The sequence below is a fragment of the Nipponia nippon genome, unplaced genomic scaffold (assembly GCF_047370975.1).
Source record: "Nipponia nippon isolate SJK-2023a ecotype South Korea unplaced genomic scaffold, ASM4737097v1 scaffold_11, whole genome shotgun sequence".
NCBI classification, from domain to species: Eukaryota; Metazoa; Chordata; class Aves; order Pelecaniformes; family Threskiornithidae; genus Nipponia; species Nipponia nippon.
This window is the reverse complement of record NW_028262302.1, coordinates 12,467,107-12,755,464: the sequence shown is the minus strand read 5'-3', so window position 1 is coordinate 12,755,464 and position 288,358 is coordinate 12,467,107. Positions and strand designations below refer to the sequence as shown.

The 288,358-nt window shown below is 43.5% G+C and overlaps 2 protein-coding genes across 15 annotated transcripts; one reads left to right on the top strand and one right to left on the bottom strand.

The window, feature by feature from the left end:
* Positions 1-70,458: 70,458 nt before the first annotated feature.
* On the bottom strand, positions 70,459-98,864 carry LOC148056826 (uncharacterized). Its single transcript, XM_087747076.1, has 3 exons — positions 98,740-98,864; positions 74,183-75,352; positions 70,459-70,639 (listed from the first exon to the last, which is right to left on the bottom strand). Exons 1-3 carry the CDS (start codon positions 98,862-98,864, stop codon positions 70,633-70,635), a joined length of 1,302 nt encoding a protein of 433 aa, XP_087603202.1. The 3' UTR covers positions 70,459-70,632.
* Positions 75,088-282,246, top strand: FOXN3 (forkhead box N3). Of its 14 annotated transcripts, none has more exons than XM_087747478.1 (9): positions 75,088-75,208; positions 152,367-152,923; positions 177,952-178,088; positions 208,718-208,782; positions 218,704-218,742; positions 256,747-256,812; positions 268,164-268,272; positions 277,473-277,496; positions 280,088-282,246. In XM_087747478.1, exons 2-9 carry the CDS (start codon positions 152,381-152,383, stop codon positions 280,635-280,637), a joined length of 1,533 nt encoding a protein of 510 aa, XP_087603604.1. In that variant the 5' UTR covers positions 75,088-75,208; positions 152,367-152,380; the 3' UTR covers positions 280,638-282,246. The 14 variants fall into 14 exon arrangements, with proteins under 14 accessions (XP_087603604.1, XP_087603608.1, XP_087603605.1 ...); XM_087747482.1 differs by lacking the exon at positions 75,088-75,208 and adding an exon at positions 148,157-148,429; XM_087747479.1 differs by lacking the exon at positions 75,088-75,208 and adding an exon at positions 148,157-148,487.
* Positions 282,247-288,358: the final 6,112 nt, after the last annotated feature.

Here is a 288,358-nt window from a genome sequence, read left to right as displayed (position 1 = left end):
CTGAAAAACAGAAAAGTACATGCCTAAAACAAAGAGTAAACTGCAAACATGAGACTTGAATAGTGGGGTGGCACCTGATTTAATTCTACATTTTTTTAATACATTTATTAACTAAAAGGGGGTGAATAACGACGTTGCTGGTTAATAAAGAATGTCAGATTATTTATGTTGGTTGAGACTGTGTGAGTTTACCAAGATATCTAATGGAACCTTCAATGCAAAGTAAATTGGTAGTCCAATAGGAGACAAACACCATTGCCTAAAGAATTAAGCTTATATAGAGCCAAAGGAATGGTTTGCAACAGTCATGTGCATTCTCAGTTCTAAATTAACTCAGCCACTACGCAAGAAAATGACGTGCATACTGTCATAGCCGTGTAAATGCATACCTATGCTTGTATTCAGCAATATCAAAATCATATGGAGATAGTGTTGGGAAGTAAAAGGAACAAGAAAAAAAGCCATACTGGAATATTTGTAATATACTGGTGTAAACTACTGTTATTCCTTTCCTTTGGTTGCTCCCTGTGATTCAGTGGAAGCTGATAGTCTCATCTCTCATCTTCTGCTAAGGATTGTTTACAGGGGATGATTCATCCCACCTATCTTAGATGCCTGTGGTAGGATGGGATGCCTTCATCTCAAGAAGCGCCTCTCCCTCTCTCCAGTGGCTAGATGAAACCAAGATAACTAGTTTCAACTAGACAGAACTTTCTGATGACAAGTTAGACCACATAAATTCTACCTCATGACTCAAAAGGGCTTTGTTTTTAATGGAAAAATTTCAGAAATGGGCAAAAAGTATTATAGATAAGGACAAGCTTGCATGTGAGAAGAAATTGGAAAGATTGGGATCAGTTAGCTTGGATAAGAGATGAATAAGAACATGCGTGATTGAAAGAAACAAAAACCAGGATGGTAAAAAAGACGAGGAACTCCGAACTAGTACTTATCTTCTATTGTAATAAAAGTACAAACACCATGTGAAAAAAATGCAATGAGGCTTGCATGAGCACAGAACACGTTATATAAATCCTACTATTCAATCGTATTCAGAAAAGGCTAAAGTCTTTTACTCCTATGAGGAGTAAAAATACATCAAGTTATATTAAGTAGATTTTTATTTAGGTGAGAAAATATGAACACTTAGAGTATAAGGCAGCCACATATCAATGAGCACTGCGAAGAACATTCCTCTCTGAATGCCTGTTTCAATACTTAGGACTGTTGGCAAGTACTAGTACTTTTTCCTGAAGTATCTCCTATTGATAACTGTCAAAGGCTGGGTACAAGATAAAACCAATGATTTGATCTAGTGTGGCACTTTTTGTGTTTATATTCTTTATTTCTAATGGGAAAACATAAGGTTAAAGGGAAAGCTAGTTCATTTCAGATGCTATGCAAATGGATTAGGTTTTGCAATAAATCCTCTTATGGTGTTAGAGGGGGCAGTTGTATCAGAACATTTATCCGTAAAACGTGAAGTAACTTCCTATAGATTGCTGTAAGAATGTATAAATTTTGAAAAAATGTGGAATGCCAGTGAAAAACTGTACTCTCTGAGTCTAATCAGATGCTTGTTTTGAAAACATCATTTGTGATTTTTACTCTTTCCCACTACCTTTCTTATCTATTGCAGTCATATCTCAATAGCAGAGAGGAAACTATAGAACTGATTCCTGAAAGAAAAAGGAATTTTACCAGTGGGTGGACAAATTTAAGTGGAAATTCTCTGATTTTCTCACTTCTTTAGGACTTTTTTAAGATTAATTCATCTGTGGACATCCCCTATGACAGCAAGGAACATAGCTTTTAATGAAACTCAGTAGAGAGTATTGTATTAGTGATGTAGCATACACCTGGTTCACAGACCTCTGCTTTCAACAGTGAAAGCATGCACTTCCCAGGAGTGGGGATTTGCAGAAACAGAATACTCTAGCTCCATAGACTGGTAAATAGCCTTCTTTTCCTTTAAGAATTTTGAATATAAATGTGTTGCTTCTCTTTCCGAGGCATAGCATATGCTGGTATTGTGCATCTTGAAATAACTTTAGTATGATATTGGCAAAACCAGGTTATTCTTCTTTAGTATGTCTTTAAAGTCTTTTTTTAACATAAATACAGTTTAATGAAAATATGGTTTGACCAGTGTAGAATAATGGATTCTATAAAACATATTTATTTAGTAAGTTTAGTAAATAACTAGGGTTTCTTCTGAATTTATGATTTCTGTAAGTCTGAAAAGAGATTTATTTCCCTCTACTGTTTTCTTCTTAAACCTGCTTTTAGCATGTATTTGTATTTTTATGCTTTGATGAATATCTTTACTCCTTGTTGAATACAGTACTGCTATATAGGAGCATGCCTAATGAAGCATGCAGGTTTAATGACAGGTTAGTTCGATGTTTAAAGTATATGGTAACATACCTTTTACTGAAATAGTCTAGATAGCTGGCCTGGTTTTCTTTAAGTAAATACTAAAAGTTGCCTTTTATAAAGAAGGAGTATAACTTCAGCAACTGCACGTTTAAAGATTATGTTTGTATGATTCCATCTGTTTTTATCAAGGCAGCTTTTGAGGCAGTTTATGTTCTCCAGCTCTATGCTACCCTTATGTGATGCTTTATACTGAAACAGATGGTGAATCCAGTTGCTAAACAGGGAGAAAAATGAGAAGAATTAATCAGAAGTCATAAATATCTGAAAACCTCAAAGTGAAAAACATTTGACACACAGCTAATGCTATTTTTACCTCTTAGACAATGTTTTTTTCCCAATAATATTTAGTAAATAGAAAAAATGAAGCACAAAAGTGATTTCAGATTCATTGTAACTAACACTTTTTTCAGGTTCATTTGTTTTTAAAATAGTTTCCTAAAATAATTTCCTAAGCTCTCTCTATCTATCTAGAAAAATTAATTTGCTGTGTTCTCAAATTGAGATGAAGGTGCACAGGAAAAATGTGGAAGAAAACAGAGCACAAAAATATCAGATCTTTGAATGAAAGTATTCAAGTGCAGATAAGCATCAGTGAAATGTGTAAATTCCTGATACCATTTTCAGAATTTAGTATTACCTCCCGATTGATGTTCCTTGAGATTTATGCCTCAAAAAAATTAATATAATCTGACCCATTGGTACTGGAAGAAAACTTACGATTTACAGAGTAGCATACAAATGCTTGCATTTTTGCGTCACTTCACATTTCACAATCATATATGCAAACTCATTAACCCATCACTGGAATAAAGGCACCCCTGAAGAGGAATGTGGCAGAAATGTACGGTAATGCAAGAATCAAGTTGGAATCAATACGTAAGACCTATCATATGCAATTACAGAGGGTTGTTTAGGTAGGCAGAATGTAATAATCAAAGGTATAAGGTTGACTGCGTGCTTCAGGAATTCGTATTTATCTGTCTTGTGAGGGATTTCTCTTTCACGTAATGCTAGTCACAGAAACCATAGTGCCTGTGTTTCTTAAAGTACACAGAAGACAAAGAAGTCTGTTCTTGTTAATTAGTAATATCAATAGGTGACCACAAGGAGACTTTCTGATGCAAATAAAATGAATTGAAAGATATTCATTTTTCACTTAGTGTAGAAATGTTTTAGAAAACATTCCTATTAAAAGCTGAATACATACAAATTACAAAATCTTGTATGAATGCCAATGTTTTAAAAAGAAGTCTTGTTGACATTTTACTTTTTCCAGTAGTGCATGTAACAAAATGGCCACATTCTTCCTTTTTCTATAAAATAATACGGAAAAGTTGTGTATCTATCTGAAGTTTACCTCAAAACAAAATAATATTACAGTTCATGCATAGTTTAAGAAATCAGGTAAATCTGAAGGTAGAAGATGCAGCGTGATAGGTCTACCAAGTGACGTATTAATAGAAATCTATTATAACTGTATCTCTGTGCTTCAGTAAGTCAAGAGGTATGTAGTAATTCCAGCTGCTGTTAACACATGGCAACATTAAGAACCAGAGCTCTATGATGTATACTAATATGCCAAAACTTGTCAGTGTCTTTTGCGTATTATATGCTTCATCAGTTGTATTTGGCTTGTTAAGGTCACATATAAACAGAAGGATTTATGTTTTACTAGAACTTTAGTGAATAATATTAATTTCTTTTGAAAAAAAGAGACCGTTAGGTTTCTGACAAGTTTGGTTTTTCTACTGGGAGCATGATAAATGTGTGTTATTTTCCCGTAGTGATCTATTTTGTTTTTCTTCCTAAATAGCTTATGTTGGACATTAAATTTGCTCAGATACCTTCTGCTTTTCCAGACATATGTCCATTTAACAGTCTGCTGACCGTCTAGACTTTTTTTTTTGTTGCACCAGGTTTGTTTGCAAGTAGATATGAAAGAGGTGATGTTGGTTTGCATTGAAATTTTAAAGACATTGAACTGACTACATATAATAAGTGAATAAGAAAACTCAATATTGTTTTCCAAAGAAGTTCTATAACATTATATGAGCTAGAATTTCCATAAAATTTTTGAAATTTTAATTTTACATGCTGCCCAAGCATTCAGCAAATAAATTTTCCAAGGGACCAAAGTTGACCTTACACTTACTGAAATATCTTGCCAGCATGGGACAAAGTAAGCTTTGAAGTACCTTTTTTGTGTCTTTAATGGCTGAAGTGATGTTTTCAAATCTTACAATATTGAAAACTTTGGCTACCTCAGTATACGATAGCACGATGGCTATTACAAGGTAGAAATTTCTTACTGCACGGTTTTGTTTCACATATTGACAGGCTACATTGATTCTGTTCCTGTTCACTGAATTTCTCTAATTATTAAAAATAAGCACTCCATAAACTGTTCCCTTTATGTAGCACAATAACTGATATTAGTTCCCTTTTTCCATTGTTTTTGTTTTATTTTGTTCTTTAAGGAAATTGTGTCATTGTTTGAAAAAGATAACATATGTTGAATGCTGTTCTCCCTAGACCACATACAATATTATTAAAAGAAATTAGTCATAAGTATTTGGTAACCTGTACACAAAACATATCTTACAAATCAGGTTTAATCAAATGTTGCTGTGCTAGTTGCTTTAGTGGTATTTTTACTAGTTTTCTTCTTCAAACTAGTCTTTTAGACTGCATGCATGATTTACATCACAACGCAATGTTAGTTTTGTGTTTATGCAGCCACCAAGGAGCATCTGGGTAAAACATTTTAAAACATTTCACAGTAATAGACAAGCTTCTCGAAAGCATTTCAGATGTTGCAGTAACTGAAAATGTAAAAGCGGTCTCAGCAAAAATTACCTGATAGGAAGGTTATACAGTCATTTTCATGCTCTTTTAAATACCTCGTAGCAAGGGAGCTGTCTGTAGTGAGTTATTTCTGAGGTGCTGTTCTGCCGCTCACCTGGAGGAAGGTAGCGTCAGTGCTCCACGGGAACACCACCAGCAGTCCCCGCAGACCTCAGGACACCCCAGACATGCCTCTCTCTTGCGCTCCACCACAGACTGTTAGCAGCAAAGATCTCCAGCAAGTTGACAGATAGGTTCTACTTAGTCAAACGTCCTCAGGGGGTCCTTGAGACTCCCTCTTGAACAACCATACTTCCTTTGCCCTCAGTCCACGTCGAAGCTGCTTGGGTGTTCATGTGTCATCTGTCTGCACCTTCAGTTTGGGAATCACGACTAGGATTTCATTTGAATATATCAGTGAATGTACAGTCAGAACCATGCAGTCCCTCATCACATCCAGTCCCATGTGCATATATCCTCAGCATCCAGGATTGGCAAATACGTATTAATCTCCGCTACATTAGTTCTGAAGTTACAAATCCTCACCACGTCTGATGATATGAACTCGTCACTGTCAGAGACTGCATCGGTGCGCTCATCTATGACACCATCTGTTCAAGTGGTCAGTTTTCCTGTATTGTTTCTTTTGCAGGGATTCCTGTTACTGTGAAAATTCTCTGTTACTGGAAACATAATTTTCCTCATCATTATGCTTCTTTTCTAGCTGGATCATAACATACTAGAATGCTGTTGAGCACAAAGTGAAAAGCTCTTCAGAATAGCTGTTCTTAAGGGATTAAATGATTATCATCTCTGTCCCATTTCTTTCATCTTACAATCAACTTCAAGATGGTACTGATAGCTCAGTTGAAGTGACTATATATTTGAAATAGAAATTATTTTATCTCCTTTTTGGTATCACAGTGTTTAAGACAGATGGATTTATTTCCATTAATGTTAATATATTTATGGTTCCTTGTAACTGTCCCCTTACTTGAAGACTTGAGTGACATTTAGAGTATAAATCTGTCTAACAGGAACTGATATGCTTGAGGCAATATTTCAAACTCTCTTATTTACATTGCTACTAATAAATACAATTAAGAAATTCAGAAATATTTCTGTACCTGAATTAGGTGTAGAGAATGGGAACTTGATGCCTCAGAGAAAGCTTAATTGGAGGCAGGACCTTTCACTTGAATAATCATCAGTTTTCAAAAGCTCTTATTACATGATGATTATATAATTGTTAGTATTCCTGAGGTGAATTGATTACAGAACAGTGTTTTGTTGATAAAAGCAATATTTTAGTTAATATTATATGGCATCCATTTTGATAATTTGTACAGAGACACTAAGATTAGTATGTCCCTGAAGAAATTTTCATTTATATTTGTCCTTTGCTGAATAGTGTTTCTGGATTTTCAGTCCTTTTTTTAATTTAATCTTTGCACACGAGATGTGGCATGAGAAATTCAGTTTTTTATATCACCTCAAATATATTACTGTCAAATAAAATTTAAATGGAATTATTAAAAGTGCCTAACACACACATTACTTTCTGGGTCTGTTAGGCATTTACAATCCTGTCTCACTGAAAATAAATTACACTTTAGTCTTCAAACTTTTTAAGTGTTTTGGAAGTTTTTACATTGCCTCTTGATATTTTGTTTTTATTCTAAATGTTTCTGAAACACATTGCTCTGGTGTTTGTTTTTTTTTAAACAATTCGATTAATTGTCACTGACATGGATTATCCTAGTTTGTGTAAGACATGCAGTGCTACTATGTTTGGAAGAGACAGCGAATGCTCTTCTACTCACATATTTATATGTACTCTATTACCTTTGTAGCTGAGTCATTTCCAGAACAAATAAGGGGTAACACTTAAGTGTGATTCTATTTTACTTCATTGTCTCCTATTGCAGCAAACAAAGAATTGTTAGATTTTTGTGAAATTGTTTCAGACTGCTGTATTATTATTACAAAAGAACTAGTTACTGAGATTAAGATCTAAAAAGTACATCTGGTACTCAATAGCAAGTGATAATGCTTTAGATGTTATGAGCATTTGTTCAACTGCTTTAGACTATTCTCTGTCAAAGCTCTATCTACAGCACAAAATAAGCTTTGTCCTTAACAGGGCAGAGCTGCAGGTTCTCAGTTGATCCTTTAGGTATTCTGTTCCTAGACTATTGGACACCTTAAAGATAATGACAAAGACACAAAACTTGGCGCGGTATTTTACAGGAGCTAGTGTAGAAGATGAAAGCAGGTTTGATGTGCTTATAGTACCCCGCATTGCAGCGGAAATGTGCTGCTGTGTTCCGTGCTATTTTGAGTTTCCTAAGGGCTAATGGCTTCGTGACCAGGATATTGCATTGCTGTAGTCCAGCTGAAAGGTGACAAAAGCATGTATTACAGAGGCCAAATCATCAACGGTAAAGACAGGATGAATTCTTGTACCTGTTTTAGAGTTATTGTCAGAGAGAGAAGCCCAGGATCAGTTCTAAATTATAGACTGACTTGCCTAAATGGGGTTGTGTAACATCAGCCAGTAGGTACTTCACTGTGCCACAAGCTCCTTAAAGTGTTTCTTCCTGCCATCAAGTGTAACTTATCTTTTTCTCAGTTTCTGCTTCCACCTTCTGCTTTTTATCCATGAGCTCAAGTACTGAGGCAGTTTGGTGACATTGTGTTACTGTATTCAATACAATATGATAAAAGGGTGGCATTTTGTAATGCCTACATAGTGTTTTCACTGGAGTTCATGACACCTTTCCAGTTCTTTCAGTCTCTGTGTCTGTATTTTAAATAAGGTTGAAGGAAAAGAGAACTGTGAGGTACATTTTTCTACCGCTCCTCTCTGGTTATGGCTCTCTTGAAACAAACTGTTTCAAAACAGTCAGACTCTTTTACATACAGTTCATAGTTCATTAGCTATGTCAAATGCTGAGAGAGGTTGAAAAGAAGAAGCAGGGATGACTACGGTGTTCATCGTGTGGATTGTCTGACTGAGACCGTAATGTGCTTTCTATCCCATGTCCTGCTATAAATTCTGATCATGGCAGGTAATTGGTAGTATCCAGTTGAAAGTGTAGGCAACAAGAATATAATAATCAAGATATACCAAGAATACATTTTGAGTGTGACATTGGATTCAGATACGTGCAGATAGTTCTACCACGTCAAGTTGCTGTCTTGTGAAGCTCAAAGCATGAACTTAGCTGCAGCATGGCAGCTGCACAGAGATGAGCAGATGTGCATTTGAAAGCATGAGAAAGAAGCAGGCTGTTCATGGAAAATAAACATTTAAGAATGTGAGAAAATTGCATCATTCATCAAGGAGGACATTTGCCACTTGTTTCAAAGTTTGCATCATGGGTTTGCAGCCTTGGGTGAATAGGAGAGCTTAACTCACCACCTCTCAGCCTATTCATGTGCCCATGAACTTCAATACTCAACTTTTTATCTTTTTAGAAAGAAAGATATCATCCAATATCACAGAGTATCTACTTTGTGCATGCTGGAACATTGTTTCAAGAATGACTTAGAGGAATGAGTATTGGAACACCATTATTCTTTTCCAACCTATGCATTTTATTTGAAACTTTTCAGATCTGATCCCACCTAGCTTGCAAGATCTGAGATTGCAACTTTAAATAATAAGAAAAAACATGAAATACATGTATGTGTGTGTTTTTCCTGCAATCTGCAAGTTAGCTAGAGAATGGTATTCTTCTTTTTTGGTGTTAGAACAGAAGAAGTCAAGATGTGGAAGAGGCAGAACTGGACACCATCTAGTTACATGGAATTTAGTTGCTTGATGATTTAACTATTTGCAGTTCTCCAAGGAACATGAGGAGAGTGCAGGTGACCATCTGCTCAAACTGCAGCTTTAAGTGGGTACATGCTCTCCTCTGTTTCTACTAAACCTAGGTGAGCAAGGGTAAATAACTGTCACACGGGGAATCCCTGGCTAAGCAAGGTGATGCCTGATGAGCCATCTCAAAGATTCAGCAGCTCTGGAAAGCAGGGTGACCATTTGCCACCTGGAGTTTAAGGAAGTTTTAACCAAAGTTCCAATTTAGACAACACTTGGATGGACTAGTACTCATCTACTTTGATTAGTTATTTTCATGTCTTCTTTTTTAGGTATAAGCTAATTTTTTCCAGGCTTTGTCTTCTGTGTTTTATAGTTCCTTGTTAAATGAGACCTCAAGCCTGATAGAGGCTTTTAGGCAACAGCAGAAGATGAATATTAATAATAAAAATAGTTAAATAAGTTAGCCATGAAGTAAGGTATTTCATGTTTTCAAATAAATCTATTCAGAGGAGATAAAAGGATGAAAATATTAAATATATTAGATACAACTAAAAGCTTGCTTTTTAATCTCCCTTTTTTCCTCAGCTGATGAGTTAGTACTATGGAGACAACAGTCAATCTCTGAGTCAGCCTCAGTGCTTTTACCGAGTAATTAAAGGCAGAATTAGTAGCTCTAAAGTTAGGCGTCTAGTCCTCAGCAAGGATGATGGTTTTAAAGCAGTTAAAAAATGGAGGAACTGAATTCCTTTCAGCAATTTCTCTTTCCAAATGATTTTTTGGCAGGTTAGGTTTCTGCATCATCTAAGTATTCTCTTAAAAAAATAGAAACCAGGGTTGAATGCAGTATTCTGGTATTGGTATTATCCATGGCATTTTGCATCTGCAGCATAAGTAACACTTCTCCCTTATTTGTGTAACTAAAAATGAGTTTATGTCTTGACTGCTCCTTAAAAGCTCACGCTGGGTTGCTTTTCCACTAAGATTCTAGAGCTCTTTATGATCATCTTTCTATGATAAACCTCCCATTGGGATTATATCCCATTGGGGATATAATCTGCATTTCTTTTTCCTAGGATTCTAGTTTTGACTCTGAAAAAGGTGATTTTGTTTGAACAGGCAAGCTTAATGCACAATTCAGACTCTTGTATCCCGCTACCGTGTCTTCTATGTTACATACTGTTGTATCATTCTCTGAATCATCCATACATTATATATAATTTATAATATTATATAACATTGTACTATTATATAATGATTATATTCTATATTACACATTAAATATTGCCTATTAAGTATTATATCATATTTATTATGTGGTATATAGAATTATATTATTAGATGATATTATAATACATATCATATATTATAAATTCTACTTAATTCCAAGTCAGGGGTGAAAATATTTATTAATTATGTTGTTCCTACAACGGCTTATTAAACAAATCCATCAGAAACACACACATTTGGTAGTGATTCCAAATGGCACTTCTTTCCTGAGCTCTGCAAGGCATTTCTTAATTCACTTATAAAACCTGCAGATCCTTGTAGGTTTCAGTAGATCTTTTCTAAGGGGCAGGAGCTTAAGAACAAGAAAAAGTGGTAAAAAGGATTGACGTAAGCAAGGGTCATTTATATTCAAAGGGTAAATTATTTTTACTAAGTGAAAGAGAATGAGAAGACATGAGAAGACAAGCTACAGCGGGCAACTGCACACAAAAGAATTCAAGATGAGCTAGGAAACATACTCGGAGAAGTAGAAACTCAGAGGTTCTTCTGTGGAGCTCTCCTGGTCAGCAGAAAAAGAAGGCAGAAGTGATCGAGAGAAGAGGGTCTGGGGTAGTGTGCTCACTGAGAAGCATTCAGAGAAATAAACGGAAGAGTTACTCTACCCGAGTACCACTACTACCCTGATGGGATTGACCATGGCATGAATGATAAAGATTTCAGAAAACAGAACCAGTTAAGAAAGAAGGGACAAAATTTGGCAGGACTAGGGCATCCAAGACTATTTCCATTGTTCAGAGAGAAGAAAATCAAGGAAAGCATTCATCAATGGATAAGGAATATTGCAGGTAGAAAAGTGGGCATCAAGAAGAAAGTATATTACAGTTATTGAGAGCAGTAGTCAGGCAGTGCACTCAGAAAAAAAGGACAGTATTTATCCCAGAGAAGAAACAACTGAAGGTAGTGTGTTGTTGGTGCGGTTCTCCCCGCAGTTAGGAAATAATTTGTTCTCTACTTTTAAAAATAATTTTTAAAAACTGAACAGCATTGAAAGTAAAGTGAAGTGTATTTCTACCTTAATAGTAATATAATTCTGTGACAATATTTAAATGCTTCCTTAAGCTCTCCTACCTAACCGAAACTTCCTACTTCTAGTATTCCAATAGCATGTCCTGTTTCAGGAAGCAAAACCAGGGGTATCTTCATAATTCTTCCGTGTTACTAAAGATCAGAATGGCTTTTCTCAACACTTAGGTTTTTAAAAAAGTGAAATTAATATACACATTAGTAACAAAAGAGCTGTGGAGCTCTGCAGGAATCCCGTCAACAAGGAAGTAAGCAGGATGAGTAGAAAGGACCAGCTGGTTAATCAGAAGAGAAGGCAGCTTGTTGAAGAAGCTGTCATCCTTGAATCTTCAATTGGTGGGTCATTTTGTCCTCGGCAGGGACTCCTTGCATGAAGTGTAATTTTTACTCTCACTGCTCAATCAGTATGAGGGCTTTGGTTCTAAATGCAGTGAAAGCCTGGGCTCTGATTTAAATTATTCCCTGACGGTTTATTTAAAAATATCAAATATATGTAATAGCAATAAAATTTGGATGTAAAAGATATAATCAATTTTAACCTGTGGATGTGAAAACTTTATTCTTAAACTGTTGAGATTATATACGTGATCAATTTCTGCAGTTTCTAGGAGTTGTTTTCAGATTATTTGGTGGTGGTAGTTTTTTTTCTGAATAATTGTCAAGTAGCGACTTTCTTATTCAGAGCAATTCAAACTGTGAAATACAAGATTTCAGCTGTTGTAGACCCACAGGTCTGTATGGTCATTGTATAGTTTAATGCATATTCAAGTGATATTTCTGCTTACTCTCTGGAATTATATTGTAATCATATGGAATACTTCTATGAATCTGTTTGTTTCACAGGCTGGTACTCTGTAAAGTCTAAGAAAATGTTCTGTTCTTTTCATTGCTGTTTCCATAAGAAGTTTGCATAGGAGAAAAAAAATAGGGGGCTTTTTGCAGTTAATCTGACTTATTTTTCTAGTTTATGATAGTTGCATATTGGAGCCAATATTAATTTATGAAACTGTGACCAAATAGTAGGAAAGCATGTTTAACAGACCTATATTTGTAAATTGTCTTATTTTTAGACTTTTTTTTTAAATTACTATTTGTATTGTAATTCCCTAAGAAAGAAGTCAGGATTGAAGTTCTCAGTCAGATAGCGAAGACAAAAGAAAATTCTGAGCCCCATGTTCTTAACGTTTAATCTGAGGATAAAGGCACTAAAGCAGTCATCTCCGACTCAGGGCAGGCAGGCAACACGTTACCCTACGGATCTTTTGACATTGTTCAAGTCACAAGGAATAGGATAAAACGAGGGCCAACAGGATGAAAGCCAAGTATCATTTACCCATATTGCTTTGAAGCTCAGTGCATCAAGGAGGGTCGGGAGAACATTGTAACAAGTGGCTCTATAGAGCAAGTGAACGTGGAAGAAAAGGATGTCAGTAATAGGGTTAAATAGAATTTGCATACAGTAGACAAACATAATTTGGAAAATTTTATCACTGGGGCATATACGATGGATGATAAAGTTTTAATGGGAAAGATAGTTCCTTTGGAAATTGAATCCAGATTTTCTGACTGAGGCAGAGAAAGGATAGTGTCAGAAATAGTAGAGGAGCAGTAAAGGAAGATCCCTGGATCACAAGGTAAGTTGCATTTCTTCAGTACTTCTGCTTCCTTGAAAATACAAGTTAGATCAAAATTTAACATAATTTGATATTAGTGAAAAAGGCAGTGGGGTTCTTAGGTGCCTTCTCCTTATGAAATCACCATGGGTTTCCTGTGTAGGCTGGCTCCCTGTGACATTCATATTAGATTTCCATAAATAATACAATGAGAAAAGTTATTCTAACAGAAAATGGGCTTTGGATTGTCACAGCCAGGTTGGAAGAGTGAATGTAAGGCAGACATTGTTAGACCTGAATGGTGCTGGGAACGTAAGCATAAAAGAACTATGCCCAGAAATACTTGCAAAAAGGACTCCAGGCCTAAATCATTCATCGCCAGCAATCCTGCTGGCCTCTGGTGTCTAAGGAAGATACAGCATTTGAAATGTAGAAAATATTTAATGAGACAATAAATGTATTGTGAGAGTTGCAAGGCAGTACTGCTGAATGGCTCACAGTACTTAAAAGCAGTTCAGATATCATCTAGCATGGTAGTTCAGGAAACTGCACTCCTTAGCACTTCTCTGAAATAATTTAAAGAAAATGCACAACTTCTATTTACTCACAGTATACCCTTCAATAATGAGATAGCAGGGAACTTGATATATATAGATTTTCGAGACTTATGGTAGAAATGTGTATGAATGCTTAATCTCATTTGTATGGCTACCATAAATAGGGAAAAAACACTGCTATTCTTGGTATGTCCTAAAACCAGGGAAACATAAATTGCAGAGGAATTGTGATATGAAGACCCAGACTTGTGTGTCTGGCATGCCTTTGTCTCTAATTCAGGAGGACTGGTATATAATGTTGCTAACTCTTTCAGTGTGGAAGAAAAAATATGGCCAATTAAGAAAATCACTCTAGTGCATGGACTATTACACATATAATTTATTTATACACATGGTATATCTCATTATATCTTCATCAGCTCTGAGAAAATGATTGTTACATAGCAATACATAAAAGGCCATGTATTATGCCTCCACAGGTAGGCATTTGATAAATTGCAACTGTGTATGGAAAGTAGGGGCCTCTGTAATTTGTTATTTCTCATAATACCTCAGTTAACTGGAAACTAAAAGCGTTTGGAAACAAGTATCCAAAATTCCTCAAATTTCTAATTTTATGTTTATTTGTAAACAGAAAGTAGTCTTTTTATGACTACAGTCAGTTATGGTAACTGTTAATGCTGTTTTACCCAAACTTAATGTATCATGAATGTTTTTAAGTCATACATTAGCCAATACATTATTTGGGAAGTCAAATAACCGTTTCTATCACTTTCAAAGAAATACTCTTTTTTTTTTTTTTTTTTGAACAGGAACCAAAGTGAACCCCTATTCCTGTAGAAAGCTGTGAGAACGAACCTTGAAGTTTTCATTCTCAGTGGTATATCCCACCTGTTATATTTCTCTTCCTGTATTTCACTTATGTGATGTATCTGGTGTTTTCTCCTCACTGATCTCTATGAAAACTCCTGCCTGCATAAAATAGATTAAATGAAAACTTCCTTCCCAAGGGCTAACTTCAGTTCTTTCAAAGTCAAAGTGAGGACCATCCATCTTCAGTAGTATAATTAATGATCTCTAAGGATGTTTACATAGTGGAGAAATCTAAGCTAGTTTTAAGCCACCTTCTTCACTTGCATATATCTGATGTATGGCCATGGCATCAGAGATCTGAGCAGAGTTTAATTTATCCTGGCTCTTATTCGACTTTTGGGGCTTGTCCTGCTGAGGTAACCAATTGAAAGCCAACCCAATGGCAGTCTCTGCTGGCTCTGCAGTGTATTCACTACTCTTTTTTTTTTTTAAGTAATGGAAATGATTGCTTAATTCTCTGATTTACCACTTAGGACAGATACTGAATTATCTAGAGAAATACAGGGTAAAATTAAAATCTTTGATCCATATTTTTGCATGTTTTGGACAGATACGATGGATTAATGAAAAAAAATTATGTATCAATCAGATAGATACAGTGTATTTCAAATTATGTGCCTACTTTAAGAGGCAGTGCTTATGTGAGAGTCTTTCCATACAAAAAGAAGAAGAAATATTATGGCCAAATTCTGTATTTGTGTTTTTGTCTCAGGAACTACAAGATCTGACCATGTGTCAATTGTTGTGGGGTTAGCTGGGAAAAAGGGTAAGTGACTGATTAATATATACAGCTATTTATAAAATAAAAGGCTAGGCTGTATTTGCATGTGGATACTTCTCTGATAATTACTCGTTTCAGTGAATTAATAAACATGAAACTTCAAGAGGCAAACTATATTAAACATTAGTCTTTTAGGTTATTCATTTACTCCACTCAGATTTGCAGTTAAAATATTCCTGTCAGAAGGAAAGTACCATTTATCTAATCCATTTTCCTATGAAAACACACTTTGGTGATTTTGGGAGTCTTCAATTACCTAATTGTATAAGAGAATAATTTATATCTCACAGTCAGTAACTTGTGATGCTGATTATTACTCAATTTTCAGTGAAAGATCAGACAATCTACCCGAGGCACTACATACCTTGAAATATCTATATATATTTTACTGAGAGTGTTAAATGAATAGTGACCTGTGAAATAAAGATCAATATGCTGTGACATAGTATTTTCATAATCACAAGGATGAATATATCATTTGCTTCAGCTAGATGAAAATGAAAATTTAACACTCCAAGGCCATTCTCGCTTTCAGATTACTTTTGGCAAGGTCCCAAAAATCCATAACATTTAAATAAATGTAGTGTTTCTTCAGATTACAACAGCTAACTACTTACCAGTTTATTTGTCATTTATTTATCACCCAACATATCTTGCTAATCTCTGCTGAAAGGATGTTCAGAAAGTGATTCTTAATTCAAAGAGTCATTTAGTGGCTTTCAGGGTGTTGAACAAACACCACGTAAAGTTGAAGGCCATTTTTCAAGAGCAGCTTCCAAACAGGTATGCATAATGAATATAAACATTAAAGATGTGATTTATGCCCATAACTCAGCTATTTTGGGTGAAATCCTTGCCTCCTGAAAAGTTATGGCAAAACTCCCATTAACTGCAGTGTAGCCAGATTGTCAGCACTAACTTCTAAAACACTCATGAAGTGATCTTCCATAATTAAATTCTGAGAATACGTTGTAATATTAAAAAAATAGATTTTGCTATTTGATTATTATACATTCTCTCAGGTATTTATATCTATTTTCTTTGAATGAACTAATTTACTTGCAAATAGCACAGGTTATAATAATGATTACTGTCATTAAAATAGACCTTTTGTTAAAAAATGTTTCAGTGGTCGATCTTTAAAAACAGATCCCTTTTATGCACCCTTTGATACATATACTCACTGAGAAGGGTACTTAAATTATAAGGAGTATCAAATGATTTGCAGATTCAAAACAAATAAGAGGCGGTACTTAATCACAGAGCAGGTGTTCAAGCGATGGGCTTCACGTCAGTTCAAAAAGGTGTTAGACAAATCCATGCAATAAGTATACATCACGAATAATTACAGGCAGATATACATGTGTGGTTTAGGAAACTCCTGAATGTTCAGAGAATACACCAAGGGAGGGTAAACCAAGGAAGTATCACTGCCCATATCCCTGGGTAAGTTATGTCAATAGCTTATCAACCTCATTTTAAAAAAAACTACCTTATTTAAGTTATACATTTTTCTATCTTTGGCTTCAACTTGGGCCTATCATCATGTCTTTCCTTGTAAGCTTAAAAAGATATTTACTATCCAAAATATTTTCCCTAGAGAGATACTTGTGGTCTTGACTTGGATGAGTACTCCAATCTTTTTTTGAAGAGAGTATTTTAATGTTTTGTTATAAGGCATGTTTTCCAGAACTCGTATAATTACTGTAGTTATTTTCTCAATTCTTTTAAGTTCCTCAGTATCCTTTTTGAAGTGCGGGCACCAGAAAGTAGACACAGTATTTCCTTTATAATTTTCCTAATGCTGTGTTCTGAAATAAAATCATTCTTGTATTTGTTTTAGATATTATCCTGCTTATACTTTCAAGGATCATATTCACCCTCTTATGTAAAACATTGCAGTAGGAGATAATCTTCATTTGATTACTTTCTATGACTCCTCAGTCCTCTTCAGTCACTGCTTTCCAGGACAGCATCTCCATTTTGTAATTATGACCTGCATTCATCCTTCACTGGTGAATAAGTTTGCATTTCTTTATATTATAACATGTGGTATTTAAAAGGATCCCTTTCACCAAGAAACTGAGTGACTGGTCCATCTCCAGCTATCATGTTGTCCCTAAAGACTTGATTAAGGGTGATCAGCATCTCAAACTTGTCCTTACCTGGAAAGCAATAGAATATCATCAATTTTTAGTCTTAATCTACAGCCAACAATGAGCTGAAGCAATTAATTTCATTTAAATATTTCCATAATGACAGGGTGTCACTTCATATGTTTATGGCCATGTGAGGTTCATCATTGTACCATGAGGCTTGGACTTTGTCTGACCAAGTCTACTTCACAGGAGGTTAGTAGTTCATTGGTAGCAAATTTAAGCACTGGTACAGATTGTTTATTGCCAAGAGTTGAGAGGAATCTTACCAAATGACATTAAAAGTTCCAAAGAGGTGAGAAGTTGGTAGTCTGAGGGATTCTTGAAAAAGATTAAGATTAATAATTGTTATTGAAGGGGAGAATAATAACATTTTCATCTCAATAGTACTTCTTCAGGGAAAGGGGAAGCATGTATTCCAAATCGAGACTCTCTTCTGTGAAGACAAGCTTAAAGATGTAGTATTTTTTTCAGAAGAAATCTTTCTTTAGTCCCATGATTTGATAGTCATTGATGTCTTGAAAGCTGGATAATCTAGAGAAGCTGCTTGCAACTGAGGTAAGGATAGGCAGATATAAGCAGTTTTCTGTTTTTGCTTATCAGTCTTTGTAACCTTTGTAACTGTGTTTCTGTATTTGAAGGTGTTGTAAATAAATTTTCTTTTACCTTTACTAGGCTTTTCTCAAGAGTGTGTTTAGAATAAGTGTCAAACAGGACATCCTATCCCTTTGTGTAAGGCTTTCTTTAAACTGAATTACTGTACTACTTCTTCAGGGTATAGAATCTCTTTGAAATTTCCAGGGCATTGAAAGGATAATAAAATGTGTCTAAACAGCATGGATTATTTTGGAATTTTCAATTTTGTCTATGTAGAAGATGCATCCCATTTTGCATGCTGCAAGATGGTAGGAATACTACCACTGAACACTAATGGTGATGGCAAAGTTTGCAGCACTATAATTCTGGCAATCTTTGTGTCATCCGTAAATTTTATCAGTAATAATAATAAATTTTATTCCAGATTATGAGTAAAATTATGGACTGCACATTGGTATAAAACAATCAAATATTTTCCTAGATGACGACCAAATGTTGAGATCCAATAATTAATCTGTTTTTTAATTATTTAATTAACTTTTGTGTAAGTGTCGTATTTCTAGTAAGAAAGCTAGCCAGAACTAAGACAAATACTTTACAGAATACTATTTCATCAGCCTAATTGATAATTGCATCAAGTAATTTTGCAAAGTATGTTTGATAAAACTTAGCCCTGTGTGTTAATGGCATTAATTGAATTGCCACCTTCTATCAGCTTATATCATGGAAATAAATATTAATAACTTTTACTTTTCAGAGACTTTTTTTGACTATTGGAATATCCGCTTTAGCATATACTAACAGGCAAATTAGCTTTTTTTTCTTACAGCCACAAAGAGTAGGTCTTCTGTTAACATAATCTTTGTTTCAAAATAAGCTGCTTGCAGCATGTGGTAGGTCATGGGGCAATTTGGGAAATTTTAAATGTAAGTTTGCGGTATCTTAAGACCTAGAGGTCTTCGGTTGCATGTTGTGTTATGGAACTTTGAGGATCTCTGCCACAGGTGACTGAATTTGGGGAATTAGGGATGAGGTGTTAGAACTAAATTTGTGCTAAAAGTGCTAAATTTGCACAAGTCATTGTAATCAACTTTTACGTCCTGTTGAATACACATAATGATACTTGTTCCTTTTAAAAAGCTTTGAGATCCTCACATGAGATGTACTACACAAAAAGCATCTTTTAGTTCATTAATTCTTTGTATAGAATTCAAGTGGTAGGACTCTTGAGCTCTTCAAAAACAATATTGGTGTTGAATATCTACAGCTAAGTGTAATGTCTGTTTTACATAATTCCTTTTGGGTTTTAAATACCAAATCTCTTTTCTCTTACAGAGAAGTCAATCAGGATTCTGATGGCTACATCAGCTTCAAAGAGTTTGAATCTGCAATGAACAATGGACAAGATGAAGTATCACCAGTGTACTTTGCCTAAAGAATATTCTCTGGTGAAAAGACAAAGTGAAAACTTCAGATCTCAAGATATTTAAAAATCAATGAAACTTCATTTGTTTCAGCCAGCATTTTAAGAACTTTGACTGTAAGTGTAGCTCTGAAGAACAGCCTTTGAAGCTTTACTGTTGACAAGTTGGGTGTATTAATTTACATGTGTATGTGTGTGTAGAATACTTAAAATATTTGAAATCTCAGTTGATTCCCAGTCACCCTAGTTAGGAACTGCAATGCTGTACTTTTTCTTTTTGATTTAATATATGAAAAAGGACCAACTCTAATTTCCAGTACTTGTGAAATTTATTTGTTCACTTTTTCAACAGCCCTTTGATGACAGACCAAAATATCTCACACGTATAGAAACTGATTAAATTTATGGCAGATAATGCCTGTTTTTTTAAAATCAGTAGTATCTTTGTCTTTCCTTTATTGCTTCGCTGTCATATATTGTTCTTTTTTATATATTGCACATTATTATTAATTTAACATTTATTGGTTAATTAGCTACATGATTTAATTCTGAACAATTATCAATAACTGTGTATGTAAGGCAGTAAGGTAAGCATAAACACTTAGCTTTTTTTTTTGAAACAATTTTTTAAATGGAGATAAGAATAAATCTTTAAAGTGTATATCATGGACCTCAGTCTCACAGGCTGAAAATTCTGTGTATTCAAACCTTCAGCTGACTTTTAGGGAAGAGAGAGAGATATATATATATACTTTAGCAAGATCAGAGAATTTCCCAAGCGTTGAGGGGAAGTATAAGCTAGAATCTGTCATTGTCTACAAAGCTATCTTCCCTTCTCTCTCTCTCTCTTATCCAGTAACTGGGAGATGTTCTTGCCTGCTGTAACTTTATATACATCCATCCAAGCTGTGCTATAGTGAGATAAATCTTCCTGATTCAATATATTTTATCTGTGATCACTTACTTCCTAGTGCCTTTGCCTGTTCATATTAATAGTAACAGATAATAGAGATTTCATTATGGGCACTGTCTCTGATCATATGGTCCACTCCATTGCTTCATTTCTGTTTACCTGCCAGTTTTTAAGTTGCTTGGACTAGAGATTTCTTTTGAAACTGTCCAGAAGCAATCTCCTCCTCAAGTGAGTGTACAGACTGTAGCATGTACTTAATACTGCTGTAAATCAATAACAAATAACAAATAATAATGATCAGTCAGAGAAAGAGAGTAACAATTCTACTCTTAAGTCAAGAGAGTCTCCAATTTCTTTCAAATTTTAGTGAGGCATTCCAGAGTACAATTTACAGGTGAAGTATTTATAAAATGATGTCTATGTTTTCTGTTCCCATTACGTGTATGTATCTCACTAGGTACAGGCAAAGTGAAATCTTTCTTTTTTTTTAATTCCAAGGCAGATCATATATATACAATGGGAGAAAGTTGGAGACACTGAATATATCAGCAGATATATCTGATTCTATATATGAGAACCAGATAACCATTAGATGAAATGAGCTGTAACTCAAATAGCACCCTTTATGTGCTAATCAGTGGGAGCAAACTGGTGTTACCTTTGAAAGGTGATGGCGAGACATGCTAATAGATTGGAGGTTTTGCATTAGAAATGCCATTTCCCAATAGATGAACGTTTTCATAAGAGAATCATCACCATGGATGTTAATTAGCAATATCATCACAGCCTCTTCTGAGATGCAGGAGATTGAATTATTATCCCACAGGGATAGTCACTACAGGTCTAGACACATTCACAAAAAAATGTATGATGGTTTGCTGTGATATTACTTACATTGCATTTTTTTGGTTGGTAGACTTCGGTTTTTATGGTGCCCAGACCCTGTGCCCTTCCTAAACACTGAATCCATGCTGTATTATTTTATTATGATATATTATTTTATTATTATTTATTATTTTACTTATTTAAAAAATAATTATTTAGTTCATAAGGAGTAGTTAAAAAGTCTATGGCCTCTTGTTTATATTTCTAGTCCAGCTGTGGTTTGTTGTCAAAATATCTGACAAAATATCTGCTATATTGTACAAATGTAGCCTTCTGTTAAATATTAGACAGAAAGGTCTTTGTATGCTTTTCATTTTAAGAAATATATATGTCTTCTATATATGGCAAGGAACTCTAGAGAGGAAAATGCTATCTATCTATCTCCTTTATTTCCATATGCTCTTAATCCTCATTTTCTCAAGGACTTGAAAAGTTGCTATGAACTTGAATTACTGAGAACATAAACTCCAGGAGACATCAATAAAATTATTTTACCAGGTTGGAAATTTTTTTAGAAAAGAACAGAACTGTATTAAAGGATCATAAGTGTTCCTGTTTCTCCTCCCGTGGGGACTGACAGAAAGAAACTGCAGATGACCACAGCTGAGTGGAACTGAGTAGGCCCTGGTGACACTCTATCTACTGAATAGTTGAATAAAAATTAATTACTAGCTAGTGCTTATCTGGATTTTGGCTAGCAAACTGCAGAAACACTTCAGCTATCAAACTGATAAAACTAGGAATGACATTTATTAGGTGGGCTAGGTGATGGCCTATTCTCAGTAATGGTTTGGGAAACAATAAAAGCAATAGCTACGCAGCTATTGGATGAAAGAAGCCACATGCTTTTCATTTTGTGTGTTTTCTATTGCTGATGTAACAGCTCAACATGACAGGTCAACATGAAAGGATCGGCAGTTAAGAGCTATGATCAGCCTTAGTTTACAAGCTGCAACTCTGACAACTCATGTCAAATCCAGAGTGACATAAAATGGGACGATACGCTCATTAGCAGGTTACGTTCTTATCTGCGACATTTCCAAGGGTGTAAGGACATCAATGATATGAGCCCAGGTAAGAAGTTTTCTTTTGTTTGATGGCTACCATCTTTGGCAGAACCCTGGGAACTGAACTGTGGCTGAACCTCCAGCACTGAAAAAATGAGTTGCAGTAGCTGGAGAGCCATAACTCTTTAGCAAATAATTATTCATGTACCCTATGGAACAGCACAGAGGAGGATCTTCAGGATTTACTTTACTTACCAGAATGTTATACTATCTTTTCCAAGTTTATGAGCACATTTACTTTCCTATTATGTAGACTTTTTGTTGTTTTCTGACACCTCGGTTACTTAACAAGCAAGATTTCCTTGTTTAAAATATCCATAAAAAGAATATTTACTTTTTTCAAATTTTCAAGTGAGTCATCATCTGTTTAAATTATTTGCAAATGGATCCTTTATACACTTAGCCTATTGCTGCCATTTTATCGCAAATGGATAGATTATAAAACCATAAATGCTATCAAAGTGTATTTGTTTTGTTCCCCTGGGGCTTCTGTAATTCACTATAGCTGTTGAAATCTAGTAATCTGTAATTTCCTTTTAAAGGATTTGGATGATCTAGACTTTTTACCAAGGCCTGGAGTGACAGGACAAGGGGTAATGGTTTTAAACTGAAAGAGGGTAGATTTAGACATCAGGAAGAAATTTTTTACAATGAGGGTGGTGAGGCACTGGCACAGGTTTCCCAGAGAGCTTGTGGATGCCCCCTCCCTGGAAGTGTTCAAGGTCAGGTTGGACAGGACTTTGAGCAACCTGATCTAGTGAAAGATGTCCCTGCCCGTGGCAGGGGCGTTGGACTAGAGGATCTTTAAAGGTCCCTTCCAACCCAAACCATTCTATGATTCTATTATTTTATTGATTGAATGAGCAGTTGTTAAACTATAGTCTTTGGGCAATGTGACATTCCTGGTAGCTTGCACAGTGTAGTATACTAAAATCTGGGAGACCTTTGACTGAAAAAGAATCCAGACGATTAAGCCCAATATCAAGATTTTCCTCATTGAAATATTTTGTTTACTTTTTTTCTGGTGTATCAAATAATGAGTATTTCATCCATTTATTCAGTAATCAGAAGAATAAAAAAAGAAATATGTGCAGTACATCATAGAATATGCAATATGTCCCTGTAAGGTTCCCAAAATAACACTTAGTGTAAAGATAGTACATTAGGTTTGTGGCAGTGTTACTGTGTCTTCTATCTTTAATCAGCTGGGTGGGTGGTGGCTGACAAGTCAAACCCAGTAACTAGCTGACACACAAAATGTCACAGTTCAATGAAAAGCTTTGGCATGACTCTCATTTACTATAACATATCAGCTTTACACTTTTCTGGCAATGAAATGCAGTCTTAAAATTAGGATGAATTACAGCTGCATCCCTGCTTTGATTCCTTAACACTGTTCTTTGGCAAGGCTGCCCAAATGTAAAAAAGAATCAGACCTGTTTGTATAACTTTTTGTGTAGAGATTGCCAATAACGATTTGAGAAAATACATTGCACCATTGTCCATAAGAGACAGGAATAACAAGTGGGTTTTTTAATCATAGTTATTTAAGGATCCATATCTGAGCCTCTTTGCAAAAAATAAAAAAAACAGTGATGAATTTTAAAAGAACGCAGAGGTTGCACATACATTAACATTTTGGCTCAAAACAGTGGGGTTCTGAAATGAATCCCCTGATGTTCCCCACTTTCTGTTTATTGGCTCAGTTTGCAGAGTCATTATGGTGCATGCAAATCAAGATTCATTTTGGAGGAAAATAAACTAGAAGACCACTCTGGGCACACACGAAACATGCTTCAATACCTAATGGAGACATGAGTCTGAATGATGACTGGCTTGCACCACCATGAAGTTCTCCAAGTCCTCCAGCATATACCAAGCAGTCCAGCTGAACATCAGCAAAACAGTCACAGCAGCAAGGCATCCCATTCTCCGTGTCCGGTTTTTCATGTGAAAGAAAAGCCAGTGTGACTGCCATCACAGTGTCCTCTTGGATTTGTTTCCATGACTCCAGGCCTTCATTAGTCCCTTCAATGGGACCTTTGGATGTTGATCAAACTTAGAGTGGGGGCAGAGTTTGGCAACCAGCATCATGGTGTCAGCCAAAAATGAGCAGGAACAGAAATAAAGCTGCTTTTCAATTTGAGACCATAAGGAGACAGGGCAGTGACATGCTAATCTTCTGCATGAGACAGACAAAAGGATGGCATGGAGTTTCCTAGGGTGGAGGATCCTGTGGTCCTCCACAGAAAGCCACAGTTCTGTGGCATAGCTTCTATTCAGACAACTTTGAACAAAATGTGTGGTGAGAACATTTCATCTAGTGACTCAGCACCAATGGCATCTTAATACTAAACTACTGCTTTTGCACTGAAGTATTTGCTAACGTAGAGTTAGCCAGGGAGTCTGGTGTTTAAAATTGCTTTGATACCTATGCTATGGTGAAAATCTTAGCCTTAGTCAGATGAAGTCTCTCACTGACACCACGGAGGAGTATTTCTATGTACACGCCAGTCAAGTTTGCATTTAGATGTATAATTCTGTTAGATTCGTTCTAATTTAAATAAATCTAATATGTAAGGTGAAAATCTTGTTTCTTTTACCATTGACTTTACTAAATATGAGAAAATGTTGAAGAATGTTGAAGAACGTAGATAAAGATGGCTTACAAACTAGCTATGAAAAATAAGACACCTACAATAGTACATCTTAGGATGAGTTGTTGTGTTAAAAGACTTGAGATAGGTCTACTGAGAAAACCCTAGTAGTTGCAGAACATTTACGCTAGAAAGGAAAGAACTTCGAAACACTTAATCTTTCTTGGAGAAGAAAGCTGTAATAGATGTTAAATAATTGTGAAATATTCAGTGACATATTGAGATGTAACAGATGCTATGGAATCATGTCATAGTCAAACATTGTACTAATTTTGTAAGTGTCATATATTTGTTAGCATTCCTATTCCTGGCTAAGGGCAATCTTGAGAGTTAGTAATGTGAAATTCTAGTGATAAAAGTACAAATAACAACTCATTTGAAGTTCTACTTACCCACTCTGTTGGGGAAGCAGCACACAAACACATTTAACTGTCTCAAAAGGCCTTGGAAGATGAAATACATGAAATTCTGACTTTTGACAGCATTGTTTTTGAAGAGGGAAGCCCTATTCCGGAACCAATATGCTGTTCCCAAAGAGAGCAGCCCTGAAGAAGGATCCCAAGTATCCTAGATTTTCCAAGTCCCCATTTGGTAGATAGGTCACCACCTCATAAGCTAGCAAATATATTAGAAACATGTTTTAAGCTTTCTTTTTTCTGAGAGGTTCTTGACCTGAATTAATACATTTAATTAAATGTTTTGGCGTTTTTTGTTTGTTTTTTCATAGTTAGCTTTGTGAAATGAGCACATTTTACTGGAGGTTTTAATACTGCCCTGAAGTCAGACCTACAGGGACAATTGCAGAATAGTGCAGATGATGGAGCCCAAAAGCCCTGTCTGGACAGAGACAGAATTTCACCACATAAAAGATGAAAAGCAGAGTCCTGAAACTTCAGCTAAATGCCAGAAAATTGTAACTGTTGCACAGGACAGACCTAAGATCCACCTCTTCCAATGTCCAGTCTCTGACAGTTGGCAGTAGTGACGATGAACCATATAGCAGCAGGGGTGTAGAAGAGCGATGCTTCCCTAGCGCACTCTGTGTGTCCAGCAGCCAGAGGTTTACAACTCCCTTCTATTATGTCCCGTACTCTAGAAGTGATTCTGTCTTGAATCACACTTGCTCTTTTCTCTGTGTTTTTTTCAGTCTTACCACAGTCTTTTTGAGATGATCGGAACTGTGCTCGCTACTGATGTTGTGGAAATAACTGTGGCTTTATATAGCAGCATAATAATATTTCCCATTTTATGTTCTCTAGCTTTCATAATAATAATTTGAAGATTCAGTAGTGAAATGGATGTACAGTTAATTCAAAAATTATGTTAGGAAGCAGTTAGATTTCTCTTTATTTTTGACATGATCTTCATTCATACATTATATAACTTTACTATCATAAATAAAAATACATATATGTATCATAAATAAGAAATAAAAATTAGAAGTCAGACTATTTGCAATATTTAAGCACCTAAATAAATAGGAAGATGGCTCTTGTAATCTGGAAAATGGTTGAGGCAGCTAAGTGCTAGGTTCTACTGGAATCTAATCGTTCGTGCACTAACTACGTAAATAGCTTTGAAAATCCTGCAGGAATCAGCCTGCATTTTTAGGTTTTTAAAATTAGACCCTTTATATGAATAAATAGGAAAAAGAAGAATTTAAAAAATCAGACACATGCAATAGACAGCCTCACTCTCACAGTTCACTGGGAACGTGAGGTAGATCCTCAGACTGGTACTTGACCTCAGACTGGTACTTGACCACTGGTGTATTTATACACTGCAGGGCAATATCATGCAAAACGCTGCCTAGAAGCAAGGTTTGGGTCCTGTGCTCTGCTGTGCTGACAGAGCTGTGCTGCTCCGAATGGTGGAGCAGTCCTCCTCGGCATCTGCCGAGCACCCTCTGCAATGCTCTCCCGTGCTTGATCTGCCTGATTAGGCAAGTAGCGTTCAAATCTTTATGCAGTGCCACAACCTGGGTGTATTATGATCAGACAAAGACTACTTCATAGAGAGATTTTCTCTGTTCACAGTGATCCATGAGAACAGCTGCAGATTTCTAAACTTAGCAAATCACCTAAATTTACTGGAGCTTAAGAAAAGTGAGTCATCCAGTTTTATTAAAAAGTCATTTAATACTGAAACTTATTAGGCGCTTTTGACAAAGACTGGGCAGAAACTACGTTTACATTGTTGCCATGATTATAATATTTTGCTACTAATTGCGAAAGCTGTCACAACATACAAATTGGTATGATGTATTAAAATTTAGATCAGGAAAAGACCAATTCTTAGACATATAGAACTGAGGACTGTAAGTCAAGCGTGAGAAATCATGTTGGCTCTCTAGTTGAGAGCCAGTCACGGCAAAAAGAACGGTAGGGTCATAAAGAAAATATTTGTAGCGCTCTGATTTGTACCAGTTCTCCATTGCAGTGATTCATCATTGCAGTTCTCTGTTCTCTATGGCAGTTCTCTATAGTATGGAACAAAAAAATTTAGAAATGGTGTACATAAGCCAAGGGATGTAAAGAAGTTCAAGCATCTTTGTCCTACTGAAATCATAAGAACTTTAGAAATACCCTACGGAGTCAGGTGCGTGGTCCATCTAGTTCAATAGCCTGTCTCCAACTGTGCCCATGGGAAACACTATTTAGAAAGAGCATACAAACCTGGATGCTACCTGCGGTTCAGGCCCCTCATACTGCCCCAGCATCCATAGTCACCAGATTAAGAAAGTTGGAGGGCACACTGCTAGTCTTATAGACTTACGAGGGGAAAAAACATTTACTTTTACAAGAACTGCTAAACACAGGCTAAGCTAAACTTGAAATGGCTTGGACCCTTCCGATCATCATTGAAAAAACAAAACCTAGACTCTGTCAGAAGAAAATGTAAACAGTCAAAGGCTTTCAAAGTATATTTATGATCTTTTATATAGATATGTCATTCACTGTTCTTTTACAGCGTGCTCCTTTTTCTAGGAAGCATACAAATGAGATTAGATTTTAACTGCTAATTAATAGTGTTCCACAGCCTTCTGACAACAGAGGAAATTCTTCAGTGGCAGCTTTGCTTTCCCTTACACCTACTTTCTTTTAAATGACTTTCATCGTGCTTTCAGCAAAGCTATAGCTCTTAACAGGGACCTTGCTATCAAAGATGGAAAGATCCAAAGATGGACTTGCTCACAGAAGAAGAGGTGGAAAATCCTTCAGTTATATTTTACTTCAAAACCTCTATCTATTGGGGCTGAAAAGAAGAAAATTATTTTTTCTCGATGACATATCCCCGTATTTCACAAAGATGTGCCTGATATGGTTTGTGTATTGCATCAAGCGTTTAAATGTGGTAAAAAATGAGCTGTCCACTTAATTATTTGCAAGTCTTCATTAATCTACAAACTAACACAATCATTAAAGAATAACACATTAATAAAGAAAGATCACAAAATGAGTCGTCTAGAAAATAATTCAGAAAAGATTCCTTATAAACTCACAAATAAGGCTATTTTTGGACACTTGAATCCATTTAGTATATGCTACGTTGCTTTTATGCAGTAATTTCTAAATCCAAATGTTGTTTAGCACTGATTCAAATGCCTCATGGAGGCTGTCAGATCAGAACAACATTAATACGCCAGACTTGTAATTTCATAGGAAAATCATATTAAGTTTATTTAACAAGATCTGATTTTTAAAAATGTGTTGATTGACATAAGTATAGCACCGTGATTTCTCATTGACTGGATATTGTATTACCTCATGCATTATCTGCAATTCTTATTTATATTTAGGCCTTTTTATGTCATTCTCACACTGCGAAGGGATGTTAGAATGAGTGTAAATGTAGTTTATACTCTTTTGAACATCCATTTTTATTCCTAAAATGGTGTAAAATGAGCAAATGAAGATCATAGGCATGGTTATTTTTATGTAACTTTGTATGTGTTTAAAGTTGTGGGCTTCTCTGAGAGCTTGTACAGAGTATCTCAGATTCCAGAAAATATTACATTTTCCCAAGTGAATGGAATAATTGAAGTACCTATCTTCCATCTCTCACTTTAGAGGTTTTCTTCACTCTTTCTGGTACACAATGGTTATGGACGTGACATCCTGTTATTACATGAAAAAGTGGAGATTTCCAGGAGATAAAATCTCAATTAATGCAAGGGCTCTTTGACCGCATATCCCTGTGAAGCCTACCTAAAAATTCTTCTGAAGGAGAATGTGAAGCCAAGACAAATGTTAAACAGATTGTATTTCGGTGTTCTCCAGAGGTAGTCTGAATCTTCACACTCTAACACGAACGACTTCAAATTACTTTCTACTTGCTTTTCTATTTACTTTTCAACAGCATGAATTCAGTTTACACTGGCTTAAACAAAATTTAGACTTCTGTTGATAAAGTTGTTATATACAAAGAGAAGATTTAGATATGTTACTGTCTTTAAACAGTCCTGCTGATTGTATAGCAGAAATGCTCGTGGAGACTTGCTAAGGACACTGTTTTGAAGAACAGAACTGAAAAGGGTCCAGAAACGAACTAGACGAAGCTGTCAGTGTCACGTCAGGCTGACCAGAGCATCTCAGCAGAATTGAGAATACCTTGGAAAATGACATGAGAAATGCACTTAAAGTACTGAGGGAGATGATAGGTACACAAACAAATGACAGCGTGGTTTTCATACAAAAGCAATTATATTAACGTAAAACTTTTTTGTCTGATATGTTTTTATTCCATAGGCATGATTGTAATAGCAATATTAATTGTGCCTGCTGATTTGTAATCGATTTCACCCAATGCAGATCCAACACTGGCAGGACTACATAGGCACCAGTGAAGGTAAAAGTGGGATTTTTAAAAGTGTCTGTGAAAATTAGTGGCTTGCCTCACTGAAGTTACGTACAAGACATTGCTGAATGCCTTAGGGCTTGACACGGGACATAAAAATACGCGTGAGCTAATTTATGTCACTGAAAAGTAGCTGAAGGTAAGCTGCTTTCAATATCTGAGCTAGTTCACCTATTGCTAACTGTGGATGTCTCTATAGTGTGCTCCACAGCAGAGAAATACCCCTGGACATTTTTCAATATCCCATCCATAATCAGTGGAATCAGAGATGTCAGTGAAGATTTTTTTTTTGTCAGCAGAATCATGAATTCTGATGATAGTGCATGAAAACAGTAATTTAGTTACATGTCGACTTGTGTTGGAAGTTTTGTTGGAAGATTTGCAACTATGTGAAGCATCTTTTTCCTTACAACTTATGTGTGATTCAAAAACCATTGGTGCCCAATAAACGAGAAACACCACAGTATCATTTTATAGTCACTTTTCAGAGCATAGCAGTTAATCTAACTCTACAGTTACACTGTTACTGTATATTACAAAATACATGTGATGTTAATTTACCTGCAATATAGGGCTAGGGTTATTTTAAACCTTGTATTTTTATGACTTTTAAAGCCTCTATGCTGGAAATTGCATGTAATCCAGTATAAAATCTTCTTTCCTTTAAATATTCTTGATTGCTACTTCAGGAATATTTACTGCAGCAGCACAGGATCCCAGTAGGCAAAGTACTCCCCAAACATGTCTAAAAGGGTCTCTGCCTCTAAGAACAGGGTACATACTCAGTTCATCTGTCTTCCTGCTGAGATAACGTCCTTACTCCACTGTTTTCTGACCGATTTTACTTATCTCCAGCTATGTGAATACTGCATTTTTTGCATGTTTTGCAAAACGCATTAATGCCCCTTCCTGAATCAATCATCAGAAAACCTAAATATTTCACCTCTGTGAAATAGCCTCTGGTATTATCATAAAAATCACATGGACAACAGTAGGTTGGCAAGCTATGTTTGATGTTTCTCCTCCCTGCGCCAGATAATATATGTGCATAATTGCTCAAGTGCCGTCTGGTTGCAACTTAAGATGTGTTGCTCGTTGATAATGAAAGCACTGATTCGGTCCCACACATGAAAACAGAAGTGTATTTAATGTGAGGCTTTATGATTTTGTAGGACCCTGATACCAAAAAAGAGCAATGCCTTGTCAAAACCTCTTAAGAAATGTGCATTTAATAGTAGTTTTTCTAAATTGAATTAAAATACAGCTGAAAGATACCTGATTGTTTTGGGCTTGAAAAATTTAGTTTTTACTGTGAGCATGGAGTGGCAGTGTGAAGCCTTCAGCTCTGCTAGGGCTTCCCTGGCACAGAGGAAATGGCAGGCCAGAGCAGGGTTCCAAGGTGGCTGGGGCTCAGGCCAGCTTCTGCTGCAGTAAATGGCAAAACTCCCTTCGACACAAGTGTGTATGGCATCGCCCTTGTCCCCCCAAAACAGGGGGTGGTGTCAGAGCAATTGGGAAAAATCGCAGGAAGAAGTGAAAACTGAGTGAGGATGTGGTAACATTATTCAAATGCACAAAAGACTTGCAGATATGAAAAAAAAAATCCTTTTCTTCATGTCCATTGATAGTACAAAAAGTAATGTGATTAAACTGCAGCAAGTGAGATTTACTTTAAAGCAGGAAAAAATCTTTAATGATCAGGGAGTGACTGGCAGGGATCTATTGCCTGGAGCAGTTGTCAAATGTCAAATGCCCATTAACAGGTGGGCTCTAAGAACAGGCTGAACATATACCTGCCAAGAAAAGCTTAGGTATAGTCCATTCTGCCATGGGGCAGGGAGATAAAAGAATGACCTCTGAGATTCTTCCAGCCCCTGCTGTGGTCCTCTGTAGTCTGTGTGAAGACTTCTCATCTCCCATGCCTTTATACCAACATTTGTGCGTAACTTGTCATTCAATGTCCTTAGCGGTTCTTCCTTATGACCTGTATTTGAGACAAGTAAATGGTGAAGCATTATATATTTGCTTTTTTAAAATCAGTTTTAAAATTTGCTTGTCTACCTGATAATGTCCACTTTAAACACAGATTATTGTCATTTCAAATGTGTGCAAAAGTGATAAGGGAGGTGACTAGAAGCTTATTATTAATTTGCTGCTTTTATCTTTGCGAAATTAACATTCTGGCAAGGAATTTAATTGGGCTTTTTTGTTAATTCTCACAGTGATGCTTTCGTTTTTCCTTTTGGGACTGGAGAGAAAAACCAGCATCTGGTGTTTGAGGATGCTGGGGATTTACACCATATTATGTGTAATATCTCTACTGTAAATAAACAAAATGAATAATTAAGTGAATAATGAGGTGTCCTGAATGAAGACTTCTCTGACTGCATCTATGGAGTGTTTGTACTCCTGTTGTTTGTTCTCTGTTGGGCATCTTGGGCATCTCATTGCTCATATGGATATTAACAATATATTTTTCAAGCAGAAGCCAGAAATAACATTAATAAAGGTTGGCAGATACGGCAGAAGGGCTTTTGCTCTTTAGTACTGTATCTGTCTGTATGAGAAGGTAAAACATAAGAATATTAGAATTTGTATCATGGCCCTGAGGGCACTGATGGGTCTGACTGCCCCTGTCAGCCTCCCCAGGGCCTCCCCCACCCTGCCCAGGGCCCAGGACCCCCTGTCAGCCCCCCGGGGCCGACAGCCCCTGCCCCAGTGATGCCACCGCAGGGCCGGTCTCGGCTCCCCTCAGCCCTGCCCTGCCCAGCCCTGGGCCCGCTGAGCCGGGCCTACCTGCAGGCCCACGTCCTGACCCAGCCTTGGCCCGGCCTTGACCCCAGGGAGGTGCCCGGTGCCCTGCTCCTGGCTGGGGGTGGGACGGGCCCTGGCTGCCGGGCCCTGCCCTGCCACCCCAGGGAGCCCCCACGGCCCACAGGCAGCCACCAGCCCATGCTGCCTCAACAGCTCGTCAGGTAGTTTCTTTTAAGTTCAGAAGAAATGTAGAAGAGCTACATCGGAGGTGTTGCACGGGCTGTCCTGATACGAAGCGGAAGTCCGTAAATTCTTGGGGTATTTTTGTTCTCTTCCCTCAGGGACAGCCCCAAGGGTTTGTTCACCTCCTGGTTGGAGGCAGCTTCCCACACCAGGTTGCTGTGGGCAGCGCTGGGCCGTCACGCCGTCCCGGTGTGCTGCCCGAAACAACACCAGGACTCCTCTGGGGCAGAAAGATGCAAGTCCCCATCTTCACGTTTTTAGGACTCCTGAGGTAATGCTGACATTCCCTCATCAGCTCCGCCCAAAACACCAAGACTTGGCAGCACATTGGATGTAGATGTCATCTTCCATCTGTAACGATTTCGCAAGGGATGGTGGTAGGAAATGTTCAAGTCGCTGGTACATCGGTGGCACGAAGGGCAACTCTTCTCACAGTCCATGCAGCAGCTAAGGACAGAGCGAGGGGCAGGAGCTGCTGGGCTCAGGCACAGACCTGCCTCAGCCACCTCCCAACAATTGCTTACCTGTTCCTTGCATTTTTTAAAACGTAAATTGGAGGTAATCTGATTTGCTGATTTCACTTGCTTTTACAGAAAAAGAAAGGTGACAACATGAGTGACTGCTCGGTACCTCTGTAAACGTGTGGCATCAGACAAAGTGAACACATGATTTTTTTTGTTCTTTGAACACTTTATTAACATGCTTGTGATTAGAGCTGCACAGGCTGAGACACAGATTTCTTCCACCGTGGTGAGACAAGAGGAGACACCTCCCTCGTCCAGATTTCAAGTGAACTTTCTGAAGACTACAATGGGGCAAGAGCCACAGGAGTCCACAGGAGAACATCCCCATCTCCTCATTGTCCTTCTTTAGGTGAATTCCTGGGAACACCTGACACCGGGACAGCATGAAGCTGTGCCTGCAATTAATATTATCTCGGTTTCAGCTTTCCACCTTGAATGTAGCTGCATATAAGTAGAATGCAAAGTGATTTTTATGTATATGTGATATGATAATTAAACTTAGCACTTTCTCAGCATTTGCTGTTCAGAACCGTAAAGGAAAGCTAAATGAATTGCCAAGGAGACATAGTGAAAATTAATGATGGGGATGGGACTCAGAAGGGATGTTGACATCTGGGCTCAGTGCTCTGCTGAACACCCTGTCATTGGTTAAAATCTGTTAATATCACCTTAGGTGAGTGTCCTCAGCTTTTCCCTGACAACTCCACTGGCTGCTAGCTGTGCTTTTGTGCCTTCATTTCCAGCCTGGTGCCAGACATGCTCTTCTCCTCCTCCTCAGGGAGAAGGCTGAGCTGAATTGGCAGATGACTGCTGCAACTGTCCCACCTCCTTTGCTCTGTCCCCGGGAGCCAGTGCCCACTGCCAGTGGTCAAGGTACCTGGTCACAGGTATGTGGTCCCTCGACTTCCTATCAGCTGCTTAGGGAGGATAAACTTTAACACTTGTGGCAGAAAACATCCAAAGCTGTAACAAGTATGCCACTGTCAGTGATGGAAAATCGCATAAACCTCACTCTGAACCACAACTGTATGAAAACAAGTCAAAAAGCACAGGTGCTCTGCCACAACATCACTAAGATTCGATGAAATGATGGTTCTTGAGAGAAAAAAAAAAAAAAAAAAAAAAAAAAAAAAGATTCTTATGTCTGCCTTAAAACACAATCTTATGTAACAACTCATATTCCCAGTAACATGACATGAAACCCTTAGACATCGCAACTACACGAAATATGGTTTGACCAATGTCAAACCACCAGCAAGGACAAACTATTTTTAGAGCTGTCATATATTATTGCACCTGAGCTTTATTTGTCTTCTGATTAAAAGAGGTTTTCCTTCAGAGAAGTTCACTTGAATTTTATACTCATTTACTAAGTCTTATGTTCCAATTCAATTTATTTTAAAGCAGATTCTTTGGGGAAAATTATAAAGCTAATTTGAATTGATTCTTTGGAGATTCAGGCTTAAATGAAGTGCCATAAAATTGGCAGTCAAAGTGAAAAAATAGATTTGAAGTTTGTACTTGTATTACTCAATGGACACAGGCACCTTGCTCTTTGCTGCTGCTGAGGGTTTTGATGTAGTATATTTTAGACAATTTAAACACACCTAAGCATGCAACTTCCCTGAAGTTTTGGTTACTAAGGAACAGCAGAGTTTTTCTTGTTCAAATGTATTTTATCAGATTATAAATTTATGGCTGGCAGGTTCACAGAGTTAGTCATTCTCTCCAGTTTTTCAAAACTAATTCTATAAACTCTTAGTGGTATTAATTTTGGATAAGTAAAATCAAGTCCTATATTTGTAGCACATCTGGAAGACGGTACTTTAGCATCTGGTTGTGGACTTGTCAGAGTAATGTTCCTCACGGAGAACCTTCCCTTTCTCCATTTCCAAGTCCACCGGCTAACATTTGGGTAAAAATACTGAACTATTTTCGGTGTCCAGCAGTTCAGAGTCCCAATTTAAAACTTTCGGTAAAAGATCTGAGGTTTGGGTAGCAAATGTAGGGCTTTTTTCTGAAACCAATGTAATTTTATAGGTTTTAGAATCCCATATTACGGGGCATCGAAAATCATTAACACTTTCAGACAATTTAGGCCACCATGGTAATTCCTTATCAAATGAGTAAACATTTGGTCTTACAGGTTTTCTGTCAACAGGTTAATTCTGAGGGCTTTTCCCCATAAAGCCTGTAGACATACAGAGAAAAAGGAGACCTTTTGCTTAACAGAATTTATGTTTTTCTGTTACTGTTTGATGCACGTACAGCTTGGGAAATTCACAGAAATAATGGCTGAGGAGCTGGTTGTTCAATTTCCTGGCACATAAATTACTGGGTAGATGTTCATTACTCCATCCCAGCACTGTGCTTCCAACCTAATCAGAAGCAGAAGTAAGGATATGAAAAGACACGCTGGAGAAAACTCCAGTCTACTCCATTATTTGTTCTGCACACACGGCCCTATATTAGAAATGACTGTTATTTTGCATGAGTAAATACATTAAGAAATACTTAAATTAAAAAAAAATATTACGTTCTGGTAGCCTTTATGTGAAAACAATTTTACCGATAGAAGCCTTCATTCCCAGGATTATTTTCTGTTGTGCTCAGCTTTCCAAAAAGTATTAGTCAGGAGCAGACATGCTTATTTGCTTTGACTCCCATTGTAAGTGTTGGACACCTGAAGTTAGACACCAAAGTTGATATTTAAATGTGGAAATTAAAATCCCCCAACCTTTCGCACATGCTAAGTTGCTACAACCCTCAGTGATCTCAGTGGGAGCTATGGCTGCTCAACATTTTGAAAATCTCGCTGTTTAAAGCGAGGTGCTTGGTGAAGGAGATAGATGTCTGACTGCCTTGATAAGGCTCGAATGCTCCCTGGAACCGGGTGGAAGTGAGGGGGATGCGGTGCTGCTCTTGTTTGCTGTGCTGCTGAGCCGATGGAAACCCACGGACTGCTCTCCCTTGTGCCCCCAGCTTTCTAAAAGCAGAGCTTGGAACCTGCTATTCAGAAACTTTCTTCTACCCCCTTTTTGCTTAAGACATTGAGCAGAATTTGCCAAGATGCTGCCAGCTACAAGCGTATCTAGCTGTTGGGCTCTGGGAAGTAGCACGTGGTGCGTTATCTCATTCACAGGGCAGAATTTTGATAGACTGAGCTGATCTCTGGATCCCTGGAAATCCTTTACCATCTGTCATGATTACAAAAAGAATAACGCTTGCTGTGTAATACATCAAAGACAGAGAGCTGTCCTTGGTCTGTATCAATGGCTGAGAATCTGAAGTTTCCCTCTATTAAAATTGAGTTGTTTGTGAATGCTGCATGCATTAAGAATGTAACAATGTGAAGGATAAAGAAAAAAATAAGAAAAGTAAAATTTATCCAGTTGTCTATGCTTTGCATTTCTGCTCTTCCTCCACCACAAGCCCGAGTCGCTTCTCCATGGAGAGCAGCACTTTGGGAACTAGCGCTTACCTGTGATGCAACCCTGGGCCAGGCACATCCCTCCCTTTCTTCAAAGTGAGCATGTGAAAAGACACCAGCACCATCCAGTCCTTAAAGCTTTGTCTTATTCATATGCTATAATATTAAACTAAACCAGGATAACCTTTTTCAATAGATAAACTCAGCTTTCTGGCCCAAAATAGAGCACAAGGTTTGGAAAGCAGCCTCCCTCCTGCCCCTGTCTCCCTGCAGGGTACATCCTTCCCTCAAGCTTGGCTTTTTCAGCCCACCATTTTCAGTGGCCTTTTAGGCTGAGCAAGCCCATGAAGCTCTCCCGGCTTCCTGGGGTAACCTGCTGCCCCCCGGGTCCCCACAGCTCTGGGTCTGCTCCCTGCTGCCAGCCCCACAATGGCCCCCAGGGCCCTCCCCTGGCCCCGTCTGGTGCCCCCCTTTAGAAATAAGCTGCATGAGAACAGGAACTCGTTGCAAACAATTTAAATAATTTAAGCTTTTTTCTAATTAGACTTTTATAATTTCAGTGAGTTGTCCCTTTTGCATAATTGTGTCTGAGTCTCCTTTCTGATCTGAGTGCTGTCCCTCAAACAGGGAGTCTTGTGTCTCACTTGTCTCAGGATGAAAACTCATAGTTTTCTCAGGTTTAGATCAGAGTTCAGGTATAACTGTGTCTATCTATCTTCTAATCATTGTTTTAAAGAGACACTATTGTACTTGGGTATTTATTTGATCTTGTCGCCAGAAATAGTAACATGTAAAAACAGGTCTGTTTATTAGCTGAGGGAACTAAGCCTTAGACAATATGAGCTCAAAACCCAAAAGAGTTCACATACTTATTTAGCCTCATCCAGTCCTATGCTTTGCTACAAATTAAAATAGGTAAGTTTTCTCTGTGAGTTAAGCAACAGCAGATGCAATTCACATTCTTTCAGCCAGCACAATCATTTCTTTAGAAAACCTTCTGGAAACGTTCTTTTAAAAGGTTCTAACTTTTTTGTTCTCATCTCTTTTAGGGGCAATGTGAAAGAAGGAAGGAAGGAAATTCAAGTGCAGAAGGAGAAAGAGAAATTCAGGAGAAACGCATAAATGGAAATGGAAAAAAAATCTAACAAACCTTTTCATAGGTAGCTGAGCAAGTACACATGGTTTATTTCAAAATTACCTATAGAAGTAGTAGCATAAATGAAAATATTTGCCATCATTACAAGCTGCCCATAGGCGGTCTTGCTGTAATTATTTTACTCCATGTATAATGCCAAGGTATCGCACCATGGTGATAAGTGCTTTAGAGATGCCAATAGATAGATAGGCTTTTGATACTAAATCACACAGTATTCACGGTGAGAAATAGTACAATGGAAAGGGTATTGCCTTTATCTGAGAACCGGGAGCACATCTCCATAGCAGAGCTGAGGGCAAAGCAGAGCGTGCGTTGCACAGCGCTGTGTGTCCTTGCTGCCCATGCTGTCCGCAAGCAAAGCGGAGAGCCTGGCTGGGGTGCTGCTGGCACCCAACGTGCTACCCAGCGGCTGCAGTGCCCCACGCCTTTGCGAGTGTATTGACAACTCATATTCTGTGCAGATGGTGCACTTTTCCTCTCTGATGCTTTCCAGGTATAATTACAATGGGACATCAATACCCAGTTCCAGCCACAGCTACCTTCGCTCTTTTTTAATTATCTGGTGACCTTGGTGACTCCATTTGTTTTATTATTTTGTCTAGCTATCTATCAGAAAAGTACAATCTGAAAAATACATCTGAAGAACCAGAAAATGTAGAAAATAGATATCTTTACCGAAGCCACATTTCTGAAATGACTACAGATAATTATCTATCACAGCATTTACAAAACAAGACTTAAAAGCAAGGAAATTAATACTTAAAGACTGTGCAAGCCTCACAGTAAATTTTGTAGGTCAATATACATATCAAACATAAAAGCATTGTCATGTCAAGTAATGAATTCCCTTTTCCTCATCACACAGCAAGACCTCTGACTTGAGCTGCCCCCCAAAATAGTCTGGCTTGTTCTTTGCTTGTTGTCCACATTAAATCCAGCACATCTTCCCCCTCCACAAAGTTTTGACTTTTAGAATTAATTTGACATTTTATTACTAATGATAGTAAGCAGAAGACATTATCAACAGACTTTAACTTAACAGTTACTTACATTGTCCTACCTGACAATGAAGACATATATTTTTAAATACCTGTGTATAAGTGCATTCCAAAATGCAGAACATTTTGGTTCCAGAAGTCTGTTCCCTTTCTTAAGGCTAGTACAAGTAGCTGAACAAACTGATGTCCAAAGAAGGCCAAGTCACTTCAATGGTTTTACAGTAAAGATAAGTTACAGCTTCTTCTAATCTGATACATTCTCTGAAAGGCTGAGGAGATGAAAGACATGATTCACTAGACTAAGGTAAGTGCTCCAAGGAACGTGAAACTCAAAAAAATTATATGTTTCTGTGGCAAACACTAAGTGCTTTGTATTTGCTTTGTTAGTAATAATAGCATAACTATTAGATTGATTTTATTAGATGTAATTATTAGATATAAAACTAGAACATAAAGAAATATCAGCATGCTTAATATGCTTCATTCACAGAACTAGGTGTAAGCTGTGCTTAGGCATGTTTGAAAACTTGTCTTACCTCCTGTAATTAAAATATATGGAGGATCCAGGGTGCCATCACTAACATAGGTGCCATCCCCCTTAAATTGCCTGGTCACTGCACCATGTAATTGAGGGCAGAAATGGACCAAGATCTGTCTGCTCGTATATGTCAGCAAGAAATTATCTATAATGATTCTTTGCCCATTCATCATTTGGTAGAAGATTTTGCATTACTTTCTTCAGGTCTCATGCGTGCCCACTCCACAGTCATGTTTGCGCTGTGTTTCTTTGGCATGTGTTGAAAACAGTCATTAGCACACGCTGAAGACTATCAAATGGGATGTTTGCAGCTGTCATTTTGCAGGATTATCTTTTGCTGTTCCCTCCTGTTTGGCTAATTATGTCTGTTGTCACCGGGCAGTTGGAGGATCGCGTAACAGGGACCAAATGCAAGACCCTCCTCATCAGACAGTACTTAGGGGTAGGAAACCCAAGGGAAATTAATGCGGAGGACATGAAAAGAGCAAATAAGCACAGAGAAGGAGTAACAGAGTTTTGTTCATAGCTGAGTGATGTTTGATAACTCCAGCATAACTTGGCTTTTGATGAAGCTAATGCTTCATTCAATGCAATTTCATTTTAAAATTATCTACAAATTCAAAATGATCTTCTGACTACATCATCTGGTCTGACTCAGACATGGCAAATATGGCTACAAGCAACTCCATGTGGCTATGGCACTGCAGCCGGGGAAGCCTGAGGTGTTTCCTCACATTCCCACTGAAGCGGCCAGGAGGTTTCCTTGAATGAGGGAAGTGAAGTGCCTGTGATCAGACTATGCTCCTCACAGCATGAGGATGTGCCGGGAGAAATCCCCTTTATCTGAAGGCTTGTCAAAAATACAGCTCACAGCACATGCAGTGTTTCACAGCTGAGAGCCAGAGGGATGCTGGATACCCTTCACCCAGTCCCCTTTGTTCACCTTTGTTTTGTCTCAGATGTTTAAGGCAGAGAGAAGGGAGTAAGTAAATAACCATACGTAGGCTGGGAGAAGTGTAGGATGTTACACGCAAAGAGTAAAAATGCTCACAGGCACTTGATGCCTTGCTGCACTGAGAACTTCTCACAAGTTGCTGCTCCTAAAGTGCAGCCATATGTGTTAGGAAAGCTAGTGTGAAGTTTTAATGCGCAAGTAGATAGTTAGACAGGCACATTAATATTTCATGGAGAATTGTTAGACTCAGATAAATATGCAAGAGGCTTTTATTCACATCCAAATTTGCCTTTACTCAGGCATTGAATTGTGTAGATGAGGGGGTTCAATATTTGATGCTGAGTGTAGGTATCCGTATGAATTGACATTTCTAGTTAGATAGTGGGCGTTTCTCTAAAATAAGTCCTCAATCTAATATAGCTTAAATGAAGTCAGTGGCACACAGGCTGTGCCACAGGTAAGGGAGCGATAAGACAAGTATGGCTCTGCATAACACATGCATTTTTTACATTGTACTCTTCAGCTCTTCAGATTTTGTCTGCAAGAGGAGTTTGGTGCAATCAGTCACAACTCTTACTGGAAAACAGAAATTCGTTGACACTAATAATCCTCCTTAAGACAGAGCTTTGTACCACACCTCCCTCATCTCCCCCTCCTCACCTGCCAAAATGAGAGCGAGCATCAGTGCGGGTTCCTGCGGGGAGCTCTTTTGGCTGGAGCCTGGCAGGTACAGATGGCTGACAAGCTGCAGCCCCTGGTCCTCCTTGGCTAAACAACCGCATGGGGTTCTCTATCGGATCCTCAGCAGCCAACGAGAGCACTGGTTTGCTCCGAACCACAGCTCCCCTGGTTTTCTTGGGCTGACAAGAACAGGCACATTGCAGTCCCTCTCAAACAAGTCCTCTGCTGCCCATTTCAGGCTTGTGGCAAGCCTAATGGCCGCCTTCTCCTTTCCTTCCTCCCACACACAGAACCATGAAAAATCCTCTCCCCCTTGCACCCACCACTCAACTTCCAGGTGCTGGCCCTTTACACAAAACATGGGTTGTTAGGCTAATGTCCTGGGACTCCAGCTGATGATAGTGCCTGCTCCTAAGAAGCCTGTGGTCAAAACTGATGGGGCAGGCCCAGGGCATGGCCAAGGTGGGTGCCCCAGTCACCGCAGATGCCGCCAGCCCACCAGCATCTCCCCCTTATCGCACATGGTTAGGCGAGGGCGGCTGGAAAGGAGAAGCTATGGGAGAAGGGGCAGCAAAGGCAAAGGCAGGGCTGCTGTAGAATTAGGGGGGATGAGGGGAACATGGGCACTGTGGCAAGGCTTTGAATATGGACAGCTGGTGACAGGGAGGGGACCAGCTGAAGAGAGGGGCAGCAAGAACAGAGGAAAGAAAGTCTGTTAAGAGCGGGGCCCGTCTGAGCACAGGGAAGGCCTCTGCCGCAGTGGCTGCAGCCGCTCCTGGTGCCCTCTGCTGCTGTCCCAACTGCCACACAAGCCCGCTGGGGTCCCAGAGCCCAGCCTGGGGCCAGGCTCCAGTTGGGCCTCTTCTGTGCCCTTCCTCCTGGTGCTTTGGCCCGTTCTGCAGACAGTCCCTGAACCTCACAGGGCCAAGCTCTTTCCCTCTAATTCACTCCTGAAATCCCACTTGTTACATGAACCGAGCCTGGTTTCCCAATAGTCCCCATGAAATGAGCAATGCTGCATCCATCTCTCTCTTCCTTGCAACCCCTGGTCCCCTCTAGATTGAGAACTTGTCTTCTGCTTATCTGGCTCCCTTCTGGGTACTGTGACACTGGGGTGTTAGATGAGTTTCTGGGAAGACTGGCTTCCCACTCCCAATGCCCTGGAGAAAGCTGGTCTGAAGGTAGACCTTTCAGAATGCAGTGTAGCTCCTCTAAAATTCATGACAACCCTGTGTACTCAAAGCAATCACATCTAGACAGCAGCTAACACTGCAGCTGCTTAGGCTTTTTCATTGCATTTCTTTATTTCCCTATAGTTTTTTTTCTCCCCCTCTCTGTTTTGTACTTCTCTCCCCACCATATCCAGCCCTGCAGTCTCCTTGCCCATGCTAGAAAAAGGAGGAACCCGTGATAATAGTACCAGAGTGTCTTGTGACTATGACACAGTGGTAGATGGCTCTGACAGCACAATTATGTTGAAGACAGTGGAATTGAGCCTTTTTTATCCCACAGCTGAGAATCTGACTCCTATTTTCAAAAGATTAATTCTTTTCAGGTTTACAGAAGTCAGCCAATGTCTACTTCTTGCTGTTGCTTTTTCTTGTCAAAGCACTTTACATTGCTGTGCTTACAACAATCTTTTTATTGGGAACAGAGAAAGAGTTGTATAAGAATAATGGTCTTGTGTATGATGCTCAATCAATCTAATTTTCAAGCCTCTTCAAAGTTTGCCAAGCTCTATGGCTTAAAAATCCACACTTCAGCTTCTCACAGCAAGTGTGAGATGCTGCCTAAATTTCTGGGCAGCTGGAGCATTTGCTGTCCTCAGGCAACGTCAATTTGTCCATTACCACAATGAGCCCAAATTGCTCTCCGTGGTTTGATTCAATTCCAGGGGTAAATTATAAGATTTAGGCAACTGAGAAAATATAAGTGGGAATTTCAAAAGTTCCTCCAGCACATAGAAGCTCAGCTCCCCTTAAAACTCACTAGCACTTGTGCTCCAGGTCAGTCAGTAACAACATCTGATCACATAACACTTTATTATACTTCTGCTAAGGTATGTTAGGAGAGCCCAGCAGGCATATTTCTTATTCCTGAATTGACTGCAAGCTACTGAATAGATTTGATTCCCTCTACCCTCCTGAAAAGCCATGCGGGTAATTTCACCTGCAGACATGCAGATGAATATTTACTTGGTGCAGGCAAGCTACTTACATCCGCTACATTATTTCTCTTGGTTATTTTTCTGACATTGTCAGGAAGGCCTTTACATTTCTTGGCCAAAGCACCTCAAACGATAATTCCATGGATAAATTGAATATGGACAATGAATTCATCTGAGTGATTTGTGACCGTGACCCCAGTCAGACTAACGAGAGTGCACATTCCTGCCATGTGGCCATTGCTCATGCAGGTATGTGTTCTTCAGAGGTACTACAATGTGGTTTTAGCATTGAAAAAACCTCCAACATTTTGGCATGAAGCATGTTAAAAGAAGCAATTCCTCAAAGTTTATGTAATGAAAAAAAAAAAAAAGGTACTAAACCAAAAAGAAGAGTATGTATTAAAAAAAGACAAAAAATGCATTGCTGCTGTGGAGCAGAGGGCTGGAGTACTGAATTTCAACCTAATGAATTCTAAAATAGAGTCTTCTCTGTATTTCTGTGCTATGAGAAATAATCATATCGGACAACATATTTTAGAGCTTCTGTTCTTTTTTTCTTGTGACATTGCAACTTACAAAACTGAGATCAGGTCTTAATTCCCTTTTACTTAGGCAGTGTGTTTACTTTTACATTTTTGCATGCAGCAACACTGCACTTCTGTTTGTGTCTGTTTCCTGTCAATGCTACTTCTAGGCTTTGATGTTTCAATACAATAATATTTCTGTGTTCAATTAGAAAATATTGTCAGGACATACTTATTTGTACTTAAACACATTTCAGTGGGAAGAATTAAAAAAGAAGGCCCTTAAAAACATGCCTGTTGATCTCTGATTATGTGAAACATCTTTTACCTCAATTGTATGCCAGATTTGTCCCTTTAACATTGCTTTTACAAGAATGGGAAAGAATACTATTTAAAATACATTAAAGAATAGGGAAACAGCTGCTATATTCTCTTATTATTCCAATGACATCACAAGCATAAAACGAAAGGTGAGGACTGAGTGAATATCTTGAAACGCACAGAAACACAGAATCTCTTTTTATTTAAAATGATCCCATGTGTTGAGTTGCAGTGGGAGTCCCAGATACTCACTACCTATGAAAATCAGACCAGACCAGTTTAACCTACATACCCAGCAGTGGATTTGGTACCTGTACACCTTTGAAAGCTCACCAGTAAAGTTCAGCCAGCGCCCCAGAAAGTGCCATGGGGGAACAGCACTCATTAAGGCTTTAGCGTCCTGTGCTTTTGCTTTCTCTTGTTCTTGTGCCTGCCTTTGCCTTGGGGGCAGGCTGAGATTTGGTGCATTGAGCACATTTCATCCCTTGGCCAGCAGCATGGTGGGTCACATGCCAGCATCTGTTGGTCCCTGCTCGGGGGGGGGGGGGGCAGGCTGGAAGCAAATCTGGAGGTAACCATGTAGGGACTGAGCGGCAGGACATGCCACATAGCCTAGGAGCCCCACAAAAGCTCTCCACCACCCCAGCACCCTGGTGAAGGTCCTTCTCCTTGCCCCAAGAAGGCTTGCTGTGAGCTCCTCTTTCTAATCCCACTTGTGGATGTGCACTGCAGGGAAAGGTGCAGGGAAGAGATACCCCAAGGCACAGCCTGACAGTGATGGCAGTGATGCTGAGCATGTGAAGCGTGACCTGCACGCCCTGCAGAAGCTGCGCCCATGCTTTTAGGGCTGAACAGGCTGAAACAGCTGTGGTGCTCTGCCTTGTGGTACCCATGCACTGGCCCTCAATGAGTGATGCTAAAACAAACATACTCCTCTCTCCCCATTAATCACCTGTACAGTAGCTTCCTTCTTTATTTAGATCCCTGGGCAAACCGTGATTTTTTCTGCTCTGATACGGTCCACAATATTATGTATAGGTAAACACAAGCCTGAACTCCCCGCTGTGACAGGATCACTCACCTTTGCGTACGTCTGCATGCTGCTCTGTGAAACAGGCCCAGCAACACCTCCCCTCCCTGGACGCCGTGCTAGCGTTTCTGAAGTGCTTCACGCACAGGTGATGTTATAAGGAGCATTTCAGAGTCAGTTTGGAACTCTTTTATAAGAGTTTCAGAGTGACCATGGAACACGTCTGTTAAGGAATATAGATCAAGTTTTGCATTTCAAATACCAGTCTATGCAATCATGCATTGAACTGTTTCTGTTCAACTCTTGATGGTGTTTCTGTAGCTTTAGAAATAGTCTGAGTCCAGACGCCAGCATCTCATGTACCCTGCACTCCCGAGGCTGGTCCGCTGAACTATGGCTGCACCTGCTCTGAGGACCATGTGAGCCCCACGCGCAGGTGCAAGCTGCAGATCCAACACCTCCTCCTCCCTCACGTATTTCTTTCCATGCAAAGAAAACTGGGCATGTAGGAGGCCAGAGAGGGTTGTGGAGAACTGCCCCAGTAACCCAGGGACCAGAAGGCAGAGCTCACTGCCAAGTACTCATGCTCACAGCACAAAGGCTGCCTTGGCACTGAAGTGTCCTTAAAAGACAATATTTGGAAAGAGAGTTTTTTGCTTAGTTTCTGTATAAGTAGTGAGCTTATCACACCATTACTGCACTTCGTGCAATGACATTTGCACTAAGGGAACCTGGCAATAACCGCCCATCTCTAGGGGAGGAGCTCTGGTCATTCCTCTCCTTGGACACCCTCTAACTCTCTTTTTCCTTCCTTGAACCCTCATCCCCATTTAATTGCTTTGTCCAAATTAGAAGAGTTACTTGTATGCAATATTCTTTTATGCTACTTCTTCAAGTAAAGGGCCTAGCCCTGGGTTCACGGGTAAGTTCATGTGTGGCAGGCTTGACAGACTGGGGCTATGGCCTCAGCACATGGCCCAAACACCTTGTGCAGGTTGTTATAACTTGACTTTTTCATGTGACCAAGATACTCAGGTTTGGAAAATAACAACTGAGCATGCAAAGTAGGTCATTCCATACACTTTGTGTATGCAGTGATGTGCACAGGCTAACTGCAGTAAAGATCTTCATACACCATTACCAAACCCAGCAGGAATTTATGGATCAAATGCTTTGTCTTGAAAAGGCTAAGCAGATGAATGGTCCCTCTAGCTACCTTTACACTTTCTTATCAGCTTGGAGTTTCCCCTTTCCCCACAGCCCACTTGCATTTATCATTTCTGCATGTTTGTTTGCTCATTGCAGTATGTTTGCAAGCAGCTACACCTGTGCTGGTGTGGAGAAGAGTGATACAGGTGCCAGCAGCACCCAGCTGACTTGACTCAGCTCATCCACACCTTCCAAATGTGTGTTTAGAGGCAACTAGAAACACCTGCCCCATTTGTGAGGTGTTGAATGTGTAAGGGTTCCTACCACTTTATATATACTGCTGCTTTAGTAGGGTGCTCAGGACTGAGTTCTGGTTAAGGTAGCTGTGAGCACTTCTGGTGTGAGAAGCTGGGCAGTCTGGTCCTCTGATCCTGCTCATGATGCTACCTGCAGCAAGAATAGTTGCTGGCTTGGGGCAAAGAGGCTGGAAGGTACTAACGCACAATGTCTTGGTTGTATTAGAGTATGTGAAGTGGCCTGGATGTTCCCCAGGCCCTTTGAACTGGGGCAAAGCAGTATATTATTTATTTTACTTTTTGTATGCACATGGCATGAGGCTCCTCTAGGCAGACTGTAACAGGTCACTGGTATGTGTGCACTGCTGCTACTGTAGTTTGCAAAGCCATATTAAGTGAAAGCACTATGTGTTTGGCAATTGTAAACACTGGCTGGAATGGTGTGTCCCAGACTTTCAAATGCATCTTTTGCAATTGCGTGGGTTGCTTCTCTCCATGCTAGATTTTGTTGAGGGTAGCTGTGTTGTCTAGGGCAATGGTAGAGTCCTGACATCCAGGAGTGGCCTGTAGTCTGAACTTTTCAGAAAAATTGCTCTGAGCTGACCTCTCCGTTGGGCACCTCTATGCAACAGAGTACCTGCTCCTATGGAAAGGGCCACCTGTGTACTGAGAGGCCAAACCGGACAGGATGCCTGTCAGAGGCTATGCTGGAGGTTCAGGGCATGACACATGCTGGCTACATGTCCTCAAAGGTCCCTCCTTGCAGAGACAAGAGGTATGGGAGATGGGGGCCAGCCTGCCAAAATACTGCATGCACCAGCTGCCAGAGTGCGTGGCTGTGATGGGCTTGGGCCCCGTCGTCCAGTAAACTTCAGTCTGAATTTTGATGATTTTTATAGCCAGGAGAGATGTAACCTGCAGTGTTTCTGGGCAGAGCTATTTGCAGATTAACCTTGGTAATCTTGGATTCTAATAATGCAGTAACTTTAAGGCTAATGTAGCAAATTTAAGCAGTGAAGATCTTTCAGGTGACACTTGCATAATGATTCCACTTTAAAAATAAAGTATGGATTAGAAAGAACACATTAGTTCAAACATATTGCAGCTATTCGGGACTCGACATCATAATTCTCTTGAATTAATGACGGATGTCTGTAATATTCTGGCAAACCTTTCCTTCCCTGTTCCTTGTTTCTCAGCTCTATTGTACCTTGTCATGTTTTTAGTCTATGCTAAGAGGCTAATCAAAATCCAGATAAAACAGACTGAAAGATCTCTGCTGATTTCAGAGGTCTCTGGTGCAGACTGTAATACTATTAATCTCTCAGAATAGGGACCCAGTTTTGCAGGCATTTATACTGACGGAATAACTGCTTGCTCCAGGAAGTTACTCTGCATTTCCATCATTTAAACTCTTCCCCTTTTATTCACCTGTGCATCACCAGGCAACATGACTGTGCTTTACAAATAAGAGCGAGTAACAGACAGTGATTGTATCCTCATGCCCTCTTACAAGGACTTTATTTTCTATTAAGTTCTAAGCAGTTCTGGATGGGTAAAAGCTTTATGCTTCAGATTTACTTTTTATTTGTGCCACTTAAATTTTTCATCTATATAAAGTCATTGTCCAGTCCTTCCCAGTCCTCTCCTGCCCCTAGCTGCTCCTCAGCATTTTAGTCAATAGGAGCTTCGTCCGTGCAAGCACATCAGGAATTAGCCCAAGAGCAAGCGTGTTATGAGAAAGGAAATAAGAGGAAATAAAAGTAAAGGAAGGAACCAAGTATACACTGAGCAAATCGGGGACAACAGACAAGTACAGGAGTGAGGAGGCAAGATCTGTCAAACTTGCATTCAACTTGGCCTAAAGAGAATGGGGCCAAGACATGTAGCGTGTCTGCAATTAGCATACTGTGCTATGGGACAGTGATTTCCAGTCTGCTATTTCCCATTTTGTTTCATTTTTAATTCAATTTCTGTACTAAAAATAGGGAGCATTTTGGAGCTGAAAAGATGTGAATGGCATAGGGATAAAAACCAGAAACTGCAAGAGGAATGCTGCTGTAGCTGAAACAGCCCTGCTGGGACTTCTAGCTTTGCATCTCAGTCAGTTATGGTTACAACATGCAGATTTGCCTTATCTGGGTCATTTTGGCTGAGAGAGCACATGGCAGTCCCTTTGTGAAATAAACAATAAGCCAGAGTGAGCAGTCGTCTGTCGAACTCTGTTTCTGTAGCTACTGCTATTCCCTTTTTTTGTGAAGAGGTTTGTATAGCTGATTATTAATAGCAGGAAGCTTTTTAATTTTTTGGAAGTTTTATAAAAAATGCTGGAGCCTCCAGTTTTCAATTAGTATTACCGTAACATGGCTTGTTTGTCCAGAACTAGAAGGTCAAGAGACTTTTATCTGGATAAAATTATGAAACCTTATGCTTGTGCATTAGCCGCCTCTCCAGAGAAGACTGGAGAATTTTTTGCCTGAAGTCCCAATTCAGCAACCACTCTGAAGACATCCCTTAAAAAAGCAGAGATATCTCTTTTCTAGGCTAAGCAAGAAAATCAGCTGAAAAATCAGAAAGCAGGCTCATCTAATTCTTAAACATTTGTGCTTCACAAGCCTTAGAAGTCCTCCAGCATGAGTATATGTGTGTTGTACGAAACACTCTGTCCAGCAGCCATTTGAGGTGATGCTGCCACCTCTGGCTTTGGACGTGCAATATGTTGAGATTAGCATCTTCGGCTTTCCGTAAAACAGCAGATTTGGGCTGATAAAGACACAAACCAGGAAACTTCCAGAACTTCAGTCTTTGTTTTAGGTCCAAGTTACACAATGTTTTGTGAATTATAATATTTGTAACATCATCTCATATCCTTGCCTAAAGGTCTGTGGACTTCTGTTTGAATGATGAAATGCATTTGCCTATGTCACATATTAAATATTATACCCAGGGAGGTTGAGAAAGAACTAATTATCCTGAATTTTGCAAAGCTCCATCCTTCCTTCCAGAGGATGGGAGCTGTAGGGCTTTTCTAAAGTTCTCCAAACGTCCAGCTGGAAGGATTGTTCTACCCTAATGAACCAGCTTCTCTCTTAGAAAATACTGGCTCATCCAACTAGAGCAGAGGGTATTTTAGAAAAAATGTTCATTATGTTTCATTTTCTGCCATTTTTATACCTAATAATCAATTCTGGTTCAGAGTAACCAAAGAAAATTAAAGGGATTTAAGTGCTTAAGTCAAGGTTGGACTGTAGTTTTCTGATTTACAATGACATTGATAGAAATTGGGTACCAAGAGATACCACCAAATATACCACGTGATGCCTGCTTCCAGATCCTGCTTAGCTTTGTGAAATCTGGCCTCCTGAATGTGAAGACTCAGTGGAGTACTTGAAAGCCCTCCATTGCACTGCCAGTCAAGGAACTGGCTTTCTTCTCCCAGAAAGCTTAGAAAAGTTTTCTTTTATTTTCTCCTTTCATCAAACGTTGTTTCCAGTTTCTAATATGCTTTGGAGTTGACAGGTGGGTTTGAGTTACAAGCAACTGTAAGCATCCAGGGTTGAATGAGGATTAATTTACTTTTTTAGAGAAGGATTTCAGCTCAGAGCTGATATTCCAGAAACAGTAAACTGTCCAGCCCCAGTGCGATGGATCACTGGCGTCTGAGCTGCACTGTATATGTTACAAACATTTTGTGATTATACGTGTCTACCCAGGGGTACTACAGATAGGTACCCTTATTGTTCTCTGAAATTTGTATATATCTTTATAGGTGAATTGGTTTCCAAACCTGACAGTCTCTCTTGTTTTCTGTCACTGTTGGAGAAGAGATACTAGGGACAATAGAAAGCAAATTACTGATGGGTTGTGTATGGCTGGAACCTGAGCAGTTAGGCACAAACTGAGCTTCAAAGCTGTTTCAGTTGCATCCTGGTTTCCCAGAAGCTGCTCCACAGAGCTGTATGTTTGGACCAATACAGCATGTTGTCGCTGTGGAAAAGGAAGGCAGGGCTAGGTGTGCTGCATCTGCTCTTCTTGGCATCCCGGCAGCATGATTTCCCCTGCAGTAAAGTGTGTTGGAAAGCTTAAACCTTTCAGGAGCACGGCTCATGATACAGCCTTGGGACAGTGGGGACATGGCCCATGTGAGTGAGGGGAGCCTGGGATGAAAAGAAGACTCTTGCATCTTTCACTGAAATAATTTCTCAATCAAGTTTTAAGTTTAGCACAAGTGGGGAAAAAATAGCTTGCTGTGTAGGATCACCTGAAGTAACAGTGCCTTGCAGAGCAAGAAGTAACTCCTTGATATCCTGATGACACATCAGGACAGCAATCCTTTAACACTTAGAGTGTTTTTTATCTTCAAAGCTTCATGAACATTAGCTAATTAATCCTCACAAAGCCTGAGGGAGTTACGTATGTATTGTTACAGGCCACGGGCCAACAAAGGCCTTCACAGTTGTCACCATGCCTCATGCTGTGGCTACTGCTGGCATCAGCCAGGGCAGAAATTAAGATCTTCTTACTAAAAAGCACTCTCCTTTCCTCCCCCAGCAAGTGACAGTTCAATGAGACTCTCCACAGTGATGTAGAAACTGGGATTCAAAATGAAGCTGGGCTACTTCTATCCATCACAGTGTAATATAGCCAGTCACAGCTAATGCCTTTTACCCAGCGGGCTGTGAGCTACAGCCCGGGGAACTGGGGCGTAGAGCCTCCAGGGGCATTGCACAGCCAAAATCCTGCTGGAGCCAGGCTACAGCCCTGAAGTTTCATCTTCACTCCTCAGGGAAATGCAGAAGTAGATCCATAGTAGAGACACACAGAGAAACTGAGCAGTGTTGTGGTAGCTCTACAGAAACTGCAGCTTTGTCCTGCCTCTCTTGCTGCTGCTTCTAGAGCCATGATACCAGGGGTGAAGCAACAGCCTTGGAGCATCTTGCTGCTGTGATAGAAAGAAAATGTGCTCCTCCTTAGCATAGATAAGGGCCATCTGTGCATGGCTGAAGTGAGATAATGTTTAGGAGCCTCCCAGGATACTAAAGACTGCACATTCTTTGATGTCTTGTGCTGTTCAAGCTCATGGCAGTGCTCCCTTTGAACTCGCTGTGTTTTGTAGTTCTCCCCACTTGCATAAATTGAAGTATAATGCAATGGTTCATATAAATAATGTGGCTCAGGGAGGGCACATGTCACAGTATACATGCTGGTATGAGCCAGTTGATGCTTGGACATCACAGGTCTCTGCACAGTGTACCAGGAGGATTGACATCCACTAGTCAATAAACCCCATGCTGCCCACCTTTAAAGGGTGAGTTACATTTGGAGAACTGTTTTCTCTGTAGTTACCAGGACTGAGACAGAGCACCAGGACTGCGGGGACCTGCATGGAAACTGCTGTGGTAGACGTGGCTAATGGAACAGAGCCAGATGTGGCTGCAAGGCATCGGTTTTCTGCTTGACTGAAAGTCAGACTATGCACCCTGAAGGGTGGTTTTTTTAGCCTGTTGTTAAAGACCTTCTTTAATGATGATTCCACTGCTGGCTCAGTGAATCTCTTCTAGTGCATCTCTATCCTGTTTATGGTTTTCCTAATATCTAACCTAAATCTCTTAAATTGTCACTGTTGCAATTACATTCTCATCCGTTACTTCTCCGCAATTACTTCCTGTCCAATCCATCATGGGCATGGAAATCACTCTCTTTCCTTTCTCTGTGCAACAGCCTGGTTCAACTTAAAGGATGCTGTTGTGTCCCAGCTCAGACTTCCCTTTAGTTTAAACAACCCCAATTCATTCAGCGTGTACTTGCAGATCGTCATTTCTAGACAGCTGATCTTTTTGGATCCTCCCACCTGGTATGTCGCTTGTTGTTCCAGGTCCTCCTTGGGACATACTGGAGATGTGACCTCACCGCTGCTGAACCAACAAGCAAGAATTACCTCATATGTTTTTAAGGTTACCCAGTGAGAGATCTCTGCCTTTTGGGTGTGTCAGTGTTTACTGGGGGCCCAGGATGGGCATGGACCCATGTGTCAAGGAGGGACAGCACTTCCCAGTGGTCCAGAAAACATTTCAATGCTATTTTTACTGTCCTATTTTCAGTTCTTCGCTTTTTCATTATATCAAGTGTAGTAGTAAAGGAAACTTACCTCTGCTAAGAAATCTCTTCTCTTGGATCTTCCTAATTTAGGATTGCTAAACTGCAGCAGGACTAGTGATGATATTACAGCTGTACTAGAAAATTCATTCCAAAATTAACATACCTGAGACTCCACCAAGTGAAACAAACTGATTGTAATGGGTGAGTCATGACAAACTGTAGAAAAAAGGGAGTTCAGGATATTTAGCAGAAAGACCAAAGGTCACATGAGAAAGTATGAGAATAATTATCTTATAACATCTTAACTTTTGCTCCTTCAGAAAGTAAATAATGTAATTCTAATTGAAACTGAAATACAAGTATCCTTTTGGAGAAAGACAAAACAAACCAAATAGTGAGACACAAGTATGCAGAAGTATGTCATTTATTACCAATATCCTGAACCTAGCCAAGGGGTATTACACTGGTGAGTGGCTGCAACTTGACCAATATTGACTTCTAAGTGAAATCAAAGGCACGTTTTGACTGGGAAATGTAAAAAGGGGAAAATAAACATCCCTAAGAGATAGGGGATGGTGTTTCATCAAAAGCGAAGTGATGTTTGGTGACCAGAGAATTTGGTACTTTGGAAAAAGTAAGAGGGATCTGAACAATAGGGGAGTGACCCCCAAGTTTTGGGTACTTCTTCCACTTTGCCAGTGCTGGCCAAAGAGGCTGATGAACACTCCTTCCTACATTTGTCACTGTGTTGCAGGAAATTAATGTAACAGAACTCAGTGTAAGACCCTATGCAAAGGGAAGGTGGTTTTATTTTAACCAAATCTATTTCCAGTTCCTGGCGTTCATTCTCTCAGATTCTCTCTGCTCGTGTACGCACACACATGTATTTCTCAGGGGCAGGAGTTGGACTCGATGATCCTTGTGGGTCCCTTCCAACTCAGGATGTTCTACGATTCTCATGTGTGTTCACACCCATCCAGGAGATTTCTCCTGTCTGTGCCTGGGGACACAGGGACAAGGGATGCCGAGCCTCGAGCCCTCACCATGTCTCTTGGCTTCCTCTTTTCTGGCAATGGCAAACTCCCTTTTGGATAGTCCTTTTATACTCTCTAGGAGTTAAGAAATTACTATGGTGTAATACATTGGCCTCAAGTCTTGCTCAGTCCTTGCTCCAAGGATGTAAAGCAACGTTGCTCCCCTCTGTCTTTGTTTCCCTGTTTTAAGATTATAATCCTCTTTCCTGATGAGACAAAAGGAGGACGATGGCAAGAGAGTTGTGGTATATCCTTGCTCCCATCTTGCTGTTACCGAAGTGCAAGTCTTCTGCTGGTGAACCATCTCTGATGGGTCCTTATTGCAGAGTAGCCAACTGGTCTTCATGGGAACACACTCTCCAGCATTTATAGCCCAATTTCTGCCAGTCGCATCCTTGGCAATCAACATGGAATATTCTTTTAAACTTCGCTCTGGTTTATTATGATGCTTTGACACACAGGCATTTCTATTCATATGTCAGCTAGATTAATCTTAATATACACATCACAAACGTCCACATAGTTGATAGTCTGCAACCAGGACCTTGCAATGTGAGAGATGTTTCTCCAGGCTCCCAGAAGCTCCTAACCCAGCAGAGGCTGCCAGATGGAGAGGGCAGCCTGATATGGCCCAAACACACCTCTCTTCCCAGTGAGAAGGGGGATCGTTGCTGCCACAGCACTCGCTGTTGGTCTCATAACTGCATAAGATTCGATAAGAAAGGCATATGTTTATTTAGGTAAAGCAAGGGCCAAAAATGTAGGCTGGCAACAGTGAAAGCTGTTACTAAAGAGAAGAGCTATAAGACAAGAATGCAATCCTGTGTTATCAGTTAAGAACTTCCTAAGTTGTTTTACCACTTCCTAGCCCAGGAGATTTGCCTCCTTGCCATCCCACCCAGCCCCAGGGCAGGTGCATCCTGGGGCTTTCTTAGGGCCACAGCTTTTCCCTCCTTGCTGCGGAGGACACCTCACCCCAGGCGGGCAGGTGAAGAGCCATCCCTCTCTTCTCTTTCTGCGAGTCAGGCTATTTTGTGTGTTTCCTCCTGACTGCCAGGCTTCTCATGTTAAGGATACAGCGGTAAAAGTTTATAAATTGCAGCCCTTGAAAAAAAAGACATTTTACAATCACTTTATTAGAGTCGTGTTATCCATCCTACGCTGAGCTTTTCTTAAAGATCAGAAATGATGTGGCTGTTAGATTAAGCATCCATCTCTTTATACCTATACAGTCAGTTTTAGGCTGACGCTCTTAGCCAGGTCCATCAGGAGGAAAAGGATAATACACTATTAAAGTTGCAATTACTATATTAGGTCCAAAATACAAATCCATACACCAGCTTTTATAACCAAGCTAAAGAGGGGGTAGGAATCTGGCAAATTATTTTCGTGGAGTTTTATATAGCTACTCATAACAGTGAAATTAAATGAATGCATGTGTATGTGTGTACAGCTAGATTTATAGACTCTCCTTAAAATGAAAGTATTTCAGGTCCTGCTGAAGTAGCGCAGAAACAGAAGCCAGGACTGTTTCACCTGCATAGCTGGCTTCAGCTCTTGTGTATTCGGATAACCTTGGCAATACTAGAGGGGCTCACCTATGCTTTGCACAAGCATTTCTTGGGGCAGTTGTGAAAATTTGGGGATTTGAGCCTTGGAGCGCCCTGAAGCAGGAAGGAAGCTAACCCTGCAAAAAGCAGTTCCTTTGGCAAGTGCTACCTCCTCCCTGCGCCAGGACCCCTCAGTGAACCAGAGCCTTCAGGGCACCAGGGCTAGCTACAACACAAAGCCCTGCTTAATATCTGTGGGGTTTTCATGTATTTTTTCTCCTCTGTTAGATATTTTTGGCCAGACCTCTAGCCGGGGCGAGCTAATGTATCTTTGCTGGTTTGGAGTACCTGAGGATGTAACCCTCAGTCAACAGAAATGAAGTGCCTTGTTCAGCTGCCAGTATGTTATTCAAGCTGCTGGACAGTGTATACCTGGAAGTACGCACAATAAGCAAAATAAATTATAAATATGCCAACCTTCATTATCTGGGGTGGTAGAGAGAGAAAGAAGAGATTTCGGCCAGTGTCCAGTCTGGCCAGGGTCCACAGCGGGGCAGGCACTGCAGAGGCATTTCTGTCTCTGCAGGAATTCAGCATGGGCTCTGCGAGGCTCACGATCTCTGGCTCGGGCATGGCTGCCTCTGTGCCACACACCACCTCCCAGCGTCACTGCATCTGCACCAACACCCTCTCGGAGGGGGCTGCTACCCTGCGATGGCCCTGTGCACCCACCCTGCGGGATGTGAAGTCTACTTGGGCTCAGCGAGCCCGGCAGCAGCGAGCCCCGTTCTGAAGGACTTTTCCTTGCTCCTAGTTGCACAGCCCCGCTGAGTCTGGATGGCTTCACCTCCAGCATTGCTCTGTGCACGACTGATTTACTTTAATATAATGAGTTCTTCTCGCTTCTTCATATTTCACTTCCTTACTGTGTTCATTCATCCCAGCCTTGCCTTTCTCTGAGCAGAGCAGCCCCTGCTGCTCCAGACTCTCCGTGCAGGGCGGGCAGACCTTTGGGCCTGGCAGAAGTCCTTCCCCATCTGTTCAGGTCTGAATTCCTCTTTGTGTGTCACCCGCTACCCAAACCGTACGGAGATCCACAGGGGACCCTCCTCAGTGGCTGCAATGGCACGGACGCCTCTCTGAGCATGAGAAATAACATTTCTGAGTTCATTTACCACAGTCTAGGAGTGCATATGATCATCTTTTAGAAGTACTCACCCTGCAGCTGAGTACCCTGCGATTTTATCTTCTTTAATTAATTTTCAACTTCCCATCTTACCACAACAGTTTTGCTACCAGCCTTTGCTTTTCCGGATAAATTCAGCCCATCTCTGTTTTTCAAAGTCATCTAGGTCTTTCTGCATGATTTTCCAACCCTTTGCTGTGCTGGTAATACTTCCTAAATTTGTGACATCAGAACACTTTATTAATAGAAATATATATTTACATATTATATATGAATATAACTTCCTTTTTTTCACCTCTGATGAAGTTATTGTACAAGAGCAGTCCACGGGCATCACTTTCAGCGCTTCCCTGTGCAGAAACCTCTCTCAGCATGGTCCCTCTTTCTTCAGTAAAGCCTGTGGTCCTGTTGCACTGGCCAGATCACTGCCCGCTGCATGGCTGTGCTGTGCATTGCACGTGCTGATTTAAATGGTAATTTCCCACATAACACTATTGCAAATGCTTTGCCAAAGTCCAAAGAGTTATAATTTTTTTCTTTTCTTTCCTTTCTCCAGAAGAATATGTTATTCAGTAAGCTCAGGTTACATTTTATCTCATTTACTTTCACGTCCTCAACTTTTATTTTATTCATAAATTGTCCTAACAAATTGCACAAAACTGATCTCAGGCAAAAGGACATATAATTGTCCAGATTACTTTTCATTTTCTTTCTGTAGGTGTCACCAGTGCTGTTATCCAGGGAGCCAGTGCCCCTTGACAGTGTCATTTGGTGTCCTGGTTATTGTGCTGCATCGCTCAGAGTTGGGGAGGGACATCACCTCCTCTCGTTCCCTCCTTCCCCGCCTGAACACACTACCTTGCACATCCAGGTAAGGAATTTCTTTCCTATTGTCCATCCAGCTTTATGCCATTAAATTCAGTATTGCTGTCATTACAGAAAACCAAAGTTAAGTACTCATTTATATTTGGAACCATACTTGGATTACCTTTAATCTTCACATCATTCCCATTTCAGAGCAGTTCCATTTTTCCCTTGTTCTCCTTTTATTTATATAGCTGAGGAGCCATTTGTTATTTTAATTTCCTTTGCAATGCTTCACTTTCAATAGTTTCCACTGTATTTCTACACTCTCTGACCTCCAAGTCAGTTTTCATTGCCGATTTGTCTCTTTTTCCATTTCTTGTAAGTGCTTTGATTACTTAGACTTCGAGTGATTAACTTTATTTTAAAAGTGACATGGGGTCTTGTGGCAAGAGGCACATCCCTCACATTGGGAGGTATGGCCTGGTGAGGGTCTGAAGTTGTCCCCATCTTTCTGTTGTGGTGGCATTGGGAACGGGGTAGTAGTTCTCGCTGCCTGGAGGAGTGACAGGGAAAATCCAGAGCTCCGTAGTGTCTCAGAGATTTTTGCCAGAATATATACAGGACAATCTCAATATTTCAGGATGGCTCTGGCAATCTGGGATGTCTGATCTCCCTATGACTAACAGCCATTTTGAAGTGATTATTCATCCTGTTAGATCTGAAGCATTTGACTAGAAGTTGGTGTTTTTTCCCCCCCAACTTACCTGAAGGTTTCTTTGATCTAAATGTCAAGCCCTTCCTAAATTGAAGTCCTTTAGTTATTTGCTCAGCTTATTTTCACTAGTTGTTTCCTGGTAGTTAGTTCAATAAATAGTAACAGGTCTATTTTTGTTTATTCTTTGATTTAATTTTAACTGAGCCAGCCCATGTCCGCTCACTGCAAAATTCTTGTCTATGATTAGCTCTTGTGTGATGCATTCCCTGCTCACCAAAACCGGGTCTTAACTGCCGCTCTGCATATTGATTCAGTGGCTCTTTGATGAAGAAATCTGAGTCTCCCGATCCACGAGTATTTAGGCCGTAATATTGCTGGCAGTGCTTGTTCTGCAATTGAGGCACAGGACGTGGTATTTCCATGAGACCATTACGGAGAAGAATAACCTTTCCTGATGCTGTTCCTGGGGGCCATTAGAGATGCAGCAGAACCAACTTTTACTGTCCTTCCTCAGACTTATTTTAGCCTGAAAAGGTTGCCTCCTATCTGTGCTGCCTTTTCTTTCCTTTATGAACTACCGCATCATGGCACTACAGAGTTAATCTGCCATGATAATCTCTATTTCCATCTTTCCTAAATAGCTCGTACCTTCCAAGGATTTGTGAAACACAAGCAAATCGAGTCATTTTTAGGACAGCATTTTCCTTAGGCCTTTCAAGTCCTTTAATCTGCACTAGTAAAGACTAAGTAGCCCTTTCTCTAACTTTACTTAACCTTATCTTCTGCCTCAGGGCAACAGGGAATAGAGGCACATACTTTCATCTGTGTGCTGAATCATGCAGTTTCAGTTACGCCCTTTCTTGTTCTTCTTGCACTGAAGTTTACTGTGAGATCCCAACAAAAGTAACAATGCTAACCATTTTTTTCTTTCTCTCTCTTTTTTTTTTTTTTTTAAAAAAAAAAAGGCAGTAAAGTCTTCCCTTGGAAACCTGTTTGCCTTGTAAAAGGAACAGGTATTTCAGGGTCTTTATTGGGAATACCTGAGCTGTACAAATACTATGCTAATGTTCACCGCCCATCTGGAGGAAAGGAGTGCTCTTAGCACGTTTACCACATATCATCCCTGCCTGAGGCATGCCAGAGACACCAGCCTTCTTGGCTTTTCCTCATCCTTTATTGTGTACTCCACTATCCATCTATTACGAGTCACTCATAAACCTAACCTAATCATGACAAATATGTGAAGAACTAATTTGCAGTTCATAAGATGAACTGAAGTGGATTGAATGAAGGCACTGATACCACTAACTTGTTTTGATTTGTATGTGTTTATACACATTTTGAAGTCAACAGGGAAGTATATACAACTTGCTGAGCTCAAATATTTCCTGGTTATTATCTTCCCTTTTCTGATAATCAAATTCATTTGCAAGTAACCACAACCAAGCAACCCAATAACAAAAGATTTATACCATGTTGGCAGTTGAAATGGTCATTTGATTTCCAATGGGTGTATGTTGCCAGGTAGATCCTCAACAGTGTTTCTATCTTCAGATCTACCTATTTATGCAATCTTTATGATTTATCATGTCACAGGGAAGAATCCATTACAGTTTGTGCAAGTAAGCTAGATGCTACATTAGATAACCAAGTTTTCTAGGGCTATTAGCCATATATATTCCAGATAAATTGTTTTCCTTGTGTTATGAAGTCAAAGTAAACCTGCTAAAACAATAACACTATATATCAATATCCTAAATTTCCTATTAAGTTCCATTTGCCTGCAGATCCTCCAGCTGGGGGGAGACCAGGTCGAACAGCGCTCAGAAGTAACATTTCTAACATACTACAGCAAAACAGTGCAGGGCCATACTGTGAAAGCAAAGCTCGTGTGTCATGAAGAAAGTAATGTTTTATTGAATCAACTTGATGTCAATCGTGCTTTTCGGTTGCAGAAGCCTGTTGTTTATTGCAGCAGCACATTTTGTGTAAGTTCCTTCCTGATTTACGATGATTCACATTGATAGACTTCTAGTCTATGACACTGCCATTGCAAATGATAATTTATAACAGCTTCAGCTCTGCTCTTTCAGTGCTGGTTTTCAAGGACTAGAGCCAAGATCTATTCACCAGAAGTAAATCTGGGAGGAAGTTCACTTACTATGAATATTAATTAATGTTTATATACTATGGTTTATTTTGTTAAGCGGTGATTTAATTCAGAACATTCAAAATGGTGCTGTATGGGTGAAAAGAATCAGCAGCCATGTGCTCAATTCATTTCAGAGATAAACCTGGTTCTATTCATTTTCTTTTATGGTGAAACCTGAAAACAAGCTTTAGTAAATGTGGCAGAATGGAGAGTGCATAAGCCAGTGACAAGTGGTGCTTCTCTGTTCTCTGTAATTATGCAATAAAGAGAAGATGTTCATCTTCACCTCGAAGTCCTTCTCCTGCATTGCTCTTCCTATGCAATGGAGTGAACCTCTTCACTTTGCTACTTTCTTTTTATTCAGACTAATCATCTCCTTGCGGAGATACTAGTGGAAGTGATTGAGACTAAGGGGTATAGCATGATCTTGACACTGACGAGTATTCACGGAAGCTGAGTGCATGACTCCCCAGCAGAATGAGAGAAGAATACACAGCAGAACCGTATCTTTCTTTGTCTGTAAGAAAAACAGGAATGGCCAAGTCATTACAGATTGCTAGCATGCTTGTACTTTTTATGTTATAGCATAAAAGGCATTGTCTTGTTTTGTATTTTGTTACTACAAAGCCTGAACTCTTGTTGGTGATCCCTGAAAAACTTTTGTTTTACAAGGTTATGCTCTCAAAAGCACTCACATCAATTCATGATATGAGTAACCACCTCACTGATGGAGTGGTAGCCCTAACACATCTCTTCTGGCACCAGCTCTCCCCTCCCTGAACGTATAACCCCAAAGGCCAGTACTCCTCACTGAAGTGGGCTGAGTGCGAGTGGGTGATGCTGCTGCTCCCCTGCACCAGCTGCCTGTGCCGCCTTTGCAGCCAGGTTGTGCTCCCCAAACAACATAGCTGGTGCTTTCCTAGCATTCCCTGTGGAGTGGTGTGGCAATGCTGCTGTACAGCTTCCCTCTCTGCTCCTGTCTCTCAGGTACCACCAGGTGTGACTGGCTTGCCCTTTCCCCAGGCTGCTCCGCAGAGCCACCTCCTTACTGGATCAGCACAAAAATTCTGTGCTCACACACCACAAACAGGCTTTCAGCCTGGCCACTGTCCTTCACAAGCCAACCCCAAATACAGCCATCTGCCCAGTACCAGCCAGGGGTTCCCAAGGCATGCCAGTTAGCAGAGCCTGTTGGGTCCAGGTCTTCTTCATAAGAGGGTGAAGCAGCTGCAGTCCCTGATAGCTGGTGACCGCTGTGCTGGGATGCCTCTCTTCCCAGCAGCCCGCATGCAGATCACAGCCCCTCCTCAGCCACCCCTTACAACCGGCTTTTCAAAGGGCCTCTCACTCGCTGCTGCTCTGTGAAGCTGGTGTTGCTGGCTGCCCTCAGCCAGCAGGCACACCAGCCTAGCGAGACCTCTCCTTGCAATTTCCATGCATGGTATATGTTAGATAAGCCTTAAATAGATTGCACCTACTTCAGCAAGTAGCTCGAAAGCGTAGCATACCACAGCAATGAAGAAAACCCCTTATTCCATTAAATTAGATGTTAGGCATAATGGGAGCTGCATTCCTCCTTCATCTACATGCAGATTTCCTCACCGAAGTCAATTGGAGCTGCGCCTTTAGGATTAACAAAATAATTTGACCCAGTTAGGTGTCACAGAACAGACTTCAGTGGATTGTACAGACTGAAGAGAGAGCAGAATGCTGCCCATTGTATTTACTATCATGTTTGTTTTGGGAGCTAAATTATTCCTCCTAATTCTGCTAGCAGTGTAATATGCTGTCTCAGTAATGGAAAGCATATGAAAGCAAGCAGATGGTGAAAGCAGAAAAAAACCCCAGCATGTCCTGATAATGTAGTAAGCAAGTTCATTTTTTTGGCATTAGGCTTTCATAACCAAGGCATGGTGATAACAAGTACAGACACATTTTTAGAGCACAGTTCATCAAAAAATATAGCCAGTTTCATTGCAGGGCAATGGAAGATTACTTTTTGAGACGGCTATATAGATAAAAGCTAGATGTGAATGTTGTTGAATTAGACCCGTCATTTATTATTGCTAGAAGATGAGTGACAGAACAGATACTGGTCAGAGTGATTCCATCAGGGCTCCTGTGATCTCTCATATCATTACAGATGTAGAGTCTTGCACCGATTGATTTGCAAATATGCAGCCATCCTGCATTCCAGAAATACCACAGACACTTTGATATAGGTTGCTATCACAGTGGGCAGTATTGGAAATTCAAAATATTTTATTTTGCTTTAAAAGTATGCAGCCTCCAGTTTGAAATTTTGAAGTTCAAGGTTGTTGCTTCTTGGATATTTGTGTGTGTGTGTATCTGCAGTACGCGAAGCTCCCAGCCTAGCTCCGGTGGCCCCTTGCTTCTCCTACCCACATGCCCCATCCTTCCCGAGCGGAAGGCGGAATGGCCTCAGTGGGAAAACGCCCGTTTGTTTAGCAAGTCTGAGAAAACTGAGACAACCTTGACTCGCTGGCTGGGCAAAAGGCCCTGAAATGTGGTTTCTGGGGAGGATGCTATCCAGCCTGATGACCTCCAAACTACATTTTTAAGTCTCTCAGGACAAAACACGGGCAGAAACGAGGCCAAATTCACCACTTATCATTTTAAGATTCTTCAAAGAAGGGATAAATTAATCTTTATTATAATTTTCATTTGAAGCAATGGAGCCACATCTTCATATAGCTGCAACACAGACCTTCCTTCAGCTTCCAGGAGTTTTGGTTTCAGATGGAGCAAGGGAGGAGGAGCCACGAACGGTACTGCTGCAGTCATGAGAGCAAATGCCAGCGTACAATTGAGGGAATTAGCCCAGATCTGAGCATGATGATCTCTTCTGCGAGGAAAACGGGCGAGGAGAGACAGCCCCATTTCTCATTAAAGCGTATAATTGGTTACAATGCTCTTTTTTTCCCCATGCAGTAACGCAGCATGCTAAGTAATGCAAGCGTTTGATTTTTTTTTAAATATTTCATATGCATCTGGTTCATTCCTGACTTGAAGAAACAAAGGCAAAAGAGTATTTTTGATTGTTTGATCCCTCTGAGGACACCGTGCTTGGTGCTTCCTGAGGGAAGTTGTCTCCCTTTATCTTTTTCAGTAATGCCTTCTTGATTTAACCTCCCAGGAGATAATGCTTTTTCTTCTGGGCTGCTTTTAGTATCTCTGGGAGGTGGCGGGTGGCATCGTTCAGATTTCTTTCATGTCCCTGCGTCCCCTTTGTTTCATTACCCAGGCAGGACTTGGAGCAGGGAGGAAATGGGATCAATGGCACATCCCCAGGTCCCAGCTGTTTTCCCGCACCTCTGCCTGTGCCACCATCTTTTCCTGATGCCACCTCCCCTCTCCAGGTCCTGGGGACATGGTACAGCAGCCAGGTGACCCGGGACCACCTTTGCTGCTGGCGCCACATGGCTTTGACAGCCTCAGCCAGGGCGAAGCCTGAACATTTCTCCCTGCAGAGCCTTGGGCAGGGACCGACCTGGGGACAGGCCCCAAAACGCCCATCTCAGACCCACAAGCCAGGCTGGGAGCGGGGTGGTGATGGGCTCAGCTGAGCCGCTGGCTTGAACGGCTGGCGGGTCACCAGCGGCAGGTCGCATCAGCGTATCGCTTTCCTCTGCTGCGTTGCCTTTCTGTAATCCGTGAATCTCTTTTAGGGCAAGAGCCTGAGGTCCCTCCTGCAGTGAAATAAGACCTTGATCCCAAATTGTTTAGACTGAGGTCAGCAAGCCTGTTTTCAAAGCAAAGCCCTGCCCTCCATGACTAAATCTCCCTCTTAATTTTTGCTTGACAGTCCAGCAGCAAATGGCTTTAAATGCAGTGTCTGTATGTAACTGCTCCTGTTTCCCACAATGAGCCGTAACATATGCCTTGTGTCTTTACACACCTTGGAACAATGCTATGCAAGCTTTAGGAGATTTTTCTAACAACTAGTGAATTTGCTGCTTTTCACAGCTCATCCAAGCACTCCTGGCTGATAAGCCTGGCCGCTGAGGGACGTTATCTGTATTTCTAGGATCAGAGGAAAAGCGGGGAAAAAAGGTGGGAGGCGTATCTGAATATTTTAAACAGTTAATTGTGATGGAAACAAGTCGCACAGAGGACACTTCTCAGACGGGGAGGCCTGAGGAGGTGTGTTTGTGGAGCCGTAACACTGTCCAGAGAAGAAAGTTCAGTGAGAAGTGCAGAGACCCAAACTCTTTCCTCCTTCCCATCTCTGTGCATCCTTGAGTGACTTGTTCAGTTTCTCCCTCTGGCAAGCACAATGCCAGCATATCCATAGCGATGCTCAGACATTTTAATTCACAGTAAGTGAACTAAATCCACAGCAGCACCATGTGTACCTCGCACGTGTGTGTAACAATGCAGGAGCAGTACTTGTGCCAGTGATGTCCCGTCTTTGTTAGGGGAGTGAAATGCAGCACGCACATGGCGAAGAGCCGTTACTCACCACGGCACAAGCAGCACCTCCAGAGCTGGGCAGCCGGGGTGCTCTGCCTGAGTCTGACTGCCCACGTGCTCCTCAACCACCCCTGCTAGAAATGACCTAGCCCTGCGGCTCAGAAAACGTCTTTCTGAAGAATAAGCTTTTTGCTGTGTTTCTGATTTTTACCTGAAGGAAGCCAGCCTGCACTAGCTAACAGGCATTTTTCAGAAGGATCTTTAGGCCAAGTCCCTCATATTTTGATAACAGAGCTGCACTCTGATTCAATGCATTGCATTTTCCCGAAATAGATATTTCCAGGAAAATGTAACTGGATGTTTTTGCCCAGTGGTGCTTCTTCCATCTTTGGTTACAGTCATGAATAAAAGATCTTGCTGTAGTCCATCCTCCCGGTGAGGATAAGCCCCTGAGCCATGGTGTTCCTGCAGGAGGAGCAAGAAGGGGAAGCAACACCTGGTGGTGGAGGCCTGCGTGGCTGGAAAGCGTGCTTGCTGGGCAAAATATCATGTGCATCTTTGTTGAAAGATCATCTAAGTCCAATTCCGGCTTTGGCTGGCACACAGCAGTCCCCCCGATTTACACCAAACCCCTGACCATGGCCGATGCTAGCACCAACTCCGCAGCCCTGCTCCGCTCCCAGCTGGACCATGTTACCCTGTGCAGAGATTTTTGTCTGCACCAAAGTCAGGAAATTCCCAGTTATAATTCCCACAACAACCATAAACCCAGGTATTCTGAAGGAATACTGTAAATTAAAACCCTGAAGTTAGCTCCGCAACTGTTTCTCAGCGGGCGCGCGAGGGGCTCCACGGTACAGCAGGTTGGGAGGTGCTGCCTGCAACCTCCATGCCTGCCCCTGCAAAACCCCAGCACAGCTGAAGGAGGGGTTTGAGGGTAAAGCCTTTTGGTGGCAGATGCCAGGCATTGGATGTTCTGGGGTAGCTGTGGAGTTTCTGGTGACCTGAGGCTATAATCCTGGTACTGGAGAAGGTGGTGACGCGCGCTGTATGTCAGAGCCGGTGAGCAGCGGGTGTTTGCTGAACCCTGCAGTGACGCAGGCTAACTGGCATCCTCACACAGCGCTGTATCTTCTGCTCTATTTACCGCACTTAAGTGGCCTTCATCGCTTTGGTAGCTGAGGGCTTCACATTTGTTAACATGTTTATCTGCACAGCGGCTCTGTGAAGTAGGAAAGAACTGTTATCCCCATTTCACAGGGAGGGACTGAACCAGCAAGAGGCCAAACATCCACCCCAAGGTCTCAGAGAGTCTGCAGCAGAGTCCGGGCCTCCCAAATCTGCAGGCCATAACCTCATTTTCCAGTAGTGACAGAATAGGATACAGAACCAAAATTTCATGGGTAAATAAGTGCCAGCACCTGCTGGCTGGAATCCACAGGCTGTGACCTCCCATCTCCACCAGCATTTTTATTTCCCTCTGTTATTTCTGTTATTTCAAATATTTTATCACAGCATTATCTTGTCTAGTCTAAACAATGGCCCCACTTGCCCTTGAGAGTTGTACTCTGTGAGGGAAAACATAGATGAATTTTATGATTCCAAGCGTTTGGGCCCAGACACAGAGGGGTGGACGCACAGAGTCAGGACCCCTCCATCCCTCTGCCAGCCCCAGCCTGCGCTCGCTGCGTGCAGCCGCACAGTGCGAGAGCCGCCAGCAGCCACACGGTCCCTTCCCACCCGTGCTGGGGCTGTGCTCCTTCCCCCAGCACAGGGACACAGCTGTCTCTAGTGTGGAGGAGCTGTGTGGCCTCAGTGGCATCGCTCCAGATAGATGTTAATCAAAGACAAGAGAAAAAACTGGCCCCCATGTTCCAAGCTGACCCACTGTAGAGCAAGATCCAAGCTGTGATGCTCCTGCCTCTGGATATGCTGTCTCTTAAAGCAGGCAGTGGTTCAGATCTCCAGCTGCCTTTCGGTCCTGTCCCTTTATAAAAACGCAGGTGTTACTGAAAGAACTATCCATGTCTGCTTTGGCATGTGAAGAATGCATCACTTGCCTCATTGCCTTAAAAGCAATAAATCTCTCTTTATCTTGATGGTCACTTAGTAATGAAAACCAGTGGCCACATCAGTTACCCAAAAGAGGCTAAATGACAACTTGCTCCACACTCTGTACAAATCAGCCAGATAGCTGCAAAGCCCTTATCGGTTCCACGTGGCTGGATACACCCAGTGTGGCCGAAACGGGCCAGCATCCAGCGCTTTGTCATCCTGGCACCTCCTGCCCCTCCTGCTGCCGGCCGAACAAGGACGCACGGGGATTTCTGAGTTTCCACTGTGATTAGACACAGCATCCTGTAACAGCCTATGAACAAACAGCAACTGTATGTAATCATTCCTTAAAATTTGGTAAATGTCCCACCCAGCTACCTCAAAGAATTTCACAAGCCTGGTCCTTCTCTTGACTCAGGTTTTCATTGCAGTGGGTAAGACTCTTTCATAGGGATTTGCTTGTGTTTTCCATTTTCCACCTGCAAATTGGGAAGAAGGCTATTCAGTCACCTTTGCAAAGGGCTTTGGGAACTCTGCCAGGAGAGTGCTATTTAGGTATCAGATATCTGTAGCAGCATGTCACATCGAATTCAGCTAGGGAACAGCTGGCTCTGTTGCAGCACTCGTTGAGGACTCAACTCCCAGACGTATTAAGACTTCATGTGTGACTTTTAGTCTTTTTGCGCCTTCATGCCTCACCTGTAAAATGGAGACAGTAATGTTTCTCTGATTCCACGAATGTTGAGAAGTAGCACATTAATGGTACTGAGGCCATCACCACACAAATACCTGCAATGGATAATTCTGCAATAGCTGCAGACACAGCATTCATTTGCATTTGTATGCAATGAGCTGTTGGAGGAACCAGACTGTTAATGCCCCAGTTCTAGGGGGAAATGCCTGGAGACCCAGACATCCCGGTGTCGCTGGACTTCATGGGGTGCGGTGTCCAAACCTGGGCTTGAATGTAGGTTGCACAGCTAATCCCTACTTAATTTATAATACCCCAAACCTCAACACGAACTCCAACCACTGACTTACTGGAAATCTGAAGCTGGATTCGGCTGCCCATTTTGTAGCTTGAGTCTATGTCTCGAAATTACCCTGTTGTCTGCTTCAGTCTACTCTGAAGCTGGAAATTTATTTCTGCAGGAGGCAGGGAAACATATGATGTTGCCAAACTACTTCCAGTCTTTTCCAGATTACAAGTCAGGGGATGGTGGGTAAGTCTTGTGATTTCCATCCTACAATCTAAACCAGATGGGCTACCCTTGCAGCATAAACATTTAAGCAAGAAAAGCAAAAACTGGGCAGAAAAAGTTCCGTTTTCTGATTAACCGCATTATTATGACTTACGTTATTTAATGAGATGCACGTAAAGCTAGTTTACAAGATAACTTGATCACTGTCTTTGTTTCATCCCAATAAAATGCAGAGGTTTTGTTTTCTCAGGGACAAGGCGGTGACCATACAATAATGTAGCGGTTGTGATTATTAGAAACAGAAAGCTTTCCCAAAGCCTGCAGAAGGAAAGACTCTCTCAGTAAAGCTCATGTCAGATTAATCCAAATATACAAACAATTAAACGTGATCCAGCAAAGCCATGTTACTAATATCAGCCCAGGTGAGATTAACAGAACGGAGCACGAACTTTGGCAAGTGAGAAAGCGGGAGATTTTGAGGAAATCTGTGGCCAGGGTTCCATCCCTCTCGAGGCAGAACAGCCAAAAGGCTCTTGTCCTCTCGCCGTACAACACTCCAGCCCGTCTGCTTGCGTCAGGTGTGGGGGCTAATACCTGTCAGGTTTCCTTGTTCACTTTCACTTCCTTTGTTTTCATACAGGTATCAGGGGTTTTTTGAATGCCTAAGAAGTATCGAACGTGTAGCTGGCATATTGGACAAATAGGATGGTAGTAAAAATCTCTCTTATGTCCATTTACTCTTTACACACACGAACGACAAGACAGTATCAGAAGCAGAGGAAAAAAAAGAGACCCAGTGAATCAGATGCCATTCATCTCAGAACTTGAAAGCCAGTGAAATAACCAAAATGCTGGAAAAAAAATCTGCCATAATTAAAATGGCTAACTGGTGAGTGCCCTGATGAAGGCCAGCGTATAATCTGTCGGGAGCCTTGCTAAAAACATTGCTGGAAGGAGCCAGATCTACATGACTGGGAAATGCAAAGCCAGATGAAGTTACACGGGAATTTCAAAACGCAGGCTTGCAGGACGAATGATTAGCCTCAGTGGCGCACAGCAAGTTAGCACAACACCACAGCAGACCCGAAGCGGCTCCTCCATGGCCCTGGGCACCGGTAGAGCTAAAATTGCCATCACCTGCCCAAGCTGAGACTTGGGAAGCTGCAGGCACAGCCATCATGCCAGGTGCAGCCCCAAGTTTTGACAAATCCCAAAGTAACAGAGATTAAGAGACTAATGGTCTGATTTTCACTCTTTTGGCTTTATGCACGTGCTGCTCTACCCAGGTCTGAGGCGTCGTGGCAGCCCAAAGCCTCAGTGCTGGATTTGGGGATGGGGCGGCCGGATTTGCTGAGTTGGCAAAGAGCTCCGGGAGATCTGTCGGGGCAGCTGCGGAAGCCACCTGCAGCAGCGTCATAGCACTTTCTGACTGCTCCTCAGCCACAAAGAACTGGGATGCTCTACATTTTTAATCCATTTCTATGCTAAATAAAGTAGATTTGCTCTAACCGCCTGAAAAAGCGACCTGGACCTTTTGCTGTGCTGTCACACAGGGCGTGATGGTGGCTCAGCAGTGTCACTTCAGAGGGGGAGCAGAGCTAGACGGGGGAGCAAAGTCCTTAAACCCCCCAGGTGAGACGCAGGAAAGCACGTCTGCCTGTGCTCGGCAGCTTGGCCGGAGGGCAGCGTGGAGCTGCAGCCTGAGAAGGACAGGAAGAAGTGGGAGAACGAGGGAGAGGGGAAAAGGCCTGGGGAGCAGATGCTGATGCGAACGAGGAGGCAGAGCGAGCATCCCTTTGCCCCAGGCTAGACCTAGAATAGGCGGAAAAGCTGAGTGAATCTTACTGGCGTGGTTGCAACCAAAGTAACACCTGTAACTACTGTGTAAATTCCAGGATGTCTAATCAAAGAATTGAAAAGAAAAGGAAAACTAGTTTTACAAAACATTGCAGACTGCCACGCTTCCCAGTGATCCCCTCAGACAGACAGGTAGGGGAGTTTGTCAGTACCAGAACAGGCTCATAAATGTCTTCTGGTGGTTTTACGTTATTCTAAAAGCTGCCTCTGAATAGTCATCAGACTTTTTTCCACTGGCAATAAAGCATATGCCGTCTTGGATCCTAGTTGCATGAGGTTAACACATAACCTCCTCCTTATTTTTTGCTTTCAGTCTTTCAGCATTTCTGCCACTGAAGATCCTCTTCTATGGCTTCAAGTTGAAAAATCTTTGTGGCAGATTTGGCATTGCCTGTAATAATTTATGAATGTGATGTGTTGACATGTTTACTGTGTACATACATTGAGCTACTTCAATAGCTGGATTGTCAAGACGTGTACCCAGGAGAGAGCGGATGGATCCAGGCGTACATTTTTGAGGAAACACTTGGGAAACAAAGCAAGCGCCCTTCGCTGTGATGTTTTGGCTGGGCCCCTCCCAGGCTCGCTGGAGAGATGTCCCTGGGAGGAATGTGGGCGCCTGGAAAGCAAGACATGAAAGACCCCAGAGAATTTACAGAGCACCATTTAAACAGAGGTTTTTGAGAGCAAGACTCCAAAAGGGGTCGAAAGTGCTCAGATCTGTAGATGTTTAATTTAGTAGATGTTGGCAAGACTACAAGATAAAGTGGATTTGAAATATTTTGTAACCAGCATGCTTTATTTCAATGGTTAAATGGCTCTTCTGTTTTAAAAACATCGTTTGGGTCATGCAGGAAGGCTGAAGGTCTCTGTTCTCACGTACATGTGTGAGCTTGGAGAATGCACCGGGTACGTAGGCTGGAGCTTGCTGTGAGCGTGTGAGAATCAGATTATCCCATCCACGGAAAGGTAAAAGCTCAAGGCCTGGCATAAGCAGAGGGTAAGTCAGAAAGACCACTGACAGCAGTAACCATAACAACACCATCATCTTTCTTATAAGTCCTCGCACGTAATTCTACTAATGACTTTTATTAAACATTTAAGCCTTAGCATTCAAGTGATTCATAATTGTTACGAAAAACCGTCCCATTAACACAAAGTACAAGCTGAAACAAAGTTAATGAGCCCTAATACTTGCAGGATAATTCAAAGTTTAAGGGTGATATTAACAAAAATAAAATAAGGAAGAGTGGAAAAAATCCAGTTTCATTGTCCACCAGAGAACCTGAGTTTTATCCTTTTGGTTCATAAAATCAAATCTATTGCTCAAGTGACTCTTACACTGTTATTAAAGTAGTGCAAGAACACATATATGTGTGTAATTAAGTACCCCTTTGTGACCATAAAAGGTCTGTCTGGCTGCCCTTGGGGAATGTGAGTGGGACTTGATTCATAAGCATGAAAGAGGGAATGTCATTACCGTAATCCCCCTGTATTTCACTACTTTGTCTGGGGCTCAGCCTCACGTTGTGAAGTGGTCGGGTGTACGGCATTGGCAACGGGAGCATTTCGGTGCAGGGGCTGGGCCGTATGCCCTGTACAGCTGAGAGGCAACGGTAAATTGACCTGGCACTGCATAGGTGAGTATTTGTCCTGTGAAAATCTTAAGTATAACTCAAGTCAGGCATGCAAAAAAATGAGGCACTAGGTATATCTGAAAAGTTAGATGAATATTTTTTTATGTGCCTTCTGGTTTTGCACTGTCAGATATGAATGGCAAACGGGTAAGTGGAAAAAAGTCCCTGACATCTTCCTGCCCTTGAAAACATGTGATCTGGCTTAAGGCACTGGCATTTTTATCTTTGTGTTAAAATGAAGAGACTAAACATATTCAAGAAACAAAAAGGGTAAACAGCACAGCTATAAACTGCCATTTTGGAAGTGACGACTGAGCAGTTGTACGGTGACTGCTTTCCGACCACAGTTATGTGCATTTTCACGTGGCTCCCCTTACCCATGATACCTGGCCTGGGAGCTCCCCAGCCATCCCAGTCCCGATGAACAATTTTGGGAGTGAAAGAAGGGAATGGGTAACAACATCATAACACAAGGGAGCTGTGGAGCAGGGCACGCACGGGAGCACTGTGCACGGCTCCTGCAACACCTCCGGCTCTGCTCCTTGGTAAATAATCGCATGGTGCTGCAGCAAGGCCTTGAAGGGACACGAGGGGTTTTATCGCAGGACCTACAGCTACTTTGTAGATGCAGTCAAGCTCCTTTTGAGCTGCCTTCCCCAGGAGACTGGAGCCATTCCCAAGAGGGATCCCTGTGGCAAAGTGCCTCTCATCTGTCTGTCCCCGGAGCGAGCACCGCGTTGTGCCGGCAGCAGAGACAGGCAGCAGGGACATTTTTCCTTGAGGCAGGAGATGGCCGCCTATGCCCCAGGGCTGCTCTGGGGGCTGTAAGCTCTGGGGGCTGTAAGCTCTGGGGCCAGGAGGCCAGAAATAACCCAGGAGCTGCCAGCTGGAGAGCCCGGATTTACAGACTCTCCAAGAAAACAAGGCTTAGTAAAAAACTTGAAGGAGAATTAGACAAAATGGACTGATGTGGACATGGGAAAACCTTCTACAGCATAAATCATAAATTCTGCCATGTTTGGAGAGAAGTAAGAATTTAATCTCCATTAATTTCATCTGGCAGATAGAGATAACAAAGCAGCCCTCTACATGGGAGAGTTAGCTGTGCTAAGATTGATACGGAGAGACAAGATGCACTTGGAGATAGGAAAAATGCATCTCTCGGAAAGTTTCCACTATTAATATTTTTCCCTTGCAAATGTGGGTCTTCTAAAACACTCTTTTCTTGAGGAAGGATCTAAATGAAGAGGAGGTGGGAAGTAGAGCTACAAAGCATGTAAGAAAGCCTCAGATACATGAGTGGGAGGAAGGAGGAAGAAATGAAAGAATAATGAAGCTTGCATCACTGGGAGCAAACAACAGAAGAAGGGAAATGCACGTACTTGGGGCTAAATTTTGCAGGAACTTAGGCTGAGGTTTAAAACTGCTGTGGTTAGCATAGATACAGGCACAGAGTAATTCAGACAATCTGATCAAAGGAGAAAGAAACGCTACTACTGATTTCATTAGGAAAATTACCCGGCTTAGAGTTAATGGGTAAGCGCAAGAAAAAAAGCCTGCTTTATAACGTCGGTACGGAGTAGCCCTGCAAAGGGTAACTGGCACCTGCAGTGCCTACGATGATTATGCGATTTGGGGTTTCCTTGCATGGGGCCAGGATTTTGCCCTTCAGGGAGACTCCTCTTGGCATCTGCGGGATTTCCATATGTGGTGATGTTGCAGAGAGATATTAATATTTTTTAAAAGAATTAACAGATGGCTTGTTATTAACATGGTGCCCGGGGTCCCCAGCTCTAGCTGCATCGATAGCTGAGCCCAAATGCTCAGCTACTCTCGGGGTGTTTTCATTAAAACTAAATCAAGTGTTTCTGCTTCGAGAGCATCTCCAGCGGCCCCACGCCAATGGCTACCCCTCTGAACTAGGAACCAAGCCTGGAAAAGGATCCCGGGGTTGGGTTTATTCCACGCCTTCCGACTTTTTGTCAGTGCTTTGCTGAAAGGGCACCGTTAGGCGCCCAGCGAGCAGGGCTGACCTCTCCTGCTGCAGTCTTAGGCGTATCGCAGAGCAGTCAGTAGAAAACTTTTAACCAAACAGAACGAGGGACCTGCGTGTCTTATACAGGAATCCTGTGGAATGGGAACGCCTCCGTCTCCATGTCACCAAAACCACCTGTAAAAGGAAAACTAACTTTGCTCAGAAAACCCCAGGGTTTTATATTCACTTTGAAATAAGCCGAGCCCATCCGTCCGCTGAAGAGGTGAGCGTCAGGGAACCACCAGGAGGTTACGGCCATCTGCACAGACGAGCGGTGCCCAGGGATATAGCTAGGACCAAGCTGGGGGCAGGGAGAAGTTTCATGCCAGCAATTTTTACGAATGAAAGGACCGAGCTGCTCCTTCAACCCATGCTGGCTTTTCAAAATCCATCCTGAGACAGCAAGAAAAAAGGGCAGAGGAACTACGTTTCCATTCCCTTCTACCAGTAAAGCTGTATTTGATATAGGTACAGAAAAACATTCCGTTTTTTTTTCAAATCTTATCAGCAAAATTCAGAGTTGCTACTTTTTGTGTATTGTTGACCTCCAAAGGTTGCGATATGCTGGTGCAGAATCTGGGTTTCTTTGTGTCACTCCCACACCGCAGCGCGTTGGGTCTGGGGTCGGGAGCCCTGTACAGCTGGGCAGTGGAGTTTGGGTAGGCAGGAAAATGGGGTGGCAGGACACAGCCCTCGTTCTGCCCCCTGTCCAGCCTCGGCGTCAAGGAAAGGATGTATCCCTTGGGGGGAAAAAATCTCATCCCGTCCCGAGCCATCATTCCCACGTTATGGCAAAATAAATCTAAAGGGATAAAGCTAGGCTTTTCCTATAATCACTACAGCAGTCGCACGTACCTTGAATTGTCACTCTGTAGGGTTGGTTGGAGAAAGGTAAATTTACAGTGAATAATTAAATGCCCTTTCCAGGGCTGACAGTTCCCGGGCTGCGGCAGTGCTGATGGCGCCAGCTGCCCCCAGGCCCCGCCAGCCTTCGCCCCGGCCGGCGGGCCCCAGCCCCGAGCTCCCCCTCCCCGGGTCCCGTGGGAGCCGGGCAGGGCAGGCACCGGCGGGGCTGCCAGGGGAGCGAGGAGGAGGAGGAGGCCGAGGAGGAGGCAGGCTGCGCCCTGGGCCCTGCAAGCTCCCCTGGCTCGGGGCGCTCCCTCCGTCGTTGGCGCGTGAGGAATACAGCATGACGAGGTGCCGGGCCTCGGCGGGGCTCCCGGCCGGTAAGGCGGTAACGAAAGTAATAGTTTTCGTCCCGCACGTCTGTTTTCAACACGTACGAGCCCGGCCCCAGGGAGACGAAGGTCGCTCCCAGTCGCAAGGCGACGGCCACGGCAGGCGGCCAGGGCGGGCGGGGGGGCACCGGGGGCCGAGCCGGGGCGGCGCGACCAGGACAGGGCCGCCTGCCCACGCCCGAAGCGGGCAGGGCCGGGCAGGGCGGCCGCCCCAGCGGGACAGCGGGCCCGAGCGGGCTTTGCCCCGCGGGGAAAGGAAAGGAACGCGTGGGCCCGGGCGCCCGCCCCGGCCCCCGGGCGGCTGCGTGCCCACGCACCCGCAGGAGAACACCCCCCGGCAAGCGGCACCCCCCGGCCCGCCCCCGCTGCCGCGCTCCCCTTCTCCCGAAGTTTCCTTCGGGGAGGCCCGGGCCGGGCTCCCGCCGCCGGCTGCGGGGGGCGGCCGGCGGGGCGGGGCGGGCGAGCGGGCGGCGCTAGGGCCCGGCGGGGCGCGGCGCAGCCGCCGGGGGCGGGGCGGGGGGGCGGCAGGCGGCGGCGCGGGCTGCGGCTGCCTCCCGCCGCGGGGCGCGGAGCGGGGCGGCCGCGGGGAGCACCCACCCCCGCGGCGGCGGCGGCGGCGGGAGCCGGGGGCCGCGGCGAGGAGGTAACGGCGGGGGCGTTCCGCGGCGCCGCCGGGCGCGGGTGGCGTGTGTGGGCGCGGGCGGGCGGGCGGGCGGGTGCCGGCCAGCCCCCGCGGCAGCCGCCGCCCCCCCCCCCGTCCCCCCCGGGGCAGGGAGCCCCGGCCAAACTTTCGGGGCCGCTGGGCCGTCGGCTGCCGCGGGCGGGCAGCGGCGCCGCCCCGGGGGCCGCGGCGGGGAGCCGGTCGGGGCTGCCCCGCGCTGCCCGCCCCCGTCCCGCCGCCGAGCCCCGCCGGGCGCGGAGCCCCGCCGCGCTGGGGGGGCGGAGGGGCGGCGCGGAGGCGGCGGCCGGCGGCCGGGAAGGGCGGCCCGGGGCGGGCAGGGCACGCGGGCGGGGCGGCCCCCAGCCGCCTCCCGGGCGGGCTGCGCCCCGGCAGCGCCGGCCCCGGCTCCGCGGAGGCGCCCGGCCGCGGCGGGCGGGCGGGCGGGAGGGAGGGACGCGGCGGCGGCGGCAGCCCCGACCGGGGCCGGCGGGCGCTGGCGGGGCAGCGGCGGGCAGCCGCCCCGCCGCCTCCCTTTTGTTCCTGCGTGCCGCCGGCTGCCCGGTCCGGCCCGGGGGAGCCGCTCCGCACTTCGCGGGCTCCGGCTGCGTCGCACACGGGGCTGAAGGGCAGCCGCTGGTGGGGCCGCTCTGCCGGGGCGCCAGAGGGGCGTTTTCTTCTGCACGTCAGCTCCCCTTCGCTCGCTGCGCTTCAGCGCTGGCTCTTAACTTGCCTGGAGTTGTGGTGAATTAATTCCTTCGCAATATACGCGTGTGTCCCCGCACCCCGGAGAAGGATTTCCTTATGAACCTGCCAGCTGCGCCGCCGTCAGTTATTATTTATATTATCAAAAATAGGTCTGTGAAAATCTGTTTGCGTGGCTATGGCACGACTGCTCTTCCAACCCAGTTTACCCAAACTTTAATTGCAGCAGGCGATGTTTTACTGTGGAGCCGTTGACGTCAGAGCAGACCGTTACTCCGGTGGGATAACGGCGTCTCTTCGGCGATCGCTTTTCACGCCGGGAGGGCTCGTGCTGTTTCATGGGATGAATCAGAAACAAAATTGAGCAAACAATGAAAATGAGTTTGTGTGGTATTAAAAAACCCCAGCGCGGTAACGTCTGCTACGGGCACGGTAAATCAGGCAGCAAACCCCCGGTTTTCCCCAGCGTAGCCCACGTATCAGCTGATAAACAACATAAACTGTGATCGCTTTGCAGCCGAAAATATAAGGCCTTGCGGCCCCGGCTGCCGAAGCGTTACGTGTCATTAAAGTAGCTCTCTTGGAGGAGAGGGACTGTCCCAGGAGCTGTAAAATCTATAAACACTTTTCTGATTGGTTTAAAAATTTAGACACAGGAAGCGGATGGTATCTAATAACAGACAAGTGGAGACACTGTTGTCATGGAAACTGAGAAGACTACCCCCCCATTTATTTAAGAAAAAGAGAAAAAAAAAAAAAAAGAGAAAAAGAAAAAAGTCTGCATATCATCAGAAATGCCTGCAGACCGCCTTGGCTGCTGTTGCCTTTCCCACAGCATCTGTTGAAACCCGAGAACGTGCCTGTCAAATCAAGGTCATTTTACAATAAAACCCCGTGCCGCCGTCTCCCCTCGTTCCTCTCTGGACCTCGTCCCGCACTTTCCACCCAGGGAGGACTTGGGAGGGGGAGGCCGCCTGCCCCGCGCCCACCGGGCGCCCTCCCTGCGGCGGGCGTCCTGCCCCAGCCAGGCCTGCGGCCGGCAGGGCAGGGGAGGCAAGGCTCCGAGCAGCAGGAGCGAGGGGCTTTAAAAAAATAGCAGCAAGGGATGACCTTTTTTTTTTTTTTTTTTTTTAGTCAAATGACCAGGCCGTGTTTCTTTCCGTGGGAATCTATGCACCTGGGAGAGAAAGCTGGGATTGATTAGATCTCCCTCTGTTCCCCCTCATTTCAAAGTTATATTAAAATGTAATGATTTGGACTTGAATGTTAAGGGCATTTCACAAGTCTGCCTCTCCTGCAAAAAAAAAAAAAAAAAAAAGAAGGCACATGGCTACAGGAAACCCTGTGCAATTGCTTTTAATAAAAAAAAAAAAAATCACCGTTCGGTTATAGCATGCTATTTGAGGACAAAAGCAGAGATATGAGAATAAAATGTACTTCATTACTGATGAATGCAGCATGAGAAAATCAGACTATTATTGTGGTAAATTGAAGTTTTACTTTGCTGGACTATTGAAAGTTTATTGTGTGTGAAAGGAGAGAGCTATTTTCCTTTCAGAGCAGGAGAGAAGTATTTCACAGCAAACTCACAAGAAAGGTTGTAGCGTTTTTGCTTATTTTCTTGGGCAGCAGCTGTTGGTTTCAGATGTTTGTGATGGAGAGATGTCTTTGAATATTCGCTGCGTTTTCTCCGAAACATTTCATGTTGTTGCTCCCTTTAATCTTCATTTTGCAGTGACCAAGCCGAGAAGAAGCACTTGAGTGCTTCACCCACTGTATAAATCATTACTTTGAAACCTTAAAATGACCGGTTCCACCTCTGTTGCCTCTTCCTTGCATATTTCACTTTTTGCATTGTTATTTCTTAAGAAAACCAGAGGCTGGTAAGCAAGTCTTGTGGATCAGGAGGTAAATCCTGCAGGGCGCTGAGGCAAAGGTGCTCAGCGCCCTCTCCACCCACACCCTCGGATCCTGCCATCCGAAAAAGCCAAGGCCTGGCTTTAAAATCTGGCTGTGGGCAGAGCAGCCTGAAGGGATGATGGTGAAGGCAGAGGGAGCAGCGCCTGCCTCCGCTCGAGGGATCCCTGTTGGCTGCCGGGCTGGGATGGCACCGGGCCGCGGGAGCCGGGACCCCCTCCCTGCTGTCCGGGCCAGGCTTAGGGAGTCGAGCAGTTGTGTGTTTAATCCAGCTCACGTCTGATTAGCCAGATGCTGCTTTTAATTGCCGTGGAGTTCAAACGGAGAAAGTGTGGCTTGGTAGCGAGAGCGCGCTGGCTTCTAGAAGGGAATTTCCTGTTGTTGGGAGCACCCTTATCTGCAGGAAGGTTTGCCGCAGGAAGCGTGTCAGTTACTTGTTTTTACACGGGCAAGGAAATGAACTGGATTAGGTACTTTCTAGATGTACCCTTCGTCGTCCTCCGTGTCTGTGCTGCTCTATTTATCTCTGACGGTTTTAGTTTGTAAAAGTTTTATGATGTCAGTCATTCCAGAGGGAGATGCAAGAAGTTAAATGCTTGTGTTGTCCTGACATTTTTCGCTGTTATAAAAAAACACCCCATCAGCCCCTCTGGGCCACATTTTCAAAAGTATCCAATTTGCAATTTATACCTTTTGAGCCTCATTAATTATACTCAGATAGGCTTTTTTCTCTCCCCCCCCTCCCCCCCAGCTTAGAATGAATGATCAAAAAATGCACAATTATTTTACTAATAGGAGCAGTCCTTATGCTTCTGAACTGCCTTTCATCATGGATCGTAAATCACTTTACAGAAACCCATTTTTTAATACCCACAGAAGTTGTATGAGCATAGGAAGCCGAAATGTAGCATTTCACATGGGCTGCCCAAAGTCGCAAGGCAAATTAGGAGCAGAGCTGGGAGTCAAATTAATTGCCCCTTAATTAGCAATTGCTAATGGATTAAAACTTTGAAAATGTGTCCGCCTTTCCCAAGTGCGCTCGTGCTAATGCGCCAATGCAGTGCGTGTGTATTTGGGATGCGGGGTCGGGGGTGAGAATATAAGGAGTGGTTCCAGAACATGCCAGTCGTTCACTGGTCCCCGTCCAGCCCGGCGTGGCTGGGATGCCAGGTGGGAGGCTTGTAAGATTAGACACAGCTTTGGGTGAAGGTCCAGACTAAAGGCGAGAGCTGGGGTTTAGGTCATTGTGTTCTAGTAAGCAGGGAGGTTCAGGGAAATAAATATTATTTCTCCCTTGTTGGCTCACAACGGAGTATTTATAGCATTAAGCTGAACTTTCTCAGAGGGTTTTGAGGAGGAAACGTGGAAAAGTTACATAAACTTGTAAGAAGCTGCCTGGCATGCTGAGCAGCTTCAAGTAGTGATTTTTGGCATAGGAGACGTCTTGGTGCTGGGAGCCGTTCCTGCCGGGAGAGGCTGCCAGGGCTGTCCAGAAGCCTAAGCGGGGCTGGAGAGGGACTGTCCTGGCCGATGCTGGAATTCACCAGTTCGTGACTTCAGATGTGACACAGTGCAGCATGACTTTGGCCACAATTTTGAAATATTTCTAATGAAACTGCATTTGGCTTGTTATCTACTCTCATGGCCAAGCCAAAGTAAAACTGTAACAAGAATAATGAGGGGAAAAAAAAAAAAAGGACTCCAACAAAAGAGCATTTCATTTAAATGTAAGAATTACAGCCATTTTTTTTCAGAAGCGATCAGCTGATTCTGGGAAACCAGCCGAAGCTCTGGAAGGCAAGGCAGTTTTTGGGAAGCGACTCTCTTCTAGGCTTTGGAAATCTTACTCCATTTGAGGTGCCCAAGGTTCAGTTGCCAAGGTTCAGGGCAGCTCAAACCCTCCTTCACTTCACTGTGATGCTTTAGGTGCTGTTGGCAGTCTTGGGACCTGTACTTACTTGATCTGGACTGAAGCTGGCTGCCTAGCTTAAGGTTTGCCCCTTGGCTGCCTGCATAGCCCACGAAGGGCAGGCTCCCTGCGCCCCAGTTGTGCCCCGGGGGGCAAAGCAGTGGGATAGCCCCGCTCTGGAGGTGGCTGCTGAGAGGGGTCTGGGGAATGGCTAAAACTCGCCACAGCCGGACACAGGACTTTTGGGTGGTTCAAGTTGTGTAGGACCATCCTGGTGTTAGCCTGGGTGCTGGTAGCCGTTTACTTGCCTGGGGTCAATTTTTCCCCGCCTCTCTCGGGGAGAAACAGAAGTAACATGTTTTACTCATTCAAAACTCTCCCCGAAACTCATCTATTCCATAATGTCTGCAGAAATTGGATAGGCTAAGTCCGCTGGAGGTGAAATGTCTGCCTGTTATGCTGGGCAGTATTTTGTCGCTCTTTCCTTTTATTTCTTTGTCTGTGGTCTTAGAGTCTCTTTGCTGGAGATGGTCTTTCTCTGTGTCGGCACTGACTGCGGGACAGACAGACGGCAGGGCTGTGACCTGTGGTCAGGGTTGGTAGGTGCCACTGAATGGAAAGATCTGTCTAGCTGTTTGATACTGTAGTTTTTTCCAACATTAGCAGGAATTTACATCAACGCTAGCCAATATAATAAAGTTTCCAACACTGGATGTTTTTGCCTTTTACTGAAAATAGGTTAAACCCAAATAAAAGCAGGTATTATTTAAGGACCAGGATGGTTTTGGCCCACCCTAGCTTCTCCCTTTGCCCACCTCCCATGTGCCGGGTTGGTGGGACGCTGTGAACTCTGCTCAGGCCGAGCGTGAGGTTCCCCGGTGGGAGCCTAATCGCAAGGTGCTTACCTGCCACCTATTCACCGATACAGCCCACTGACGATGTCTGGGCATACTTAACTGTTGTTGCAAGGAAAATACACCAGACTTCCTAACAGACGGGGCTTTACGTAAAAGGCAATCCAAGCTAGATTCTGGAAAGCATTTCAGAGTGGCAGCTTTATTGGAAATTGCTTCTTAATACTGTATGGCAAAGCTGTTGCTCTTTTTAGTGTAGTTCTTTGCAAGGCCTGTGCCTGCCCCGCTGACCCGAGCAGTGGCCTCGCATCTCCGGTGACCCTGCCTGCTGTCTCGGGCTCGCCAGGCTCCTGTCTCCAACCCCTGGCAGCTCTGCAGCTCCCCGGTACAGAGCTGCTTTTCGGTTTTTCTCTTGGGCTTTGTAGAGAGGCCAACCTTTTCCCTGGATAAAGTCGGCTCCCGGCACAGCAAGCAGATGCGAGCTCCCCGGCCTGACCCATCCTTGCAGAGCCGTGCTCGGTGTTACTCCCCTCAGTAACATCTTCTCGTTGCCAATTTAATTGCTGGCTGGGCTTGCTGTGGAAAGGAGCAAAGGCATTAGAGGGGTTATGAGAGGTTATTAGAGATGGGAGGAAGCTGAAGGTCTGACCCATCCAGATTTAACTGGATTAAATCTCATTTTACCCCCAACTCCAACTTGTTTCGATCTGGGTTTTACAGTAGATCATTTGTAGAAGCTACCCAATTAATATGTTAATTCAAACACCAGATTTTGTAAAGCTTTTTTGTTGGAGGTGGAGAAGGGATCCAAATGTTTTGATCCTATTTTTATCATTATCTTCACTGAGTTTTTCTCACTCTGTGCTTTGCAGAGAGGAGTGAAATTTTAATAATTCACTAATATACTTTCACTTCATTAACATTTTATCATTCTGGCATTGTGCATATGGTGAACTCCTTAGTACTCTCATTAAGGGCCTGATCTTGCCCCCATACTCTCACATCCCTCCAGGTGTGGAAAAACCTAAACACAGGTGCTATTATGCTTTTTGGAAAGAGCTTTTCTCTTTTTCCACTAGATAGTAAACTGAACAAAACACGCTAGGTTTTTTTGGTGGTGGGTTTTTTGTTTGTTTGTTTTGTTTTTTTTGTTTTTTTTTTTTTTTTTTACAAAATGGAAACATTTATACAAAGATAGCAGGGATGGTTAGGTTGGAGCCACTAAGCGCCAAGCCTTCAGCCATTACAAAACTTAATAGTGTGGTCTAGAGAGCGTGAAGACACGGGGTGTTGTTGTCGTATATCATTTGCATCATTTTACACTGTGGCATGTTTGGTTTAAGCAGAGATTTATACTGGTATTAAAATGGTTATGAAACTTTCGGGTGCCTTACCTGGGGTGCTTGGTATTAGGATGGCACAAAAAACATGTAATACTTCATGCAATCTTGGTGATTAAGTACATAAATTTGCAGGTGTGTGCTCATGTTGTGTTAAGCAGGTGCTTTTCAATTGTGTCCTAATCTGAAATTGAGTGTTTAACTTCCATGGTGACTCTCCTTCCTTTTTTTTTTTTTTTCATTTTTTTTCTTTTTAGCATAAAATAAACCTCTGAATTAGTGCCCGATTTGTTACTGCTAATTGAATATTGTTAGCACACCAGATTACTTCAGGCATATTCAGAAGGCATAAGGAGCCAAGCCCGGCTGAGGAGTGGACAGTGGGTAGGTACAGGAGGCTTGAGAGTGGAAGGGAGGCTTCTGGGTCATGAGCAGCAGAGAACTAAGGGCCCAGTAAGAATTTCAGGAGGTTACGTGTATTGAAAAGAGTGTGGCTGTTGGGAGACCGGAGGACAAGAGATCATAGTAATAAACACAGGAGATGTTGAGGGACCTGGCTGAAGGTTTTTACTTGTCTAATAGAATATATTTGCTTTTAGAGGCATCAGGACAGAAACTCATCTCTTGTAAATTGGTATAATGCCATTAGAGTTAGTGGAATTACACTGACTTAAACCAGCTGATGGTCTGTCTGGTGGTATTACAAGAAGAATGGAGATGTGAAGGATGGGGAAACTGGAAGAGGTTATAGGCCTGAGCAACAGGGAGAGTGGAAGTTTGTTCAGAAGTGATAGAGATGCTGGGCAAGTGAAGAAAGATCAAAAGGTCCATTGCAGCTATATTGGGTTTGATTTGACGACGAGATGCCCAGCCAAGAGGTGTCAGCAAGGCAGGATGAGAGATGGGCTTGGCTGGAGAGGAGAGTTGGCGATGGAAAGTACGTTTCTTATTGGCGTGGTAGCGGTTGGTGCGTGAGTGAATAAGATCACGCACAGGGTGAGGAGGAAGGGAAGAAAAAACGACCAAGGCCACAGCAGGAGCTGGGGGAGAGGATGTGGAGGTACAGAGCAATCGCTGGACGAGGAGGGCCAGAAGACAGCATCTCACGAAGCCAAGGCGGGACAAAAGTCCTTCAGTCTGGAAGGAACAGAAAAAACTTATCAAATATTATTTAGGGTTGAGAAGAGAAAGGGAATGACATTGACTTTCTTTAGAGACATGAGCCATGAATGATCTCTACTACAATTAGTAAACTTTGAAAAGCTGAGCTATAAATAAACTGCATCTTAACTGGTATGTCTAATTCCCCCCCCCCCCCCCCCCCCATCTTCTGTTGTTGCAAAGTAGTCTCATGTAATGGTGCAGCAGACCTTAATGTCCTGGGGACGGTTGTGGCAGCATCGCTAAGTGACGCTGTGCTGCGTGGTGCTGCCGTGGCCGCTCTGTGCAGAGCTCTGCGCCTCACTGTTTGGGGGGCGAAGTGGCCGTGTCAGCCCTGGTTTACCCCGGGGACCTCCAGCTGGGTGCTGTGCCCACTGTGGTCGGGGTCCCAGGGGAGGCGTTGCAGTCGGGTTATTGCTCAGGAAATTCAAACAGGTGCCGGGAAGCCACAGGGTTTTGATTAAATACACCGGCATTGCAGCGGTGGTTGCCGTACCCCAGTTATTAGGCCTTGTGTCGGGGCATGGGGGAGCGGCGGATGGGTTCCCCCCTGGTCTGCGACGTCTGGCGGGAGCAGGGCTGGGGTGTGATGAAGATCTGAGGAAAACATGGCAGCTTCAGTTTGTGTTATGACCGAGCAGGAGATCTCATTCTGGATGTATTTCTCTGTGGAGTAACTTCGTGCAAGGGGAAAGAAAACACAGACTGGAAAAAAATGAGGTAAAATGTAGGAAAAATGAGGTAAAATGTAGAAATTAGGCATGTGTGTTAGGATGGTCACCCTTGTTTGCAAGCAGGTCTCATTACTGGAGCAACTGCAACCCATTTACACCCTGGGGCCCACTGCAATGACTGGAAACGGCCTGACTAGAAATGAGACCAGCTTAATTGTACCAGGAAAAGAAAACTTAAAAACAGCATCAAAAGTGAAAAGTAAAGTGTATTTTAAAAATGCTTTTGGTTTTTGTAAGCCAGGGTGGCATTTCTGATGGGTGGGGACATTCTCATTCCCTGTTCGTGACTCTGGTGGTCTCCCTGTCCAGCACCTGAGAGGCAGCCAGCCTGGGTTGGAAAGTCGGTGTCTTTAGAAACAGAAAACATTTGGGCTTTCCAAGTGGAATGATTTCTTTCTTTCCTAGTTGTATCAAAAGCATGTGTTGCTGCCATTGCAGCAGTTTGAGGGGAAAAAAAGCTGAGCATCTTGAAGTTAAAATAGTTGAGAGATGACTCCTGGGGAAAGCGAGGAAAGATGTGGAGGGCGCAGAGGCACAGTAATGGGGTGCGAAGCCTTTCACCACAGGTCACTCAGGTGGGTTATCTCCAGAAAGCAGTAGTTCACCCTCTGGCAATGGCTGTCGGCAGCTGCACAGCTGAGGGGCTCATGCCCACTCCTGGTCCCGTGCAGCCGCCAGGACGTCAAGGACCAGCGTGGGCTCAGGCGGTGGCCTTGCTCTGGTGCCTCACAGGCTGGTAATGAGGCCGCGCACCCTCAGAAATCACCGACAGCAATTAAAGACCATGGCTGTAGGATCAGGCTTCCCAACGGTTCGCACCTGTGCCGTCAGGTTGGAGGGTTGTACAAAAGTGTTGAAGAGATGCTGCAGATGAGGAAAGGGCCAAGCACAATTATATAGCCCTTGAACCCCTTATTGAGGGGATAACTTCACAGTTCTAGTAGCAAAGGCTTTTTTACCAGAAAGGCAGTGTTATCTTTCGTTAAGGGGCTGCACGAAACTGCCTTTGCTGTGTTGATGATAAGAATAGTATTGGTCTTGCCCAGTTGCCGTTTCTCCCTGAGAGGGTTACGTCCCAAGCTGGTGGGCTCTGGTCGCACCCCGAGTGGGCTGCACTTGGTTTATTCAAACCATGCTTCCTCCCTTCTTGCTTTTTTGTGCAAAGTGCTTTCTGCTCAAATGAGGATGCTTCTTCACGGTGTGGCGTGGGCAGTTCAGGAATTACTTTGAAATCTGGAGCAGGATTTTTTTTTTCTCTTAGTAATTTTCATTCTGAATTTGTGTTCAGTCTTGCTTACTACTATTAGCTACTGCTAATTGTGTGTGGGTAAGAGCTGGGACCATAGAGCAGTAGGAATCCCAAGCACCCTGCTCTGTCATAGACACAGTGTGGAAAAAAGATTTTCTTTCTGATGCCAAAAACCTACAGCCTAAATAAGGTATTTGGAGCAAAAATTACTCCACTATAGAAGTCTCTATGCCAATAGAATTATTTGTCCTGCTTTCATGTTTCACATGCTTTATTTAAGTTCTTGTCACGTGCTAATAACGTATGAACATTGAGGAAATTTGGAGGGTATGCGCAGTGTTATTGGCATTTCTTGAGTAGCTGCTACTGGCCTGCTTATGTTCAGCAGATTTCTTACTGTCAAAAACACTTTCAGCACATGAATGAATGGGCAGGAGGCTGCCTAAATATTGATTAATATAGACAGAAACTGCCCTCCCATCTCTCACTCATTTGAAACAACGATGACAAAGTCAGGCAGCAGGATTCAGCTTATGGGCTGTTGGGAAGAGCTTATTTTATTTCAAAATTAGGGATTTGTTTTGATGGAGACTCTCAAGTACTAGTGCTGAGAATGAAACTTTTGGTCCCAGGTGCAAGGGACAAGAGGTTCAGCCCAGGTGCAACATCTGTAGGCGAGAAAGCACTTTGACTTCTACAAGTGTTGAAGCGAGCAGCATGGCACTTCGGAAAGTCTAACCAGTTCTTCCTGCTGGTGCCAACATGGGCATGAACGCTGGCAAAAATTGAAGCTTGTCCGTTTTCATGCCAAAATCTATCAACTCTGATTGTCTTAGCTGATTCCAGTGAAGATTTTGCCTGAGCAAATAGCTCGGTATTCGATCACGTAGACAGTTGATGTTTAAAGCAGTAACTTCCCCCGAGTTAGTGTACTCATCGTGTCTCTGTCTTGGCCACTGTGCTTTACAGAACTGCAAAAAGCTAGCTGTCTTCAAATTTAATTGGCAAAACCTGTTAAGGAGGCGACAGACAGACAGACATGGACAGCAAGATGACTGAAGTCTTTTTTAATAGCCAATAAAGCTAACTGTCTTCCCCTAAAATGCCTAAGTAGCAGCCTAAAGAACTGCTTCGTCTGTGAGCTGCTGTCGTGGTTTAACCCCAGCCAGCAACTGAGCACCACGCAGCCGCTCGCTCACCCTCCCCCCTGCCCCGGTGGGATGGGGGAGAGAATCGGAAGGGTAAAAGTAAGAAAACTCGTGCGTTGAGGTAAGAACAGTTTAATGATTGAAATAAAATAAAATGTAGTGGTAATAATAATAATCTGTAATGGAAAACAACAAAAAGAGAGAGAGAGAAACAAAACGCAGGAAAAACAAGTGATGCAACCGCTAACCATGTGCCAACCAATGCCCAGCCCGTCCCCGAGCAGCGATCGCTGACCCCGGCCAGCTCCCCCCGGTTTATATCCTGAGCGTGACCTCATACGGCACGGCACAGCCCTTTGGCCAGTCGGGGTCCGCTGTCCTGGCTGTGCGCCCTCCCAGCCCTTGTGCACCTCCTCCCTGGCAGAGCATGGGAAGCGAAAAGGCCTTGACTTAGTGTAAGCATTACTTAGCAACAACTAAAACATCAGTGTGTTATCACATTATTCTCATGCTAAATCAAAAACACAGCACTATACCAGCTACTAGGAGGAAAATTAACTCTATCGCAGCTGAAACCAGGACAGCTGCAGAAGGAAACATGGTTAGATTACAGAAATGAGTTTATTACAATGCATTAATTACCACTGCCACTAGTTATCCTTCATTATTAAAGCAACTTCCTGCAAGATAAAATAATGAAACATACATTTTGATGTATCTTTGTCAGTCAGAAGCCCAAGAAGAGATTCCTGTTCCATTTCTATCTTGTGGTGTAAAGTAACGCAACTCCACTGAAGTCGGAGGTGGATAGGCTGGGGAGAAGGCAGCTTCCTTTTTGACTGGAGAGCTTTGATGCAACATTGTTTTATTTCTGCATGTTAAAGTTAATAACACAGCAAGTGTATTTTAAGTGAAGTCTTTCCAGGATCTCTATATGTTAAATAACTGCGAACAAACTTTATAGTCACTCTGTAGGCCCTCATGATATATCATTTTGAGCTGCCTTCTATCTATTACGTTTTATCTGCCTGCAAAATCCATTTCTAATTCTGGCCATATCTCCTTTGCGATCACTTGCCAGAAATCTATTCCCAGGATTCTCCTTATTTTAGTGAAATATCTCTGCTTCAGCACCTTTCCCAAGGTGGCTGATCTAATCACGGCACTATCAGTTATCACTTCTCATTTCCTTTGCTAGCTCTGTCAAATGCAATGCACAGTCTAACAAAGTGACATCCAAATACTCTCGGTGACCAAGGCTATTTCCCTGTCTTTTACTCCGCAAAACTGGAATTTTATGCAGCTTCTTAAACACGTGCCCTTCGCTTCAGGAATGTGACTTGTAAAGCACGCTGTGAGAAGACTTAATACTGAGCAGATGAAATAGCTGCCTCTTTATTTATCACAGGTAGGTTCCATTTATAGTGACCATCTGGATATTAAACCCCACATCCATGACCTCTTTTTTCAGGTAGAGGAGAGCAATGCTTCATTCCTGCCAACTGGCAAGAGAGCCCTACCTTGCCGTCAGAGAAATGAAATTTGTCACCTCCCTGTTCCTAACCTCCATTCTTGTCTGTTTATATATACATGTTTCTCTTTTAAATATGAGTGTGACTGAATGCGAAGGTCAGCGTATACCAAACAGGGTGCTTATGTTTCTCAACTAAGGAGTCACCCGCGTAGTGAGATCTTCTGTTAAGGTTAAATGTGGTTTCTATGGACACAGGTCCAGAAATAGTATCTTTTTTTTAGCCTCTATTTTTTGTTTTCCTTGGGTGACAAACCTCTTAGTGTTATCTTAGATTGCTATCACAGGCTAATACTTGTTTTAATAAGTGTGTGGCTGACTACTCCATCCGCTCTGGAAGATAAAGTTGTCCACGTGCGTCCTCACGGCCCTTCCTGCTTTGCGTCATTTAACACATGCTGTCACGAGCCCTGCTTTGCTGCAGTCTCATTTCTCCATTGGTTTTTGCGAGGGCTGAAGCCTAAATCTTGCTTTTTCAGTGAAAGCAAGGAGCAGGCTCTCACCAGACTGGCTAGGAGTGTAGGGAGAGCCCTCTCCACGCACCCATCCCAGCTCCAGAGCACCATGACGTGCAGCACTTGCGTGGTGCTGGGAGTTTACCATGAGCAGCACAGCTCTGGATTTCTTCTGAAATCAAACACCCTTTTTTTTTTTTTTTTTTTTTCTTCCCCCCCTCCCCCCCCCCCCCCCCCCCGTGTGAATCAAATAAACCTGTCTTGCAGTCTGCAGCAGATCAACGCACATATTTTCCCTGTAGCCTGTTACAGGTTGCAGAATTCAGTTTGTTTCAGACAGTGAGGGGAAAAATTAAGAAAACAGGTTTCAAGCTGACAAAAAGAACGAGTCTGATTTGTTGTTTATGGCCCAAGGTACAATGCAAACCAGGTGCTCTGTGGTTCGATTCTTTGGCACATATTTCGATGAGCTGTGTCACAGCCTGGCAGCTTCCAGGGCAAGGTGTTTGCGGTCCCTCCCGGCTGTCCCTCGGACGCTGTCCCTCCAGTCAGCTGCGGAGGTGCAAACTGGGGAGCATCTGCCCTAACAGGGGATGGCAGAGCGAGCTTCTGTGTGTCCTTAAATGGTAATTTCAAATACAGCTAAATAACAAGAATGGCATCTAATGGCTTAAAAAGCTGCTCATTGCTGCATTTTTTTCTAGCTATTTCTTCACTGTAGGAAGGTAGAGAAATCTGTGTTAAAATAATAATTAAATGCTGACAGTACTAAATTTCTACCCAGTGTGAGTTGGCAGCAGTTGCAAACCAAAACATTAGGTCATTAAAGGAAAAAAAAAAAAAATTAAATACCTCTGTATGTTTTTCTGATTAGCTATTCTTAAAAAGAGCATGTGGCTGTAATAGAAGGGTGTACTTGACAGCAGCAATTGCTTTTTTGGGGAAAGGTAAAATACTCAAGTTTTAATGTGTATATATGTGTGTTTGAAAGGATTTCTTGCTGATCTTAGCCATGGGGATTTATATCTTACTAATCATCCATTTTTAAAAGCCACCACGAAATCTCCCTGCCAGGAAATATATGAAATCCCCTCAATATTATATTTCTGGAAAGAACAGTTAACAGTGACTAATGTGCTCGGCGCTTTGTTTTGGTCTCTTTTTCCTCTTCTCTGGCTAGACAGAGCTGATTTCGCTCTTGAAAATTGAACAGCCGGGTGGACCTTGCTGTAGCATTGATGGTATTGAAGCACTATGAAGCCCAGGGGCTGGCTGCAGCACGCATCCTGCAGACGCGCAGATAAAAGGGTTTCTTCCCCAAAGAGCTGCAATGGGGAGGTACGTGAAGTTGGATGAGAATTCGGAAGGGGGAGAGGGCGTGGTTTTGGGAACAGAAACCCCTGTTTACCCTATGCCCCCTCATGGCCAGAGGTCCACTGCTCTCAGAGGCAGGCTGAAGCTGGCTCTCTTGACTATATTTTATTAAAGCACTATTGGCTGAGGAGACTGCAAAGTAAAAATTGTCAAAAGGTGCGTTTATAGGCTGCCACATTTTACGACCTGTTTCTTCCATATATTTGCTCCAGTGGGCTCCATAGCAATGTTTTAGGGCTGATACCTAGAGCACACGTATGTCTGGAGCTCCTTCCAAATTCTTTTTAAGGGATGTTGCTGAAGCTAGTGAGGAGAGGAGGATCCGGTGCTGGTGGGGACTTGGGCCACTGCAGGAGAGTTGTGGCTGCTGCTGGCCCCGTGGGAAGCCCTGGAGCTTGAGAGGGGGCAGTGGGCGGCCAAACATCCCCTCCCCAAGTGCCGGGAGCGTCTCTGAAAGCTGTATGACCTCTGTGGCCAAAACACACTGTCCAAGCATGTCCTGAGTGTGGAAGGACGTCCTGGCTGCTGTGGCTCCTGCTCCCATCGTATCAGAGCAAGTCGTGGTCTGTAGAGTGTGTATTACAATGCCAGCCCTGCAAGGCACCGCAGGGTCATCCTTCCCTCTCCCCTCCTTCTGGCCCTTCCTTCCACAATTACATTTGAGAAACCGAGGAACAGAGGGGTTGAGAGAGAGGTTTTGTAAATTGTTTCAAACTATTCTGTTGTTTGAAGAGGTAGCATCGGGTAATACAACCTTTTGTTGTATTAATATACTCCTGTCTGCACCCCGAAGTTGCACGCGAACAGCAGTCTCACAAACATAATTTCTGCTACCCAAAAGACGTAGGGAAAAGGTTCATCTGAAGGGGTTCGAAAGAGGCTCAGCATCATGTGCTTACAAATTTACTCAGCACTTTTAGTGGACTCTTTTAAGGGCAACTGGGATATTAATTTTTCCCTGGGAGCTGTGTAAGTTACATACATTTTTATTCTTTACTATGCATTCCAGAAAGCAATTTCTCAGGAAGAGTGGTTCCAGTTTATTCTCCAGATTATCTGTTGTTTCTTTTTCCCCCCAAGATAAAGGGGCTGAAAAATCAGCTAACCCTCATTCAGGCAGAGCTGGGGACTATGTATGGGCATATGTGTAGGGATCCAGATTTTAGGAGTACTGCTTTAGGTTGCAGTGTTTCAGCTGTATAGCCTGAGCGCATCAGTTATTTGGAGGTGAGCGCAGGTTCTCCAGTGAGCCTGGCCACTGCTCAGGAGTCATGTCCCAAGCCCCCTGGAAACACCCTGGATTTGGAAAGCAAAGCAAAAGACGTATTTCTGCAAATGTTAGACTGGTGAATTTTTTGCAATTAAATGCAGTGCCCAAGAGCAAGAGAAAATTTTGGCCTGTATTTCTCTCCTGATGTGCCAAGCAAAGAACAGATGGGGTCAGGGGCTGCCTGCGGTTGTCTGAGTCTCGGGCTGCCTCCATCCCGGCCCTGGCTGGAGGCAGAGTGACCCGCTCTCACTTATGTCTGCTGCCTTTGCTGCCCTGCAGCTCCTGCCTCAGTCACAGCCCTGCAGGGTGGGACATGCGATGAGCCCTAGCTGGGGCGTCCCTCCGCAGTGTGCTCTGGGGAAGCTGAAGTCCCTCTGCATGGGGACCCTTCCTCGTGAGAATCAGCCACCGCTAAACCTTAGCGACAGAAAGTGGCTCTGACAGCCTGGCCGTCGTATCTCCAAGTTCATTGGGTCCTTGTAGTACTACCACTGGGTTGAGACAAACTATTTCTCTGCAGACATTAATGTACTTGACCCTATAGAGTGCAAGGTAGCCAAGCAGGTACAGGCCATTAATCTCCAATTGCTCTTGTCAGGTATTATATTCATTAATCCAGGGCCAAACAGCAGTTTAGTTGTCAGTGTAGACCATGATAAGATTTTTTTTTTTTAGCTCCTGGTTAGTGCCAACTTAGTATGTAGTTAGTAGTGTTTGCAGCCGTGTAGACAGATGCCCTTGAATTTCCCCAGTCACTGCACCAAAGCTAGGGCTCAGCACCAACCCCTTTTCCTGTGCTTGGATGGCTGGTTCAGTGAAAGCTGGCTGCTGCTCAGGTACCTGTGATGGGGGCTGCCTGCTTTTAGGTCTCCTATGTAGTGCACCACGTCGCCCGAGAGGCCTGAGAGGCAGCTCCCAGAGACCTCTTGACTAGCTGGGCTGTTTTTTCAGCCTGTGACCTCTTTGGGCACAACTGGGATGGAGTTGGGTTGCGTTATTTCAGTACGCATTCGCATGCTGATTTTATTGCCTCATTTTGCAGAGGAGGAACTCTCCAGGCATCCCGTGGCAGAAATTCTCCTTATTCTTGGACACTGCCCAAGGGCTACTCATCAGAACAATAATTGCTAAAAAATAGCAGTGCTGAGCACCAAGACTTACGGAGTGCTTTGATATGCCAGGCTGTGATGACTGTGTGTAGGGGGACATCCTTTTGTAGCTTGAATTGCTATAAAAGGCTTGAATAGCCTTTCTGAGGCAAACTGCTGGTAGCCGTAGTCAGGAGTTTGTCTGAGCGAGTTTCGCAAGCTCGGTGCCACCGTACACATACTGATCTGCGGCTACTTCTGAGGTGAAAACTGTTTATGTTTTAATACATTAAGTTCTGCTCACACCATTCTGTACGGAAGTCTTGTTTTGAAAGTATAAGAAAAACAAGAAGGAAGAATGTTGAGATGTTTTAACACAGCAAAAAGCATTTTCTTCCTACACAGTGCCATTTCAGAGAGGGAACAGCTTCTCCTCCAGTTCTGTTTTGGTCTAGGTCTCTCTCTTCTGAGATTTAAACATATGCTTATATCAGTTCCTCAGCTGGTGTGTATCTGTTGACATATTATATCTACTGACATAATGTGCTTTCCACGTTTACACCTGATGTTTTTGCTGTCTGTCTTTAAACATAGCAGATTCCTCAGGTTTTAAACATGGTCCTCTAACAAAGCTGTAACATTGGGGGGCTTTGGGTTTTTTTTGTTTTTGTGAGAACAACATTGACATAATTACCAACAGGAAAAGAAAAAGATTAGGAAATTGCTTTTTATCCTGACGTCCATAGGATTTCTTATGTCCCCTGAAGCAGTTGCCCTTATTAGCAGATGGGGACCATGAAGCTCCAGGTGGCTGGATATCACCTAGCAGTCTGTGGCACACCTGGAGCAAAATCCAGATGTGCTGGGTGGCTGTGAAGTGTTGTCAGTGCAAGGCTCGCCCTTCCCTCGGGAAGCTGCCCGCAGCTGGAGGCAGGTCCATGCTGGCGAGGCACGCAGTGTGCTCTGGCTTTGCAGCTGGTGCCACTTCAGATCCAGGGCAAAGTGGAGATTTCCACAAGTGCGTAGGTAAAGCTGGAGCACAAATCCATTGAAAATCTGTGTGTGTCCAGGTAAGTGGCTGAGATCACTTGCAAACCATCACTCTCCTCATCAGAAGTGGAAAGGAGCATGTTTGGGAGCTGTTGGGGCTGCTGTGCCTGGCCATAGGAGGCTTTGCTTTCAGATTTTATTTGTGTGATTTTGTCCTAGCTGAAATAGCATTTGAGGAGAGAGAGCAGCAACTTTAACCTCTGTTCAGGCCATCTGCACAAAAGATGTGAATTATCAGAGGCTGGGATAAAATCCTGGTCCTAATGAAGGATCTCTATGACTTTGGAGGATCGTGAGATGATCTGTGGTAGGCTGACCTCATCACCTTTGTTAGATATTCTGAAAGAGACTCTGGCAGGCCACAGCAACGTAGTTCTCTAACTTTTGTTCTCTTGATTGCTCCTGTTGTCCTGGTTTTGTTTTTTGTTTTCCCCCAAATCTAAGCATTATTATGTTTTCATCCTATGTCCCATGCATGCCTTCTTCTGCTAATGAAGGAAAGGAAATGGTCACGCTCAGATTTCAGTCTTTAAAAAACAAGAGCATCTTGATTTTTTTTATATTTTTGGACAGCCTACAAGGGATAAAGTCGAACATGTCTGAGGATAAATGGATACTATCTTACTGAGAGTTTACTAAGTGCAAAGTGATTTGGAAATACGTTTGTTTTTTCCCTATGAAAATTAAAGGCGCCAAATAAGCTGAAGTGATTTTTGATGCAGTGCTTGGGATTTTTTTTTTTTTTCAGTTCTTCAGTTCTGTGTTACAGAAGAGCCAGTTTTTGAAAGTATGTTGAATAGAAATAAGGAGTGCCTAAATTGTGTAGTTTGGGTGTAAGACTTCCAAGCTAGTTCAGCTGTTACTAGGACCACTCTTCAATAAGTCCTTTAGGCTGATGTGGGTGACTTCCTGCCATAAATACCATGCAGTTTCTATTTTATGTGGTTTGATTTCATTACAAAATTTCCACTCATTCCTCTGCCCTATTATGATTTCTTTGTGTATTTTTTAAAGGAACATCCATCGCAGTTGCTTTGCAGGCTGATACAATACCAACTTGGTGCTCAAGACCTGCCCTCGTGCTGCAGTTGTTCCCACTCTTAGGTGTTGTGGTTTAACCCCAGTCTCCAACTGAGCACCACACAGCTGCTCCCTCACCCTCCCCGCCCAGTGGGATGGGGGAGAGAATTGGGAGGGGGGAAGTAAAACCTGCGGGTTGAGATAAGGACAGTTTAACAGGACAGCAGAGGAAGAGAAAATAATCATAATGATAATGATAAAAGAATATACAAAACAAATGATGCACAAGGCAATTGCTCACCATTCGCTGACTGATGCCCAGCCCATCCCCGAGCAGTGATTGCTGCCCCCCAGCCAACTGCCCCCAGTTTATATACTGAGCATGACGTCATACGGTATGGCATAGCCCTTTGGCCAGTCTGGGTCAGCTGTCCTGGCTGTACCCACTCCCAGCTCCTTGTGCACCTGGCAGAGCATGGGAAGCTGAAAAGTCCTTGACTGGTATAAACACTACTTAGCAACAACTAAAACATCAGTGTGTTATCAACTTTGTTCTCATCCTAAATCCAAAACACAGCACTATACCAGCTACTAGGAGGAAAATTAACTCTATCCCAGCCGAAACCAGGACATTAGGGTAAGGTAATCATGGAGGATTCCCATCCCAAGGATGCGTCCTCTGCTCCTGCAACTTGGGGACTGCAGTCAAACGGTGATTTCACCTGGCTGGGTCCGTGGGCATGCGTTGACTTAGGTTACAGTGCCAGGGACTGTGTAATCAGCCGTTTTGGTGATGAGAATAAGAGTTCTAGGTGTTCTGTCAAATCCGGCAGTGAGTTGCCTGCTGCTCGCTTTTTGTTTGGTGATTCGTTGTTAAGCCATAGCTGCAAGTTTCACTCTCCACAGAGCTGCTGTTTTTTTTTTTTTTTTTTTGTCTCTCCTAGGCAGGCAAAGCAGAAATTGTTGGAGCCTGCTTCTGTCTGTGGCTCATATCTATCATCACGCTGTAGACAGACATCCTCTTCTCTTCCAAAATAGGGAAAATTTCCAGTTAATTGTCTGGAAATTGGGGAGAGAGCGGGATTTTTTCCTATGGTGGTCTTGTTACTCTCTCGTGTACAGCCACTCATCCTTTTGCATTAACTGTTCATACTTGAAGATTTCTAAGAAGGGGATTGATACTGTGAACCTTTAAAGAACAAGATTAGACGAAGTGGAACTGGCTTTGATTGCCACTTTGGTCTATCACGCTGTGCTCTTTTCACTGCAGCACAGATGAAAGAGTGTGTTTATTCCTAAAATAAATAATAATCTGATGCTCACCTGAGTTTATCTGTTCACTTGGAGGAAAAAAGTTCCCTTAGAAATGAGAAGGCTATTCAAAAATCTGTGTTGGCCATTTTAATTGCAGTGTGCGATGAATCCTTTGAAGTTTTATTACCTATTATATACCTGATTCAAAAGTTGCCTTTTGCAATAGCTTAAGGTTTTTTATTTGCCTGTGAATATTAACATTTCTGTTTCAAGCTTTGAAAGAGCAAACTTTCTGAGCATGGTTATGAACATTAGGTTAATGCGTAATCCCCACTCAGAGGTTCTCCTAGATATCCATGTGCTTGTTTAGAGGCTGTTCAAAGGTGCTTAGCTTTAATTGCTGTTATGTGAGCACACAGAAATAAGGACCCAAGAGTCTTATCAATTATTCTGTTCACAAATTCATTCTTAGATCATCTCAGAGCTGTTCTAAGTTGAATTTACATTGAAGTTACTGGGAGGTGTAAAGGTTTTCATCTAAATGGGGAGAAGGTTCTGTTGTCTCCTTATTTAAATGCTCAGTGGTTATACCTTTTCTGGTCTTGATGTAATTGCTGAGGATTTGGTTTGTTTTCTGTGACATTGGTTTTTGCAGGTATCTTACTTGTCTTGCATGTGCAAACTTCTAGCTGCCCACATAGAAATAATAATACAGGTCTGTTTAGAAACAGCATGAATGACGGAGTGTCTGTGGCTTTCAGTGAGCTGTAAGATCTTAAATACTTGAGTTGGAATGGAAAAAGGACCTTGCCTTTTAACAGCTTTTGAAAATATTACTCGGAGGGCTAGAACTGGGGCAAGATAACTGAAAGCTGGCCGGACCTGCATCTTCTGCCGCCCGAGAGAAGCCTTTCTGCAGTCGTAGTTTCCACTTCAGCGTCTTATCTAAAGATCTGTGAAGCTCACAAGGGAATTCAGAGTGAGTCATTGTCGGGTAAGAAACTGGAAATGTGTTTCTAGAATGCAGCAAAGGGCTGGTGTGTGAGGAAGAGCTCTCCCATGCAGCCTGGACAATACCAGAAGGTCAGAATAAGACTGAGAGGAAAAAAAAAAAAATCTATTTTGTGCATTACACTGCAAAACAGAGTAGAAAATATATTTTTAAATGGTTGTATTGTAGAATCAAGAATTGACTTCTAGAGATCATACAGAAATACCCTGTACTTAATGATATCTGTTACCCAAATTATGAACAGCTTTCTGGCACTGAAGATACCAACGCCAGTATCAATAGCAGTAAAACACAACGGGCTAAAATCTATCGCATTAGAAGAATCCAGATCATCTCTGACCTTGCTTTTCCCACCCACGTGCATCAGCTGCGCACAGGGTACTCCAGAAGTCGGGCTCCGCTCATTTGTGGTCTCTTAGCTAACGAGAGTCAATAGTCCTCTTATATTGAAATGACTAGTATGTGCTGGCGAGGAGTACAGAAACACTGTTTTGAGCCCTGCCACAACCAGATGTTAAGAGCAGGGGAAACGCTCCAGTTAATTAGAATTAGTTTGTTGAGCCCAGTGCACTGCTGTCAGCCGGGCAGTGGGAGGTGGCGCCCAGCATCCTGCAGCCCTGTCCCCGCTGGTGGCCCCAGCCCTGGTGGTGGGCGCTCATGGTTCCCCAGCTCAGCCCCAGCAGTAATGTCCCTGCTGCTGCCTGGGGCCGCTTGCTCTGCACCTGATGCCGGTCTTGGAGGAATAAATAATGCACATGCAGTGTAGTTATTCTCATCAGCTTCCTTCGCCTGCCTTGCAGGTCTGAGTTTCTTGTCCTTGAAGTTATCAGGTTCTGCCCAGCTCCTTATTTGTGCCTGACCAAAGCCTCGTGCGTTACTGTATCCTTGGCACGGCGCTCGCCCCGCTGGCACGGTCTGCCGCCTTAATCTCTGATACCCATTCAGCTCTTAGGTTGTTTTCCATTTTGCCTTTTCATCTTTTTTTAAAGAACTTTTTTAAACTCAGAGGTAACTAAACCATTTTATGTTTTATTTTTTTTACATTAAATATTTTTGGTTTAGTTAAAATTCTCCTCCTTTCTGACAAAACACCCTGTGTGTGTTTGGTGGAAGAAGGTTGATCAGTTTTTCAGTAAAAAATTTCAGTTAGAATAAAGCTTTTAGTTTGCAGAAAAACGGAGGTTCTGTTTTTTGGGTTGTAAGCCCGGTACACATTTCCAGGGTGTCATGAAAAACAGTCACCACCAGATTTTCAGAGTTCCTCAGGAAAAACAAGTGCAGTTTGTCATGAATCCCTGTTAATTTATTCCCCATTCCATAAATGTTATCCCCTACTGGTCCAAACGCTGTCATTATGCTGCTGTCATTAACCATCTGTTTAGCATGTAAAACTCCTCGGGGCAGGGATCGTATCTTTGCTTTGTACTGTGTAAAGCTAAGCCTGTAGCTGACACTTGAGAAACAATTAATGATAATGCAGCTCAGTAGGGTACTCGGATACCAAGCTAATAAGAGTGGTATAAATGCCTGGCTGGATGGGATTAGAGGGAAATTCTGTGTCCCAGTGGTGTGTCTCCAGCAGGTGAAGGGAAATAGTCTTAAAACATCATCTGACAAGGAGCAGTGAAAAAATAGATGGCATTTCTGAAGGATGCGAAATAGTCAAGGATGCAAGAGAATCACAATTTGGGCATGTATCTGTGTTTTGCTTTATGATGATGATGATGATGATGATGATATTTTACTGACTAAATATTTTTCTCTACCATCGAATAAGGGATCACTTCAGAGCATTAATCTCATTAGTGCCTGCGTTTTCCTTTGCACAGTCTTCTGCACACATTATAAGTTGATGCTTTATCGTATTTTCCTTTGTATCTTAATGATCCCCGTGTGTTGGCGGGGAGAGAGAGAGAGAAGCACAGTAGATTTTCATCTTATGTTAATCCATCAAAATCAAGTTAGTTGCGAGTGATGGAGGAGGTGCGCGTGTGCGCACAGACGTCAGTGCCCAGCCGAAAGCTTGCCAGTTGCCCAGCAACCTTCCCAGAGGAAGATGGATGTCCTGCCACCCGCTCCGCTTTTAGCTGAGCCATAATATATTCCCAGTACCGCATCCTCTGCGCACGCAGGGGATGGGCGCGCGGGCTCAGCCGGCGGGGGATGTCGAGTCTCTCAATAGTTGGTTCTTGTGCCAGGGCCGGATAAAATGCATTTCACGCCATCCTTGTTAAAACTGTTAATTCAGTTGACTACATCACCTCGGTTTGGGAGCAGGCGCTGCGAGCTCATTCACATCGCTGGCGTTGCTCTTCCCCTCCCTCGGGCTCTTAAAGCCACATTGCCAGCATCATTTCTCCCTCCTTTTTAGAAAGGCCCTTATCTGAAATAACAGAGAAAACAGTGGGCTGTGGGAGCTCAGCGAATGCCCTGCGTGTCACTGACCTCTCGCTCTCTGGTGGTTTCTTTGGTTCGTGCATTGGGCTCAGCTGGGGCAGGGCCAGGTCTGACCTCCACTTTGGCTGTGCGTCCCCGTTCTGCGGTTGTCCGGCATTAGGACTCCCGGCCATGCACGTAGTGGGACAGGCACTGTCGGGATGCAGCCTGAGAAGCCCCTGGAGAAATTAAAGGGCTGTTTCTGTTGGAGAGTGTTGTGTAATGCCAGCGTTTTGAAACCAAATAGGACCTGACAGTGTCTCTCTAATTGTATGGAATATTTAATTATTATAGGATGCATTTATTCACTATTTGGTTTTCTTTAGAAGGCGTGCCAATCTTGCGCTCTAGGGTGAATTTAAAATTCTTGCACATTTACAAAGGTTGGATCTAAATCGTGCTGAAAAGCTGACACAAAATCCTACCTGTGTAATCGCAGATATCTTTCATGGTCTGACTCTGGCACCTTTATTTATGTTGACAAGCTCTTTACTTAGGGTTTGATTCAGGAAAGCAGTTACGAATGTACTTGACTTTAAATCTTTTAATAGTCCCATTGAAGCTAATGAACCTCTTGACAGGTTTAAACTTGAACGTGTGCTTTGCTGGATCTGAACCTGTGTGAGCGGTGCCACTGAGCCGGGAGGACGTGGGAGCCTGGGGAAGACAGTAAGGGCTGTGCTGGCTCGGGTGCTGTTGGATTAGGTTCTTTGACTGCTGCAAATGGGGGTATAGAAACATGAAAGGCGTATCAGGGAAAGCACCAGCTATCCTAAGGGGAAAAAATTGCAGCCACATGATACAGCCCCTTAAACTGAGATAAATCTGCCCAACCCAAGAAACATTGCTCCAGTGTCACCTGTGTTCCTCCCTCCATCGACCCACCAGGAGCAGCTGTTTGTGGGCACGCAGCTGCTCCAAGGCTCCTCCTCGCACCCCTGTCCTGGGGTGACTCCGTCCCTGTGCCCGTGACGTTAGGGGAGCAGGGACTGCCTCTGAGAGATGATATTTGTGTTAGCAGGCGGGAAAACACGCAGCGGCAGTGAGCTGCGTGTGGAACAGTTCAGCATGGCTCTTGGCGTACTCTGTGCTTATATATGTGGCAATTACGTGCCATTTCGAATGCGCTTTCTGGTGGCCAGCTATTTATCAACTGACTATTGAACTTGTTATTTCCTAAAGCATGTGGTGTGTGGCTCCTGATTGAAAAGCTGCTGTTCTGTCTCCTTGTTCTTCTGCCTTACATGGATTCTTTCTGATTCGTTTTGTTCAAGTCCTTCAACTCTAGATTGATAACTTCCATCACCTGGATAGTGGAGCTTTGTTCAATGACAATGCTGTTGTTTTCATCTGTGCTGTTTCTAAAATGGCTGTACACAGGGTGGCAGAGAGAAGTACCTGGAAGCAGAGCATCAGATGCCTGAAATTCAAAAGGAAGAATGTTTTCAGAATGCTGGTGTGCTTATTTGTTGGGAAACGAATAAGGACTATGAAAAACTAATGTCACGTTTACCAGATGAGAGGCTGGATACCAGCAAAAGGCTCCATATTAAGGTTTTAATTGAATGAATCACAGGTTGTTAGTGAGAGACATCTCTTACAATAGAAAGCGTGATCGGGGAACAAGTGGTCTTGCTCCTGTCCCAGTCTGAGCACAGCTCTTGCTGTATTCACTCTTAATTATGAGAGATTAGTGTCAGGTCCTCCCTTTAGCTGAGTCCAGTGGGGATAGGTCCTGCTCCTTTTGACAGAGATAGTGGTTTGCTGCTCATGGGGTCCCATTTCAGGGAAAGGTCGAAGAAAGACTTTCCTTCCCATGGTTAGATCACCTTCCCCCCCCTCCCCGAGGAGTCAGATGGGAATGTGCCGTAAGCCGCATCCAGACAAGAGCGTCAGTCGGGGTCTGCACAGGGGGCCTGCTCACCCTTACCAGTGCTGGTCCTAATGAGTACGTCATTAATTTGCATTGTAAGGGCTCCTGGTGAGCCTGGTTCTGACCTATGATCCTGCCGTTACTCAGTGCTATATAAACACAAACCAAAAAGGACCATTTCCCGCCTTAAAGGATTTACATTATAAGAAACTACCCTATAGTATGCACAGGTTAACTGTTAGAGTAGAGCCTGTATTACAGATGGAGGCAATGTTTCAGCCCTGTGGTTCGTGCTGTGCGGTGGGACTCAGCTGGCTGGTGTGGTGTGGGTGCCCTACGTGCCGCAGGCAGATGGCAGCCCTCCATAGCCAGTAGAGAGAAACGGGTGCTCGGGTGCAAATCAGCTCAGCCCAAGCAGTGCTTCTGACCTAGGCTGCGTGATAGCCTCCATGAATGCCACTTGGTCACTCTTCTGGAGCCCAGATGACCAGCGCAGCTGTAGGCAGAGGTCAGCATTTTGCAGCATCCCAGATTATGTGATACAGGTCACAGATGCCAAAACAGGCCCACAGCGTGGTTTCACTTGACTGGGATGGGTCTAGAGCTTGATTCTGCTTGATGCTGGATGCTCCTGCTTTCCCTTAGGATGAGGAGGAATTGAGGTCACCCAGTGCCATCCAGGATGGTGTCCTAGAGAAGCATGGAGGAAGGGTAGAGAAGCCAGGTAGCCGATCACAAAGAGCTACTAAAGCAGCAACAAGGATATCTTTTCTTATTTGAGACCATTTAATCTTTTTGAATGAGTAATATAATATTTATAATATTATAGTAGCTGTAATAACTTGCTTAAAAATTAAAAATAGTTAATGGGTGAAGTGAAATAAGCGTGTTTAATGCTTCTCACTGAACTGCTGCTGTACCTCCTGCTAGAAAAATTTTATTTAAATGCATAATTTTCTCCCATTTTAACAACATTGACTGGAGCAAACACACTGGCTCTGTATTCCCTTCTGGATGCACATCAGGCTGAGGGTATTTATAAAGCTCCCTGTTTGGTATGTGCCCTAGCTGTCTGGAGCACCACCTCCTACCATCAGGCCAATTATCCCTAGGCAGCAGAGGGCGTTTCAGTGAAATGCACTGATCTGTCTGGTCCCATTTTGGGATGCAGTACTAGGTCTTTTGTGGTAGGTGAATTTTGTGTATTATTTTATATATTATTAGATAAGATTTCCTTAATTCCTGGGAGGTTGGCCCCAGACTCAGCCCAGCTCCCAGGAAAGTGCTGTTTCCTGCACTGCTTTCCCCATGCAGTAGAAAGTTCTACTGTGCTTGAAGACCCAAACTGCTGACTGCAGCGCTCAGTTGGGCACTGCTGGAGATGTTGTGGACAGCTTGGACCTGTGCTGTGGGGGACTTGGTGAACAGAAAGAGACACTGGTCTGGATTTGATGTAGTTGGGTGCTACAAAGCTTATAGGGCAGCCATGTCTTATATTGCTGAGGAGGTGTGCCGAGGCATTTTGTAGAAGTAGCAGCAGTTTCCATAGGACTGAAGGCTTCATGCCTGGGTAGATTGCGTGGCTATTGCTAATGGAGAGGCGGTAAAGCACGAATAGCTGCAGCAAGGTCGTCATCTACTAGAATGAGGTGGAGATTCCTACCCAAAGTTGATAGTATTTTGCCATCCATAAACTTTGCTGTGGAGTGGTTTAGTCTTGGTGTGAAATGTAAGCCTGACTACAGGTTGGGTTGACTGATGGAGACGAGGTAGCGAGCAAGGGCGGGCATACCTTAAAATGAAGGGACCTGCTCATTGTGCGTGGACTCCTCAGTGCTGTCCTTTTCCCTCCAAACTCATCTTTGCCTTTTCAGATCTTTGGCCGGTTGGTCTTTGTCAGTGGACTGATCCCGCTGCATGTGGTGAAGGCTAAGTAGAGCTATGGGTCGTATTCACGGCATCAGCAGTTCAGTCTGTACAATACGGTGAAGTGAGGTAGCATTTAAATATTTTCTGATGACTGGGGCCAGATGACTTGTAGTCAGAAATCCTAAAAGAAGTTGATGCACAAGATCTTTGGTCTGCTTCTGTTCACTTCTTACACCTCTTGGAAATTCACAATGAGTGAACGTACGCAAGAGGAAGATCCTGGGTAACTGCAGGCAGCTTAGCCTGACATCAATCCTGGGCAAAAGAATAGAGGAACTGATAGAGGATTTAGAGAATTAAAGGTAGGGAATATAATTAATGCCATTCAACATTCTTTTTTGGAGAATATGTCTTGTCAAACAAACCTGATTTATCTGATGAGATTGCAAGTTTGGGGGATAAGATAACTGTGTAGATATAATATACTTAAACTTCTGTAAGGCGTTTGATTTTATTCCGCATGACATTATGATTAAAATATTAGTACTATACACTTTTGCTGAAGCACACATTAAACGTATTAAGAACCGGGTAACTGACAGAGCTCAAAAAGTAGTTGTCAATAGGGAATCATCACTGAATGGGAACATTTTTAATGTAACTCTGCAGGGATCAGTCAGAGCCCCCATGCTATTCATCATTTTTGGCAGTGATCTGGAAGTAAATATAAAATTATTTCTGATAAAATTTGTGGGTGGCACAAGATTGATGAAGTGATAAGGAGGGCAGTAGGATACAGTGCTCTCAGTCACTTGGTTAATTGTCCATATTGAAACAAAATTCCTTTAAATCTAATTAAATAAGAAAGTTTTCATGCATCTGGAGAGGAGTGTAGCACAGAGCTGTTGCCCAGCCTGGAAAGCAGAAGGTTTAAGAGAACCCTTTCAGTCTGCTGGCCTCTCTGGAGAAACAGGGCTTCTGTAGGGAAGAGGCTGTTTGCCTGCAGGATCCCTCGGCCTCCATGGGACAGCAGCGATGGTCCATGGCTCCTCAGCGCTGCTGTTTGAGGAGCCTCCCTGCAGAGGCTGCTGATATGAAAAAACTCTTCATCCGCAGTGCTGTGGAAGGCCTAAGAAAAATGTGGATTTGGGACTGGTTAAATTTCTGTGTTCAGTTGTATATCTGTGGGATCTTGAGTATGTTTTCTCATTAACCTTTGTCCGTTGGAGGTATTTGAAGATGCCCTTACACCTGTATCACAGAAACACAGGACCCAGACTTAGCAGTAGAGTTTAGCCTGAATATGGGGCAGGGTCGTTCCTGGTGTGACTGGCTTGTAATTCTCTGTTAGCACCTTCAGACTTAACCTAGGCTACAGCTGCAAAAGGCATACAGCAGTGAGATGAAAACACAGGTATCGCATACCCCTATCATGGCTATATTACGTCAGTGGCTTAGCATGTAACAGAGGCTCTTCTTAAGTGCAAAAGCTCCTTGCATCCACGGTTACTTGCACACCACAGGTGCACTGTATGGCATGCCAAGGCTTTTCCTCCTGGTGAGACCAAGAGAGCAGCTGTGTACCCAGGTGCCATGTAGTGCACCCCGTTGGCAATAGGGGTGTAAGGCACTGCATCATGAAGAGGGCCATACCAGTGACAAGGGTCTTCAGTGGTGGCCAAGGATAAATGCACAGGAATATGATTCTGGAAGCATCGTCAGGTTTGTTACGTTAGAGATTTGAAAAGACAGAGGAAGTAACAGCTCCTCTGCTACTGCTTTTGGCTTTGACTGAGACAGATCTGCTAGTGCATGTAGTGCTGGGACCTTCCTTACTTTCAAAACCTGAACATAGCATCACAGAATTACAGAGTCATAATTCAGACTGGAAGGGACTTCTGGCAGTCATCTGGGCCAACAGCCTGCTCAGGGCCAACAAGAGCCAGTTGCTCCCAGATGGAGATTTCCCAGCTTCTCTGAGCGGTCTGCTCAAACACTTGACTACCCTCATGGTAGTTTTTTTGTTCATGACCCAACTGGAACTTTCTATGTTCAGCTTGTGTCTGTTGTCTCTTGCCCTGTTCCTGTAGACCTCTAAGGGAAATCCAGCTCAGCCTCTTACACCCTCCCATTGGGTAGCTGTAGACAGTGATAAGCTCTCCCCAGAGCCTTGTCTTATGTAGGCTGAAGAAGCCCCGCTCCCTCAGGCTCTCTATGTATGTCCTGTCCTCCAGCCCCCTGACCTTCTTAGTGGCCCGCTACAGGACTTGCTCCAGTATGCCAATGTCTCTGCACCCAGTGTCTAAGGTTGTCTCACAGGTGCTGAGCAGAGGCGAATGTTCATTTCTGTCAACCTGCTGTTATGCTTTAGAGGGGAGAAACAAAAGAAAAAAATTGTCTTTATTGGTGTAAAGCTTAGCTTTTCTCAGCAGGATTCCAGCACGTGGCTGTTTTAAAACCCATAGAGAGAAAGTGAGGTTCAGTCAGATCAGAACAAGGTGAACCTTGGGGCAAACAAACCAGCAGTGAAGTGGCCCTGGAGAGGTCCACCTCAGAGCCACCTATGGCTTAGCCAGGCCTCTGGGATCCTCAGCTGCATAACTACCTTGCACCAGAGGTACAGTGAAGATAGAAATGCCCGTGATGAGACCGATGGGAACTTCAGGTCCAAATAACAAAGTGCATCAGGCCATGGTCCTTCCTTCCCTGTCCTGCACCGCTGCCTAATGTCTGATGCATGCAAACAGTTTCTCCATCACCCTTTGAAGGACCGGGGGCCATTCATAAACAGACCAACTTTTAGTGTAGCTTTCCAGCCACAAGTTTCCCTAAGCTAAAAGAAAACAGTGTATCTTACTAAATAAATGATTAGACTTCAATGATTTTCTGCCTTCTAGAATAGAATTATTTGGAAGCATGAAAGAAAATTGCTGCAGCAGTATAAAACCACTGCCCTTTGCACTTGCATCTTTCCCACAGAGTAATCCTTCATTCATTGTTTACTTAATGAGAAAAGAACGAGGTTAATTTATAAAACCAAATAAAAAACAGACAGAAGACTTTATTTGTGGAACAAAAAACTGAATTAAATGAATAGTCTATCCATTAATGCTGCTAATTGTGCCATGCTCCACTGAGGAAAATACACAGGTCTGCTAGTATTTTGCTCTTTCTGGTGGAGTCCACAGGCCCTCTCCAGTGAGGGTCTAAGCGAGCACTCTGTGGCAAGAGTTTCCTAAAAACTTTTCTTGCTTGGTGAATTAATTTCAGCTCCCAGTCTGTGACAGGCTCAGCCTCTCAGGGGTTTCTTAAATTTAATAGATAGGTGTAGGAATAATTGGCAGAGCTGATCTTGCTGGTGAATGCTGCTGTCTGAATCATTTGCAAATTCTCATGAACATCCACAGAGAGCTGCTGCAAGGAAGAGAAGGAGGGACTCCTTAATTCATTTTCCCTGCTCCAGAGAAGTCTGTAGTACCTGCGTTATCATGTAGCAGTTTCTAGGCTATTTCTGTTGACTAAAGGATGTTGCAGAGATTGGAATGAAACCCAGGTGGGGGGAAAGTTTTGCATTTCACCCAAGTCTCCCATGGTAGCCATTCATCTTTGCTAGTCAGTGCAAGTCTGAAATCTCCACCGTCCTGATGGGATAGAGAAAGTTAACAGGGAGGGGAGCATGATAGCTGTGCCATGATCTAAGTGGGAGCAGATTATATCTGCATGGATGATGGCTACTTGATGCCAAGGCCAGCTGGAGGCTAGAGCTGCTGTATCTCCCTCTCTTTCTTGAGTGAGCCTGCAGAGAACTGAGGGGGCAGGAGAGACCTCGGCAAGCGTGGGTCTGTAATGGCTTGGAAAGGATGGTCAGTTCATGAAGACATCTAGGAGTAGAATCATAGAATGGTTTGGGTTGGAAGGAACCTTAAAGATCATCTAGTTCCACCCCCTCTGCCCCCAACCTTCCACTAGACCAGGTTGCTCAAAGCCCCATCCAACCTGGCCTTGAACACTTCCAGGGATGGGACATCCACAACTTCTCTGGGCAACCTTTGCCAGTGCCTCACCACCCTCATAGTGAAGAAGAGTAGTTCATGAAGGAATAATGTTTGATTCCCTTTGGGAAACTGGGGATTACCGTGAAGTGTAGATGAGGAAGAACATGTCTGGAAAAATAAAATTAAAGTAGTTTTGCTAGAATTCCCTATGATGGTTTAGAATACTTTGTTTTGGAAAAGGCACTTTCCTCTGGACTGTGACTGAAACTAAAGGAAATACATAAAGCAGGTTAATCTATTTACTGAACTTTACCAGCTGCCCTGTGAATGTGGAGGCTTCATGGTCTGTCTTTACCTGATGGGGCATGAGGGCTTGTAAGTCCCAGCTGCTGCCCTGCTGAAGGGAGCTTGGGAGAGTTTGTTCTTCACTAACTTCTCATTGCCTTTGTCAGCCAGTCCTAAACCTTGATTTTTCAGATCGTGATAGAAAGAGTTGAATGCTAATTCTGAAAACGATTAGTAAAAATTTAAACCAAACTGGTACCACAGACCATGTGCAGATATTAATGTGAAAGAAGAACCTGGAGCAGAAATGATTTTCCCATCCTTATGTCAGGCAGATTCATCACTCCTGAATTTAATCTGCAATTTGTTTTATTTCCGATGTGATAAAATTCTACTTCTTAACTTTAAACAAGACTTGTTTATATATATTTTATGTATATATACAATATATATGTATAAAGTATATGTATTTATGAATATAAATGAATATATATGTATTATGAATATATATGTGGAAAAAGTATGTAGTTGTTGCTCTGACATAGCTTACTGGCACACAGAATTATATGCAGTCTTTGGAAAGTGGATTTTTTGAAACGCAGCCGTCTCTTTGTTAAGTATTCAAAGAACATTGTAATTATTGCTGTGAATATCTTTTAAATGCTTAGTGGAAAAAGTTGCGAACATTTTCGTTAGAACGTGTATTTGTTTGTAACCTGTTCAATACATCACCTGTTTGTATGCCAGCTGGCTTCCTTTCAAAACTGTACTATTGAGAGGATATATATATTTTTTATTATTGTGATATATTTTTATGCTTTTGTCACACTTTAATGGAGATCCGACCCTGCCATACTGTCTTCTGGAAATATTTGAGAAACATAAGACTATGCTTCTTCTGGATATATTGGCAAAATTATTCTTGGCTTCAGTTTGGGCATGCAAGTGATTTTTTTTTTTTTCCTCCCAATTCAAAGTAACATAGTCATACTTGCCAATGGTTACATCAACACGGCAGTGTTCATTTTGTCTAGAAGGTATGTAAGCTGTAATGTCTTCATGTCTGAAACTGTGGCTCTGGAGGGGGTTTGGGTCCTGGGGATGGACTGCTGGGCAGGTGGAGTCCGTGGCTGACGGCGGCTCACAGCGAGCATCGGGTCGAAGAGGTGCCTCCAAGCACCGTGTGCTTGCTGGCTTCTCTTTGTCTTCCCACGGAGTGACCTGCGGTTGTGGTTCTTCATCTGACAATGCTGCAAGCTGCTTGCGCCTCGCTTGAGGTTTTGAACATTTCAGGACACGTGTCATTTTCCATGTTCATGTTTAAACACAGGGCTGCAAGTCAGGAGGGACGTGTGATTCTACGATATAACTTCTGTATGTGAACATCATTTCGAAGGAAGTAAAGGGTTGCATTGGTAAAGCTGAACCCCTCTCCCAGTCAGCAGCAGCCTCAGCTCCTGCGGTCTGCCCCCCTGCCTGCCCAGCCCCTTCCTGCTGGGGCATGGGCCACCACAGGGGGTGGCTGGGCGAGACCTTCCTCTACTCAAGCCCAAATCAAAGTGAGGGTCTGTAAGAAATCTCCACTGGTTCCCCAGCCTCTGGGCTTGGGCAGTGTCCTGGTTTCAGCTGGGTTAGAGTTAATTTTCCTCCTAGTAGCTGGTATAGTGCTGTGTTTTGGATTTAGTATGAGAACAATGTTGATAACACACTGATGTTTTAGTTGTTGCTAAGTAGTGTTTATACCAGTCAAGGACTTTCCAGCTTCCCATGCTCTGCCAGGTGCACAAGAAGCTGGGAGGGAGCACAGCCAGGACAGCTGACCCAGACTGGCCAAGGGGCTATGCCATACCGTATGACATCATGCCCAGTATATAAACTGGTGGGAGTTGGCTGGGGGGCAGCAATCACTGCTCGGGGATGGGCTGGGCATCAGTCAGCGAATGGTGAGCAATTGCCTTGTGCATCACTTGTTTTGTATATTCTTTTATCATTATCATTATGATTATTTTCTCTTCCTCTGCTGTCCTGTTAAACTGTCCTTATCTCAACCCGCAGGTTTTACTTCCCCCCTCCCAATTCTCTCCCCCATTCCCCCGGGGCGGGAGGCAGGGTGAGGGAGCAGCTGTGTGGTGCTCAGTTGGAGACTGGGCTTAAACCACAACAAGCAGTCAGCCACTTTGTCCACCCAGTTTTGTTTTTTAGTTTTTCTGGTTCATGTCTGAGAGCAAGGGCGATGCATTTGTTTGTGGAAGCTGAGATTCTCCTCTGTATCGTCCTTCCTGCAGAAGTCCTCCAGGGCTGGGGCCTCTCCAGCACCAGAGGTTGTTTGGCTGGTAGCTTTTCCCCTTTTTCTGGTTTTCCCTGCTCACTTGCAAAGTGAAGCTGAAGCTGGCCCCTCTTGGAAAATACCTTTTCCATGTTAAAAAGACATAGCTGTGCTTTCATGCTTGTTCCCTTCATAGTCATTCAGAGCAAGCTCTGAACAGGGACGAGGAAACCACCTCTGTGGTGGGCTCAGGTGGGTCCCTTCCCCTCCTGAGCTCTCCTTGGGCTGTGTTGTGGTCTCAAGGGGGAGGCCTGATGTTTTACGGATGCATTTAAAAACACCTTTTTTTTTGTAGGCTATTCTGCTTAAATCTGGGAGAAAACCGTAGTAGATTGAAGTAGCTAAAATTGCCTGTCTGTAGTTAGCGTGGTGGGGGCTGTGGGCAGGATATCCTCGGCCCCCGCTGGCCGGGCTGCGTCATCCTGCCACAGCGAGCAGCCGGAGTGAGGAGAGAAACCCGAGATACACAACATGTAAATACTCCATAAATACTAGGAATTTGGCAAGGAGGCAGCAGCGGCTTCCTCTCTCCCTGAAGATACTGCCATATGCCCAGAGATGAATCCGGTTATTTCAGCAGCGTTGGCAAAACTTGATTTCGACTCCCTGCCGCTCCCGGGCTGGCATGAGCGCCGGCCCTGTCTTCTCAGGGCTGGGGGGCTGCAGGGTAAGGGGAGAGCCAGGAAAAGCACCGCCGTGGGAGTACCAGGACCTCTGGTGACAGCAGCCGGGGTGTGGGGCAGGCAAGGTGGTGCATAAAGCAGCAGGCTCAGGTGAAGGGCAGTGCATCCTCATGCACGCTGCCCTCCCGACCCGGTTTTGGGGTGCAGGGTCGGGGCCGATGGCTGGGGGCAGCGAGCGCTGGTGGCAGGATGCGCGCCTGGACACCTCCTGCTTTCGCCCTCCGCCTCCCCCTTTGCGTTTTGAGATCTGATGGGATCATGGCACAAGGTGGGCTAGCTGCAGGCGAATCACTGTTATGACAGATATATTACTGCAATGAAATTATAAATTTATGGCAGTCAGAGTTCTAGGCATGTGCCCATAACTTGTCCTCACTTCTGTGTATTGTCCCAGTCAGGTGGCATATAAACTAAACCGAGCCGTAGAAGAAAGAGATGATATCGCGTTCGCTGCGCCCTCCTGCTCAGTGCCTTGGGCCCTGGCACTCTGCCCTCGAGCGTGGCACTACGAGGGGCTGCGGGAGTGCCGACACACAACGGGGGCTTTTGTGTGGGTTTGGATAGTGGGGAGCAAGCTATTGCTACAACACCTCCTCTGAAAGACGTTATTTATCGGCCCGTGGCAAACCTCAGGCTCACGCTCTTCAATGGCAGCACTTTTCTAGCCCCACATTACTGCTGCAAATGGAAGGTGCAAGCTGTGGTTTTTGTTTTGGGGCTTTTATGTGTGTGTTTGGTTTTTTTTTAATTTTTTTTTAATTTCTCCTCCATGAGGGGAGGAGGTATTTCAACGGGTGGAAATGTCAGGGGTAAAAATTCACGTCTAGCTCCTGGCTCCACTCTTCTGTACATAGCCCTTCTCTCTCCACACCATCTGTCTGTTGAAATTAATGCTTTAATAACCTCTGCAGGGTAGCACTGCTATTTATTTATTCCAATGTTTAAGTTTCTTTTTGACTTTTGGGATTAAGCTGGAGTGCCCAGGTATCCTTGTGGACTGTGAAAATCCCTGAGCTGGAGTGTCATAGGCTCTTGAAAAGGAGGAAAATGTGGGAGATGGTGGTTTCTCTTGTGTTTTCCTTGGCTTGCTTTCCTAGCTGCAGCTCCCAGGGCAGGGGAGGGGACCGAGGCCCTAGTCCCTGTGGTGTGACCCAAAGCAGAGGCGATGTACAGCATGTGGTGCCCCGGGGTCCTGATGGATCCCATCTTGCTGCTCCTCTGCTCCTGGCAGCCCTTCCTTGCCTGCTGCTCTCTGGAGTTCAAGCACAGTCTCCTTGGAGTAACCCTGGAGCTGCGAGTCTTCTGATTTACATGTTTGGTTTTTTTCCTTCAGAGGTAACCAGAGCCTGAGACCACCCCACAGCAGTACTTCTTTAACAGAGGAAAAATTAGAAGTATCATAACCCAGATAGCAACAGGCCCTGCGTTTCTCATCTTGCTCTGCCACCGTGAGCATCTCCTGAGTTGGGCTTGGGGTTGTCTGGATCCCAGCTGCACCTGCAGCACGTCCTGGGAAACCTCTTCCTTTCTACTGCCTGTAGTTTTTTTGGTGTATTCTGTTTTCTGTCTGTGTGTGTGGGTGTGTGTTTGGGTTTTTTTTGCTCCAGTCTAGTGTGTGACACAGCATTGCTGCATGTTTTTTCTGCTGCTGGTCTCTGCATCTTGGAAACCTCCTGGTGCTTCCAGGTGATACCACCAAAGGGTCTCACCCTAAATCCATGGCTGTGATCTTCCTACGAGCCACCACCCTCCTTTGCCTGCCAAGCTCTTCCCTTGGCCATGCCAGCCCGTGGTGGATACCATGTTTATCTGGAGACCAGTGTGTTCATTAGCCAGTGATTGTCACACTAATCGCTTTGTGATAACTACACAGTATCAAGCAGGGCTCATGCAGACAGATTCCCTTGCTTATCCCACCAGTTTGTCTGCCCTGGCACCCTTCGGGTGTCCACTCGGCTGCCAGGGAGCTCACCTCCTACCATCAATTTGCATACCTGGAGATGGTGCTTGCTTTCCTGCGTGTCCGGGTAGAGTATGTTCTTTTTATTTTGCATTCTGGAGCCTTTAATTACTCTCAACAAGTCCCTTTCACACTTTGAAAATCCTGTAGCAATTTCAATTTGAATTGCTTTCTCTGAGGCTTCTGTTTAGATGAGTGCACCTGCTCTGGGGTCCCACTGGTAATTGGGCTGTAATAGTTATGATCCTTTAAATGCACTTAAGGTACCACGAGCTTTAAGAATTGATAACGATGCAATCTGGCATCTCAGCACCGGTTTTGTCTTGTCTCTGAGCTGAGCATTTTGGTTTTAATTGTATTGTTTTGCCATTAGCGAAGAGTACAAATATTTGCAGGTTGTAGAACTTGGACGTATTTGATTAAACGCTGCCCTGCGCTCACGTACGCGTCCCGCAGGTCTGGGTCCTGGGCTGCTCCTCAGTTCCTGCTCTGCCAAACCCCTGCTGAGTTCAGTGGGAGTTTTGCAAGAACAAGGCCCTAAAAAAGAAGTGTGGCTCATTTGAGCAGTCGTGCTCATTTGTGCACCAGCCCAGGCTCACATTAAAAGGATATTAAACAAAAAATACTGAAGAACCTACTTGTCTCGTCCTTGCCCAGAGCAAACCTTTATGCTGGGACTGGTCCAGCAGGTTAAAGATGGAGTTTCCTCTGGTTCCTGTGTTACCTAGGATTTTGTATTGTGGATACCATGAATAGATAAAAGCGTTTAAAGTTCTCCGCTGCCTTAATTCCCTTCTAAGGAAAGGGGAGAAAAAAAAGAAAAGAGAAAGACATCTCTCTCAGGCATGTCTCAATACAGTAGCAAGAGGTGTGCAGCCTGTAGCCTGCTGCTGCTCTCAGAATATAAAATTTCCAAAATTACAAGTTGCAAGTGTGATAATGAACGGAAAGTAAATACGGTGCAGTTTGCTATGAATAATTCTTTGGGGGTTTAATTGGACTCAGATGAGCTGGCATTGTGGTGGTGCAAGAATAGAGTTGTTTCAGAATTAGACAGGCGTCGTTGCTCAACAGACCAGAGCTGCAGCATCTGCATGGCGCTGAGGAAACCTTGCCCTCAAAGAGGCTTCCCAGGATGGATCGAGGAAGGTCTCCGGGCAGGGAAGGAGCCAGCAGCTCCCGCAAGCCCCTGAGATCTGGGAATTCACCTGCTGGTACCTGAGGCCGTCTCCGCTCTTTGAATTGTTCTGAGATAAACACTATGAGTTAAGGTTGTTGCCATGAGATCGAAGGCTTTCATTCACCCTAAAAGCCCTCTAAGCTCTTCTGGCAGGGTAAAGGGGGCATGAAATGATAGCAATGGGAACCCCTATAATGGGACTTAGAGCAAATGAAAATAAGCATTTTCTGCTCTTCCTTCCAGCAGGAATTTAAGATCCCAAAGCAGAACCACCAATGGCTCAGACAACATGTTGCATCCAGGCAAGGACAATACTCCCCTTAGGAAAGCGAATGCAGTTTGGCTTCATGAGAGATGGAGAACTGGGATGATGCCCTAACTTGGTGTTTGACTAGCATAGCTTGACTATACTGGGGATGTACAGAGAAATTGAACATAGGAACTGTCCTGTAATGGGGAGAGACAGAAATTGTGTATCACCCTCTTTAAAGCCACGATCGTGATTATGGGATGAGGTTCTTAACCTGCTGCGAGGAGATTTATATAAGTGAGTCTCATTAATACCAGTGGGAATTACTCAGAGCTACACAAGTGCATAACAATAAGAAATGTGCCTTGGCAGTTCACTATTAATATTTGAAGATAGCACAGGCAAAGTCTCCTTCTTTGAGTCAAGTGGGCAAAAACTAGTGACGTTTTTTGGGAAAAAAATTTGTTATTTTAGTCTTCTGAGAGGTTATAGGAAGGTGAACCGTTCATACTTACAGGTCCTCAAAAATAAGGAATTTCTTAAGTATGTGGCATGCTAACCGCTCCCATGATTATAACTGCAGATGCTTCGCTACCGTCTGCTGGTTACTGATGGGCAGCAGCCCAGCTCTGTTTTTAGGCACTGCCGACCATCTCTGCTGATCGGCTCAGGCCAGGGCTTCGGTCCCGTCTGTTGCTCACCACGGGACAGGAAAGGTTGGTCCCATTCTGCTTGCAGTTACATCCTGTCATAAAATGGGACGGGGAGACTGCAGGCAGCAGGAGGAAGGCATAAGCAAAATCAGAATTTGTGATTTTAGTCTAGTGAAATATCTCAAAGAGCTTGCTTCTTTTGAAGTGGCCATTGAAGTGGGTAGAAAGGACTGTGTATTTATGTGAGGTACAGAGAGAGGCAGACATTGACCTCTGCTTGGTGTTTCTGAGTTAGTCATTATTCCTCTGTTCAGTTTGTATCAGTAACAAGCTTTCAAGTTGGTTTCTTCAAATTTTGGCTTTCTGTTTTTTTGGCTAAAGTTGGCATGAAGTTTGAATCTTAAAATCTTGAGTTCTGGCAGCAAGCGTTATTTTAGGTATGGGTCCTGTCCTGCATTGTACCAAGCACAGCTACGCAGCCTTTGCCTCCAGTTCACGTTCCTCCTGTGGACAGCGGGGCTCGGGCTGCGTCTGTTAGCAGTGTGCTGCTGCGGTGCTTGCCCAATTCCCGTAAGACTGTGGCTAATTGCTGCCATGCTGTTTCAACTAATTTTCTTTATTATTCTTAGCATTATTTACATAATTTTTTATGGAAGCCCATTTCACTTAACTGAGAGAAAGTAAAATTTACTATTCCTGACAGATGTTGACAGCTTTGGAACAACACAAGACATGGTGATCGTATCCCAGCAATGCCACTGGCTTGGAAGAAGGTTCACCAAAGCAGATGAGTCTTGCTTCCCGCCCTTTAGATAATAAATGCCAAAGCTAACCTTTATAACAGCATATTGCAGGTGACAGGCCACCCCGAAGCCCAGGGTTCCCCACTGAGAAGGTCCTTGCTCATGGCTGCGCAAGTTGAATTTCATCAGTTTTCACGTTCCCAGCAAATAAACTGGTGAGGTGGAAGTTGGTGCTATGGATGGCTTGGTGCAAACCATCCTCAGGATTATTTTGAAAAGTCAAGGGCCTTGGAGATCATCAGCTGCTCGATTGGTTAGACTGAGGATGGCGGTGTGTGCCCTCAGGGTATACTGCAAGTCATCAGTGGAGCATGGAGCTAGAGGACGGCCACAGTGAAAGTGCATTGCAGTCTTTCAGCTGAGCAGTGGCCAAATCCTGGCCCAGTGTGTATACATCTTACCAGCCCTGGATGGGGCAGGTACTCTGATAGGAGGGTTTGGCATTACAATGGTATATGCTGTTTTAATAGTTCAACAGAGATAACAGAGTACCTAAAGAAACCCTGTTTGACGCTTAGATAAGGATCGCATCCTGCTATGAATGCAGGCAGATACCAAACAGAGCTTATAATTCACTGTACAAGGATTTGATCCTTTCTTTTGCATTCCAATTTATAGTATTGTAACTGCATAGAAATTACCATAAGGAAATAAAGAACATATAGTCACATAATATTTGCACAGAATAAAGTCAGCAGATAATAAGGCATTGAGAACCATGGACCTAGGAAGGTCCAGTTACTTGCTTAATACAAATATAGTATTGGACATTGAAAAGCAGAAAATCTTGAATGTTCACTGCTTTGCTGTTGTTAAAAAACAATCAGACAACCGTGAAACCAGGTGAGGGTACACGTCTCCCCTGCCCTGCTACACGGCAACAGTTACAGGGTATTTTACAAAAAATTCCCAAAACACCCTACCACTGTTATCATCTCTGCTGCTGGACCACTGTTAGGACCAGCTGGGCCCAGCTGGGAGCACCAGGCTCCTAAGGCCAGACCAGCTTTTAGACTACTGTGCTAGTTAAACCCGACTGAAGCCAAGCCCAGCTGCGGGACGGGTATGGCTGCAGGAGCCTGGCTGAAGCGGGGTTCCCTCCCGAGTGCGGGCGTGGGCTGGCGGTGGCAGCTGGGGACAGCTGTGAGCACCAGGGAGGGAACCCAGGCGAGGGCAGCCGGCTTGTTCGAAAGGAAGAAAGATATTTTTATTCTAGCAGCTAAACCCCTTTTGTATTTTGGTTTCTCTTAGCAGCTATTTATCCAAAACATTTGGGAGAAAAGCTGTCTCTCTATTAAATATTTAACACCCTTGCCTTCAGCTGTGGGCTGAGAAAGCTCCCAATCCACATGTGAGTCACCAAGAACTCCTCCGACAAAACCAGAGGAAGTCCAGATTGGAGATCGCTACAGGAAAAAAACTGTTTGCTGATTTGGAAAAAGCCCAGAATGGTTCACATCTCTCACATATCATAAAACGAGCACAGCAGTCACTCTGTCGTGTACGTGGACAAGGACTTTTAGAGTGCCAGATTTTAAGTGGAGATCGCAGTATGCTAGGTAGCATCACACCCTATATAATGCAGATGAGTAGTGCAACCAATAACTGGTCTCTTATTAAACGCTGTTCAGATTCGTATACTGACATGTCGGAGATGACAAGACATAGATCACTGTTTCCCTTAGTAGTTTGTTCCATTGGTAAATTATTGCTATTTTTAATCTTAGTCTGCTTGGTTTTCACCTCCAGCCATCAGCTGACGTGCATCTGTCTGCAAAGCAAGGAGATCCATGTTTTGAGGGTGCCCCGCTCTCTCAAGACGACAGCCTGGGATTCGTCTTCAGAGAGTGGGAATGCAGGCTCCTGCAAAAACAGCGCATGCTAACAAACCATGTGATAAGAATGATGTGTGATAAAACAGGTAACAAAAAAGGTTACAGCTGAAGTTTAAGCTATTCTAGCACTACCGGTGGTGAGTAGTACTTGTGCAGTGTGCTTACATGTGCCATGCGTGCATGGTGCTTGCAACTGACTCTGCTATGTATTTCTATTGAAGTGATAGGAACTGAATGAGTAAAATTAAGATGAAACTTTTTGGCTTGGTTCTCCCTTTAGCCAAATTATTTTTTCAGCATCCAAATGAATTATCTGCTGCAGAGGTAGGTGGCAATCTCTGTCCCTTAGCCAATTACAGAGACATCTCCAGCAGTGACTTTACAGCTCTTTCCACCGTGGACCACTTAAAAATTTTTCCTGGTGATGTGGGTTCCTTGTATAGCAAATGTACACCTGCTGACAAGAGGTTTACTTCTCCTCATTACTATTTGCAGATACTTTGAATGTGGTTCACAGTATTTTTGCTGGTAGAAAACCATTAGTCTGTGACACAGGTAGTTTCTGTAAACTCTGAGATCACTTCTATAGGGAAGACATAGATGTAAAACACTTTTTTAGGCTATATGCTCTGAGTACTTTTAAACAACTTATTGTAGCTGATGGGCCTGATCCTGATTTCAAAGTAGTGTTTATATATCAGCTTGTGGTAAGGTTGTTCCTGATTTAAGACTATGCAATTAAGATCCTTTTTTTTCCAGATATTGAGCTTAGAAATACAAGCCTTATAGCCTCCTCTGCCTGCCCTGGCATGGTGCTTATTGGAAGGTGAGGAGTAACACCAGTAATGTCTGTTAATGACACATCACCAGTTGAGCAGCACTAACTGGTCAACGTATTCTGGAGCAAGTCACCTGGCCCCTTTGACCTCCGCTGCCTTCTGCAGGCGGGACCTGGACAACTACCTGTTGTACCTGCCTGGCTTTTGGGTAACCAGGGTTAATGGATATGACTCTTTTTTCTGTAGTTGGCCTGTGCTGTCCCCTCCTTTCTGGAAGGTGAGAATGAGGTTGCTGAAAGTCAGTTTGAACATTAAAGACTGAAAGTAGTCAGATACCACTTTGACGGGCATTCTGCAAATACCCGGAGACAAGATGGTCAGGAGACAGTTTGTACCAGCATTATGGAAAACGTTAAGACCCTTTTTAAAACTTGTTGCTTGGATGTGCTGCAACATGCACCTGGATGAACATGTGTGTAAGGACTCCTCACCGGGAGGAATGGTGTGCACCTGTGCTGGCTGCTGCAGCTAGCAACCTCATTCCCTACCCATTGCTCAAATTGCCTCAGACTGCAATCGCAAGCCTCTGATGAAAGGCAGGTTCATGTATCAGATTGTTGAGCATTAGGGATAGAGGATTAGATTTGCAGTGTAATCTTCCAGTAACATTCCTCTTGATCCAGAGACCGTGCTTTATAAAAGAGCTCTTTTCTCTCTGACATTGTGGTGGCCTGCTAAGGGACGACTATCTTCCACCTTCATTTGGAGATAGTAAGGCTGCTGCTGACCTGATGTTCATGAAGGTCAGAGCTGCACCAGGCAAAATTAGTTCTGCGGAGGACATTTAAGTAGATTGGATTTTCTCAGTTGTAGCTGATTTACTTTCATCTGGGTTCCTCTTGCAAAGCCATTTAAAGTCCATTTCCTTCTGCCCCCCACTGCCTGTCTATGGGAAAAGACTGAAAAGGGGAGATTTCTGCCTGGGCTCCGATTCTGCTTCGAGCCCTATTCTCACATCTTCCAGAAAAGTGTCTGGACAGAGGCTGGGCTGGGCTTCATAGTTGCTCTGGAGCCTCAGGCTGTATTTCATCCCATCGTGAATGTTGTAGGGCCAGTAGGGATGGCCTTCACCTGCGCCAGCTGACTGTAGCTTTGCACTGTCTGCTTTGGATCAGGGACCCCGCGAGGACCTTTCTGCAGAATCCTGGTAACGTCGCTGCAGATGTGGCTGACCCCCTTCCAGTCCAGCTTTTTCTCTTGTGGCTGAATGTCCCTGCAGATTTTGGAGCCTGATGGAGCCAGTTAATTTGGGTCAAAAGGCAGGCAAAACCCGTGACTTCTAATCAGGAAAAAAACCTGCTGAAGTCATTTGAGTACCAGATTTGGCCAGTTAAGTCTGGCCACTAGGAAACGTGTCGGATACCTGTCTGTACTGGCAAATCAAGGCATATGGTTGTGCGTGAGAAGCCCATTCATTGTGAGCATGGTGAGACACAAGAAGGAGAGTGATTTACACCCGAACACATTTTACCTCAATGACTTTGCCAGCAGGGTGTAATTATGGTGGAGCTTTGTCTGTTGCCCTGGGTTGCAAAGCAACCACTGATGGAAAAAGCCTCTCGTTTTCCAGGCATCCTCCTGGTTTCGCTCCCTTTCATTGTACGTTGTGGTGAAACCTGAAGTCTGCAGCAATTGCTGCCTGGTGAGTTTGGGAAGAGACACTGGAGGTTGTCGCAGAAAACTGACAGAGGGAGGGCTATGTGATACTGATGATGGACTGTGTGATCCCAGTTCATCTCCTCAGCGCAAATGGGGAAAGTTCATTGGGAGATTTGCTCGAGGGCCTGGGCAGGAGCATGTGGCGTGTGAAGGGGATATTTCCTTCTTCGCAAAGTCACCTTCGGTGTGTATTAAAAACCCATGCCGCCTGGGACAATATAGAAAAAGGGGGTATGGCTATAGTTGAAGTAAAAGAGCTGCTGCATGGTATGTTCCCTCCTCCCCAAAACTGTAGCTGGTGCACAATTAAAAGCAGATGAGCCTTAATTGCTCCCTTAGCTCCGTGTCTCTCCTCTCTGGATAGCTGAGCTGCACTGGAGCAGCGCCGGCAGCACCGCTGGGTCCTGTACAGCAGGGTCTGGCATGCCCGGGAGATCTGGGACAGCCGCAGAGAGCAGGTCTGTCCCCCCGTCCCCGGCTCCTTGCGTGTCGCGGTCCCCTCGTGCCGGGCAGGTCCCCTTGAGTTGGTTGCGCTGGTCAGCTGCATTAACAGAGCCTGGCTGACACCGGGATCATGGCATGCTGCAGACCGTCCCGTAACTGATGCTGCGATGTCCTAGTGTAGAAACTATTGCAAAGGCGAAGCACCAGATCAGCTGATTATAAATGCAGCCAAATTAAGATTTTTGGATTCCATTTTCTCTTCTAAAAGCTTTAGTAACTATCATTTTCCCATATTGCACTGGAAACATGCAATGACCCTGGTTTGTCTTCAGCATTTATTACTTTTCATTGGCATCTCCCTTTATATTATGACAGTATGTCCTGTACCAGCTTACAGGTATAAATATTGCTTCGGGGTCTGGGCTTTTTAGTCAACATGCGTTTGGGAAAGGTGCTAGTGGCTGTCAAGGGGTCAGCATGCAGCATGTGAAGGTGCAGACGTTGGAAACATCAGCGTCCTTTGTGTCTGTGTTTCAGAACAGGTCTGAGGCGTGAGGATTTTAAGTTTTCCATTCAGACAGTATTATATTAAGGGTATGAACTATTTGACAGCCCTTTTATATTTACTCTTTTAATGTCAAAATGTGTCACATCTGGTATTAATTGGTGGAAAATTATGGCTCTAATTTACCAATTTGATTGTCTGGGAAAATTGAAAAGAGTGTAACATAATAAATGAATGCCTATTAATCTTTTAAATTTGTCTGTTTACCACCAACTACTATCTGCTAAAATGGCTTGTTACATGGTGCTGTAAACAGCTTTTCCAAACTACTGGTATTCATGGAGAGGAATTACTACCTGGGAGGGCTGCGTGTGTTCCGGACTCGCCAAGAGGAGGATGGGGCCCGGAGAAGTCCTAGGGCCAGCGGTGACCAAGACCCACCCGAGGCAGGGTCTCCTCCAGGCTGTCCTCTCCTCTGGGGGAGGAGGAGGCTTGCTCTTTGGAAATAACCTTGGGGCAGTGATGGCATGGTGTCCCCGTTCCCATGTGCATGCCGGTCTCGTCCCTCACTGTCCTAGGTGCGGGGAGGGAGGAGCAGCCTGCCGGGGACATGGCCCTTGATCTCCTCCTTCCCTCCACCCAGGGCTGTCTTCTCCACGTGGGTTTCTAGTCCAGGGCACAGGCTACCCCTTCGTTGATGCCCAACACAAATAGGCATATTTGTCCACTGTAATTGTTTTAATCATTATTAATGAACATTAATTATTTCTAACCAGAGCTCTCCAAAAGCCCCAATTTTCTCAGACTTGCCAACAGAGGAGCATAGGCAAAAAAAGTCAGATTGTTCTTCCTGGGGTTGCAAATGGAAAAGTTTGTCTCGCAGGCAACATGTGGATCAAACCCAAACTGGCGATACACCTCGGCAAGGCACTGTCACTCTGTCCTGAAAACCCCAGCTCTAATGAGAAGGGCCGCCGCTGCCTTTCCAGCTGACACACGGGCGAAGCGAAGGAAGCCGGTGGCACTACGCTCTTATTTGGGTAGAGTCTGTGGATGGTGACAAGGCTGGTAGCTTTTCTATCAAAAGACACCCATGTGTTTGTGAAAATACATTTTTGGAGGATCAAATACCAGGTGCTTATTTTAGTAGCAGAAAGCCCTGAAACATGCCAACTCTGGAATAAGCTGATTCTGAAAACTGACATATTCTGTATGATTATTCCAGTATATGCCATCTGTCAGTAGCATATCCAAATATTTATGTATTTTGGTTATTGTAACTGTTATGAGGATACTGAAGCTCATAAATAATTTCATTTTCAGCAATCATTGTATTACTTTTCCATGGTTTAATAATGACGTTTTGCCTGTGCCTGTTCAGGCTCTGACATAGGGAACAGAGTCACAGCGTGGCTATGCAAGTGACACCCTTCATACAAAAATCCTGTGGCCAGGGGACGCCTGAGCCCCCGTCCCCTCCAGGTCTGCGCCAGCTCCCACTCACTGAATCTCCTTGGGCTTCAGCCCATGCTGTGCTTTCATTCAACTCCATCCTGCCTTGTCAAGTGACTACGCTTAGATTGGCAAATGATATAATATGACTAATTATGTTTAATGCAGATAATGTCTTATAATCAAAATAAAGAGTGGATTGCAAACAGATCCTTAAAGGGCATGAGGCACAGAATTGACACCGTATTTATTACCAATAACATCGCTGAAGTGCTAACAGCTGCTCAGCTCCAGCAAGTGCGGCCCTTTTGCAGAGTTTTCCAGAAGAAGGGAAATGGATCGGAAGCGCATTATTGCTGATAATAGTAATTAGTTCAGTAGGGCTCGAAATGTTTTGTAAAATATTATCAGCCCAGTTTTGCAACTCTGCAAACCCCGGCACAGAGAAACAGCCTCCTGTGCTCGGAGGAGTTGCTGCCGGCCATGGGGATGGCCCTGGCCCCGGGTGCAGGGCTGCTGCCTCTCTCCTTGGACCACATTGCTCTCTCCATCTGACTCCAGAAGTAGAAGGGATGCCCCTTCCATATTTCTGCCTTTGTTTTCAAAAGCGTTAGCAAAGAGACTTCAGTAGATGGAGAAATGCACTGATGTGAAAACAGATTTGGGTGTTACATTTTTGAAAAGCCATTGTTAAGCTAAAAAAGGAAACTGCAAGCTGTAAAGGTTGATGAAGCTCCTCTGTAAGGGACTCTTATTTTGCTGTGTACATTTGTTTTCTCTTGCTTACTAAAGGGATAAAGTGCAATCTAGGTTTCAGAGAGAGATGGCTGATTAATCTGTCTGCCAGGTACATATGGAAATAAATTAGCAAATGGTGCATCTGGGATTAAACTACTGCAGAGATGATAAATTAATGCCATCTTCTATGGCTGTATTACTGAAGCTTCACTGGGCTCCCAGTACTCAGTTACTTGCTATTCACATGGTATCACCATGGCTGTGGAATGGAAAGCCTCTACATTTGAAGCAATTTTCTACGATATGCTAGTTTGAGAACAGATCTGGCCAGGCCTGTAAGGATATGCAGTATACTTAGATTAAGTATAAGCGAAGAGATTTGATTCGGTCCTTCTGCTCTGCATGAAATTCTGCTGGTTTCTGAGGGCAGGAATGCTTGGGAAGGGGAAAGGCAAGGACCTGCAAGAGGTTTTTCTACTATCTCCAGTCACCCCTGACCCTTTATCCCAAATAGCAGAGAGTTATCTATGCTAGCACAAAGTTGTGTGGGCCTGGAAGTGAGCATCCTTTGGCCTGAACCTCTCCCACACCCTCAGCTTGACCCAGATGTAGCTCCAGATTGCACGACTCCAGCTTATCTCTGAGATCAAGACTGAGATGAAACACCACGGGGTGCAGGTGGTATTTGCATTGAATCCTGATGCAGGCTTCTCAGCTGTGTTTCTGCTTCTGCTGCATTTTTCATGTCTTTTTAAACTGATGTATAGCTAATGGGCTGGCAGCTGAGACATACCGGCGATGCCTACAACAGGACATGCAAGCGGAGTAAGTGTAACCGCAGACACGGGGTGTGCTGCCTTCCTGGAGGAAGAAAGGGTCACGCAGAAGTCCTCGTCAAGGCTTCTGCATTATCATACTTAGCAAGGTTATGGCTGTGTCCGCAGTGCTTGTTGGGAGCTCTCTGTGGATCATCTGGACTATAATTTTCTTTCCCATCCATGTACCTGGGTTTCATTTCAAAAGAAACCAGGATAGCTGTGGAGATGGTACAAAAACCGGTAGCTGTACTAGCTAGGCCAGGAGAGCTTCCTTACCTACACAAAGGTCATCTGTGATAGCAGTGCAGAGTAACAAAAGTTCTTTTTCTGGTTTCCTTATTTCCTGAGGTCTTTACTTGGGCTCTTCACACTTGCTGTGGGGTTGCTCTTCCCTAGAAGGGAGTTGAGGGAATAAAGCAACTCTGCGAACGGTCACAAAGAAGTTGAGGGGGCAAGTGGGAGCAGTGTTGGACACAGAGAGAAATCAAAGATCAAGTTTCGCTTAACAGGCCTTGTGTTTAAAAGCTTGTATTTTAGTTTGAGAGCATATTGAAAGAGTGGCTCGGCTTTTCCTAGGGCAGGTCTGCAGCACATAACAGCCATGGTGCAGAGGGGCTGGACCCTGCGGCACACCGTCGAGCTGCGGGAGCGGGACCAGCATTGCTGGAAAAGCTGCAGCCGGGCACGTAGAGCTGGTGTCTCCACGTCGACCTCCCTGGCCCTGCATGGGCCTGCCAGGTCTCTCGAAGTCGGTCCCTGCGCAGGGAGCTGTGCTGGGGACTGATCCTGCAGGCTGACCCTGGGGCGCTGAGGGTAGATGTGCAGGACGGGACGCTTGCGGAGCTGGGAGCTGCCAGCACTGGTTGTCCTTCAGCTCCCGCCGGTGGCACTGGTGGGTGGACAGGAGCCCGTCACAGGGCACAGACAGCCGTGGGATGGGTCCAGTGTGTCTTCAGGCTTGGCAAGGTGGAAGAACTGGGCTTGAGGAACGGTTACTGGGTGACTGTGCCCTCTGGTTTTCTTCTCCAAGTCACTCATCGTGGTCCATGAGTCAAGCACAATTAGGATGTATGTGTTCATAATTGAAAAATAGTAACGAGAACAATGTGTTTTGTTACGAGATGCATGGGTGGATGCCGGGCTGTAAATCTGAGCTAGCGAGGACTAGCTGTGTTCAATTAATCCAAACACAGAAATATTTACTAGAAATAGATTTATCTTCCAATGACTTTATTTGCAAATTTTGGTTAACAACAACAGTTTGCTCGTAATATAATCATGTCAAGCAGCAAGTGGGACTTACTGTCGTTCTTGGCCTTTCCCACGAAGTGTTTGGAGCAGAATGCAGAGTGAGTCAAAGGAAGCACCGGCTGATGGATGAACAGATTGTGGCACAGTCATCTATTCTACTGTGCACTTCCAGGGAAACCCCTGCAAATTAGACGTGTGGTTTTTAAATGTACAGAGAAAACTAAAGAAATTACGTTACGAATGAAAAATTAGATGGAAATGTCTATTCCTGTCTCATAAACAGTTCAGGAATAGCTTCCTCTAAAATATTCTGCTTTAAGCATGCATTTAATTTGTGGTCTGGGAGCAAAATAAAGTTGCTAAGATAAAACAGTCTAATAATGATTTATGTAAATTTATTTGAACAAACCAATGATGTAGTTGCCTATAGCAAATTATTTGGAATATGAAATGGTATTTACGAGCTGCTTCTCTCTATATGAATACGATAGATGATAGGAGATGCTACATAAAGAAAACATAATTGTACATACAAAATGGAGTCTGATGCCATGTTTAGTAAGCAGGAAAGCCAGTTGAACAGATTGCTGACTGTCTGATAAAATAATCTCCAGCTTGATTCTTCATAGGCTATTTATAGCATGCATTTAATTTAAAATCTAGATATGTGCCACAGATGACCGTAACAATCATACCAGGGCCATGTATGATACTACTAATTGTTTGCCTCACATATGCAAAATCTCAAGTTGCTTTGCAAGCAGAAAATCAGGCTCTGTATCCTCAAAATATGGATGAAAAGAGGAAAACAATTGTAGTCCCCAGCTGCTACAGGCATATGGGGCCAAATTTATCCCGTCTGTTGAAGGTTATGGAGTTCCGCCAGGGATGACTTTGATCCCGTATGTCTAGCAAAGTGGAACCAATATGTCAATATAAGACATCCTGCTACTTCTGATGTTCTCCCAATAAAACGACATCATTCAAAGTGGCTTGAATTTCCCAAGTGCCCGAGTCACAAATGTGATCAAGGAGGGTATTTCAAAAATGTTCTGATTCTTGTTACGTTTATGTTAAAGCAGTGAATGACAAATTGGCTTTTTCATCAATGAGGGCTTAAGCCTAGGAGTTGCTGGTGTAAGCGAGCGTGCATCAGCCCTAGGCACAGAAGACCAAGGGTCATTTGAAGCATTTTAACAAAACACTGCAGGACACAGAGCTGTTTCTGCATTCAGGTAATGCAAAGCATGTTTCACTTGAAAAGCTTTTTTTTTTTTCAAATCAGGAAAGAGAATGGCATGTAGAAATAATAGGGTTATTTACTGTATTTGCTTTGGCATACTAAGGCATCTCTAGATACTTGGTGATGGGCCACATTTTTGTGGGGCCACCACAAAGTTTGCATTCAGCTCCAGCCATTTACAAGTTTGAGAGACATTTGAATCCCTTGCTTTGAACAGGGCTGATTTCCTAGTCCCCAGCAGCTACTCTCTTGGGGACATACGGCATTTGTGAAGTAAATTCAGGTCAGCACGATGTGAAGATAGGCACATTAGGCTATTGCATGAGAGCTGGAAAGTCTGTGTGTGCAAAATTGTGGGGATCCTAGAGGGATGCAAGTAAAATACTGCTCTGTCATCTGATTAGGGTTCAGGCGACATTTCTGCAGAGTTCAGTTCCTCCCGGTTTATTCTGGACTAGCAGTAAGTGCCCAGTGTAGGGAAGCTACGGCTGCTGCTCAGGACTTCACTGGTGGGGACAGAACGGTCTGTCCAGCACCAGACTGGCATGTTAAAGGCAATAATGAACAGAAGGTAACACTCTCTGGTCTCATGCTTACAGGCTGTTCTTTTGGGCCCTTCATGCATGTATGAGTGAGGTTAGGAAAACCATATAAATGCCGGTGTGAGGAACCTGCAAGTGAGAATCTCTGACCCAGGTGGTGGTTATTTCTAGCGATGCTACATTGGACTGTATGAAAGGCAGCTCTTGGTACACACTGTTGCTTAGTGTAGCTGACAAAATTTTACATAAAATGGTCCTGGGAGATGCTTGTAGAGTTTAAAATTTGACTAATTTATAATCAAATTACTTTGCGCCCCTTCAATATATAGTGCCTTATAAAGAGGATTTTGCATGGCTGTGGACAGAGGCACTCCACAGTCTCTGTTTATAAAGCGCGTAGGCACTGTTAGCTCAGGGTGAAGAGGTATAAAGGTACAGCAGACTTGCCAGACAAGCAACAACTGGAAGATCATCTATTTTGCTCTATTTATTCCTTTGTGACCACTTTCTTCTGCCTGGGGCTCTCTCATCTGCACACTCTGCATTACTTATGGACTGCCAGGTCAAATCTCCAAAGACATCTGAGAAAGCATGACAGATTCACTTTGAAATGTTGATCAATGGTGGTTCGCCCTCCAAAACAGACAGTAGCCCCTGGAAATTGGGGTGAAGCCGTATGTGCCTTTCGCTTTGCTGTTTGGGAAGCCATTCCTTTGCCACAGCAGGTCAAAACCAGGAGATCACCAAGTCATTTACTGAGACGGCACATCTTCCTTCAGAAATGTGCAGTTAATTTTAATAGCTCACCTATGTAATGTGCTGGGGTGTAGCTAACACCGGCTGTTAGGTGTAGTGAACTAAACTGGGACATATGTGTCACTTGAGGGTGCTACAACTGCAAGGAGAGTTTCAGAAGCAGCTCTTGATCTGTCAGTGGCACCCATAGCTCAGGTGTCTTCAGCAGAGATAAAAGCTTTGTTTGCTTAACAGGATTGAATTTTCCTCAAAGAAATAATTGAAACAATAGGAGAATCACCCAAACCTGTGCTGAGCATTAGCAGATGAGCTGTTTTGAAATCGATCCACGTGGAAAGGAAATAATGTGCAGACTGGACAAGGTAATGATGGTATTGGATGATAAAGTAGAAGCAGGGGTGGAGAAAGCTTGTGAGGGATATAGTGTCACCTAAAAGCTTTGCAGAAGTGCTTTTATTACCCTGAATCAGCTTGGCTTTGCACTGACACTTAGCTGTTTGCAAAAGAATTATACCTGCTTCTGAGATAAATACATCTGATAGTGAACTCTTAACCCCTCTTCTGCAGGCCCCTTCTGGGTAGTAGCCGTGGAGAACGAGATGCCTTCAATTTTTCTGAATACAGAGTTAGACAAAATGGGGTGCAAAACTATGGTACATAATTTTCTAGTGAGCAGAACGCTTCAGGAAAATTACAGTCATTATTGAATGTAATGAAACCTGACAAATTAGAGTTTCATAGGCCCTCCTTGAGATTAGCGTGATCCATTAAACATGCTCTCTGACTGCTAAATGGCATTGTCCCATTTCACCATAAGAACTTGAGAAATCCTGAGGTGACTCTGGCTAACAGCTGATTGAAAGCAGCCAATCAAGAGCTCTTTAAAGTAAGAGGAGAAATTATCCTGATTAACATTATTTCCAAGAAGGCACTCACCGAGTAGGCTGTAAATTGTGTTAGAAGCGTTTGGGTATTGCAGGGAAGACCAAATTTGATACTGAAGTGGCCACAAAGTAGTGTACGAAGTGGAGTGATCAAGGGAAGAACATTTTGTTGATTGTGTTGGGAAAATTGAATTACTCTCAGTTGCATAGCTATTCAGAATATGTATGTTAAAGTGAATGATACTCAGTTTAAAAGAAGAGCAAGCGAATATGAAGAGCACAAAACATCCCTTTCCCAAATCCTTCTTGCCTCATGATTTACATCTTAAAAATGTTTTCATGGGGGATAAATAGCGTAGCACGCTAGTCATGAATACCTCATCCGTTATGCTAAGACATCCCAGTGATGCAAACTAAATCAATACCATAGTATTCCTTAAAATGATTGCTTTTTCCTTGACTGATTGTGCATTAAAAGCAACCTTTAAATGGTGGCCATTAGCACCTGAGACCTGGTCACTGGTGCTGACTGAGCTGACATGAGATGAATTGTGAAGGCTCTGTGTGATGGTTAGAGTTGGTACAATCCTTCTGAATTGCACAGCGGAGTCAATGAGAGCATGTGTAAGTCGCCAGTATGGGATAGAGGGTTTTTGTCCTGTGGAAGAGGTAGGACATGGATATACTCTAGTGCCTGGTCCTTCAGGGCACTAAGACCACCTTAGACAGTTTTTATAGGCGTAGGCATAAGTGAAGGAAAGAGTGCTGTGGCTGTAGGTGAGCATAGTAGCATTCCAGCAACAGATGAGCTTTTCCATCAGTAAACTGTCTAAAAATCCAAATCCCACATCTAAAAGCTGTAAATAGCATATATGTGCAGCAGTGATGCAACTGCACTTGAGTTTTGCTTGCTCTCTCCCTTGGCCTCACCCATCGCCTGTCCCACGTCCCAGTTTGGGAGGTGCTGCACACTGCTAGGCACAGTCTGCAACGTCTTTCTCAGGCTTCCAGTGCAATGATGCATGACACTGAAATGCAATAAAAATTAAAATCTGGAATAATGGCAAGCATTAATAAATATTCCTGTAGTTCTGAGGCACGTATTTAAATGAAATTCTGAATGTCAAATTAAAAGTGCCACATGACTACAATTTAATGCTAGGAGCTGTCTAGTCTGGTAATGTCATCTCATTTCATGACATCCTCAATGACTAAAGCTGATCCAGAAGACTGATTTGTGGTATTTTTCCAAGATCACTTATTAAAAATGGCTCAGTCAGTGGCGCTTTGGGTGGTATTTCAGCCAGAGCAATGGGCACTGGTACAGTGGTAGAGTACCATCGTGGCATATAAGGAAGAGTTGAAGCAAGAAGCATTGAAAGGTTGGAAAGGAAAACAAGCCTTTGAAATACAAATAAGATGCCCATAATCTTACCTCTGCCTAGAAGAAAGAGTCTGTCAGCATGACTGACGTGGTGCAGAGCAGAACATGATGAACGTGAACACAGTCTCAGAGAACCTAAGTTTATTTCCCCCAATCTAACTGCTTATAAGCATTTACGGTGCCCATCCCTGTAACGTCTGAGCTATATTTGACATTGTTGTTCAGGGCTGGCAGCTCATGTCTGCTCTCAAGAGCAGATCTTTAAGGAAGATCTCTGTTGGCTATGATGTAGCTTATACACAAAAATATTTACGGTAGCTGCTTACATCTATCCTCTTTTGAAAGATAAAGCACTTGAGTGCACACTAAATGCCTGCTACCTTCTCATCTCCCTGACATTCATTATAAACTGAGAAGCCAAGTTTTTTAGAAAGGCTATTTAGATGTTTTGTGCTGTAACTTTCTCTAATAGATATATTCCTATTGATTGCAATGAAACACACAGAGTAGAACAGAACAGATCAATTGAAAAGTAAAGTTAAGACAGCAAGTACACTTCTTTTCCACTTGCCTTAATGGAAACAGTTACGGCTGGATCTATCCCAGGTGTAATGCTGCTGAAGTCAATGGAGTTGTACCAGCGATGAATTTGGCTCCTAGTGTTTTGTTTTGACCTTTTCAGAAGGTTGCTCTGCAGGAGCGAAACTATTAAACACAGCCAGCGATACCTTAAGTCGAAGTATAGAAAAGGCAAAGCTAGAGTGCATAGCACCTTTTTCATTAAGGAAGAGGCCTGACTTTTATAGAGTGAGGGTGAAAGAATTGATTCCAGATAAGTGCTAAACTTAGTTCCACGTTTCCCTGGTGAATAACAATCCCAAGTTGGCCTGAGACTTGGACATTGGCGCACAGCTGTCTGGAAGGGGCTGCATGGTCTGATGTACGTCTGATGTACAAGGGGCTGATGTACGTCTGTGCATCAGGACGGTTTTGAGTTGAATGTCAGTTCCTGCAGATACGCTATTCATCTGCTCACCAAAAATCCATGTAAACCAACTGAATGTACTAATGGTTCAAGTGTCCTGAAGTTGCCTGGCAGTGCCCTGTGTGATGTTCTTTATTGGCAGGTGGTTTTGGATTTCAGCAGACAGCACAGGTTCTTCACGCACTGCAATTGTCTCAGGAAGGCAGGGAGTAGCACCATGACTTTGGAGTATTTTCAGCCTCAAACCATTATGTTTTACACCACTGGATGCGCTCATCCAGGCTGAGAGGCAGCAGCGTGTTTTATGGTGACTGACCGGCAGTAGTGCAGCTGGGAGGTGGCCCTCAGCACTGGCACCGTCCCCCTCCTGCTGCAATGGCCCTTTGTTCTCCATTGAAATTTCCAGTGATCTCCAAAAGCAGAAGCAATGAGCCACACACGATGGGGACAGAGGCTTTGCTAACAAGGAGGGAGACAGCCAGAAAAGCTCTGTTTCCTTCGCAGATAGCTGGATTTGGAAGGATGGCAGCAGTCCAGAGAGGCGTATCGGAGGTGTGCCCCAGGAGCCCCCTTGCCCGCAGCGGAGCTGAGGGCAGCAGGAGCTGCAGGAGGGGGTGGCCAGGGATGTGCCGCGCCGCCTTGGCCCGGAGGCGATGCTGGACGGGCGCCCCTGGGGTGGCTGGCTGTGCGCTCCGACCCCTCTTCTCGTGGCTTCTTCCCTTTCTCCATGTCCAGGCCTCCCCAGCCCTTTCCTTTTATGGGCCCCTTCCCTCCTCCTGTCCTCCCCAACAAAGCTCCTCCCCAGCTGTGTGTAAGAAATTGTTGGCACCAACCTGACATTTGCAAACTGTCAGTCTGCTCGTGCGGGGTGTTGCTGTCCTCAGCCCTAACGCGGGCGGTGGGCTTTTTGGGGGGCAATGTCTGATCCCACACTGCCTGGCTCAAACGAACCAGAGCCTCCCCTTCCCCTTAGCTACTTGTATAGTAAATACACTGATTTGCAACAACTCCTGATTTTCCTGGTGGAAGAGGGAGGAGGAGTAGATCTAAAGATTCCTCGAGTCCCTCACACCTACTTACCATCCTCTACCTGCAGGTGAGGCGAGAGGACTTCAACACTGACAACTCAGAATAAGATGTAAGACTCTTCATGTTAATGGAAAGCTTTATTTATAATATTGCTCATTGTTTTTCTTGCGAAATTTAGGGTTTTCTTTCAAAGTCAAATACAAGCTCAAATTCTTCATTCGCCCTAATCCTTGCACCTCGTAATTCCTTTACTAAGTGAGGCTTGAGTCCCTGTCCCAGCAGCGGTTTCAGAGCAGGAGGCCATGGAGCAGTCTCCTGCAGCAAGGACTTTCTTACTTTTGTAGTCTGCTGCACTGTGTTTACTAGTTTCTTCTGAAGTGTTATAAATAATTAAAGCTAAATTGTGCTTGTTAAATAAATGAGGAATGCACATGTTCGGATGCATTATCTATGCTTTAATTGCACTCATTTGTTGAGGGCCTCCTCCCGTAAGGAGACAGGAGCCTTCTGCCGGAACGGAGGGCTGCAGGAGCTGCAGGATTTGGGCTGAAGTACTGGGCCAAATCTCGTTTGCCCAGGAATTGTTAAAACACGTTTTTAGCATAGTGGTGAACGTTATCCATTGCAGTGAGATGATGTTCCTGGAGGCAGGTGCCGTCCTTTCACTATGGGCCTTAAAAATGTGGAGAAGCTATTTCATGGGGTGAAACCCTTACAGAGGGAGTTTCTTACATCCCGGCTGCCATTCGGCATGTACAGGACAATCGGGTGAAGCCCAGCATCTCTCGCATTTACAGCCGCGTCTGTTCGTGCTGAGCGCTTCGCAGTGCACGCTGCCTGCGCGTGCCCCCGTTAGCCTCCCTGGGGCTGGGCTGCGGGGCTCCCCGATGCGTTCCCCATGCTGCTTCCTGCAGGTGGGTCTTTGGTGGTTTTAATTTCTCCGACAATCTTTTCACGTGCTTTTCGTCCTTCTGTCCTTCAGGTCATACACGCCACTGCACGTGCTGCCTGTGACCGGGTCTGGTCCCAGTAAGTTGCCTCTGTGTGGCTGTAGGCACACGGGACGCCTCAGGGTTCACTGGTCAGCCAGCACGCTGCAGCATCCCTTTCCGAAAATGATCCAACTTCATCTTAAAACTGGTTTTAAAACTAATTGCTGCATGAAGTCTCACAGCCATCCTGATTAGTGATTTAAAACTTCTGGACTCGGTAACTCGATCTTCATTAGGAAGATCTGTTTTTATAATAATTGCCTCTAAAGAGGACCTGGGGGATTATTAAGAGATGGCATTCATTATCAGTAAAAATACCATGAAGAAATTTCCTACACAAATGTTGATGTCCTGGATGATGTTAATTTTTTTCCACAAGGAAACAGAATTTTATTTAAAAAGCATAATTATCTTAACAATTATCTTGAAAGCTAAATTGGATTTTAAGGCTTAGTCTGTGATTTAAGGCTTAGTCAGTGATTTCTAGGTGGTTGACACCTGCAGAGCTGAGCAGCTGGGAAAGGCTAAGGCTGGTTGTTTGGGGGAAAAAAAACCAAACGAAAACCAACAGAAAGAATGGTGAGGAGGAAGAGCAGTAGTAGTGTCGTTGGTAAGGAAAGGCTTTGGTAGAATCTGATGTTTAGGAAGCAGGCTAAGTTGGAGAGAAGTGAAATCAGGCAGCAGAAACCAACTTTGGAGCTTGAGGGCTGAATGCTGGGAGAATATGGCAGATGGGGAGCAAAGGATTTTTGGTTTTGGGGGTTTTTTGTTTTGTTTTTTCTTTTTTTAATTAGGAGGGTTACAAGAGAGGTTAGTGGCTAGAAGATCTGCTACAAGACCATGTGATGGCTCAGTAACTAGCAAGAGGACTCGCTGGTAGCAGGGGTCAGGCTGGTAAGTGGAGGTGCGGGAAGGCTGCCCTGGCTTAGGAAGAGATGGGCAGAGCAAGGTGATGAGCAAAAGGAACCAGTGGTTGCTGAGTTTCTGGAGGTTTTCTGACTTTACAGAAACCAGATTTGGTGCAAATCAAAAGCAAGAACAATACACTCGTACAAGGCAGCTGTAAGATCAGAGTCAGATGTCTGTCTCTACCGTCACCGAAGGAACACAGGTGTCCCTAGATACTTCTCACAGCATCTAAAATGGTTTTTACTGAAAGACTTTTGTCTTTATAGAGGACATGGTTATAAAGCAAGAGGGAATGAATAGATTTGCTTTTTTTCTGTACCTCAACTTTGCCTTCTTGATGTTTATTTTGGTTATTGTGGCTTCTGAGGCTTTTTTAGTGTTTATTTCTTAAACAGAGTGCCTGTGAGTAGTCCAGAATCTCATGTCCAAGGCTGCAGAAAATAATATTTTAGTGAAAAGGAGTGGGAAACTGAATTTTCTCTGAGGAGAGAAGTTTTTGAATGATTGTTTGTATCTGCATCTAGAAGAAAGGAAATGAATATTTCTTATGGCAGCTGAGAGATGGTCATGAGGAAAAGGAAGCCATTATTAATTAATCATCAATTATTATTTTAATATTTATGTAGCACTGTGTGACTGGTGCCCCACAGGGAAAGAGGATCATCTCTCTGCTTGAGGAGCCTACATTCTAAATTTAACCATGGTGAGGGCTGCTCGTGGCAGATGATGTGTTTTCATCATTCCCTGCTCTGCCTCAGCTTTTCAGTTGAATCCCATTTTAATTCCCCATCCCCAACAGAGGGGAGCCTGCGCTAAGCAGGAATGGCGAGATCAGAGTCTAAAAGAGCACAATCAATGCAGTAAACAGAGAGGCAGGATTAGAGGTCTGATCTCAGAGTTATATCTTGCAATCCTTACCCAGAATTGCAATAATGTAAATAAAACCTTTCCAAGAATAAAAAGTGCAGGATTTGGTGCCAATTTGGAAAGACCTGCCCTTCCTGGGCCCTCAGACTGGCGTCCAAGTAAAGGGTTTTGGGTTTTTTTTAAATCTTTAAATTGACACACTTAACGGTGAGACCTGGCCTGCATGGGACTGGTGGCAGCAATACTGGGATGTTTCTCTGACGGGTGTTTGCCCTGACCTTACCTCTTGCTGAAGTCCCGTTCCTATTTCTGTGCTTTGAAGCAATTGTTTCTAGATCTGCTGTGCTTGTACCTGATACTACGCTCAGCTGGCAGCAGTCTGCAGGGTAATGAACTCTGATAGATGTATTCTGATAAAACGCATATATTTAGTTCCTAGTAATTAGCTGATGCATCACAAGGGTTGTATTGTAAGGAGGTAGTTCCACGAAGTGTCAAACTGAACTCTTTGATTCGAAGAATACGTATACGTGGCAGCCCACTTGAAGTGGAGTGCATTTGAAAGGGCAACTGAAAATGTGTAATACCGAGAGAAACCGACGTTTATGTAAAGAACCTATCATTGTCAAAGCGTGGTGTAGTGGCTAGAACAGAAAATGGGAGTCAAACAGTCTAGGGTCTATTTTTGGCTCCAGCATATCTGTTCTGAAGTCAAATTAATTGGAGCTAAATACAGAAATCTCTCCTTATATAGGATTTTTGATCCACTTTCAGAACTCTGTAACAGGGATGTGCTATTTTGTTTTTCTAGAGGATGCTCTAAAAGCATGGAAGGAAGTTGCTATATTTTGTATTAATGTAGGCAAGATTTTTCCATAAGCATCTGAGTTAGCATCAGACATATGACTTCTGTGCTGGGAGGGATGAATCTGTGGAAATCTATAGCTATTGCCAGATGCCAGTCTTGATCAGAAATCTGTTGGCTTCAGTGAAATTTTGCGTATTTTCCCCTGTCAGATGACCTATTTAAACAGAAGAAATACCGTATAACAGTCTTACAGAAGTTTCTGGGCAGAGAATCCCTCTTCTGCAGTGTAGAAGCCCAGGACAAAGAGACAAGTTTTCATTTATTAGTACGTTTTTCTTTATTTAAATAAAAATTAATATTTTGAATGTGACTTTTGCTTGTTAAAAAAGATTCTTTAAAAAAAACAAACCAAACCAGTCGTTGTCCTCAGAGGCGTACTGTGCAGTGCTCTGTAAAGGTACCCTAGTGCTGTCTGAAGGTATCCCCCTGAGCTCCAGAAGAGCTCTCTCTCAAAGTTCAGCCACCTGGACCATGAGTTTATCTTTGTGCTAGCCTGGGGACATTGCTTACAGGACATGCCGTAGTTTGGCTGTCCCTACACCGTACGGTGCAGGGGGTAGCAGATACCTGCTTAGAGATCACCACGCAAGAGGACATTGTGATTCCTCTCTGTTCCAGCTAGCTTCCAAATCTAGATGATTGCTCATACATGCTCCCAAGAGTGGAGGCTTGCTAATAGTTACAGAGAAGAGACAGTCTCAGCATCCAGGAAATGGACTCTGCAGAGACACGATTTGGCAGTGGTTTCATCCTCTGGACTGGCTCGGGCCTCCATCGTGCCGAGCCTGCGCAGAGCTGGGCACGTCCCTTTTGGGGATCAGCACCTCCTAGGATTAGGACCTAAGCCAACACTTGCAATGCGCAGTCCTGAAATAATTCACAGGAGAAACTGTATAACAGGGTGTGTAACCAACTCATCCATCTGAGTTAGAAATTAAAAGCAGAGTTATCAGAGGAGAGGGAGACACCAATTCGGTTGTCCGTGTTGCTGTCTCCTGCCGGCCACAGAGCAGGACGGGCGCAGGACTGACAGCAGCCACAGACCATTTGGCTATACTGGTTTGTGTAATGGCTGAGGGCCAAATATACTCAGGATCATGCTCATTTCTGTGCAGGATGCTGGCCCTAGGCAAGACAAGCATCTCGTAAGATGACTGTCCCGCTGTAACTGCCCTCCCCTCCCACAGGCGCGCTGTGTCGGTGGGGAGAGGCAGGCAAACCTGTAGGCAGGGCTTTAAGGTGACACTTTTGAAAGTACCTGAAGACTTTAGCAACACTAACTTCACTGAAAGTCAATTAAAAGTCAGTGAGACTTGGGCTCTTAAATCTTCCCAGTGCTTTTCTTACAAGTTACCATCACTACTTGAAAATCTAATCTATTGGCTATGCCTCCATTGCACCATCCATCTGAGGATCTCTAATCAAAGCTGTAAATATCTATAAATCTGTAATACCTTATGAATTCTCTATATTGACTTGAGTTTTGGGATGTTTACTGTATGAGTATATTGATTTAGGTTAATAGGAAAAATAACCCAGTCAGTAATAAAAGCTGACGATAAATCACTTTTCCAGGAGCGCGGTTTGGGCAGGTGACAGGCAGTGCGAGGACGGAAGGATCCTGCAGGCAAAGGCCAATGGGTCGGAGTGAGCGGCTTGTGTGGCCAGTCCTTCCCTCACCATGGCAAGGGAAAGTCCGAGGGACACTTGCTTAGGGGAGAGCAGGGTCTCCTCGGGAGCTTGTGAATGACTCAGCCATACCCACGTTGCCATCGGGTGGCACAAGACACGTGTGCCCGCTCTTCTTTGTCTGGCTGTTAAGTAACAGCTTGGCTTTATGGGGACTGTTATCGCTGTCACAAGCCTCTGACAGAAGTCCAGTGGTTTGTTAGATAAACAGGGTTCATGCTCAGGGTGCTGCTTCTCCGGGCTGCCTCCCGCGGTGGGAGCGGCTGCAGGATTGCGCCCTGGGGAAGAGGGAAGTGTGATGCCTCACACCCGAGGAGGGTGCGATCAGAAGAGCAGAGGTATCACTGACTGCAGCACGCTTCACCTGCATCCCATGCTCATGGAGGAAAACACCCGTGGGTTATCCCATCCAGCAGCTGGTACGGATCTGTAGCATTTTGCCTGAAGCCATTCTGTAGACTGCAGGGAAAAATATTAGTGATCCGCAGGAAAAGCCAGGCTGCCTGATGTGGACGTAACGTTAGGCTTAGCCACAAGACTGGGAGCTGTAGGATTCGTAACCAGAGTATGTTTTTTCTGGTCAAGCTCCTTGGGATATTAACTCACATTGTCTGACTCAGTCTCTTGTCCTTGTGGTGTATAAAGCAAAAGAGCTTTTTTGCCCTGTTAATTTCCTGAAGCACAGCGTATTGCTTTCTTGTTTTAAATAAAGCTCCTGCTCTATTTTTGAGTAACATAATGAGTGAAAAATGACTTTAGCCATCCTGGTGGCAGGACAGCAATTTGTTACGCTGCCGGCTGGAGGACCTGGATCAGAAACAAATTTGGGTTCCCAGGCTCCGTGCCAGAAGAGCTGAGACATATTTTTGAGGTGATGTACTTGGACTCTAGGGGGAGATTGTTGACTGAACTGAGCTGCTTTCAAAAACATCCTGCCAGCTGAGCCGCAAAACACTGCTGGTCTTTGCCTCAAAATGGACAGGCCTCCTGCCCCGCACTGTGCGCGGCGGTTAGGAAGTGCTCCCGGGAGCTGGAAGCGCAGGTGGAGAATTCAGGATACTCTTAGAGGAAATTAAGTTCCTGCATGTATGTTCAGCCTTATTTATCAGTTGTTATTATTACTGCATCGATCCAAGCACAAGGAGGTCATGTATAATGATGAGTGCAGGTTGTTGGAGGGGGGGTTGCCCTTTTCACATGGGGCCAGAGCTGAAACTTGAGTACAAGATGATGCAAGGCCATTGCTTCCCATATCACCACCCCAGACTTGACCTAGCCCCACGCCACTCTTTAAAAGCTTTCTGTCCCTTCCCCATAGCCCTTCCCACCATCTCCATGGTCCTTCCTTATCTCCCAGACCCTTTCCACCTTGGCCATGCTCCCACTATCTTAGGCAGGTGCCCGGTTTAAGCCAGAGGCTGCGATTTGCACTGGAGCTCCCGAGAAGCCTGGTAACTCTGAAGGTGCAGGTTTTTTAAAGGACTGAACCTGCATAGGGCCTGATCCATTACAGCTTGTGTCTGTGTGAGGCAGCATCTTCCAGCTGCTGTTCTCTCCATGGATAAAGATATCGTCAGCTGGAATGATCTGCTTCCACATTTTGAATGGACATATTAAGTGCTTGGAAAAGCTCCAGGTACTTCAAGTGACACTATAGAGGGAAAACTACAGAGTGAGACTACAAGGGAGAACATGTTGTTAGGACCATTTTATTGAAAAAGAACACCCTTTTCTCCCAAATGGGTAGAGAAAATATTGATAATTATGACTGTATGATTAGATGGTCATTGATAGGTATGTTTATGTATACCTGTAGTTACTCCTAAGAATGAAATACAGATTTAAGTGTATTAGTAGCACTGTCTGAGCAGTACAAAGGCACTGTAAAATCAAGAGAAGTCTGCATAGACATGAGTCACGTATCCTAGATATACAATAATTATCATAATACAAGAAATAGGGGTGTCAAGTAAAGCTATCAGGTGGCAGGTTTAAAGCAAATGAAGAACTTTTTTCACACAGTCAATAGTTAAAACATGGAACTCCTTGCTACAGGCTGTCATTGATGCTGAAGCTTACATGAACCTTTTTTAGACAAGCTGATAGAAAAAAAGTATCTTTGGCTTACAGCATAACACAGCATCTAATCACATCTTTAGCTGAAGCTTTTAAGCAGCAGGTCTCTGTAAACACAGAATAATGCTGTAAGGCGACACTGTGCATTTGCCCTGCTCTTCCTTAGGACAAGGAATGTGGGCAAGAGCAGCTTTGGTCTGACCATCTTCTTCAACTCCGACAGTAAAGGCTAAATGGAGTTATGTGACAGGATCATAAAAGGAGAAATAAAGGTAGAAGGTTGGATACTGATTTAGTTAGCAGTGGCGTAAATCCAAGGGTGCAATCAAATAGTGCCTGAGAGCCACAGTGCACTGGGGTACCTGAGAGCAGCTTTACCCCCCCTCCCTAAGGACTCTACAGGCACCAGTATTGCACTTCTCACTCAATAAGGCAAGCCCAGGAATAAATTTCCATCTGGCCACTTTCAAGATCTTATTCCATCTGCCTGACCTATGAAGGAAGAAACCTTGCTCAAGTAGAACCTGTTAACTTCAGAAGGGACCCCCTCTGGGTACTTGACAACTAAAATCCAAGTCTTGAAGAGACGTGAGCACGTGCTTGCCATGGCGTGCATGCACACACACACCTCCCTGCACACCCACACTTGCTCACTCATGGAGATCAGCTGCTTGACTGGGGCTGTTCTGCAAGTCCAGAGGGGTTTGTGGACACCGAGTCAGAGTGTACACATGCATTAGGAGAGCCGTCAAAAAAATCCAGTAAAAGTATGCAGTCCTCCAAATCCAGGAGTGTGCACCTAAGTGGCCAAATGTGCCATATTGTCCTCTTGTTTCCCTGTTGTTTCTTGAACTTGGCTGATAAGCATTTGAGGTGGGTTGACCCTGGCTGGATGCCAGGTGCCCACCAAAGCTGCTCTATCACTCTCCTCCTCAGCTGAACAGGGCAGAGAAAATAAAACGAAAGGCTTGTGGGTTGAGATAAGGACAGGGAGACATCACCCACCAATTACCATCATGGGCAAAACAGACTCAACTCAGGGAAATTAATTTAATTTATTGCCTATCAAATCAGAGTAGGGTGATGACAAATAAAAACCAAATCTTAAAACACCTTCCTCCACCCCTCCCTTCTTCCCAGGTTCAACTTCACTCCCGCTTTTCTCTACCTTCTCCCCCCCAGCGGCGCAGGGGGACGGGGAATGGGGGTTGCAATCAGTTCATCACACGCTGTCTCTGCTGCTCCTTCCTCCTCAGGGGAGGACTCCTCGCACTCTTCCCGTGCTCCAGCGTGGGGTCCCTCCCACGGGAGACAGTCCTCCATGAACTGCTCCAACGTGAGTCCTTCCCACGAGCTGCTGTTCTTCATGAACTGCTCCAGCATGGGTCCCTTTCATGGGGTGCCATCCTTCAGGAACAGGCTGCTCCAGCGTGGGTCCCCCACAGGGTCACGAGTCCTGCCAGCAAACCTGCTCCAGGATGGGCTCCTCTCTCCATGGGTCCACAGGTCCTGCCAGGAACCTGCTGCAGCGCGGGCTTCCCACAGGGTCACAGCCTGCTTCGGGCACATCCACTGGCTCCGGCGTGGGGTCCTCCACGGGCTGCAGGTGGATATCTGCTCCACCGTTACCCTCCATGGGCTGCAGGGGGACAGCCTGCCTCACCATGGTCTTCACCAGGGGCTGCAGGGGAATCTCTGCTCCGGGGCCTGGAGCACCTCCTCCCCCTCCTTCTTCACTGACCTTGGTGTCTGCAGGGCTGTTCCTCTCACATATTCTCACTCCTCTCTCTGGCTGCAGTTGCGCAGGTTTCTTTTCCCCTTCTTAAATATGTTATCACAGAGGCGCTACCACCGTTGCTGATGGGCTCGGCCGTGGCCAGCGGTGGGTCCATCTTGGAGCTGGCTGGCATTGGCTCTGTCGGACATGAGGGAAGCTTCTAGCAGCTCCTCACAGAAGCCACCCCTGTAGCCCGCCCGCTACCGAAACCTTGCCACTCAAACCCAATACAAGCGTGTCTCTGGCTCCCCAAATCTGATGAGGGTGTGTGAGAACCCAGAGTCAACCATGGCTGTGTACAAGGAGTGTGCGAGACCAGCGCTGTGGCAGAAGGGCAAGTAGTAAGTTACTGATGGCAGTGCTTGCTCAAGGCCATTTGTTTTGCCTTCTCCGCTACTGCAGTAGTTGTGACGATAGACAGAAATAAGTAAAAGTAAGGGTAATAAATGTATTATTCTCTGGCTTGACCTGGCCAGTGCTTACGGACTTCCTCACTGTGTGTAGTTGCACTTTCACACTGACTACCCTGTAGCTACTGGAGAGTATAAATGTTAACTTTCTTTGGATTAGGACCTGCGTGTGGTAGTAGAAGAGTAGAGAAGCCACAGCTTTTCCTTTGAGTTGAACATATGAATTTTTCGCTTTGTGAACATCTGAATTTGCTGTTTTCTGGTAAGAAATATCTATACTTTGTTGTGACGATATGACCAAAGCACAGAGGAGCCCAGCCTTCCTGCCAGATGGGCACATGCTGGTGTCTTGAGAGCCAAGAGATTATGTGGTTTGGAGAGCCGAGGGGGGAGGAGGAGTTGCAGGAGCAGTTTTCCAGCAGAGGTAACAGCTGTGCATGGCTTTGGATTGGGCTGAGTTTGCTCTGGTGCCCGGCGTGATCCAGCTGCCTTCACCTCATCGACACCGGCTGGCCCCGAGTGGTGGTGAGGATTGCCCAGCTGACCCGTGCTGGCTGTGCGCCGTGCCCATGGCATGGGACTCTCACGTGCATTTGCCGAGACTGGTGTGTCAAGACCCCCAGGTGACCTCTCAGGCCAAAGCCATCCATGGCACCCTCAACTACATTAGTGGCATTGACCAGTCAAGAGATTCACTGTCAGTCGCAGCTAAGGGTTGGCTTTATCGCACACAGTTAAAAGCTGTACCATCAGTTTGTTTGCTCATCCTCCCCCAGATTTGGCATTCCTCTGATTTTGCAGCCAACTGTAGGTTGCTTTTATTTGGACCAAATCATGCCTTGGGGCAAAACTGACATCACTGCCAGGCCTCATTAGGGAAATGAGGAGCAGGGTGTGGGGAGCCGGCTGGGGGAAGCGCCTTCGTTTCCCACCACTGAACTGGGAGGTGAACTCTGCTCGCCAGACAGGTTAGTGGGGTCCGGCATGTGAAGGGGTTTGAAAACAGCTCTTTGCCAACACCCTTCAGCTACGAGAGGCCGAGGAATCTCATCAGGTGGAGAGCTTTTGATAAGTTAAGACTTGCATGCTATGTGGTGTAGGCTGCTCTGTTGCTGTCTTGTGTTTGTTAGGGGATTTGGGGTTTTTTTTAATCATCATTTTAAAGAGCAGTACTAAGGGCAACAGGGTTTCTGTGCATCTCTGGTAAATTCAGAATCATGGATGTAAATAAGTGAAGACTAATCACATGGTTGTCGGTGGGTGGTAAAGTCCTTTTCTTCAAGTAGCTCAGAAGTTCGTAGTCTGCTTAGTTACAGCGTTTCCAGCTTGGAAGAGAGTTATTAGTGAAAATTGCAATGATTATTTCATTTGCAAACTTCCTTTGCGAGCCCCTTTTTTTTTCTTGTGTTCAGATATCACTGTGCTGTTGCCTTATGCCTCCCACACTTTACCTTGTGTTATACCTTACACAGTGACTGGACTTTAGCTGTGTAATTCCTGGCTCCCCCTTTTATCTGGTTGTTTCCAACCTTTGGAGTTGGGTTGTGTAACCAGAGGTGCGAGTAACATTTTTCCACTGAGTATCAGACACATGTCATGTAAGACAGTGTCTCTAATGTCACCTTGTAGTTGCTAGTTCAACATGCAATGAGTTACTAAAGTTAACTTGTAAATATTGTGAGCAATTTATCTTCCAAAGAAAAGTACTGTTTGAAGAGAGCCAGTGCCTGTTCCAGCCACCCCAGCAGCAAACACCACCGCTCGTGCCGCTAACATTGAACTATAACCTGTCTCTTACTTCACGCATAACAGGATAACAAAAGTATTCTTAGAAATGGGATGTTTCTAAACATATCAGAAGCTTGTTTGGTCCAGCACCTAAAAAAATGAAAGTGTTTTCATTTTGGCACAAATCTTGGATACTCACAGAAGTACCAATAAGCACAGGCTCTGGAGATGGGCTGCTTCTCATTAAACATGCATGTGCCGTTGTCTTCCTACTTCTTTAGACCTGGCCTTCATTTTGAGGTCAGACTTTAATTTCTGAAGAATATAATTTAAAGCTATTTATAGTGCTTCATGATTACCTGCAGCTACTAATGAAAAAGACTTGGCAACAGAGAAATAAATATGTAGCAGCTGCAGCTGCTTTAACTCTACTAAAGGTAGTAAAAAAGAAGGCCTAAACATCCAAGCGAGTTTAACAAGGGGGCAGAAGCAAGTGAACTGTCTGTTTGATTGCAAAAAGTTTTACAGGCAGAAGCTGACAACACAGGAGGCTCCCGATCCCTGTATTTAAAGTTTACTTTGCCGTTTGTCTTGAGTGGAGTCAGTGTTGTAGTGAATAATTTATGGGCAGCATGAATGAGCTCATTAGTCACCTTTTCAGAGCTTAAATGAGGTTTGCGGTTGGCATTACATGGGCCTTGTGTTCAACGGTGTGGCACAAGGACGGCGGGGCGGCTGGCCGGCTGGTGGCAGGACAGCCCCTCTCCTCCCGGCCCCACTGGCCTTCGTCCTCTGCTGAAACGCCCACTCTACTGCCCAGTGCTGGTCCAGTAACCTGCAGGGTTTCTCCAGTGATAGCTTTTTTTTCTTTTTTTGTTATATGCAACGTTTGGTTTGATATCATGTTGTTTTCATGTTGCACTTCTTTTTTCCATTATGGCAAAAAATAATGAAGATTATGTGACAAGTAATGCGGAACAAGTAAAACCCTCTGCCTGCGTACAAGCAATAAAAGTTACTTTTCTCCTCAAATGTGCTTCAAAATTTTGTTATAGCCATAGCATTTTTTTGTCCTTGAAATGCTTATGGAAGTGCTAAACTGTGCTGGAACTCGCTGAACCTTAGAAGGAGGCATCACTATCAATGTTTACAGGCCTGCAGATTTAAAGAAAAAAAAAATTCCCAAGATTATTTCCTAGTGCTTTGGCTGCCGAGGCCCACTCCATCCTTGTGGCATCCTTGTGAGAAACCTGTGGAATGAGAAATTTGTCTGCAAAAAATCTGTGAGGCGTCAGATGCGCCGTACCTCCCAGGTGACTGCAGCTGTTAACTGAAGTTACCTGTTGCCAAAAAGACTGGAGCAGTGCCAAAAGACCCGGCATGAATTAATGCCCCGGTGGATAAGCCAGCCCATAATCATAACGACCTTTTGTCACCGTGGAGAAGCCAAAAGCTACTCGCAGGGAAACCCACCTCATGGGACACGAATGCGGCAGCCGGAGGGTGGTTCTCGGCCATAGCTGGCAACGGCAGCTGCCGCTGGGATGCGGGTAATTTAGTTGTGCTTTTTTTCTGTGCCAGCTTCCTTCCTTCCTTCCCAAATTTCGCTTACCTGCTCTGCCTGGCGGCTGCTGTCTGGTTCAGCCATGGAGCCCGCCTGGCGTGTGGCTGCTGAGAGGAGCACAGGACAGAGCAGGAGCTTTCTGCAGATGCTGCTGCTGACTCTTCTTCGTCCTTCCACTGCAGTTTTTTCATTGCTTTCCGTTCCCTGATGCGTTTGGTAGGCTGGTATGTACTACTAAAAACACACTAAGGACAGATCATTTTATGACACTTTGCTTGTTTCCCAAAACCTGCATCCTCTCAGCATCCCTTCGCAGACACAACCGTAGGTGAGCCGTGCTTGTGCTTCGTCGCTCTGTCACCTCATCCAGGCTCTCGTAGCTGTCTCTGCTTTGCTGCAGTCTGGGAATCTGGACCCGCATCTCACAGGATTTCCTCCAGGAACAGCATTCAAGAAGCGTACAGGAAGAGTAGTGCTGAGTGGTGAGCAGAGGAAAGCACCCTGGAATATCCTGTGCTACAAAGAGCTGGAAGTCAAGCTGGGACTCAGTACAGTTGTGGCTAGGAAATCCACCTGGCGCAAGCAAATGTCAGAGGAGAGTAATCATCTACTAGCTCACAGCACTAGTGATAGCAAATTGTGTTTAGTGTCAGTTCCCAAGATCCTCAGCTGATGAGGTGTGAACACAGACTTCACTACCTGTGAGGTCCTGTTCCAACTGTATTTTGCGTGCATAGATACACAAATAAAGGACAAACTCCTGAAGTCTTTGATGAAAGGAACAGCTTGTAGTCAGGAAAGCTGAGGCAGGACTCGAGATGTTGTCCAGAAAGAAGTTTGTCTTAGTTTTAGAAATTCAATTTGGCAATACAGTTTGGGAACTTCATATAAAGAACTTGGTTCTCCATTATAGTTTTCCCCAAAACTTGTGATCTTTACTTCTGTGCGGTCTTGGCTGCTGCTTTTCTTCCACCTTGCTTTTAAGAACAAAAATACAGTTGGTTTCTGGTTCTGCTGATTACTTGTAAGTTTGCCTTCAGCTGCCAAACAGTGAATACTAATGTTGAGATAACTCCAGGACACATTTTGTGGCATTGCACCTGTACAACAGATAGCAGAGTCTGTGCACCAAACCCCAGAAAACGGTTCTTTCTTTTTTCAGGCTCTGCAAACACTGCAGCAGTACCAGAAACACTGGGTTGTATTGCAATTACATCTGTGTTAGGTTACAGCTGTGTTAGGTTAGGTGTGATTTCAGACCAATACAGCCATTAAAGCAGAAGACTCCGGTAAAGATATGTTTATCCCAGCAACATTTTGCTTCCCACTGGCTGGGCTACTAAAATAAGCTGCACTGGCAGAAGATTCCCTTTACCAGTATAAGCTAGGTGTGCGTTTGAGGTGCTAGTATGTTGGTGTAATTACACTGGGAAAGCGTCTCTCATATGGACTTGTTTTAATAAATGTATGTAGGACAAACTAGTACGCATGATACTCTCCTCCCACTGCACTCATGTACAGAAACACACTTGCTGGTGGCTTGTCAGCTGTATATAATTTTAGCACTAAGTATACTCATTTTCTTAGAAGCTGCAAGCAAGTGTTACTACAATAACATCGTAAATGTGCATACATTATTTTATAAGGGAACTATTTCATAAAACCTCTGGATTTTATTGTAAGACATTCATTATATTTTAGCCTGTGGAACAGAAATGCTGTAGATACTTTTATTTGCTCGCACTTCTGACAAGGCTTCGTATCGGTGCTCCTTTTCTCACTGATTCAGTTCTGTTGCTGTTCGGTTTCGCCAGCTGGGGCAAATGAGAACTTGAAGAATAATTAAATGAAAGGTTGGGAAAATGCTTCGTAAATCTGATTCCGTGGTCTCAAGTGAATAAGCAAAAACCAGATCTATCAGTAAGCTGGAGTAAGCTGGGCCTTCATCGCCTGCGCAGCTTGTATCTCTGGCTAGTGCCTAGGGTGGGAGAAGAGAGGGGAGTGCATGCTTGCGAAAGACACGGGGCAGGAAGGCAGGGTACGGCTGCGCTCGGAGCAGCTGCGGGGCAAGAGCTGCTCTTTTTCACGGCAGTGGGGCACTGTTTGTCAGCCTGTTGGTTGTGTTACCTCTGTACGAGGCAGAGACTCTGGGCTCCTCAGGTAGGAATTCAGATATGGCCGTTTTTCTGCCCCAAAAGTGGGCATAGCGCAGACAATAAAACCAGGCTGGTCTGGCGTGGTTAAAAATAACAAAGTGTTGATCCTGCAGGTTCCGTATGAGGGACTGGAGAAGAACGCTGGGAACAGGAGTGGTAAAAGAAGAAACGAGCAAACACATATTGCGTTCACGATTTTTTTTTTAATAGTGCCTGAAGGTGTTCAGTGTGCTTCTGCTCTGTACAAAATTAAATCCATTGCCTCAGAGACAATAGAAGTTTAGAAGTGGCAAGACTGATGGGGGACGCCAGTCATTCTGCATGGAGGAAGAATGGGAACAAAACGAGATGGCCAGCGTACGGTGTTAGAGCCTGAGATATGTCCCACCGTGGGGGTCCGATCACTGATCACAAGGGGCAGCAGCCCCGTCCACTTCGGTCTTTGAAAGGTACCTCGCACGTCAGGACCCTTTCAGAACTGGGAGGGTTTTGGGTACAGCTGCATGTCAAATTATAAATCCTAATGAGCAAGCTTAGGTGGCAAACTTGCAGCAGACCTCAGGGAAGAAATTTGACTTTGATATAAACACTGACAAGGATGCCAGTCAATGAGGACATTATAATTGGAGATCAGGTTAGGAATGGGGGCTTAAAGGTGAGGATAAGAAGCGCAGGTCTGTTGAATGGTGAGACTGGTGAGGTCAGAGGGCAGAAAGCAGAAATATTTAGCAAGGTCATGTGGCATGGTCATAATACTAGCAAAGGAAGATGTTCCCAGCAGAGATGGAGATGGAGGGGGGAAGATGAGCTCTGGAGGGCTGACAAAGAGCCTGTGACCCTCGCTGTGCTCGTTTTGCAACCATGGCTTGTGGGAGGTTATCAGGGATTCCAGTCTAGAGGCGGATAAGAGATAAAGGAGTATAGAGAGATGGCTGGAAATCCTCATTAAATAAGATACTGCAACATCTGCAGCTGGTATTCTGAAATCTGAGTGGAAGGATTAGACAGCTGTATATTAGCCCACGAGGCTAAAGTGCAGCTCTGCACTGTTGGTACTTCTAATCGGCCTTCGGTATGGCAAATACTTCGGTCTTGATGTACAAACAGTTTTCATCTGTCAGTGTCGCAAATCTTTTGCTAAATGAGTTAGTGTTATTCCTGCCTTAGAAATGGGGAAATCGACACCCTAATAAATTTGGTGGCTTGCCTAAGATTACAGTGAATTACTTGGTGGCCATGTGTCGGATGTTCTGGTCTGCTGTAGCCTCCAAGCCAGCAGTTAATGATCTTTCAGTGGTGCCACATCAGACTGTATTCTCCTTCCTTAACTAAGTTGTATTAAGTATTCCAGCAAAGAGTCAGAAGAAGCTGGGGGACAGTCTCAGTCTTCCCAAGAGGCAAGATATCGGCATTGACCTCGCTGCTGGTATTTTACCGCTCTGCAAGTCAGCAGCTGCAGTCGCTGCTGAGCTCAGGGGTGAGCGGGAGGCAGCGAGGGCTGCCCCGCACTGCTGGCCCTCGCAGGGGGACCCAGCGGGCAGCCCCGTGCCAGCCCTGCGGCCCGGCCGGCAGTCTGTCCCCCTGCTCTCCCCGGCCTCTGCGTCACCCGCTGCAGGCCCCGGCGCTCCGCCACCCCAGCTTTCCTGCCTACACGGCAAATGGCTCGCAGCGCTCCTTCGCTGGAATCCTCAGTGGGGGGCAGTCGCAGCTCTGGGGGGAATTCCTGCCCGCTGCGGGAAAAGATATAAAACTCTGGAACTGATCTTATTCCACCGATATCGATGGGGAATTTTGCCACTAATTTTGAACAGAACTGAGCTGCATACCTGAATAGGATGCATACATAATGTATTTGAAGTGTAATATTCTTTGCATACCCTGCATCTCACGAGGCTTCCCCCTTCTCACTTCAGAAATACTTCTCATTAGCTGAATTCTTCTTGGTATTCTGTTCTAAGACACTTGACTTTTACAAGTGATGATAAATGCGATAAATCTCCTTGCTTGCCAATAAAGAGACATGTTGATTCACTCAGGAAAACGTCTGAAGCATTTGGACTAAATTCAGGTGGGTGGAGTTACGACTTGGTAACTGAGTTTGGGTTTGAAACCAAACGGCCATGAGATAAGAACTGTGTAAACTAATGGTCTGCTGCCTGTGGGAGCGCTGGGGCTGGCGGAGCGACGGGGCAGGGCCGGTCCCCAGCGGGTAACGATGGTACCCTGCTGCCCGAAAGCTGTTCTTCCCATTCCCCAACCCGGCTGCCGGCGCGTCTTCGTGAAAATATGCGAGAAAGAATGTGAAATACTGGGCAGGGGAGGGAAAGCTATCGGCAAAAGAAGGTCTTAGCGAGTTACGACAGGAATTTCTAGTTTGAGAGAATCAACGAAACGCCTTTCAGCCCTGCGCTTTGAGAATGAGGTAGCTGCCACTCTTGTCTGAAAACGCGCATCTCGCAAGTGTCGGAGGGATTCAGGAGGTAACCCGCGCCGTGGGAAGCGCCCGAGCAGGGACGCAGCCGGGCGGGGGATGCAGGAGGGACGCGTTCGGCAGGGGCTGACGGGCCCTCTCCGCAGCGGAGGCTCTGCCCGCAGCCGTGTGCCGGTGGGGCCGGCCGGTTTTGCCCCTCGGCAGGAGCGAGTTGCCCGCCGGGAGATGTGCGGGACGGAGCCCGGCGTTTTGGTGTTGGAAGATGTCTCCCCGGCTCCCCCTGAGCGGGGAGGGAGAAGCCGGGCGCCGGTGCGCTGATCTCCGGACTCCGGGTGCCCGGCGGTGCCTCCCGCGGCGGCCGTGCGGTTCGCGGCAGCTCGGCGGGGCCGGCCCGGCCGGGCCGCCTGTCACCACGCCGCGGGAGGGGGGCACTCGCACAAGCGGGAGGGCCGCTGCCGCCGGCGGGGACCGGCCGCGCTGTCGCTCCGCTCCGCTCCGCAGACTTCTCCCCGGGCGCTTCCCGCCTGCCTCCCGCGCTCGGACACCCGCCCGCCCCAGGCAAACGCCGCCGGCCCGGCGCGACCCCGACGCCGCCAGGCCCGCGGCACCGGCCCGCCCCGGAGGCGACCCCGCGCCACGCCGCCGGGCCGGGGCGGGGGCCGGGGCCGGGGCGGGGCGGGCGCCCCCGCGGGAGGCCGCCTGCGAGCGGCGGGCGGCGGCGGGCCGGGTCCCCGCGGCCTGCCGTCAGCAGCGCCGCCCGCGCCGCCGCCCTCCCCCACCGCCGGCGGCCCTCCCTTCCGCGGCTTCTCCCGTCTCGGCTGGCCCAGCCCACGTTTTCCCTCTCTCCCCTCCCTCCCTGGTCATGTGTCGCCTTTTTTGTTTGCAGTGGAAACAATTTCTCGCTCTTGGGCTCGCGCGGCGGCGGACCGCTGCCCGTCGGGAGCGCGGGGCGGGCGGCGGCCGGGCCCCATGCTGGCGGGGGTGCCCCCTGCGCCGGGACCCCCGCGGCACCCTCGGGGCTCGGGCTGAGGCGGGGGGCGCGCCATGCCCGGCTCCGTCAGATGAAAGTTTGCGCCACAGCCATGGAGGGACCGCGGTGAAACCGCCGCCCCCCGCCAGGTAAGTTATCGCTGCTGCTGCTGTTCGCGGGGATTGCGCAAGGCGCTGGCCGGGCCGCCGGCGGGGGAGGGGGGGGACGGGGACTCGGTCCCGCCCGGCCCGGCCCGGCTCGGCTCGGCTCGCCCCGGCCCGGCCCGGCCCGGCGCCACAACTTGGCCAGGAGTTGGTGCGCGGCCGCGGCGTGCGCGCCGCCGTGTCCCCGCCGAGCCCGGCCGGCCGCGCCGCGGGGCCGCGCCGCGGGGCCGCCTCCGGCCCGAGGTGGTCCGGCCGGGGGCTTCCGGGAGCTGCCGGGGCAAGGACTTTTGAGTACGCGGGCGCCCGCGTCCCCCCACAGGGGCGGGCCGGAGAGGCGCCGCTCGGCGCGGCGGGGCGGGCGGGCGCGGGCAGCAGTTGCCCTGCCGGCTGGCGCGGCGCGGCGGGGCCGGCGCGGGCCGGTGACATCTGGCCGGCATTGGAGGTATGCGCGCCGCCGGCCGCCCGCGCCCGCCCCGCCGGAGCAGTCCCAGTCTCCTAGCAACGCCATTGATTGGCTGCGGCGGCGGCCAATGGGCGCCCGCCCCCGGCTCCCCCCGCCGCGCGACAAGTACGGTGGGAGCGCTGGGGGGGCGCCCGGTGCGCCCCGGGGCTGCTCCCCCCGCCGGGCGCGGCGGAGGCGGGCGGGCGCCGGTGCAGCACCCGCAGCCGCCAGCGGATTAAAAATGTTCGCCCGACTGCGGGCGCTCATGTGACCGGCGCTCCTTTGTCTGGCGGCGGGGCGCCGCGGCAGCCGCCGCGGGCCTCGTCAGCACCCCCCCGCCCGCACCCCGTCCCGGGCGCAGCCGCCGCCGCGGGGGGCGGCCCCGGGCACCCCTCCCGCCCGCGGCCGCCCGGCTGGGAGCCGCTCTCCGTCCGGGCTCCGCCGGGCCTCCCCGCACAGCCCGGCGGCCGGCCCGAGGGGCTCGGCGGGGCCCGCGGCCGCCCGGTCGCCCCCGCAGCCGTGCGGACCGCTGCCTGGGGAGGCGAGGAGGGGGGGAAAGAAAGAGGGGAAAAAAAGGGGTGGTACGATACGGCCCTTTGGGAGGATACTGGCAAATAAGCAAATTAAACAGAAAGAGAGCAGCGTGTTGTCATAGCAACAGTGCAATTAAATTACTTTACTGTCAGCCATCATACAATTTTCCTGTTTAGAAGCTCATGGGACGTAACTTCCATTTGGAGTCAAAGTTGAGCGTGCGGCGTAGGTAGGCGATGCCGGTGCCCCTGGACGCCGGCGATACTCGTGTTTACCTTCTGGCTGTGCTGGACGCTGTTTTGAAAGCTAGGAAGTGGGACCTGCGTAAGTTTGGCCTCCCGGTGTTTACATCTGCCTCGGTATTTTTTCCTCTTCCAGATACTTGTGTAAAACCACACATGTTCCCGGAGCTTGTTGGGTGGTGGTGCGTATTAACGGGCTTCTGTGCGTACAAGTTTTGTATGTTTCTTTTTGAGTAATGGCTGCTTTGGGGTGAAGTGTTTGTAGAGCGACCCGAGGAACTGTCCTCCTTCGTTTTTGCCCTTTTGTAACAGCTAAAATAAAGTCCGTCACTTCTCCTTCCCAGAATGGCTATCTTGCTCTTTTTTTCCCGTAGACAGGTGATTCATTCTGTTGCTACCTGTAGTTTTTTTGCCTTTCGTTTACAGTATCGAGTGTGTGACTATGTGACTTCAGGGAACTGCTGAGCATACGGTTTAGATACCGGGAATCATTTTGCTCTTGTTCAGCTTTTGTGCAGGAAGTTCTGTTGTTTTTAAATCCATTATTAACTCTTTGCAGTTTTTATTTCACTGCTGTTCACGTCTCCAGACCTCAATCCTGGCAGTTTTGCTGTATGGAGAAGCTAAGGGAGCCTGTCCCCTGCTTCTGAAGTAGAATTGTCGGGCTCCTCTCTGCTTCTCTTGAGTTGGGCAGGCGCCCGACTTCACCCAGCTTCTGAAGGGCTCGGGTCCTCCCAAATGTTGCCACTCGCAGGTATCCCCCCGGGGCCTGCTGGTGCAGCACCCTCAGCAGCTCGTCCCGCCTCTCCCGGCCCACTGCTGAACTTCACAGCAGTCTTTCTGGCTCTGTTCTCTACCATGTTTGAAATACAGTTCACCTCATGTTAAAATCTTTGTTTACATACATTTTTAAAATGCTCTGTTCCTCTGCCGCTTGTTTCCCCGTGTCTTGGCCCTGGTCCCAAAGCTCGTGTGCTGCTTTCCCTCTTCCCTTCTCCCACCCTTGCTGGTTTTGAAGTTCTGCTGTCATTTCTGAGTTTTGTTGCAACTGCAACTGTAGTCAGATGGGATAGTTGTCTGCCTCAGCTTTTAGCCAGAGTGACTTTAATCATGGTGCTGTTGTATTGTCCACAAAAGTGAAACAGCTGAACTTAATCTGAAGCAACTGGCCTTAAGCCCCTCTATTTTTTTTATTTTATTTTATTTTTTTTTTTACTTTACATGCTTATTAAAGTGATACAATCAGAGTATTCAATGATTTGAGACGCGTATTCGTCACTAAAGGGACATGTCTTTAGGATTTTCTGTGTGGGGCTTCCCATACGTGCAGACCTGAGGTGTATCAGGAATATCGTCTTCTTCCATCGACTGAAATTTCTTCCCTTGTCCTGACTTTAGATTATTTTACTCAACAGCTGTGAATGAGTGTTTATGCGAGTCTCTCATTTTTAATACAGGTGGCAAAAGGCCGAATGACCAGTTAGGGAAAAGCTGTCAAAATGTCATGCAGTATCTTTTTATGAGCTAACTTTTCTCTCTGTTTCTTTCTCCCCTTCCTTTGGGTTTGCTCTCCCAGGAGTCTCTGTCTAAATGGGTCCAGTCATGCCTCCCAGTAAGAAGCCAGAGGGCTCAGGAATTAGCGTTCCCAGCGGATTGAGCCAACGTTACCAAGATAGCGATTTATCGAAGGCACTTCACGATGACGAGGACCTAGATTTCTCTTTGCCTGCCATCAGATTAGATAAAGGGGCCATGGAAGATGAAGAACTAACTAATTTGAACTGGTTACACGAGAGCAAGAACTTGCTGAAAAGCTTTGGGGACTCGGTGTTAAGGAGCGTTAGCCCCGTTCAGGACATCGGTGATGACACGCCGCCGTCTCCTGCCCACTCTGACATGCCCTACGATGCCAAGCAGAACCCCAACTGCAAACCTCCTTATTCCTTTAGCTGCCTCATATTTATGGCCATTGAGGACTCGCCAACCAAAAGACTGCCCGTAAAGGATATATACAACTGGATCTTGGAACACTTTCCGTATTTTGCAAACGCACCCACTGGATGGAAAAATTCTGTGAGACATAATCTATCCTTGAATAAGTGTTTTAAGAAAGTGGACAAAGACAGAAGTCAGGTAAGTTTGGAACTATGGAAACCTGTCTGGCTCTGAAAATATTCACCTGCTAATCCCAGAACGTGTCCATAAGGGAAATGCAGAATATGCAACGCTGTCCCTGGTAACATAGTTCATTAAATTCAGAGAGCCAGCATTTCTTTAGCATGGCTCATTCTGATTTTATTAAATTCATTGTCTAGACATCTGTAAGAAAGTACTCGGTGTGTGTGTGTTTTTTCTTTTCCCCCCAGCTGGTGTCTTCATGCATAGTGGTTAAATATTGTTTTTAGTTATCACGCTGTGGTAATGGTTTCCAGCTATACTAGATGAATGTAATCATGTTATAAATAGGCTGCTTGCTGTTCTTGGCTTATACAAATGTATAGTGAAAGGGTATGCCTTATGTAAGAGTCCATTGCTTTTTCCCCAGTCTGTGTTATAATCCGAAAAAACTTTTCTTTCTCTTAAACGAACAGAAGTAGTTCTGAATTTTGGTGATGAAGCTTCGTTCCATTTCAAGCAGGTTTTAGAGAAACTCTTCAAAGAGGGGAGATAGGTCTGGCATCAAAGGTGAAAGTTACCGTTCACCACAATTTCAGTCATTCTCTCCCTGGGCCCGTGTGGCTTCTGCAACGGGTGTGGTGGCAGAAGCCTGGGGAGCACATTTTTGTTTCGGGTCTCTGTTGTTGTCGGCTGGTTTCATCGCTGAATCCTCAGCGGCGTCTGCAGGAAGAGGCTGTGTGCGAGGGAAGGGGGAAGCGAGCCGAGCGGCGGAGGCAGGCCTTTGCGTAGCCTTCTACCGCGTCAGTCTGCCTGGGAGCAGGCATCAGTTTCCGAAGGGGACCGTCTCCAGAGGCAGTGGTCTGGATGAATCTTTGGCAAAGTACGAGTATACCGATAAAAATATCAGCTTGCAGAATAATTTCACAGGCCTTCTCACAGGTTAGTGAAATAAATAGTGGGTAAAATCACATCACTGACTGTCTGTCTCTAAAATTGGCTGAAGATCAGAAAGTGGACACTTTCTTGTGGCAGAAACAATAGATGCACTCAACTTTTGTATTTCAGTGAAGTAAATGCTGTCGTTGTCTTGTAACTGGTTACCCTGAAACCAGACTTCTGTTGGTGGTGCTGTTCTCCCTATTTTGCGTGTGTGATTTAACTTTAAATGCTGTGGAATAGCAGCTCAAGTAACTCTAGAGGAAGAGTCATACATTACCCTAAACTAGCAGCTTTTCATTTCAGTTTACTTAACTTTCTTTTCTCTGGAGCTTTCTTTTTTTTAAAAAATGGACTCTCTTATCTTTATTTTTTTTTTTTTTTTAAAATGTCATTCCCTAGAATCCACTGTCCACATATTGGCAATCGCACACTGTATGTTGGTATTTTTATAAATTAGTTGCTGTGAACGATTGTGTATGAGATTAAAAAAACCTGTTCCTGAACTGGATCTTGTTTTGTGTAAACCAGAGTCTTAAATTCTTGTTTGGAAGTGAAACTATAACAACAAGTGGCACACCAGACTTTTATGACCCTGTCCTAGACCATAAGAAACCTTCACACAAAACATTTAAAAAAAGCCCCAAATATTGTAACTGGCACGGCATGTGTTTAACATGGCCATTTGTGTTTTGTTCTGTCCCTCTTCCTCTGTTTACAAGTTGACTATTTAGATTACAGCTTCCTTCCTATGAGGAACTTGTCTTCATGTCTATCTGTCAAATATCCGGCAGTCTGCTGAGCTTGTATGAACAATACCACGACGTGCTGCTTCTCCACAGGGAAGTGGCAGAGCACAATGCATGAGTAGTCACCTACGTCTTGAATTCGTGATTAGAGCCATGGTTACATAGCTAGACAACAAGGTGTGGTGGGAGGCCTTGCCTGTATGAATAACGAGGTGGGGTTTTGTTCATTCCTGGAAAATCCCAGGTTATGAGAAGGAATTTCTTCCATCAGAGATGCCAATAACTGCAGGTAGCCAGCATTAAGGTGAATGAGATGAGAATCTCAAACGTAAAATGCACCAAGGCAGGTCATTTAAATCCCCTGCTGGGTTTTTCTCGTGTCCAGGCCAAGGGATGGGGCAGAGCGAGCGCAGAACTGGCACTTGGTCAGAGTTGCTGAATCAGGTGCTTGACGGCTAATTGTGGACTTGGAAAGCAGTAAACTTCAACTGCTGGCTTTGAAAATACCTTCGTGTGTGTGCGCACGCACACTCGGGGCTGATTCGGGTACCTTGCAGCCAGCATCTCTGCTGTTCAGAAGGAAGGTGTCCATCTAAAGGGTTCTCCGGTTTTGAGCTGGGGCTTGGGGCAGGGGAAGCGGGGGACTCTTCTCTGTAAGGAATTGTTTTGTGCCACTTCTTCCCCTTTGCAGCCGAATTCTGCAAATTGCAGGTTTGGAGTCTGCCCGTCTTACTGTTTTTACGTGGGGAAAAAAAGCATTTAGCAAATGGCAAGTTATAAAATGCTAACAAGATAGGCTCTGAAACGTGTACAGTACGGGGGGAAGGAGTTAATCAGTGCTGGGAATTGCAGGCATTTGCCAGTTGATGTGCGTTGACACACTGCGAAAAGCTAGAAGCTTTTCTTCTCATAGTTGTGCTTTCCAGTGTTTGTGTAGCCTTTCAGTAATCGTTTTTCTAAAAAAAAATTCTGCTGAACACTTAATTCTTTTTTGAATTCCCTCTGCATAGTAGTTTCCTCAATCTTGGGTTCCACTAATTTATATTCATGGGGCTAAATATGTATTTAATTGTACGCAGCTTTTTCTGCCTGCGTATGAATGCTTGCCTTTCCTGATGTGAGATCCTTGTCACAAGAGGGGAAGAAAAAGACTTACAGGCTGCATTGCTTGAGTTTTCGACTTGCGCTGTCCTGGTGCTTTTAGGTCTGGTGTGGAATGCCGGGAAAAGACATTTTTCTCCTCGGATTTGTTTATGCACTGCTGCTATTCCACTTCAGCTGCAATGCCATCAGGCTTACCTGGCAAGCCGACAGAGTGACTATTCATGTAACTTTGCGATGAGGCTGATCTCCTGGATCGAGACAGAGAGCTGGGCTGAAGAAGGGAAAACGCTGAGCCCTTGGTTGTACAAACCTCTTTGCATTGAGCTCAGCAGTTTAATAATAGTTGGCCAGAGTACGAAGTATCACATGATGGGGAGTAGACGAGGAGTTCCCTGGCTTTGTTTATACTGCCGGACCTGTGAATTCAGTCACTCGGATTAATCCTATTGTGAACGTACAGATCTAAACGTCCTCCCGTGTGTGTCCCATTTAGTACAGCCCGTTAGCCCATGACTTCCCTGACTTCCCTACCATCTGGTCCTTGGCTATAGAGAGGAATTTTTCTTGTATATGTGTCACCATAGCAACGAGTTTGCAGTTGATATGGAAAGTAAGCAGTTGCCCTAGCAACGGAGTTACTGATGTGGCAGCTTCTCTGCTTGCAGGGAAAGGGCTAAGCTAGTTCAGACGCATTATGTAGGTTTGCTGTAATTATAGCTGCGCCCACTAGTGCTGCTCTAGCTAAGGGTCTGTTGAAAAATTTTGTTATAAGCCCTATTTCCCCCCCCCCTCGAAGATTTGTTTTATTCGTGTAGGGATTCCTGCTTTGAACAAAGGCGGGTAGGATTGTATTTTCAGGGCATGCGATACTTCTGTGCCTTTTATGAATGCAAACTTTCTCAATCATTATTATCAAATGAGTGGGTGAGGGGAAAGGATGTTTGACCTCGTTGGCTTCTCTGCAATGTTTTTGTCTCAGTGAACAGCCCACAGTTGTAGAAGCCGGGGCTCTCGTCCCATGCTCCTTTCCGCTATTCTGCCATCTTCTCCCTGGTCTGTGCTTCTCCGGGCATCCATCCTACGAAGAGGGTTCCTCTTTGTGTCTGCTCTGCGCTGTCTGAGATAGGGAAATGCACACATGCTCCTGGCTGTGTGCGTGCTGAAGAAATCCAAGTCTCTTAAAGGTTTGTTTGGCACTCGTGCTGAGGGACGTCTTAATAAAAATGTAATGAGGGTAAGGGATATGTTTATGGGGCCGGGAGAAGAAAATTCTCCTCGCTTGATGTGAAAGTTATTCTTAGAAGTATGTGGTCCATAACTGGGTCATGGAGATCCAGCCAGGCTCCTCCTCTGTCTGGAGCGGGCTCTGAGATCGGAGGACTCCCGAGTGGTCCTCGGGCTCTGTGAGAGCCGACGTCCAGCTTGTCCTCATCTGAAGCGGTGCCTCTCCCAGGCGCTCTGCCAGGGCGCCTGACCAGAGCCCCGGGGACCCTCGGGGGGCAGGAGACTCTTCAGGAGTCCCTCCTGCCTACCTCTTTCCTCTGATGGGATAATGTCTGGGCTTTTGACAGGTAGAACCCTGCAGAAGGATAAGCACTAGCTTGAGTGAGAGGAAAAGGAGGTAGCTTGCTCTTCTGTAGAATCTCCTAATCCAATCTGCATATACACAAAGGCGAGGGACCAGGCACCCTGTCCTCCCTCTTAATGTTATTATTCAAGAAGATCTCCTGTGAAAGCTCGGTGTCACTCTGGGGATAGAAATGATCTCCTCTGTTTTTAATAGTTATCACCTAGAGTGACCCAAATAACACAAGCGTCAGGATTTCACTGCGTTTATAACATCTGGTGCAGCTAAGGTGTAAAAAAACCAAACCAAAACAAAAACCCAAACAACAAAACAACCCCTCAGATTCATGTTAAAGACTTCAGATGATGTTGACTCCATTAATAAAAGTGTCCTACATAAGCTGGTCCGACTGTTAATTTCCCAAATTGTTAAAAGGAGATGATGTGTTTTTAAGCTGGAATTTGTCTCGTTTAGCTTGAAATCCATTTTCTTATACCCCAGTCTGTCATATTAAAAAGCTCTCTAGTATCAGAAATTTTCTCCTCAAATTGGTATTTAGAGAAATGAGGGTCATCTCATTCCAGAGCAATCGTAAAAGTCTCTAGAGCTGTACTGTAATATGGGGTTTCCAGATATCGGACCATTTATGGAGAGCTTTTCTTGAACCCTTTCAGTTTTGTTTTTGAAGTGCAAACCCAAGAAATTATACAGAATATTTAAATAATAGATTTCCTAAAGGTATGTGTGGAAATAACATGCTTCCAGTTCACTGACTTCCAGCTGGTTGACTTTACATCAGAGCCCACTCTTCGCAGGGGAGTCTGCCTGCATTAACTGGTTTAGAGCTGTACGAAGCATAATCAGTTATTTTTCAAGTAGTGATGAAGAGCTGGCAGTATCTGTAGAGTCCTCTGAACCTTATATCTAAGGTATTTACGTTGCCTTGCTCTTGGTTAAGATAGCCCGTGGGCAGGCACCCTGCTGAGTAACTGAGGTGGTAGTTGCACATTGACAGGCTATTGACCTACCAGAGGGGATTGCCTACTTAAGTTAAATAAACTGGAGTAACTGGCCGTGTCTGTGCTCCTAACCCACAGCGAAGACAATATGAAGCGTGTTAAGCAGCACCGAAAGAGCCCGGACAGGAGAGCAGGAGCGAGCCGCTCTTCACCCGTTGGGCTTGGGCTGTGGTGGGGTTGATGAGTCTGTTTTTCAGCCGTGGTCGCACCTCCCTCGCTTCTGGCTGTTTGCTCCAACACCTTCCTGGCACATGAACTTATGCGTTTCTGTGACAAACTACACATCTGGCCAGAGATCTGATCTGGCTGGATTTTTCTCTTTCCCACTTTTTTTTAATTCTTGAGTTGCTTTTCGGCTTAATTCCCCGATTCAGGTCACAGCGCAGTACAACACACAGTTGTGCCAGCACGACGGAGGGAGTAGGGATGATGAGGAGGTTGGGGAATATCTCCAGTTGGGATTGCTGAGGAGGCAAGCCATTCCTGACAGAAGAAAGGACTGATAGAGGCTGGCAGCTGCAGGGAGAGTCAGTGCACGCTGCTTGGTGGGGTAATGGATGTGGTCCCTACCGCAAGGTAAAGGCTAGGGTGAAATGAGAAAAGAAGTTTAAATACCATGGGAGGCTTTCTTCTGCTGGAGGCGTTTCTTTTGTTTTTCCCCTAGGAGCAGGACTGTGCTATTTGTTGTTCAAGTGGCCCGTGTTAGCGGCTTTGTGGTGTTTTACAGCTGATGTAAAGTGATCCAAGCCTGGGCTGCCACCATCAGGCATGGTCCCTGCCCAGCCTGGCTGCCTGTTGCCTTTGCTGGGGGACTGAACCGATGCGGGGCTGTATTGCCAGCCCTGCTTGAGCTCATGCTGGCACGTGTGTCACCATGCAATGAGCGGGCTGAAAACTATTTGTGTTTATTTTTGTTTGGGTTATTTTTCAGTGGGCGAATTTAGTTGGATTCGCTTTCAGCTCCCTGCTTAGCTCATGGTCACTGTGGTCAGAGGAGCACCAGTGTCAGCACAGGCTGTGGGCTCAGCTCTGTTTAATCTGGCATGAAACCGTGCCCGTGGCTTTCAGCCAGCTCAGAGCTGACCTGGTGGCAGTAGGAGAAGATGGGGAAGGGATGGGGTGGGGGATGCTCTTACCTTCAAGAGCACAGGCTGCGCTTAAATCACTGGGGCTGCTTGTGTGTTCAGTCAGATACATGCTTGGTGCTGGATTGGGCCCATATGACGTGGATGAAACGGTCCTAAGAAAACTGTGCGAGGGTGTGTGCACCCACGAGTGTGTGTTTTCTGAGCTTTGCAAGGTTTGTTTCTTTCTGTTGCCCAAAGGTTTTAATATTGGCAGTAGAGGTGGCTCTGAGTGGAGCTGTGCTGTGGATGCTCTGAAAGGCTATTATGGAAGAGGGAAGGATGTCCATAAAATCAATTGTCAGGCTTTTCTGTGCAGCTGTCTCTACATCCCCATCACCACCTAGGTTTCTCCCTAATTCTCAGAGAGCTAACGAACTGCCGTTGTCACTGCCAGCAAACGAAGCACGGATCCTGGGGCTGCGATCTGGTTTGAGCACAGGAGGCCATGCTGAGGGTGGGGCTGGAGTACATGCGTACACGGGAGTGCTTTACGTGTCCGTTAACGAATGCTGGCCCGTGGGGGATCACCGTGAAACTCCTGTGGCGGCAGGCAAGACGTGCCCCTGAGCGCCAGGCCCATGACGGCGGCTGTGCGACCTCCGGTCGTGGCTGAACATTAGAGGTGAACGGGGCTTGCTGGTCTGGCCAAGCATGCGCTCTTCTGTCTTGCACTTCAGTTCTTCAACAAAACGTGAAAGAATTCATTTTAATTACAAAATGTGCGTCCTTTAGACTTCTCCCTTCCTAAAAGGGAAGTGTTTTACGTTGGCTGGAAGAGCACAGTTAATTGTGCTGTGTGGCTTCTCTTCGTGGGTGAAGACCTCATGAAAAAGCATTTAAAAGAGTTGATCATAATTGAGCAGCTGAAAATAATTGAGTAGTTGAAAATACTCTTCAGGCAGCCTGAAGTAGCCTTTGAGTTGCTGGAGAAGCTTCCTTTCCTTGCTCTGGTTTCAGGCAGTTGCTGCATCTCACTTGCTGACCCAGGCAGCTAAACCATTGCTCATTCCTGCGGCAATTCCTGGTAAATTCCTCTGCATTCTTGGTAGTCATTTGAACGACTGGCCCAGTGGGGTCTGAGAAGCAGTCTCCAGGCTGCTCAGACCTGCTCCTTCTGCGTTATTTTCAGCTGATTGCTGTGTCTTCATCATAAATCTAGTTAAAACAAATGAGTGGCCCAGGGTAACACAAGCTGGAATCCTTGTGAAAAAGGGACCCAGTGTGACTCTATTTTTAATTTAGTTTGTTGGTATTTTTATGTTGGTCAGTGGTGGCTTAGCGTATAGAAGTAATTGACTTCTGTCCTTTCAAGACTGGGCAGGCCATTGCTAGATGAGGTCGTGGTGCAAGCACGGTATGTAGCAATATGTTATGATGCAGTTAATCTTGTGAACGCAGATTTGCTTTAAAAAAAATCATGTGCCTGCCTCTGGTTAAGTTTTCCTCAGTAAGCGTCTAGGGAAAGGCTGTGCTGTATGCTTATATGTATTTTTTAAGCTAATAAAGATTTCTCTCTTTAAGTATTTGCTTTTATCTTTTGATTCATAATCTGGTATTTTGAACCAGTGTAAGTGAAGTCTCCTGTCTTCTAGGTAGGGGAAGATATTGAAGAAAGTTTGCTTTAATAAGATGCGTATGAATCTTGCTGGTTTTCTGGTACTTCTGGTTTAAGTCAGTTTGTTATTAAGTAGTTTGAGAACAACGAGATTGTACTTTCTTCAGTAGTAGCAACTGGTGTGTTATGATTCAGTATTTAAGTTTTGGTCTCAAGGAAAAAACTGTTTAATTTTGCTTCCTAACATCTGTCATTCAATCTAATTCCCAATTAGTTTCAGTCCCTCTCCCAACCATTCCCCACCTGCTCCGGAGTCTCAAAGCTGGCCAAAAGCAGGGTACCCACTCAGCTCCAGAGCCAGGACATCGTTACAGGTAGGCTGGGGGAGAGAGGAGGTGCCAAAATTGATCGTCTGGCTGTGCTTAATTGACAAGCCGCAGAGAAAAGCAGGCAGTCTGTTCAGGTGCGCTTATGAGTCCCTGTTCTTGATGCTTGCGCTCTGATGCCTTTAAAGGTAAAATGAATCCTGTACATCTGCTTGAATGCTTATGTATCAGTCTTGTATCTTAGTTCTTCTGACTTAATTCCTGGGTGTGTTTCCTCTGGTTTGGAAGAATTCAGGCACAGGAGTAGTACCGTGCGTTTTCTTTAATTGTGGAGACAAAGGCGGCTCTTCTGAAGGAGCCGTTGTTGTTGGACAGTGGCCAATGTTGTTGCTGTTGGACAGTGGCCCTGCGGATGGCTACTGGGACACTCGCTGTTCAGCAGTCTGGCTGGCCTGGGACTAACTGGCCTCGTAGATGAGGACAAGGAACACCTTCCTCAGCTGTGCTGCTTTTACCGAGAGCTTCCTGAGATGTTTTCCCCTTGAGCAAAATTAGTGTCCAGGACTGAAGTTCACAGCGATTCTCACCTTAAATTACTGAAGCGAGTGCCGAGCGCCTCAGCTCTGCCGTGCTATCGTGTCCGTGATTCCTCTTAGCCTGCCTTCAGATCTTACTGATCAAGTGGCTGGAGCTGCTGAGATGTCCGGTATTTGAGATACTGCACCCACACCCCGCTCATCGTTGCTGCTGTGTCTGGCCATTTAGTGCAGAGTATTGCAATGGCAATAGAACTGTGGTAGTCTTTTCTGGAGAATAAGCACGTTTATAACAGTCTGGATGCTGACAAGATTTGTATACTTACTGGCAACTCAGCTGGCTTCCACAAAGTGCTAAATTTCTTAGAGCTGTAAGTGGTGTCAGACTCATCACCGATAGAGGTCACGTGAGATAAGCAACAGTAGGGAGGAAGAAGGGGAGTGACCTTCCTACTTTGGCATACATTTTTTTTTTCCTCCTGAATTTTTGGTAGGTCAATATTGGCCCGTCTTAGCCTGGAACGTTACTTGTTTTCTTCTGTTCTCCCACCAATTTGGACTCCTGACTTCAGAGGAGCTGCTTTTGATTTACTCTTGAGTAAACAACAGCAGAATTGGGACTGAGAGCTGTGGAAAGAAGCAGTTGTGGCCATAAATGATGTCTCTGGATCTTACTTGGTTATCCATAATAGTAATTTTGGAGACAGTACATTTTAATTTGTTAGTTATGTTCTTCAAATTCCGTTCTGGGTGTTAGGGAAACTTTGTCCTGGGAACTGATGTAGGAATTTGTGAGAGGACTCATTCCAAGGATCTTAAATGTGCATGGGTTTTTCCTTGCTGTGGTAGAAAAGAAGCCAAATTGCTGCCCTGAGCCAGTGACTTAAGATGCCAAAACACTATCTACGGCATGCTGAATTGCTATATTTCGTTGCAGCAGTGAACGGTAGCAATTTACCACTAGCTGAGTACTATCAGGATTTTGAAACGCCGGTGTAACTTGCTGAAAGACGACTGTTGGTAAGCAGAGGAATGAACGGGCTTCTGTATGGGGAACGGCATGGAAGAGTGTCTGTGGCAGCACATGGAGCAGAAACTTATTGATGGGATTTTGCGTAAGAGAATCTAGTTGAATGCTGAATTCACGCTCATTCAAGCTATGAGCAGAAAATTAGGCTCTGCTCCAGAGCTATATTTATGGGATCCCAGGGCTGTCTACTGTGAGAGGGTACTCACTGAGATGAGGCAACTACTGTAAATGTTTTTGTGAGTCTATGGTTGAAAAAAAATGCCTACAGTGCAACTTGCAGGGGCTGTGGGGGTTAATGCAAGACTAGGGTTAGGTACGCAGATACTTTGTCTCAAGGTTTCATTTACGTATTTTTATCTCTTTTTTCCTGACCCTTTAGGGTGGAGAGTGGGAACGCACCTCTCGTTAGGTTATGTGTGTTCCAGTAAAAATAGGGAAATCGTTCATGAAATGCTCTGCTTTTAGATTAGGGGGAGGCGGGTAAACGTCACTGTTAACGTTAAGGGGTACAGAACGTAATAAATGTAGCTGTTTTGCAATTAGATCTGTTTTCTTTAAATTGTTGGGGAGAACTAAATAGTTCTTGCATGGTTCATCTTTAGAAATAAAGTCCTTGCCATACAGGAAAAGCTGTATTTGCAAGATTCTCCTTAGAACCACTGCCTTGCGCTGGCTGTCTGCGTGCAGCCTTCTGCAGCCCTAGAATAACACAGAAGCACTGCACTTCCAGAGATACTCACTGCTCCGGGGAGCACTTCGACGGCTTTTGGAGAGGAATGTTTGACGGCTTTAAGCACTGCATGCTGCCAGCTCAGATGGAGCTACAATTGCACTTAGACTTCGAGAGAAAATGTTACAGAGCTCCTGGGTCAAAAGGTATTTAGTTCTGCAGGAATCCCCTTCAGAGATTATATTTATTTAAAAATTTAACTGGAAATAATGATATGATTCTTACATAATTCTACCCTTTCTGAAGTACTTTAGGCCTAAGGAGCTGAAGATGAATAGTGTAAGTGATTTGTTGGCTTGCCTGCGTAGCTACGGTAGGAAGAAATGCATGGTGTGCACGGGAAATGCAGGTTTTCAGTCTTCAGTTGGGAGAGGTGGGAAGTTGGGAGAGTCAGGATGTGGCCGAGATGGCTGGGAATCAGACAAATGCTGGCACTTTTAGCATTTCATGGTTTGTTTTGAAGCAGTCAGATGAACTTGTCCAAAATGTTTTTTCCTGTTTTGGCAATTAACGTAACGCATTTATTGTTAACATAATTACCTCATTGCACTAATTTACTTGGATTTTCTCTCTCTTAGCCCCCTTCTCTAAAGATGAATGTTTTCCTCCTCAATGCTCAGGGTTAAATATACAAACCTTGCTGTTGTAAAAGAGGGTAGATTTGTTTTTTACAATTTGATATCAAGTTCTGTTACTTTCTAGACTTTTGGCTGCACGGCAGAGAAAGAGGAAAGAAGCTGTCATAGAGACAAATTGCACAGAAGACTCAGTACGATGCTAGCTCCCAGCTATTGAGACAAATAGGATTTTATTGTTCAGGCTGTACCTCCTTTTCTGCTTAAATTAATTTATTTTTGTATCTCTTTGTGTGTGTGTGTGCGCACAAATATATTTTATGTATAAAAAGCGTTACATAGTCATGTTGTTTTTTAGATCACCCAAACACTTTTAAGGTAAAATGGGAACAAAAAGCAATATGGATTTGGGTTGTCACACAAAGCTTTCTATCTACTTGCATCTCTGCGCTAGGAAAACAAGATGCTGTCATAGTGGTACGTCTCTGCAAAATTTCCTTAGGACAGACATGTTCTGTTGCCACAACTGGTTACCGATTAGTCTCAACAGATCACTCTAAATTAAGAGCCTAACTAACCTGAACAGTCTCTTGTTTTTTCCAAAACAAACCAGCACTTAAAATTTAGTAAAACACCTCCACTTGGACTATTTTTTTGTACTTTCAGGTTTTGCTAAAACACCTGTAAGACATCGCTGCCTTTTGCGCAACGCTGCTTTTGTTCCGAGGAATAAAGTTCCCTGTTCTTGGCTTAGCAAGTCTGCTTTGATGTCTCATTTGCTGTTGGCTTTTAGAGCTGAGTAATTTTGAATTTGGAAAAGCAGAAATGTAATTATGACCCTTTCTATTAAGAGACAAGCTTTTCTGTCATTCTGGTTTGAGAAGAAATATAAAATCTTCATTTAGAAAGCTTTGATTTTAATTTGTAGTATTGAAATTGTAGGGAAGATCTTGCGTTCTCATCCTGTTTTTTCTGCTGACTAGGAAAAAAATAGGAAAATGCCCCCACCCCACCAGCTACAATACTTGCGTTATTTTAGCAAAGTAAACGTGCTTATGATCTAACCACTTTTGCTAATTACCATCTGCTCCTTCACCAGCACTTGAGTCCCACTCACCCTCCAGTGTCTAGTATGCCAAAAATGCGTTTGGCTGGGCTTGAGCTGACGGGACAAGAGTCCGTGTCTTAATTATGGTAGAATTATCCACTTGTGTGCCACATCAACTTGGATTTATTTCCCTTGCAGTTTATAAAACAGGGTTCACAAACTTGTTGGATTTGCACTCTGAATCTTTAATTTAGATATGCATTAAAAAGGGGAAGAATTTGCTTCATCAGTAAACTCGTTTTTTTTCCTGTTTTGACTATCTGTTGATTCCTGTTGTTTGGCATCAGGCTAAACAATAAAATGGTTCCAGAGCTGGTTGAAATGGCTTTTCAGTCCACGCCACGCGTAGCCTTGGCCTTCTTGCACTGTGTACAGGGACATGCTTTTGTTTGGAAAGGGAGGGAATTCTGTAATTGCCCAAATAAATTCTTTGTGTTTGTGTTGCGTGCCTTTTAAGTTACACCAAGTAATGTTAGCATCTAGGGGTGTGTGTGTGTAATAATACAGATGGATATGATAAGGATGGTGTGGGCGGGTATTTATATAGAGATTTTGGCCTTAGAAGTTATTAAATTGGCTTAAAAATCATGGTGTCACTTAAAATAATGGGGGAGGGGATGCGCGCCTTATTTTAGAGCCTTTAAGATCTTTTACAGGCTCTTTTACAGAAGTGAAGACAGCTGGAAGCATTTTGGTTTGGTCCCCACCCCACCCCCCGTGATTTTGCACCATGTCGTGACTTTCTAATAGAAACACCTAGAATCCCAACTTGCTAAAAGTGCTAGGAATTGGCAATATTAAAGCCAGATTCTGGAGGTTACAATAAAGCTGTAATCTGTCAAGTTTATTTCAAACTCTTTTGGCGGTGGTGTGTTTAGTATTGCCCTGGAGAGTCTTTTGCAAGGAAAACACAGCAATTACAGAAATCCTCTTCTGTACAGTGCAGATGTCAGCACTTGTGGTCACTGGGTGCGACTATGAAGAGAAGAAGGGCCCTTGGGAGGATGCCAGCCCTTTTCCCTGCCCTGGCGCTTTGGAGCTGGTATACCTGGCTTCCTTTTGTGGGGCAGGCAATGGTGGATTTTCACACCACCAGCATGCTCAAGGGCTGGTGACTGTTTTTCAGCAGGATTTGGTACATTATGCAGGTCTGAAAGGTAAGATCGCTGCTGTCAAATTTTTTCATCATCAGTAGGATGAATGGAGTCAATTATAAGGTGCCCCTTCCTTTTTGCTCGGTCTTTCGATAGGGCCTTCAGCAGTTGGGACCTCATTTTCTAGCTAGGCATTTTTCTCTGTTTAGGCAGTTTGTACGTTATTTTTGGTTGCTTTTCACGTTCAGGTATTAATTTCCGATTGCTATTTTTGTGTTTTTTCCCCTCTTAGTTCTCTCTTTTCTTACTTGCATCATCTAGAAATGGAACCGTTCATAAACGTCTGTCTGAGGAATGCATGGCAAGGGCAAATGCTTTCAGTCATCGTTGCGCTGTGCTGAAAGTGCATTTGCATTTCGGAAAAGAAAAAAGTTGCAACCTTTTTTGAAGCAAGATTTTCATATGTAAGCCATCTGCTATTTTTGGTGTGTCAAATGTGAAGTCTTCCTGTGTGAAACCGATAGAGAAAAAGATCACAGGAGACCTGGAGCGGTGACTCAGGTCACAGCAGGCCTGTTTGCATGACACCTGCGTCATCAAAATAGCCTTGCTTTGGCATCCCTAAATGAGATTTTCTTTTCCTTTAGATGGTAGATCTGTTCAAAGGCATATTTGATCATGAATAATTTGGAGGAAAACAATTTTCCGTCCTTCTGAGAATATCATACATCTTCTCCTCCTTGTTACTTCTGAACTCTTCACAACATCAACATCTGATGTTGGGCAAGTTGTCAATTTTCGTTACTGGAGTCTGGTCAGGAATTGTTTCTCCCTGTTTCCTTCCACTTCAGGCATGTTAAGTCAGATAAATTCATACGCTGATGTTTAATCACTGGGCACTAATCACCCTTGTGCAATATCGATCAGCAGCCTTTTTGTATACGGTGATCAGAATGAGTAATAGCTTGCTAGTAAACACTGAGGAGTGGGAGGGTGAAGATGATGAGTTAGCCCAATGTAGAAGTTGATACAGCTTTTCTAATTTCCAGAGGTTTATAGGTCTCCTCTTTTTCCCCTCCCCTGTTCCAAACTCTGTTTTTCTTCTTGTTCTCATGTTCAAACCAAGCAGAAATCCTTCTTTTCTGTGGATGGTGTGTCTTTTGACAAGCGCCGCAGTCTCTCTTCTCAGGGCTGCTGGTGCTGCTGAGGTTGTCCACCGTCTCATTTTCCCGAGGAGCCTGTCATTTCTCCTCCTGCTCCTCCAGGCACACTTGAAGCACGCCCAGGCTTCCTGTGCAGCCCTATTTCATGGGGGCTGCCTGTGAACATCGCACTTGAAAATGACTGCTTGCGAGATAATTGCGAGTTAAAAAGAGACCAGGGAAAACCCAAGTAGGCAGGGCTGTGGTGTGTGGGTTGAAAGCTTTTTTTTCCACCCTCCTTCCTCCCACATTTTCCTTACCGGGTAAAAGAGCCGGTCTGTGCCTGAACTTGCTATGCTGAATAACCTCTTCTCTGCGCACAGCGACGGGTGCTCACATCCTGTTTGCTACCAGCTCAGCCGAAAGAGCGCCCTGAAGAGTGGCATTTCTATTCCTGTTGGGTTTGTTTCAGTGCGTTTGCAGGCTGGCTCTCTGCTGCTGCCTCCGTCACGTGCCTTTTGATTCTCTTCTGTGAATTTGAGGAAACCCGCTTTTCCTTTGCTTTTTGTATGAAATAGCAAAATCACTGTGGGATTTGGAATCGCGTCTGGAAAAATGAGGCGGACAGAGGAAGAAAATCTATATTAAGTCGGGATCCTTAAGTATTTAGACTTTGATTAATGCTCTGCTGATGCAGAACTAGTCTGCCCGGGAAATAACATGAAGAAACCTGTGAATCCTATTCTTGCCAAGCTGTAGGTTTTGATCAGGGACTTGCTAGCTTCCTTGGAAGAAAAATCTAGATTTAAATATTCATTTTTTTGCTTTAAATCCATGCACACCAGTGAGTCTGCGTCTTATTTCTCTAGTGTAATCACTTTGCCATGTTTAATAAACTATGTGCATACTTTCAAATCTGTTTTACTGGTGGAGGTGCTCAGGGAAGCTGAAATGCAGTATTAATTATCCACTCTAAAATATGTCCGATTGAGCGGCTCATGCTGGAGAAGTTCCTCATGCCAAGCTTTGTTGCATCTGCTGCTTTTAGTGTTTTACCAGTTGCAACCCATGTAGCCATGCTTGTAAGAATACAGGCACCTAAAAAACCCAAGGCAAGAAAAAAAAAAAGTTAAAATTGTCAAATCTATTTTTGAGATGCTGTGTGGAGGAAAAAAACAGGGAGTCTTTTTGCAGTTTTAATGAATCTGACTGCGAATAAAACTTTGAAGGCGAAGCAACTTCATCTCTTCTTACTGTCTTTATAAGCCTGTGCTTCTTACAGCGGACTTAAAGTAAAAACAGGAGGAAATGTAAGCACATCCGAATTAATTGCTCCCACAATGCGAAGTTCCCGTATTGTTCCTTCTAACTTAACTCCACCTTGAGGATGACTTGGATGAGACCTGGCAATGTAACTTTCTTTCTCCCCCTGCCACCGCATCCTTCTGCGGAGGACAAGTTCTCACCTAACTCCCCTCCCCGACCTTTGCTGGTAGGGTGCTCGTCCCCTTGGGCTGGGTGCAGGCTGGTGCCCTATGCCTGCGGGGTGGGCAAGGGGACCGGGCTTGCTGCCTGTGTGGCCAGGGTGGGAGGACACACTGCACTTAGCCCACATGCCACGGTGTCCGCTGTGCTTGCGGTCATGCTGTAGCCCTGGCTGTCTCCTGCCAACCGGTGGGCTGGGGCATCTCGCCCGCTGCAGCGGGAAGAGCCTTTATGCTCTTGTGTACAGGTGGGCTGTGGGGCAGCTGCCAGAGGAGACCAAAGTTACAGCTAGGATCAGGAGAGGGTGCTTTTCAGCGACCTGCGACGTGGTAGTGGGTGGAGGCTAGCAGGCAGGTGGCTTAGCAGCCCACTCCCGTCTCTGCCCGGGTATGTAATTCCCTTGCAGCCCTGAGGTCAGAGCCTCCCCGTGCTGGAAGGCTGTGGTGCAGTCGAGGTGTGTTTCTGCCTCTCCTGGGAAGGGTTCTGTGGCCGGCTCTCCAGAAGGCGCGGGAAGAGGTTAGTGCCGAAGGTGATGGTGCTCTTCCTCCTCAGCCGGGCCTGGTGGGGGCTTGCTGCTCCCTGTCTGGCCATGTGTGGGTCTCAATGGTCTGGTTCTCAGGTGGGATTTCTTGCTTGTTTTGTATTACAATAAAAACAAGATGCCAAATCCCACCAGGTGAGCAAAGCCCTCTCCTGCAGGTGCTGCCTGTTTAGTCTGACCAGGGTGCTCGGTGTCTAAGAGGGAGTGTGCTTGCTGGGGCAGCTGGGTTTTGACCTCCCTGCAGGAGGCTGGTTTGCTCCTGGAGGTAAACTGGTCCTGCCCTGCTTTGCCTTCATTGCAGAGCCATTGATCTTACTGACTAATTTAGGAAGCCTTTCTCCAGAGCCTTGTGACAGTACCTGGCATTTGGGAAGAAGGTGGACTAGTGTAGGCTGCTTGCAAGGGTACTGAGTTGCAGTGAAGTCCCAGGTTTTTTTGAGCCCGTGAAGTTTGGGCTTGTGACATTTGGGCCGTTGAGGCTCCTGAAGTCAGACCCTGCCCTGGTGAGTTTGTGTTGGTTTGCACTGTGTGAGCAAGGTGAAGGCTTCAAATGCAGTCAAGAAGTTGCCTCATTTTGGAGGATGTTTGCAGCATGGGGGCATGTTTTGTTTTGCTTTCTGGGGTTTCATTCAGCCATGAGAAAGAGGAGAGAGAAAGAGAAATGATACTAAAAAATAAGTACCTACTTAGTGTAGAAATGGGACACAAACAGAGTAAAGTATGTGTGTGTAAGTGGCAGAAATAACTTGTGTTTTGATAGATGTGCGGTAACAATGAAGTCTCTGTTGCAGGAGGATGTTTTTTCTTCAGCATGTGCCTGGTGCAGGTGCCGGGGATCTGTTGTGGCTGTGGAGCAGGGCACAGCTTTGTTTGCCTAAAGAGGCCGGGGACACTTGGAAACCCCATGTCCAGGCAGCCTCTCAAACCATTTATCGAAGTGCCTGTTTTTCCCTGTCAATTCATCGTGTGAACCAATATTAAATACTAAGCAAGGAAAAACCCGATATTAAATAAACAGTTATAGGGGAAAATGGTGCAAATCCGTTAGCTTTTTGTCAGGTCTTCCTTATTTCTATTTTTATTTGTCACTGCTAATGGATTTAGTGCAACCTACTCCCTCCCACCCGTGTCAACTAGCTGTTAACCCCTTCCCCTGGAAATTCACTGACTGGCTTATTTCATCATTAATACACTAGTAGGCAAAAAATGACCTGCAAACCTTTAGCACAGATATAAGTGAATAATTTTTTGAATATCTGTGGGGTGAATGGTTGTGTTTTTAAATTGTCACTAAGTTTTCATATATGACATAACTATGTATCTGTAAGAAAAGGCAATTTGTATTTTTTTTTCCCGTTTTATAATCTAGATAACATGAAGAGTATTGGATGACCAGTGGGTATTTAACTGAGTGCCCCTCTGACATGAAATTAGCACATCCCACTAAGTGGGCTATCTGTCTGGAGTCTCGGGGATTTTTTTTTCTTTTTTGTTTTGCCATTGACTTTATAGGTGACCTTGAGCACTTAACTTCTTTTTTTTTTTTTCTTTTGTTTCTGTGTCTCCTCAATTTTCTTTTCAATAGAGTAAGGATAATTACGCTTTCCATGTATACACAGGAATTCTATAGGCTGAAACAGCATCATTAATGCTACTCGCTACCTAATCTCCCTCAAGTATGCCGTGTGACAGCCCGTCATACTGACAGGCTTGTCTTCTCTCCTGCCTTCCCAGCCCAGTCTCCCTGCGTCTGTTTGATCTCGCACTTTGTTCCTCCCTGGCAGTGTCACAGCCTCTCTTCTTCAGCGCCCGGACTTCACCTAGCCTGGGGAGGCTTTGGAGAACGGCTGGGGTTGCTAGGCACTAGCATGAAACAGCATACTACTGCTTTATATAGGAGCCAGGCATTGTTTAAGGGCAGTTAACGACACTGTTTTCTTCAGTTGCTTGCAGGATTTCCATATGGCAGCCTAATGGCTTTATAGGGTGGTTTGCGTATAAACTCAACAAGGAGATATTTAACAGGCTACATGTGACTCTCAGAGTTGGGTGACATAATGCAGCACCTCCTGAGCCTGTTGGAGGAGTCATTTTGTGGTGAGAGCAGTGGGAAGCTAATGTGGTGTAGCAGATCCACGGCAAGCTGTAGGCAATTGTATTATGTGAGCTTACTGTATTAATGGACATACAGGTGCTGGTGTGCTGGAGGAGCAGTGGACCAGCTGTGCCTGTGGTGTCATCTGGCAGTGCGTCACCGTGACTGAAGTAACGATAGAGAATCGCTCCAGACCCGGTGTTTAAGTGCCCCTTGTGGGATCAGGAGCCAGGGCTCTGGGGACATGCCTTGGGTTGGTAGTCTTCGGCGGCAGCTCGGGCTTGCTGGGTGTCTAGGTCACACACCAGAAGACATTTTTAACTTCTCTGTACTCATGAAGGGGGGTGCGGAGGTAAAAAATGGCCTAAAAGCCTATGAATGCTTTCATTTGTGTAAAACCCAAACCGTCCATGCAGTTGCTCCTGTGCTGTCTCGCAGCCATTGCTGTGAGATGTTACCCACTGTTTCTTTGCTCTGCTTGGGGTAGGTAGACAAGGGCATAGGACCTGTGCCTGTGGCTCTGCTGTTGGGGTGCTCTTTGAGGGTCTGTTGTTCTCTCTCATACCTTATGCACAGAAATCTGTTCTGGTCTAAAACGATTATTTTGTCATATTCTGGTCCTGGCTGTAGTTACTCAGGCAGTTGTTGTAAATTCTGTGGTGACATCATCGATATTTCTATCATCCAATTCTTTTTTCGAAATTTGCATTTCAAAAACTGGTTCACTAAAGCTTAATGCTAGAGAAACTCTTCTGTGCTCACATGGCATACTTGGACACCTGTAGAAGCTGTACAGCGTTCCCGTGGATAACCTTGTTGGCAAATCCATGTGAAGGGTTTGCTTCAAGGCTGCTGTTGCAGGGTAACTGCGTGCAAGGAGCTCAGGATAAATATTTCTTTAGAGTAAGAAACTTTGATACCCAGTAATCTCTCCACGATTACTTGCAAAGAGGTCATTCGCTGTAGCAATGGTAGGTTTCATCCATGCTGAGAGCAAACCCTGAGATCGGTAATGGTGAATACTGATACCAAAAGGTTCCTCATCACTGCAGAAAGCGTCATTAGTGTTATTCACAGGTCCTGTGTTAATGACTGCAACAACTTACACTGAGCTAGGCAGGGCCTGATAAGTCACAACGGTGTGATTTCAAGATTTGACAGCTTACAACTGCAGATGCTAGTTGGAAATGCCCTTTTTTCGAGTAATAGGAAATTTCTGCTTTTTCTGCTTGTTTCTACAGTTCCTGGAGCACCCCTGTAACCAACATGGCATAGTTCTCAAAGACAGTGTACACCTACACCACTTCAGCCTGGGTAGCTGCCGTATGCCTAATTCATATTGCTGACAGTTTGGGTTCAGGAGAGTCTAGCCACGGCCACTCATCCCCTCCTGGTTTGGTACTGGAGAAGAAAAAGGACAGATCTACTCAGTGGGGAGTTGTTGGCTTGGTTTTGGTTTTGTTCGCTTGTTTAAAGCAGCAAGGTCCTTAACTCAAAGAGTTTAATCATTCTCAGCTTGCTGGTGTAGCCTGGGTGCCTGTGCAGAGCTGTGCGGTCACTCATGCACTCGTGGGTCTCTTGTTCCAGTTCCTCTCCTCCCAGCCTACCCGGCTTCCCCAGCCCCCATGCATCCGTGCTCGGCATCTCGGTGTCTCTGGTCTCGGCTGCACAGCTCTCCTGGTCTTTCCCTCAGGGCCATGTCTGCCAGCCTCGCTGCCAGCTCACCCCAGCTCTCCCATGTATGCCTGCTCTCTGTCATGCCATTTTTCGCGTTCTCTTCCGAGCTGCTTCGTGTCCAGCCAGAGTCCTGGTTTTGCTTTCTCAGTGTGCTGTTACGAGAAGTGCATAGGGCTGTCACCACAGCTTCTGCTGCAGAAGGGGAGAGCTCCTGTTCCCCTCCCTGGCTCCCCAGATCCATGCTGCTTTGCAGCAGTGGTGGGTGCTCATCAGACCCTTCATGTGAGCCAGCTTAATGAGTTTAAATGACATAAAATTGTGCCAGCAAAGTAGTTTTCTTCGAGGATAATCACTGAAATGGGCTTGTGGAAGAAGGGCTGGGCACATGCAAGAGGAAAACAGTGCAGCAAGGACCAGGGAAGCAGCAGCAGCAGCTCAGAGCTCTCCATCCACTACGTCCCTTTTGGGGAAGGTTCCCTTAGGGACCCTCTCGGTGGTGATGCTGCTGGGAGAGATGTGGGCGCCTGGAGCTGCTCCTCCCTGGTTTCAGCGCAGTCCCCTGCAGATTCAAAGCGCATCTGTAACCAAAGCTTCAGAAGGTACAATTTGAAATTGCCAGCGCCCCTCTGAGCCCACGTGTTTTGTGGTTCCTATATCTGCTCTCCTCCCAAAGCTTTATTTTGGGCAGACTGTTTGTATGGCAATGAAAAGAACAACCCTGGAAAAAAGTTGCGTTCCTAACACATTTCAAGTCTGTGCTAAAATAACCAGGGAACAAAATTTCTCAAATAAACATGGGCTGGAATTTTTATATAGACAGGGTATGTATTTTTTCCCAGCCATTGGTCTTGGAAAGAGCTCATTGCACAATTTTTTTTTTTTTTTTTATTGAGCTTGGGGCAGACGATAGGTGACATGTAAGGCCAGGCAGTTAGTTGCGAGGTATATGGAAGCAAAATCTTTATAATGAAGAGTTTTAATAGTGAATAATGCTGTTATCCCCAACTATAACAACTGAAAGAGCTGACAGGCAGCATTTTAATCCTTTTTTCCAATTCTACTGAAAGGTGACGAGACGTTTTTGTTTGGATCCTAACAGATTGTGTAAAGTAGGATTTTTAAAACTTTTATATGCAGCCCATTGGGAGAAAAAACAATCGGACACTAAGTGTATTGTGTACCTTTTCATGGCAATGCACTGGTTTTAGTTGTTGGGGGGAAATCAGATTTGTATATTTGAGATATGAGAAAGAGTAAATGAATTAATAAGTACATACTATCCTGATACAATCTACTTATATATTAAGTGACAGAAAAAGGCATAACAATTTCTTAATAGAAAAGATGATCAGGAATTTTTTAAAGGAAAAGTATTTGATCATAAACTTTTATGGGGTAACTTCTACATGTTGCTTTCTCTCCCCATTAGTACCTCTGAAATAGCTTACCTGCAGCTAGAGTCTGCTTTTGGACAAGGTGAAGGGGACTTGTACTAACACTCCCCTGTTTTCAAATAACCTTAAGCACGGATGCAGAAGCAGTAACCTGGCTCAGCAGGAGCGAGGGAGGGAGGTGGCTGTGCCTGGCCCTGGGAGGAGGCGGTGGCGTGTGGTGGTCTGAGAGCACTCCAGTGCCTCCATGATCAGGGGCTGTTATCCACTCCTCAGTCACTTGTTGCCTGGGAGACAAATGTAACCCAGGGATTTTTTTTTTTCCCCTTCCTTGCTGGTTTTTGATTGGAGCCACTATTGACTTTTGGCTTGGAGGAGGTAGTGAAGCAGCACGCCAAGTGTCATAAGATGGAAATTAATCACTAACCGATGGGTCTGAGTTCCAATGATTTCCTTTCCCGTGATTGCTCTGTATTTGGGAAGACTAATGACACATCTAAACAGACAGTTAACGAAGCTCTTCACACCTCCGACAGTCAAGAAGGATTCTTAACCAGATGACACTTCAGTTTTCTTTTTATTTCTGCTCTCTTGTGTGATTGTAGAAAAACAAAAGTAACTCTCTTAAAAAAGGAACTTTGCATGGTTGGAGAGCTTTGCCTTAAATTGCATTTGTTTTTGCTTCTAAATTATAAGTCAGCTCAGTTGCAGTGAAAATATAGCAAATCTGCCTTCCTAGTGTTTCTGTTAACAAGGAGTATAATTCTTCTCAATACTTTTTGTGTGAGCGAGTTTCTGCTTTTCAGTGAGATTATTTTTGGCTTTTGCAAGAATATGCAAAAGCCAAACAAATTTAGCTTAAGAGTAATGAAAGGTTTTGAAGTTACTCTTCAGTAGTGACTTCATCTTGTAAGGCCCTCAACTTGAACTAACTCCGATGGGTTTTGGGGGGTGATCTCTTCCAGGTAGATGACAAGTCTGTCTTGGAAGTAAATGAAAAAACAGAGAAGTTTGGAAACAATATGTTGTGTTCCAGCAAGTACAAATAAGGTAGATGGTATTTAAGTGTAGCTTTTTTTTTTAAGCTTATCCCATGCTGTAAGGAGTAAGGAATCCAGCAAAGGTTTTCTCCTGAAAAATGTTCCTAGTTTTGCACGTTGCTTGCTTAAAAGGAAATTTTATGTTCTTCTTGCTCTGGCTTTTGGATGGAGCATGGAAGTGGAATTTGAGAGGTTTGGATTCTATTTTTGACTCTGTCCGTTGCCTAAAAAGTCACTTACTAGGCTGATTGTGTGAAGTCTCTGGCTCATTGTCCCATGTTTAAAAAGAGGGCTAAACATAACAGTCTTCTGTTTGCAAACTGGTTTGAGATATGTGGCGTGCAGCTTCCACCACTGACACCAGCAGTGGATCTTTCAGTCATCTGCTATAGTGCTTACCAAGACGAAAGCCCCAGAGTCTTGCTTGCTCTCTCTCTGTGGCCCCTTGAATGTTGGGCTTTTTTGGCCGTGCAAGGGCCCCGCTTCATCTTGAGAGCTGGAGGATTTCTCCCATCAGACTGTTCAGTGGCCTTCTGGCCGGGTGCCCTCGGGAAGCAAGGGGAGAGACGGGCTTGAACCCTGCCATCCCGGAGAGGCTTGACCCCACGCTCCCCGTTCTACCAGAGCAGCATGCAGAAGATGGTTCCTTCTTCATCCCCTCCAGCAGATGTGCTTGTTTCCGCAAGAAAGCGGTCACAGCTCCTGCGGGTTGTGCCAGCTCCTCTCCTTTTCTTTCGAGCCAAGTCTCACGCGGTGCTGTGAGCTTGCTAAAAGCTCCCAGACAGCTATCCAGTGACATTGGGGAAGATTTTTCTGTTTAATTTTTCTGTTTTTGGGGGGGAGAATTTAGTGCAGATTTGCTGTCTGTGAGCTCGGAAGGAGGTCTGTAAGCACTCTGCACGGTGTATCCTAAAGCTGCCTGTGAGGCAGAGGGACGCTTAGGAGTTGGTAGGGCTCCACAAAGATGACAAATTTTTGAAAGGAAACAAGTGTCTGGTTTTGGTCTCCCTTGTGGCTTTAGAAAATAATATCCCACTTTTGGTGTGATTTCTTTGTGTGTGTGTGTGTGTGTGTGTGTGTGTGTGTGTGTTCTTTGACGCATGAAACCGAGAGCCTTGCTCCACTGATAGAAGTTGGAGTTGAGAAAAGGAATGGTCCTGGGTTGAGAAGCGGCTAGAGGCGGTAGCACAGCCTCCCCTGCCTGTCCCAGAAGACGTCAACATTTACCAAAAACCTTATCATAATGCCTTGAAAGCCTGCCAGTGGAGTTCAGTCAATAATTAGGATTGCTGTTTGTTTTTACGTGTGCTCGAGCAGACCAAGGCTGCTCCTGAACTATCATTTTGTATGCTTTCCTAGTGGAGCCGAGGGAAAGTTGTTTTCCTGTTTGTTTGAGAACTCGCACAAAACAATTCAAAATATCTGCACCCTGACCTCTGATGGGATTGAGACAAGAACTGAAATTGCAGTGCTCGTAACTGCAGAATAAATACTGAATTTTAGTGTAGTCTTTGCATTACAGATTGACTGCTTGAGTTGCTCCATGGGTCCAGAAAGGGTAATTACAGTAACTGTTGTTTTAACAGATCACAATTTCACAACACCCTTAAATGGTTTAAACTCTGATTATACTGTGGGCTTTTTTTTTGTTTTGGGTTTTTTGGGTATTTTTTCCCCCCGTTAGGGGAGAAAAGATGATTAATTTCCTCTTGTAGTATAATGGCACTGATGTCATGTCGTTGAAGGATTAAGTCCTTTTATTTTTAAAACAGTTACTAGGGTGTTTAAACCCTTCCTTTTTAGCCCTGTTTCTTGTTAGTATAACAGCAAAAGGACAAGAAAATCACTTTCAAAAAGAATCTACTTTTCTTCAAAGTTTCCATTTAACAGTAACTGTAGCTTCTTATTTTTCCAGTAAGGGGTGATGGGGAAATTGCCAGATAGTATTAAATCGTATTAACTAGTAACAAGAGAAGGGGGGGGAAAAGGCAACCAAACATTCATTCTTACTTTTCCCCCCCTGGAAGCGTGATTTAAGTCATACAGTTGCAATATGTTATTAATGGAGCAGTAATCTCTGGCAAGCAAACTACGTTCACTTCTGTCAGACAAAAAACCCAAACCCACTGCTTTTCCTGACAAATACTGCTAAATAAATAAGGCTATGCCATTAGATCAAACATTTGATTTTTTTTTTAATTCTTTTTTCTTTGCAGAGTATTGGAAAGGGGTCCTTGTGGTGTATAGACCCAGAATATAGACAAAATCTTATTCAGGCTTTGAAAAAGACACCCTATCACCCATATTCGCATGTGTTCAATACACCTCCCACATCTCCTCAGGCATATCAAAGGTAAGAACTAGATGCATTTTACAACTCTAAATGTTTTCATCCAGTGTTGCGTATGAATCTTGGATAAGACGTTAAATGTAATTAAGCGATGCAGTTTGGAAATGCGCTAGTGAAGGAAGCCCAGGAGCGCTGGCGGCAGCCTGGCCTCGCTCGGCGCGCGTCCGGGACACCTTACCTGCCCGTCCCCCGAGCGGAGCTTGCCGTCCTGCTCCCGTGTGAGCCACTGAGCCTTCTGGCAGAACGCCTGAAGTTAAATAAAACGCATATAAGCAACTGGAGAGCTCTGAAGTGTCCGCTCATCCCCTTTGCAGCAGGTGGAAGCACAGTACCCTGGCTCGGAGGCGACGGGCTCGGTTTTTCCCCGAAGCGTGCTGTGGGGCCTGTGTTGCCTGTGCAAGCGTCAGGTCTCCAGGCGAGCCCCGCGCCCGGGTGGCTGACGCAGCCCTTGTTGTAGTTACGCGCTCCCTGCGCCAGCGCCTGCCCTCCAGGGTGCCCCGGAGGGGCGCGGGGGGAAGCAGCAGCCACTTTTCTGCCTCGCTTCAGCAAAATAGGTGTGGGGCGGATTTTTTCATTTGTTTTGCATTTGTTTGTGATCTGGCCGTTGCTTATGACTAACGTTAGCGAAGAAAGAGAGATAATCTACGGCTGCCATCCGCCAGGCCAGGAAGCAAACACCAGGTTTTCACACAACTGCTTTCTCCTCGCTGCTAATAAGGAAATAGTTTTCTTCACTTTTTCCCGATGTGGGGTCAGGAGTGCGGCTCGTGGCCGGCTCTGTACCGCACCCCGCAAAATCGGGAAGGTGTCTCTAACCAGCCGTAGCAGGGCTCAGCAGCGTCGCCAGGCCCAAGCAGTGACTGTCATGGCTCTCGGGGGGGTTTGGGGGACTATTTTTTTTTGTCCGGAGCAGTGTCAGCGGCCGTGTTGAGGCGTGGCGGGAAGGGCCGGGGGGCGAGGATGAGGAGGGGGCCGGGGACGTGGGGCTGGCGCGGGAGAGGCCGAGGCTGCCGCCGCCCGCCCTTGCCGCCCGATGAGCGTGATGGTCGCCATAGCAACGCGGGCGTCTCCCTGGCAACGCGTAGCCCCGGCGGGTGCTGTTGCATCACGGGGCCGCGCGCTGCGCTGCCTGGCGAAAGGAGCGGCCGCTGGGGCTGAGCCGCGCGCCGTTGCCGTGGTAACGGGTGATCCTGCCCAGCACCCGCAGCGCTCCCAAACTTTTCTGGAAGTGGGGATCCTGCGCCGGGCTTGGCGGGGGCGTGGGGGCCTTGTTCCCAGCTTGGAAACGCGGGGCCGCGGCAGGAGGTGCGGGGGCTCTGCCGAAGCCGCGCAGCACCGGCGACGTGGCTGCAGCGCCAGCCGCTCTGTCCTGCGTTTCGTGTGGAGCGCGAGAAAAATATCCTCCCTAGTATCACCTTCAGAAGGGATTTTTTCACTTCTACTTTCCCCCTGCTCCCAGCGATCCCACCGCTGCTGCGCTTCGCAGAGGGATGGAAAAATAATTTGAGTAATGGCATCAAAGTTGTAATTTGTGTGTTTGAGCAAGGCCTGTTTCCAGAGCCTCGCTTTATCATTTCTGTTGCCTTTGTACGAGTATTTTCATTACGCCCATACAGATTTATTCCGAGATTCTCGTGCCAAGTAAAAGTGTAATGCGCAGCTGAAATAGAAATGGAGGGATTTTGATCCCTTATAATCCCCGCGAGCAAAAAAACCCAGCAAACACACGCAGCTGAAAGCAGGAGGATCTCTGATTTTTTTATGCTTGAAGTGACTGTTGACTGAAGGGGTCACGTTTGCCAGAACCGCTGTGGATTTGCTGGCAGATGCCACCTGCGGGAGCTCCCAGGTGGCCTTGCCAGATCGGGCTGAAGGGGCGAGCTGTCCTTGCAGGGATGAGCCCACAGAGACGCCCCGGTTGGGGCTGCTCTCCCGTCCTCCCTGTGCAGCCACGGGTGCCTGCGGAGCCGCGGGCCTCAAAAGTCGTGCTGCCCTCTTCTAACGGGGCGGGTGGCCAGAACCTCATCGCCTCTTGCCGTGTCTGGGAGAGGAGAGGTGTACTGGCACGTGCCAAACAGCGTGGGATTTAAGGTAGTGTTTTGAGAGACTGCCTGCTTTCGCCAGTGCCCAGATGTAGCTGGGGAAATGGCAAAGCTGTCTTCTGAGCGAGGGAGAGGGAGGGTGCTACCGAAACACCCGCAAACGAGTCCCAAAACTGAAAGGGAAACTTCCTCTCCTTGGAAACCGTGGGATGTCGGAGCTGCTGCTACACTGCTTGTGCTGCCAAGTGCTTTCGAGTCTTCCTTGTAATGACTGCATCATAAAACAAAGAGCTTGCGTGGCTGCAGGAGCAAGTGCCTTGCAAATAGAGGCCCAAAGGAGGCTGGGTTTTGTATAAAGAAATTGTGGTCTCGCTGTTATTTTTAGCTGGACATCTTTCAGCAGTCCCACTGTCAAATAAAACTTAATCTTCCCATCGTCTTCTAAAATATTTATTTATTCATTTACTAATGACTGGCGAAACATCAACACAAGGCTGGTCTAGGCCATCAGTGACTGTTGAATTAATTTAAATATGCATTGGCAGTTACATGGTGAAATATTTTTTTGGAATATATTTCTGGTAGATTCACAAGGAGTCGAACATTCCCTGTGCATTTGGAAAATTGTAATCCCATACGTACGTGATTGCTTTCCCATGTGGACAAAGACTTCGGTAGCGGGTAGAAAATGTAAATCCACTTCGCCATTGTCAGATCTCCAGAGTAATACATCGTCATAGAAACAGATTCCAAGGGAAATTTCTCTGATGTTGAAGATAATATGTCTAGGAAAAATCCTTGGGTGGCAGAGGTTTTGCTGTCCATCCATCTTGCATAACTGAAGCCCACAACTAAGAGAAACTGTATCACTGGATATTAAGGAAATATGTCTGGAACCAGATAATTCACCAATATTACTCCTGCCTTTAGGAACGGGATTAATCGGAGGAATTACAAGGTTTATAAGGATCAGTTGGTGCAATTCCACAGGGGCAAATTGACCTGTTGCTTGTCTTCATCAGATGTTTTAAAAGAATAAGGATACACAAATGAATCACGTGTTCTGTTTAGTATCTGCGTAAGCAGCTTAGGGGTGAATTGAGCACAGAGTGGAGGAATGTACTGTAAAAATATCCCAAGCAAGATGATCACTGAACAGACAAATTCTCCTTTTCTGAGCAGGGTTGGTGACATCAGATGATGTAGCTTCACAACTTTGCTAGAGCATCCTGCATAAACATAATAGGGAGGGCCTTTTATGAAGGAGTCCTACAGTGTGAACCCACACATTTGGATGGCTGAGTCAGCGTTATCCTAGTATCGTTTGAGATTAGACATGTGACTCACACCGGGAAGTTGGGATTACATTGGACTCCATGTCTAGAAGACCATCGTTTCGGGGGAAAAAGCAACTTTACAGTGTTTGTACATAAGAAGGAATTTCAGACTACAGTTGTCTGAATTGCTACTGCAATTCAAGGTAAAGAAGATTATCTGTAAGCGGTAAGAAGAAGAATACAGCAATGCAAATGATTTAATTTTAATTGGATTGGATGTGTATTCTTAAAATCCAAAACTCATGCCAAACCAACCAACCAAACAAAAAGGATTTTTATGTAGTTTTTCTAATTGAAGCATATATTATGTCATTTACGATGCATTTCAAGGGTGAACTAACACTGATACACAGCATTATAAAGAAAAAACTCTTCTTGGTGTGGAAAAATTGGTGCTTTAGTCTAATGTGTTTCTTTTTAAATATTTACAATTGTGTTGGTAATAGCAACCTTGAAATGTATTTATAGACACAAACTTTGTTAAATGACTGCGTAGGTCAGTGCCTTGGTATTTCATCTATATGTTTTATTTCCAGTTTTCTGACTCTAACTGAACTGTAGGTAGGAATTTTCTCTTCTGGTAGTGCTTTGAGGAGATCTTGAAATGGATTCTTCTTTCTTCTGAATGCGTTCCCTCAGGCTAGTTCTTAATTTTAAAATAATAGAAATCATTAGTTTCACAGATGCGTAAGAAATTTTTGAAGATTTGGGTGACCTTCTAGGACTGTTGGCTATATCCTTTTACAGATTTGTGGAGCATTTTTCCACTGCTTTTAATTTTTCCAGTGTGTTTTGCTAATTTTAAACCGGTGGCAAATGTTGACACATCTGTCCTAAGCTGCCCTGTAACTGATGAAATTGCAAATGTGCCTGAGATAGAAACTGAAGAGTGGTTTCTTTCTTGCATTGCCCCAGCCTGCCTGTTCGTAAGGGCTTCGTTGGGTTCCTTGTTGGTTTGCTCCTTCCCATTGAAACGGCTCCTTGGGTGAGCTTGGTTGATATGTTCTGCCTTAGGAAGGGTTGAAACACCAATTAGTCCTGAACTAGATTTGTGCTTGGCTTTGGAGTTCTCCCGTGCACTTCAAAGCACTTTAATCAGAAAAATACTCTGCCTCTCCTGGCAGGCATCACTGCATTTTGGCCGGGATGCCCTCTGTAGAGAGAACTTGAGCCTTGCAGGGCTGCAACCGACAGGAAAATGTGTAGGAAAAACTCCAGTGCAGGGCGATTTGGGTTGTTGGAGAGCAGAGTCGATGCGCAGTCGGCGTACGTGGTGCCCGCCGGTTGTCGGCAGAGCGGGTGCTGCAGAGCCGCCCCGCTGCACTGCTGGGCTCCCGGCCGGTGCTGCAGCCCCAGCGGCTGGCAGGGACCAGGCCCCGTGAGAGGTCAGCAGAAAACCACCTCTGCTTCTTGTGTAGAGGCACTTTCCAGAACAGTATTTCATTTAAATGCGTGTGGCTTCGTGATCTGATTTTCCTTTCCCCTTCCCTTGTTGAAGTGTATGGTGCAGGGGTAGGCCAGTGGATCACAGAGGGCCTGCAGGTACGTGAATGACCAAATGTTTTATGAAACTTTACTACTCCGGGATTTGAAAAATTCGGAGTGGCTTCTGTTTTGTCAAATTTAGTGCCTCTTACCACTATTTCCTTCTGCTGCTGGTGGCTTCCCTAAAAATGCTATGAGCTCCTTAAACATTCATCACTTCTCCAGTGTCTTGTCTTTTGATACCTGTTTCTGATAAAAATGTTCTCCCTTACTCTCTACCCCAAGGCAGAGAATAAGACAAGGGGACTTTGTGATTATGAACCCCTGTCTAACTTTTGAAATTTATTAATAGAGACATGGTGTAAAATTCGTGAAACTTGGATTTTAGGAAAAAAGTTTTAGCTGCCAGGACCTGCCATCGCTGCAAGCCCTGTGGTAAACAGCAGGCGAGGTGGCCTGGGCATGCTTACGTTTGGATTTGAACTAAAAAACTGCATTTACCTGTCTTGAGACTGTGGTGTACAGTCTTACCACTCTTAGTCCTAGCTTTCTGCTTCCATCTCACCAGTACAAGTCCTCCTGCCGTGCCTGGCGGGGCCCTCGCTGCGCCCATGCCTCCCGGTGCCCCCGCGCCTCCCGCGCATTGCTGCAGCCAGGACTCCTCCAGCAGCCACTGCCGCGCGCTGTCGGTACACGGTTTGCATACAGCCCACTCAGGATGGGGAACTTCGAAGCTGTTACACGGATGCGAAACAGCCAAGTGTTCCCCTCCAAGGACAGCTGTTGTAGATTGGCTGCTTAGGAAACTGCTGTTACTGGAACAGCTTCTTCAAATATTTGTGGGTTTGGGCTTTACTGTCACAAGCTTCACCCTTTCGCATTTGTTTATTGAAGCTAAACCTGCATCACAGTCAGTATGTTGTAGGTTATCGTTTTGGACAGTGTATAAGTACTCTTTTTATCCGTACACTTTATAAGTTGAGATCAGGAATGATCTTCTGTGGCCATAGCTTGGTGAAACAACCTTTTCCCATTCATTGAAAACTTTGAAGCACTGAAAGACACTGCAGGGTGTCTCCCTGCAAGAAGGGACTTAAAAAAGAAATTAATTGGTTGTCCTTTGAAGTCTGGAAACATGGATTTAATTCTGCATTACTGTTTTTGCTTTCAGTAGGAAATGAAGCTGACCATAGAGCAGTCTAATATTAATTTCTGTGCATGTTACAACCCCTTTATCAAGATTGATCTAGATATTTTACTTCCTGGATAGGATCAGAATGAGTTTTCTTCTCTTTGTGTGGTGTTAAGGCAGTCTTTGGGTAATTTTATTTCGCTGTTTTTGTAGTTCAGAGACCACAGAGAACACAAGTTTTTCCAAATTACGCCCTCTGACACCATAACATGTTTTGATTTGAAGAGCAGCTATACTTCAGGACTATGCTGCTTTATTTCTGTTTTCTGGCACATTAGAGAACATCGGTTGTGCTTGACGCCAGGTAGGAAGAGCAAAGAAGAAAGAACTTTAGCTTGAGTGGATGTCTGTAATGCTATCAGTGCATAAATACTTCAGGGTTTGCCAGTCCAGGACTTGTTTTCTAACATATTCTTAGCAGTTATCTAGCCAGTAGACTTCTGTGATATGGGAAGTATCCCAGTGAGCACAGTTTCAGAAAACAGAACAGATCAACTCTTACCTTTTGAAGGGAATTTTCTTGTACGTTATAGTATGAGGGAGGTGGAGGGGAGGGAGGTAAATTGGGAAAGGTGGCAGCAGATCCTGGACAGAAAAAGAAGAGCAGAAAGTCTGAGTCTGCCCTCTTTCACATAAGTTTCATGCATCCTTTCTGCAGCATCCTTGTGCTCAGCAGGTACGGCTGGTGGAAACACAACCCTCTAACCATGTCTTCATTCCTCTCAAAATTAAATGCTTCTGAACCTTCTCAGCTGAGATGTTTTCAGTTCTTTCTCATCCATACCCCCAAAACAGTACAAATGTCTTGTTTCCCATTTGCCAAATACATAAAGATTTGGTTGCGTCTTTGTTTTGGCTGCGTGTTTGCAGACCTTTAGTAAAGAACTGTAAAGCAGCATCCTTAGCCTGTGGTGTTTCTCTGGATGCCGGGCAAATACCAGCCCCTTGCTTTTCGTTGTTGTTATTCATAGCCCCATTTGTTGAACAGTCTTCCCAATTACTTGGCTTTTTAGGTTTGGTTTTTTTTTTCCCCTCCTCTGTGCCTTCTGTAGATAAATATAACCTTATTCCAAAGATGGCTTGGAATGGTACCGTAGATATTTCCACTTCAGTTCATGGGAAAAAGAAAGTCTAGGGATGTGTTTTGAAACTTCTGTTAGTTTGTTTGTAAATCCCTCTCTAGCTGTTGGTATTTCCGTGTGAAAATTGTTACAGTGGCCTCATTGATAGAGCTGTGAATTGTTGACTGCAGAAACTTGGAAGTACATGGGTGCTGTGCTTCTGAGGTGGTCTTCTGCAACTCCCCACCCCTCTTCTTTGCTGTCCCCAGGGTGTGCTCTTGTACAGCTAGGGCCTGCATTGCGCGGTGCACGGGCCGTATGGTATAGCAAAAAGCAGAGAGCATGAGGCACACCTCTCCTTTGGTTACTTGGCAGTGTTCAGTCCATTTCTCACCCTTCATCCCATTGATAGCATTGCTGTTACAACTGCAGCAGTTGCATGGATGGGGAAGCCTGTGTAATGCAATTCAATAACAGCTCACTAAAATTTTAGCAGTTGAAAATTAGGACTCAGGAACAAGTGTTTATGTGATGAACAGTGACTGACAGGAGCATCACGTTTGTTAATCATACGATATTGTGGCAGTGGAAGTCATCTGACTTCTGCATTTGAAAACATAGACTCATGAAGCTTGGGAAACCAGAAATAGTATCATGATGTCTCACATCTTACTGCTGTTGGATTCAGAAAAGGCTTTTTTATTTCCAGAACTCAAGCTAGATTTTTAAATTTATTTTTAACTATTCTTTTTTTTTTTTTCTTTTAGATTTTCTTCACTTCTCTGTTAGTTATTGGATTTCTTTCCTTTGTTTCCTTTAGTAAGAAAGATTTACAGGGAGTCACCTTATTTGCAGTTCTGTTGTAAGACTGGCATTCTTAGGACAGTTTCTAATGTCATGTTAATAATAATAAACTTTCTATGAGTAAAAAAAAATTATGATAATTTCAGAATCTTTCAAACAGTAGGGAAGGGGTGGCTTTTCTGTAATGGTTGTGATTTTAAGGCGTTCTGCAGTTTAACTCTTCATTACTTATTTAATACTTGTTTGGTTGAGTAAGGTGCATTGCCTATTTTCAAGAATTGCAGCTCTGTCTTAAACAAAAACCTGTGTGGACCTTTCATCCTTTTACCTAACATTTGAATGTATATTGGGGAATAGAGAACATGTTTAAAGTGTGATGGAGCTGTTGCAGTTTATGTGAAACTCCCAGTATTTGTGTAACCAATTTGTTCCATATGTAGTATCCTTCTGAGAATGTCAGTTCTGCGCATGGGTTCCATGGCCTTGGCTAAGGAAAGATGCCAAGCAGACTGGCTTGGCAGCCTCTCATCGTGTTGGGATGGTTCACTTGAGTCGACGAGCTGGAGGAAATGGCTGCAACTGACCCGGCTTCTCCCCAGGTCATAACAGGAGGTGATAACTGTGCCATAAAAAGCTGGTTTTCCATAGAGAAATGTCCTGGGAGATGAGCATGGCCAGTGCGAATCAATTCTTTTTTTCTCTGCACGACGTTAGTGAAAAGCAGAACATAAGAGTGTCCTGTTTTGTTGCTCTCATGGTGTGACTGTGGAAAATCCTGACAAGGTGTCACCTCCCAGGTGATCGAGTGGCCCATCTGGCCGTGGATTACCCATCAGAGGTACAAAACTGACCTAGAGGATGGACCCTCATCCTGGGCTCTGGGCCAGCTGGCAGCAGGCTGGGAGATCCTGAGCTTCAGGGGAAGGTGGACTGACCTTCAGACCTTGCAGACCAGCTGCTCTTTGTCCTGAGCAAAATCCTCTCTGGCTTCCTTATCTCCCAGTCATAGGGGGCACCTGTGTTCTCAGTGAGGCTTGTTGCAATAGTGTTTCCAATTATTTTATGCATAGAGTTAAAAAAAAAAAAAGTGCAGTTACATTTCATACCTGTGCTAGGTGTCGGTGTAATCCCTGCCTGTGTGTCTGACCCGGTATTTCTCAAAGTATCAATCAGGCTTTCTGCAAATGATTTTTTTAAAAAGCACAGGTGTTCTAAACGTGTAGAGCTTTTCCACTATCGTATTGCAGTGCAAGTGGCCCTAAATCTTACAGTGAAAGGCAGTCCCCCTTGAAAGCTATTTCTTTAGTGAATATTTATTCTCAGATAAAAAGCTCAAAACAAGTTTTAACGGGTTAGTCTTTCTGAATCTATTAGCAAACACACTTTTTCTGGCATACGTATGGTATCCCAGCATATAGATATGTGTATATACAGTATGCTGATAGTATAGTATCTATATATAGTTTGGTATGCTTTCTGGAGAAAGCAAGTTTTTTAATTCGTTTGAAGCAAGTAAGTTTTGGGATAATTTTGTTTCTTAGTATTTGAATGCTTGAATCGTGTTTTTATTTTCATCATCACTGCCAGGTGTGACTTCACTTCCGATGTCATAAAACCTCAGCTCAGGGCTGGAGTTGCCACATGCAGGTTGTGATTAGTGACTATGTTTTTTGTTTTATAACTCTCTTCATCACCATGATACCTGGATTTCTGTTTTATCCAGTTTTTCATGGGTGTGAATCTGTCCTCTTATTGTATGATCCTACCATGTGAAAGTGATACTCCTCCCACTTGGATGGAACTGGGTTTTGTACAAACAAAACTGTTTTGCTAGAGTTGTTTCCTTTCACAGTAACTTCCATGGCTCAGAGGAATAAAAACTGAAAGGGCTTAAACAGTGTTAAAATGTCTCATTTTGAAGTTTTAGAACAAGCATGGAGGTTTTTTCATACTGAAACTTTTTTACACTTTTTTGACTTGGAATTTTGACTTGGAAAAATCAAGCTGCTTGTTTCATCAGAATGAAGTACTTACCTAAAAAACTGGGTTTTGGAGGAGGTGAGGGGTCTTTAGTAGAGAAATTTCCATCCTCAGCAAAGCCCTGTAGAGCTGGGAAGAGAGTGTCTTCCCAAACATTCACCTGTTTGTCCCAAAGTAAAAAGGCCAGAGGTGAGAGCTACGGCTCTTCGCTTGTCCGATGTGTTTTATGCTACAGTGGCCTGATAAAACGTTCCTTCCTCTTTCCCCTTGCGGAGCAGAAGCGCTCAGGACTTGCACTTGTTTTTTTTTCAGTAAAGCCACGATGAAACTGAAGGCTATATTTGATTATTTGTACTGTATCTTTTCACAGATGTTTTGACTTAATTTTGGGAACCCCACAGTTGTTTAAAGAAAATCTGTCAAGCAATTTTGGTACATCTAAACATAAATGAGAATTAAGAGGCTGTGTTTTGGATAGATTTCAAGAAACTCTCTTGTTGGCTTGCTTTCTGTGCCAGGTGGCCCTGAAGGCAGTGTGTATGTGTGGGGTGCTCGTCAGTGGCATTTGTTCTGTTTGTAAATTATAAAACTGTTTGTAAAATGCAGCATTTGCCTTTTTTTTTTTTTTTTTTTTTTTTTTTTTGCTACTGGTTAAAAAAAGGGAGAGGGAGGTTTAGGCAGTGTGTAAATTAGTTAGTGGAACTTGCTACCACAAGAAAATGCTGAGGCTGAGGATTACGTGATAGTCCCCCAGAAGGTGTTTTGTTTGATTACCATGTCCAGAGCTAGTGCAAATGCATCTGCAAGAGGATATTAGACCTCGTGGGATTTTTAGTTTTAAATCAGTCTCTCCGATATTTCGAGTCCGGGTGGGCTGTAGTGGCAAGCACAGATTTACCGTGCTACGTCGCTCTTCCACTTTCTGTGAAACTTCCAGCTCTGGCACTGGGTCATGGAAACCCTGGACCAAACAGGCTGTTGGTTTCATCCAGTTTGGTGGTTTTGATGTTGTTATACTTCTGATAACGTGCCCCGTTTTGAGTCTGAGGCTTTTTTCCCCTGTGACTGTATGTTGTTCTAGTGATAAGCGTGCAAACCTCTGGGGGTTTCAGTGCACAGGTATATGTATACACGGTGTACTTTTTCTGTCAAAAGGCAGCCTGGCTGCCAGGGAAGCTGCTCTCTCTTGTGCTTAGAAACAAAATGTACTGTTCTAGTGCAGGTGACCTATTTCCATTACAAAAGAGTAAATACAGCAACAGTGATGGAGAATTGCTTGAGACAACTAGTCTGAAGTGGGTTTGTGTAAGCAGCTTGACTAGCAAACACATTAGAGAAGTTCATTTCGTTGATGAATAACTTGCGGATACCAGAAGAGGAGCACTGGTAGGGTGCAGCCTGGCTCTGCTGCTCGGGGTGAAGTTGGTTGGATTGCCGTGTACACCCGGTATCTGTTTAGAAAGGAGCATGGTTTCCACCTCTGGGTTTTAAGATCGTTTTTTCCTTTGTGAAAGGGGAATGGCTGAAGAGATTGGCCATCTCAGATAACGAGTGTGGATCAGAGTTTTATAAAAGATCTTTCCTTTCTTTTCATCCTGATTCATTTCTGCTTTGTTGGCAATCTCCTCCTGTTAATTGCCAGAACTCGCTCTGTGGGCTCATGCGTATGCTTCAGTTATGTATGGTAATTTTTCATTGCTCTGCTTTTAAAGCATCCAAGATTGCACAGCCAATGGGTCTTGCTAATACAAATGTAAATTTATTTCTTTCTTGGCTTGCTGCAGCATGTGTGCACTTGTTAAATTTTCTTTTCATTAGCTTGTATGACATATTTTGGTATTAGAATCAGTACTACATGGACTTTATTTGTGAAAGTGGAATAACTGTAGCTTACTATTCTGCTCTTTTCCAAGGTAGTAGTCCAGCTTTATACAGCTGGTGGTTTTTTGCATTTGTTGCTTATGGCCCCGTATACCTGACTGCTGTTGCCAGCTGTTCTCTGTACTGCAGTTTTTGACCTCACTGATGGGTTCTCTGTGTTGTCTGCCTGGATAACATAAATATTGCAGAGCTCTGAGCCTCTCACTGCTTTTTTCTGTAACTATTTTTATCAGGATTCCATTATATATTCTTCCAAAAGAAATTCTGTTCAAACAGCGGTTACAGGCTTGATGGAAAACTTCCTAAGGTTAGTTTGAAGAACTAAGATGCTTGAAACAGACTCTTTTTCTGACACTTTAACTTCAGTGTTTAGAAGTGTATATAATTCTGGGTTTTAGTCTTAAGTGAGTGTGGTGGTGGTGTTTTTTAAGACAGAATATGTGAAATTTGGAAAAATTAATTGCATAGTAATGCAGATACTGAAGACTGCGTTATTAAAAGTATAGTGATGCTTTAAAATGTCCACGCAGTATTGGGAATTCATAACTGATGGCAGCGCAGGATGTAGGTTCCAGTAAAAGTATATGAAAAAGAGATGTAAATGTAGCAAATGCAGGGTTATTTGGGTGTCATTAATTTTTATGTTTAATCTGGATTAGCAGAAAGAGAAAAAAATGTAAACAGAAAGGAACTGGGTTACTTTCAATTATGTAACTTTCCTGAAAAGACTTTTTTTTCCAGGCAGCTGTCTGATCAATGGCAAAACTCAACAGTTCCCCAGGTATTTAAGATCTCTATTAATTGGAGTTCCTTCTCTATATGAAAAATCGTTCTCTCGTTAGCTGTTTTGCATATGAAAGATGAAGACGACCATTTTTCTCATGAGATTAAAAAAATAAAACAATTAATTAGAATGAAATAATTTTCTAAACTTAAGGGAATTAATAACAAACAAAGCTTCTGGAGTAGCCAGCTTTTATTTTGCTACTTGCAAGTATAACATAATGTAAAAGGAAGACTTTCTACAAATACATTTATTCCATGATATTTTAGGAGCCATAGTCAGCTATGTTGCTAAAGTGATGTAGGTCTTTTGGTTATTAAGCGTATTTTGCTGCTTTTACCTTCAGATGTAGAAATAGACTTGCTCAGATTTGAGGGGAAAAGAGAATGGAAATTTGTGCTGGAAGTGCTAGAACTGGTCTTTTTTTGTCTCCCTGGGGATATTACTATCAAAGCCCTGCTTTCAGAACAGGGGGAAAGTTGTACTGATGAGCTCTGTATTTTGTAATGATATGGAGCAAGAGCTTTAGGAGTTCAGTTTGTGTTGAGTGGCACTGCCAAAACAAAAAAAAAAGTTCATTTTTGCCTATTTCTGTGCCCATTTGCCATCCTTGGTTTGCTACGGTGGGTATGAGATGCCCTGAGAAGCGTGGCCAGCACTCCATAGGTGGTACTCTCAGGCACTACGGTTAAAAACCCCACTAGCAGTTGCCATCTGATCAGTTAAAACCCCCCAAACTAACAGAGGAAACTTTTCACACGCTGTTCGGATTTGCTAGGGAGTTTGCCCTTTGGCTAGTCTAAGACGACAGAAGCATACTTGGGCTGTAACCCTCCCGCACCAGACCGTGGCATGCAGCAGTCTGCAGACTAGTTCTCACCCAGCTGCTTGAGGACTCTGGGAGCAGTATCTTCTGATCGCTCAGCAGAGGGTTGGTTTTGGGGTTTGGTTTTGTGTGTTTTTCCTTCTTTCTGTGTTTTCTTTGTTTTTCCTTTGCAAAAGTCATTTTAAGATTCTGCTCTAGTACAATAGCAAACTGTCCACTCACTTGTGGTAGTGAAGACATTTGTAGCTGCATTGTAAATGGGACCCTGGTGATTTGGTTTTTGGTGTTTTTTTTTTTTGTTTGTTTTGTTTTGTTTTTTGTTTCTTTTTTTAAGGGATTGGGACTTGTCAATCAGGGATGAGGGCTTTCTTTTAAAGCATTCTTACCACAGAAACTGTCATTGAACCATAATCTCACTGAGGCTAATTGGATAGCACAGTCCTATGCTAGTAAAATTATGCTGCGTCTCGCTCTCAAAGCAGAGTTTCTGCACAGAAGAGCACGGAGGCATCATCGTGCTTAGTGTTGACACAGGTGTATTCTGGCAGGTCAATGCTACAAGCCTGCTTTAAAGGTTTCCTGACTTGCAAACCTGTGTTCTCCAGTCACTTACATGCTATAGAAAAGTTTTCCAGTGCTGGCTAAAGCAACAGTTGGGGAAAGAGGTGCTGCACTTCAACTTCAGTTGACCTCAGTCTTCATGAGCTCAGTGAGAGAGGATGATTTGCATGGCACAGTTTGGCAATCTGCTGCATCTCTCAGCCTGTGCTCTAATGCAACAGCAGTAGAGCAGCTGGGGCTGGCACAGGAGTTTGGACCGCACCGAAGCGAGCAAGTGCTATCTGGGGATGCCAGCCTGTGGAGAGGGGACTGACGACAGAAACGGATCTTCACTTGTTGTCTTCTGATTTCCAGTTTTCAAGCTGCAAGGTAGAAAAGGGAGGTTGCTTTGATGCTGTAAACAAGTTACCAGTATCCCTCTGTGAACGCAGGTGCTCGGTTTTCACGGGGATGTCTCTCTGGCTCTGTTGTATTGCTGTTGTGAACAGACTTTGACACTCAGATGGAAAACTTGCCATTTTAATAGCATGTGAGGAGGAAACAAGTACACAGACTCTGGCTTACCTTTCCTTGCTCGCTGACCAGGTGCAAATAATGAACTTATTAGACTGAATTAATCTCTTAAAGGAAATGGTTTGAAATCCATCTGGTAGAGTGCTGAAAAGCAGACTCAATAAAATCCCAGAAAATTGACTGTAGGAAGGAGTTTTCTGTTGGCAGAAAGCTGAATTGGATGACCTGAGGAGAGTCCTCTGTCTGAAATTTCTGACGCAAAGGCAAACAGAAATAAGCGATGGATCCTGAGCACAGGGTCTGCAAACTGCATTTTCAAGAGATGGAGAATTTAAATGCACTTGTTCCAGCTGATGTTCTGTAACACGATTCCCTCAGTGAGGTGTTGTGCCATGGGTGGCTTTAGGGTGGTGGGGGAACCTAACATTCGGAGGACGGTAGTATGCACAGAGCTAAGCATACTTACTACCCATCTTAATTCAAAAGCCACTGAGACACTGCCTGATCTCAAGCTATGATGCAAACGAAGAAAAATCATCAGCAATTTCAGCTCTGTGTTCAGACCTGCTATCAATTTCTGTGACCGGAGATAAACGACAAATTCTTGCTGTGTGGCTGTTGTGTACCCACGCCATTTCTAGAGGGTACTTGAAGTAACAGACTGTGCTCTTTTTCTCCAGTGATAGTCAGATGCTAGCTGAGCGTGCCAGAGAGTATGCCTTTTTACACAGAAACCTTTGGTGTTGCCTCTTTGCACTAGCAGTAGATTCCCTAAAGCTAGTGAGACCTTGTGTCTTGTGTGCTGGCTTCTGCAGGAGTCTCAGCACCTGACAGCCCCTCTCTTACTGGCGCTCCAGAAGAAGAGTTGATCTTTCAGGAGAGTGAGATGAGTTTTATCTTTTTCCTTTTTTAATGCTAACGTATTCTTCATAGCATACCTGCCTGCAGATGCCTAAAGGCGTGCAGCAGTGAATGAGGTGGTGGATGTAGTCTCAATTGCGTTTAAAATCCAGAGCACTCCTTGGGGGTACGATGGAAGCAATGTATATCTCAGCAGATGGAGTTTCTTTTGTTGTCCTTCAGCTTCAAGACAGTAGAAGACACTACAATATCAAAGTGTCAAAACTTTACGTGGATTCTTGGTGATGCAGTCCTACCAGCTTGAAAAACTTCCGATGCTTTTGGCTTATTTTGCCTGAATCAAAGCTCAAGGTTAGCCTTAGGTTTGCTGGAAATGAACGTCCATTGGAAACAGCTTTTTTTTGTGGTTTTGTTTTTATGCACTTGCTAGATTGACGTTTCCAATTACAGAAAAACTAATTTTTCTTCCAAGTCTGGCTGGGAAATGGTTAACACTGATAGTCCCTCGGTAAGAGAAGTCATTGTTCCTTTTTGGCACTACCCGCAAATATTATCATTAGCTGAAAAGTAGCAGGCTTTCTTAAATCTCCTCTTTGCTCGTTATTCTTCAGGGAATTATATTCTGGAATATTTCTTAAACAAAGGCTGCCCTTTCACCATGCCGACTGGGTCCCGTCACGTTGGCGCATTCCTCGGCGGCAGCGTTGCCGCAGTGCCGAAGGTGAGGTGCGCAGGGCGCTCCCTCACTTCCCTCTTCCGTCCCACTGCCGGCGGAGCTCCGGTAGCACCAGCGCTGCCCGTGCCGCCCTGCCCGCCCGGCCGGCGGGGCTTGGCCCGGGCACAGTGCCCTGCACGCCGCCCGGCCCTCCGCGTGCCCGGCCTGCAGATTGCCCGCAAACTTGTGGAGCTCCTTGAGCAACAGTGAAGCGATTCTTTGGCTCCGCGAAATCTTGCTGCTCACGCTGTGCAATTTAAAGACAAAATGCTTCCTGCTAATTATTAACAGTTACTCTGTAGGAACAGACTCATTATATGCGTGCCGAACCCTGGCCCGCCGTCCTTTTCAGCACCTGAACAAAGCGAGAGGGAGGGAGAAGAAACGGCGAGAGAAACTGGAGTGCTGGCACCAATTAGTCCCGAGATTAGTCCTGAAAGAGGATTGCAATTTCAAGGCCAAAAAGAGTAGGGAGTGGGTAAAAAGGATTTGAAATGAGATTATAGGACCTAAAAGCGCCTTTCTTTTGTTAGGGAAATAATTCAGCAGTTTTGCTCGAGCCAGTGAGACAATCCAGTTTAGTGGCTGAAGTAGGAGATGTGTGTCCTGTTGCTTTTTAAGGTTCTTTAACTAAGTTGATCCCCGGTTGCATTTGTTAGTGCTTCCTGAGAAATCAAAGTGTTTTCAACAAACAAACAAAAACAGGGAGGAAAGCTATTGCCTTGTCAAAAGGCCCGTTGTTTTTCAGGAAGCTTATTTGTATCCTTTAAAAGGGAAGCCAAGGAAGGGAGGCAGATTGAACTCCCCCCCCCTTTTTTTTTTCTTTGGGGAAACTTTTTTCCTGGTGGTTACTATGAGACCGGCACCAGAGTCACCCTTTCACCACCCATCCTACAGATGAGTTTCAGTGCCAGTTTTTGTTTGTTGGCCTGCTCAGAGATGCAAATCAGGCGGTTCCTACTTCAGTGAAAAGCACCATCTCCTGTCAGTGCCATAGTGGTGTACATCGTTCCCTTCCTCCGGGAGGGAAGTGGGCACGGAGCCTTGATGCGCTGATGAAGAGACCATGATACACACTCATGTAACAGTAAGCCTAAGTGTCTGGGGCTGAAGACTGGAGCTTGCTTGGAGACAGCAGGAAAAGAGGGCTTTTTCCCCCCTCCCTCTCCCTCCAGAATGAGAATTTCAAAAGGGAGAGTTACAGAAGAGAATTACAGACATTGTGGGTTTAGTAGGAAATATTTTGATTCAGTGCATTCATGACTGGAAGACTGCGTGAAATGGTGACTCTTTTTCTGCCCTTCCCAAGAGGGAAGCTGTTTCTCTTGGGGTGGCATAGACTCAAAAGGTGTGGAGGGATCATGAATGTATCTGTTACCACCTTTTTTTTCTTTGTTTCCTTTTCTTTTTCAGGGGAACTTCTCAGTGTGAAACTCTTACGTAGTCAGGCTCAAAAGCCCTGCTTTCAGTTCGCTATGCCCACAAGTTTAGGGGAGTTTCTCGATGTGGAGGAGCAGTGAGTTCTGCCATGCTCTTGATTTCCCTTACTGCTCCGTTCCACAGGAGCCCTTGTCAAACCTGCTTTCATAGGCAAATGCTTATAGTTGTCTTCCAGTGTGGCGCTGAGAGGTAAAGGGGATCATCTTGCCATTCAGGCTAGTGTAAAGAGGGAATGAGAGACCGAGAGAAAAACCCATCAGTAGAGTTTCCACACAAACAAGGAGAAGGAGGGTTGGTGAAGAAACGCAAGCTCCTGTCCTGTCCATGGGACTTGTCTAAGTGGCTTAATAAGGCTTTCGTTGTGAAGTTGTCCCATGCTGAGATGCTAAAGGCTCTACAAAATAGCCATAAACTTTCTGAAGTACAATAAAGACAATAATGAAACCCAAAAGGGGTTCAGCAAAGGGGATAATGTGGAGGAGGAGACAGTTTAGGCAGGGGTTGGCAGTGAAAACAGACTGGCAAGTCCTCTTTGTAGGTCAGCAAAAATGGTTTGAGAAGGGTGAAGAGTGCACTGAGATGACAACAATGTCCGCTGATACCATCCAAGTCCTGCTTCACTTCAAGTCATGTTTCTCTGCGATGTAAAATTTAGGTCCAAGGATTTCTAAAAAGGTGGTTGAGCATGTTCCAGTTGAACTGAGAGCCGCAGGTGGTATTTGCTGCACCCAGCAGAGTCAGCTATCTGGACGGTTCAGTGCTGCAAATGGCTGGGCTTGCTGCTTTCTGATTTATGCCCATTTACTTTCAGTCCTTTGTGTGCTGGTGGGAAAACTCAGTGATGCACTGTGTATGACGCTGAAAAAAAGAGAGTTGACTATCAATTGAAACCGCTAACATGAGAATTAACTGGAATGGTTTGGCAAAGTCGTTTGTTCCATTCCCCGCCCTCTCCCCCGGATTTGTCAGAAATTACATTAACACGTGAAGAAAATATTTCTGCTTAATTGGTTGTAGTAAACGGATGCGCTATAAATTAATTGCCTCTTTAATGTTTAAAAGGTTATGTCCCGTTCATTTTTTGACTGATTAGTATCATTTCACTAGAATGAGCAAGCTTGAGGTCATCTGATGTTTGGAAAGCGTAGTTTGTTACTTTCTGTGATTTGCTGCTTTAGAGGGCACAAATGCTATCTGGGGATGTCAGGGTGTCAGTGTCTCTTTCTAAACACCAGTGAACCATAATTAATTGTTTCCTGTAATCTAAGTCATTGATTTTCTATATTTGAGGTGATCCAAGGAACAGCTTTACTCCAGGGATTAATTACAGAGAGAGAGTGAGAATGCACATACACTCACGAACATATTTTTGCTAGTTAATACTAATGAGGATTTTTTGCAACCACATGGCAGATGCTGATTCAACGGGAAGGAGAATTACACAGTATCTGATAGGTAACCATGCTCATCTTTAGCAGCTCCTTTTGGTGCCCGTGAAGATTGTGCTCTTCATTAGTGAAATATCTCTGTTTCTGGGGTTGCCCACCAGCACGTGGACCTCCCAGAACCTCTTGGTTCATTGAGGAGAGAGCTTGCGGTCTCCTCCACTGGCTGTTAAACCAGAGCTGTTCAGCAAGGAGGATTGCTGGATTGTCATATTTGGTTTTATTCTTCAACTTTCTTGAGCTTTATCAAGAGAGAGTGAATGGCCTAGACTCTCTTTCTAGGCTTTGTGTTTTGTCACAAGGTTGTTACCAAACTGCTGCTTAGGTATACCACGCAGAAACAGTAAACTTAGATATTTGCAACTTTTTGTGACTTTTTCATGTTCGTAATGATTTTTTTTCAACCTTTCCCACGTGAAGCCACAGCAGATAAAGCGGAGATGTAGAAACCAGTATCTCATCGCAAAAGCAATTGCCTGCCCGCCTTCACCTTTCCTGATACAGCCTTTATTTCTACACCTCTGCTTTCTACTGAGAATCCCAGAGCGAAGAACAGTGTTTAAGCCCTGTCTTAATGAGTTGCGTTCAATTTCTGCACAAACAGCTGAGGAGAAGCAGCAAATGGAGGGAAACATAGAGCAGATAGCCGATTCCACCGAGGAAGCAAAGATTTGTTGAAATAACAATGTTGTAAGACAGTTTCTGGAAAAGTAGTCTCCTTGGTAGAGATGCAGCTTCATCAGTCATATGAAGAATTGCTGGCTTAAAGGTAGAGGGGTGACTTCTTGCTATAAATTATGTGAAGGTCAGCTTTTCTTTTCCTTAGTGAGTTCCTTCATTCATGCACATAATATTGTAACTTGAGAAAATTATTAGAATATTATTAAGTATTATGTTGGTATTCTCAACAGACTGAACAGCTGTTTGGAGAGGTGAGGATTAGGGATAAACATGCACACTGAATTTTATTTCCCATTATAGGTGGGAAGTTTATTTTTCTGCTAAGATGAAAGTGGCTACAGATAATTTAAAAACGAGTCAAAATTTAGTCCTCTGAGTATTTGTTTGCAGTTAGATTTGCAGAACGTGTGAAATTCATTATTTCGTAGCTCTGCTTTGAAAATGTTAAGTGGAAGATACCGGGAGTTGGGTGCTGTGGCTATTGCTACTGTAAAAATAGCTAGGAGTGCTCTTGCTCTGGAGACCAGAGAAGTACAGCTCACGTACAGTGCCCAACCACACTTCAGTGGGGCTTCTTCATTTTAGCAGAAGCTGTAAAGAGGGAAGAGACTGCTGCAGTGTGGTCGCTTCTGCTCTGCCCCTTGAATCTGAGGCTTTGTTGAGTTGAAGGCTTTTCTGGTATAAATGGAAAATTCCTATCTTCTCCTGACTGGATTGGGCTGTTAGGATAGAATTCAGTCAAACTTACTGTACAGTGGAGGACATATTGTAATTCTGCTTTTAATTTCCTCTGCATCCAACCTGAGGCATTTGGGATCTGTTTAGGAGAAATGCTGAACTCTTGTAGGTGCAACTACGGCCAGTCAGTGATGAGGAGCCCCAATACGATAGCAGTGTGGGTTGTCAGCAGGGGCCTGGAGCTGGGGAGTCTGGGGGCTGGTCCTGGTCTACCGCGGTTTATTGGGTCTTTTGGAGGTACGTTGTTATCTCTGTGTGTATGTCTTCCTTTCTGTGAATGGAAATAATATCTCTGTAGCTCTGTGGGTGGGAGGATTGATCTAGGCGATGTCTCTGCAATGCTTCTGAATGCAGAAAATACTATATTCTCTTTTGTTACATCTGTAGACCCAGACTGTGAGGTGAAATAGCCCAGTGTTAGGTGCTGTAGCCGCATGTGTGCGTTGGTCTGTCCCTCCCCCATCCCTGAAATACAGTTCTGAGTGCTTCAAACTGAGTAACCGCAGGAATGTCAGTGAGTGAAAACTGACAAATTTTGATACTAAATTTTTTATGCCTTAGCCGTTTATTTCTAAAAATGTATCTCTAAGGGTAACTTCATATTTAGGCATTAAACTTTTGTGTTGGGGATAGAAGCATCCACAAACTGTCTATCATTCATCTTTGGAGCACTTCGCACGCTGTGCAATATGATCCTCAGGCACTGATCTTCTGGGGGATAAGAGTGTGACCACTGAATGCAGGACTCGTGTAGTAGATACACATGAAGAGGTAGAATTGAAATTAATCAAAAAATGTAATTGGGGCTTTCCAAATATGTGAGTACGTGACTTCTGTTTTGTTATTAATACTATTATCGTCATGTTTTTTGCTTTTACGTAACTTTATGACATGTGCATCAGACACTTCGGTGTATGGCCCAGTGACTGCAAATCTCTGCACACTCCTCTGCAGCAGTGCTGCGGAGCCTATAAGCACATTAAGCTTCCCAGGGAAAAACACCCTCAGCATCTGGGAGAGGTTAAATGTTCCAGGGGAGAGGTTAAACATTTGTTTTGTCCTCTGCTTCTGTAATTCCAGAAGCCAGATTAGTTCTGAATCATCTGAACCACATTCATTCAAGATTAATGAGAAAGACCAAGTATGGAAAATTTCAGCTGGTAAGCACCTTGGCTTTGAGCAAGTGGTGGAGGGGGAGTTCATACTGGCAGCAGCCTGGGGTCATGCTTAGTTTTGAGTTTCCTTAGTACTTAAATTGGTGAAATGGGGAATCGCACCGTACCGGATAAACAAGAATTTCAGCAAGCGACATGAAGCATTGGGGGGAACTTAAAGGCCTCCCCTTCCTTTTTCGCACCTATTTCTGTTTCATTGGAGATTGGATTTGCCCTTTTGCATATGCACGTTTGTAACTTTGTGCATGTTCAAGGTACATCGGTGTCTTTAAAATTAACAAGTGGCGTATTCTCCCTAATGGGTGACAAGCTGTTCTAGCAGAGATATGCATATCGTTAATCTCAAGTCCGATTGACTGACAGGCTGTGGTTAAGCCATGGTTAGATATGTGTGTGGGAGCCTCATGTAGAAAGTATTTATGAAATCCAAGCAGGTCTACCAGCAAAGCTGTTTGAAGTTCTGCAAAAATAATAACCAGAGAATTCAGGACTAGAATAGCAGAAGTCAATTGGGTGACCTTGGGCTTTTTAAAAATTTAATCAGTTTCAATTTGGGAGAAATGCTTCTTTTAATAGAGCTTCGCAGTGTTGTGCCTCGGTGGCAGCTCTGCAGTTTCACTGCGGTTCAGTTGCTCAGGTGGTCGGCATGGAAGTTCTCTGGAGTCTTGTCTGTGTTGCAGCATTAACTATCAAAGCAGGCTCTTTACATCAAGTTGAAAATGAAGATGAGCCTACATACAGGCAATTGCTAGGACTCATTTATTTTCTGGAATCTGAGATTAAAGGCCTTTTTTCTTCCAGTGCAATTCTAATCAAGTAAAACGACAACAGAAACGAACCTCTTCTTCCCCCTCAGTTGTTTTGCAGCAAATGAAGGCTATTGTCAGAAAACTGGAGCGCTCCCTTTCTGATTCTGTAGAATAGAAGAGAATCAAACTTCTCCCCACTGGCCAGGTCAGCGTTTGATGCTGCTGTGGCCCGAAAGAGGCCACGGGCTTCCCTGGTCTCAGAGGCCAGTGGCTGTCCGTAAATGGGATCTTCTGTTCCTCTGGGCTTCAGGGGACTGACCCGCGGTGCCTGCATGAGCTGGCACAGGCATGCTCCGTAGCACGGGAGCAAGTTTAGATAACTCCAAAGTTTTCCCAGACTGACAACCACCAGTTTTTCATCCAGTGATAGATAGTCTAGGAACCGTTTAATAGCAGTTGTGAAATAAGGAGAAACACAGCACTGCAGCATGTGAAGTAACCTGCAGTGTTTTTCCTTACTTCAAAATCAGGAAAGCAGGAACAAATAACAACCCGTGCTCTAGAAGTGAGCTGTGTTGTTCCTTCTTTAACTACATGCACTTCAAAAGACTATTCCCTCACCTATTGTGTTGTTACTTAACAATTCTTTATTCCTCCCAGAGATATGTAGACTATGTCAGTAAGAACTTATTCCTGTTTTTAACACAAAAGAAGAAAAATAAAACTGAGACAGAAAGGATGAAATGACTTGCCTGAAGTCACTGTGTGATTCAGTGGTAGAGGCAGAATTAGAATTGGAGGCTGATAACCGGCATCTCCCAATTCCCGATGGAGACAAATCTTTTTTAATTAAAAGTAACGTGGGACAGTTGTCTCACCATAAATTTTCAAATATATGTGGACTTTTTCCTATTTCAGTATTCAGCCTAGAATTATAGTGTGTTCACAATAAATGTGTTAAAATATTTAAACATAGATTAGTGAGAAATTTGCATTTTCCACTATGGCTGGCATACCTCAAATAGCCATCTCTCTTAAAACAACAACTCTGTAGAAATTATGATTTCTTAATTTATTTAAAGAACAAATCCTTCATTCTTGTCCATAAATATATATTCAGCTCTCGGCAAAGACCAGGTTTCTGGCTGAAGGCTACAGAGTCTCACCAAGGGGACAAGAAGGCTTCATATATCATGTCAGCAGTGAAAGGGGGTCTTTTGAGCACCACAGCAGAGTCATGGAGGGGCTCCGAAAGACACATGACCACGTTTTTCTTGAAATTAGGAATTACCCTTTTTATCCCTAATTCTGCAAGTTTGAGAAGCTTTTTTTATCCTAATTTTTTTTCTTTCTCTCCCTCTCTCTGTATTTTCTTGCTTAATTGCTTATTTTAAGTGGAGACAGTGGCAGGAGAATGGCTTTGCCTGTTTGGAGAACGTAAAGATTTGGCCAACTTTCCACTTCATTCTTCAGAAAGTAACATTAAATTTTATTTTCAGGTGTTTCGTTCATGAATAGCTTTCCTGAGCAACTTTTCTTTTGTCTTTAATAAAAATTTAGATGTAATCCCTCTGGCAGTCGTGTCGTATAGAAAACTCATTTAGAGTGTGCAAGAGATCAAAATTTTATTATTCGCTCGAAAATGTATTAGACACCCTAGAGAAACCAGGAAAGACTCCATCTAGGAGCTTAAAGTCCCGATCCCACACGTCGCAGTAAGTGAGAGATACCGAGAAACAATAAAAGAGGGAATTGCAGAGGAAAGAGAAGCATTACCAGAATACTAGATCAGCCTTCATAAATTAAAAATTAGTATTGTGAATTCATAAATCTCTTTAAGAACAATGTTTTGTCAGTTATGGAAAATTCGAGAAGATGGAGTAATGGATTTATATATTTAAAATCTCTAAAGTAATCAGTTTTCATTAAAATCAGGAAATACCTTAACACGTACCTTCCAGATATTTTTTTATGTATTGTTATTAGCCCAGGTTAGTAGCGGTTTTTTCCCTTTGATTGGAGAGGAAGCTTGCTTGCCTGTTGCTAGGTGATCGCTAATTGTGATATTAACTGCCAGCAAGCTGCTGGCAGGGATTATAAATGTTTTTTTCCTTGTTAACAAAACGCATGTGTTAGAGGTGCGGTGGTATTTAAATGCTTCTGTATTGCTCAAAATTTATAATGGGAGTGATAAGTTCTTTAATACAACTATGGTTATGTACCCAGGTGTAGAACATTAATCCCTCTTTGCAGTACAGCAGTCTTGTTAGCCCCCATCCAGTAATGGCATTAAAGTTGAGTGTAGAATCCGGAGCTGATAGGGCATTAGAAGGATCTGAGTTCTCCAGTGCAAGCAGTGAAGAGCTGACAAGTGTTAGAGGAGTCCTCAACAAGAATGAGATGCCATCTGTTCCATGTTCACTCTGCAAGCTTGTGGCAGTGTGGTTTGGACCGAGTGACCTCCTCCCGCGCTGTCCGACAGCCGCTCTGCAGACCGCGTTTGTGCAGCCTCGGAGCCAAGAGGGCTGCTCGTTGCCATAGTCATGAATATTTCTCATGCCTTACACAGGGTGAATGCCGTAAGGAAGTACTATTCATCTTCCAGCAGCAAGGGATGCTGTATTCCCACAAAAGCATACTTCTTAAGCTTTTTTCTCAGTTACCACCCTATCCTAAATTTACTTAAGGAATGGTAAAAATTACCATCTTCTAGCTTAGTTGGACCCATTTATATACCTTATGGTAGCAGTCTGAGTCCAGCTTGCATCAAGAGCTGAACGTACTTGTCAAGAGCATCTGCCACTAGATATAGGGTTTCATGGGCTCCAGCCAGATGAAGGCACCTACAGCTATTGTTAGCAACTTGAACATAAGAATAATTGTGGCTTAGTTGCTTTTCAGAAACTTTTAGAGGTGGGTTTCTATACCTGCAAGATGCTCTATTGGTTACTCTTTCACAAAATGGTTTGTTGTTTCTAGGTTTGGTGTCCTTGACGTTTCCTTCCCTTCACTATTTGTTGGAGGTGTAGATGAGACTTGCAGTGAAGTATTTTACACTGTGGATGGTTGGTAATGGAGTACTTACAGCACGGGTGCAATGATGCCTTCGTTCCCTTCATCTGGCAGCTGCAGCTTCTGCTCCCGGGAATTTTCAATTATATTGCTGTCCTGATAACTGCTGTCGACCCTGGGGCAAAGGATGGTGATCACAGTGAATTGGGTGCTCTCCCATCGACTTGTTCTGCATTACTGGGAACTTAACTGCACTCGTCAGGAGAGGAAGAGTTGTACTTCTTCCTGCCACACCTTTTTGCAAAATTCATGGGCTGAGCTCAATGTAGAGGCACTTCAGTCAATCGTCTTTGCTTGTGCCCATCGTTTTTGCCACTGGTAAGGGCTGGAGAGGGGATCTTCTGTGTCACTGTAGCCTGTTTGTGGTCTAGCAGCTGTCTGCTTACTGCAGGCTCTGTGTTGGGTATATTTTGTGCAACAGCTTGTTAGCTTACAGCTGACACTGTTCATCTTTCTGCCCCTTAGCGCGTTGTCCTGCCCTGTACTCCACGCTTTCCTGAGAGGCAGAGTGTGCTTTGGCACCAGCTATGCCCCAGTAGCTGAGCCCACCACCTCTTGGCCATGGTGGGCCGAGGTGTGTGTGGAGCATCTTCCCTGCCTCCTGGCTGAGCCTTCCTTCTTCGGGCTAATAGCTCCCTGCTTCAGTGACCTTTGAAGTGTGCGGTGGCGGGGGGTGTTGGCTTGTTTCTTTGTTTTCCATCCTTTCTGTGTCCTCCTGCTTACCCTCACCCTCTGGACATATTTGGTAACACAGTCATTGGCCTATATTTATTGCCTTTCTTCTGTGTTTTCATCATCCCGTAATTGTGGTGTGTAGTCCCACACAATTGAATTTGTTTTGAATTTTTAGTTGTTTGGGTTTTTAAAATCTATTAATCAGGCCTCTCTGACAAAGAGGCCTGTGAGAGTTTTTGGCATAGTTGTGAAATACTGCAACTGTGAGAGAGAATTCATACCCTGTTTTTTTTTTTTAGTGCTTGGCTTTAAGAACTGCAGTCTCCTTGCTCTAATGTGAATTCCAGAAGACAAAGGATTTATATTTCCTTTTTTAAGTCTCTTGAAACCTACGCACCTTTTAAAGATCTTTAGAAACGTGTGGCATACGTTTTGGTAGAAATAATTAATCGGGGGGGCTCACGTGCATTATTGCTTCTGTATGCCCTGGGAGCTCCTGGTTGGGCTGGCTGGCTGCCATGGACCCTCGCTGGCTGGCCAACCAGCCTTCACGTCAGCCTGGTTTCCAGCACAAGTGGTGTCCAAATCAACACGTTCCCATGGAATGTTTTAGATTTCAGCAAAGCAACATTTTCCTATGGAAAAGCCTTCCCTCAGAAAAATCCCTGCTAGCCCTCGGTCAGGCGGCTTCCCATGCCCGGGACCCCATGACACAACAAAGTTTCCTACTGGTTGTGTCATCAGAGGAGAAACAGTTCATTGCTTGCCTTGAGCAGAAATCGAGTCCCACTTCCTGTTAAAAATCGATAGCTAATCCCCAGGAAAGGTTGCGTTTGATCAGGGGTGGCTCCTAGTTCCAGGTGTCTCATTTCACACGAGCAGATGCTCACGCGTTGAACACTGTTAGTTGTCAGTTCTCTCAGCCGCTGGTTTTCAGCAAGCATGTGAATACTTCATTTGCTCCCTGTGGCGGTGCACGGATGTCGCAGTGACAATGACTGTGCTTCAGAGGGAGGTGGATCCTGCACTGGATGGACGTGAACTTGCACCCCCACATCCTGTTTTATGCATCTGCTACAAATACCGTTGCAGCCTGGCTATCCCTTTGGCTGAGGGCATGCTTGAAGCGATAGTATTTTCTGCAAATCAAACCAATGGTCCTTGACAGGTAACTGTTGGTGTTTCATGTGTCATGTTATCCATAAAATATACTAATTCATGTTCTTTCAAGATGTTAGTTTGAAATCTCAGCTTTTCAGGATTGATCCAAGTCCGTCTCTCCCCTCCCCAAATGCCCTGTGCTCATCTGCTGCTGGGAGTTAAGTCAGTCCAAACCTGTGCATAACAAAAATGTATTAGGCCAGAAGTTTCTTTCAACTCATATAAAAGTTCAAACTAGTAACTGCTTTTCTTCTAGTAGATGTGTGGGGATTTTTTAGAAATTAAATATTACTTTAGTCAGTGTGTTTAGTTGAACTCTGCCATCAATAATGCTGACTGCATAAATATTAATCTTACAGTATGTATTGATTCCAAACGAAATTTCTAAAACCAGATTTTGCATTTTTATTTTGCCTAAATACAGAATGTGCCATTACTTCTGTAGGAAGGAGAAGCAGCCACTCTTCTCCAGTAGCTTACGACTACACCGAAGAAACAATTAGTTTGAAAAAATGCCTGGGATGGACCAAACGGGTTTTTGTTATAGATGGTCTTTAGAAGAATGAACTTCTTCCAATGGTTTCTTAATCTGGAACAGGGAGAAAGCAGCTTTTGAACACTTTAAAGTGAGAGATATTTTAACTCTGTCATTTCTTAACTTGAAATACGTTTTAATAATAAATACCATCTGAGACTTAACGTGCAAAAGTTTGGGAACAGAAAGAGAATTTATCCAACACAGATCAGGCATAGCGAAACTTCAGCAAAGCCCTGCAAACACAGAAGTTTGTTGTTTGAAAGACTTGACCGGTCGCTGCGGTACATTATTTACATGCTTGAATTCTTCAGCTTCCTTCCCTGGGAAGGCACAGTTAATTTTCTCAGTTCATGTGGGTTTGTGCTGAATCAGATGGAGTTTTTATGAGAGCCTTGGGCCTTTTTTCAAGTTGGAAAATAAGATAAATCACTATGGCTTTGTTTCTCTAGTGGAGACATTTTGTCTATTCAAATACATACGGTTTTCCCTCTCCTTTCTATAACCCTCTTCCACCCACGTCCAGACATACGGCAGCCTGGGAATAATTTTTTTCTATGGCTTCATTTCAGAATTTCACCATTTTTTTTCTTGGGCATATTGTTGCCATACTGTAATTTCTGATTTCTGTGGTACAGTGTGAAGACTATGCTACAGCTTTCCACTTGTAGCTTCATGGGTCCTGTTCCAGGGATTATCCTGGACTCTGATGCGGTATAAAACTGTGAGCCTGTCCTACAGGAGTGTGAATGCCCTCAACAGCTCTTGACCTTCATGTGAGCTGAGGAGCTACACTTGAAGAGCTGGCGCTTACTATAAGGAATGCAAACAATTGGTTACGTTAAGCCCTACGAAGTGAGCGTGCGTATTCAGATGAGTGCATGCCCCAGTGCACTCCAGCACTTATGAACGCAGACCTACTTAACTTCTTTTTGGTCATTTTGGTCTCTCTCTCTCTCTCTTTCAACTAGCCTTTTTGTTCAGGAGTATCGAAGGCTTTTATTACTCATGTAATTGCTTTGGAGCCTTTTACAGTCCATATTTTAACACAGTGAAGTTTTTATACGTTAGCACAAGCGTCTCTGCAGAATAATTGTGAAAGCAGTATGGTTTTTATATATGGCATTTTATCAGAACTTTGCTAATGCTGTCAATATAATAGACAACATCTGTTTTCCATTTCTTTGCATTTTGTATAGTGGTCAACTCAAGAGGAGACAAAAGTAACTTTGAACAGAAATGGTGTGCGGGGCTTGGTTCACATTTTGCATCCAAAGAGGAAGGTGAATTGCCTTAAAAAGTCCCTTGCTTTTAATTTGTGCTCGAATCTGGGCATAGAGCAGTTATTTATATATTGATAGTATGGTTTCATGATACTAATTTCAATAAAACCTTACTGTATTAAAATACCTATGATTGTCTTCAAGCTTCAGAGGACTTTGAAACTTGTTTCATGTCTACAGGAACGCCCCCCTGGCAATCTGTCTCTTCCTCCTGCCTTGACGATGCTGCAACAAATCTTTTTCCGTGTTTTTAGTTATTTCCCCTAGGTACTGTGCTTTTAAAATACTTGCTGCGTCTGAGCCCTAGGACGCGATAGTGAACTCCTTCAGGTCATGCCTTTTCCATCACGGACTCTCCACACAGCGAGAGCAGCAGCGGCGGCGGCACTCTCGCTCTGGGCAGCACTGCCTGTGGATTTCCCTGGGGAGGGTGAGCTGTGCCGTATTGGAAGGAGGGGCACGCCTGGCCGGCAGTCTTCTGCACTGTTAAGAAAAGAGCAAGGTTACTTTTTATGTCCGGGAGGTTTGGTCCTGCCGACAGACGCGGCTGCGGGGCAGCTGCCATAGGAAGGAGAGCCGTTCTGGCGTGGTGGTGTCGGTGCAGGGGTGCTCCAGTGCCCTTGCGGGAGAGGAGGGGCGCGGGCGGCCATCGGGTGCTTCCTCACAGCCTCCCCTCTTCTCCAGCTCGCTGGAGCGAGTGCTCCACAGTCCTGTTGCCCGCAGCACTGTGGGGCTGCTCTGAGGCGATGAAGGAAACAAGGTTTAGAGGATCATACTGATGTTCCCTCCTCTTTTCCCATGTTTGAATCTGTTCTTCCACCTTCAGCCGGACTTGTTGCAGGAGAGGCCTCTCAAGAGGCCATTACCTTTGGGCAGCCTCTGTGCGAGCAGGAGGCGAAGCGGAAGAGGGACTGGCGGTGGCCTGAGTTCAGGGAAGGGCTTCGGTTCAGGCGGGCAGTCGCGCGCCCGGTGCCTGAGGGCCCGCCGCAGCCACCACCTTGCCGGGGGTCTGGCGGGAGCCGCCACAGTCACCAAGCGCGCAGGCAGGGCAAAGACCAGGCTTCATTAATTGCGGTGCTGACAGGACAGCTCGGTGAGCTGCGCCTGTTCTGGTGCGGGGAGGTGACCTCCGTGCCTGAGGGGGTTTGGGGGGCGAAGTGCTCTGGGGGAAGCACAGAAACCGCCCCGTGTCTGGCCGAGGCTCTCCCGGGCTGATGCGTTAGCTGGGTAGCGCATTGTTATGGTTGAGTAAAAGCCATAAAGCATTTGGGTTTTTAGCAGATGGCTTTGGGAGCATATTTTGCTGTACTGAGAATTCAGTAAATATTTTTGACGTTGATTTGTTTTTTGTTTTTTTATTTTATTTTATTTTTTTATTTCAAATTGCTTTTTTCTCTCTTCCTCTAAGAGAGTGTGGGTGTGTGCTTTGCTGAGGAGGTTTTTCCTTGTGAAGATAATGTGAATCTTGAATCAAATTGACCTATTTTTAATGTGAAATTTTAGACCCTTGCTTGAAGGCAAAAATGCCATGATGTTACGTTAGACTTAAAAACAAAATGGAATTCATGCAAATGGTAACTTATAATTGTTTAATGTAAATGAGATTTTCTTTACACTTATTTCTTATTACCTTTAGCACATCAGGTCCACCCATTTGGCCAGGAAGCACCTTTTTCAAGAGAAATGGAGCCCTTCTACAAGGTAGGTGAAGGATACTACATCTTGGAGTACCTGTTCTACTTAACAAATACCTCTTGCAAGTTGCACAGCTTTTGTAATATTCACTGGGCAAGAAGTAACCAAATGTTTTTTGTTTCCTTTAACCTGTCTCCTGGTGCCTTGAAAATGATGATTTACTACATACAGTGAGTGTAGTCTATGAAGTTGCTGCTTTTTTTCTTTCCTCAGCTTATTAATTTGCTTACTGTAAAATCTGGCAAAGAGTGGCTTCCCCCCCCCTTTCCCCCCCTTTGTATGGATAAAGATTGGCCAGAAGGAAATGTTCCAGGAACACTGCTTTTAGCTCTGTGGATGAAGCAAGGCTGTTCTTTGAGAGAGATCCTTTCTTTTACTCCCTAATTATGCTGATAGCAAAATGTACTTGAAGGTAGGTAGCAGTGCTGTAGAGGGGAAAACAGTGGCAGAGTATTTGTCTCAAGAAACCTACCATGTTTAAGGGCCCTTATATTCATAGAGGAATGTTAAATATCTTCTTTCTATTGCATGGACAATGTAAACAGAAGCTATATGACTGCAGTTTTGACAGGTGAAGATTTTCAGTCTGTCTTACCAGACTTGTTTTTAAAAACATCATTCACTGCTAAGTGTGTTTATATTTCTGCCATTGAGTACACAGAACTACCATTGCTCTTAATGGCAGTGTCTTGGGAACACAGAAGGCTGTTTCCCCAGACTGCATGCATTTGTTTATGGTGCAAAAGTAACTTACACCAATTTAGGATGATTTTACGGTCTTTGCAAGTATTTGTCCGTGAAGTGTCTGTCTCAGTTTTGTGTTCATTCTCATGCTGCCAAGAGTTTTCTGGCCTTCTTTCTGGAAGAAAACGCTGTATAATGTTCTCTGGAACATTCATCCAGATCACCTAGGATGGAGCCTTTCTCACAACTAGGCTCACAAGCAAACAATTGGCAGGCAGCACTGCTCACCTTCAACACCCCAAAGTAATCCAGCATCTGCAGTTTACCCGAGAATATTTTTCAACTGATACCTTGCATGTATCTAAGAATTGGCATCATTCTGTTATCTAATATCTATGCTGAGATTTGTTTAAATGAATTTTAAATACATTAAAGCATTCAGATTATTTCTTAACACTAGGAGATGGTATAAATTGTAGACTTTGGCAGCTTTTGGCTTTAGTCTTGATACGATAGATCTGCTACCTTTGCAGTCCTTCCTAATGGGAAGAAATACATTTTATTTTTTTTTTGTAAGGAAAAAAAGAAACTATTGTGAATGGATATGCTTGATTCATTTTCAGTTGTTCAACAATTCCAGTTTTAAATGTGTACCTGCATATATACAGTCTTTGTAATTTGAGTTCATAAAATGGAAACTATGCTGTCAAGTCTGTGTGGCACAAATGTTTTACCTCTTCTTATGATGCAAGATATCCACGAATTAATAAATACTTTGTAGTCCTTTCTATCTCAGTTGTTTCTTAAAGCCTTCTCCCAATAAAGAAGAGTACACTGTTCTGCACCCTCTTCTCCTCTGCCCTCCTCTGCCTTCCAAATCAGGAGGGGAAAAAAACTGAAAGCCCAAAGCATTTCAGCATATTAAAGAAACGGAGAAAAAAGAGAGATGACTGCCTTTTCAAGCAACTAACAAAGCCTAACAGACCTTTAACTGAGTTGGCATTCTGTGTTGCCATTTCAAGTGGAAAGCGCAGCCAATTTGAACTCTAATATGCATGATACAACTGAGGTTGGAAGAATGAGAGAATGTGGAGAAAAACCTCATTAAAGTAATCTTTTAACACTTCCTGGTTTTAATTTTAAAACAAGAAAATAACTCAACCAAGCCTTTTTTTCCTTCTTTCTTTCTGTCGTTCTTTCTTTCTGTCGTTCTTTCTTTCTGTCGTTCTTTCTTTCTGTCGTTCTTTCTTTCTGTCGTTCTTTCTTTCTGTCGTTCTTTCTTTCTGTCGTTCTTTCTTTCTGTCTTTCATTTTTCCCTGCAATGAGCTCTTTCACGTACAGGGTTCAGCAGGTTGCATGGAAATAGTGCATCCACCTCTTTGCTGCTTCAGACTGTCTTTTTCCAGAAGACCTGTGTAGAGGAATGGTAGCGGGTGCAGGGAGGTGTGAGATGAGGGGCTGGAGAGTTTTGTTGAGTCCTTCCTTACATGGCCATCTTAAGTCTCTTTTCCCAGTGCTTATATCCAGCTTAATGCAAACAGGAGAATGACAAATTGACTCAATTATCGGTTTCAAGCTATAGTACTGCCTTTTGGTTGGCAGAAGTTCAGGTAACAAAGGGATTTAAAATTATTTTTACTTAATAAATATTTAGCTACATTTGAAAAGAATGTTCAGTGCGTGTTATAGACAATAATACAGAATAATTCTGAAATTTTAGTAAATGTGAAATTCATGTGCACTTGTCACACCTCATTTCTTTGGAGTTGTTAAGGAAAATGCTCTTTTTCTGGTCTGGGGAATGAAGAGAAAAAAATTCTGCAATGTAAGTAGTACTTTTTTAGCCAAGAAACTTGTAGACGCTCCTGGTTTCCATTCATTTTATACATGAACTATTTGGCAAAGTAATCTTAACCATTGTAAAGCGTTTAACATATCTCTCCAGAGAAAGTGACTGAGAAACCAGTTATCTGTGTACCTCAAATAGCAAAGGAAGAGAAAGGGAAGCTAAAATTCTGTGTCCTTAATGTCTTTGACATAAGCAGGACTAATTCTCTGTTCCTTTCTGGCTGTCTTTGCTTGTATTTTGTTGAAGAATTTTGAAGAAAAATATATATGTCATTTTTTTTTTGTTTGGTAGGAGATGGCTACCTCAGTTTCTTTTTTGAGGATCATGGTACTGTTGTTCCTAGCATTGACTCTCTAATCAAAACAAACGAGCAATAAATTTATATTTTGTGTTGAGTAAGTCACCTGCTCAGGTGCTTTTTGAAATGTTGAGCTCCTTCTACTAGGTGAGGATTGCTCCTTATATCTTGGGCTCTTTGGTTGTCTTATGAACAAGTCCCATGCGGGGCTTAATATAGTTAGGACCTTCAGCCTTACCAGAGTCTGATACCTGGACTCAAAACTTACTTGTACGTCCGTGGAGATCACTGTGTTCTAGCCTTCAGGATTCCCAGATAAAACAGGTTTTTGCTCTTACTGCTTTACTTTTTCTATTGGTTTTTGTTATTGTACATACTGTGTTTTTGTTTCAAATCACAGCTTAATTTTTTTAAACCTGCTGTATGGACACTGTTTGTTCCCACTGTTCTCTCTGTTCTCAGCTGTCATAACACATCCATTTTTATTTAATAAAATGTATGACAGGAAAAAGTCTTTACAGTGGAAAAGATTTAGACGTACTCTAAACTCTTCAGGAATTTGTGCTGGGTGAGATAGGTGGGGACATAATCACATTAACTTCAAGACCTTGAAACTAATGCATCGTGTTCAGATAAGGTCCGTTTCGTTGCCTCTGCTCTGGTCTTGGGTGTTAATCTCATGTTATAGACTTGAGGGTGCAGTTACTCACAGATCAATGGTAATAAAAGTATTTTGCTCTCAATATATCTAACACTCTCCCTGAATAAATTAAAAATACATCTTCAAATTAACTTTTAGCAGCAGTCATGTAAATTTCAGCTGCTGAGTGCCACCTTGTAAGATGTAACTGGACTGTGGAGGGGTTTGGTTTTGTTTCTTAAAGATACAACTTCAATTTTGAGGGGAAAAAAAAAACCAACGAACTTACCAGTCTCTTTTTGTCTTTATTTGCCCTCACACTTTAATAAACTAAACGCAACATATTACTATGCTTTCTCATATTGAATTTGTTCTGTCCTGAGTTGCAAGGAAGCATATGTAGAAGGTGTTTCTGGGTGTAACTACAGCTGGCACGGAAACAGAGTGCCGTACAGTGAAAACAGTGATCTGTGTCTGCTGTTGCTGCTGCAGTGGGGATTGAAACAAGAGTGCAAGAACTGCTGGAGTTGCCCCAGAAGATGCAAGAGCCCTGTGACTGGGCAGCAGCTGACAAAAAGCAATACCTCCTCTCTGGTTTATGGCGAGTACGCGTCTGTCAGGCTTAATGCCATTCTTGGGTAAGCTTCCTGAGTTTCTAGTCAAAGCCTGGAAGAAGCAGGCTTTTGTGGTAGCACAGTTAGTGATTCTTCATTGTCCAGGGAAGGAAAGTGAACCTGGGTCATCCCAGTCCCTATTGCTGTTGGAGCTGAAAACAGAGACGGCCCTCATCCCTGTGACTAGATGGTCCACCTTGGATTACTCCTTCCAGCAGTTCCCAACGAACTGGAAGTACAGCCATGATCTCTGCCATGCCGTCTGCTTTCTTGTGTGAGCAAGGCCCTCCACTTCCTCTTACGATCATCAGTACAGTATAAATCTGCTGCCTGTGGATGTTAAATCAAAGATCTGAGCTCTCGCTCCAGAGATCCTGCAGACCCAGACTCACACCTGTGAACAGGATTGCAGCAGTCAGCGAACTGAACTCAGACTGCGTGGCTTTCCTTTGAAGCTGCGATTCTCTCTTAAATTAGCATGGAAAAAAAGATTGGCGAAAATCCCTTCTCATTCGCATAACACAGGAGGGGAGGAGTGAGGAGTCGTGTGTGCCCTCCAGTCCTACTTGGCTGAGGGAGCCTGAGAAAGGCGGGATTGTCTTCCCCAGAGCTCACAAGCTGCTTTGTTCTCTGTCTACCATCAGCTGCAGGGAACAGGCATCCTCATGCTCCAGAACAGAGCAAGCAATAGGATGCTTACATGGGGATAGCTTGGCCTCTTCTCTGGGAAAGCATTGTATGAGACACTTTCATCTCTGACTGATGCTTGCAGCAGCCCATGCGTGATCTGCCTTGGTCCAGCTGCCATGGCTGCAGCTGGCACCACTCGTGAAGAGCTCTGGCAGGGAAGAGTTGGAAGACACTGTCTCCACAGAGTCAGGTATCACCAAAACCAGTGTGAGACAGTGACTCCAGAGTTCGTTGCAGAGTAGAAATGGGAACTGGGCACTGCTGCTGCAGGCAAGATGTCAAGCCTTGATGCCCTCAGTCTGAGGTGATGGCTTTCACGTTTTAGTGTACTAAAAAGAAGAAGAAGCCACATGCATTTTCTCTCTAATAATGTGAAAAATTGGGATGTGTTTTTCAGTACCCGCCAACAAACACCCGAGGGCCCCTGCAGGCACAGTGAGCTTCTTTCTTCTGGTGGAAATTCAGTTCCTCTGCTCTTTCCACTACGCAAGCAGGACAGGTGCAAGTCCTGGGCATGTGGGGGAGAGGTGCAGCCCATCCTGGGACACAAGGTATCTGTACCTGCTGGTGCCAGCGCAGGTGAGGAGAGGAGGAGCAGGGGAGAGCTGAAAGACGAGAGGATTTAGCAAGACTCATGTGCATTTAACTTTCAGAATTGCATGTCCTACACCTCAAAAGAAAACCAAACTTGGAGAGAAATGTGCTGTTTTCTTCTACTACCTAGACGTGCAAAGAAAAATCAACATGGCAAGGTAGCATATATATTACAGATAATTTAATATTATATACTACTTAAATGTAATGATGACTATAAGAAGAAAGGCCAAAAGTGATGCAAGACAGTCCAGCCTTAGGACTGGTAGACTTAGGTGCTGTGATCTGTAACACAACCTTGCGCAAGACCCTTATGCCCAAATCCAACTAAACATTAGTTTTCTAATGCATATTTGGGCATCTCATATTCCCCAAGAATCAAAATAGTTTTTTTGCTTCGGAGTTATAATTCCCTGATTTTCTGCTCTATGAAATGAGGATGATAATAATGTTTCTTGCTGCCCAGAGCTGTCAGTCTACAAAATATTGGCTCTGTATCATATTCTAATGTTCCACTAATGGGAGAACCTTAAACAGGGGGAACCTAACTGTAAAAAGCAACATTGTGGCTTGTTAGCTTTTGCAGGGAAGCATGTTTTACATTTTGGTTTTTTTCCCCATTGAAGTTTCAGTTAAGCTCCTTACTCTTAGAGGTATACTTGGAAATTGACTCTTTAACTCCATAAATGACTGTTTTGTGTGGAGATCTGGGGTTTTGAGTGTCCAGTTTCGTTCCAATTTAGTTATCTTCATCAGAAGATGATAACCAGACCTTTTGACTTCACCATGTTTTCTCTTCAAATTTTGCTTCTCCAACCTCCAGTTCCACCCTTTTTGAAACTGTGGTGACAGTCATGCTCTGTGCTTGCTGGTGACTTGGCTTTGGTGAACCTATTGAATTAACAGCAAAGCTGCTATATCTCCTTGCTACAATAAATCACTTTTCATTCACATAGCATTATTATTTAAATCAGCTTTTTTTGCGCCCCCCCCCCGGGGTACCTGACAATCTCTTCACGAGTTTCTTTTCAGGAAGATGATTCATGTGGTGCTTCCGTAGAGACCAAATATTTGAATAATTTATTTATTATTAGCATTCAGTGTGTTTGCAGTGGTATTATTGAAGAAGTAAAATTAAGTCAGAGGGGTTGTTCAGCATGTCCCGAAGGGAGTAATTTGAACAGCAGAGCTCTCCTTTGTTTGGGAAAGTGGGTAAAACCGTAGTGGGGCTGCTGGGGTCCTGAGGGTGCTGGTAAGGGCTCGTGTTTGTGAGAAGATTTTAAAAAGGCCTTAACACTGTGCATTCAATAACAAATCCCAGTGAGAGACAGCATTTTGCAGTGATTCATAAAGAAATGGTCACTTCGCTGTGACATTTTTAGCTCTGTGTTCTGTGTAGGACATTTGTATGTAGGGTGCTATGCATTAGCTGTGCAGTGTGTATATAGTCTTTTTATTCCTATTTTTCTAGTTGAGTGGGTAAGAAAATGGCAAACGCTGTAATTTATTAAGTGCCTGAAGTGTGGTCCTGTTAACATTGATGTTAGGGCCATTAGTAAGGAAATGTGACCGCTGGCTGTTTATATTCCCTGTGACCAAAACGTCTCAGCCACCTTTGGCCTCTGAAGTTGAGAAGGAAGAAAACCGAACTGCAGCAGACCTGTCTCGCTAATGGTAGATCACGTTGCAGAGTACACGAAGATAAGTTAAATTCCTACCGTGTTTAAACCCAGTGACTTATGTTTTAGATCTGCATAGGTGTCTTTGCTATCTTTACAGATAACTTTGCTTATTTTGTAACAGTCCCATGTAGTGACTTAGAAATTATTACTTCTGAGTGACTCAAGATGAAGTTTACTGGCTTTGTTTACTTTCCTTGACGACTGGAGGGTGTGGGTGAGTGCTGCAAGGCAAGTCCTGCTGCAGTGCTAACCTTGGGCAAAGGAAAGGCTACATCTGTGTGTACCCGCCTGTTTTATCTTCAGTGTAAACTGCTGTGTGAGCAGTGGCAGTAAAACAGCACTTTGCAATGCACACCAAAGAACTGCTGCTGCTGCTGCAAGTCCCCACAATGCTGGCCTGGCTGCCCCAATAACTAGTGTAGTGTAGGAAAGGAAGGGGAGGATACTTAAAGCATGGAGGAGGTAAGGAGTGGATAGTCCTTGCACAGACAGAGTTCAGTGCCGAGGTAACCTACAGGTCGCATTGCTCCAGGGATGCTGCTAAATGGCCTCAAATATGTTCTTGGCTTCTTTTCAGGTTGGCTCTGTAGGTGATGTGCTTGTGGCTTTGCAATTTGAACGTTAGAATCCACTTCCTGTAAATCACCAGTAGCTGATCTCGGCTTTTTTAGGAAAAGTATTTTCTGTGACTTCTTTAGGCATCAGTACAGGTGTTTTTGTCCAGAGACGTGTCCCTTCCCCCGCCACAAACATGCATATGGGACTGACACATGGAAAACTGACTGTGCTGCCCTTGGATTTCACTTGTGTGAAGAAAGATATAGACTAGATACAGCAAGAGAAATGGCAAGTTCCTGTTCTCCTTTACCAGGTCTGAAACCAACTTCCTGCTTTCTCCTTTACCAGGACTGCCATACATCCAGGATTCCTCTGATGTTTTCCTTTCCTCACCAGGTTCTATAGTCTGCTCAGAGCATGGGGGTTGTTTGCCTGTGCCCAGGGTTTCTGGATGCGTGGCGGCACGGTGAGAGCATCTCCTAAGGGGCTGTCAGGTAGCTGGGAAGTCCTGGATGTGATCGCTGCAGATACAGAGACAAGTCTGGCAGCAGTCGGTGTCAAACCTTTTCTGTAGGTGGAATTTGGTGCCAGGCCACCTCTGGCTAGCCTGGGGCTTAAAGTAGGAAGTGTCAGTGGCCTATGATGGGACATCATGTACCACCAGTTAGATCCAATTTTACAGCAGCAGTTCTCTGAACAAGCCACGGTTAGAAACTAGCAGTAAAATTTGTACGGTAACTTGGAAAATGGTAGAGTATGTAAAGATTTATTTTCCATAACTGTGAAATTATTGTGATTATTGCCATCAAAATCTCTGGGCCGATGAGCTGGAGCATATGCTCCATGCTGAGAGCCTGTGACTGTTTGGCATTCCTAAAATGTGAAGGTGGCTGATATTAGAAGTAATCTTGGCTTTCATAATTGTAGAGTCTGTTTGAGAACACAGCTACAGGAGAGGCGTAAGCCTGTGCTTTACATGGAGATTACTAAAATAAGAATAATATTGCAGTTGTGTTGCTATGAGCAGTTCTGGTGATGTGCAGACTGCTACGAGCAAGGGAAAGCTGTTGTCAAGTTGGGCTGTTCCTTGACTGCATGTCAGGTTTCTGGAGACAGACCTATATTGAGAGAATTAAAACAGAAGCTGTGGGAATTTTTAAGGTGCTCTCTTGCTATGACCTCTGTGTGTGATGGACAGTTACATGGTTTTGGATCCCTGGGGAAAGCAAAGCTTCATAACTAGTAAACAGAAGAAAATTATGGGAAAAACAATGATGGTGATCAAATCCAAGTGATGTTCATGTCTTGTGTTTTTTGTATGCTGTCTGTGTTAATGATGTTCATGGTTAACATTGGCAATAATTTTTCCTCTCTAACATGTTAAGAATTTCTCCGTCCTGGTCAGAACAGATCTCTGTGCTGCTGATTAAAGATTGCTAAGTTTTAGTTCTGTAAAAGGCATTTCTTAAACATCTAGAAGAAATGGCAAATTAATGGAAATGGCATATTACTAAGAGAGCTTAATTTTATTTGAACAGTTGAGAAAACTAAAGGCTATCTTAAATTGGAAGGGTGGTCAGTGGTGTGCATATTTCACTGCTGTGCATTATTTAAGCTAAACGTGAAAAAAATCCATTGGTTTCTGATATTGAAATAAATATTACCACTAGAAATTCTTCAGTTGTACACTTGAGAGTATGCAGAGCTCTGGGATGGCCAAGTTCATTATTACAACTGTGAATGCATCGGTTGATTTTCCTGCAATTTATAACAGACTCGAAACTGAATTGGGACTTTAAGAGGGAAGGAGGCAGAATTTTTTTTTCTTTATCAGTAGAAGTGCAGTGTGTGCAGAAATGCCAAAACCAAAGCTAGGGCTCCTTTTTGGGTAAGTAGTCCTTTATGCTACCAGTTTCAAGCTACTTGAAGTACACCTGCCAAGGCAGTAGACTATGAACATGAACCTACTGTATGCAGCACTTCTTCCTTGCATCCCTGTCACTTTGTAAAGGAAAGATAAGTTGCATCCAGATCCTGAAGGGTGAACTTTTACAAAACAGTCCTCTCTAATCAGCAGAATGGGATAAACTCTCATTTTCTTACAAAGGTGATCTTTGGGAAAAGTCCATAAGACTTTTAGGCTGGTAAAATAATTTATCCTCTCTTTAATGCATTTAGTACCGACCATAAATTAGCAAAGAAAACATGACTTTTCTTTAAATTATTTTAGGACGACCTCTGTCAACTTGGAAATACCATTATAGGATCCTTGGCTGCTTCTTACGTGTTATTTCTCTTAGTTTCCTTTCTCTTTATAGGTCAAAGTCTCACAGTGGTTGCAATTGCATACAATAAAGGTAATAAATTCTCTTTCTCTCTGACAATATTTATTTCTATGTCTGTCCCGTCATATTGCTCTCTAGTGCACAAGAAGGATAAGATGAAATTGAAATTAAAATTGTTCACAGAGTGATGGGAAGTTCCAGTCCTGATTTTTACATATATGCACAAGTTGAATGAAGATACTAAGAACACTTTGTGCATATTTTTCATTTTCATATTTCTGCAGTATATCCGTGCTCTGCAGCCCTTAAACATTATTTATTTATTTTGTGTGAATACATGTTGTTTTTCTTTATAATAAAATAGGATATGCTGCTTTGTGAACCACATGTTGAGTTTCAGCACCTAGTTTCTGATACTAATATATTAAGTAAGTTGTTTCTCCTGAGAAACAAGAGCATTAAGTTGTTTCTCCTGGAGATGAAAAAATAAAATAGTTAAGGCCAGACCACCTGATCAGCTGTATGTGTACAAATATGTCTGTGCCTGTGTATATATTTAAATACATGCATTTAAATATAAATATGTGTGGTTATCTAATATATTGAACATGTACAAAAAAATACACGGTTATGTAGAAAAATATCCCTTTTTGTGCTAGAGATTTGGTGCATCTGCCCTGTTCTTGTAAGCTCTGAAACCCATCCACGGAGGAAAAATTACCTGCAAGTATGTTCTAGTGTTTTTCTGGGAAACCCAGATATTTCCATTCTTGTTTGGAAATGTTTTCTGTGTCATCCAAATGCTAGGCTTGAGATATATTACCAGCAAAATACTAAGTTTTACTATTTTTTTCGAGACAAATGTTGTCCTTCCCACCACCATGTGTTATATCTCTTGCTTTTGCCCCAATTTTTTCTTTATAAACATTTTCTTCTCTCTAGTATTTTGTGTTTCTGTCAGTCCTCCCTTTTGGTGCTTTGGAGCAAATCTGAAGTTGTTCCCTTCATGACTTCTCCTCCCCTCTCCCCTTCAAGCAGTTCCAATTTTGATCATTGCAGTTGACATTACTAATGCTTAAGGCAATTTGGAGTTAAAAAAATTAGGTGTGTTGTAAAGTTTTGTTGTGGGTTTTTTTGGTTGTGTTTTTTTAATAAATTAGTTTAATCTTACACTAGCATGAGTTTGTGTTGACTTTTTCTCCCCTAATTCCCCTAGGTATCATTATGTCAGTAACAACTTACTCTCTTAGCAAACGAAGATAGGTTTCTATATGTGTCTTAGGTAAAAGATGCCTTACTTACTGTATGATGTCTAGAGAGGTCAAGGTATACTTCTGTATACTCTTGCAAATTTTGCTGTAGTGGCTGGTGAGAGAGGAGATTTTCTTGTTTTGTTTTTAATAATACCACAACTTGCCTCGGTCATACCGATAAACCACAAGAATAACGGGATCTACATTTTCAAACTTCTTGTAGAAATGAGTTAGTGGCTTAAATGCATAAAATAGCAAATGCTGGCCAAATGCATGATAGATTTGTTTATTTATTTTATTGGGTTGTAGTCAGTCTCTGAGGTGTTCTGTCTATTTGGTTTTGCTTTTTGGCTTTGCTAGATAGTTCCTTTTACTGTGTCTGTAACTTAGCTGCTTCTTTAAATGGGTTACAGTATCTTGCACAAATACATCTGTTTCTACCATTTCAGTGCACATGAAGCCAATGTAGTATTTGTAAGAAGATGAAGCCTGAAACATGTGAACTGGTGTCCGAGTAAGGGTTTGACATGACCGGTGCGGAGTACAGCTCTGCTCTGATGCTTGTTCTTAGTGCTTTGCACAGTATTAATCACTGCTGAGGCAACCTGGGTACGACATGAGTGCTCAGAGTGCAGTTTCATACAGAAAGGCAAGAGAAGCAGCTTGGTACAGTCTACTCAAATTGATACTTAAAATACTCAGCAAACCCTGAATTTCTCTATACCATCTGTTGAACAGCTTAATTCTTGGAGGCAGAAATGAGGTGGGGCAGAACTGGATGGGGACAGAACCTAGCGAGCACACGGTGCTGCAAGGTCATGACTCCCTGGCTTTTCTGTTCAGTCACGATGGGGCTCGCAGAGCTCCAATTACTTCTCAAGAACAGGATCCAAATTGACTGGAAGATTTCTGAAATGAATCCTTCTGAAATTTTGTTGCTAGGATCAGCAGTTACTCTCTTGCCAGACGTGCAAATGCATATAGGTCATTGGCATCATGATTTATTTTGTAAACATTTCATGATTTGACTGCTATCTTTAGAGATGCCCCCCTCTGTCTACATGTAGATGTTTTTCTTGAAGAGCGACACACATTAAACTCTTCCAGGTAGCCCTTAGTTTCCACTCTTGGGAGGACAGTGAGGAAAGATTATAAAACAAACATTGCTGAGTTTTTCACTGATATTTTGTTTTCTCTGTGATTAACTGCAACAACAAATCTTAAATGTTTATTTTGCAAGAGGAGGAAAATGAAATTTAAAGGTCCAGATGAGATTTGCTGGTACACAAACAAACGCTGAACAGCTGTTTAGCAATTCACAGATTGAGTAAAATAGCTTAAGATGATGATAGTGAACTACCAGTCTAACTAAAGGCATCTCTCGGTTTTTTGAGTTTATATGAACAAATAGAGATGTTGTGGCAGTACTTTGAGTGGAATAATAATCTTTTCCACTGAAGATTAGTTTAAAATAATAATAAGAAAAAAATGTGCCTTAGAACAGATCTGTTACGTGAAAACAGATCCTAAAGTATACAGTTCCTCTAGATGTTTTATTCAGCTGGTAAACCTGTTTTATAAGCTGAAATTCTTTTCCAGATAATATCCTAGGGGAGTGTGCTCTGTAAGCCTGACAGGAGGAGGGACAGCTTTATAGACCTGAGACAATACGCAAAGAATCTTAGAACTGCTTCTTGGAACAGCCTGTAACCTGCAATTTGGGGCACACCCAAGCGTTGCAGCGGCTGGCCGAGGGTCCCAAGAGAGGAGAGGAGCTGTGAGCTTCAGCAGTTCGTGCTGCCCATCTGCCGCCTTGGAAAACTCTGGTTTGAAAACGACTAGCCGTGGTTTTGTTTTGAACCCGTAACTCACGTGAGCAACCATGTCTGTAAATGTGTAACCCCTCCGCCACGCTTTGCACACATTTCAGATTATTTTACATATATTACTTCACAAATGATTTGATGACAATTGGAATATTCTTATCAAAGGACATAAATTGTGTGAATCACTGTGTGGCAACTGTAAATAGCATCGTGGGCCTCCGCTCATATGTCTGTGCTAGTTAAAACAGCCACCTGCGCTGCTGTTTGGGTCTGCCTGTTGTGTTCAAGTGCAGCACCTGACACGCTTGAGGCATTGTGTTATTACAGGTGTCCTTTTCAACACCTCAGCTTTCCTGGATTCTTTATTTAGGTTGTTTCTTCAGTATTTATTAACCAAAAATCAGGAAGTGAAATGCTGTTGAATTGACATAGGAAGCCAACAAGCTGAAGCCTGTAGAAGTTCTTCCCTGCAGGCGTGACGTTTGGTCATTGAGAAGCAAAAAAAAGCCTGTGTGATAAGTGGCTCCAGGTATGCAGACTGCATGCAAAATAACAAACGAGGGTTTCCCCTTGTCCTCACTGGTTGGAAAGTGGCGGTTGCCTTTGGCCAGGAGACTGGCAGGGAGCTGCGGTCAGCCCTCCGTGGGGCAGGTGGTGATCCTCAGCAGGCCGGTACCAGGAGGCCCCTGCAAAGAGCCAGGCGAGGTGGCCTCTGTAAAAGGAAACAGTCTCTCAGCTCGATCCCTGTGTCAGCAGCTACCATTTTGAAAAGAGGCAATTTGAAAAGCAACGTTCAGACCTGTGAAAGGAGAAACCAGCTGATGAGGACCGATGCGGGTAAACTACGGTTAGTGTTAAAGATATCTTTAGAAATGCCCCATTGCATCCGACTCACCTGTCTGAGAATTTGGATGTATATTTTTGTCTGCTTGGATTCCCTGAGCTGGCAAGGAACAGTTTTACATCCAGTACTAAGTTTCCTGTATGATTCACAATTTAGCTAATTCTCATGAATTCAGGACAAATACTGAATTTTGGAAAGATTTTGACATGCTGTTCTTGTTATACCAACACAAAGATTTCTTCCAGCTTTCGCTGTGCTGCTTTGTGGTGGTGGTTTCACAAGTCGTATTTCTTCTACGCTTGCTGAACCCCGTCAGGCTGCTGTTCTGCCATAATATATGCTACAGACAAAGCTGACTGTCAGCTACGCTAATTAGCTATTGGTAGTGATTTGTTTACTACAAGTTGAGTATAGGCTGGGGGAAGAAAAAAGCTTATATCTTTCCATGCAATTTTAATTCAGCTCTCCTGTTATGTGTACTTTAGTTCCTCTTATTATGCAATTTCTTAATCTTTGTTTTCCATTAGTCTCCTGCTTTATTCAGTGCATTAACTGTGGAAACTGTGATTTGGGAGGCTACTGCAAATCTATCAAAATGTAGTATTTCTTAGCTTTTAAGTGCTTCACCTTTTGGTGGGTGGAGTTGGGTTTGGGGTTTTTTGGTTCTGCCACGTTCATGATTTCATTTAGGTTAGTTATTTGTATATGTAAGAAAATCTAGACTACTGTTCTGCCATGCTTTTGGACACTGCATGCCAATTCTATATGAGATGGAATGAGTTTGTTTATTATATTATCTGAAGTGCTCAAAAAATAATGAAAAAGGACCTCTTGAGCACCCATTCTAAAAGTCTGAATCTACTCAGGTAGAGACTGAGGTATCCATTTAACAAGAAAGATTATTCTGTTACTTAGCTGTTCAGTCAGGGGTTTGTTCCCCTTGCCTCTGCCCATTACACCTGGTGGTGTCATTATTTATTGTTTCCTTCACTGAAATTGAAACTCTGGGTCAGTTTCTGTTTTCGAGGAAAACCATTTGCATTTTTTAGGACTTTATAATCTGGTCACTCTAATAGAAGTATAGTATACGATACCTAAGTTTATTTAGGCAGTACTTTTCTGTAGGTGACATGCCACTTTGCAGAAAATCAAAATGACAGACCGTTGCCCTGCAATATCCAGCATCTAAAATGTAACGTGTAAATAGGACTCCTTAGATTATTTTTTTTTGTCCTCAAAAATTATGAAATATTTTCAAGAATGATAAATTACTTGGATTGTGGTAGTAACTCTGAGCGGATGCCACATACAGCACTTCTCATCTTCAAAATACTTTAAAGCATTATCTAGTTAAATCACCCAGCACCCTTTTTAGTGGGTTTGGGTGAGCACCAGTACCCCTGGCTTAAACGGAGAGTTTGAGAAACTTCTTCAGGGCAAGCCTATGCCCATCAGGTGTGGCAGGAGCCACAGGATCCCTGATCCCTCCTTGATTCCTGAATACTTCTTAAAAATCCATCTTGAGAGAGATTCTCATCATAGTCTAGAAACGTGCCCCAGAATTGTTAAGTATCTGCCTGTATGTTTTGGCCCCTGAGTTTTGGAGGCCTGAATGAATAATTGCATGGTCTCCGAGTTTGGTAGGAAATTTGCCATAGGTTTTCTTTGTCAGTGATGGACATTTACTGCGAGATTGCTTCACAGAAGACCAGAAATAGGCAGGTGGTAAAGGGGATGAAAGACCTTCTGTGCTTGGCCAAGTGAGAAAGTGCACATCGTGGCCAAGGAGTGGGGAAAGGAACCGGGGGATAACAGATTATCTGTGTGAAGTGATTGTAAATCCCATTAGTACTTCCATGACCAGAGAGAGTATCTTTTTATCTCTGATAATCTGTACGACTCTTCACTGCAGGCATGGCTGCTGTGTAAGATCTGGGCTAGCTTCCATGTGACAAACCCCAGTGACACCTTCTGCTGTGGGTTCCTGAACTTTCACGTGAACTCTCTGAAATTTCGGCCAGCAGTCTAAGGATTTCTCAGGTGTCGTTGCTCGGGTGTCTGTGCTGGCAGCTGGGGCTGCGCATACGCGTGCAGCTCGCTCTGTCCATACAGCTGTTGGAGCAGTCACATAAGCAAGTATGAGGTCTGTCATTTCCTGCAGTATTTTCTCTATTTAAAGTACTCGAATCGCAGAGCACTCGAGCAGTTCATGCACTTTGGAATTGAAGAGACTGCCTTGGAGAAACTCTCCAACTGTAGCTGAATTAATGCTAACCAGGGCCTGAGGATTGCTCGAAATACGAGTGGATGAGGGGCTGAGAAATCTGGCAGAGTTTCAGAATGCGAGGGTGGGGTGGCTGGGGAGCATTATCTTATCTAAATGGTAATTTCTATTCTGTACGTTAATTAAAACACATAGTGTACAAAGGAGCATTTAGGAAATCTTTCAGAGGATCTTTTCCTAAGGGGATGTTTTGGAAGTAAATTGCAAGTTGTACATGCCTGCTCAGTGCAGCGTCTAAGAACTGTACTGAAGCAAACAGTCCAAATTATATGCCCTCTTTAGAATCATAGAATGCTTTGGGATGGAAGGGACCTTTAAAGGTCATCTAGTCCATCCCCCTGCAATGGGCAGGGACATCTACAACTAGATCAGGTTGCTCAGAGCCCCATCCAGCCTGGCCTTGAATGTTTCCAAGGATGGGGCATCCACCACCTCTCTGGGCAACCCGTTCCAGTGTTTCACTACCCTCATCGTAAAAAATTTTTAAGCAATGAAGTTTTATGTATCCTGACAGTTTGGGGGGAACTGTTTATTTTGTTCTTAATAATGCATTTTGGGTATCCTCATTCTCTCAGGGCGGGAACAAAACCATGTTTGTCAAATCAGTGGAGTTTAACAGTGTGAGATGGAGAATCCGGTCCAAGAATACGGAAAGGAGTCATCAGTTTTAAAAGAAGATTTTCAATAGCAGTTAAGAAGTTTTATTTATTTCTTAATGATTCTTCTTCATGAAGACTACTTGAACAAACTTACCCAGGAACCGATTTGGATGAGCTAAACCTGTTATAGGTGGGTCTGTGTATTTCTGGTAAGCGTAGAAACAAGGTTCCCATTTAGTAATCAGAAAATGTTTACATGGGAGGGGTGTTTTTCCTTATCTTGTCAGTTTTGCTTTCTTTGCTGTCTTATTGTGCATTCATGACTCTGATCTGTATGCATCCTTGCTTCTGCGTAACATCCCATATTCTGTGTCTCAGGTGGAATGATCTCATGCACTGGCAGAGGTGCGTACTGCTGATATTTTATTTGCTACTTCGGCTTTTTATGGAACATAGGCACATACTGCCTCAAAAAAACAAACCAATCCCCCTGCAAAATATTTCTCACTTGGAAAACTGTAGAATTTCTTGCATTCTTAGTAATTGCGATGACCTCAGGTGTAGCAAATGAATAACAATAAAAGCCAAATAACAGTCTTCTGCTGGGTTTAGAGGCAGGGATTTTGGTTTTTTTAAAACTTTTGCAGAGGGACAAATATTTCCTGTCATGGGAAAAAGAAGTTACAAATGCCTGTGTGGAATTAAAAGGGATTTGGAAATGAAATGCAACCCTGTGCCCCAAATATGAAATTGCATGTAGTTTGCCTGGGCATTTTGGGAAAATCCACTGTCCTAATCTAATCCAAATAATTAGATTTTGGATTAAGGTAGGCTATAGTCATCAAAACGAGAACAGGTAGAGATAATTTTTGTCCAGTCTGGACCCTCTCTTATTATGCCTAGGTTATTTTTCCTATTTATAAACCTCTGTATCTTTCCCTTCAATGATTAATCTACAGGCAGAGTGCAAAAGTTATTAAGGCTAGAAACAGACAAAAAGATAAATGCTGACCTTTCTAATTGGCTCTTGAAACCTGAAATATTTACCGCTCAGAGGATTAATAATGTTTGTGGAATGATCTGTCATCTAAACTAAGTATTCCTTGCTTCTTCATGAAGCCATGCTAACCTCAGATAAATAAATATCTGCTGTTGCCTCCACGTAATGGATTTTTCGACATCATCGTAGAAAGAAATCTTACTTCCAAGCAATTCACAATAAACTTCAGTAGCCGAGCATACTTTACTGTTGGTTCCCTCGCTTGCTTTGCTAAGTGCGATCATGGCTGGAAATGAATGGTTCGCTTCTTTATCTGAAGTCTTTGGCACCAGGAATCAAGACTTAATCATTCTCTGCATTGATGGGTAGCAGAGCATAACGGCTCTCTCAAAGCTGACAGCGTGGTATTTTGTTCTTTGCTCATGTTCTCCCAAGTCAGTGGAAAGGGCTATAAAACCTGTGATTCTTTGCTCCACTGTGGATTAGGGGTTTTCAAGCATAACTTGGAGATTTTTTTTCTCTCTGTTAGTACTGAAGCTGAGATGGCTGGTGGTACCCTGGAAAGCATAACAATGTCGCCACCGAGAACGTGCTTGGTTTTACTGTGTTCTGCAAACTAGCTAGGATTAACTATTTGCATTGCACTGTATACCAGCAAGTTTTATTAGCAGAGGATACTGACTTCAGCGTTTCACTGACAAATCTATAGTCTCTCCTCACCATAAGGCCTCGGTAACTGATGAAACGGATTGCCTTTGTTGGAGCGTTGTCTGTTAAAAGTGACTGTGAAAAGAAAAGAATGCCAGAAAGTACTATACTTTTACAAAGGGGGAAAAAAAAAGGCAAACATAGAAAAACAAAGAGACCTTTCCTGTGGCTTTGTTGCTGTGATAAATGCAGTGGGCTCCAGGGACTTCTGAAAGTGAGTCTTTAAAACTGGCCTGACACACGAAAGTGCAAACACTGAGCTAATCTTGAAGAGCAAGTAAAATCACACTGTATTTGACTTTAAAAGGAGTGGTAAACTCTGTCCTGCTGGGCCCCTGATGGATAAATGAACATTGATGTTTCAGAATCAAAGTAGCCTGTGTAAATTCAGCCTTATGTGTTATGTAACAGCTGAGGATTTTAGGAGAATTATGACGTAAAAGCCTGATGCTTATTTAATAAACTGATCATTAATTACAGTTCAACAATTTACTTCTGGAGTGAAATGAAGAGTAGCTTTGCAGCTCTTTTCATTTTAATTGCAGCATCTGTTGCAAGCCTAAGTTTCTCTTCCCTGACAGAGCACTGCTGCATTGATGCTGTATGCATGTTATTGGCAGTGTTTCAGCACAGCTTGGTGGTTTATTTGGGGGGCGGTGATATGTGCCCACTCCATGAGACACTGACCGGTTTGCTCAGGACAAACATCAGGAGCAAATTGTTGATCCACTTGAGCTGGTTTTGGTCATGATTTCCTAGCTGTGCTTTTCCTTTTTTCTCCCCTCTCCCTTCTACCACTCCCAATTAAATCCTGTAATTGTAGAGGAAGGCACATGTCATTGTACTAGCATTATAAAAAGGTGATATTGTAGGTCATTTATGATTAAATTTGCTCAGAAGCTCTGCTGTGGCTGGTGGAGGGATCCATCAGTAGCTAGCAAGATCTCCAATCAAAAGCTTCAAATAAGGTGCCAACTACTTGAAGTCTGGGACCGCCTGTCAGTTGCGCATCTGAATCTGCCGTGTACTGTGGCAGCCCCTTCAACTTTGAAGGTGTTGCTCTGAAGTGAGAAGTAGGCTCACACTCTAAAAATATTCAAACTTGTGAATTGCTTCCATTTCTGCAGCAGCCACTGGCTGAATCAAGAAAGAAGAATGGGCTTTTCATGTTTACACTTTCCGAGGCATGAAGTCCTGTCCTAGACGGGAGATGGTGGAAACAGATGCAAGTGTTGTAGAGAAGGAAGAATTAGTACCTGAGCTGCTAGTTAAAAATAAAAAAAATAGCAATTACCCAAAACGCTACATGGGAGATCAGTTAAAAAGGAAGGAAGGTCAGTATCATCCTATTGAACTAAAACCAGAACATCTTACAACTTCAGTTCTTCCTGAAAATCTTTGTTTTCCAAGAATAATTAATGCCAAACTTTGCAGTGAAGAACTGAGCTTCATGTTGTCCAGAAGTATAAATAACAGTTTACATTTCCTGAGAGGGTAAACAAATTCAAGATAATGATGGCCCAGGTTTGATGATAGTTCCTGTAGTCATTTTCTCCTGTGGCCGTTAGCGGAATAAACGCAAACAGGTTCCTCTTACTTGAGCCTGTGGTATAAGGCAGCGTTCACAGCAAGCAGTGCCGGGTTTTGGTAAGGGTACCCTTGCGAAAATTGTTGCTGTTTCTTTTTAGGTGGAAAATCTGGTATTTCCCCCCCCCCCCCTAACCTTTTGACAGTGTTGATTTGCTTAGTTTTTGGGGAAGTCCTGATTTCACACAGACACATTAATACAGAAAAAAAGTTTGCACAAGATTTGAACTGTGCATATTTACTAGTGTTGATGCAGAGAACAGTACTCCAGTGTTGCCTTGTCTAAATACAGCCTTTAATTGTTTTCCTTCTTTTATAAGGGAGCTTAAGGGAGCGGTATATCAACTGATAGAGCAGAATAAAAGCTTTCATGTACTAAGTTTATGAATACTAGTACTAAAGCCACTTCTTTGTTGCCCACGTGTGGGGTCCTTGTACCAACCTGCGCGTCTGGTACACACAGTGCAGTGTGATCGCCGGTGGGCTAATCTGTAGGTGACAGAAACACCAGCAGTGATGTTCAGCTGTGTCACATGAAGAACCAGTTGTTCGGCCTCTGGAAGTCTGTTTGAGTTACAGGAGCTTTCACCAAAGGATTTCTCAGTGAAGGAAATGTAAAGAAAACTTTCCCATAAAGGCTGAGAGTTGCTGTGGGAGTTAGCGCTGACAAGTCCCTTTCATGTAGCCGTAGTTTGAACAGGCAAAAAAGAGCTCTTTCCAAAACATTAGCATAAATTGGGGGCTTTAAGCTTAATTAGGGCACGTATATTGTAAAATAAATTGCAGGGGGGAAAAAGTTTCCACCTTATTTTTAGTTATATTTGTACAACTTTTTATACAGTAATTATGTGTTTTACTCTGAACATCAAGTTATATTGGGAAGTAAATGGTATAGGCTGAGTCTGAATTTTAAGTGTGAGCAATGTTTAAAAAGCAATTAACGCAGAGAGGTGTACTGAGTGATAAATGGGGGAGGAGGCAAGCAATTGAAAGTTAAATGATCTTGCTGTAACAGTTTAATGTTCAAGAGATGCGGTAGGGAAGCGACTCATGCATCACCTGAATTTCTGCTGGGCTTTTGCACAAGGCAAATCCCGTGGCAGCGCAACATTTGTATGCGAGGCTTCAGCTGGCAGCTTTGATTTTCCCAGTGGCTTTACTTTGCCCACAGTATTGACGAATGCTTAATTACATAAACATCATTTACTGAATATAACATAACTTCAATTATAAAAAGTTTAGGTTTTATTGTGGTTTTGGAAGACACTAAAGCAGCAAGATTTCCGTCCGTCTAACTTTTCCTCCTAGTGACTCACAGACCTTTATGCAGCACTCTGATAGTTGTACGATTTACAGCTGGGGCCTGTGTTCAAAAGTAAACATGCTGAAACTCTGAAGAGGTTGCAGCAGTGCTATCTTGTTACCTAAGGGGCCTTTTGACTACCAATCAACTTAAAAAAAATGTCTTTGTATGCAGTTCTCTTGTCTGTGCTGGTGTGTCTTGACTGCCAGTCGCATTACTGGGGGCAACAAATGTACAGTAGGAGGAGAACAGACCCGTGGCTCTTATTTAATTGGATCTTTCAAGCAAGCATTTCGCTTCCTTCCAGAAACAACAGACAAAACCTGAAGTAACATAATTTGTGAAATAAATTTAGGGAGATGCAATGGGTGATGAGTCATTACTTCAGTTTCTGTATTTTAAAATGTTTATTTTGTCTGGAACCTAAAACTCTTCCCAAGTGCTGGGACAGTTTTAATCCTTTCTCAGGATTTACCAAAGTTAGGGAGAGTAAGTTATGGTACTGATTCAATTTGCCGAAAGGAATAAAGAAAATTAAATTTCCGTCCTGTTTTGAAAACTCATTTCTTTAAAGACCTTCCAGATCTTTAAGCTTCTAACTCTTGCAAGTGCAGTAGAAATGGTTTAATATGCAAAGCAGCAATATTTTGAAATATGAGTAACTTTTTAAAGCGTCACTGCAATTACTATATTTAAAAGTACTTATTTGGAAATAATTCAGAGCAGTTTTTCTTGCTTGATGGGTTGTGCTGTATTTTATTCTCCCAGAAGTGCAGAACTGTAGCTGTACCTCCTGAGCACTAGGCTTGGGTGAATTTTGTGCTGGTGAGGGTTTGTTAATGTGGTTTTTACAGGTACGTTCTCTTTGCAAGAACACTGTGTACCACCAAAAAGCAACCACGGTTGCATTTACTAACTAGAGTGTATCTTCAGAGGCATCACCAAACACAAATTGGCACTCAGTGACTCTTCTCTCTGTGTGACACTGAAGCAGCACTCCCGCGCCGAGCCTGGGTACCTGCTTGGGCTGTGATTCGGTTCCTCGGGAGTGTGAGATGGTGCACGCCAGGATCGTGCCTGGGCCCTGCTGCGCTCTGCTCGCCCCTGGTTTCACCCGAAGGCGACGTGGCTGTTTCCCTCCCCAGCGATGGGGCGGAATCCTGCTGCACTGGGACGTGCGGATTGATTGGCGATCCACCCTCGGGGGACCCCACCAGCGTACGCCAACTCTACCTGGGCAAGAAGCTGGAACTGGCGAGTGTGTTAGTGTATTATTTATCCTTATTAAAACTGAAAAATTTCTTAGCATTGTTACTGCTGAACAGCTTCATGGTTGTGCAGATAAGACTGCCTTTGGGGGAAGAATTGCCACTATTACAGCATTTATATATATACATATACAGCACAGTGATAGTATCAGCACTAAGCAAAACTCTGTAGCTATAGATTAGATCACACCTGCGATGGAAAGATTTTACAGGGAAGGACTGTTCATTCTGGCACACTGCTGCACACCTTGCCCGTGTTTGTGTGGTTTGTTGGCTCTTTGCTGTCTCTCGACAAAAGCTGCTCCAGACCACTGTTGCTATCGCTGAAAATGGAGCAGAACTTTGAAACCAAAAGGCTTTCTGGTTTTCAAGTTCCAGCAGTCATCCAGGAGTGCAGAAAATCAGTGCTGCCAGTGGCAAAGCACCAAACAGACAGGGGGAATAAATCCGACTCTAAGGCTGAGAAAAGGAGCTTACAAGGATTCCCTATGCCATTAGTTATGGTGGTTTTTAGTTAGGAACAAAGACTGTATGCATTTGTAACCAGTTGCTTATAATGTAGACCACTTCTATTTTCAGTAATACTTAAATACATTGTAAGTTGGAATTTCTTTGCTATAATTAGTTTAAAATATCGGCATAAAGGAATAGGGTTTGGGGCTGATTCTTTTTCAAGTCTTTGTTTCTTAAAAAATTACTTGTATCAAACATGCTTAAAAATGTTTTGTTTTGTATTGCCGGTTTCAAGTGCAGATCAAGTCAGCATTGCAGCAGCCACCGCGTATAGATGTATGAAGAACATCTTTTTGTAAATATCAGTCGATACATCTCTGAGTGTTTTATGGAACATAACATAAAAGGCACATTCCTTGCCAAAACTTCCTTTGTGCTGGGCTTCTCTCTAATGTAATTTCCATCAGTTAAAGAATAAAGAGAGCATGTTTTTGGGCCTGTTTTGCTTGGCAATGCACAAAGGAAAAGAAGGTTGGGGGGGTTGAGAGTATTATTTCTCAGCTACTTCACACAAAGAAATACTGTACTGCTTTCAGAAATCTCTTAGTGCAAATGCCTCCTGTCACAGGCGATCAGCGTTACGCCATTTTGACACAGCTGTATGGGATACTGCAGTGCGTTATAAAATTGTTGTCCTGGACTCAGTACAGGAGGGCTGGCACTGGGCAAGAGCCCTAGGTCTGATTTTCCATCCTCACGTGGGTGCTAATTGTGGAGCGAGAATCATTTCAGTGAGTAGCTCTTTGGAAACGGCGTTGTCTAACGCAGTGCACTTAAAGGCCGAGGCTCACCTAGTGCAGCGCTGCTTGGAGAGGGGCTGGCTCGGAAGGACTGGGGATGTCTGCGTCTGTCTCTCTTTGGGTCTGTGCAGCCGTGCGTGCTGTCTTACAGGCAGGAGTAAGAGACATCCTCCATCGCTTGCACAGCACCCACGTTGACTGGGGCCTTCTGATTTTGTCAGCATGTCTCTATCACAACCCTCATAATTTAAAATCTGCCTGGTTGTTCTTTCCCTACTTTGAACTTAAATGCAACAGCCTGGTTGAATGCTCCATCTTAAAAGGGATCCAAACAATGTGGCATAGCTGGATGTTTTGGGGACTTCATATTTCAAGCCTTTGTATCCATAGCAGTAGATGTCCTACCAGTGTATTGTCCCATCCTGAAAAGTTTGACTGTAGAACACTGAGTGCATGGCTGCGTCTTCTGCTGGCAGAATTGTGTTCTGCCGGTTCTCTTGTACCAAGAGCCAAGGTTTGACTGAAAAAACTCATTTCAGAGGGGTGGGGAGGGAAGAAGCCAGAGAGCTGCAAACCGCCTAGAGTGGGCAGCGCTGCTGCCAACGAGGGAATGGTCCCGGCAGCCAGCAGTTAGCCTGGGTCAGCAGCTGCCTAAAGGCAGCAGGAGGAGAGGCTCTGTGCTGCGTGCTTGGCACGCACTGAAGTCGGTCTGCTGTCGCAGCCCCGCGTGGGGAAAAGGCAGAAGGTAAAGACCTGAAGTTCACCGTGATTGTTAGCATAAACATATGCACAAGGACGTGCTTCATGCTTGTTAAACTTACATCCTTGTTGCCCTCCTTCAAATGATCTGTGTAATACTGAAAATGAGATAACAGTAAATAAAAAGTTCAACCTACTTCACAACTGTCAATAAACAAATGTCTCCATTTTATGTTGTGTGCACACATTTGCTTATCAGCTGTTTCCTGCAGTCCTGCTGCTTGATGCTCTTTGTATGTGTCTCCTTTTGGGATTAGCATATGAACTTTCTCCCCTAATTACAATCTTGCACTGCTTAAGCTAGTTTAGTAATGATGAGAGTGGCCATTACTTCATTAATGTCTAAGAAGAAAGCAAGATTCAATTCCCTTGACTTCTGCTGGTCACAGGTGCTTTGAAGGCAGGTGATTTTATTCCCACGCTTAAAATTTGAATATGCTATCTTTTCTATGCTCGAAACATCAAACTTCCTCACTAGTGGACTTACTGTGAGAAGATCCTCTAGATCTGGCTCTTTGACTTAAAACAGAAAATTTTATCAAACTTATTTGCATTATACTGAATTCCATCAGATTTCTTGGTATCCTTATATTTTTCAATTTTCATGAAAGTGCTTCATTTAAAACTTAGTTTTAAGAGGTGGTTCCTTGATGTTGGTTCAGTACTGCAGCCTGTTCTATTCGTAGTGTGTCTCTGGTACGTGGCCCAGTACAGCATGCTGTCATTCTGGGGGGGAAAGGATGTTTGGAGATTTGAGAGGAGGCAGAGGCCTGTCTGTACTTTTTCATGTTTGTTTGGGCTTTTTTGTTCAGTTCTAATTCGTTGCTTTTTAATAAGTGTGATCCATTCAACTTCCAAGGCTGTGATTGTTTCCTCTGTTCCTGAAGTTGGGGAAACACATCAATATTTGTGATTCTAATGCATTTTGAAGCAGAATTGGCATATTTCTTTGCTAGTATATTCTAGCAAAATTGCATAGGCATTGCATGATGAAAACAACTAATTTTGCCTCTGGGTATCCATTTTATTCACAGTGAGAAGGGGAATCCTGATGTGCAAATGAAGGGCACTCTGTATTTGCGTAAACTGTTTTCTTTTTTGGTCTTTCAGTCTGGTGTTTCCTCGCTATTTTGTTTATTGCAGGCATTCGTACATGGTCAGTTTAACAAGTTTCCTTCAGTAGTTTCTGAGGTTTTCCAGGTTGTTTTGGGTGCTTACTCTTGTACTTCCCTTCAAAAGAATCTTCTGTCCCTCTATAAATGATTCTGCAGCTTTGCTCAAACTGCAAGGTCACAAATTCTGTACCTTCAAGTGAACTGTAACTTTTGTGTTTAGCATGGGTCAGGTTTTAACTTCATTTACCTTTAAACATGGTTTCATGCTTTACTTTCACAGTAAAGGCAGACTGGCTGTTTCAGTGCAAGTACACGGTGTTCCTTTATATTTGCTGTTGGTGTGGATGTAGGCTACTACTAACACAGTAAGAAGAAATGTTTTTATCGATATTTATATAAGGTGTGTGGTTTATTTTTCCCCACTGGATGTGTGTTAAATAATAACCGCTATAGGTCACTGTTAGTTCTAGGTAACATAAAAGTACATACATTACTTGAAGGACTAGGGTTTTTTCCCCTAAACTGTTGCATAGAGAGTACCGTTCGGTATATAATGTGTTAAACTGCAGCAGTGAAAAATGTGTTCTCTAGGTGGAAAGAGAGAGATGTATGACACTGGTGACATATATATAATTAGTTCTGGGGAAGCGAAAGAGAGTTACGGTTTGTGGTCATGTATGTATTAAAATAGATTTGTGTTATTTCCTTAAACAGATGTAGAAAGCTTTAACCAAATTGAAGTAGTCCTGGTAGTGCGTTTTCCCTTGGCTTGGGTAGAGCAGCCTGCAATCTGAGGGCAGAAAGGGATGGGTGCAAGTTACCTTATCATGGCACAAGAAACAATTATTGCTCCTGCGTCTCACCTGGCCTTGTTTTTGGTCTGCCTCATCCTCAGCTGAGATGGTGGGGGCTTTGGGGGCATTCTGCTTTCTGACACGGGCAGCTCCTCTGCACAGGCTGGGTCTGGCTTTGCTGCCAGCTGGAAGCTCTGTGAGGAGGAAAGACGTGTATTTCCAAGTTGATGGGCAACTGCTTAAAAGGAGAGAGGTAAATGCTGAAAAAACAAAGGCTGCCTCCTGTCTGACTGACCGAAATGAGGCCAGCTGGGTATTTCAGTCAAACAAAACACCTTCCTCGGAGTGATTTAAAGCACAGCCTGCAGCCAAGCATGCGGGGCGAGGGAGAGGTTTGTGACGAGCAGATTATTTCATCCGGCGTCCACGAGAGTCGGGGTCTCTCGCTCTCTCCTGTGTTGTTTTGCTTTGTCTATAGGGAAGGTGGCTTTTAAGTCCGGCACGGCGTTTCCTGTCCTGCCGGGGTGATGGGATGCGGTCCTCTGTGGACCACTGCCAGTTGCCATGGCAACAGAAAGCCTCCCCAGCCGCGGATGGAAATGCTCCGCTCCATCGCGATGTCTTTGCTGGGAAATGGCTACAGCGGCAGAGACATCTCATCCTGTTGGGGAGCAGAGCTGCCTTTGAGGATCTCATCGGTGATTGAAATGTACTGACCCTACCTGATGCAATTGTGGATCATAGGATCAGGGTGTTTATTTTTATACTGAAAGGGCATCACAGCATATTGAAATACATCTCTGCTCTTGTGTGGAAAATCAGATGTTTCTGGTGTACTGTGTTTCTTCTGCCTAGCAGGGATGCTTTCCCCTCACCTGCTCCCACGCGAGAGCACGAGTACCACATCGGACTTTCTTAAATAGCTCAATCAAATCCTGTATTTAGTTGTCTTTCTCTTGCTTGGGAAGTTAATTTCAGTACGCCATGAGCAAGTATAAAAACGATTCTTATATAAGCCACTTTAATTGAGTTTGTCGACTTTAATATCTGATCTCATTTACCACTCTTCAACTTCACTGACTTCAGCAGATGATTTCTGATGCGCAGGATGATAAGGGAGGTTCACACCCAAAATGCCCAAGTGCTGCAGCGAGGGGAGGCAGCCGGGAGTACCACTCCCTTGCACGTTGCTGTTTTCACTATGTGGCCTTTCCAGCAGAGAATAATCGTGGTCCTCATGTGATGCAGATATCCATTCGTTAGAGGGATGTCTGTCTGCAGACAAAACATGTCCCAAGTTTCAAAGCTATTGTATTCCCTCACTCTCTCTGCACACATAAGAATTTCATATAAGTTTGTAGACCATGGCTTGTATTTTTATAACTCTTTTTTTTACCTCATCTAGCCTGCTGTGGGTGATGCCACAATATAAAAATCAAGCAATGAAGGGAATCTTCAGTAGGGTGTGTTTGAAAAGCTTTTATAATAATTTATTTTAAATCCTTGCCTCTGTGTGGGTAAAATGTAATTAAAGCAAGAGCTGCATTGCAAATGATGCTAATTCTGAAAATACATTAAGTATATATCATCAAAGTTTTTATTTCTGAAAGCTCTAATTTTGTAAAAATACTGGAAAGCAATGGAAATAGAAGCCTGGTTGCACTGTAAATAGTGCAAAAGTATTTTAGTAACTATAGTACTAATGAGCAGAACATTTTTTTTTTTCTTTAATTTTTTTAAATGGCATTAGTATTCCAAACAGCAAAATCCCTGGCTGGAGAATTGTAGAAATGATGATTGCTCATTAGCAAATAGAATACAGATGTTCTGTTCATTTTGCCTGAGTGCTTCACATAAACACCTTGGGGAGTGACTGGCACAGAGTACAAAACTTGATAGCATAACAGTGTGCTAAACACTTCGGGGCTGGCAACAGAAGCAGAAGCATACCATGTAATTTTGTAAAATTTCATGTAATTTTTAATCATTTGTAGTGTCTGTGTAATGCGAGAACCTTTGTGTGGGAAGTGCAGGGGGTGTGTGTCTCTACAGGGCTGTAATCAACACCAGAAACTAGAGTTGGGTCAACTTTGTGGAGGTCTGTTCATGTCTTTTTGTTGACTTTCTACCTTCAGCTTACAAAGGAGCAAACTTCCGTCCCCCTCCAGGTCTGTGAATCTTGTATCAGTTGTACATTTTTGTATTTGCCTGACCAGTTGCCTAGAATTTCTTGGGCCTCTGAGGCAGCATCTTCTTGGTTCTTTTCTCACACGTCTTCAGGTGGTGTTAACAGGTAAGAAATTTGTTGTTCCTCCTCTCCCCTTCTTCCATTCCTCCATACCCCCCCAGCAATAATCCCAGTGACTTTTTTTATTTTTTTAATTTTTAATCGTATAGGTGCCGTGACTGTTTTTGAGCACATATTAAATAAGGACTAGAGTAGTAAGGCACCATTAGGGACTTTCTGACAGTTGTGTGTTAACGGCTATGGGGTTTTACACCCCAGCGCAGTGTTGCTGAATTCACACTTCTCTGCCAGTGCCTGCGGTGCTTATGGAGTAGCTGAAAGGGGAGATGCCCCTGCTCTGCTGGAGGAGCTAAGTGAGTTAAGCCTCTCTGTGTCCCTTGCTCTTGAACTCTGCTCCTTGCAGAATTTTGTGAGAGAGTTCCCTTTCAGTGAAGATGCAGGAATTGTTTGGTTTTTAAAACCCATGTAAGAAATACTGAATCTCATTTGTGCAATTGAGTGGACTTCTAAAGAAAGGGGATTCCTAGCTGTGATATTACTATGGCTACTTGCCATGATGTGTGTTGTACTTGTTTAGTTGCCAGGGCCAGGCTGGGAAGAAGCTGAATGAACTTTGAAAGTTTCAAAATGCATTTATTTTATTAAAGAACATGTTGATTCCAGTGGGTTCTTCTTGTTAATTATTTTTTTACGTGGGGTAAGAAGTCTTCAAATTACTGCCATGAAGTCGTGGAGCAGTAAAGTTGTGCTTCAAAGCAGTACCTATTTCAAACTGCAGCTGAACTACCATATGCCAGACCTGATTGCCTGCTGCAGCTACTCTGCAAAATTATTATGCTGCAGTACACCCTTGGCAAGCAATTATTAAAAAATGCTTTTGTGAGGGGTTTTAGACCTTTTAAAGTAGCTTTTTCTTTTCCACCTTAGTGGAAAAGTCTTAAAAGTATTAAACAATGTCAGCGCTGAGAATTGTTCAGACGATACAAATCAGAAGATGACATTGGGCATCCATAGAACTGGTTATAGCCTCAGGGTTTGTTGGTTATGAGCTCCCACCCCCCTTTTAAGCAAATACTCAAAACTAAATGGAACTTATTAACATTAGTTTGTCCTGCTGAGTTGCAAACAATCTGTCTGAATGTAAAAAACCATAGTAGGTATCAAAGTTAAACCACTTCTAGAGGCGGAATCAAATTAAAGTGAATTGAAACAAGTTGGATCAGCATGAAGTGACTCTGTTTGTAAAGAGTACTTTGCATTTCTATATCTTTTCACAGCTATAATTGAGAAAAGAATATCGGCAACTTCACTTACAAAGCTGCTGTTTGCTTCCTCCTTTTGCCCTAAAGCAAACAAAATAGGCAGGCTCCCAATTTGGAATCTATTGAATGAACCCAAATCACTTATTTGCTGTTTAGTTGTCGTGGCAGCAAGGCAAATAGATGTGAAAAGATTAGCCAAACAAAAAGGCAAAAACCTTGGCCCTGTTGTAAGGATTTGGAAACCCAGTTAGTAGTTCATCAGTTGTTCAGGCCGCAGGATAAAGGCATGTAGGAAGAAGCAAGCTGAAAGTAAAATGCCTCATCTCTGAGATCTGTAGAGATGGGAAGATTCTTGGAATAAAGTTTTAAGTTTTATTGTCATCTCTTCCTTTCTCTTCCTGTTTCTGTTTCATTGCAGCTTCAATATGTACTGGAAATCATATTAACAAATAGCGAGGGTGTGAAGGGAAGCATGTTAAAGAAGAACATTAATGATTATGTTAGCTTAGTGACTGAGACACTGCCCTGTTTTGCAAAGAAGATACATCTGAGAAGAGTGTTAGTGAGGACATTAGGTTTCTTACTCAATCACATTAAAAAAATCTGAGAAATTGTAGACTTCAGGACAACTACAGCAATTATTGTCAACCGAGACACATGTAGTAAGAGACAGTCTTTGCCTCAAAAAGCTTGCAGAGTGAATACACCAGCCAGGCAGGCCATGCAAAGGAGAAAAATTAAACCTCATTCATTTAGGAGGGAGGATGAAACACCTTACCTGAAACCACAGTGCCTGCGTGGAAGTAGGATGTGAATTTGAGGCTGTGCTACTCCCAAGGTTTTGCTGGCACAGGCTTGCTGGACATAGGTATAGGTGAAGGAGGATCGTTCTCATGTGTCTTACTCTGAAGTGCAGCCTTGAATATGGGCCCAGGGCTTAACAGAGAGAGTCCAGATGGACCGAGCCTTCGGATTCCCATCACTGCCTGGAGGTCTGATGTACTTTACTTTGAAATTGATAAATAGAGTGGTAGAGAATTGTTGCTGTGATGTGAATTGTTCCCACTGTTATTAAATAATAAACATGACCACAGCGACCTACTCACTCTCTAGCCTGGATTCCTTCTGTGGCTTAATCTTGGTAATGGCTTCGTATTTTGAACTACATAATGTCACGGGTGAGTCGCGGGCCGCTGAAGAAAGGGGCAGCAGAAGGAGGTTGGTAGATTGATACCATATCATGTGCATCATAAAGTAAGCCAGTAAAAAGCCTGAGGAAATTATATTTCTTAAGTAATGCAATCAGAATTGCACTTAGACAGAGGAGATTGCTTTGTATTTACTAGCTGTGTTTCCTGCTTTTTCTGATGTGCCTAAATAGGAAAAACAGGTATTTGGAAACTTCAGGGAGTGGAAAATGGAGTTCTAGACCCGAATCTGTACAGTTACTTTTGGGAATAACACAGCAAAATGAGTGAGCTTGATTTGCTGCACAGCAGATGCCAGGATTATATGATGTGGAAGGAATTTTTTACTTTTAAACCCTTTCAGTGTGATGAAATGCAGGGGAGAAGAAGGAGGGGCTGACATAAGTGCCCTCATTTTTTTTTAACCTCTTCTGTTCTCTGAATCCGGAGATACCAGTTGATTCACGCAAGCACAGCCCATCTGCGTAGGTGGACTCTACCAAAACAGTAATTAAATGTAGTGTATGTTTCTGGACTAGAGCTAAAATGGAACGGAAAATAATAGTATTTATTCTGTGGTTTAAAGCCGTGCTGCTATAAACAGAAAATGCAACAGACAGAGAACTGAGTTTGCATGAAAATTGATTAAGAGTACAGTGTGTCTTTTTTGGTATTTATGCATTATTTAAAACAAGTTTAGCAGACTATAAAGCTTTTGATTATATCAGCTTGTAAGTGTGTTCTGCTACATTGTGCAGCATCTCAAAATAAAATGGACCAGCAGTTGTTTACAAAACCTAAAGGCTCTCAAGACCAGCTCGTGGGAGGAGCAGATGGTATTTGGGCATTGTGTTGTGGTCTTGCAGTCCACGCGATGCCATGTTGGGCTGATTCATAGAGATCCGTTTGCAGAGGCATCATAGTGAGCTGCTTCATTGAGGGGAGAAACGTTTGAATGAACTTCCTTGCTTTTTGCGCTATTTTTAGTAAATACCATTGAGTGCTGTTGTATTTAAAGAAAATAACAAGAGTATATCAGAGCCTTTATTAAAATAAACTGGTGTCCGTTGCAAGGAGTGATACTTCTCTTCAGGAGAGCTTTCTGTATTGGCTGTGATAAGGTGAAGAAGCCATGCAGGTAAGGTTCAGCCCCAGGTTTTTACGGGGGGATCATGCAGGACTGTGTTGGTCGCCTGCGGTGGGCCTGGCGAGTGGGCAGCCCAGGTGTGCTTCAGCTGCGCGAAGGGCCGGCGCGCTGCCTCGGCACCCCATCCGTGGAGGTATTTAAAGGACGGGTAGACGTGGTGCTTAGGGACGTGGTTTAGTGGTGGACTTGGCAGTGCTAGGTTAACGTTGGCCTTGATGATCTTAAGGGTCTTTTCTAACCTTAACGATTCCGTGATTCAGTCCAACGTCTGCTTCCTTGCACAAGTGAAAACTCGTGCAAAGTGAGCAGCGCTCCCGCTCCCCTGCAGGCAGGGTGCTGCCCCCCACCTCCCCTTCCCAGGGTGCCCGCACGCAGCCCTGCCTCAGGCGCCCGCAGCAGGGTTGGGACGCTTACATGTTTTAGTTGGACAGCAGGGAAATGTTTTTCTTGACTAATTTAAAGGGGGTCAAAATACTTCCTTGCCGAAGGGAGAGAAGCACGGCCAGGGAGCTGCACTAAAGCAGGGACAGTGGTGAAACCCCGAGTGCCAAGATCTTCGCGCCGTTTCCCTTTTAGGCACTAGTAAAGCTCGGGGTGACTTAATGTTCAAAACCTGTTGAACCTGTTGGCAAGAACAGAGCCCTGCATCCTCGTTGTAGACGGTTTGTTTGTTGCTACCAACTGGATTTCAATTGCCTAGTGATGGTGTTTGTTTTCTTGGAATTTGCTTTCTGGTGCAAGGTTTCAGCAGTGGCTCCTGACCACAGCCTGTCCAAGGTACACTGGGGCTGCGGGCCCCCCACGAGCCCTGCCCTGCCGCCCGGAGGGCAGTGGCAGAGGAGGAATGTTGTGGCTTCAAAGGGGCTGAATGTGGGAAACGGGGGAAAACTGCAGTCGCTTCCTACTCCTGCTGGCAGGCACAGTTGGCGTTAAACCCGTTACTTTTATAGGAACAAGCTGACCTACTTATTAACGCATTGTATTTCAGTGTTCAGCTATGGCTGTCTGCCCCAGAGGGGTTGTGTTTCTGACCCCGCCAAAACTTGGGCCCCAGCCCTGTCCCAGCTTTGCTGGGGGTCTTGGGAAGGGCGTGTTGGTGCTGTGTTGATCTGTCCAGTGGTGAGGAGCTCTGGCACCACGGTGATGGGCACCACGCACTTATCCATGTGGAAAAAGGGAAAAAGCCTGCTGGAAGGACTGACATATGCCAAAGAGGAACAGGAAAATAGAAACAAAGGAAAATTGGAGGGGCGTGATGTTGAAGTATTATGAAAGGTTTTGACCAGAAACGTGTTTTCAGTTGCATTCTATGGGGTAAAGAGGAGCAAGTCACTAATGGCAATAGCTGTGGGTACACTTAAGGTATCTGAAAGGGAAACTGTTTTACCAGCAATTCAGAGGTGAAGGTAGTCAGCTGCTCTTCCCTAGCTCTGTTCGTAAAGCGAGGCAAGGGTTGGTTTGATAAGAACACATACAAATGAGCAAATTTGGAGACGAAACATCTGTGCGGGGTCAGTGAGGAGCTTTCTCTAAGATCTGGTCAGCTGGTGGCACTGTGGTGATGTAAGATTTGTGCATCGCCTCTCATGGAGATGATGGCATCAGCCAACATGGGAGGCAGTCCTGCAGCTCTTTCCAATCAGGGCTTTGGTCTATTTTAGCAAATCCATATTTCTGTGAGCAAATGACAAAAGTGTGGTGGTGGAGAAGACGGGACAGCACTAGGAAATGTCCTTTCTGTGGCAGACCGTTGCTTCTGCCTCTGCTCTGGGAACCTTTCAGTTTTTCAGAGCTATTGAATGCCTATTTTGCTAGGCCAGCGAGAAGTATCTGCTACCATCCATCTGTAACAGTGGACTTACACCCTCTCTGTTGGTCTGGATGGAATATATACTCTTAAATGACTTTCCAGTAAAAATGGATTTGCTGCTCTGACAGGACCCTTCAGCTGATTTAAAAGAAAATTTTCTGCTGTGTTGTATAGAGCCTCTTAGGAATGTATCTGTTTAGTTTCCAGCCTGGAAAGCCAACATAGTTGTCCAAATAGTCAAAGTTTTCCAAGAGATTTCTTCCAGTTTTGCCCCCTGAAAAGCTGTGACCTCCTTCAGTGATTACACTGTAGTGTAGCCTTAGCTTGGAGGACCACGGAAGGTGGAGTTCACATAGGATACATGCTCAGTCAGAGTGTTATCATGGGTTTTACTGCAAAATTCATTTTTCTACCTTTGGTGCTTTTTCTCCAGGACCTTGTATGCGTGCATGTGTCTCTTTTTCTTTGATGTACACATATACCCTTAGTCAAGCTACTTAATCGAAAAGTTTGGAAAGAAAAGAGAGAATTTCTGTGTTTAAATTCTTGAGAGGCACTCTGCTATCATAATGATAGAGCTGTAGAATTACAGAGAGATACAAAATGACAGACATCGTAGTTAATACTCATCAGCATCCCTTCTAGCAATCTCAAAGCAGTCCCATCAGTAAAAAGCCTAAGCAAGCTGTGCTGCATTATCGTGATTGAGGGCCAGATCAGATTTGATGTTGCTGGCTGACATGAGAGGAGTAGAAAAGGAAGTTTTCCCACTTCTAAAGCTAACTTTATAAATAAGCTCTTTGTAACATTGCAAATACATCCTCACACTTCTGTTAAAATACCCAGTAATGACATGAAAACCAACCTTAAATGTGTTTCCAGATACTTTGCCTTGACACTAAAAGGAAGGGAGCTGCTTACATTCATCCCTGATAAAGGAAGACGTAGCTCAGTGCTTTCCCAGCATGAAAAGTTTGAGGGTTTTGTATGTTCCAGGCCCTTCCCAGCCAACATCAAGTCCCACAACATTGATTTTTAATCAGGCATAATTACCACTGTTAAGTCTCCTCTGAAGCAAGCGAGTGATACGACTTATCTCCAGCCATTTTCAGGCTTTACACTGTTTTCCATAACTGTATTATCATTATACAATCTAGCACTTGGTTTCCTGCACTAAGGAGCCCGGTAACTGCCAGGTCTCTAACTTTACTGGAATTTCACTGACAATTTTGCATAGAATAGAAATATTTTTGTTGGTGTGTTCCCAGTGGAAGAATATTTGTGGCTTTTATAACAAAGGCTCTGCAAAGACTGTAATGCATGCCATTGGCATGTTTGTTGTACCGGATGAAACGTTGCACCAGATTTATGAAGAATTGTTTCTAAATTGGGGCATCAGGTATGTGCTAGGGGAGGGGAGATGAAAGGATCCCTATAAGGTTTTCAGTTCGGTTCCTGACTGCGTGCAAGACAGCTGTTTGCCTGTAAATGATGGCATTAAAATGAAAAATACGTAGGGAGCTTTTTTCTTCTTGCATTTGCTTCTCTGGAGGTCCGCCACCCTTATACTTTGAGATTTTTCTACCCCCTGCTGGAGACAGAAGGAAGAGAAGCAGGGCGGTTCAGAGTGGGGAGGGAAATCTTCAACAGACCCTGGGGTGCTTAGAAACTCTTCATCTTCTGGCCGTGGAAGGGTGGTGAGATGAGTCGGGAGGGCCCCTGTACGGTGGTGGGTAGTCAGTCCGTTCGGCTCTCCCATGAGAGGGCAGGCGATCGTTAAAGATCAGTGCGCAGAGAGGCAGAGATGGGGAGGGGGGCAAGATGAATGGGTTCTCTCTGTTTTGTTTTGTTGTAATCGATCTGATTACCAAACATTATAAAGATTTGTTTCCCCAGACAGCCGGTGCTTTGCTCTCACAGACACACAGATCTGACGCACAGATCATACTAGTAAATTGAATTTGAGCTGGCAGAGTTAGTATGAACCGTTTGCTGTACGTACATGAAGCAGAACTCTGTAAAAGGCCAGAGAGATGCCTGTGTGCTGGACTGACAAGGATTACAGAAACTCGTGGTTAAAATCAATAAACCAGCTCTCTTAGAGTTTGTTGAAATTTTGGAGTACAAAAAGAAACATGGGGCATTTTTTCTATTTGGTTGTAAACACAAAATTGACAAGACGACTTCATACTTACTAAAAGCAAGCCCTCCCTTTCTTCGTGTCAGCTTTTGTCGTGCCACCCGCTTGGCTGGAGCGACGGCCATTCCTCCCCGGCAGGGACCCAGCCGCCTGGGATGGGGAGCTACGCTGGGGAGCTGCAGGGGAAACGGGATCTAGCACCATTTAAAAGGTGGTTTCCTCTCCGGCCTTGCTGCGTGCCCATGAGAATGGCGCAAAACACACTTGTCATTCTTGTTAATGAAAGCACTAATGTTTTTACAAAACTGTCCGGAGCTATAGTTAAGCTGTCCAGCTGTTCCAGTCTGGGGCTGAGCCCTGCAGGATGCTGGTACTCTGATCCTCTTCCATGGGGACTACTCGTTCTCTGGCTTGTATACACATATAAGTGCTTTCCTGGATTACAGCCACAGCTCTCACTACTATCTGGATAAAGCTTGATTTAATTTGTTTTTTTTTTTTAAACGTCCACCAACTTCTTTTAGGCACAGCCTGTGCATGTGGTCAGTTTGGGTCCCTGTTCACCACAGGGACGAGAATGGGACGAGAGCCCCTTAGCTTACCCACTCTGTTTTGTGAAGTAAATACACTTTACACCTTTCAGCTGAGCATCTGAAAAAGTTTACAAAGGAATTCTGGTTGTATTCTGCCCATGCCTTACTCCTTCGATAATCTCACCTCTCGGCTAACGGCAATTGAGACTCCAAGGCGTTTGAACAGGATCATTCATAGCAAATCAGAGGTTGGCAGAAGTGGAATCCTGTGTCTCCCCTTCTTTTTTAATTAAAACATGACAGGTAATAGTAAGTAAAAGGTTGTTTCAACCATTTTGGATAGAAAGGAACTACATGATAGCAGTTTGGCATGTTAGAAGCATCCAAGGGGCCTGTAAACATGGTTTAGCAGCAAAGTCTTGCCTTAGTGCTTGCCTTCTAGAGACTCGAGTGAATTATTCTCTCACCACATTTTGGTTCATGGCATTTCATATTTCTTCTGGTTTTGAAATGTTTAAGTAAAAAATTCCGGTGAAGCCAGTATTTAACTTACATGTTTGCTACTATGTAACGCAGATGGTACTAAATCTTTGCATTAGCAAAGTGTTTACTGGAAGATCTGAGATGCATATGCAACTGAATTCAATTAAAATGTAAGTGAAAGCACATTTGTTAGTTTTTTTCAGGTTTGCAACATACCTTCTACAAAATCATAGAAGTATTGAAGTAAGAAACAAAAAACACCTAATAACTAGGATGTAATGTTTAGTCTAAACAAACTGTGTTGCAGTTTTTTTTAAATAAATCCTATTATTATGTGTGCTATTTAAGCTAAGTTAAAGCCCTAACCTAAGGCTGACTAATTTCACTCTTTAAGTCTCTTCAGTGTTCAGGCAGCTTATGTTCACTGTGTTGCTTTCAGCAGGAGCTTTCGCTAAAAAAGGCCAATATGGTCTCAGAATGTTGATTATCGTAATTAGAAAGTAATTCTACTACTCCATTGGTTATCTTGTAGGCGTCTGCAGAGGGAATGTCAAGATCTTCAAAGGCTATCTTTGTTTTCCTATGTCTTTATAATAATTCTTCAAAAACGATGTTAGTTCCTGCACTGCCTTACCATTGGCCTGCGTCTCATCCCTCATCCCTCAGCCCACTTGGGAAGCTCTCCAGCAAAAAAAGTCAAAAGGCCCTAAACACTAGATTCCTGCTCTTCTGTCATTTCCTTTATATGAAAATGTAAGAAGTTTAGAAGGAGTATTGCAGGAAGAGTGGAACCAGAATCAGATGATGGCAGTGTTGCTGGGGCTGTCTTTCCTCCTCCACTGATTTCCTTCTGAGAAGCAGAAGAGCAGCTTGTTCCAGCCGTGTTGAACACCAGTCTCTGTAGTGAGTGCTCAGCCGTCATCCACAGACCCGGGCGAGGCTTTAGCGTCTCTGTGTACAGGCTGGGGCTGGCTCGCAGCAATGCAAAATAATGATTGTCAAGTGCTCTGATGGAAAATAGGCTTTAGTCTGCTTCTGTTTGGATAAGTTTGTGTCCAGTCCTCTTGGTCTTTAATGGGGATACACTTGCAAAAGCTTGGCAAGGTAGAAAGAGTTGCCCCAGCAGGGTTTTCCAATGTGTTTAATAATAGGTTTTCAAAACTAGTAATTTGATTTATTTGTTTATTGATTGATTCATACTAGTGACTGTTAGTTGGTCTCAGTCTTAGGAAGAAAGGAAGTAAATGTTACGGACTTTGATTTTTCTTTATTTATAATATGCCTGCCTGTCTTGGACATAATTCTACAAACAAAAAGTGATTTGTTCTCTCAGGTGTGACTTTACTCAAGACTTTTATGGTAACAGACCATTTATCCACTGTCCCTCCTGGGGAAAAAGCACCTAATCTAGAACTGGAGGGCAAGCCTTGGCTGGCCGTCATGGCTGTGTGGTATGGAATTGAGCCCCAGCAGACTGCATGCCTGCCTGTCTGTGTACCTGCTAGTTGGTCATGCTTGTACTGGTTTTTTTAACATACTTCTGGTGGCAATTCTAGCTGTCCTGCCTGCATCCACACCTTGAAACCCAGGATTGCGCAGCATACACCAGAGTGGGAACTGTTGGGCTTGCAGACAACTTTCCCAGCCTTTGCTAGGTTCACGAAGAAGCCCCTGTGCACAGACCTCCCTAAGCCGTGGGCCACTGTCCTTCCCCTCTGGTTCTCCCAGTCTCCCACGTACGAGGCTCTGCCTGCTGGCACCTCTCTGCGCTTTCCTGCCTGGACCTGCTCTGCTGTCCTGCAGAAGAGAGAAGGCAAGAGTCTGAACAGAAGTTTATATGCAGGCATGGGAGTGCAATAGGAGAGGTGAGACCACTTACAAGCCAGGTCTCATGTGGCTTGCTCACTGGCTTTGCTTCGTAGTGCCATGGTTCAAGTGCTACTGGAGTAGCCTCTGGCCAGCTCCTCTTTATTATACCGAGAGTCTTGCTTACATGCTTAAGGCTGCTGCCACAGAGCTCAGGCTGGCTGCGTATGACAGCTGTGGGCTTATATCACCACTCTGCATGGTGTTGACTGTCAGGTATGAGGCTCCAGCTCTGCACGGCTCCCCTCCAAGTGCAGGTAGCCACCAAGCTTTGGGCATCCCGCCTGAGTTTAGCAGCTCAGGGCACATCGCATGCTGGAAGCTGACAGGCATGGGACCTGTGCATTTGTAAGCTTTTGCAGGTCAGCTTTGTCCTGAAGTGGTGCGAGGTCTGCTCCTGGAGTGTCAGACATCATCCTGGTGCTTCTGCAGGTTTATGTAGATGAACCTTTGTGCAAATAGGCTTCCACTGGCATAGTTTCTTCATGAATGTGTTTTTGTGCTCTTTCCCTCACTGTCATAGAGTTTTGCAGAGGACTTACCTGCCCTAGAGAAGGACACTTTGGAAGGCAGCTTCTGGAGAGTCCCTTTCCCTGGGTCACGTTGTGAGCAGCAACACTGCATAAACACTTCTGAAAACTCACATTCAATCTTTTTACTTTGTTCCAGCTCCTGTTAGAAGAGTTTTCCAAAATACCATTGCTGTGTTGTCTAGAAATGTTCTGGTTACTTCAGCCAGTGTTGCTTTACTGAAGCTGTCTTTAAACTTAATGGTTCTTCTCACTTGCTTTTCCTCCCTGTATCCCATGGTCACCTCATTGTATTGATAGAGTCTTACTTCTTTTCTGCCTTTGTTTTGCTTAACTGAGCAAGCCAAGCTCTCTGTTTTTTTCTCATAAAGTAGGTTTCCATGTTGTTTCAGTCATCCAGCTTGGTTTTTTAGCTTTTTTGTTCTTTTTTTTGAAGAATGAATCTTTCCTACTTTTCTCAGGATACAAGCTGGAGCAAGCTCTTTGCATAGTGACTTGGAGAAACTGTAGCCTCCCCCAGGCTGAGGTCTAGAGTTCCTCAGCCCAGTCTGTTTCCCAGAGGTTTCAGAGGAACCATTTAGTTCATCAGAACTTGCTCTTTGGAAATCACAGATCTTAAACAAGATTATGCTTGCTGTTATCCTTCCTGCTTAGTCTCAACTGAATCACTTTGTGGCCCCCTGTTCCAAAGTCGTTCTCATTACTTAAGATAAAGAGCAGAAAGGAATCTATTCTTGTTCATTCAGCAACGTGGATAAAGAAACTTGTCAGCTGTCACATCCAGGAATAACTGGCCTTACCATGGTTAATAGCATTTGTTCTCCAGGCTGTACTGTGAAGTTGCTCTCCTGTATTGACATAATTCCCATTTCTGTAATGACACAGAGCTCTATCTAGATCCATATCTGGTGCAAGAAGTCAAGAGCAGACCCAGTGTCTCTCTCTTAGAAGTCATCTTTGACCATCTTTCCACAGCATTTCCAAACATACTCTGTTTTCTTCTCTTTTATTTCTGAAGTCTGCTGTTTCATTATTGCATGACAGTATCCTTCCGTAAAAAACCTGTATTTCCTTTCCTTGAAAAGCACTGACCTTTTGACGCCTGTTTCAATAATAATTGCCGTTCCACCCTGTTTGTGAATTTTCCTGTAATAACACTACTGCCTTGAGTTCCTCTTTTATTATGTCAGTCTGCCTGCGTTATTAGCACACGGCTATTTTAGCTGTTGGGTTTTTCGTTCACCTCTTCTGCTCTTGTTTTTGGTTTTAGATTGCATTTGGCTCCCTAGTTAGACTATATACAGTCCTTTCACTGGCGGTGTCACATGCCTGACCCCTTTTCTCATCATTAGTAGCATTTTTTTCCCTCAAATCCCTGAAATACCTTTCTCACTTTGTTTTCATGTTTATCTGACATATTCCCTTCGTGTTCTGGATCCTGAAACCGGTGTGGGATTTATGTTCGCCTCCTGCAGCCTTCCCCTGCCGTATTCATGCTGTGCGTTGTGCCATGGTGGTTCCAGTAGTTGGGATGTTTGGGTGTAAGCCCTCCTGAAGACTTACCTTGCAGTGAAAGTACCCAAAAGCCACCTTTTCCTGCAGAACCAGTGGCTGAGGGGGGGATGACTGTAAGCGTTTCCCCAAGGGTCACTCAGGCTATGCGAGATGCGTCGGTTCTTTCCCAGTCGGCATATCCTGCGCTTGCTGGACTGAAAGACATACTCGGTTCTCAAGGGCTGGTGGACACGAATGTGTTTTGAAATAGCATGAGAGGGAAATAAGTGCTTACAACAAACACTTGTATGGGACAATAAGATATGGTTTATTTGGTCTCAAATGGTCAGAGTTTTGTAGAGGGCTTCCTCCTGCCAGCCATCCTCCCACTTCGCTGGAAGAAAAACCTGTTGTTAGCAGCAAAGACATTGTGAAAGCTTGAGCTTGAGCAATGATGACCTTGATGTCCCAGTTAGAGGTAACACACATCTGCATAACTGGGGACAAAGAGCATGTGTGTTCATGTGTATGTGTATCCTTCGGTCAAAAAAATATGTGTGCAACCTGTAAGGCTGCAAGGAGTTACAGCCCTCATAATCCCGTCTTCCACTGTAGAAGCTGAGGCTGCAGCAATCAGTTAAGAAGATGGTTGAAATTCCTGATCACAAATGAGGTAAGTACATGATGGAACAGCAAATTGTTTCTCCCTTCTTTTGTGCTGGGCTCACTGGCTAGTGCTTTCTTCAGCTGATGTTTTCTGTTCAGTACTACAAGCCACACAGGCCGGATGGAGTCAGAAAAGACTTTACTATTGCCTTTGTGATGGGTAAATTTTATTTTCACATCCTTCAGCACTGAAAATTAAGCTTCCCAGTAATGTACACCAAAAGGAAAAATTATTTTAAAAATAAAGGAGCAAAACCAAAGCAAACATCTTCTCCCTGTTTTTAAGCAGAGAATGTATAATACACCATTTTTATGTATAAGATGTAAATCTCATCTCTCTTTAGTCAGCTGTCTCTTAAAAGATTTTTATATTGCACTGGTAAAATACGTATCAGTGTTGTGAGTCTTTCTTTTAGCAGTTAATTGATCTGAATCTTTACAACAGAGGTGAAAAGTTAGGATGATATGTTTTGGTTTCATACAGCTTTCCGAATGATAGATGAACCTCTTTGAGTTTGGGCATGTGTAAGACCTTCTGTAACTCTTCTACCTTTCTTTTTATCAAAGCTAATATTTTTAACAAGAACATATGTTGTAACTGTTTGTTTGTACAGTTTTTCAGCTGATAAAATGATATTGTTAGAGAACGGAAATTGTATGTGTAGCTTCATGACGATACAAATTTAACAGAATAGAGGAGCAGGAAGAAGGTTTCTGTTACAAATGATCTGTATTTTTGAAAATTAGACCTCTCAGAATAATTTGGTGCTGTAGCTTACTTGGCAGTGCCAGAAGTGAACTTAAAAAACAGGAAAAATTATTGGTTCGTTTAGACCCGTACCTTTCTTCTTCTGTGTCTCATACTAGATCCTCTCAAAGGAGTGGGAGAACCACTGTGACTCCAGACCAGTTTTGTATTGCTAGTGAAATTGCTTCCTCCTGGCCTATGTTATATAGCTTCCAGAATTCTCATTCTCAGTCTTTCGTGTGCTGTTGTTGAGGTATGAATATAATTTCTTGGTTCTGAATCCTATTGGTTTACCATATGCTTCCACAAGTATTCTCTTTATTTTAAGAGCTCTGCTCAACCTTATTTAAATATTTCAGAAGTGAACTCAGTGGCATCCTACACCAAGGAGTTTGACAGAGTTTACAGTACTTACAGTTCTCTTCAGGTATTTCTTTCTATCTCGCACATTGCAGTTTTATTTTAACAGCTATGTTCTTATTCTGTCATCAGGCAAAATAAATTAAAAATAGAAAAAACAAACAAACAAGTAGGGGGGAAAAAAAGCCTTCATTCTATTAATTATTCTCTGTATCTTTGACCTAACCTGACTCATACCAAGGTTAATCATCATGATGTGGGAAGGGAAAAGGCACTTCTATTAACAGACAAGTTAAACAGGGGCAAGCTGCTATTTGCTCTGGTGCAGTTTAATAAGCCGGAAGGTAAGAGGTGGAAGACAGAGTGTTGCTTTTGCAACATTTTCCTGCTGCTGAAAATTGAAAATATCAAAGAATCAGATCACAAAAAAATGTGTAGGAATGGGCTGTGCTAGGAATTGAGGCAGGGAGTAAAATGACTGATCTTGTAGAAAAGGAATAAACTGGACTTTTATCTTCTGAGTACAGTGGCAGTACAGTTTTATGCATTCCAGCTAGAGTAGAGCATTTAAATGGAAAAAAGCAGTGGAGGATGTTGGGGCAGAAGTAGAAGGGGCCAAAAGCTAGCATACTGAACGGTGAAGTGAAATTCTTTACAAAAATAGTTCTATTTTAGATGTAGTAAGTTTAAATTAAAAGATCTTATAAATTCCTTCCTGATGAGATAACATGGCAATGGTTGTAGTGTACAGATGGTGCAGTTTATTTACTAACTATATTTTTTACGTCAGTTGGCAGTAACATTTTAGTAGTACCTAAATATGCATCTTAAGTGCCTCTATCTAGGCATCTGTGCTGGAAAATTCAGGCCATGGTTGCTCTGAACTGCTTCAACTGCTATTTTCTTTAAAACCTTATAGCATGGCTGTGTTATCCTAATTTTTATTACGATTTAGTTGGAAGGGGGTGGATTTGAAGCATTCAGTGAAATCATATCAAAGTTCGAAACAAAAATACCAAACTAATATGAATTACTATCAAACACTTCCTCTCTCTATGAAATGAACTCGGACCAGAGACCACAAACATAATAAAAGGACAGCTGTCACATCCAGCTTTCTCAGGTACCCTGTTTGTTTTTAATTATTTTTTGTCAATTCTAGAATAAACCGTCTGCTACCTGAGGGTTATCCTCTGCGTTGCTGAATGTTTGTATGTAATCTCATGCCAAAATATTTCATGCCTACTATTTCGCCACATGTCTGTGCAGGACAGATTCTGATCTATAGAGGTATAATGTGCAGAGTGAAGTTTGGCTCGAAGCACATCTTGACAATATGCACTGGATCATAATTCCACAAAGTGATAAATTGTAGGTTAGTTCCTCAGTGAAAGAACTAGGTGCTGTTTACCGATTTGGTGTTCACTTTTGAACACTTGGCTGAATAGGGGCTTGAATCTAAAATGCAGCCAACAGACCTGCCATGAGGTTTGTGACTTATCCTTCATTGGTATCATCTTCATCAAAAGAAGTTTTGTCTTTGAAAGCAATGCTGGCAAAAATAACGGTAGGCTTCCGCTGCAAGGGGAAATACTGCAGCTGTGGTGGAGCTCCTGCCCCTTGTTGGCTTTGAACTGCTTTGGGATGTATGCTTTCATGCCTTCTGCGTTAGTGTGAGTGGTTAAGGTTTCTTCCAGGTCCTTTCTGATACCCTCTGAAGGACACTTGGTGCATGAGGGACCAAGCACTGAAACTTCAGATTGTAGCGTGAAGCACGGAGTGTATAGACAGCAGTCATCTTTTAGGGAGAGCTGTGACTGCTGGCAATTTTTGTCACTATTTTTTTGTCGCTCTCTGATGTTGCCTGTTTGAGACTTTGACATACTCTTCCTTCTCCGTACAACACCCACAATCCTTCCTCTTCTTTGTTGTTCCTTACTTTCCTCTTTCACTAGGAAAGTTGGGCATCTTCTGCTTTCCACAGGCAAAAAATATACAGTTTGTGTATGCAGTCAATTCACCACTTTAATTAGCAAAAGGAAACCAGAATGCATTCATTTAAATACTTAATTTTCTCAATTCCAAAACTTTGTATGTAGTTATTTTTAACCTGGTTTCCTAGGGAAAGATGTTCCTGCAATCATTTTTTCACTAACCACCCACTGTTAATAACTTCAGGAGCCTTTGTGTTGATCTCAGACTTCAGGTAGGGTAGAGATCTGTTATGAAACCCACAGCTTCACAAAGGCAGATGGGCGGGTAAAGGCAAGAGGATCCAGGTACCAGGCTGGTTGGGCTGCCATCTGAGGTCAGCCCTTACTGCTACAAGTGAGAGGATCCTCATGGAAGAGACTTCACGAAGACGCCAGCTGTGGGGAAAGGGCCGTCGGCATGGGGGCACTGGTGGTACCAGGAGACTAAGCAGGATCCTTCATCTGCCTGCCTTCCGTGCTGCTCCTCGTGACTACTTCTTGGCTCTTCTTCTTGACATCCTTCTCAGGAGAACACTTCCGAATTGCAAGTGTAAACACTGCGCAAGAATGAACTGGCCGTTCAATTTGCCCTTGGACGTTGCTTCTTCACCTCTTTGTGTGGTCTTTGACTGCTGGCGCTCGGCCCTTGACTTCCTTGGGCAGCCATTCCCTCCTTTTTTTTTCTCTCTGCAGAAAGACAACCCAAAGCACGTTGTCCTGGATCCTGCTGGCACCACCCTGGGTGCGTGTCTCCAAGGCCTCTTACCTCTGCCAAGGCGTTATAGAATAGCTGTCTGGTTTCTTCAAGAATATACCAATGGAAACAGAGCCAGACACCGTAGCAGATGTGGATGTGCTTGAATCGTGGTTGTGCTTTGGAAAACAGCTGCTGTGGATGCAGTCGTGTGTTGTAAACAGCTTGTGTTAGTGTTGCGAAGTCATTACAGAAACATGGTGGTACCATTAGTGGTCCGAAGGCTAAGAACGCACCTTTCGAGATAAACCGGTTGCATCAATTTTATCTCGAAGCACAGCGTTTGTTACACAGACAAAACCTGAAGTCAGGAGGAAATGTGGTTTTTCTGGTTGTGTCCTTTTATTCTTTCAACAGCAAAATTAAGTGTGCTACAATGTTGCCCACTGGTGGGACCTTATTTAAAGTAAAACAAGAAAACAGAATTTAGGAACAGCTGATAAACAAATGCTGAAGTTGTCTGTATGAATTACGATACAGGGAATTCAACTTCTAACAGTCGTCTTATTTTATGGTATGAAAGAGATTGAAGAATTCTGGTTTGGTTTGGCTTTATTTCTCAGCCTTCTTTGCTTTTTGTCTTGCTTTTTAATGTTAGATAGATTATCCCTCTTCAGTTTGACTAAAGCGAAACTCTTGCTGTGTGTGCTGCGTGGCCCCAGTCCTGCAACATGGCACATATTCGGGAGCGAAGCTGTTTGGAAATGGCACTTTCAGCATAGATGCTTGCAGCAGGAATATTGCTTTTGATGTATCTTCAGACTTGAAGATGAACATAAGTTGGTAAAGCTGCTTTTCTGAGGAGTCTGCTGGTAACTTTGACACTAATTTAGTCTGCTGCTGCTTCAACTTTAGCTTTACACCCGCTGCACTGTTGCTCTGTTTACTGTTTCAGCAATTAAATAATAGAGTAGCCATTAGAAGTGTGTTTCCAGCTATTCACAGAAAAATAGTACATACTTAAACTACTAAAAAAATCGCTTTTTTTCCTTAATCGGTCAAGTGAATTTTTATTTTGCTCAAGCAGATACTGAAATCCTCTCTACGTCATTTGTACTGTTAATAAATTGCAGGACTTTATACCACATTACATTACTCTACTGGAAATAGATTTGAAATATATAAAGATACAATATACATATATTTTTTTAACAGTGAAAAGTAATTTTCTGATATAATAGCCAAAATAAAGTGCCATGAAGCTATTAGCAGTAAATTGAATTTTTTGGTATGTAATTTAGTATAAATACTGACAAGCTGGAAAAAGAAAACCCAAACAACAAATGCATGCTCATTAGTCATTCAGTTTAGCAGCACAGAGGCAGCAGTCGGCCAGGGTGTGCGTTTTTATGTCTGCTTCAATTGCACACTTCATTTATTTGGACATGGCATAGGCGGCTTTCTCTGTCACATGGCATCACTGCACGATTAGCAAGTTGCGCCCCAGGGCAGCTGGGACGCTTTGCTGGGGCAGATGTTCTTTTCAGCTTATTCAGTGGCCGGTCTGGGGTTGTTTACTGTTGTCATAGCTACCTACATTTCCATAGCAGCCGAGCTGCTGTGTGCAGAGCAAGTGAATATAGTTATAAAAGGATCATATTTTGTTCTGTCTCTATAACTTACCATCTGTCAACTGACTGTTCGTGATGGATTCAGAAACCAATTTAAGAATAACAGCAGCCAGCCGATGATTTTTGCTTATATTAAAGTGACAGTGGATGAGGATGCAAATAAGTTGGTGCTTCAATGAAATGCTAGTTTCTCCCCCCCCCGCCCCCCCCCCCCCCCTTACTTGTAGCAGTTTGGCTTCCAACACTTTCTCAAACATCGCTGAAATCCTTATCGACAAATCAAAATGACCAAGTGTCATTTTTCTGTACTCGCTCAGGTGTAGGTGTTCCTTACGCTTTCCCACTCTACTGTCAGCTCATCCCTGTGTGTTGCTTCCAAATTGTGATGTTGCACCTGCTTTCGCAGATCCTTTGTAATGAAATCTAAATACTCTCCACAGAATTAAATAGCGAATTCATGAGGCTAACGGTGAAGGTATCATGCACACATGAGTATGGTTTGATGACATTCATCATGGCGCTCTACTTAATAGTAGCAATGGGATCACATGCAAGTTTGGGGGTAAATTTAATGTGTGATCAACGAGCCCTCTGAATAATGAACTCTTAATACCTTTTCACTGCAGAGATTTGGTTGAACCTATAGTTTAGCAACGGGGGCAAGAAGGTTAGCCCAGTTGTAAATAATGTATTTATTGGTTGATTTTCCAGATCCTGACATTGATGCTGCCACTGCCATGATGCTTTTGAATACTCCCCCTGAGATACAAGCAGGTTGTGAGTAGATATTTCTATAGCATATAGCAACATAGACGTGTAAAGTTAATATTCTCTTTTATAAGTATACAGCGTACCAGATAAAAAGAAGCATTTAATGAAGAAATATAACTTCCCTTGTAGACCCTTACACTTCCTTGACCCTTACATGAGTATAATTTTGTGGTTCATACTACATTCTTTGTTACATGAATAGCAGTAATCCGTGATCTCTAATGTAAAAGAGGGGTTATTGTTATTCATGACATACACATAATTGAGTAACATACTATTACCCGTACTGATAGAAAGACCTGGGGCAACAGCCAGGAGAAAGGCAGAGAGAGAAAGAGAGCAAGAGAGTGAAGGGTACATGGCATATGGTTTTGTTTTCGTTTTGTTTTGATTTGACTCCCATCGTGTGAGTTACCACAGCCATCTGGATACTTTCCATTCACTTGGGCACTGTTTCAGCTCCTTCCTTGCACACATCCTGCCCGTTTTGTGTTTTTGCTCTGTCTGATGCAAGGCAGTAGGCAGGCTCTGGGGAGCAAGGAAAGGTCTCATTTCCTGCCAATACTGTCCTCCTCCTCCTGTGACCAGACCCGAGATTTTGATGCTGTGTATTAACAGAACACTGAAGGGGCCTGGGTCCCCACTGCACTGGGCTGTGCAAACAGGGCGGGAATCATCCTGCCCCACAGAGCTTGCAGTGAAGGTATTAGAGGAATCCGTAGAGGCATACAGCCACACAAAAGCAGGGAGTACAAGAAAACAAACATATCGCTGGTCAGCAAGCACGGTAGTAATGCCAAGTGACAGGCAGCTCTAAAAAATAAAGGCAGAAGTTAAAATAGAAGCCATTATCAAGCCTGTCTAGCATCACCGCTATTGTTCTAGCTCATGCAACCAAATCCAAATTCTAGGGGAAGCCTTGATTTGCACTTTGATACTCTGCCTGGGGAAGAGAGTCAATTACCATCAAAGCATTTCCTGAGCAGCCGAGGAAAGCTATTGTCAGCCTGCTTTGTGACCCTGCCAGAGAGGTGCCTCTTGAGATGCTTCTCTCAGGGGAGAGCACAATGTACCAAGAAACTGCCCGTTCTGGAAAGAGAGAAGAGTGGTCCTTGTCCTCCTCTCCTTCAGGGACTGCGCACGGTAAAAGGGTGAGCAATCCCATCTATGTGTAGGTAGGAGAAAGGAAGTATTTTACTGGGGAGAGGAGGTTATTGTTGGGCTTAGTGGGAAGAATAAAATGAGAGATCTTCAAAGGATCAGAAATTCAAAGAAGCCAGGTTTGTGGGGCACAGAAAAGGGGAAAAGAAGTTGGGGTAGAATGAAAGTGCAGGGGTAAAAGGGTATGTGAGAGAGGGAAGGAGAAATAAAGCAGTATGTGCACAGAAAAGGATGGGGAAAATGCAGAATAATCTGAACTCTTGGAGGAGCTGGAGAGCAGGAGAAGGTTGCAGACAAGAAAGGGAGGAGATCCATAGTGAGCTACATGTACTAAACACGCTGCAGATTTTTATCACATGCACATGTTTGCCAGCATTGCAGGTGTTTGTGTGGAAGTGATTTGGAGACTTGGGCACTGTCATTTCATAGAGATCATAGCTTGCAGATTGGCAAATGGCTTATTGCTATTTTAGTTTGTAGAGGTCGCTCTGAGGAAGGTAATTCTAGCCTTCTACGAGTTTGGCATCTCTCTCCCTCTTTGTCACCTTCGCAGTGGGCTGTTGTGTCAGGACGTCAAAAGTGACAGGGAAATGAAAGCAGAAAGATGGTTCCTCATTCACATTGCTCCCTCCTTAATGTCTGCAAGTAACGAGGCCTTCCTCTGTGCCTTTCAGCTGAAATGCAGGGTCTGCTCAGAAGTTCATGGGTCCTTCCAAATGTTGGGTAGAATTGGCTGGTGCCAGGAGGAAAGGGCAGAAGTTCTTATCGTAACCTCAGAGGTCCTCTAAATAACAAAGGAGAAATATTTTTGTGTGTGTGTGAAGGAACCTGAGGAAGTAAATCAGCCTGTCCTATGAATTGCAGTTGGGTCTCACTTACCTACCATGTTAGGAAAATCTTAGGCAACTTAAAGGAAATTAATTGCTACTGCACATTAAGAAACAATTGCATGAAAAATCACATTTAAAGTTAGTTTTCAAATAAAAGGCAATTGGGCTATAAAAATTTCATTGCAATGCTGAGCATCATCTAGAAGCTCACAGTTCATTCTCTGTGCTGTCAGTGACTACAGTGGTCTGTAAATCAAGCTGTGAATGATCAGGGCAGTAAGCATGCTGGTACTCTTTGATCCCTTGAAGATTTAGAGTCTGTTCATCGTATCAGACTGTGATGTCAAGCATGTGCTCAAGCCATCAGGGCTGCAAAATGCCCCGTCTTCTGAAGACAAGCTTGCCTGGAAGTGATTTGAATAGGGAGAGACATAGTGTACAGTTTGGCCAAAGGTGTTAATACCTGACTGAAAACATCCGTTTGGTCTGAGACTCTGACTCCGAGTGTGCCAGTTACTTCCACAACAAAGACGGTCGGATGGAGGCAGAACCTGAGTGTCATTTCACGGTATAACCAATAGACAAGTCAGAAGGTTTAAAGCCGCAGTCCATTAAGGCCTTTACCTGTCCTACAAACATTTAACCATTGTTGTGAAACGTGGATACCTCTAAAGCAGATTGTGAGAGAGTCTGGATTCATGTTTGTGTGGGTGGTTACATGTGTTGGCTTTTGACTTTGAAGGCATCTTCTTGGATTAAAAGCTACCTTTCCAGCAGGATGAAAATCCGTGCTCATCTAGGCAATGTGGATGCTAAAAGCATCTTTAGGAAGAAGTTAGCTACAGCCATCATTCAAAGTCTTATTAACATTTAGTCTTTTAATATAATCTGTCAGAAAGGAATCCCATCTCAGTGGCATTAGAAAATCCAGAGTAAACTATGCCTGCTTTGTAAGATTGATTAATTAGCGTTACGGTTTTAAATGACCATTTAAAATCCCATACCCATGTGTGGAATACTGCTAACAACCACACATGAATTTTAAAATCAGCTTTTGCTTTTATATGAAATCTTGAAACAGTGTCTGAGCTGGCACAAACATTGCTTACCCATTTACCCCAATCACACTGTGCTTTAGTCTTCATGCAAAAAAAAAAAAAAAAAAAAAAGGCAGAATAAAAGAGTAAAACACCGTTATTAGGATTATTTTGTGTTTGTGGGGGTTTTCCTTTATAGAGTCATGAAACTGATTGTTCACATTGTCACTAAAGGTTGGAAATAATGCAATTATAGTTGGAGTGTTGACATCAGAAATCAATTTCTAAAATATTAACACTTTGCAGTATTTTCACAGACCAAATATTTCTAGGTTGTAACTAAAGGCAGAAGTTCAAAGTAGCCAGCTCTGTGGAAGACTCTACTGAAACATACAATCCAGCTGGCACCAAGAATAAAGCATGAAAGATACTGTGATATGCTAAGAAAGTGCATGTAGGAACATAGTTTTAATACTTCCTTTGCTTCAGTTTATGGAAGTCCTTGTATTTCATCAAGTTTTGTATGGTTTGATTATGTTTAAAAAGAAGCAACAACTGAAACACCTGCTTTCTTCAGTAGCAGCTATCACAAGTTATGAATACTTTGGATATTAGTAGCCACTAGATGAATATTAATTCCAAAATATGTGACTTTCATTGAAAACTGTATTTGGACCTGCAGGGGACTGGGTACTGGCTGGGCCATCTTGGGCAAGTTGCATCAAATTTCTGGGCCTGTTTTCCCTGATGGGAATCTAATTCACAGAGAGGACAGAGGAAAAGGAGATGGTGAACAAATGGTAAAGCTCAATTTAGAAGTCATGGCTACTAACTCAATGAAGCCTATGGGTTAGTTTCGTACAATTGTTAAGATTTTCAATACTTCAATTCTTACCAGTGATTTGAAAGTAAATGTTACCGGCTGTCACTCCAGTGTGGCATTCCCGACTCTGAAGAGTGTTTCGTCCTGGGCATGTCATTTAGTCTTGCCAAACCATTGTGTTTTACCATGAATAAAATGGAGATTGTTTTCTGTGGGTTTGCAGTGTGTTTGGACTTCCTGAGATTCAAGTCACTGTACGTATTTTAAGTAGCAATACCTTCCTAATTGGTGAGGTCATTCTGAACTTGGAACCATTTGCTCTGAGGGCAGGACCAGTAAGAAGGGAGTGTGTGTAGTGTATTGCTGCTGCTGCTACTGCTACTGAAACGACACTGCGGTCAAAGTGATTATACTGGAAATCTTGATTTCATTCAAGAAGCTCCTGACTCAGCGATATTATACATAGCTTCGAATTCATGAGTAGTACTTTGCCTGTTGCTATATAACTTGGGAATTGCACACAAATGTAAGTACACTGCTCAAGCTGAAGTTTAATACTGCAAACATCTATAAGCAGTGCTTGCAGACAGGGCTGGGGTAGAAACCAGGAAACAGAGAGTCCTCTCAGCTCCGAACATCCATGTTCTGTTTGCGATACTGCTCGCCGCTACTCACCCAGGTTAGCTGGAAAGTGGTGGCCTTCAGGAGACTTTGCAACACTGGTTTTGTGGGTGGCTCCTTACAGGAGACTGAAGCGCTGTGATAAAGATGTTTGGGAAGATAGGAGCATGGAGTTTTGCTGGGTGCTTCTTAAAAAGTAGGCTTTCCAAGGGTGAGATCGACGTCTTTCTGATTTGGAAATCTTTATTAATCTTTGTCACAAAGCATATAAAACCCAGAATAGATACATATATTTTAAATTTGGTGGGAGGAGAAGTAATTCCCTAAAGAGATCTGCTAATACTGTACTTCCCTACTTCTAAAATTGTACCCCGATGAAATTTGCTTTTTAAGCTAATGCAAGTGGCTTGTATATGTGGAAGTTAACTTTACAGGAATCAAGACAAAAAATTGATACAAAATTGCCTTAATAACAGACAGAAATCCTCCAGGTAGGATCAAATAGAACATGCTGTTTTCTTGGGACATTTTTATTGTATATGAAACTTGATAAATGTAATGTTCTGTTTGTAGTGCTTGTGGACAAGTTACTTATTATAACTTATTAGGCAGCTACCAGCCTGACTTTTTATATTAGAAAATGATAATCATTGACTGTAAACTGTTTCATAAAGCTATTTTTGCTGACAATTCTATATCAGAGTGAAAACTGGGAAAAGACATTTTCATAGGGTTGAAACTTTCCATTCCAGTTGCTGGAATTTTTGGGGGAATGGCATCCTCAGCTTCTATTAAAGAGATTTTTTTTTTTATTTTTTTTTTACTTCACTGTTTCAGTTTTAAGTCATTAAAGTGAGAAAATAGAATTGGAAAGACAACTTACTTTTAGGAAATGCTTTCTACTTCTTTCTCCCTACTCCTCATATTTTGATTTCGCAGCATGGTTTAGTTTGTTGTTGAGCAGTTCCAGTATCACCAAAATGAAGAATCGCTGGCCATGGTTTGCTACTTATACAAAAAATAACTGGGAAGATTGAATTATTTCTATTAAATGTCCTTAGAAAAGGTATGAGTGTGATAAGATTATCAGGATACACTTCTCCTCTGTCGCCCTTCTTAAATTTTTTTTGAGAGTAAATGGTTTGTTGGATATGTCCTTGATTGGCAGTTTGTTAGGACTACAGACTACGTAATTTAAGAGCTGTAAAATTGTCCTTAAGCAGTAAAATAGAAGAAGTTAGGCAGATGGCATCAAATGTATGCCTAGGATAAGACAGTTGAAGTGAATGAAGTTAGGTTTGGCAGATAACATTTGCTTTTGGCAACTTCTGATGTCCCATCAATTATACATCATTAGCAATTTCCTATTTTCAGTTCTTGTAGCCTGAGATAAAGTATTCTGCTAAACACTGTCCTGGAAGAGAGACTGGCAGAAAGAAGCTGAAGCTGACAGATATTAGCAGAAACTCAGTATCTCTTGTCTATAATGATTTCTTCTGTGCTACAAGAGATGGGTCAGGGCAGAGAGCCCTGAGATAAACGCATGTGCCACATGATGACAGAAGAGGCAGAGAACCAGTCTGTCCCTACAGAATACCTTCATACTCTAATATTCCACTTTTTTAAAGTTCGTTTTCAATAAATATTATTCAGTCTTCCTCACTAGTCTAAATGTTGGCTACCTTGAGCTAGACAGTTTAATGAAGTGTATGCTTGTTTCCCAGGTGACATAAAGAGCATGTTTGTTACCCCTTTCTTTTTAATTTCCTTGATTTACAACAAATTGCTCTTAGTGCTGATATTTCATTTAACTTCCACGTGCCAACATTTATCCAAGAAGTTGGATTCCTTATTTAGTGAGTTGTTGGGGTGTCAGTGTGTCTGAATTCTCTATCCATTGAGTATTTCCTCCTCCTTTTCCATTTCAGTTTTGCCAATTGCTATACTGTGTGTTAGACAATCAAATCTTCAGGGAAGGACCCAATCTAACATGGTTCTGATTGTTGTGAAGGTCTTGGATGAGGTTGTTAGCTCAGCTGGATGGGGAAAGCTTGCTTTACCTGCACACACACTTGCAAGTAAGGGATTATGGATGCAATGTTGCGGGATGTGATGGAAGAAGGACATAGTTTGAGATATTCTATTCAGCTCATGTGCACACAAGACCATGCTCTGAATTAAAACAGTCCTGCACTGGCTGTGGAGTGATCATGTGGCCTTCCACTTATTTTCCACCTTCAGAGGCTGAGTATGGGCTACAGAACAACACTGGATTTTTGAGGGCTTCTGTTGGATCTTTTTAACATTATCCGAACGTAGTGTTTTGATGGAATCAGATTATGGTACGTTCTCCTACACAGCATTCACTTTATTTTTCTGTTTAAACTGCAGTGTGAAAGTTTGCTACAAAAGACAGAGAGATTATTTTCCCCCTTGGAGAATTTCAGAGATGCAGTCTTGATTTTTGACGTTGGGTGCATTGCTTCTCTCCAGAGTTAGCCAGTGGAGACTTGAAATGCCATCAGATCCTACTCAGGTTGTGGAATTCCACCAGAGCAGCATAAGATCCAAAAATCATTTCCCCATTCATGCAGCAGATTAGGGGCAGATTCTCTGCACGTGGTTTAACTCTACTCCAGTGGAAGTATCTCCTGAGTTTAAGCTTCCTGAGAGCAGGCTGAGATCCAGTGGCTCCTTGGAAACATAGCAGTGATGAAAGCTGAAAGGTGACTAATGATTTTGTTGTTTCAGACTCTTTGCGTTTCACTAGGAACGTGTTGTGAAAGAGGAAACCTTTATCAAAGAGATGCACGGATCTTTTTGCATTGTTTTCTTGAGCTGAGTTTCTCAGACGTAAATGTCTCTCGGCACTTGCACAGAAAAGGTGTAAATTACGTTTCACACTTCTGCCTAGGAATTGGAACCATGTAACCTGCCTGTACTGTTGGTTAAAGAAGCATTAGAAAAAAGGAGTCTGGACTGTAAGGTGTTAGTCCAGACTGGCACTGATTGATGATATGGCTTAGAGTAAATTATCTTACCTCCACACCTTGAATCTTCAATCTAAAATATAAATACCTCACCTCAAAGTATGGTTTTGAAACTTAATTAAAGCTTGTAAGGCATAAATGTATCTTTGGAATAAAAGCGCCACATATTTTCCAGTAAATAATCCACAACCCTTCAAAAGTACCATGTGAAAATAATTCCTTGGGTAATAAGTAGCCATCTTCATACAGCCTGCACAAAGGCAGGGAAAGCATCTGGGTACCAGGGACAATGTATTAGCAGTTTATATATATATGTATTTTTAAAATAAAGTAATTAGTGTCATTTTGGGAAAGGATGGGTATTGATGCTTTAAATGCTCTAAGTAGAGATGCGTGAGCAGCAGAGATCAGTCTTACAGTGGTACATTGGTTATGTGGATAACTAGAAATTAATAGCTTCTACCATTGAATTATTTTGATCCGGCTTTTTATTTTAGGTTTGAATGCTACAGAAACTGATTTACCAGCAAGATGTGGTGGTTTGTGGTTTTTTTTTTTTTCATTATGGTTCCAGATGTTTATTGAAAGGATACACTGCGTCACCCGGTGTCCTTCTTCGGTTCATCCCTTGCGTCTGTTTGTCTGCATAACTTAACTAGTGATGTAGTGGTATTGCTGCATCGTAATTCAGGGAGTTTTGGGAAACAAAAATAAAAATCAGTAGCAATAACACTGCTGTTGCAAGCTGAACTAGTTACTGAATTCTGAGTGGTGATTTCAATATGCAGAGCTGTGGTGTACTTCAGAGAAAAGTTAAGGCCTCTTCTGGCATGAATAGTCCGTCCTGTCGAAGCCTTTCAATGCGTGGTGGCACACTGAACAGACCAGACATAATTGAAGTGAATTTCATAGGCAGGAATAGGTACCAAGTTGTCTCTGTGGGGATATTTTCAGAGGACAGCAAACTTCTACTTTTTTCTTAAAACAGATCTTAATTCTTGAAGGGAAGATGTGGAGTGTGTGTGTGTTGAGGTGGGGATGTTTTTAAATGTCAAGCTTTCAAAGAGGGTGTTCCTGAATAGCACACCATGACTTACAAATGTGCAAAGAGTCAGGAAGATGGAGAATGGGTTCGAGTGGGAATGTCAATATATAGAAAGTCTAAGCTATGAGACTTGGCAGTGTATTTTATATATATATAGGAGTGCAGGGGAAAAGGAAACTTGGTAAAGAAGGAAAGACGTGAGACAATGTTTTGAGAGAAGTGATGGGGAAGTGAACAGGATTTTTAAAGAAGAGATGGGAGTTGTCAATAAGGCAGAAAGAGAGGGTAGGAGAGGAGGAAGGGTAAGATAAGCATCAGCTAACTTTTCTGACAGACAGGATAATTAGGTAACCATGGAAAGAAGAGTTTGGGCATCGAGGAGCCTGTTGCTCTCCTTTTGCAGTAGAACTGTCAGTGTGTTTGCTTTGAAGTTTTATATGTATATATATTTAGGCAACATCCATAGCTAACTGACATGTGGCTCTGTATGTATGCATAAATGTTTTGTTTCAATATAAAACTTCATGGTTTATATCAGAGTAAAGAGAAGATTCCCAGATCTTTCTTGGTCAAAACGCCTCGTTCATGTCTTTTAACGGGACTTTGTAAATGTAAACTGTACTGTGTAGTGCAATACAAAAATCTGTCCCTCTTGAAAGCCTGTTGGAAAAACCATGCCCAATGGAAATGATGTCTTTTTATCGATCTTTTGATATTTAGCAGCTTTATCCATTGCTTTGAATTTACCTGTTACCTGTGCATTTGAAGTTAGCCATATCCTTGAGCAGACTGCTTTTCTTTAATGACACTGGTATTTTGGCCATCTTAAGGTCATGCTATTGGAACGAATATAGTAAGAAGTTCAGATTTTGGAGTTTTTAGTAATTCCTCTACATTAACATCCCCCTGTAGTAAACATCCCTCTACAGTATCTACAAACCCAAACATCAGAGCATTGAAAGCCTGATAGCATCCCCTGAGTGAAACAGATTTGATCGATTTCTCATAATCTAGTGCTGGAGGAAAAAGTGCACAAAGTAGTGAAGTATAAATAGCAAAAAGCAATTTTTAAATTATTTTGGTCATTGAAAGCTGACCCTAGTTGTTATAAAGTAGGTTCTGTAATTTTAGCAATTTGAAGCTGTACTTAAGCACCTAAATATAAATGACCTATTGTTCAGAGGTGCTCAAAAGCAAAGGTGGGTATAACGCAGTGACAGGATTTGATTAGGGGGGTGATGTGCTCTCACCGGCAGGAGAAAGAAGATTATTTTCCCAGAACTAATCTGTGTGGTCTTGAGTGAAGCAAGGTGAGCATCGGGGTATAGCAGCAAGGGAGTTGTGGGTCTGGCTTGGTGTTGAAAGGAAGTGGAAATGTACCTCTGCAGCTTAGAAATAACGTACTGCTGATAATTACTTTCTCTGCCTCAGTATGCAGTAGCATTTTCAGGTGTGAGCGTTCAAAGTTGGGTACGTAAAGTGTATGTGTTGATTCTTGGGCTGAATGATTTTTCTAGTCTCCCTGTATCTTCTTTAAAAATAAAGTTTTGTAGGTGTACATGAAGTGATGTGGTTTACATTTGTCTTGTATGTATTTATATAATATCTCTATGCTTGAAAATAATACATCCAGAGTAATGATCATCATTTTCATTTTGGACATTCCCCATCAGGGGAAGTTACAGTATGAATGATGACTTACAGTAAAGAAAACATGACCGAACTGGCTAGCTGTGGATGTTAAAGAAGCAAGTTTGGGTTGAGGCTGTTGGAGGGTACTGTTCCAATGTGAAAGGACATAATAGCTGTGCAAACAAATGGCATGACATGTCAGTCCCTGGTATAAGGACTGTGTTCAGTAGTCCTGCATCCTACAGCGAAGGAGGAGAATGCTGAGGACCTGCTAAGGACAGACTCTTCCTTTGGTGGTGCCTCGGTAGTGCTTCCTCTGCTGTTCCTTCAGCTGCGGGGTTGGCTGCCCTAGGCTGAGCAGTGCACAGAAACATGCCTGGATAGAAAAGAAGTACTCAGTTGTAGGTTAAAATCTTGTTGGCCAGAGCTGCGGTTTTCAATATACAGCCAAGTTAAAAGGCCCCAGTGAAATCTTTCATCTGTAGTGGCCAGTACCTACGCAGTTCGGTGTCAGTGGCATCGGCACGTGGCATCAGATGGGGGAGGCTCGGCTGTGACCCGGCCATGTGCTGGAGGCGCGTGACTGCTGTCAGGCTGGGTGACAGAGGTCATCGGTGGCAAGAGAGAGGGGCTAATTAGTGGTATGGAGCTAATGCCTTTTTAGCCTCTTCTCTTTGCTTTCCTGGTAAAGCCGCATTTGTAGTTAATATTTTATTTTGCAGGAGACAGAGGCCAAGAGATTGCTGCACAGAAAGTAAGCTGGGATGATAAAAAGCTATGACCTATGTTCTTGCAGTGAAGTGCTTATATTCTGTTTATCTGTGAAGGGTTGCTGTTTCTTACTGTAGATGAAATAGTTACATCTATGCTCATAGATGGTTTTGACTTTAAGCACGTGTATTCCCAGCAGAATGGCGATTACAAAACAAAAGTGGTTTGGTTGTACAAGGAATGATCTGCAGCAACTGGGTCAGGCAGTGGCTTCCACAAGCCATGTTATCCTTGGTTGCTGTTAATTTTTTTGCCATGAAAATAGCTTTGGAAAGAGCATGGCATTCACAAGAATTGAGGCTGAGATGTTCAAGGTAAGCAGTGTACTACACGAGCCTCTAATGTTTTCTCAATTCATTGAAAAGCTTAAGTTCCACATTTGCTCCTACATTTTTCTACCTTTTCCTTTAAAAGAAAAAATGTTCTTTTTTTGTTGGTTTTTTTTAGTTCCTCCGGGAGTGATACAAAATGGAGCTCGAGTTCTGAGTAGAGGAATATTTCCTGGAGCCAGGCCATTGCCAATCAACCCTATAGGAAGCATGGCTGTTGCAGTAAGGTAAGAGTGGCTCATTGCGGGATCTTTATGAAGTAAATCAGTATTTTGCAGAGAATGTAAAAGTATACGTAAGTTCTGGTCAACAGATACATTGCTGCTTGCTAATACTTCTGAGGTTCTAAATGAAATAAAATTCTTGCCACCTAAAGTTCTTGGGTTATCATTCTTTGCAAGATAGTCATGGCATATCTGTCTGTTGCACACTGGTTTGTAAAAAGAAGTTTTATTTTCACTAGAAAATTGCAGGCACTTTATGGTGAGAACCTCCTACAGTGACCTGTTTTTCTAACTGCAAATGCTTTTTCCTGCTTCTCCCTCCCTCCCTTTTCCTAAAGACCTTTTCCTGGATTAAATACCAGTGAGAAGAATATCAGTAATATTAAAGCAAATTCTGAAAGATATCTAAAAATATAGCTATCATTTTTTTATTAACTTAGGTCTTTGTGAGGCAGTTTCTTTCACTACAGTTTCTATTTCATAGAATCATAGAATCATTTCAAGGTTATACCGAAACATTCAAGGGTAAAATGTTGTTTGAAGATATTAAACTTTTTCAGAAAGCAGGGCAGTAAGAGACATCTAGTGATGGCAATAAGAACTGTGGTTCAGTGGTTTGCTTTAATTAAAGCAGTCATGGTTTATTGGTGGAAGAACAATTTGCCTCAGGTGTAGCTCCATTTTCAGTCAGTCACAACAGAGCTTAATTTGGTCAAGTGTGCTGCTGGTGCCCTTCTCTTTCAGAACTCTCAGTATCTGCAAAAGCTATTTCAGCTCAGGCAGTTGGGTATTCTGGGTGGGGTTTCATAATTAGCACTGACCCCGCTTTGCTGGGCTGTTCCAATTACACCCTCTGATCTCAGTAAATGGCTGCAGGGCAGTGAAATAAAGTGTCTTGATAGCTGCTTATTCTGTTATTATTTACTTGGGTTTTTTTCCCATTAGCTCTTTATTTTTTTATCCCTTTTCAGAATCAGTGTCTAGCCCTTTGGGTACAGTATTTCCATCCAGTAAATGGAGAGAGAGAGAGAGAGAGAGAACCTGTGACATTCATGTACTCTTGGTGCTTAAAATGCATAGAGGGGAAGACACTAATTGGAATAAAATCGATATTTTTTGATGGGCAACTGTTTCAACTGTTTTTCACATTTGCTACGCTGAAGGGATCAACCCTGAGGGTCATCCTCCAGAAGTCCATCTCGCTTTACCACAGTCTGGCCTTGCTAGCAGTGGAGGTTAACCATCTTCAGTAGCTTTGCCACTGACTTTAGCCAGGTCTTGTATTCTGCTCCAGTGGGGATTGCAAAGCAGTGGGACTACTGGATCATTAATTATATATAATTTTTACGAGGTGTCCAAGCTAAATGGAGGACATAGTGGTCTGAATATTCTCTCTTGAGTTAGAATAGAATAGACTATTTCAGTTGGAAGGGACCTACAGTGATCATCTAATCCAACTGCCTGACCAATTCAGAGCTGACCAAAAGTTAAAGCATGTTGTTAAGGGCATAGTCCAAATGCCTCTTAAACACCGACAGGCTTGGGGCACTCACCACCTCTCTAGGAAGCCTGTTCCAGTGTTTGACCACCCTCTCGGTAAAAAAATGCTTCCTAGTGTCCAGTCTAAACCTCCCCTGGTGCAGCTTTGAATCATTCCCACGCGTCCTATCACTGGATCCCAGGGAGGAGAGCTCAGCACCTCCCTCTCCACCTCCCTTCCTCAGGAAGCTGTAGAGAGCCATGAGGTCACCCCTCAGCCTCCTTTTCTCCAAACTAGACAAGCCCAAAGTCCTTAGCTGTACCTCACAGGACATGCCTTCCAGCCCTCTGACCAGCTTTGTTGCCCTCCTCTGGACGCATTCAAGGACCTTCATATCCTTCTTAAATTGTGGGGCCCAGAACTGCACACAGTACTCAAGGTGAGGCTGCACCAACACTGAATACAGCAGGACAATCACCTCTTTTGACCAGCTGGTCATGCTGTGTTGATGCACCCCAGGGTGCAGTTTGCCCTCTTGGCTGCCAGGGCACACTGCTGACTCGTATTGAGCCTGCTGGCGACCAGCACCCCCTGATCCCTTTCTGCAGGGCTGTTCTCCAGCCACTCCTCTCCCAATTTATATTTGTGCGCAGCATTACTTCATCCTAGGTGCAGAATCCAGCATTTGGACTTGTTAAACTTCATCCCATTAATCATTGTCCAATGCTCCAATCTATCTAGATCGCTCTGCAAGGCATCTTGTTCCTCAAGAGTCAACAGCAGCTCCCAGTTTGGTATCATCAGCAAACTTCCTAATGGTGCATTCAACTCCTGCATCCAGATCGTTGATACATCTTGAACTGAACTGGCCCTAGAATTGAACTCTTGAGGAACATCGCTGGCAACCGGTCACCACCCAGATGTGGCCCCATTCACTACAAGCGTTTGAGCTCTGCCCTTCAGCCAGTTCTTCACTCAGTGCACTGTAAACCCACTCATCCCACAGTTGGACAACTTGTCCAGATGGATGCTGTGAAGGACAGTATCAAAAGCCTTTCTAAAATCCAGTAAAACTAAATCCACTGCCTTCCCTTCATCACTAGGTGGGTGACCTTGTCATAGAAGGATATCAAATTAGTTCAACAGGCCTTTCCCTTTGTGAACCCATGTTGACTGTGCCTGATGGTTGCATTATTCTTTAAATGCCTTTCAGTAGTACCCAGTATGATCTTCTCCATAATTTTTCCAGGAACTGAGGTTAGACTAACAGGTCTGTAGTTCCCTGGGTCTTCCCTCACACCCTGCTTGTGCATTGGAATAGCATTGGCTCACTTCCAGTCAGCAGGGACCTCCCCAGACTCCCAACACCTTTGCTAGATGATTGAGAGGGGTCCTGCCATAACATCCACTGGCTCCTTCAGTGCTCTGGGATGAATCCCATCAGGGCCCATGGACTCGTGAACATTCAGCTGATACAGCTGGTCCCTTACAATTTCAGTGTCCACAAATGGCACGTCACTGTTCCCACACTCGTGGTCCTGCTGGTCCTGGTTTATCTGCATTTCCTGCTTACACCCTGTTTCATAATCAAGGTTGACTTGAGGAGATCGAACTGTTTTTCCTTCCAGGCCACTTGAAAACTTCCTTCTGTGTAGACATCCTCAAATTGCTATGCTGTAAGGCTGTATATAGTTAAATTTTATGCGTTATCTGAGGACTTCTCATGTTTTTTCCTGGCAGGTAGAACAGGATCTTTAGCAGCTACCTGCTAATGTAGATGTGGGAAATTAGGGATTTTACCCATCCCTTGCTTATGTTCTTTTTGCTCTGTCTCAGAGAAAAGCATTTATAATTAGTTAATGCAGATATTTCTAATTCTTCTTGTTCTCTTCTCCAGCCTTAGGCAGTATTAGAAATAGCTTGCTATGAATATATTCCTGGTCTGCATGATGTCTGCTCGTATTTAAGGGCTCCTGCAATATCCCCTCTTCTAATTCTTGAAAAGGCAGGGCAGGGGCAGGGGGGGAAGAGGCTTTGAAAGCTTTTGAGAAGTTAGGGGACTCTGCAATAGAGCAAATTCAGCAGGCAGTTTTGTCTTGTTTCTCTTGGGGATATTAAGATTCAGAATTTCTTTAGGAAGAAGGTCAGTCTGGATGCATGATGCCTCTTGGAACATCATCTGGTCCTCTCAAAACTGGATACTTCCATTACCAGTTACTGTAAAAATGGCACCCTGTTTCTTGGTGCTTACCCCTCTCCTCAGATACACAGGGCTAAATAGGACCCGTTGGGCCAAGATTTCATGGCATCTCATGAGAATAACTTCTGCTTATCATGTGCAGCATGGGGAATTTACCACAGCATCCATGCAGCTGCCTTCCATTGCAGTTAAGAGTAGTACTGCTCACATGGAGCTGTCATTCCTGCATAGAGAGAGATGCTCCAGCCAGGCTGGCAGGGCACGTTTTTAGACCTGTTCAGGTACAAGAAGGTTGATTTTCCCTTCCAGCTTTCACCAGGAGGGAGGTCTGCTGGGCAGCCACGGGAGGTGGTGCAGACTCCTGTTACGGTTATCTGCAGAAATTACATGCCAACCAGCTTCTTTTTACTCAAATGTGTATTTTCTTGAGAAGAGTTCCTTTGGAGCTCTAAGTGAAAGGCCTAAAACCACCTAAAAAAAGTGGTTTTCATCATTCGTATAGGGGACCTCTAGTATTTTCTTGGTAGTGTATCCTTGCATAATAAATTAAACCTCTTGACTGGTTTTCTTTAGTTACCATATGTAGGAGTTACGGATTCTTCTGTAAGGTGCTGGTCTTCTGTTGGCACTTCCTTGCTGTCTGAGCTGTTTATTTCCTCAGCATCTTAGTGGTCTTTGGTTTTGTTGTCCCCCAGACTGCATATGAGTAACTTGCAGTATGTTGTCCTGTTGTGCAGACTGCCATTAGCGTCGAAACAGAGTAAGAAAAAGGTTGGTCTTGGGTTAAATTTGCAGTTGTGATTAGGTGGAGTGTTTTGACTAATCTGTTATTCAGAAAGGAGGCCAAAACCATAGCATTGGGCTAAGATGCTGAAATCTGTGATTTCTGATGTGTTAGCTCCCATCAGTTGGAAAGTTTACTGTGCTATTCTTTTTCAACAGTGTGACTGCGAATGTATTAGTGTATTTTGTTCCTGCACAAGGTATCGATGTGTTGCTGTTCCCATGTAATTGCATGTAATTACTTTATTTCTTTATATATAAAATAAAGTATGATTGAATTAAGTAGTTTGGATTAAAAAACCCTGCCGAAAAGTATTTAACAAACATGACAAATCCACCACTTTCCATGAATAAAGAATAGCAATTGAGGAGAGCATCATTATGTTGTAGTGCATTTGGCTTAAATTGCACAAATAGGCCTTTCGTTCCAAACTAATATACAAATGGAAAAGGCATCCCACGCTATTTTTACTTTGAAAATCATCCTCTGGTGTTAAATCTCCACAGCAGAGCATAATTGGATGTGTTTTGACAGTAGCTTTTTATTTACTTTATTCGCTTCTAGCTTGTTTACCATCCGTATTTTCCATGTTGTGGCTGACAAGTCCAAGACCCACCCGAAGACAGCAGGGGAAAATAACGCTTCAAAGCTGCACAGCGTGTAGCGTGTCTCTAACATGAGATCCATCATATATATTTTTGGCAGACCATATCCCCATACAGTTCCCTGAGAGGATCTGAAAGCAAATGCAGTGATAGTCTGGATATGTAAAATAGAAAATACTGACTTACAAAGGTATTACATGAAAGCAAGCAAAGCCAGTAGTGCCTTACATGCAGCAAGGAGTTGGTTGTGCTTTGAAGGTGAGCTCTTGCTCTTACTGTGTACATCCATTGGAAAATACCTTTTAAATGTTTACTTAGGAGGACTTCTGTGTCCACTTTAGTAGGCATAGTCTCTATCAAAGTTGCCCAGTGCATCTGCTAACGTGCACCTTGGCAAGGTGCAAGAAGCTCTATCATATGTAATCACCTTCCACATGAGTAAGGTGTCATCAGTTACACTGACCCTTTGGAAGAGCCCAACCTTGGAAGCTAATATATTAGAGCTGTTTGAACTACTATTTCAGTACATTCAGCAGACAGCCTCCACCATGATGTTTGTCATTTTCTTTGGTTGTCCGTAGTGCATGAGTGATTTGTGTCTATGTCCACGTCCTGCCGCAGTCCAGTAGACCTACTGAGCCTAAGCCTCATCTGCCTGACGTGGGCAAATCCACTGAGGTGAGGTTGATGGAGTTTCACTCTGCAGGGAATCTCACCAGCTCTGTGGCACAGGCCTTGTCATTTGGTCCAGGTTATTCTGCAAAAGATGTTTTACAAAATATCCTTGGTAATTTTTATGTATTAGGTCTTTTTTTCTTCTCCTCTGCCCCAAACGTTGACGGCTACACAGGCCGCTGAGCAGCGTTCACATGGGCTCCCAGGTAATCCAGGGTTTATGAAGCTCTGGTCTTCAGTGCTTTTTGTACTGTGAAGGCCATGCTTTCCCATTTTTTTTGGCCATATTAAGGTGCTACTAGTCCTGGCCCACGGGGCTTAATGGCCTGTTCAGTGGTCTGTTCTGATGGGAGGCCAAATGAAAATCCAATCCCATAATACTAGCCATCAAATAGGCATGAGATGGAGGTGAATAAGAGGGAAGAAGAGTTCGCAGCCAACTTGGTGGGAAACCTTAAGGAGTGGGTAAACCTTTAGGATTTGGGAAGAGCGAAGCAGAGCCAGTCCCAGGAAAGATGCTTTGGCTGGATTTGCCATTATCTTTGTTTGTCGATGTGTCGGAAATGTCAGGATGGAGGATAGCATAGACTCCATTGCTTAACTGCCTTTTTTAGCTCATATTTCCCCAGAATGAATCCAAGCTATTGTTTCAGGCTAGTTGAAAACTTAGGCAAAACTTATTTATATGCCACTTACGCCTAGGTAATACGTTAAATTACTTTTGGTAGTGTTTGTTAGAAATACTTTGTTTTTTTAAATTATTGCAGGTTAAAAAAAATGGGAAATTACTTGGGTTTTTTCCCTTTTTTTTCAGTTCTCCTTTCTCACCAAACGTCTGTAGCTTCTCAAGCAATTTCACAATTATCTGTAAATTGCAAACACAAGCTTCCCAGGGAATTTCCCGAAGTAAAAAAATTTTCCATTGAAGTTTCCAAGACAAAATGTTCCCTCTTCCTAGGGAAAGGAAGTGCATCCACACCGGCAGAGCTCCTGGTCTTCCTTTATTTTGGGGAAAAAAAAAAAAAAAAATTAAAAAAAACAACCAAGAACCAACAAAACACCCCAAAATGTGACACTATCAAACCTTACCTACTTCATCATGAGTAGATTTTAAAATATCTGTTCTTCTGCTGTTAATGCCGCAGTTTCTTGAGCAGCTCCTGATCATTGGGGTGTGACAAGAATGAGTTTTGTGCCTAACTTTATTCAAAGATGGAAGATTGTTATTTATGATTATTTTCACTTTAAATTTATAGGGCAATTACTAGATTATTCCTCAGGCCTAGCTTTCATTATGGTGACTTTATTTCTCATGCTGGCTTTATTTTTGCTTATTTTTTCCTCCCTTGAAGCAGCCACTCAAGCAATGATTAAATAAACCAAACATAAGTAACATGTGCAGCGTAGATGCCAAAGCATAAGTAAAATCATATAATTACATTATCTGTGAATGATTATTTTTGCTTAGGTAAAGGAACTGGTAGGTACTTCCTTTTATAAATTCTTAATTGTATATTCTTCATGTTCTTGCTTATTACTGGCATGATCAGCTTAACAAACCCCAAATCATCCTTGTTGCATTGCATTCCTCTTCCCACCTGTAACAGGCAGGATGAGTTATCCTTGGGAGCTGAAGGAACTCTTTAGTAACTAAAGGACAAAAATACTGACTGACTTGATTATTCTTTTCTGCAAAATGCAGAGGGCTTCATTTGTCTTAACTTCAGATCTGCTGTTGATACTGACAAAGTGCTCTTTCTGCTGGCAGTTCATGACTTGCATTTACTGTGGTCCTTTGCATACAATTATGCTGCGAAGTACCTTTGTAAGAGCTTCTATCAATAGTGTAACTGACTTGTTGTTGTTGACTTTTAACTCAATAACGCCTGATAGAATCTCATCATACAGCAAGTGAGCACCACTTATTTTTCATTTCCTTGCTCGTCCTCCTGTCTGCTGGTGTGTAGTGGTTTTAAGTAACAGTTCAACTACCTGTAGCTCAAAGTTCTGACTGTCCTGAATGTCCCTTGGAAATTATGTTACCTATACAGTAGAGTGTTATTTTTTCTAGCAAACCTGGAACCTGTCAAAATCCACAAACCCAACTTACCTGTACTGCTTTCTTTGTATCTTTTAACTGGGTGTTTCCAATTACATACCAAAACTGTCACCTGTGCGTATACAATATCTGTCATCCAGAAGGATCAGAGATAGATAAGATGATATTTAAGCTCCACATAGGTTTGCTTTGTTCATCAAAGGAATATACCTGTCTCTGGTGTGGAATACAGTAAGCATTTTTCAGCAAAACTTTTTGCCATTTTGCACACAGAATGTGATCGCCTATCTTTTTTAAAGCTAGTAGAGAAATTTAAGGAAAATATATCTGCCTTTGGTAAAAAGACTGAGACTTACTTTCGTCTCATCCTGAGGAGGACCCCTTTGAAAGGCAGAGGCACTAACAAAGGACATTATTTCCTTACTGACTGAGATCCGGCTGCTGTGAGTCCCACCTGGCTCCTGATGACCTCAGTAGCAGAGCTCCTATCCATTAACAATGGGAATGGAGTCGGGCTTTCAAAAGTCCAGACTTACCTCTGCAGTGCTTGAGGGTTGCGTCATTGTGCTACAGGCAAACTGAAAGATTTTAAGAAGAATCTGTGCATGGTACTTTTATCTGTATGACTGTGGTTAAGATCCCTCAAGCAAATAAAGTAGTCCATGTCAGTAGGATGAAAAGCTCTAGAGACTTGTCCCATGGGCTCTCCTGAAAGGGCGAGGCACTGCTTTAAAACATTTGAAAATAAGTCAGTTCTGGAAATTTTGAAATACAGTTCGGAACAAAAAAATGGGGAAAAAACAAGGTATTACTTGAAATACATTTCCCCTCGCTGTTACAGTAAACACAGAGTTCTTAACTACCCTTTCTTCCCCTGTGTAATTGAAAAATAATCCAAACATCAGAGCAAGAGCTTGTTTAAAAAATCTATTACTGTTACAGTAACAAAGTTAGAGTTACAACCAGAACTGTGAGCAAAAATAGATTCAGCTGGCCAAAACCTATCCCTTGAAACCCAGGGGAATTCTGTCCACTGATGATCTAGATTGAACTAAGTAGATCACAGATTCATTTCTTAGTGAGTATGTGACTGTATAAGAGCAATATAAAGCTTCAGAATGTCTCAGAAGCGTGTGCAGAATATGGATGGTTTAGATATTAGTTTATTCAACTCTTACTAATCTACTAATATCAATTATAACTAATTCTTCATATCTTATGTTTGAGCTATTGCATATCAAGATACAAATCAGATTAATTTACTTTGAGGGTATGTGACTTTTGATCTTGTGAATATCCTAAAACACTCTGCCTGTATAACTCATTTTCATTTCTGTGGATATCCTTTGCTAATTCTCTCCTTGACCTGCTTTCTCTTCCTTTTTTATTTCCCCAAGCAGAACTGGTTGGAAATCTTTCAAAATGTAAGTGAAAACCAAAGATTTTTCTGAGATGCACATGCTATCCATTTCCTGACCAGTTCCATGATAGGTGCCTTTCTTCTGAAGTGTAGTGATATTTCCTTTCCTCCCATTTTTTTAAGTGATTTCTTTTTTTCACCTTTCTGTGGTCTTCTGTTTTTCTTTGTCATCATCCCTGTTTGCAGTCAGTCCCTGTGGGATGCTAACCCCGTAGTAGTACACCTTCCCCCAGGACATTGCTTCTGTAATCCCCGGGCCTTTCATTCAATTTCTATGCTTTTTTGGAAGGATTGGATCTGGAGTAAGTCCCATGGGCAGAGCTTTTGAATCCAAATTATAGCCCCTTTATGTAAAAGCAAACACTAGAGACTCAAGAGCGGGGCAAATCAGGGATGTCTTTTTGGCACGTGGTTGCTCTGCTCCATGGAACTGTAGCTTTCCTTTTATTGATAGTCTCTCAATACAAACTAACAAATAGGAGTAGATCTAATAACATGAAAATGGGCATCTTGATTTAGATCCCATCTGTTAGAAGCCTCGTTCACTAATAGCCTAGTCAGTAGGAATCCCATTTGAGTTCCCACCTATTCTGTCCTGTGTTTGTTTCCTTGGAGCAAGAATTTATTGCTACTTTTTAATGGAAAATTAGTAGCATGTGATTTTTATTAAGCCACATTGCTCTGACTATTAGCTGCCTAGTAAAATCAAGTAACTTTAATTTTATGCTAATCTATGATAATTTTTAACATCTTTAAATGTAAATTTGCCCTAAAAATGAAGAATCTGTCACTTAAAATGCATCACATGCTTCCTCGTAATGACTGATCTTAAGAAGTTGGTTATAAATTCACCTTACAACTAGTTTAGTATGGATGATTTCTTCTTTTAAGCGTTTGGCATCCTCTAATGACAACCCCTGCAGTGGCAAACCATCACAGAGTAAATGCAGCTGGCTTGCTGCACAATCATGAATGACATTGCATTTAGTTATTAATAATTGAAGGAGCTTTGTGTATTCCTTCTGGGTTCTGTATATAATTTATGGATCATAAAGCTACTCAAAAATCTAGGGGAAAATAATTTTGTTGAGCAAAAGAGGTTGGCAAGAGGCTTCCTTTGCTAATAACTGGGCCTTCTATTATATACGTTTCTTTGAAAATACTGTAAATAAGAACATTTGGAATGACTGATTAATTTGCTACCTTCTAGTGTTGTCCTGTCGCTGGTTCACAAAAGCCTGTTTCTTATTTCAGCAAGTTCTACAGACAAGAGCATTTAGATGAATAGGAACTGTGGAATTAGATACATCACTCTTACATTTTTCACCTTTCAGCCTTACCTTTCAGAAATGGATAATACTCTGCTGTTTCTTCTGTAAAGAAACCAGATGTGAGGTCCATTCCCTGAAACATAAAGCACTTTCCCATTTTTTAAGTAGAAGAGCAGTAATACTGTAGACATGCCACTGTGACATTCCTCTTAAGAAGTACATTCAGTGCATGTGTTTAAGAAAAGGTTTTAATCCAACACTGCTGTGAGTGCACAAAAGCAGTGTAGTGATAGCACGAAGATGGCAAGACTAGATTTTAAAGCAGTTTATCCTGTGATAGTTTAAACAGTCTTGCTTATTTCAGTTTTTTTTTAACTGCTAGAGGGGTTTGCGGCTGGTGAACTGGCGGGTGGCAATGATGATGCCTTTACTCAATGACGAGCATCCTTCTCCCTTTTTTTCAGCAGGAATTAAGCATTGCGCAGGGTCAGTCCCTTCTTTAACAGAGTTGGAATTACTGTATTCTGTATTGTAAAGTCAGTGGCAATGCTCTAGTATTTTCCAGTGCAGAAGAGGAAACTTAGTTTTTAAATATATCATGTTGCAGTAGTTCCCACAGCACCGAGTGCCGTAAAACCAAAGGGCAAAATGACAACTTTTAGAGCAAAACCAGATTTTTTTTTTCCTACTGTTTGTTTTTAAACACGTTTTAATACTTTGTTGGCAGCTAGTGGCTTAAGATTATATTGCTTTTAAGATTATTCATAAACTGATCACAATCAGAAATGTGACTGGACTGCTACGTGGGTGCTATACTTAGTTGCTCCCTCTGTCGGAAAGAGTCCTAGCTGGAAAAGAGCCTTTGAGAGGGGGCAAAGAAGTACTCCAGAAAGCTAGTGTCTCTTCCCCGCATTTTTGATAGTATCATTTTATATGAAAAAGGGGAGAGGATATTTATGCAACTCATCAGAGTTTATTTACTATCCAGGCGGTAAAATAATGGGGATTTTTTCTTTTTAATCTTTTTTTTGAAGTGTAAAGTATTAGTTGAAACATAAATCAGGACTGTTCAGACATCGCTTATTTGTGCCCATCCCCTGCTTGCTCCTGTCTCTTGTGCTGTTATCTGTCTTTTGGCTTGTTTTATGTGTGGAGTCCAATCCACAAGAAATTTGAGTCAGGCTTTGAAACCGGTCTGCATGGACACTACTTTGATAGTCATAATTTTAGATTATCTGTCAGTTGGCTTTTCTTCATCATCTTTTGCACTGAAGCAGGATCACATCTCTGTGGCTTCTAAGACTGCTTCAATTTGTTTTTACAGGAATGGAATAACAAACTGCCGGATGCGGACAGAAAGCGAACAGTCCTGTGGCTCTCCAGTTGTTAGCGGTGACCCAAAGGAGGATCACAACTACAGCAGTGCCAAATCTTCCAACCACAGGAGCACATCACCTGCTAGTGACTCCGTTTCCTCTTCCTCTGCTGACGACCAGTATGAATTTGCAACTAAAGGTAGCCAAGACAGCAGTGAAGGAAGTGAGGTTAGCTTCCAGAGCCACGAGAGCCATAGTGAAACAGAAGAGGAGGACAAAAAGCAAAATCAGAAGGAGACCAAGGATTCTTTAGCTGACAGTGGGTATGCGTCCCAGCACAAGAAAAGGCAACATTTAATGAAGGCGAAAAAAGTACCAAGTGACACGCTGCCTCTTAAAAAGAGACGTACAGAAAAGCCCCCTGAGAGTGACGATGAGGAGATGAAAGAAGCAGCAGGATCGCTCCTGCATTTAGCAGGAATTCGATCCTGTTTGAACAACATCACCAATCGGACGGCAAAGGGGCAGAAAGAGCAAAAGGAAACCACAAAAAATTAGAACAAATCAATGATTTGTTTGAACTTACGAAGTTTTGTTTCAGCACGTCAGGTGAATTCTAATGATTTGTGGCAATATCAGCAATTTTTTCCTTTTTTGTTTTTCTTTCTATTTGTTTTTGTTTTGTTTCTTTCTTTTTCTCTTTTTTTTTTTTTTTTGGACCCTTAAGATTTTTATTTTTAAAGGAGATTGAAGCCATAGAACTCATACTGACACTCAGCTAATTTACAAAAGCTTTTCATTACCTGAAGACAAAAAGTTAACAAAAAAAAAAAAAAAAGCCAAAATCGCCATTGCTTTCTCCGGCTTGTCAAAAATGCATGGTTGAATACGCAGTGACATCAACATTAATGTGATGGGAGTAAAATTGGGCACTTGGAAATCCCTCTTATACTAGAAGAGCTGTGCATAATTTAGTAATCATTCAGGCCTGGCCCTTAAGAATTGTTTTTAATGGCCTTATGATTGGGTTAGAAGTGAATGTGAATAAAGAGATTTGGGGGAAAGAGGAGGCACGTACTTCTCAACACCAAACCAAGAACCATCTAGTGGCACTTGGATACGTTGTGCCATAGAAGTCTTTGGACAGCCACTGGTGGCAACCGCGCAAACCGTAATGCACTTTTAGTGCTTCACGTACTATATGTGGCTCATAATGTGAAGACTGATAACTTTAAGTTTGGGGAAATTTGAACTATGTATGCAATGGGTTTCAGTGAAATAATGAGAAGAAATGGGGGGGGGCGCTGTTAGTAGCATCGTTAATCATTGAATTCTGTCTTCTATATTAAATTAAAAGAATGTTCAAAAAGCCATAAGCCCGAAGATTGGCACTGCGTGCAAAAAATAATAGTAATAGGGAAAAACAAGCTATGTCTTCTAAACTGCCTGAGTGAAAAGCAATCAAGTCTAAGAAATTACAGTAGATATTAAGGAAGGAAATACATCAGAATCATTTTCTGTGGATCAAATCCTTGATCTAACTGGGGAAACAAAGCTACAAAACCTGCCATTAGTAGTATTCTGTATTTTAAAAAAAAAGGAAAGTATATTGGTGAACAGTAAAATTCAGAAGTTCAACAAAAGAGCTCCTACACTGCCCTCAGAAATGAGTGTGCAGCTACCGTCAGTCAGGATTCATCTGTGCAAAAATGACAACAGATTTCCAGATTCAACCAGCGTAGCCAGCAGAAGAAATTTGATCCACATTGCATGGATTCCTTGGGGGGGGGGGGGGGGAATACAAAAAGCAAACAATTTTTTTTATTCAAAGATGACAAAGTTCTTGTAAGGTAAATAATGTATTTAGCATGAAGCATGAATTATTTTCATATAAATATAGAAAATAGAGAAAAAGGCTATGCCTCTAATTTTTAAGCCCTTAGGCTTAGAGTTTGGTTTTTTGGGTTTTATTTTTTGTTTGTTTTGTTTTGTTTTTGTTTTGGTTCTTTTTCGTTGTTGTTGGGGTTTTTTTGAAGCAGGTGTTTAAGGTTTAACCTTCTTCAGGGACAAACACTGACTGTTGGGGAACTTACTCTGCAATATTAAAAAATAAAATCTTCATGCTCTGGTAGGGCTTGGATGGTTGAATTATACTGCCTTGTCTGCACATTCAGCCCCCCTCTCCCTACTTCTGTTTAAAAAAAGAAAAAAAAAAAAAGAAAAAAAAGTAAAAGTGTGTCCTTTCTTCGTCTGTACATGTGTAACATGACGCAATAATCTGAGGGCAAATTTAGTAGTGAGTGTGTATGACAGAATCAAGAGAATAATGGGAGGTTAATTGAGGAAAACTCTCTGATTTGATTCAGGAATAAGTAGACAAGAAAATAGCTTTGCTAATTTGCCATGAGAAAATGAAGTTAGTAAAGAGCCTTACTGAAGTGTCCAGAGAAAAAACAGTGTTACAGAGAGTATGATTCAGGTATAGTGCCACTCTCCTGGTAATGACGACTATTAGATTGGAGATCCCTACAGCAGAGTGAAGCTGTGAAATAAATAAGACAGTCTCTCTCACCTGGATTCATGAATTTGGCATGAAAAATTCTACACTTAGAATATCCTAGGGGCAAGAAGAAAATCCCAGGAACCAACTACTTAACAGAACAAAATGGTCTGTTTCTTAAAAAGAATATAGGTTTATATTTTTCCCTAACAACTGTTTCAGGCAGCAGTTTCACCAAGATGGATCTAGTTTATGAAGAGTGAGTTAGAGAAGGGTTTGACTTCCCACTCAGTGGAGTGAACTAAAAATTGCATTTGGAGATGCCCGTGGAGCGTGTTGCTTTAGGAAGCTGAAGGACTGACGGGCGGGCTGCTCTGGACCTGTTCTTGTGCTCCACAAGCATTTTGTCCTGTAAAGGACAGGGCTGCCCTGGGGGCAGCCCAGCAAAACGGTGCTTCTCCTCCTGTCTCACCCAGCGTGTCCTGGGATCCAGGAGCTGCCTGACAGCTGCCGGAGCCCCGCACAACTGCCAGCTATGCAGACAAGGAAGGAGAGAGCCAAGGATGGTGCAAGGCACAGCTCTGCGCTCCCCTCTGTTTACTGGGGCCAATGCATGCAGGGTTGATGCCCAGCGTTAGTTAAGTCAGGAGTACGTGGATACTAACGTTTGCTGGCTGCCTGCTGCCCTTAAGATAAAGTTGGGGAAGACAGGAGGGACCGGGCCCTTGGACAGGTAGCACAGAGATGAATGAGCCATAGCTTTTCCCTTGTGTGATTGGACTGGGATAATCGGCTTCTGCCCAGATCCACGCTCCCTACAGCCAGAGTCCACGGGCAGTGAACCACACAACCCCTGCACAAGGAAACTTGGTCCTTCATCTTTTTACGGACTTCGGGGAGAGCCATTTGAAATATAAAATACTACAGTATCAGTTTGCCACCACTTTTTTTCATTAATGCATAGTTGTACCAGCTCAGGAGTGGTTTAATATCTATCAAAAAGCAACACTGAAAAGTCAGATTTAGTGGCAGAAAATACACTCAAACCATGGCTCAGCCATCTCTGTCCTGCAGAGAAAGTGATGTGGTTGTGTGCTGGTGGCCAGATGCTGTCCACAGTCACGACACTAATTCCAGAGCAGCTTCACTGACCGCAGTGTGTCAGTGCAAATCAGATCAGTCTCTGCTGAACAAGTACCATTCATTAATGTGGACTCTTGGTGGCTAAATATATAATTACCACTAGTATTACTCACTTTAGAAAAAAGTCATTTTGCATAAATATCTAATTAGGCAGGTTATCTTTATATATATATATATATATATATAAAATCTATCTAAGACTTCAACAACTCCTTTATATACTTGCTGGTAAACCTAAAATGTTGGCAAGCATCTATTTTCATGTAAAATTTGTTGCTCCTAGTCTGATCTGCTAAGGAGGTATTATTCGGTAGGAGTTTACAAAGTTGTGTTCAGGACCAGCAGTTTGGCTGAGGGCTAATGCCATCAACAGATTATTTCTGGAGTTTAAAAACAACTTGTCCTTATTGACCCTTACTCTGACTGTTGATGAGAAGTACATAGTTTGGATTCGTATGAAATATTGAGGAGTCACCTTTTAAACCATTTTTGTGCCTGGCTGACAACGGCAGCTTTGTCAGGATTGGTTCTACTCCATCAGAGAAGTTCTCTTTTTTATAAGAATTGAGACCGATTTGTTTTCCAAAAAAATACAATGTCAGCTTTTCGATCCAGTTGTCTCTACTTGGACTGAATCATGCCAAAACGGAGTGGTAATTGCACTGTATTACAAACTCTCTCACTTGCCAGGCATGAGGTGGTTTGGTTTTGCTTGTTTGCTTTCCTTACTAAGCCATTTTGGGGTGAGAAGTCGTCGAATCTCTAACTTCCCATTTTCCTCACTCTATCAGTATTGCCAAATTAGCGTTTCTCCAAGACAGGTGGGGGCTAGGGGAATCCCAGTAGGTCAGCAAGCATTCAGTGGCGAGTTTCACACAGGCGTGAATCGTAAGGGTCGCTGGACGGCATGGCGGGTTCCTTTGGAATATGCCTTTTGCAGCAAGAAGCTCTTGCAGGCCAGAGCTAATGCCACAAGCAGATTTCACCAGCGTCTGCGGGGACGTGAAATCTGCCGGTCGCGCTTGCGTTCTGCAAGCAATTGGATGTCCTACTGCATTTTGATGCAGATTTTGCCTGCATTTAATAATTCAAGCGCAGGTCTTGAACAGCTTTAATGTATCACCCCGTAGCTGTTTCTGAAAGCAGTCTGATTCTGATCTTCTGGCAAAACCAGCAGTAGTTCTACCGAGATCACAGGGTTTTACAGCTGAAAAGCCTGATGTGGGAGCGAGGAGGCGTGCCGTGGAGGACTAGAGAACTGTCCTGTGAGTGTGTTCTCTTCTCTTCTCTCTGGCAATTCAGTTGAGGTCCGTATTCTGGCTCCTCTCTTACCTTAACGGGAGAAGGGAATCCCAAAGGAGGTGCATCGGCTCCCAGTGTTCGACTGAATTACTGTCTACCTTTGGAAAATACACAGAGAAACTCTGGGGGCTGCATTCTTCACCGGAGTGAGGTAGAGTTACATCGACACACCTTAGCAGAGAATGAAATCCTAAATTGTACACCAAATGGCACCAGGGATAAAATGACCAAAACAACACTTTGTCCCGTTTTCTTGGTAGCCGCAATTGATTTTCACTGAGATTTTGGGTCCCAAATCATCTAAAGATGTAGATAGGCGCAATCTGAGGTTTCCTAGAACCTGAAGGTGTCTGATCTCCTTTGCAGTCAGTGGAGCTATAGACACCCAAGTGCTCCTGGAATTCTTCACCGTTTCACTATTATTATTATTGTTATTACCATTTTTCCTTGAATCTGGCCCTAGGCATTCTTGAAAACATTACTCTCTCATGCTCCAGGATCAGAATAAAACTATCAAGAGAATGCATTTCCAATTTCAGATGCAATGCAATTTACTTCACTTCATGGAGAATGCAAACCCAGCTCCTTCAGGTATGTCACTACTGCCTGAATAGCTCATTGGCATATTTTATAGGAAATATTTTGAAACGTTTTCTTGACTTTGCCACCAAAAGAGCATTTGAACCATACATCCTCCTGATTGTAACAGAATATCAGTGTTGACCGTCTGACCAGTTAAGTTTTAGTAGTGTTCTTCACAGCCCTCCAGTAATATATCAAACACTGTTATGCACATAATGCAGCACTGTGATCTAATTTAAATAATACTTTTTTATTATTTATACTACTCTATGTAATATACATCAACACTTTGCTATATAACCTAAGTGATAACCCTCTTCTTAGTTATCTGCCAAACTTTGAATTTCTGTTTGGTTTATATTGCAGTTAGCACAGTTACCAAGTTGTAATGATGTCTCTTTTCCTTTGAAATGGGATGTGTAAGTCAAACTATACATTTTGTGTGTTTCTGTTTTGAGCTGGAGTTTATAAGGATTTACACACAACATTCAGTGTTCTGTATAAATCTGCATACATTTGTGAATTCATCTGTTAATCCCCTTTTATTTAGAACGTATTAATTGATGGTGGTTTATTAGGGGTTTTTATTTTTGCATTTTTATTTTTAGTACTGGTTATTCTTGAATTAAGCAGAGACTTGTCAGCTGGGTTGCTTTATCTTTGATCATGTACATGACCTTATAATTCTTCCACAGTTCAGCAAACAAGTACTAGCTTCACTGACCAAAAACAAAAAAAGTCTCAACCTAATGTGTCTATGGTGCTGTATTTTGCTGGTGTACATTTAAAACCAGAAATGATTTAAAGGTCACTTTTGAGTTGTTCTACTAAGTAGCCTTTCCGGGTTTTGGGAGTTTGGGTTTTGTTTTAGCATTGAACCAAGGTATATTTATCTGAAGCTATATAGTGGTTTTTCTACTGTATCACATTTCCTTTTGCAAGAGGGTGAAATCAACCTGATGTAACGTCCTTGCACAGTCCGTGGAAGGGGGTTTTGTTTCACTTTTTATTTTCAGTTGATTTTGTTGGGCTTTGGATCAGGCCAGCAGTTACGAGAGCTCATCAGCTGAGGGTTTAAGGGATGAATGACAACTTGCGCTGGCCCTCAGTGCTAGAAGGGATTTTACTGCCTGTTAAAATTACGTGCTGGATTCTGGGATGGCTGATCGCCCAGAAGTGGGAATCTTGTTCATTTGTTTACTCTGGCCTGAAATCCCAAGACTTTCTTTTTTTGTTCAGATGACATTGAACTTGAGGACATTTTTAAGTTGCTAGAGCGTTGTACGTTTCCTGAGTATGTGTGTGGGGCAACAATTGAACGTCATACCTGTATTCGATAACCAGTTCCATGCCTGCATCATTCACACTCACTACTTAAAACTGCCATGATGTAAAATGTTGGGGGGAATGATTTGTGTGTGTATGAAAAGCATTATGGACTTGTACATTTTTTTTATACTCTGATCTGTAATTTCTGAACTATTTTGTTTTACAGAAAAAAGTGATAAAGCAATCAAAAGACCAAGAGATTTAGTATCAATGCTTAAGGGTCACAGGACCTTAACTGGCCAATAAGTTAATTTAGTACAGTGATAAGCCAATTTTTTTCCTGTACTTGGCGTCTGAAACTGCCAATTTCATCAATATTAAAATACGAACTGTGATGGGGAATGAACAGTGATGTTAAGTTGTATTTGTGTTTACCTAAAGGAGCAGTCCGAAGGCAAGTGCAATCAGCTGATCTTTAGGAAATATGAAAATGTTGATTTAGAGGCATACTTGCATTTTACATTTTCTTGATGTGTAATCATATTGCCAAAGACAAACTATTTCATCAATTATTATTGTAAATAACACTTTCCCAAAACCTACCATAAAGTTTCTGTGATGTATTGTCTTCCAGTTGCAATAAAAATTACTGAGTTGCATCAATTGAACAACTGTAGTTGTGTGAATATTGGCTTCAAAATATGCCCAGATAGTAAGGAGGAACAACAGTGATTTTTTTACAAATTAATTCCTTCGTTATTAAATAGTTCCAGCCCCTGTGGGATGTTACCTATATCTTCACTACAGTAGCTCATGTTAATTTGCTGTCATGTGCAAATGGCTAGACATACTAAATTGCTGTTAACTTAGGGATCTTACTTGCTCATCAGTTCTGTAGCCTGGAAACAAAGCTGATTTCACTGGGAATTGTATCTTTTTTTTTTTTTTTTTTTTTTTTTTTTAATTAGCAACAATCAGAAGAGATTCAGTAATAGGACATGTCTAACGGTGTATATATATAACATCCTGAAAAACATTGCTTTCTAATCTTTGCATCAGCCCTCCCCAGGCTTTATCCTGGTTTCTCCAGCACCAGAGCTCTTAAATCTTTTGCCACGTTACTCCTTTACCTTGTGGCACGAAGGGACTGTTTGCGGGAGGAAATCCTGTGGAGCCAGGAGCTTCAAAGCCGGTTGCCTGAACCGACTCCATCCATAACCACCTAGGAGGTATCCTGCTCTGCAAATACTGGGAACCTCCCCTGGTCACCTTGGGCTGCTGCAGGAATCAGTAATGCTCTTTGTTCACCAGTGCTAAAAACCAGCCCATTCGGGCTGTACAGATCCAGCAATCCAACCTAAGTCTCGAGTTGAAGAACAGAGTGCAAAGGTCATCTCTTCAGAGAGTGGATAATACAGGGTATAAAAAAATCATCGTTGCCTCATAGCTTTCTCCAATTAAAATGAAACTGAATGGTAAAATC

Bases quoted from the DNA above. Each gene is read 5' to 3' on its own strand.
- FOXN3 (XM_087747478.1), top strand. From the start codon at position 152,381: ATGGGTCCAGTCATGCCTCCCAGTAAGAAGCCAGAGGGCTCAGGAATT. The intron at 208,783-218,703 runs GTAGGTGAAGGA...TTCTCTTTATAG, and splicing joins AAATGGAGCCCTTCTACAAG to GTCAAAGTCTCACAGTGGTT. The intron at 277,497-280,087 runs GTAAGTGAAAAC...TTGTTTTTACAG, and splicing joins GGTTGGAAATCTTTCAAAAT to GAATGGAATAACAAACTGCC.
- LOC148056826 (XM_087747076.1), bottom strand. From the start codon at position 98,864: ATGGCCGGGAGTCCTAATGCCGGACAACCGCAGAACGGGGACGCACAG. The intron at 75,353-98,739 runs GTCAGTGACACG...CGGCCCCGAAAG, and splicing joins AAACCACCAGAGAGCGAGAG to TTTGGCCGGGGCTCCCTGCC.